Source organism: Bactrocera oleae, chromosome 4 (genome assembly GCF_042242935.1).
Source record: "Bactrocera oleae isolate idBacOlea1 chromosome 4, idBacOlea1, whole genome shotgun sequence".
NCBI lineage: Eukaryota > Metazoa > Arthropoda > Insecta > Diptera > Tephritidae > Bactrocera > Bactrocera oleae.
The window spans coordinates 644,336-884,650 of NC_091538.1; the positions used below are offsets into that span (position 1 = coordinate 644,336).

Genomic DNA, 240,315 nt, shown 5'->3' on the forward strand with positions numbered 1-240,315 from the left:
ACACTGCGAAGCATTCATGTAAAGTTTCTTCATCCAAGGGGGAGAAGGAGGAGATGTACTGCCGACACAATGTGACGCGATAGATGACTGACGCCTCTGCTTTTATTTACGTGAAAATAAAATAATAGTGATAACAACAACAACGACTAACGGCAAGGCGAAGGTGAGTCCGATAAGTTAATCAATGAACTCACCACACCACCGCTCCACTTGAAAGCGTCCAGCGCCGGACGATTAGGGTTCAAGCATCGAGCTTAATTTCTAAATTTACTCAATGAGTTAGTGTCAAGCGTTGGAGTGGCAGGCAAATGGTAAGCAATTACGTGTCTGCTTACTTCCACAACTCTTTCGTATTCCGCCTTGCTCAGCATTTCACAGTATTTTCCTATGTTATGCATTATATGAACTGCAGTGAAATAATATCTGGTGTTAGTTTTTTAGGGTTTCTTCGTACAACAATGCCGATTGCTCTTATGTTACATTCTATTCGTGAACCTTATGTACATACTTGTATGTACTTATGAATGTGTGAGTCGATTCAACTGAACTGTAGATTGGAGGAGACACATCCGAGCGCGACGGCGATTTTAAATACCTTTAAAGCATTCCGGTTGCTCTACGAGAGCTTCTTCCTTCTCTACTTTTCAAGGTGATGGCAGGAGTTATTTCTTTGTTAAATTGCGTTTAGCAGTTTTATTATTTAAAGTTAGGGATCGCGATGTGGTTCTAAACAAATTTTTCATTTGGATGAAAATATCTCAATAATCCATATTTCTTTTTAACTAACTAACTTTTCTGATTTTTGAGTAAATATCGAACGTTAGTTCTATTTTATGGCGTCGGAACGAAGACTATTGCCAGATGGATTTTTATTTCGAAAATTGCGATTTGTTAATGTATTCTTCATAGACCAAGTCTGAACTCAACAAATTAAATGCAGTTGATAACTTGAACATATGTTTTCTTACAATATGTAAATGCTCCATGTATGTATGCACATAAACCAAAAATAAATACAGGCTCTCTCTGAATGTATATTTTATCGATTCCCTCACGCAGGCTGACCCACTTTTGTTATGAAAGTTTTCTTAAGATTTCGGTTTTCTACTTATATGAAACGAGATCTATTGCTTTTGTATATATCTATATAGGTTGTATGTTTGTAAAGTACGAGGCAGTTATGCAATTATGTAAATATTATATACACATATGGAGGACGTGATTACTCAATGTGAATTCAGTAAGAAAATATCAAAAAGTGATCAAATGAAACAGCAAAAAGACCAACACTTACATTGAAGCAGTGATGGCGAGTAATTTTTAAGTTGGGACCTTCGAACTTCGTAGCCCACTAAAGCATATTTTTTATAAAAAGTTTTCTTAAATTATGTGAGCTGTGCATTATAAAAAATTAGTTATGTTTTAAAAATTGGCATACCCTGTATGCAGGCAGGTATATGTATTTGTTTATTACCATCATTTGTATTTTGAATGTTGCAATTTGTGAATTGTTGCTGTCGCAGTCGCAACACACCTTTTGTCCATTTTATTGTTTCGCATATTTTCATTTTTTTATGTGACGTTCAGTGACTCAGTAGCTCAGTGGCTCAGTTTACTGCTTATCCTTTAACTTCTTCAAAACCTTGTCGACAAGAGTATAAGGGTGTGTTCCTGTGCGTGTATGGCTGAATACACATTTATTTAAGGGCTCTTCACTTGTCGGCTAATGCAAAAATACAAGCTGTATTCGCTGATTTTATTCTTGAATCTACAAAAAAGGAATTGGGAAAATCAGGTCATATCCTTAGTGCATGAAGGACGCACCACAGTTTCCTGAAAAACTTTATGTTGTATTATCTCAAACATATGTAAACATTACACATAGCAACATATTCGTGTTCTCGCGCTTGAAGCGGTTAAGGGAGAGTTTTCTATTAAAATTGTCGGTAGCAGGCAAACGATTTTCCTTGAAATTCTAACCTAGATATTAACTCAGAGACACTAAGCAGCAACATCTACATAGCTATGTATCTATGTATGTGCACTTGTGGTACGTTGCTTAACTACATAAACTTGATGATGAACTTTAGGAAATTCAATCAGTTCCTTCCTGAAAATTTACAATTAATTAAAAGCTGTTTTTTTTTTTGAAATTGCGTTATAAAATACCATAATTTAAGCCTACCAGTTTTCTAAAAGGTGCTGGTATGGCTACGTATATTCCTACCAGAAAGTGCACCAGTTTTAGGCCGTCTTCGAAGGCTGATGTATTTTATAAGAAGGGGCGCTAATAGGTTTTGCAACCGAACTTAGGCATTCCTTACTTGTTATTACGTTATTTTAAGTTTACATAGTTGCCACGTTGGTGAAATTCATATATTCGTTTTCCATTTACTTCGCTGCTTCGAAACCATTTTGGGAGCTCAATGCATAAAGTTCACAGGTTAATGTCCGGCAAAAGTTGTACTAGCATTACACAAATTCAAATACTCGCACATTCAAACCAATGGCTTCATTATGTTGTTTTCTCCATGATTGCAACGCGGTTTTGTTTTGCCCTATCACTTTGTCGCATTGCCTTCGTCCAACCAAAGTCAGACTGGCTGCGCGTTACAGCAATAGTCACTTGCTTCCTTCCCATCATGCCGCCCACAACCACCACACTACTTCTATATCAATATTTCCATTACACCAGCTCTTCTCGCTCCACACCTACACTTCCGTGCTCGCCTCATCTTCATTCATTCACCCGTTCGTCCATTCATGGATTGCGAATTCTTTGCTTTGTCTTACCCTTCGCCACCCCTCTATTGATACCACAAACAGATTCATTCGACTCAATAGCGGAAATCGATGTACATATGCTCCTACTTCGTTGCCATCTACACACATTCATCGAAAATACATACATACGTTCAACGTATGTGGAGCAAAGGAAAACGTGTGGTTCACACGTGAGTGAATTTGTTGGCTTTAGCTTTTCTTCTAGTTTTCTTGCAAGAATATATCCTTGTCCCTTCTGTAGAATAAACACTTACATAAACGCAATTTTTAATATAAGTACTTTGTAGCGCCTTAAGCAGAGCTTAATTCTTGCTGCCTGTTAGTCATATGTGTAATGGATTCCATAAGAGTTTTGGTAAATGCCTCTAAAGAGGGATCTTGAAATAGTTTGAGCATTTCTCATGAATTTGTGAGAGGAGCATTTTAAACAATATTTTATATACATATATACATGTACCATAGGTTATTGATTACATATTTATTTAGGCGTACATACATACCAAGTTTTATGGAACTCTTCTCATAAATTTAATATCCTAATTGAATCGTTCTTTCTTTTGCAGATCTCATAAATATAATTGCACGACTCGAACGGGAAACGAATCCTTGCGTTATAATCAATAATATATTTAACGGTACAATCGCCACTTAAAAGGAAAGACTCTCATTTGAAACGCCAGTAGTTTCAAAATCGACGCCTCTTACTGCATTTAAATATTTGTATTTATATATATTTTTACGAGTTTGCACGCAAAACGCTTTGACAACATCAGTAGAATCTACAACAAACACATAGCTATTAACTCGTAACACTCGGAGGGAGTGGGAAACTCGTTAGTAATAGTGGAACACCATATTAGCAAAGTAAAACGTAGCAGTTCATCAGATTTTTATAAATATTTTACACAAAATGAAGTAAGTATTTCGCACTAATTGATATTTATATTTATTATGTCGGTGTTTACTACACTGCTTACTTTAATATTAACTAAGAAGAGTAAAAAAATACTAGAAACGAGTTCCCACACTTTTTGAATTCACTGTTTGCTATTTCATTTCCGCTTTAATAATGTTGAGAAGAAAAAATTACAGTAATTTCACTTTAAGATAAGTTATGTGTGTGTGCATACATATGGAAATTAGAAATATTACCGAAAGTTTAGCATATTGGTTGTGTTAATGTGATGGTAGATATCTTCCCATATAGTTTTCTATATATGTATTATATATGTACATATATTGAATTGCAACCGACACAATTGCCGTAATGAATACTTGTTAGTTGCAATTATTGATCGTAGCAGGCTGACAATGAATATAGCATCACAATTTGCGGCGGTCCGTCCGTCCGTGCGTTTGTTGGTGTTACTACTATTTCGTACTATTTTGCAATTTGTTGTTGTATTAGCGCGTGCTCGCATCAGCTTTCTGTCGTCAATTGCGCTTGTTTACAACAAATCAGCAATTTCGCGAGACATTAGAATAGAGGACTTACGGAAAAGACGAAATGGTGGAAAGAGAGAGAGAAATCACTTTCAAATGGTAGTGATCGTAATTGTGATTGTTGTTGCTTAAAACTATTCAAGGACGTTTCAATTAACTTGCTGTCTACACATACTACTTCACACAAGCAGAGGCTTACACAGTGTAAAGAAAGAGTTGTGAGTTTTATTTTTAGGTTATATTTTTTACCGCTATTTTGCTTTGAGCTTTTTCCTAGAAAGTATATCAACTTCTGGCTACAATTCAAATGTCGCTTATGCTGTGAAGACCTCACCCAGTTACATGCGTTCAGTCACCTATGTAACTACCGGGAAGCGGCACCAAAACTGCTTAATTCACTTAAAGCTCAACCTGGGGAAAAGCGTACACCCGATAGGTGAACAACACACGGCAAGCGGCAGGTGACAAGCAGTACAGTCACAGTCTTAAAATGTGGCACTGTGGCAGTATGGCAATACTTATGGCACCATCGCATGTGACTACATTTTGACTTGCTGTTTGTCGTGTCTATATTGTTGTTGTATGTTTTTTATTTTGCGGTATTGGTGATGTTTGCATTATCTCATTTTCCATAAATGGCGGATAATGGACACAGCTAGAGAAGTCGCAAGCGCGCCTATCGCGATTACCAACTTCAACATGGGTGTGACACATGTCCACTGGGCTTTTGCCACCTCCACCCAGTGCAGACTTTACTGCTGGTGCGTACACACATGAGTGCATACATATATAATGCACATATACAAATGTTGACAGTGGACTGCTGATGTGCTGTTGACGATGATGAGGCGTCAAACAATTAAATGCGCCATACATACTCCTTCGCAACGCCTGCGCCTGCCCTTACCGTGGGAGGCGCGTTATCATGCGGCGCAAGATGGGCCAGGCAGTCGTCAAAAGTCTACAACACAGCGCCTGTTACGCGCTGATGTGTCTATTTGCCGTAGGATCCGGCACTCGAAGGACGTGCATGCAGTCGGTTGAAACACGTGGTTGGAAGCGAGCGACAAGCGTTCCGAAAAGTATATGGAATATACGGGCAGACAGGAGCAACTGCTGTTTGAAGCAGCGTCAGCATCATGGGAAATATGTGTCAACACGAAGAGTGAGTGTGAATTGTTTGAAGCTGCTTTCGGGGATAATTTTAAAAAGTGTATTAAGTTTTCAACAATATTAGAATTCGTGAGACTTTAGCGACGATATACGGTTAAAGACAGTGATATATCATATACATATATTGGAATGCTGTGAATTCGTCTCGGATTTTTGCCCCTTCAAGTATGTTACGAAAACACAAATACGGTCGCCTAGCGGCTCTTGTGCTCCGCATATAGTGAAGACGTTGTGGCCACTGTTCTGTGCTTAACTGTGTGTGCTACTATATATATATATATACCCAATATGGCATGTGTTATCGTGTATTCGTTGGAGGTACTTGGAATTCAACTTCTGTCTTCCCCAGTGTAGTTTATGAGGAGCAGTATGTGGTTCTATGATGTGTTGTGGTTACATCGCAATTTAGGTTGTCTTCAATTCCAACCCTGCATCAGCAAAACGTGGCTATGATTTATCCACTGCTGTGCTAGTGCACACGCAATAGGTGAAGCAGTGCTCCACTCTTCGTCGCGCTCCACTTAGTCACTGAAAAACATCTTCATCAGTCGTGCGTAGGTTCGGGCCTAAGTTGTACTCTCGTCTTGTGCTCCTACTCTAATGAATTGCTATCTACAAGAGTCGTGGTAAGATTGCAGTTAGTTGGCTATGCACCTCTCAAACGCCGGTGCGTCGTCTTGTTGGAGTTAAACGCCTTAATTGATGTAAAGTAGCCACTTGAGTTTGTCGCTTTACAGCACGAACGCAAAATTAAAACGTATGCAAATGTATTTTTCGTGAACGACTTATAAAGGCTTCAGAGATATATTTCTCATCATTTAAATATATATGTTATTTGGCTTTCAATCTAACCGCAATTCAACAATTTTCATTTCTATTCAATTCTTTCTGGCGAGCGTTCTATTCCTTCGCATTGCTAGTTATAATCGCATCATTTCGTGTTTCTTATTATTTCTTGAAAGTTGAACGTTAACGTTAAAATAACGTTCTATAAAGTTTAACCCTCTGAATGCAAACTCGATTGCAGCGGATGCAACTTGAAAACATTTTGAGGTCAACGCAATTGAATTAAGAACTATTGATCAAGTGCGTAAATAATATGCTCACACAAACAATGCAAAGCCAATGCACTTACAACCTTGATTGCTTTTAAACGGTTTCCAATTTTAAATCGTGATTTGAAATTAGCGGATATGTTACATATTTACGGTTTTTTATTCATTAAAATTCAATGATAGAAAATTTTTCATTTAGCCCCTTTTTATTTCAAGCTTTAAAAATGAGCTTGAAACAACACATCCTGCCTTTCCAACACACATTCTTTCTCTCTTTATCTGCTTTCTTTATGCTAATGCAATTTGGACTTTGTGAAGTTTGTAAATGAGCTCCACGCTTCTGCCTCTTTTAGCAATTCCTTTAGAAGACTTGACGAAGCCAGAAATTTTGCTCTGCCTATTCCCTCTCGTTTACACTACAGTATTTGTGGGTGTGGTGTGTCATTTTATGTTTTGGTTCTTTGCACAGCCGCCCTCTCGACCCCAAAAGCAAATTCACTAACACAAACAAAGCGAATTGTTACTAAAGGCGCAGAATCTATGTTCCACACAGTGAATTATCGTGAAAACTTTGCATTATCATCAACTTCTTTTGCTTTTTGTTCTGTTTGTGTTGATATTCTCACCCATCGTCTGTCATGCGGACATTTAACTTTTGTTGTATTCTGCTCATTTGTTTTCATGTCTTCTCTTAGTTTGTTTACACGGAGTTTACTTAGTTGTCACGCCTTGTTTTCCGTATCCTGCCAGGACATCCAGCACATCATTGGCGCCAATGTAATTCGTCATCGGTGTGTTTTTGTGTGCGGCCAGCAGGCAAATGACCAGCTCTGCGGGGTAAGCTGTTGATTTGCTCTGTCATTCAATCGCCGTCGCGTCATAGAGCTTTTCATTGACCGACGTTGTGTTTTAGAAAAATTAAGATTTAATTAGACAATTCTTTCTGTGGTTCGTCTGTCGGTTTCCTCCGCTGCACACAGCTTTTTTATTTTATTTGCTTTATTCAGCTAGACTACTACAGATAAAAGTGGTTTATTCTTGTATAGTCATAATAAATTACATACAAAGATTTTGCTGTGGATTGACACTCGAGAACCAAGTGGTTCTACGTCGCTTCGAGATTTCTTCTACTACAGTAGTTAACTATTACAGTGAGAGTTCAAAGGGAATTATATCTATGTATGTAGACTTATATTTTATTTTGGATGGGGAATTGAAACGCGGTTAAATTTGAGCCATCGAATTGAAAAGAAAAACCAAATGTATTTTAACTCGAATATGTGCGCATATCGCAAAGTTTGCATAAAAATAATGCAAAAGCCACTGACTGTACATAAAATGATGATAAGCAAAGTGCCAACTTAATACATATATTATAAATTTGTAAGATTACCATATTTTCTACAGTTTGTGAAGGTTCCATGCCGCCGACATATTTGGTTTCATAAGGCGATAAATAAAACTGTAATAAAATGATTCGAATTTGCCTATAGAGCTCGATCCGCAGCGCATATACGAAAGTTGCGGTATAATGATAAGCCGCATTCCGAGGTTAGTCACCCAACAAACCGCAGCCGATTGGATTTTATACCCTGCGTAAGGCGTATATTATATATTATTAGGATTATTATTTCGAAGTCTCGCCGCTAAATTTCCATGGATCTAATAAATATTATTATTACAACGATGGATAATTGGGTAATAATTTTAAGGAAATTGTGGTTACGGAGACCCGACAGTGGAGCCATGGTCTTTTAAGATTCTATAATGCCAATATTATGGTGTTTATATTGAATTTCTCATCCAATGGCTGGTCTTTAAGCTTAAAAAATCGATCGATGTGCCACTCGATTTCAATCAGATTGATTTCTAGGTGATTGTTTTGTAGATAAAATTTTAAGTGAAAACGTAATTGAAATAACTTTACTTTGACCTAAAAATTGTAATACAAGTATCCAACGGTAAGAAATGGCTTCACATGGGAAATCGCTGAGCAACGCTACGACACACAGCAACGTAGAAGTGTTTAACGATGAACGAGCAAATTGACCACTCTGTAAGAACATCATCAGTATTGCCATCAAACAATGTAGGAAACGTGGTTTCAGCACATTCCTGTCTTCATGCACTTCTTAATTATTTTTTATCGATGTGTATTTCTTTAATCACATTTTTGAATCAGTACCTTTGAGCTATGCGTGATTGGCGGGAACAGCATGCGCGCACGGTTTTTAATTACCCCTAATTTTACTTCATTTATATTCGTTTATCCGTAGAAAGTTCTTTAGCACTTCCACTTGAACTGCATAGAATGTGCCACATATTACAACGCAGGCTCTGATAGCCTATCTCTTAGTTTTCATTCCATTATATGTATGTATAGTCTTACATGTGTACTCGCACATACGTATGTGTGTATACATGTGTCAAGAATACACTGTGCGTTCCATCGTTCGCAGTAGGCATGCCTAAAAGTGCGCTGGCGTCTCGAAAACGCTTCCATTTGAAATATGCTTTATTCTTTTCATATTTGTATGTTTACTCATATTTTTCGCTGAGCACTTCGCCTTCTTGATGACAATGATTTTTAAATGAATATTTTTATTGACTCTATCGGCCGGTGGCTGGCAATTTGCTCTTGGGCAAGCTCGCTCTAGCAGCAGTTAGCAGATAGACAATCTGACAATCTCTTACCTCTGAGTGGCTCAGTGATTATTGTTCGCTTCTACGCTTTTTTGCTTGTTCTCTTCGCCATCTGCGGCTCCGCTTGCTGAGTTGTACTGCTAAGTTTGTTCATTCAAGTTGATGTCGGTTCAATCAATCTGTCCGTTCACCCCTCCGTTAACACCTTTTTATTGCCTGTTGCGTTTTGTGTTTGCTTTGTTTTGTATGTGCACTTACTATTCTATGCGGAAGACAACATTAAATATGATTACCGACTGTCGGTCGGCATCTGAAAGATATGCCCATAATTGTACATATGTACGTATATATCGTGTATATATGTCGATACATGTCGCGCTGCCTCTCCGTGGATAATCACGCTCCCAAACCGCATACCGTAGCCGTAGCGTTGGTTCTCAAGAGTCAATTGATAGCGCTGCGAGAGGAGGCCGGTCGGTTGGCGTTCAAATAGATTTCCAGCTTAGCCAGCGCAGTCTCAATCTTAGCCCCGAGTTTCCATTAGTATATTCGGCATTCAGTGCGCGGGCTTTAGTTGTTAATCAAGTCTTGTTGTGATCGTGTTCGGCGAGCGCGCTCCGTTGTCTAGTGCAAGCTATTTGCTACAATTTAAACAGCTATTGGTTGGTCGCTGTGGTTTGTCTATTATTAAATCGATTGCGAAATTTCGGCAATCGAACTCGGCATACGAGTACAAAGTATATATTCAATACATTTTTGACCAGCGGTGACTGGCTTATGCGGGCTTCCAAAAAATAAGTAGCGCCGTTTGGTAGATTTTTAAACAGAAATTCACTCGTGTAGAATACTAAATATAAGTGATCTGTGTACTCAATGAATTTTGCTAATATGTAATGACGAAGTGCATACAACCAAATGAAATAAGAAAATTATACGTTTTAAGAGGTCTTAAGAACATATGGTTCAGAATAAAAAAATACTATATTCAAATAGTTGTGGTTAATATATCGATTTTTGTGGAAATGTTACGAAGTAGTTGAAGTTTATTTACGAAATTTCAAAGTACATCGAACGCGATTGCGTGATCTCTATAATCATGAAAAAGCTTTACGCCAAAGCATCATTTAAAAGTAAAAAACCGAGCAACAAAAATTCCAACGAAGACTGCGTCGATGGTGATATATATATCAATAAGCCGCAGCATGGCCCAATAATACTCGCATATCAAAGTGGTCCCGCACAACAACAGGTCCAACAAAATCCAGCTGATATTGATGTGAATACAGCAACAATGCGCAGAAAACACAGAAAGTCTACTTCCGAAGTAGCTCAGTCGGCAGCCAATGCCACAGCTGCCAGTAATGAAGATGAATCATTTTTCCCGCCACCACCCTCGCGCACGCCCTCCTCAGCATCCACACTGTCCGCGAACAATCCCGCTATCGCTCGTCTCTATCAGCCAGACGATTCCCATTACTACTACTCGATACAGGAGCTGCAACAGCTTAATATGCTCGATCATCGACACCCGCACTTCCACCGCCATCAGCAGCACCAATTGCTACACCAATCTAATTCAGCGACAGCCTCTGCAACTGCCGCGCCCGCGGCCGCAGCAACAACAACATTCTATGAGCATCACAAACTAGTATTGCAATTGCCTATGGCCGCAACAACACCAACAGCAACCTCACCCATTTATGAGGCACCGCAAATTGTCAACAATGCAAATGAGGGCGGCGGCGGTGCGCGTTCGCTAGACTACAACTACAATGCCCGTCATCCGCCACTGCGTTCATACTTAGCAGCTGGTGGCATTGCTGAACACGATTTGGATAAAGATAACGACATTATGATGAGCAGCGATGGCAGAATTGCTGGCTTTGGTTCATTGCCCATAGTGGATGCTGGGATCAATGCTAGACGGTTGGGTTCGTCATCGCCCTTGTCCACGTCGGAGCGCTCTACCACGCTGTCATTCAACAATTCACGCAAGTTGCAACACACGCACTCGATGCCGTCTATTTGTGTGAAGAGCGACAGGTCAGAGGGGGGTGAGGACATCGTTGATAACGATTATGACGGTTATGAGATGGGCGCACTGCAACAATTGCATGAATATAGACAACAACAACAGCAAATGCAGCAACAACAAGCTCAACATCAACAGCATTTTCATTCGCAGACAACGCGTCATAATTCGGTCAAAGCGAATTTAATTAGTAATTGGCCAACAACAGCCAACGCTGGATATATGTACGTAAGAGTGCCGATTGCCAATTGCTACAAATGATACTCCTATTCAGGGTACTTCAAATAAATTATACACGACCATATGGTTACTCTAAATTATGAGGGACGCTTTGTGCACATAGATTTACCATATAAGTTTTATTTACACAAGCCTGTCAAGAAAATTGCAAACTCTCGAGTTAGCTTCTATCGGAAAGCGTTTATGTGTCACTTGGGTGACATAAAATCGAATTGAAGTAAAAAGTCGTTCGCTTTTGGTTAAATTCGGTCTATATGTTTCTTACTCTTTCTAAAAACTCAGTATTACTATGCTGAGGATATTTGTTTTACTTTGGACCTTCAGTTAAAGTTTATTGACCATTTAGGCTCCTGCTATAGTTGAATGCCCGTTTGCTTTTCCTCACAATTTTATTGCTCTAATCGTTTTCTTATACTCGTACGTGTCCACCGAGAACTTGATTTCTTATTTTCATTTACTCATTTCCTTCTTATTGCATTCTACATTCGACCACCATAGCGAATCCCCGTGAGTCATGGCCTCAATATGTGCGCGATGTGATGTGCTTGTCTCATCCACATCGCGGCAGATGCAATCTTCATCACACTCGCAGCCATTGCCCTGAAAAACATAACACATGACCCATAACATATGAAAGCATAAAACTTTTATCTGCGCTCTTGCGGACACTTATTCGCACAATATTAAGTTTTATATAATTTTTTATTATTTTTTTAAATTTATTTTTTTATTTTTTTTATTTTATTTTATTTTTTAATTTTTAATTTTTATTTTTAGTTGTTTTTCAGCCGCTTTTCAGTTGCTTGACCGAGAAGTTCGCAGTCGCCATACGTGCATAGAAACGAGTGTTCACATCCACACAGATGTGTCTCGCATAACCTTGATTTGCTCGAATTGGTAGCGCAACGCCTTAAATATCGCTTAATTTTGCGCAATTAAGTTTCAATCAGCAAACGCCAATCAACGCATGATTTGTGTGCAAAAAACCAAAACTGCGATTTTATTTATATGCATCAACTATGAATAGTAATATATATAAATATAGCTTTGTGCATGTTGCATAGTGCTGCCAATGCAACGCCAATTAGAGCTGTAAATTACTTGCAACGCTCGAGTACCTCGCAAATTTCACTTGCAATTTTCCAATTTATGCGAACTTATGGACTTATGTTACATATAAACCTATAACTATAATAAAAATATGTAAATGCTTACAACTAATTTGTAATTTAGCCAACATGTAAACATGCAAATACAATTCTGGAGCGCAACGACTTGCTCGCTGCACACATACAAGTAAATATATATGTATGTATGTATGGCGTTCATATGTATATAGTTCTCACTTTTGACTCAAATGCTCGAAGTTGCCAATCTTGTGCTTTCTGCTTAACAACAACCCGTCCAAAGGGGGAAGAAGTTCACTTTCATTACACGTAACACCTACTGAGTTCTGTGTCTCGTACATACCCACGTATGCACATGTGCACATAAAAGGCCGCAGTACGTTTTTGCACGGCATTATCATCATCATTTGTTGTTGCCAATGTCAGAAGACACAATGACAAACGCATAATCTGGCGCTGCATAGAAGTCGCGCTTAGCACACAACACACACACTGGCTTGACATATAGTAACTCAGTCAATACTGGAACTAGTCTGCCATATGTTCATAAAGTTATTTGAACACAGCGACTGGTTTTCAAGCCTTTTCTTTTCTTTCCTCCTTGCTTTTTATATTCTTTGCGTTTTGGTCGTTTGGTAACTGTTTTTTGTCGTGTTTGTTTGTTGTTTTTTTTAGTGAACACATCAACTCGACCGCCTTCTGTGTTGACTCTTGTTTTTACCCATTGCAGTTTTTTCGTTTTCATTTTGGTAAGACCGGGTCGTTTAGCCGTGGTGTAGAAGTGCAGTCGGTTTGCCGGACTGCTGATTGTCGCTACATAAAATTGTTCGAAGTGAAACCGCGTAAGTAAAGTGTTGGCTTTTTTTAGCGGTGTACGGATTTCGATGGTGCTTTTAACTTTTGATATTTTTCACATTGTTCCTTTAAAGCTTCGCAGCACGGTTTTTGTGAAACAATGCTTTATCTGTCTGTATATTTTTTTCTTACACAGTCAACTCTCCTATTGTTTGTAGCGTACACACTTATTGACTGCGCCTGTGGCAAAATCACAGAACTTGTTTGTGGTTATATATGTCGGCATGGACTTGAGTAAACAAAATCACAAATGTGCGCATTTTTTCTAAGTCATTAAGTCAATATTTTTTCGTCGTTTTGGGCGGTGTTAATCCTCAAAAGTATTACATATGTGTTAACAAACGTTTTCTTTCAAAATAGCTGAAAAGCAAAAAATATATTGTACATTGTTCTTTTTTATGCGTTTCACTTTACTTTGTTATTATATAAGACATTCTCCTGTGCTATGAGTGAGAATAAATCTGTGGTCCATGTTTGCCATAACAATTAATTTGAAGATTTGAAGAAGTAAGCTTTTTAAATCTACAGGGTTAAACGATTTACACAGTACAAGCCGAGGAATCAACTTGCTCTATAAAACTAGTTAAAGCGCTTAAGCAACCCGAGGGCATATGTTTGTATACGAGCATATAGTGGACTTGCTTTCCCGACGTTCTTGCTAGCGCTTCTTTCCGCACACTAAGCGCATTTTTTTTTTTTTTGCTACTACGACGTTGTCAATCGTGCTGTTCGTAAGCTCCGCTTGAACCTTGTGGAGAGTTGTGTGAAAGCATGATAGGCAAACGTCACACACTATGTGTGTTAGAGTGGATTTGTCAAGCAGGGAGCGATGTGTTAGGTTTTGTGTTACACTTTCCTTACCATTGCTAACTTTATTTCAAATATCTGATCTATGTGTAAATGTAACACACACATAAGAATTGAAGAATGCAATTGCAAAAAGTTTCATACGTTTTAATTTCCTGTTAAACTCATTCAAGTTGCTGACATTTGATGCAATGTATTATATAATATGCGATTTTCCCACTTATCTCATGTTTGTTGCACTCTTCTCATGTTTGTTTTAGCAGTGAGCAAAGTATTATTGGCGCCCGCGCCTCTGTCATGGTTTACGATGACAACATGAAGCGCTGGTTGCCATCGGGCACCTCAGCCGGCCTCAGCAAAGTGCAGATCTACCATCATCAACAGAATAATACATTCCGCATTGTTGGACGCAAACTGCAGGATCACGAGGTCGTTATCAATTGTTCCATACTGAAGGGTCTCAAATATAATCAAGCCACACCAACATTTCATCAATGGCGCGATTCGAAGTTCGTTTACGGCTTGAACTTTTCCTCTCAAAATGATGCGGAGGCTTTTGCTCGGGCAATGGTTCACGCGTTGGATGTGAGTAATTTTAACTGATTTGAGCTCACGCTTGGTAAGCCTCAAATTTACTGACGTTTCTATGCTTTTCAGGTGCTCAGTGGTCGTTTGGCCAACAACCCGGTTATGGGAGGTGCAATGGGTATGGGTGGTTTACCCACAAACGGCAATGGTTATGAGGAGGATATGGGCTATCGTACGATGACAAGTGAAGATGCGGCGATTTTGCGACAGCAACAACAAATTACTGGACAAATCACACCTTCCGCACAAACTCCAACTTCACAGGCCAATCAAAACAATATACCACAAAGCCCACCAACTCCGCAGGGACATCATCGCACCAGCAGGTAAATAATCGCATTAATATGTAGAGTGTTCTCGTGCCGCTGGACTAGTGAAACTGCAGAACTTGCATGATTTGTGAAGTTCCAACAGAAATGTTGATATATAGAAAAATAATTAGCATTAAGTAGCAATTATCACATCATCAAGCAATCATGTCAGGTTTCTTTGTGTGGTTTTATGTTGCTATTTTAAGTTTGTTAATTAGTTAAGATTATCTGTTGACATCACGAGAAGTAGTGGTTAGGAAACTGAGATAGACGATTCTCTATTTTAGTTTACGAGCAGTCCAAGTCTTACAAAGCTTATGTACATATGTTCATCTAATTCGCATATTCTTATAAAACATTTTTTGTTTTTTAATGAGTTTCGTTAATATATTCTTTTTTTACTTATTTTGTTTGTTTGTCTTTTTTCTACACCCGCTCTATAAAATTCACTTATGAATTGTGTCATTGGCTCCGCACTAACCAATCTCCCTTTCTGAATCGTACGACATGCACTCTATTTACTTAAATTTTCAAAACAATTTCTTTTCTTCTTCAATTGAATTCGTTACTAACTAACCCGAAACCTGTCATCTATCACTTTTTAAATTCCTCCACTTAATTGTCACACCAAATCACATCGATTTCAAAATCTTCCTTATCGAATTTGCCTATCCGAAAAAATCCATTTCACCACTAAAGAAATTCCCTTAGCGCTCCAGCGGCTCCGCAACCACAGCAGATGACAATACCGCAGCAGCAGCCACAGCCGCCCTATGGTCAGGCAGGGCAGCCCAACGGTTTACAGCAACAGACGCATATTCCACCCGTTCCGGGACAGCCGCAGTACCACGCACCTCAGCAGATGCAACAGGCTCCACAGGCCGCGCACGTTTATTCCGCACAACAGCTGGTCAACGCCGGCTATCCGCCACAATCACAGGTATGTTTTTCGATTGTAAAAATTCAATTGCCTTTTGGTGTATGCGTATTTTAACAGATAGTCTCAATTCAAAACTATTTGTTTTTGTGATATTTTATTTGTGCTTTAATTTTCTCTTTAATTTCATCTCAAATTTGTGTGCTTTACATACTTTGAAATTCTGTTGTAATTTTGGTTTCAACTTCATCCTTTTACAAAACTTTGGAATCCATTAAAAATTGGCCTTCGATCGGAAAAATCGATAATTGCAAAACAAAAACAAAAAAAAATCTAAAAATGTACATAAATATTGAAAACATCCAAACAATAAACTCCTGCTGCCTGTCCGCCCGTCCGCCTATCTGTAATGCCTGTATTGCCTGACTTGCCATAATTCTTATCACACCAACTACCACCAACCATTGCAACCAACCACAACATCATTCGTCATCATCACAGTACCAGCCCAGCCACTTTATGTTATCTAATTCTAATCCGAATCTTAATCTGCATCAATATTCACAACAGCAACAGCCGCCGCCACAATGCATACCAGGGGCGCCTCAGCCACCAATGCCGCCACCACATCAGAATGGTATCGGTGGCGGCGGCGGTGGCGGCGGTCCAATTTATGTTTCTTCATCGCAATCGCAGCCAGCGCTGCCCACATCCGTTAGCTCGAGTAGTGGTGTATATGGTGGACCACCAATCCAAATGCAGCAGCAACAACAACAAGCTCCAAGTGGTGTACTGCAGAATGGTAGTGGCGGTGGTGGCTTAGGTGTTGCTGCTGCTGCTGGTGCTGCTGCAGCACCGCCACCGCCACCACCACCTCCATTCGGAGGCATAGGTGCTCCAGTTCCGCCTATGATGGGTGGTAGTAGTGTACCTCCAGCACCGATGCCGCCACCGGCAAATGTTAATCGTAGCGCACCACAAGCACCAGCTGCACCACCACCACCGCCGGCAGCAGCTGCGGCACCACCACCACCACCTCCGCCCCCCGCGGGAGGCGCTACATCATCGAAAAAGGACGACCCTCAAGCCGATCTTATGGGATCATTGGCGGCTCAGTTGCAACAAGCCAAGCTGAAGAAGAATAAGGTAATTAATATTGATTTGATTTCAACGAAATCGTAATATCCCGCTTACTTTTCAGCCATCGGCGGCACCCACAGAAAATAGCGGCAGCAGCACCTCAAGCGGCGGCAGCGGTAACTATGGCACAATCGGTCGGAGCTCAACCGGTATGGCTTCCATGATGGATGAAATGGCTAAAACATTGGCACGACGACGTGCACAGGCCGAAAAGAAAGAGGTAAATTGTCTATCGTTGTCGTTATCGTGTATACAGGATAAAATGTATGCGTATGTATTTTTCCATTGCGCTATTTTAGCCCGAAGTCGAACCGGAAGTAAAACAGCGTCCCTGGGAAAAGTCAAATACTTTGCCACACAAACTGGGTTCGTCATCATCGAATACGAATTGCAATGCCTCTTCCAACAATACATCGAACAGTGGTAGTGAGTCACCACGACCGATGCGCAAGCGATTTGGTAGCGCTAGCGAGGAGACGATACTTAAGGTCTGTAACATTTCTCAGCATAACATTCGGTAATATTGAAAAGGTTGTATCTGATGTGGCATTTGTTATTGTACAGCAGGTTAATGGCGATGGTCTATCATTGGCTTTATCAAGCACTGAGTTGGACACTTTAAAGGCTGATATACTGAAAGAGATTCGCTCTGAAATACAAAAGGTCAAACAAGAAATTATAGAAGGTTAGTCCTCTTACCTACAACGGCTATTCAAGCATCCACTGTAAATACATATATACAATAATAATTTTAATGTTTGCAGTAATAAAATCCGAATTCAATCGAAGATAAGATCGGCAACAGTCTGGTACGAGCAGCATTAGTAGCCGCCGAACGGTGATCAAAAATATATTTGTCGGTGATAAAATGAAGTAGTTGGATGGGTGGAATGTATTGGAATCCGTTGTGGAACAATTTGTTTTAAGTTAGCAACATACTGCAGATTGCAAAAAAACAAACATTCTTTTATATATATATATACATATATATATTATCTACAAACGTTTAAATGGAAAACGGAATACTTACTTCCATTATTATACATCAAAGCTAAGAAAAAAAAAAATAACAAACATTACTCAAGCTAAATATGTAGCTTTGGATATCAGCAAGATATGTAGCACCGCTGGTGCTAATCTAACGGTCATAACAACACAACAATATTAACAAGTAACGAATAAACAATGAACTGAATACATATTGAAAATTTTTAAATAAAAAATTTAATGTAGTAGTAAATAATACAAAAATAACAAAAATAACAGTGAAAATGATATCCCAAAATACACACACTTACTCAAATTGCCGGCGTTTTCATATTAATTTACATACCGAAGTATGTATGCATTGTACTAGGCATCGCGAAAAACACTTTGCGAAGCAAAAAGTACTTTATCAAAACGCAACGCAACGCAACGCGTTTATACAGCGCGTGGGCATACCACGTAGTTCATGTTAATGTCGCTTTGTGTAGGGAATGCAAGCAAACGTTTCATATTTCTAAAAAATCTTTCGAAGTTAAACCTTCGTACTATAAATTTATTAAGAATTCGTATTAAATAAAAAAATAAATACATACATATAAAATATTTAAGTGTAATATATCGTTGCTCGCTCCATGAATCTACAAATAATATATACAAAATTTGAAGAAAAAATATGTTCAAACTGATCATACGATGTTCGCTGTATTTATATTACATCTACTATAGACATAGTTTTACTATTAAAAAAAAACTTGGACAAATAGTATAATTACCCACATACATACATAGCTTTAGTTGAATATGTATATTATTTGTGCTTTATTTTGGCTAAACGGAATACTTCGTAAGTTGTCTTTAGGTGGTAAATCAAGCAAGTCTCTCGTACAAAATTTGCCAATATGTATGATTTTTGTGTATTTAACTTTATAAACCGCCGCATACAAATTCTCAAATTCTATAGTTCCTTATCATATTCGCAGCATTTGTAAGATAATTTTCCATTTTGTAGGCAAACGCGTTTTTAGTCCGGCTGCGAAGAACAAAAACTGAACACTTTGAATCTATATGCTTTTTATATAAACACAACCAAACATAACGAAATGAGCGAAACGATTGTAATACAATGACACCGCCAAATTGTGTATTCGATTTTTTTTTATACACACACATACACATATACATATGTTAAGTATTTGTTTTAATTTCTATTACTTAAATGCATTTTTATTTCTTTTGCACGTACACACCGTTCTGTGTGAATTATTTATAATGTATACTTATACATATACATACATACATACATAGTTATAGTGCGATTTAAGTGCATTCATGCGACCATTCATTAATATTATATGTACTACATAGCAATTATCTAAACAATTTGTAAAGCAAAAATATAAAAAGAATGAAAAACAACAAAAACTAAACATAAATTCGATTATATACCAGAAGAGAACTGCTTTCTAAATGTTACTATTACTATTATATAATATACATACTCTGATAATATTATATCAAACGTGAATAAAACCAATGAAACGAACGAATAAAAACATTCATGGATTATAAGAGATTAAAACTAAAAAAAAAAAATACTAAACATAATTGTTAATATATAAGTACATATACGCGATTAGATCGACGCCTCGATGGTGAGCTACGAAGGCGACTGCATAAGTACTTGGCCGAAATATTTGGAAAAGTAAATTCGTAGATTCGAAACTTCTTCAAATAAGTAGTGCGTAAGTACAGTAACACTAAAAATTATGGTAAATCGAATACTTGCAGATTATCAGCGAAAGTGAACGCTTATAGCTGCAGCTACATATGTCTTCTTTACAGTTATAAATATATGTGCTTCACTGGAAATTAGAGAAATCGGAGGAAACTTCAAAGTTGTGGTTTTAGTGGAAAACCCAGCATGTACAAGACAACAAGATATTATAGATAAACTGTTTTTACTTAAGTGGCTGAATTAGAGACTCAAAATAAAAAATTAAGTTCAATCTACATTTTTTTTCGAAGATAATGCTATAGACTATACGGTCGACATAGTAGCGTGTGACCTCCAGCCTCATTCCGAAGAATTCTGCTGCGAACCTGAAATATTTTTTACGTTGATCAAACTATTTGTTTCCATTTTTTGTGTTTTATTCAGTCGCTCCGCTATTTCTACCATTGAGCGTGTTTTTGTACACAATCAAAACCTTTCCCGGATCGTCAGATTAAAATTACGAAGATGCAGCGCGTTTCTGCGCGCTTTAGACATCAAGCATTCGACAACAAGTCTGCAAATAGTAAAATTGTTTTAGAGTTTCCACATATACAAATAAAACATATAGAATATAGTAAATGCATTACATACAAAAACATGGATTTGTGCAAAAAAGTGTGCATTGCATGGAAATACAGTTGTGAGTAAAAGAAACCAAACTAGTGAGTAAGTTTAAATAAATGTAATTTACATAAGCACAGCGAAGCAAAACATTCGAAATGAAATATGTGCAAAGAAGCATATTAAGAATGTAAGTGTTGAATACTAATACCAGTAAATACTTCCGTATGTGACTAAGTTGGCAGCCCCAAAGTCGGGTGGTGAAGCGAGCCGAGAATCGAAAGAGGATGGCAAAAATGGTCGTTTTTGTTCTGGATATTTGATTTGTGGTGAATATGGATTTGTATGTTAGTTTGATGAAAAATTCATCTCAGAAAGTGTGTACAAAGGCTTCTCAGATGCTTACCCACTTTGTTTGCTTCCAGTATTTTGTTTGTGAACCCATGGAGTACTAGATATATTGTTGTATGCTATTGCTATATGTACCATTCTATTCTGTGCGATAAAAACTACAACAACCACAAAAAAATTTATATATTAAAGTAATAACTTTGTCACATCCTTGTTTATAATAGATGTATGTAACACCACTAAACACGCTTAAAATCTAAGTAAAGTAATAAGTTTTTAATTTAAACAACTACAAAATAAGAGAATAATGAAAAAAGCAAACAAGAAGCGATGATTTTTTACAATTGACATTTAATTGATAATTTAGTAATAATAAAGTGTTGAATATACATACATACATACGAAATCTACTTAATTAAAAGAAGAAGGAATAAATGAAAAATAATAAAGAAAACATATTCAAGACGATATACAAAGACTATCAAGTTTCATATGAACATACACACATATGCGGCACCAAAAATTGTCAAGTAGATAAAATACAAACACGCCATTGAGCGATGCATTTCAACACACAAATAAGTAACTCAGCATTTCGGAAGTAAAACAATTTCAAAGTAATAATTGACATGTATGCATGCAAACCAATACATATGGTAATAGAGAAGCAAAATAGACAGAAATGAAATAAAGCCAAAAAAGTTTATGTAAAATAAAACAACAACCATTGTGTATATTTCAATAATTTGTATACGAATGGGTTGGGAAAGTTTCTGCACTGCGGGCGAAGGTGCTTTGCGGGCTCCCAAACAAGCACGCTGCCCAAAAATTCAAATAACATGATATAACAGCTGTAAATTGATTGTGGGCAATGAATTTCAGGTGAACAATCAAAATACATATGCATCGCTTTCTACGGTCTGCCTCGGACTATAAAAGACAAGTATACAAGTATTTTAGTTTAAATACTATTTTGGTTTCTTATGTTGAACTTATTTGAAATTTGTGTAGATGAGAGTTGAATACACTCTCAGACTTGACACTGAATGCCACAATCATTGATTATTTTGTGAAGTTTCAGGTTGCACTAGTTCTTAGAGAAAACGGTGCATTCAGGTGGTTCTGATAGTTCTAGTCCCTTAACTATTCAATTAGTTATTATTTTCACACTTTTAATTTGTATTTTCTTTCTACTACAGTCGTAGACTTTTTACCAGCAACTTTTATATGAAATTTCAAAGTGGAAACTACCGTTAATAATTGGAAAGCTTCTAGCGAATGAAGCATATACGCAGGCGTTCATAAAATTTACATTCTCTGCTTAAACGGCTAAAAGCTCTGCACTTATCGGAAAGCTCACCAATAATCTGTTTGATGGTTTATATACGCATTAGAAATTAGCAATGTATGAGTGAGAGTGTGAGAGCGAGCGCCACGAAACAAATACACCGAGAGAGTGGTAAAGAATTGTGCGCTGTGAAGGGCGCATGTGGAGAACTGGGGCAAATAATGACGTGTTTTAAGCGAATCTGTGTAGCCGTGTGAAGGCAGCTTTGCAAAGTTGCCATAAAAGCAGCAAAAATATTGAGTGAGTATCTGAGTGTGTGCGTGTGCTTGCTTATCTTATAGATTCTCGTTTGCTTGAGCAGACTTCAGTTTGAAACTGAAACTCTGCGAGTAAGGTATGTTTTGCGGTTAACAAACATAACATAAATATATAAAGTGCTGTGTGATCAAAAGAATGGAAAAGAAATAATTATAACAATAAAGCCAAAGTAGAGACTAACTAAAATGTGCGCGCCGTCGATGAGTTTCGACAAAAATATACTTGAATGTTAATGTGCGATGTTGTTTGTGTGCGCTACGAATAGCTACAGTTTTTTTTGTATTTAATGTGTTCTAGCTTATTTTTGCGCTCTCTGCCCAACTCTACTACATATTTTCTGTTTGCCAACCCCCATTTGGATAGCTTTCGAAAGTGGTTAAATCGTGGAATGAATTTCCACAATGAAATCTATTTCAAACATCCATCTCTTAAACACCAAAGCAAACTTGCTATTTATTCCATAAAAACAAAAAAAAAAAATAAAATAAAATCGAACAGCTGATATCAGCGTTGCAGCAGCCACCAGCCACTGTGCAGCTAGAGCGCTCTTTTGGCCATGATTTGTCAGGTTTTTATTGACATAACAGCAAAGTGAAGGCACCATATTGATAGGCTCGGTAGCCAACAAAAACCAAAAGAATGTGTGCAAATATTTGTATATATACGTACATGTACATATGAACATATGTACGTATGTACATTTGTATATGTGTAAATTTGAACAAAGAAAAGGGCAAGAAAAACAGAAAATAATAATTGTAAATCTGAAAATCTGAAAATCCGAAAAGTACGAATATAGGCATATACATACTTATACATGCATACTTATACACACATATGGGTATGAATATGCACAGATACACATAAGCACATACACACAGAATTCAAATAAAATACTGTAATCTACTAAATTGTATTTAAACAAAATTGCAAAAATTATATTATATTAAATGAAAGAAAAGTAAAGTGGCTGCCACCCAAAATTTCAAGCCATAACAAACAAATGTGCTATTTTTACCACTCAATAACCAATCGCGATTTAAAAGTAGCCGTGTTCCATTGATATGCGCAAGGCATTTCTGGGCGTCGTAATCCACATGATAAGCACATTGTTTACTAACAATAAAAAATAAACGTTGAAATATAGAAATTCATAATTTAAACGCATACACATACACAAACATATACATAGATATGTATGTGTATAGGTACAAGTGGTATTTTGAAGTGGTGTAGCTTTCCAAACACTTTGTTGCTAAATAAATTCAAGTTGTTTGACAGCTCTAATTAGTAATTAGAGTTAGAACTAGATCTGCTCCTTCTGGGATAGTCAAATATTGCAATTGGAAATACTAAAATTAAAAAATATTTCATATTCTTGCAGTAAATTTTACCGCGCGTAAAATTCTGATATCTTCATCGACTATACTCGCGTAAATTGAAGCAAACTTAAAGCAGCCGCTGCAGAGGAAGGCACACTGAATTCATATTTACGAGTTCATGGCTACGATAGCATTTCGTAATTGGTCACAAAAACGATAATCGAAGAAACACAAATAACTCAGCTCCAACAAAAAACGTCGAATATACGCAAAAATCGAACAACTATATATAGAAAAGCAATTTATTTCGCAAAAAACACAATGAACAAAAACCATAAAATAAGTAAATAAAGCTAACAAAAGTCAACATAACAAATAAACAGAAACAGAAAAGCGAACTCTCCAACGCACACTTTTTCTGCTGTTGCGCTTCGTTACGTGCCTACAAATGTAAAAGTGCATATATGAGTAAGACAGCATCTTGTAAGCAGTAAATACATACATATATACACATCGTGTTCAGCGCGTCCTTCCCAAACTCGCTGCAATTCAACCAGTGGCCTTGCTCCGTTGTACTCGCACAACGTGCATCCTTTCACATCGTTTAAGACACAAACTATCAATCGAGTGAGTTATCCGCTTTGGCATACTCTTTAATACAAGCCCAGCTACTACCTTAATGTTTGCTCCATTACTTATGTACATACATACATACACCTGCTACATCTGTATATGTTTATAAATAATTTTTCTGTTAATAATATTGTTTCTGCTCTCATATATTCCCCACATTCCCTTTATGGAGTGCGTTGTACAAAATTTTCGCTTAATTTTTAAAATAAAATTTAATAATTTTTTAAAATTTGTGCTGTCGTGAAATCGTATGTATTGCAATTGTTCTTATTGGTGATGAATACTTTTCATTAACGAGCGGACGAGTCTGCAAAGTCTAGTGATTTAAGTATGTATATTCAGAGTGGATCGTTCTTTGTGTGAAAGTCGCAATTTTTTGACATTTTATCACCTTAAATATATGTATGTATTTGTATACTCATTTATGACATGCGCCGGTTTCATTCGGTCGATGCACCTGTCAAAAGTGAGAAGCATTAGAAATAACAATAGCTGTAACGTTTAAGTAAAAAACCTACAGATATCTACGAGCGCCGCCTGAAATCGCTTATAACGGATTAATGCCTAGGCCTAATAAACATAATTTTTGATCTTAATATATTTTGCATATGTAAGTACCTAACGGTGTACAGGTGATATAGTTTACACGTACCGCCGAATTAACAAATCGAAATTGGCGCTTACTCAATTTTCTTTATTTGATAATATGTTACATGCATTCCTATGTATATATATGTATATGTTTTGACTAATGCACACGCACATATTTAGGATGTTTTAACATGTGTCTATTTTCGCTTCTATTGACTTAACAAGTTTTATCCAAACAACATTTTATTTAACCATTTTAGCATTGTTTTTGTGGTGTTCATGTGAATTCAACATAGTTCATAGAAGCCTGAAATATAGTAAGCGTTTGATATACTTACATGCATATGTACATATATTGACAGCAAGCATGTGGAAAAACAATATTCTATTAAAGTTAAAGTTTATCATATTTTTTCATGGTTTCACTTGCTTCCTGTCCATTTTAACTGCTTTTCTTTGTGTGTGCTTTAATTCGTGTACATTTTTATATACTTAACCACATTCGTACACACATGAATGAATGTATCTGAACAAACAATTGAATATGAATAAAATCCAAAAATCTAATTAAAATGTTTAACTCATTCATGAATAAACATTGGTGACACATCTACAACAACAAACAATTGCTGTGCATAAATAACTTTCAAAAACCGAAATATTTTGAATTTGCGCACGACCGAAAACTACATACATACATATTTGCAATAATACTTGAAACAACGCGACCCGTTGACGGATTTGGACGCCTCTCATACCCTCAACGCGCTATGCAACGCATTTTATGGCATGTAAGTAACGTATTTTTTCTAAAAGTTTTGCAGTTTATACTTTTATGATGTAACATAGCTACCTGGACATAATAGAAAGGATTTCATGGCTTAAAAATGTTTATTTAAATATTGGTTAGTTAAACTCTGCTCTTTATTATGCTTTGAATTCAATACAAATAGACTGTGTTAAGTAATCGTTTGTAAGGGACATCTTCGGCTAAAGTATCAAAACTGGGTCACGTTGCTCGCTAACAAATTGCTCCATGATGAAATGCCGTTAAGAAGGAGTCCCAAACCGACTATTACCACGCAACCCCTATAATTTACACCGTTGCCACCCAGTTTAAACACATATAAATATTTTAGAGCAGTTCAGCAGATGTACTATACACACATATAAGTATGTTGATAATTGTTGTTTAAGTTATACCTTTTTATAAATATGTATACATATATATAACTATGTACTTACAAACATATTTAGGAAATTGTGGCTACGAAAATTCTAAAAGCTTTGATATGAAGCAGGAAATGCACACACAACACATTTGTGGTTTTGAATTTGACTCGAGCCTAAAACATCACGTTGTTTTTATTTAAAATATTAGATTTGAAATTCGCTGGCAGTTAGCTGTCTATCTATTTTTAATTTATTGTGTCTCTGGAAAATATTTTAGCGGTAATCTTTCCACGTCCTTTTTGAAGCCTTAAAACTTACACAATTAGAATAAATAAATATATTCGTTATTCGCCCTTCTGCTCTGTGTTCGAATAAGTCAGATTGCTGCATTTGTTCCACATTTCTTTTTATCTTTTATGCTCTTCGTTGTTTATGCATTTCTTCTTCATACCGAACACTTTATTTCCTTTACTCCTTTTTCTTGCTGTGGTTGAACTATTGATTGTGGCATTTGGCGTATTCTACGATTCCACTATTCTACGCCACTAACCCAGTTTGCCACATCAACTTTCAGTTGTTGAAAATTTCGTATCGAAGGCAACTTAGCCCCGATTTATTTACGAAGTTCACATGAAAATGTGTATACTCACGTGCTACAGAAGCAAAAGGTTGTTACTATGTTGCATGAAGCATTGACAGCGTTCATGGAATATGTGCATGTTTTCAGACTCGTTGGCACCACTGTTTCCAACGACCTCCTCTGCACCCTGCGCAATCTCCGTTTGGTTTGAGCGTCTCCACTCCGCCGTTTTGTTTACAGCACACACCACTTTCGTCCTTCGGCATGTACAAACACAAATAAATTCGAATCGTATAGATACATATGTACGTAAATACGAATATTTCACGGTGGTATAAGAAGTTCAGTTTGGATTAAAGCTGAGAAATTGTCAGCGTTACTATTACAACCTCAAGAAATATACTCTATTTAAATACGACAAGTATTTACGAATAATTATTCATTTGTTTAGATACAGAAAATGCAATACGTTCTAAAAAAGTGGCTCAACGTTACGTTTCAAAATTGCAAAAGGATTTCTTTGCAAAGCTTCTCATTACCTATCTTAAAGACTAATGCTTAACTTATAATAATTAGTCCTTTGTCAAACGCGTTGAAAATCATCTGTCACAATACCTCGTCATCTGTCAATACAAATTTTTATCGACTAAACACATCGTTGCCTAAAAGCAACTAACCTCGAATTAGTATTCCTTACTTGTGCATTGAGTTCTCTTTGTTTTTGTTTTGCTCAGTTCTCACTGTGTGGAATGTAAGCTATGCAAGTAGTTGTTGGATACGGGCATCACCTCAATGATCTCACTCCAATTGCCTCGCGGGCGGGCAACGAATCACATGATCGCTTTATTACTTTATTTTATTTTTACTATATTATTTTATTTTTATTTTGTTTTTCCAAAGACAACATTCATTTGAATTGAGCTCAGAATTTCAATTGGCAGCCAGAAAAATAAAAGACGCGAAAATGCAAAAAAGGATCGAACTCAAAGCGATATCTTACAGACAAATATGGTGGATCACCAACATTCATATATACAAATAGGTATTTAGATAAACATTTTGGGTAACAAAATGCAAAAAGAATTTCGTTATGCACGCTTTCAATAAATTGAAAAAAATGGCTATGGAAAAACCGAAAAGCAAGCTCAAAAACAGTTAGTTTGAGTGGTGACGTATTATCGAGAGGCTTTCTTCAAATGGTTTCGAACAGTTTAGTGACTGCAGTCCCTTGTCGTAGTAAACGTAGAACCTGTAAGTTTCTTGCTTTGTTCATCTCTTGTGTCGAACTTTCTAAGTGCAAATATGCGTTAGTCGACAATTTTTCGTATTCAAATACCTGTCTTTTTTATATCTGATTTGCTCATAGAATATAAATGCCAATAAATCAATATTCACATACAACTTATGTGGCCTTGTCCATTTTCACCCCAACCGAGGCGTTAATAGAGTAATTAAATAACTTGTTCGCATCAAAAATTGTATCTACAACTTGTATGTTGATCGATCCTATGCAGTACAGTGTGTGCTACAAGTGTGTTAAAATGGAATGGCATTCTTTCCTTCACATAGCTTATTAAATATTTATAAGGAGCATGACTCTTATTTTTTGCTTGACACTCTGTTCTGACCGCGACAAGCGAATAACACGAACTTCCCGTGTCATTCCTGAGTATTTTAAAGGTTGCAAGTTCAACTGCGCAACGAGAATCAAGCATGTGTATGGCTATGTTTATGCATGCGGATACTTACATACATATGCGTACCCGGCAAGAAAATCAACTGGCCACATACGCAAATAGTCGGCGGCCTGTCTTAAAAAACATAGTTGTGTTGTGCCTCTAGGTGTGGAAATATTAATTGTCAAATTCCGGTCAGAAAGATACGAGTTAAAAAATAGACCACAAGATATTTTTGTTCGTCTTAAAAAATAACCATTAGAAAATCTTTCTAAGACTGAGCCGAGTCTGTCGGCTTTTTGCCTAGTTGGGGCTTAGATAAGATTTTATAGTTGTAAACTAGTATATTTCTCTTCTTTCTTATATGCGTACAAATTAGACGTGAAGATTTTGTTTTAAGTGCGGATGAGTTTGTTGCATATTATATCTTTTTACAACAAATATTTTGACATAAGGAAGTCATAAACAATTCGCTTTCGGAGCTTCAACCCAAGATATGACTTCGCTAACAATCAAAACTTTATTTAGATACGAGATCAAGCAGATACATATGTACATTCATAGGTACATACTCACATACAAATATAGATTTGCATGCAAGCGCTTTGAAAGCAGGAAAATTATGTTTCCATTTATATATGCCATTTGCGTGCAAGCGAAAATTGCGACAAACGCTCGAGTGTTCATTTATAATCATTGGTGAATGGCGCAGCAGAGCGTTTTGTATAAGTTTCTACATGCATCCATGCAAAGGTGGCATGAATGTGAATATGTCAGCGAGACCCAGTTTCCGCTTCCGTTGCACACATACATATATAACACATATATACGTATATAGGTGTTTGTTTGTGCTTATACTATAAAATGTGTGAGTGAAGAAGAAGAGACTGAAATTTATTGGATCTGCACATGTAATGCCTACACACTCCGCTTTGGTGATTGCAACAGCGTGGAGATTTCGCTGTCCATCTACATGCTTATATGTATGTATTTGTGCTGTGTGCTATGCACTAATGATATGTTACCTTGGAGAAATTCTGACGTCATACTCTAGGGAGTATTTGACAGCATTTTATCAGTGGATTAAGGCTTTCGAGACAAACTTTCTACTTGCTACCTAAAATTCCTTGTTTGTGTGGCTGATGATTATAATATTTAATAGTAGGAGCTATTTATATAATTTTAAACACGAACTAAATAATTGAAGAACAGGTTTCAGTAATAATAGGTAATCACGAGATAAACGCGGCAATTAGCTGAGTTGTTTAGACGCTGTACTGGTAAAAACAATAATAAGGGAGCAAAGTTATTTGCGGGACTCACAGAGTGTAAGCCTAGGTACTTGAAAGTTAGCAGCAATGAAATATTGATAGTTTCTTAAAAATATTTTAAATGTACAGTAATGCCTCGGTTATATGAAAAATGCCAAACTAAATATTTTCACTCAGATTTATGCAAACTAGAATAATCAACTTCTATACTCTTTCTATGTATGTACATATATTATAAACACACATACGAGTATTTAAGTATAGGCGTGTTGTTGACTGCATACATGTGAAAAGTCGAAATATTAAAGAAACAAAAATGTTTAATCTCAAAACAGTCAGTGAATCGTTTTGTCCTCGTCAAAGCAACTATATGCGAGTTTATATATATCTATATGTATTTACATATGTGTCTGTGAGTGAGTTTACTTATTGGCCTTTTTGCATTGTCCAGCGGTAAATATAGTCTTCACGCAAACAAAGTGGCACAAATGATTACAAATATCAACAACAAATTAAAACTCGAATACGAACATGTACCTATACATACGGACTTACATGTATGTTATGTGTATATAAATACTGTTTTATATACTCGTACTGGCATACTGAATTACTTGTTTTGTCGTGTACTTTAAACTTTACACCTGTAACAGACTTGAGCGATCACAAAATGCCTCAATGTAAATTTCCAATGGAATAATTAATGATTGCAAAAAGACGGCGGCATATAATGCTAAATAATTACTCAGGGGTTCAATAGACTCCGTAACCGTACGTGCGTGGCGTGGGCTTGTTCAGCAAAAGCTTTGACAATTACTAAAAATTTTGTAGACTATAGCGTAGAAGGAGAGAGCTTTTTCAATATTGTCATTGTACTGATGGACTACCAGAAAGGAGCTCCTATACCACCTTATACGCTTGGATTATTCGCAACCACTCCGTCAACATGATAGCCAAAGTTAACTCAAGACCAAACCGAGATTAGGCCTCACCACCAACTGAAATTTATTTTACTGATGTTACTATCCCAAAAGATCAAAATTCACGGTACCAAAAAATATGGCTTGGAGTCTCAAAACAAAAATATTGAGGGTGCTCTTTAAAAGTTCCTAATGTCAAGTTAAGCTTTTATTACTTGTAGATACAGATATGATTATACACGTACATTTATCACTCAACCAAACGGTTAAGCAAATTGGGTGAGCTGATATCGATTTTTTATCATTCTCTATAGACAAACGAATGCAATCAGCTATGTGAGAAGCTTATCGCTTGGTGCTATGCGTTTTTCAATGTTTGTATAGACTTGCGGCATGTTTACGTAGCTTATTGCTAATAGAATTGCGCAAAAAAATGAAGTCATACAACACTGGGTTGGTTTAGCTTTATCAGAGCACATTCTAGTTTTAATGAACTTCCTTTTTTCCTACCTCCATTCTGAACTTGTTAATGATTCATGAGTGATTGTTTCATTTGTCGTTTTTCATTTTTGTTTGTTGAAATGGGCTTACTATTCGCGATTTACAAGTGGGTTGTGTGCGGAGTTGAGTGGGTGTTTGGGCCATATATTGAACTGGAAAGTGTGGTTACTCATACGCCCCGTGAACGTTGGCTTCACCGAAATACTAATTAACTTCCTAACAAATGCACAAATAAACTAATAAAATTCACACTTGTGCGCGATGTTTTTACTATACATTCCGACTATTAATTTTAGATCAAATGGTGGCCAGTTAATGCCGAATTTTCATTACACGAAAATATTTAATAGATTTAATATTATTATATTTCCAAAGATGACTCAGGGCCCGATTCAGTAGATGATTTAATAATTATTAAAAATGAAAACATTGCCCACACACTTTCATTCGATCAAAAGTCAGCGCTGAAATCATTGATGCGCGTCGTGGCAAACAACTGGACACGACAGAGCCACGGTAGGGAGGGTAGGTGTGTGTGTGATGGGTTGAATTAATAATTTTGAGAGTTTCATAAATCAGCGATGCGGCCTTGTCGCATGATTAAGCACATCGTTCCGAGGGCTGATCTTGGGCGAAGATAATATTGTTGAAGCTGTGACTAAGATTTTGTTTTTGTTTGAACTGAACTGAACTTGTTGTGTTTGTGCTATTTAGTGTTGTGCTGTGTTTTTGTCTCACATTTTGCTAAGCTGTTATTATTGTATTAATGAATAAATGGTCTGGTATTGCTATTTATTTTTATGCACAAATGCGTTTTGTTTCGATAAAGATCTCTAATGTGCTCTATGCAATGAGCTCGATATGCAATGAGCCGGCTGCTTGCTTCTTTGCATGCGATGAAATCCCCATAGTTGGGGCAAAAACTTATTTTCGCCGAAATTTCACTTTGAATGCTTAGAGAATTTAGGCGCACCTCTAGTATGCGCAACAAAACATGCGTTACTGTAACAACAACGTATACTCACTTAATCTTCTTATTCAGCTTTTGCTCATTTTGCAGATAGACTTCTGACAGCACTGGTTGAATCTCATCTAAACGCCCCTTTTGCGAAAACTCTTGACTGCGCTAGTGTCTTGAGAGTTCTTCAGCATGTAAACGGAGCTTTTACACTTGGCCGGCGTGTTGTCACTTCTTAGTTGTTGCACCGTTATGTTATTCGCGCAACTGTAATTTTATGTTCGCCAGCAATTATTTTGATACACTTTGTGGCTGCCATTTATGCAAGCGCACACACATATGTGCATACATATACGCATATATATACACATACATATGTACATAGGTATAAAAAAACAAAAGAAAATATATGCGCTTTTCTTATGCTTTAGTTCGCCAAGTTTCCACTCACTCAATGCGTTTAGAGCCTAAACCACGTAAAGAATTGAGATTTGCATGCACTCGCCATGCTTTTCGCCATGCTTTTCGCCTCGTTGGTGTCTTCTTGTCACATGGACAAATGTCTGGAATTTCTGGCAGCCGCTAACTATTTTGATGGGCATTTTCTTGCAATCGGTTGATTGGCTGATGTGCTGGTTGATAAGTGATGAATAACTCGCAGTGATGCATTAATTGCGCTCCAGTATTCAAATTTGCAAGTTTTGTTGTATACTTATGGACACAGAGCTCATGGTTATGCTCGCAATTTAGCTAAAATTTAAAATGCATAAATATACATATTTACATATGTACATACGCATATATATTTTTATCTACACACATGTATGTACATATGTGCGCTTGGATGAATGTGTATGGTTGTAAGCGTTTACCATATACGAAATGAATGAAGCTGCTTTCTAAAGTGAAACTAGCCGATTAAAAATGCACCTCTGCCCTACCCCCTGCACAGCTACTGGGTCTAATAAGGGCTAGAGCCATAATTTCATTATTCAAATTAAGAATCCACTAACTTTTACCACCATACTAATTTCACTATGACTGCAAGCAGCTGCTATTAGATCAGCGCTTTATAACTACACTCACACGCACAATTATACTCGTACAGCTAATGTTTTTGTTGTTGTTATGCGTTTTTTCATTTCGTCGTGGCACAGTTTAGAAAAGAAATGTAATTTAAGTTGGCACAAAGAGTTTGTTGGCTTAGCTTGGCTTAAATAACGCTCGTTTGCTTGTGTGCATTCGCATATGTTCGTGTGTATGTTCGTATCGTATGTGCTTGTTTTTGTATACGTTTGGTTTCGTCTTGAATGTATTCGCTTTCTTCTGTGGTTTTCATGAATGACGCAACAAGTAGCTGCCTAACGTTAACGTGAACTCTCAGCTGACATCGCTGACTCTTGGCTGTTGGTTGTTGCCGCTTTGTTGTTGCTGGAACACACACACACACACAAATATGTTTTGTTGGTACGGTTTTTTGAGCCGAATATGTGATGAATGACTTTGTCGAGAATAAGCGAAGAAAATTGAAATTTCACAAGCGCAGATCGTAAACAAAACCAACAACTCGAATAGAAGAGTGAGAAAATGAAACAATGGCACTCCGTTGAAACAATCTATGCTTCGCTTGCTATTTTGTGTGTTCTCATATTCCAAAGCAACTCTTTGTGCATATACTTATGCATGTATATTTACCGGCCCTTATAACTGTTGTACTTGTTTGAAGCTTCGCTAGGCTGAGCCAACTAACTGCCGTCCCTAAATAAAAGCGGCAGCTGCAAATTAATGTCAAAAATTCCTCATGCCATAGATTTTGTATGGCGCATACCTAAATGAATGCCACGATGGCGTTAACGCTGAGCGGTAAAAGACGCGCTGCTCGACGCTTTTATTTATGGATTCTAGAAGAAGTTGTGCGTGCCGCATGTACTAGTTTCCAAAACCGTGTTAAAAGCAATGAAAGGGAACGATTTGAATTAAAACAGACATAATGCAAGAATATAGTTTAACCAATAAATTACACAAGTTTTCATCATAACTTTAATATACATTTGTTATTTTTTGCGGAAAATTAGGTGCGACAGTTTTTATAGCCCACGCTGTACAAGTAAGTATCCAAATGTAGGTGCTGGTATTTTCATCGTAATGACGTGATTTGGGTGTGTTTGTCCAAAAATTTTGGCGCGTTGCTCCCGATTCGGTTGAACTTCACTTTCGCGAAGCAATTAAAAGTCCACTCGTTATCCCAAAGTGCACTGGATTTCGTAAAACAGAATTACTTTTTTTATGCCTTGCTCTACATCCAATTGTATGAACGTACTCATGAGCAGCAAATAAATATAAAACATTGTTTTTAATTTAATTTAGCTCGTAAGCTTCAGGGTGTGTCACAAAAATAGAATTCCCACCAATCCAGTCCACTCTGAGTGTCACAAATGTGCAAACTTTGTTTTTGCTTTTTTGTTATTGCACACGCAGAATTGGCGCACATTGTGCGTCGCTTCACGACGCCGCTCCTCTTTAAGCTTTAACCCGATAAATATAATGTATATACTTCTATATACTCTATTATGTCAGCACTTTAATAATTAAATATAAAGTACTTAAAAATTGAGAAAGGGGAAGCAGAAAATTAAAACAAAAAATGTGCACATCCAAAATGATGAATGGTTTCAGTCGAGCGGACTTTCGCACCCATGAACCGTTAGGTGACAGTCTGACATACAATCCGCTGGCTTATAGTAGTCATCACCTTTAGATTAATATTCGTATATCTGATATGAATAGAAAGGAAGGTTTTCGTGTTTTAATGGTTCCTATAGAACAATCTTCTGTGTCTTTAACAATAAATCAGTTCGTTAAGTTGTTGTCTTTGCTTACAGTTGATTTTGGAATCATAAGCCGGATTTCGGAATCAACCAACATACACAGAGCCACGACATAACACACACAGCCATGTTTAAATATTTACATATTTTTAAGTTTACTCACACATTTGCCTGTGTGTACGTACTTATTATAATAACTCTTTAATTTTTACAGTAACTAGAACATTTGCCGGCGAGGGGCACGCGGCTGGACGTGAGTCGAGCATTTTCACAATGCTCAATGTTGGCCATTGTTTTGTTAAAATCTTCTCTTTACTTCATATTCGCCATTGTTTCTTATTTTTATATAAAGTTGATTTTCCATGCTTAAATTGTGTCTTGGTAGTGTTGTTCTATGAACTCTTGTTCCCATTTCTCGTCAGCATAACTCGCTTTTAACGCTTGCTTCGCATAGTAAAGGTCATTAGTCTTCAAAGAGTGTGAAATTCCTCTGATCTCAGCGAAACAATCAAACCTTTCGGTTTTGAATGAAACAATGGAAGCGTTTTTAACATCTATTTTGTGTTAGAAAAGGCGAGGGAAAATGTTGAGGTTAAAAATTAGTTGAACTTCTAATTTCTTGTTGATTTGATTTTCATTGTCTTTATTTAGTCCCTCATTGTTGTATTAGTAACACAAAATATTTGGTTTTCGAAATTAGTTTCCCGCTGAGTTTCGGATATTCGTGGGTGGCGTTAAATTAAAATTTGTAAATAAGTTAGCATACGTCATCGTGATGACATCAGAGCGCAACGGCGACAGCCACCGTTAAATTTATCTGCAAATGTATGAGCAAATCTATCTAAATCTGTATCTGTATCGGTCACGTGGAGCGGATAATGACGATTTGTTTTCATTATTGCATTAGTTGCCTGCGTTATGCCAGATTTTGGAGTGTCGCGTATCGAATGTACAGCTGGTATAAATGTAATATAATGTCATAATAAAATAGAAAAGAGGAAAGCAGGCGGTTGAACTTCTTTAATGATATAGAAATATACTCTCTGGTATTGAGATTAACTAAATATATTTTCGTTGCTTTCAACCGTTCCGCAGGGGTGGAGAGCCGAATCAAAGACAGCTGTCAACCCAACCTTAGATATCGTATGTTTATTGTATGACAATAATACCGAATTTAATTTTTCTAAAGGCAAAGGGATTCAGGGTCTTCAGAATCGGAAGGGTAAGAAAAAGATTTCAAGTCCTACTTTGATACTAGTTGTTGCGGCTAGTGTAAAAATATGGATATGTTATATTATTTCATATTATTGTTATTGCTATGGAAATGAAATGAGAAAACTCGCTGAAGACGTTTCAGTTTCGATTTATAATTCACTAAAAAAATATACAATGTCTATATATAATATATATTTGTTGTATATTCGAACGGAATTGCCCGAGTTTGTGTTTATGTGTTATGTATTTATTTATTTGTTTCTATTGTTGTTGCATGCTGTCTGCAACAAGTGCCAAATTCATTACGGCCATTGTTCATTCATTCAATATATCATGTAAATTGTTTGTTTTACATCAGCTAAGCATCTTGTGTTTAGAAAAAAATAATTCACTCACAAGAATAGACATTTAGCTGAAAGAGATTTCGCAGATTCTGTTTTGGCAGCGCGCTGAATTGGGTGCATGCACAAAGCGCATACATGCTTCGATATGTTTATATTTGCATATGTAAATATGTATATACATATGTATGTGGAGGTGTATGCGTATACTATTTGCAATAAAAACTGTGCAACATGCAGCTGACAGCGGTCAAATCATCTGCTTTTCATATTCAATACTAAAATCCAGCGAATTGGAAATTTACTATTGAAATATCAAGGCAACAAACTGACGAAAAACATGCTATATAGATTTTAAATATATATAATATTTGAAAACACCTTTCGAAAATAAGCAAACTGTATGTAGAAAAGACAGATTGACAAAAGGTTGAATTGTCGGTTGAGTTTTGAATTCAAATACGCACTTTAATACCATATGTACATTTGTATTGTATATATTTATATGTTTACATGTATACCAATACTAGAGCTGTTTATTTAGAAATTTGAGCAAAAATAGTTTACTGCCTCATCCGCCGAAGTCAAGAAAAGGTTATTTATTGCTCAGCGTACTTTAGTTTCTTGATTTCACATTAATCGAAAGGCATTTCAACTGCATCCAGAGATTTGATTCTTAAAATAGTAGATACCACTCATAAACATTCTGCTGAACAACAAGATCGGCATCATACAGACATACCTACATACACGCATACGAGTAGCTGCATTAAGGTGTGAAAGAAAGTTCGGTGTAGCATGAACAGATGGTGAGCGTCTGACGTTATTGATTAGGTATAGTGGCCGAGCAGATTCGTGAATTCAGCGACACCTTCCCAAACTTATTTTGAATTGGTCATAGTGTGGGGGAGATTTACGAATTCAGAAAGCTTTGCCGATTTTCCAACGCAAAGGCCAGAGCGGAGTTTATCTCTTTGCGCCGACGCAATGCCACGCCTCGATTCGCCAAAGCGGCCGCAAACTGTTATTCTACTGGGTAGTGACTTCTAGATCCATGCGCAATCTCTGCCGGCTGCTCTCCTTCTACTTTGTGCTCGCTAACTCTCGACTGCCACCGACTGTGGCGGATTTCAGCCGATCTCCTTCAAATTTGGCGTTCAGTTTGGTTTCGCTTTGCTTTCGAAAGGTTTTCAATTTGGTTTCGTTCAACACTCCTCATTCGGTTCGGTTTCGTTTTGTGAATTTTAGTTTTATTTGGTGTAATGAAAATTTGTTAAAAAAGCTAAATGTGATTTGAAAAACGATGGCAAATATGGATGCGATTTCTTTATCGAACAAAGTTGCGAATTTCCCACGAAGCATTTGTGCCATAATTACTTGTGTGTACTAAGTGTTTAGATATGTAGACATACATATGTATATCAATATTGCTCAAAGTGTGTGCTCCAGTTTTTCTGATTTCCAAAATAGCAAAATAACACAGATTTATAAAATATTTCAATTGTGAAAAATTCATCAGCTAGTGTGCTATAAATAGCCAGTTGAAATCTTTTTGGCTTCCATATTAATTTTCAGAATAACTTTACTCGCTGCGAATCCCGTACACTTCGGTCATTCGGCCGAACACTTTTCGTCCACAGTATTCGGTAAACGAGAGTTTGGCTTTTTTCGCAAGTGAAAGTGTGCTTGTGTGTGAGCGTGTGTTGGAGGATCCCAAATGAGTTTTGACAAACACCACCCATTGCTCAAGTGAAAACTTCAACTGCCACAAGGCCAAATATAAACACTTTTTGACTGATAAACAAATTAACAAACAAAAAGCGGAAGAACGATTGAAAAAATCATTTATGAAATGCACGAATTTTGAGAAATTGTTTAAAGTGTGATTTTGTTTCTTCGCTGTGATTTTCGACATTTTTAATTTATTCAAATTTGCTTATTCTTCTTTGACTGGAGCCAAGGAGCTCACTTAATTCGAAACGGTAAATACTATATTTTGATTGAAAATACAAATTTTATGTAAGTTTTTTTTGTTTTCGAATATACGTATATTTTTTATTTGCTTCTTGTTGACCCGCAATGACAAGCCTCCGAACATTTTTCTACTTTAAAAAAGTTTTACATAAAACCCGTTAGCCGTGCGGATTCGATTCAAAACTTGTAGGTCTCTCCATGAAATAATAAGCTAATTGTAAATAATATTTCTCATTTAAATCAATATGGACGTGGTTTTCTATATATTTTATTATATTATATTTTTATAATATTTCAACTCCATATCTGTACTACTGTACTGTACTGTAATATACAATATGCTTGGAGATAATTTTTGAATTTCAGTTAACAGTTAGCAATGCATTTTATATAGTTATATATTCCCTTTTGTATCTTGTTTTGGTTATTCAGGACCCGAAATAATTTCTTTCTTATCAATTTGCATTAGCTAAACAAGGGACCGCAATGTTGTTTTAGATATATCAAAGTTAGGGTGGGTTTGAAAGGGTTTGCTGGATTCGTCCTGTTGATAATTATGCTTGTAGTTAACGAATGTAACTTATTGCTTTGTTGCTCAATATTGACGTTACCAGTGCCCTAACTATCTTCTGTAGGAGCAATACGTAACCCAAACGCAATCAAAAAGTTTAGCGAATATAACTTTTCTCAATATTTTTACAGTTTGATTTTTAAAACTATGTTGCCTCTCTATTTACAGATATGATGCGTAAAACTTGATTTATGCATCTGCCATCGCATTGAATTATGGATTTAGCAGATCAAATCGATGATTATATTTGTTCATTTGAAGGAATTGGTGATTTAACAATGGACTCATTAGCAATGTTCATATTTATTTGGGCTGTATTGGCCCTCTTCTTAGTATGGCTGTGTAAATTTTTATACAATAAATATGTGGTAAATAACAACAAAACGCCGACAAGTCAGAGCAATAGTCGGCAGAGCAGTGTGGCGCCCGGCGCTGCCAGCACATCGAAAACTGAAGTGATCAAACGCCTATCCGAGCCGAGAGAAGTGATGGCAAGCAAAGCGGATTTTAAGGTGGGCATGACGAAATCTCCTAAAGGAGGACTGTAGGGTGCCATCTTAAAACTGTTAACAATATGAATATGTATATGTTTTTGTTGTAATTAGGACTTAGCTGCCAAACCAGGTGGTGCTGCACGCGGTCGCGCGCCCAGTGGAGGTGCTGGGGCTGCAGCTGGTGGTGCTGGCGCACGACGCCGCATGGTGCGACAGGGCTCAACTGGACCAGAAAGCCGCAAGAAACGTTATGTGCCGCCACCGTCCAATGTTGTTGGACCTGAAACAGTAAGTTGTGAAGCAGAAATGCGTTGGCAATATAAAGCGTTATCTACATTCCTCTTTAGACTTCCGTTACTTGGACCAGTCAAGTGTTCCGTTGGCTTTACAGCGATCTTGTGATTGTCAACGAATTGCTAACATCTTGGGTTATAGCCTTAAATGAAACTCTGAAAAAATCGATGGAAGAGGTGAGTTGCCAAGCGATTTATTCACAAAACTTTAATATTCAAAGAAACCGGAAAGTCTACATTTACAACCAATGCAATAAATAGGAATACATTTTGACATCGTTATGTACATATGTAAATGTTATGTAAATTGCGAAGAGCTTAATGTTATATACGTGATAAAGCCGCTATGAAAGTAAAGTTCAGCATGACCTCATGGACGGCCAGCTTATCGATGATGTGTTCAATAACGTGCCAAATGCGGCACTAAATATTATTTCATTATTGAATTACATTTAGGAAAGTTGACACGAGAACTTCTTGGGTTAATAATACTATGATTTCCTCAGCTCTTTACCTGTAAACTAATACTCCAAGCTATTTAATAATAACAGACAAATCATTATTGACTAAAGAACAGCAAAAAATTTTATTTCAAATGTATGTATGTATGTTATTTTAGATTTGGAGCTACATATGTATGTGTATCTATTTATCGTACACACGTACATGTATATGTATGTATGGTATATGTCTACCATATGATATGTTTTGATTGATTTTCGGAAAAATGTGCAATATTCCTCGACTAAAAATATCTCCAGCACATTAAGCCAAATTGCATGAAAAGTTCATTAATTGTTAACAATCGAAATGGAACGTCAGATAATTCCAGTTATGCTTTCATAGCTTTTCTAATGTTTTCAATGTGTATTTCAGCCAAACTATGAGATGAGATCACTTAGCTCATTTGTTTTGTTGTTGCACAAGTACGTGCCGTCGTCATATAACAGAAACTCAAACTGAATCATGCATTACGTCAGACATATTTTAATATAATTTTTATATACAATATAAACATTCATAGACACGCTCGCCAAATTTAGTCTCAGTAGAGTATTATTTAAGACAAAAATAATTCAAATAAGACCGGCTTGCAAGATACATTCGCCGAGAGCAAAAATCAAAGAGAAGTCTCGGCAATAAAATTGAAATACACATAAATATACAAAACGAGAAACACCAAAAACGCGGTAGACAATTTACATATCCATTTATATATACATATATATATATATATCTATATTGTTGATAGGTGTGTAAATATGTGTACACATATGTAAGACACGAAATGAGTTTTATGTTAACCTTGACCCCGGTTTCAGCACATAATAATGAAGAAGAAGAAATGTATACTAATGACAACAACACTGAAAAATTAAGGCGGGCGATAAATGCTATAAAAAACAAATCGAAGAGGCAAAGGCCAGAACGACATGAAACATATAATATATAATACATACAAACAGGCCTGTTTACATATGTACATATGTATGATTATTAAAAAAAAATCACGCGAAGTAACAATCATAAAGACGAGTTCACACAATATTATTATAAATGTTGATATATGTTTTACAGTTGTCATTGCTTACTGTATTTATTATTTATACATGTAATATTAAAATCAGGAGCATTTGAAAAGTTTTTAAAGACGACTTCCTTAAGCAAAACGTATTCGTGACTATGTGATTTTGTTTACTACTTTCAGCATGGCGTCGCAGTGGAGGTGGTGCGTGTGCTGCCTGACAGTCCACCACCCAGCTTGAACAATATATTTTGCAATTGTGATGAAACAAATCCATCGAATATGGTAGGTTCCACTGCATATCGACATTCGAAGAATATCACTATCACGTCTGTTTCTTTATTCCCTCTTAACTGTCCACAGCTGATCACCTTTGATTGTGACGCACAGCCGGTGCTGCAGGTGAAGACGTTCCGCCAGAAGGCCGGCAAGGTTGACACCTCACATTACAAAGTGACCATCTCCCGCTTCCGTGCACGTATGGCTACCGCCATGAACTACAACACACTCAAGGGCGAGATGAAGGTGGATGGCTATCCCGATGTGAGTGTTGATTCTAGCCTTTTAAATTTTAAGTAAATTTTTAAATAAAATAATTTGTGACAATACTTTTGTGTGTAGATCCGCATTGCCATGAATAGTGTGGGCGCCATAAAGCCAATGGATCAAGATGAACAGCAGCTGCAAGGTGTCATTAGTGACATAATCACCGCCACTCTGCGGGACACCGTCTATCCAGTCGACTTTTCGGTCTACGCAACCTGCCCTCGTGCCGAAGTCGACCCGCTTGACATGCCTGTAATATATCCCGTCAATTATGATGCGTTAGCGGTGAGCGTCAGTACACTGAGAAGAAAAATATTCATAAATATCAAATCTAAATTCGGGGTTTCCTTGTTTTACCTTGTTTTTGTTAATTTCACTCTTTAATTGTTTATGTTTTTATAAGACATTTTCCGAATCATTAAACGATTGGCAGTGACAACTCGTACAGATTTTGCATACAAAGCTGGTATGTAATTACAGAAGTACATCAGTCTACATACATACATACAAAATTACATATATTATATACATATATTCGAAAAGATCGCCCCAGAGTCTGTAATAATGCTGTATCACAAAATAAACACTGTTATTCTTCTCATTGTTCTACCCACTTCCGAGCATTGCATGTTTAAAAATAAAAAATTGTTTTAGCCTCAACATTGTTGTCGATGAAATTTGCCTTTTGTTTACTTAAACGTAACAAACATTATATAACAATTAACAGTTAAAAGTCAAAAACACTTTTTGAAATTAATTTTCGAAAGTTAAGTTCATTTTTGTTTTTACTTTCTCTCATTTCAGAGGGCTTATCAATATTATTATAATTATTGAAGAAAATTTCGCAACTAAATTGTCAAAGACAAAACATAAATTTGTAAAGAAACTCGCATATTGTACAGAAAAATATACACATACTTATGTAAAAATACTGGTTATCAAATAAAAGGCAAATTTCATTGCCTTTGTAAAATGAAAAACATGCTTTACATTGCCCACAATTTCCCTCTCATTTTACTCAGCAATTTTTCTCGTTTCATTTCTCTTTCATACTTCACCAAAAACAAACTTAACACCCTTTATAGCAAAACTTGGAGGGTTCTAATTTGTCAGGTCTGCAGCCTATGATATCTGGTCGTCGTTTGCTCGTAAAAATTGTGAAAGGTGAAGGGCTGGCGTCAGCCAAGGATCCCTACGTTGTGGTGGAAATGGACGAACCTGCACAAAAGAATCAAACCGGCGCTCGGCAGGGTGCCACGCCCTATTGGGATGAACATTTCCTATTGTAAGTGGCTACCTCTTCATTTGTGATGCTCGATTGATTTTCCTTTGTTTTCTTTAGTGAATTATCTCCACAATCAGCTGAGATTTTATTCGAAGTATATGATCGGCCTGCTAATGGCGTCGAATCGGCCAAATTCCTCGGTTTGGGTTTGGTGGGCATTGATGAGCTGGCCGTCGGCCCTGCATCCACACAAGTGCTGACACTGCAGCCGCGTCCGTATGAGACGAACCCGGTGAGTGGCACCATCACTGTGGACTTTGTGTTCATTGAAGGTGCAGAAATACCCGCTGGACCCAAACCGTACAAATTGAAAGAGGCTTTGAAGATCAGCACACCGATCATTAATGAGCACATGAAGAACGGCGCCGGTTTGGCTGATGCGGCTGTGCGTGCCTTGCAGGATGGCGCACTCTCCACAACCGGACAGCCCAGCAAGAGTACACTAATCATACATAGCGTACAAAGGGTGAGTTTCAGACTTTTACATGATTTTTCGAAATCTCATGTAAGCTTTTAGCTGTCTATGGGGAAAGGGTGTGAATTATACATATTTGAGGCGGAGATTCATATTAATGAAATCGTAATAGACGCATAAAAAAATTGGAGTCTCAACTCTCCGCCCTAGCAGATTATTTGATTTTTTATTTAATTTCGAATGATTTCGATGCTAAATTTTGATTTTTGTTTTTCATGTTGCTCACTTCCGCTCTCTCACCGTCACATTACGAAACGCTTTTGAAAAATAAAATTATTTCCTGATTCGTTCATATTGCACCATCACGCAACGTCAAAACAAATAGAACCAAAACAATTCAAATGCATTTAAGGTAAATTTGTATTTAAGTTTCTCAGCATCTGCATACTTATTCATGTTTTGTTAATTAAACCCGTTTCATTTATTTTTAACATTGTTTATACAAATTTTTTACATAAAAAACTAAAAAAAATTATTTTTGAGTTGCACTCATATTGTGCATAAGTTATTTATTTAGTTTTTGAAATAGTTGCGTACATAACCTTAAATAAGTAGATAAGAAACTTACGTATTTTTTCTTCGTTTTGGCTCGCTTTCTTCAATTGCTTGTAATTCTAATGATTCAATGCGCTTTCTAACTAAAATTAACCTGCGAAACCACTTCCAACCGAAATTTCGTCTGCAACGGAAATAGGTTGAAGTTAACAAGGACGGCAGAATCGAAGTTAAAGAATCACCACAAGAAGAACTTGACGGTGCTGTGACACAATTTTTAGAATCCCCATTAAACGACAATACGAGCGAATCGTTGCCCACTGCCAATACGACAGCGGATATCGAGCAAATACAACAGGAAATTTCGGTGGCGACGGACATAACCGCCAGCCCCACAGACTCATGTCCACCAAACGATGTCTCTTTAGATGAATCGGGTGTGGCATCAGGTAACAGCAGCGCTTTGGTTGCATCCAGCGCCGAGGTGAGTATGCAAAAATTGTTCTCTTATTCGAAAGCTCGCTGCGAATGTTGCAATTTTGCTAAAAATACTTCAATAATCTTGTTGGAATGATTACAAATAAAACTGAATGCATTAAAAATAAACAGCTGTGTGTATTTTAAGTATATCAGCTTTAGAACTCAATGATTATAACTTGAATCAAAATACGATTAAGTCGAACGTCTACGGCATACTTTAAAATACACAAAGCTTAAAGTTCATAGATATACCTGTTGTTTTTGTCGTTGTAAATTAACGCAATTTTTTTCGTTTCATTGCACAGTTTGGCCAACCGAATGCCGCTTCCTCACCACAGGCCCACAATGCCTACTCACCATACAATGGCAACTCGGCTACAAACGGTTCACAGAGTTATGGATACCAAAGCAATAGTTTGCCTCGCAATGGTGCTGCGACTAGTACACCATTAAACAGCGCTGATCTGGACGAAAGAGGACGGAGTAAGAAACGAAATTTCTTTGGAACATTAAAAAAACGTTTAAGTCGATCTAAAACACGAACCCATTCGGCTGATCGTGGCGCTTTGACGCCGTCCCACAATAATAACGGTACCACCCCAACAGGAACACTTAACGGTGATTCACGTTCATTATCTGTCGATCGTGCTGTATTGTCTAAAAGCAATTCACTTGGTAATTACCATTCACCCACCTCTCCAACCTCTTGGTTCTTGATCTAACACTTGTGTGAACCTAATTTTCACTCGCTCTCTTTCATAATGCTTCTTAACTGTTTGTGTGTGGAAAAATTGTTTCTAGTTTAAGCGCCGTTATTGGATTTACTATTCTTTACATTATTCTATTTTTACTATAAAAGCTTTCTTTACGTTTGGCCAAACTTTTTTTTATAAATCTTTGGTCGAAAACATTTGTTTACAACGTTGAAATGCTTTTTTATTTTTGTTTTATTTTATTATTTATTATTTTTAATTGCTTAACTCAATTTTTAGACAAGTTTTTGAAAGTGCGGATTTCAATTTTAAAAATGCACTGATTATTAAGCTATTTAAATTTTATTTCTGTGTATATTTTTTATTGCCATTTTTTATAGTTATTTGTGTAATCAAAACCACTTATAACTGCACTATGTAGTCTACCTTGTTTTGTCTATCTCTGTCTCTTTACCACTAACCTAACACTCTACTGTTTATGTATTTGTCTTTATTTTCCAAACACACTCCTTTTATCGAACCTCTTTACCATGAAAACTATGCTCCTTCAACGCCGAAAATGTGAATTGTATGTATGTATGCTCACTTAATTAATATTATATTTATGTATACCTGTGTAATACTAAAATATGCATATCATTATGATATACAAACGCAAACATATATACGAGTACATCTGCATATCAATTTTGTACTAAAACAACATTTTAACTGTCAAATCACACTCATTATTTCCTCCCTCTTCCTTTAATTTGGATTCGCGTCAAAATTTTCAATATTTAAATTTAACGCTTGATTTTATTAATTTTAAAATACTGTTATTGCATTGAATTGTGCATAATCAATCCATATATGTCATTAATTTAATTTTACTCTCTTTTAATTTCATATGTTTCCATCTTATGATTTTGGGCGATTTTATTTTAATACAAATAAAAAAAAAACGAAAAAAAAATATCAAAATGGGAAAAACTGTTCACTTTTGGATAATCGAACTCCTTCACCCACCGCTATATATTACTACCACTTCTTGTGTTACTTAATAATATTTTTGCTGAAAAAAATGGGAACACCTTGAAAATATATTTGGTGAAATGTGTTTTATCGTAAATGATGTGTAACAATTGAAACTAAACTTATAATTTCGTTTCGGTACTTCGAAACTGCACGCTTTTCTTATTTTTATTTTCGTAAAAAAACGAAACTATTCAAACAACACAAAACAACGAAAATACTCAGGCTTACGCGCTGGTTCATCACGACTTGATCACTCAAGGCAATCTTCAATTTCAGAATCGTCCGCAATCTCAGGTTTCTCGTCGGCCAGCAACAAAACGTACGTACATGAAGCATCCACGCTGGTGCTGGAGACGATCGAGAATGGTGTGAAGCGGTGAGTCAATTGTCGAGCCCATCTTCGCCTGTATATTTCTATTGAATGTTAAAAGTGCTAATGGGTACATTTTCTCATAGGCATTTCATTGTGCCGCTGGCAATCGCACAACGGCCCAGGTGGCGTCGCAAAGGCACAAAACTGCACATTTATAATGACCACACCTTTATCGCCAAACATTTGAGCGGGTAAGGGCGACAAAACTTTCGTTTGCCTTTTTGATAATTTTTCTATACATTTACTTGTTTCCTCCATAGTGGCGGCCTGCAATGCCAAGTCTGCATGAAGTCCATCCCGCGACGACCGGGCAAGCAGGGGTACGAATGTCGGGACTGCAATTTGATCTGCCACAAACAATGCCACATACGCGCACCACAGGCGTGTCCGAATCCTACAGTGCTTTCAATGGAATTGTGAGTAATAAATTATAATTGTTGAACTCATTGATAATCTGATTATCGGAGAGCAGAATTGATCGAGAGTTCTGAGCTTCAAAATCAGATTATGGTGATTGTGTGGGGGCATAGTTTTACTAATTTTAATTTTCTTAATTTTCTCTCTTCTCTCCACACCCTGTATGGAAAACTTTTTAATTTTGTTGTATTTCCAAATAAAATACGTCAAACACAAACACAGGACCTCATTTCCGGTACTCACAGAACAAGATATACTCTAGTCAACTTTATATTTGAATTTCTAGTGCTCATAAGTTTTATTGTCATAAAAACTTTGAATTTTTCATTAAAATATATATTGATTGAAATGTTTTTAATTTATGCGAAACACTCCGGAAATATTTTCTTTCAAAATTCATAATTTATAAATATCTTTCATTTGCTTAATTATGTGCATAAACAACAAAGACAATAATCAAAGTTAGATAAGTTAAATTTTGAGCTTTTTACGGCTTTTACGAAATTGTTTCTAAACTTTCAACCCGCACCGCTTTCGCATTGAAAATTAACTGTACGCAATTTTTGTACTTTTACGCTTCAACCGCTTTTTAAATGCCGTTACTTTAATAATGTTAATAAGAAGTCACTATTCATATCGGTTAGACGAAAAATAAATTATATGTTACTTTTATCCAAACATTTTGAAGTTCTTAACAAATATCTAAAATTATTTACATATGTATGTATGTACGTGACTTATAATTTTTCCTGTAACCTTTAGTTTGATTTTTATATATATCATATCTTTTATCTTATTTATTGTATATCATATCGTCATACTGATTCTGCTATGTCAACTAAATCACTGACATAAGGTCATTAATCACACTCATCTAAAACATACTTTCGAAATTTCAAGTAAATCGTTATAATATACATATTTATGGCATATATCATCTGCTGTCCATACGCTTATCATTTAACTGTTTATACAACCCAAACTAATGACAAACCGCACTTCCCACTTGCCCGCTATTAACACAGGACGATGACTTCTAATGAAATAGAGCTAATAACGCCAGCAATTCCACGTTTAAGTAACCATTATATACACAGAAACAAGTTTGAAAACAATTTTGTAATCATTCACTGTTGTCAGCTTTATACACGTGCTTTTCGTGCAAGACAAGTTGCAATATACACATACATACATGTATTCATGAGTTTTGAACTCAAAATCGTAAAAAAGTTGCTTCGAAGCTATAATCTTCAAAAATCAAGCTGTATTCAATACTCAGAAGTCCATAAAAGTCAATAAGGTACTAAATATTTCGGCACCTTGTTTCAGAGGTAAGCCAATTGCATGTGTTCGCTGGGTTCGAAAAGTTCGACACGTTTTTTTGAAAATATTTTACTCAAAATGTTGATTTGTTTGACAAATAACGCTAAAATTGTAAGCTTAAATACTTGGATGTTTTTGCTCTGAAGCTAATACCAATCTTTGGATGATGCCTTGAAGTTTTCTTGCTAGTTTTTCAAGCGCTAACCAACCGAAGATTTGATAATAATCCAGCTTTAAAGCATGGTTTGTGCCTTAACTGTACCTGCCCTTTCCGCTTGCTACTAAAACGCTTGATGAATTTGAAATTAATTTCTAAACTAAAATTCAATTTGAAATTGTGATGTAAATTTCAAACAAAAAATTTATTAGTCTACTGTATAAAAATTTTCTGTGAGTTCATGTCCATGTGTTATTTTATTTGTTGAGCCGGAAACGGATTTTAATGCGTTTTGTTCTTTCAAACCATTTAACACTTTCATGTGAACAGGGTTGCAAATAATGCATTAAAAAATAATTGAATTAACATATGATACAATTTTTTTCTTTTATTTTGTAATCCCAAACACGGGATTAAAAAATAAAAACAAAAAATGTTTAATCCCGCTTACCGGATTGAAAAAAAGAAAAGTTTTAATATCAGGCATATAATTAAGAATTAAAAACAAATTTTGCTTTAGAATTAACATTTCTTCGCGTTCGTGCAAAAAGTAATATTTTACATTTCTAATCCCAAACCTTTTGGATTAAAAAACTAAAATTAAATTTTTATCTCAACATCCAAAAATTTTTGAAGTAAAAATTTCGCAACCCTGCATGTGAACATGCAAATTTTTAGCTATAAAATATGTGAACATTTTTAGCTTCTGCTGCATTCAATTCTATTCTGTTTCCTGCTATTAAAGTTATAAAACATAAACATTTGTGTAGATAATGTACTAATTTGTATTTTTCTGACTATTAATACAGATCGAAACTTAATTCTGCCGCTGCGGATCGGAGTATAAGGAAGTTATGAAAGCGAATATAATGCACAAACATCCACAACCATCTATGATCCGTCACAATAGCCTTGGCGCAACAAATCGTATCAGTACCGCAGAAAGAAAGGAAATAATTCAGACTCAAACTTAATCACAAAGATTCCGAGGGACCGGCACAGCGGTTACAAAAACTTAACCTTTCATTTTGCTGTTATTTCATGTAAAACTTCTAGTTGTTTTTTTATAAGCAATTTCTAAATACTCGCACACGACATAGCAAACTATATAATTTATCATTGCAAAAGTATTCTCCGTGAATTAATTCTCACTTACTTTGTGGTAAAGAAAATTTTCCCTAATCTGTATATTTTTCATGTTAAGATTTTTTTTTAAGTTATATTCATTATTTTATTGCAATTGCAATATATTAACTAAGTATCTATCAAACGTTACAATTTTTTATATATAATAAAATGTCCCTCTATATTTTTTTAAATTTTGTATACCATAACAATAGGGAATTTGAAAAGTTATAAAAAAGTTAATAATTTTAATATATGTTTATTTTAAACGTGCAATATTTACTGTATTGTTTAAGTATATATTTCTTATTATAACTTCTTCTGTAATTTTAAAGTTTTTAATTTAGTAATTAGAAAAACTTAAATCACGAAAATTATACACATTACATATTAAACGATCACAGTACGAAAACACAAATAAATGTTCAAATAATAATAAAATAATTATTCAAGCGAATATGTATCAGGAAATAATAAAAACTGGTGGATTTTTAAGCGAAATTGCAAAAAACGTCTTTTGTGTATTTGGGGAACTAATAATATTATTTAAAAATCCATAGAAAAGTCAAATCTTCGATCACTTGAGTTTGTGCTATACAGAATGAAATATTAATATTTTATAGCACCCTGTACTAAGAATTTTAAAAACAAAACTTGACCGGTAGATGTAGTGCTTGTCGCTTCCAACATTTCTATATGTGAAATTTCAGAAAATATCTAGCAATACTTTGAATATTATTCAATTATTATCCAATTATATATATTTCATTTCATTAATTTACTATATTTTCTTCAAAAATTTATTATTTCCATTTTGAAATTGATTATGCTAATTGATGCAAACAGGCTTTTCCATGCAATCCTAAATAAATATGCAGTTAGAAACCCAATTTACTGTCAAATACGAGACACTGACAGCGCAGCACCAAAAACGTCAGCAGCGAAGGCTAGAAAGCAGCAGAGCGATATCCATCGTCTCATTTGTTAATAATTCGTTTCGCAGTTTTCGTGGTCGACAACTATGCTGCGTCGCGTATTGAGTGGAAAATGTTCAATTTCCAATTAATTTATAAACAACAAGTAAAAAATTAGAAATACAGAAAAATCGTTTTATTAGTGTAATAGTGGAAAAGTGTTGTACAAATGTAAAGAAAGTGTAAAATGTATTGGAGATTAAATACAAAAAATTAAAACGACTGTGTGGCAGCAGTAGCAGCAGCAGTGGTGCCTGCGACATCGCCCTGTTTTTTCAACCATCTTCTCCGCTATTGTCTGCCTCCTCAGACAGCTGCTGCTGCCTCAAAGTCTTGCAATTCCGTAGTTCTGCCAGTATTATAGTTTCCATGTTTTCCTGTGTAGGTTTCTGTGCGAAGTGAATTTCCAATAAGTCTCAAAATTTTCTGTTTAAAATTTGTATTTTGTTTTTTTACGCTTATCGCAAATAAAAAAAAATGTTAATATGCCCAAAGTGTGGGATTTTGGAAATCAAGTGTTGGGAATTAGTGTTACTTTCATTTGTCGAAACGTTTTCTAAAGCCTAAATGTGTAAAATTATTAAAGTTGCATACGTGTGTAGTGTATGGTTTCCGTCCTTCACTTTCTTTGTTTCTCTGCCTCAAACTCGCACTATTGCTACTGCGTTAACTCCTTATAAAGCAGAACTTCGTGTGGTTAGTGGTGCGCGAAACTAAACGTGGAAAACCAACTCTGCGAAGTTGTCAAAGCTGTGTTGTTATTTCAATATTTGACACGTATTACGTATTTAATAATATTTTATATTTTATACTTCCTCTGAGGATTTGCTGCGTCCTCATAATCTTCAATGTGTGGGTTCTCACTTGGGAGCAATTACGCAAGCTTTTCTAAGTGATAGAAACGTTGGATATGTGATAATATAATAGCACTATTTTAGTCTAATTTGCCAATTAAATTACCATCTTCACAAACTTATTTGCACAGTAGAACAAATCGTACCAAACCAATACTTAAAAGGCTGTTTAAGTGTTATCTTGTGATGTGCAAATACTTGACGCTGATCACCGACAAGTAGCGAGCAGGTGGTGCTGACACATGTAGCAGCCGCTGCACATAAGTTGTTTCGTTTCCTGATTAAACAATCGTATTCAAAAAGTGTTGAAGTGGCGCGCGGTTGCTATTTTGGTTTAATACAGAATATTGTGTTTGCTATAGTACAACTCCGACAGTGGCTATAAATTTTATTTTATTTTTGTTGATAATCGTTTTCCTCACAGTGCTGAACTATCACTTCAAGCTTTAACAATATTTGTAAAAAACTTAGTGGAATATCGTTATTTAAATAAGAAACATCATAAAGTACAATAAAAGAAATTAAAAATATTTAATAATACGTCTAGTTTAACTTTATGATTTTACAAAAAAAAATCTTACGAAATACCAAATTAATATAAATAAATTGTACTGAGTGGTCAGACTGCTCCTCAGCGTTGGAGCTTTTAAGACATCTACGTCATTATACTCAAAAGCAACAATATGGCACACGCCCACCATAATGCTGCTAATCTGCTCAGTTCAGATATATCACGACGTAATCCACAGGACGAATACGAGCTCATACAGAAGATCGGTTCTGGCACATACGGTGATGTTTATAAGGTAAATTGACGTGTAATTATCACTGATTATATGTATATTTGTTTATTGTACGTTAGTCATGACAGTTAAATTGAGCTTCAGTAAGATATACGACCAATAAACGATTATTGAACAACTGTTATACGATACATAAAAATGCAATCAATACGCTCTTCTACACATACATATTGAAATTTATAGTCCTCAGGTTAAAGTTCTCTTATCTTCCTTATCGCTACCAATAACATTTTAAATTTTAATTTCAATACTGTAAAGAAATGTGAACTAAGAGATAAATAGAAAGTCCAATAAAAATATGTTCTTTATTGAAAAGTCATGTGTTGGAGTATGAAATAGACTTTAAAGCAATTATAGCAGCCCTTACGAGGGTGTCCCAATTAGTTATTAGTCTGTATGGCTAGAATCTTTAGAACTGAAGAGGCACAGTGAAACTTCATAGCGATATCGCGTCAAAAAAAATTGCGGATTTAAACTCCAATTTGATTTTGTACTTCGATATCTCTTTTATCCAATCCAACTCCAATCCAATTCACTCAATCAACTTGTGCTTTAAGAGAAGTGTTTATTTTATCGTTATCTTTATTATATTTTTTCTTGCTTGTTGTCACTGCCTGAAATCCTTTAATTTCCTTAACAGTGTAACCGTAACACCAATACAACTAAAGTTGTTAGCATGCAATTACATATAATAAATACCCTTATTCCAGTCAGTCAAGCCTGACATTTGTCGGTCTGGTCGCACCAGCGGGCCTTCACCATTTACCAAATACACCCGCCTGAGCTTCTCCCTTTTGCGGGCCGCAGTCCGGCTGTTGCTGCGGCTGCCTCTGGTAGGGCGGTGTCCTCGTCAACTCTTTAACCCGTTTATATAAAATTTCCATGCGGTTATCTTTGTTTGAACGCATCACTGTTGCCCACGGCCTACGCTCTCCGCCGACCATGCTTTTTTACCACAGTCACAGCAGGAGTCTGCGTTTGGTCTCTCCGACTTCATGCGGTAATGACAGAATTGGTTACTGCACGAGCTGGAGGACGTTCCAGAGGAAGACTTGGCTTAATGGTGTTTGATCCGTGCGCCAGGAGTAAAAAAAAATAAATGAAATTACACCGCAAAGGCGTGAGCACCGATACTTGGTTTATAGTCCTCTTATCCACTCTTCCACCTCGCCAGCCTTTAAATACGCAAATTTTTTTTATTTTGATTTGAACTCTCTTTTGCCTTCTGTCCAAAAAGTAGGCGGCATTGCGATGCCCAGAGAGACCGTATAGCCTTTGCGCAACATATGCAGTCGCTGCCGAGAGGTCCATATGCGTAAGCTAGCCACTAAAGGGCTAAAAGAGTCTGGAAAAAATAATAGCAAATAACTATAAATTTAAAATTACGACTGTTAGTATATTTTAGTTTGTGAGCGGCAAAATATTGTTTTTTTTTTATTCTCCCTTCACTTTCAAATTGCAAGCGGCTAAGAAAGGCTGAACAATTACCGTCATCGCTTGTCATGCTTTCGGATATGTAATTACTTTTTAATTCCCTCAATTCTCTGGGTAACTTTTGTTTGGATTGCTTTGCTTTGGCCAGCTTCGTTTCTATATGCTTTCCGCTTTGCTTTCTGCTTGACTATTGTAAGCTGTTTATTCTCTCATTTCTAGTTGAATTGCTCATTAGGAGACATTCAGTATATCTGCATTAGTTTGCTTAATTTACGATACATAAGTAATCATTTTAAATTTGATATAAACACAAATGTTCTATAAGGAGAGGTTAAGGAAGTAGCTGCAGCTGGAAACAAGGCCTTCAGGGTCAGTCCTGGATAAAAAAAATTTAGAACTCGAAAGCGTGAAAGCAGTAAACAATGACATCATAATGAATTAAGGTGAAAATTTCACGAAATTGAGGAAGTAGTAGCAATAACCAATAGCGGACTTATGCACACGAGTATATATATATGTACATATGTAGAAATGTTTGCGTAAGCACACTCGAGTGTTTACTTAATATTCAGCAATAAAACAAGTGTACTAATAATTACTGGAAAAAGAAAGAAAACTGTAAACGAAGTGCGAATTGAAAACTTTGACAGAAGTGCGAAAAGAATTCTGCAGAAGAATTAACAAATTCGCAGGCATAATATGAAGAAGTTCGCAGGGAAACGTCAAAAGGAAAAAGGTGAAGAAACCGAATACATATAACATAACCGAAACAACTGAAAGAACTTCATGCGCGCCTCCGATTTGCAAACCATTTAATTTTCGTTTATTTATGTGTGTGCAGTAGACAGGAAAATAGAAATAGAGAAAAGAAGGCAAGATCTTATTAGAAATCTAAAGAAAATGAATGACAGTATTGTTACGAAGTTGAAAGAGCTAGTAAATATGTAGGCCTTAACGCAGCTAACTTTTAGATAATCGTCTTGGAGCAGTGTCCAGCTGAGTTGTGGATGCATTTTGACGCTCTACATGCGATGCGCTCTCTCCAAATACACACCTATATATTTCAAAAATGAAATTTTGCTCACATAACCAGAAAGATTCGACATAGCTGAATATAATCCTTATGATATGTTCACATTTTGTTACTTAATTTTATAAATTTCTTTTATCCTCAACATTTTTGGAGGTGCCTATGTAGATATGAAAGTACTTTATGCCCTCTTATTACACAGCATGTGCAGAATTGCAGTGTTCCAGTGACGACTACTAAGAGTTGTTAGCGCGCCCAAAGCGGCCAAATGAAAACCCGACTTTGATATTAGCGCGGCGTTAGTACAGGACAGTACTTATAGTATGTACATATACATATATAGCTGAAGGTAGTGGTGAGATTGTGGCGGCTATTGCTTTATGCCTTTTTATTCGCTCATTCATTCATTCCTTCATTCATTCCTTCATTCATGGCTTCCGTCCGTTCATTTCTCTGCGTGCACAGCGAACTTGTCTGACGACCTTGAGTGCTTTGCTGTTGTTTTTGCTGTTCATGTTGCACCATTGTATAATAGTGTTGGTATGGGACGTTGACGACGTCCATGCAGGAGCCGCAGCGGCGGTGCAGGATCCAATTGGCAGAGCAGCCAGCCGAACCTTCACATTGTCATGGTTCGCTCGTAATGGCCATTACTCGCCTGTTTGGCAAACTATTCCGAACAAAAAGTAAATGGATGCGAACATGAATGTTGCAGCACAAATGAAAGGAACTTTTCTTTAATTTAGTCAGTTTTAAATTTGATTTGAGAAAAAATGCGGAAAATCGAAAACGATTGTGAAAGAGTTAAGTTTGTGTGAATGGAAAAGTTTTTCCGATGAACGTCTGACAAAGACAAATTAATGCTATTACATATATTCGTGTACACAGCATTCGTAAGTGTGCATAAATAGCTGGAAGATCTACAAAATCTATAAACTGTGATAAACAAACAGTTTGCTAAACACTGTCAATATTAAAAAAATATTGTAAAGTATAACTAATTAATATTTTAATTGCCACGACACAGCCACAATACATATACTCGTACATATGTATGTATATCTTTAAAAAGAAAAAACGCAGGGAAAATTTGATTGCCTTAATTCTTCTAATATGTTTTCTAATCATATGCAGCGTTACAAATAATTTTCACACATTACATATGTACATACGTACATACACGCATTGGATGTGCGCACACAATTTTAGCATAATTTATACGGTTTCACCTGAAATTTGAATATTTAACTACGGCTTGACTGTTGCAGAGCTACTAGAAGTAGAAATTACCTGCATAAAATATGTACGTACCCACACGTATATATATGTATGTATATGTATATAAACGTCTACATACGTATGTAAGCACAAATGAATGTGTGTGTGAGTTCTCCACTTTTAAGCTAAAATTTTGTGACAACGTCATACATACATACATACATACCCATATGTACGTTTATAAACACATCTATGCATGTGTGTTTGTACTTGTATACATACTTAGGTAACACTTAATGGCGTTTTTCACTTTCGGTTATTTAATTTATGCACAGCCTACACAGAACTATTCCAAATTCCGTCAAGTATGTATGTATTCTCACACACATGAGGCGCTAACCTCATATATATGTGTGTGTCTGTGAGTAAATACAATTGCATCAACAACAGTGCTTTTTCTACATTGCGAAAAACTCGCAAGGCAAGGTTATTAGATGTGTGTGTATGTGTGAGGGGTGTAACTGTCGTCAGCGAGCGCATGTGCACGCGTGCTTGTCCCAGCTGACTCACGCATTCAACTCACAGGTGCGCTTGTGTTTATGTGTTGGTATGTATCAATTAAACTCGTTTCGGTGCTAGATCTTGGATATTAAACTTCATAAATTTTCAAGAAATTCTTTAAATTACATTTGTCAACTCTTAGAGCCTTACTTTTTGAGTGAAATTCATAAAATGTTAAAGTTTTTCTAAATCGCTTCATGAAATTGCTATATATGCAAAAATTAATTTCTGCATTAATGGCTAAATTGGAAATGAGCCTTTCGAAAATTTTGGCTGATACTGAAGCCTTTAAACAAATATCTATTGCACTATTTTACACCAAATCATCCAAACCATTTAAGAACGCCGATCGGCCAACGTAGTTCATGATGAAGTTCCCAAATGTCACTTATACAGAATAGAAATCAAATTTTTAACTTTTATGCAATATAAATACATTTTTTTTAATTAACAATTCCAAAGCACTGTTAATCTCCTTTGGATAAAATAGTGCTTCATACTTTAGTATTACTGACATTAAAAAAAAAAACTATTAAAAAGTTCACCTTAACCTCAGAAAAAACAAAAAAAAAACATAGACGCATATGTATGTATGTCTGTGGATTTACAAGTAACCATTGGAATTATGGCTTGCTAGACAAAATGTGATAACAGCAGCTTTCTGTTGCCGCCGCTGACGCTTCGGGAGTTATGGCAAGCGGAATTGCATCTTAAAAAATGAAAAGGAAGAAATTAAAAACAGCGATACGAAAAAGCAAAAGAGCACTTGACTTTTTGTTCGCTTCATTTGTTGGTTTTGTTGGTCGGCCGTTGGTTGCATATTTGTTTGTTGATTGGTTAGTTGGGATTTCTTGCTTTTGCTTTGTTTTCTTTTCTGTTTCTGTTTTGGTCGAGCTGTTGGCTTGTGGACGTATGTCTATATTCAATTTTGAAAACTCTCTTGTTTTCTCCTCATTTTCCTCGTTTGCCACAACAACTGTGGGCACTTTTCCTGCAACACTTAACTTTAACATGGCGTTTGTATTTTTTTCTTATTTTTATTTGCTATTATGAACTGCCATTAGGGTGCATCTGTTGAGGCGGCAATTATTTATAACTGTAAAGTTTGTTGAACTGTCTGCCAAGCATGCGCCCACTGCCTACTCAGACGGTTTCGGTTTTGCTGCTCCGAAAGTGTTTGGCGCTCTTTGTTTATACAAATATTTTACAAAGGTGCAGATATATGTACATACATAATATATACTATGCGTTGCCGCTTTGGCTTCGGAATTTGCACATATGAATCACCGTTGTTCGATTTCCACGCGTTGTGCACCACAAAAAGCAATTTTTGCAAATATTTTCTAATAAATTAGCTGCCTGCGCGCATTCCGCACACTTATTTCGTGTGATTTTCTTTTGAGTCTTCGTCGATTTCGAGCTGCTGGCAAATGCCTTTGGTTTATTCAATTTCCTTTCCCATTCCAGCGATACGCAATCCTCTCGCAACACTTCCTTTCCTTTTAATCATGACTTCAATGAAATAGTGCAAAACCCCAACAGCAGCAATAGCATTGTGTGGAAAAGCATTTGAAAATGCAATGCTTAAATAAAAAAACGCCTGCAACTTTGTTTTTCCAGTAACATTTACCCCTAAAGGTGAATAATATTGAAATTAGTGCAAAAAACACACACTAAAAACAACTTAAAATCAAACTTGGTGCTAAAGAAAAATTGCCAAACAACAGTAACAACAAAAAAGCGTTGGCTCACATTTTGTATTCCATTATCGTCATCACAATTGCTGCTGTCACGTCATTTTACGCCTTTTCGTCGCCTCTCGGTCGACAATATGCTCTCTAACGGCTTTTCGCAGCGGCGACCTACGCGGTCCTTCCGCAGCTAAAACGCGCAATAAAAAATAGCGAAAATTGTTGTGAAAATGTCAACTTATTCCATGTTGCGGCAACGTACAACAGCAGCCACCAACAATCCTTGCGAGCGCAGCTGTTACTGTGAGCACCACAGACGGGTGGATAAATTTCGCCGCGCATAACGTATTCTTCAATTATGCAATTTTCTATTTGCCGTTGTCGCCTTTTTCGGTGTCGCTTTCGGTTGCAGTTTCAATTTCAATTTCTTCTTCGTTGTGGTTCGCGGCTTGCCAACGCCTGCGTGTTGTTGGTGCAGCCGCTATGCTAGAATGACCGAATTCCATGCCGCGACTGTAACATTAGAACAAAATATGTTTTCCTAAAAGTTTTACATTGCCGAAATGCCGCGAACTTTTATGCAAAATGTAGATATTTGCTGCGAGTTAAACGGCGGAGCACAAATTTGCGGCAATTCCAATTGACACATTCATAAATTTCAAATTTCTCAAGTTTAAATGTAGATCTTTCAAAAGCAAGCAAAAAATTATTCTAAATTCTTTTTTGGTGCAGCTGTAGAATAATCAATTTTATTTCTAGCCCCAATCTTTTGACTTTTATTTGCCTGAAGATTTAAGTGCCTATAAGAAGTTATTGCTTAATTTTTTCCGTCTTAGCCATTTTGACACCTAATCAGTTCGAAGACATATTCAGACGATAATCGTCTGCCATTCTTTTAGTTTTAAGTGGCGTCCGTTCGAGAAGTATATCATTATAGGTAATCCATCTCATAGCAAAGCGAAGTTCGAAGAGTTTCTGAAACTGCCAAAGTCCATTGCGCATTTTGAGCCCTTCCAATTAGACTTCAAGCAAACAGTGTTGCATTCCAGTGAGATCAAGACGAACTGCTTCTGAATACCTCCGTGATTTTCTGGTCGTTGGGTGCAAAAATGGAGGACGGTGCTAAAACAGGCAAATAGGAAGTTCAGACTGTGCGCATTTTCCAGTTAGCCGCAGGCAGTTACTTGACATCCGCCCGAACAGGCTGCCCTTGCTGTGTTCGCTGCCAGAAACGGAAATTACATAAGTTTTTGTGTAGCGACTTCAGCGCTCGAGCTGAAAAGAAAGGCAAACTTTTGTTGCCGAAAATTTGTGTAAATTTTAAAGTATGTATGTGTGTGTGTCTGAATGTAGGTGGGATTGTGAATGTGCACATGTGTATGTATGTATGTATGTATGTGGTAGTTACGCAAAGTTATCTAATAATTTTATTCTAACATCTATGCAGAACCAAGTATTTGGGGAGGGGGTTGATTGTTTGGACGCTTAAGTAGGCACTGCTCTTCCGCACTTTGATGAGGCGCTCCATAAAGAATGAAATAATCCGCTTAGGCGCATTAGGTCTTCGAACAATCCCTCGTCCTTTTAGCTCCTACTTCATTCGATAGCGCAGTTGTGTTGGGCGTGCGCCAATGTTGCCAGTTTGTTAAAATAATATTAGTTGGCTGCCGAACACCCTGTGGAACAATTAAATATATTATTCCGAACTCGCAAATGGAACTTCCGTAATTAGAAAGCAAGTTTATAATTGAATTTTACATTTACTAGCGAAAAAAAATTTTTCTTACACATTTCGTTTGGCAGCACCGCTACTGTTAGTTGGTAAGTACGTTTGGTTTGGTTTGCCTATTTGTTCGCCGTCTGCAATAACCGTTGTTCATTATTAACGGTATGGCCAAACTGATGGCGCCGCTTAACTGCGAGCGACGCGCTTCGCTTCAGTGTCGAGTGGGGGCCGAGTGATTCGGTGGCGACAAAGTGCTGATGGCGTATCTGACACACCACCACACGAATGGAAATGGCTCAAAGCATATGTATATATGTATAATATGTATATACGAGTATATATGCATGTTGAATGACTGTGCGGCTGTGCGCTACGAGTTCGTCGTTCAAGTTTTCTTTTTGTTGTTTCGTTAAATTTACGAATTTGCATACGATTATTGATTCATTGAATTTGTGTTGTGCCATTTACCCACTTGTTGTTCTTATTGTTGTTTTCACTTTTCACGGCTCACACACGCACCTTCTATGGATTCTCGGATGGTTGCAATCGATGGCATCATACCAATTGTAAAACTTGCTGGCAGGTAATGTAATTCGCTCTCAAGTGCAGCCACCTTATGAGTTCAGTGATTTATTAGTGTCATATTATGTAAGTATATTATAGGTATAATATAAGAATGAGCCCAAATTAAAAATGTTTGCCTCCGAATTTGAAGCTCGGATTTTTATACCCCTTCAGGGTGGATTAAGTTTGCCACGCAGTCAGCGTGATGAGCTGAGTCGATTTCGTTTGTCATCTCACTCTCATGTTGCTCACTGAACAAGCAAAATCAAGTTATTGTCTAAACTTTTTCATTTGTAAAGGGTATTAAGGCTTCGCTGCAACCGAAGCGAAACGTTTTTTCTTAGCCCTTTTGAATTACTCGAGCACAAAAAGTCCTTAAAATGTTTACCGATTTTTAAAAAGCGCGTGATGCGTCGGGAATAATATGTTTGGTGTAATATTAATTTTTCTCCACAAAACTCGATTACTTCGTTTTTCATTGCTCAGCCTTCGAATATCGAATGCAATCGCTGCAACAACAATAACTACAAAGCACTCCGCTGCTTTTCCTCTATTAGTAAAGCTATCAGCGCAACTAAGTTGCTCAACTGTTGTATGCCCGTCTGCAAATAGTTTAATTGATGGCAACAATGTTTTTAATTGACGTAACTACGTTGCATGAAGCGCAATTTTTGATTTATTTCCGCAGCAAACTCTGCTCGGCACTTCATATGCCATTTTTATTTGCCCTGAAAGAATTTAAAACAATTTTGCCAGCGACGAGCATGAACCAGGATGGAGCACTATGCTTGCCTTTGCATAATGTGCTTGCATCAACTTACCCACATACATACATACGTACATGTGTGTGTGTGTATGTGCGGGCGATAGTAGTAATCAAAACTTTTGCTGCTCGTTAGCATGAACATGAAATATGTTACGTATGCGTGTGTGTGTGTTTGAAAAAAGCGGCGAAAAATAAAATTATACTCATATTATCTATATACGTGTGTGTGTGTGTAGCGGTAGAGTGTGGGCGGTCGCGCTGCTGACACGCGGTAACTGATGCCCTCTGTGGAAATCCAACATAATGGAATTAAAGTGTTCCCCTTCACCGTTGTTGTACGAAACTTTTCTCCTATCCACCGCAAAATTTCAATTGTTTTATGGCTGTGTGTTGGTGGCTGTTGTGTTGCGGCCAATTTGGAGATCCATAAAATGTTTTTGGTGTTTATCGGTTTGCTGTTGAAGCAAGAGTCCTTGAGGCAATTATTGCTTTTTGAATTAATTCGCTTTTAAATGTAAATGTCTACTGTTTTCTATAAATATGTAATTGTGTATGTGCGTGTGCGAGTCTGTGTGTGTATAGCTGCTTAATAATTGCTAATGAAGCAAATATTTTCGATTCGATTGCTTTTATTTTGCAGCTTCAACGCTATTAAATGAATTCAATGTGTTTTTATTGTTTTGTTGTTGTATGTACATACACACATACATACATAAGACAACGCCAGCTGCATGAATATTTGAATATGTCATGTAAATAAAACGTAAAATGAGCAGTATGTCCTGCGTTGCGTATACGCCGTGGAGTGCAAATCGAATGAGTTGTTTGTTTAGCTGTTTTTGATTATTAATTGCAAGTGAAAAGCGTTTAGCGCAGTTCTTCTTTAATTTAGTGCTTTCATATAATATACTTAATATTCCTCAATTTTCGCCATGATTATAAAACCGTCGTGTTTTATACCATTTTAATGTCGCCAGTCGCTGGTAATTTGTCTGCTTTAAAAAATAAGTTTTGAACATATATTTTGCAATTTCAATCTGGTCTTTTTCGTTATCTATATACGCATACATACATACATATATAGAGAGAAGTGTATGTGTATTGCCTCATTGCTGTTTTATCTGGCAGTAAATTACATTTTAAGCTGCTTTAACTGCAATTGCTCGCCACACACGCCACTGTGATCAGTAGATAGCAGGCAGTGAACGTGGAAGCGGCGGCTAACGGGGCTGAGTGGCCTGCGCTCATCAAATTTAAGCCATTTTAAATTGACAACAAAGTGTGCAAATGGTTGCGAAAATTCCACAACAACAGCAACATCATATACACCAAGCAACCCAATGAAAACAAAGTGTTTAACTACGCTCACTATTTTACCTTATGGTTGCTATAAAACCACCAACAACACCAGCAATACCAACACTAAAGCACGACATGTTGCCGCTGACTGGCAACCGATCTCCACATTTTACACGCGAAGCTGAAAGGGATTAACTAAGTACCGGCAGACGCTGCAATAGCGCCGACAACATAGCGTCAATGCTACATCTGTTGAAAGGGGCGAGAGGGGCGAGTAGTGGAGGCGCTACTTAGGTGTACGAGACATGTGGATCGTTGAAGAGGGGCGGGGAGGCAAATGGTTATGGGTACTTATGGAATGCTTTGAATGGCGTTTTCTACATTTTCCGCAAATTCAGGGATTTTCATGCGAAAATGCACAAATTCATGAGTCAAGGCAGCAGGCACAACAATAGCAACCATAGCAACAGCGGCGAACGGGTGTTAGCCAATTAAATATACAAAGTATTAAAAATGTAATTACCAAAGTTACGCTATACCATTGTAAGCCTAGCGTACCCACACAAAACAACAACAACAAGAACGGTGACTGTGAAAATGAACACAGCGACATGGCAACTAAAGCGGACATAAAACAAATGCTTGAATCTGCAAAACAAAAGCGAAAGCTGGCAAAAACAAAGGAAAAAACCGATAACAACAACAGAGCAATCAGAAAAAGTGAGGTGACAATAATGACAGTTGATAAGAGACAGGTGTAATGTGTCGCTTTGACACTCAACTCTCTATTATCTTTAATTTTTGTGATTGTATATTTGGCCCAAGTGCAAGAAACTTTTAAATATGAACGATGACACAACAGAGTGTGTGGCCCTTGGTTGGCCATTATGTCAGCTTTGTGGCTGCTGTTCGTTATGCGTTGTTCACTTTGCTTATTACTGTATTTTTTCCTCATTGCTGGTAATTTTGTGTGCCACAATACAGATTATAAACCAGCATGTTTGCATGTATGCGAATCAAGTACGCTTTTTTGATTTTTTTCAACGGCTGAAACGATTGTGTTGGCAATTCCATTCCTTGCCTACTTTGGCATAACATTCTGGTGATTTAATGCACTAATAATAATAAAGTTAATTAAAAAATTATTTGTTGAATATTTTTGATTAATTTCGTTATGCCAATCACGCTTTACGCTCATCCGTAATCGAGTACTGCCCACAGTGGGTTTGCCCGCTGCCAGTTCCACATTTGATGGCGCGGCGTTAAATTGTTCAACTCGTTCTTTAATAAACAACGAAAAAATGAAAGCAGAAAGCAAAAACGAAATTGAACACATTTTCAAAAGTACACACACATGCAAATACACAAGAAAGAAAATTAAAGGAAGTTCTCAATGCTAGTGAAAAAGTAATTTAGTAAATAAAACAATAGAGGCGATAATTGACGCAAAAGCGACGATTATATGAAGAAATAAATAAAAAGCAATAATCAATTGATGAGATATTTACAAAAGATCTTCACTGAGAATTTCACCTCACCAATCTAGTAATGATCACTTTACTTCCAATAATTCTATTTTATTTATTTATTTTTTTTTTTTTTGTTAAAAACTGTCACATTTTACTCACGTTACTCACACAAGTGTGCTATGCTCATGAGCATTAGTCAGATTTTTGACAGCGGTTAAATCTTCAATGACCATAGTCGTACTACCTCTGTGTGGCATAAGCTTAGACATCAAGTTGCATAAAGAATAGTATAAGTATATATATGTGCATTTACATAAGAAAGCTCCGCTTGACTGGCTTTCGGTAACCGAAGCAGTCATCCGAAGAGAACATCAGACGTGCAACGACATCAGAAACGCCAAGCGATTGGGGGTATGTTGTGTCGCCATACAGTTCGTATGTTTCTTGTGTCATTAGACGCCATCGCATATCTGTAAACGTTGAAGCACGTAATCAGTTTTTACTAATTGCGCACATGCATACATACATATATACATATGTATTTATATACCTCGATATGGAATTCCAGCTGTTATGGCTCGAGCGTCCAAAGGTTGGTTCAACTGCGCAGTCCAAAGTTTGCGACGTGTTTATGTTCTTCCACTTGGTTGGCTTTATTGTCATTGACATGCGCTTCGATAGACATACGAATTATGTGCATACATATGAACATAAGTATGTAAGTCTTTGTCTGTATTCTTCAGTCTCATGCAAAATGCTTAATTATCCACTCTGGCTTGTACCATAGTCATGTATGAGTGTATACGTGTATTCTTTGCTCTGCAACATTGCGCTTACTTGCCTCCATTTAACATAGCTAGCGGAGTTTGTCATGCCTTCTTTAAAACACTCTCTCACTTCTTTCAAGCCTACGCAGAATTAGGTTCACTGTATTCTACTCATGAAATATTGAAAATATTCTCGTTCATTTCAATTTATGTGCATAATTTATTATTCATGTCCGTTGACTACATCGGACCCATTCACTACTTCTCATTAAAGTATTTTCTTTTTGAAATTATGCCATTGCTCTTTACGAATTCGCGCCATTCTCAAGCCATTTTTTATGACATTACTCAATTTTCGTTCAATAGTCTGATTGGTTTTCAGCACAGCATTTTCAAACTTCCAACTAATTACTTATTTAACTTGAGGTGAAACAGTTTACTATTTTATCTGTGTTCGGCAATCAGCTCTACATGGTAAGTGTTATCGGGTACTGGGGTGTGTTTTCTAGGGTACATATGCACATTTGTCTGGCCCATGAGCTTATATGTATGAATATGTCTGCCATTGGATAAATCGTTCCTCCAATTTAATCGAGATAGCGGAATTTACTCAAATTGACAGTCATAAAAGTAGTATCTTCGTTTTATGAGAGTCGATGGGAATACGATGTAACTGAAAAGTGCTGTTACATCTCAAGTTAGATCCAGTCATTTAGGTGTCTCTCTGTTTAGACTGGCAATTGGAATGTAGTGTAGAATTTTTGTTGCGTATACTGACAAGCGATGAGTCTATCGAGAGCAATTATTGTAAGATTTGTACAATTACCTGGTCTCGATAAAGACCAAAACAATAAAAAGAGTTTTTTACGACGTTTGCCTGTGTGGCTCATATTTCGAAAGTGGTTAGAAGGTAGATTCTACTTTTTGCTCTCCAAATATCCAACTCTATTTTGCCTCTCCTACCGAGTTTGCACATTGAGAACATTTCAATTAACCTTAGCTAATCCCGTTGCTTTATATGCTATTATGGCGAGGCCATATATTACTCAGAACGCAACGGTAATTGTTATGTGTAAATGGGCGAGAACTTACTACACACGTACATGTGTGCCGACGACCTAAAAGCCAGCGCTTGTGGTCCCACAATTTGTTGACTGCAGAACATAACCAAACCAAACAAAAAAGAAAAAAAATAAACAAATTTTCAACCGTTAGTTATGGGTTTGCGCATGTACTTGTTGTCGAGTGGGTAATACCTTCTTTATTTATATCCACGTTCGCAGTTATGCCGTTAATAATATTTATTTTCGTTTCTGTTTTCACAGTTGTCGTTGTTATTGTTATTATTATGGCAATTCACTTTGTGACCAAACGTTGCCGGCCGTGCGTGAGCGCGTATTTGTATGACACATATGTGTATTCGTGTTACATACGACCCGTCAGGAAATGTAGTATCTAGTACTTTGAAAATGACTGGACTGTAATAAACTACTTCATGCTAACATTTTTTTCAATGTGAGCAACTGACAAATAGTCACTTGCATTGTTTTGCAGAAAAAGAAGAGATTTTAGAAAATTTGCTCATGTAAATGCATTCGGAGAAGAAGCCTCATGATTCAGTGTAATTCTCATCAATCAACAACAATTTGTATATATTAGATTAAGTATTCATCACGCTCAGCTCGAGTATGTAGACTGTACAGCATAGAGTAAGAGTTTTCCTACAGGGAGTGTGTACTACGCCACTGTGCATAAAGTGAAGTGCTTAGCCCGCGGATTAAACATTTGCACAACTTCAAATGCCCTATCTCACACATTGCGTCACACCTTGTACTATGCGTAGGCCTCTTTTGTAGCTCAGCATTTATTTCAGCTAAATTCTAGCCACTTATTAGATTTCAAGAGTTATACTCAGTTTTGGTGTGAGAAATCGCTGGTGAATCAGTAAAGTTCTGTGACCCTAAGCGTGTAATTGTCGTCCTTAGATATTCCCGATAGCCCGACTGTATGCCCGCTTATAAAAAATGGCTCATAAAGAGTGATAATGAACTCTAATGAGGGCACAGCCATAGCAAGTTATTAACAACAAATAAGGGAATGACTTCCATAGCAGGCAGTTCATTGCCGTTATTGGCATTCGGTTAATCGCCTACTGCAGGCTCGCTACTCAATACTCGATGAATTCAACTGGGGTTGAGCGAGATGCTTTTTGATACTTACCATAATCTAGTAAAGACTGTGTACAAAGCAGAAAAAAGGTGAGAGAGAAAGGAAAACGGTGAAAGAGAAGTAAAAAACACAATGGTCGATCGATTTCCAGTGCATTTTACACTTTGTTTTTTGCAATGAAACCCGAAAAGCATTGCAAAAGGCGCATTTAACTCATTAGGAGCTGTGGCATATGTCCGCTAGTGCTTGTGGCTTGTGGAAGCTACACGGTGCAATCACAACTAATTTTTATAAACTTGTACTAACGCATTTTACATGCCCTTAAATTGTGTACACATGTACATATGTAAGTACTTGCCCCTGAGGGTGAGTATGTGTATGCGCAAAACACAATTTTGAAAACATGCTCATGCCCTGGCATATGTGCTGTGAGTAAATTAACGGTGAACCACCCACATTAGCCATCACCGCCACCGACAGCTGTGTCAGCAGACTGACTGCCATACTATATTCTGGGTGTTTGGGTGTAAACGCGTACGGCAAAGTGGGTCAAGGTCAAGTAGTCATCTAGCTTGCTCTTGCTCGCTCATCAGCGCTGCTTCGTCAGTCAATTCGACGGCCTCAGTGCATGTATGTACATTCGACCGGTGGGTCGGCCGAAGAGCTAGCCGCCTATACAATCTTACATACCATATATGTATATGTATGTGACCCACGTATAGGTCTGATCTTTTAGTTTTCGTACGTGCTCTCACATGTGCTGACCTTATGTGTTTCGTAACGTTGGTTTTTATTAAAAATTCCGTGTTTTCATCGGCATCGGATTCTGTAGAAGAATTGTTATTTCTTTAAACTCATAGTAATTTGAGGACAATTTATATAATATACTTCATTCATATTAATTGTAACCATTAAAAATATTCAATTGAGCCGCTCCGTCAATTTACTCTCACTGTCATTCTATAATAAGAAAACCTCCAACTTTCAGTAATCTCCGAAAGAAATGCATGCTTTTATGAGAGCTTTTTTTTGGTAATAATTAAATAAGTTCAAGGCTTAGCTCTTTGCGGGTTATCTCCGATACATTTTATGATTAGAAGATTAGCTAAGAACCATATAATCGGACTAAACGGTCCTGCGTGAATGTGACATTTATGCCAAATTTATATTTATCGCAAATATTTGCGAGTTGGCTTGTCGCTTGTCACTGCCTGTTCGTGAATTAAGCTGCTTAACTGCTTAACCCTCTTGCCTATGTAGTCACTCTTTGAATGGTTTTTACTTATATTTTTATACCCTGAACAGGTTATATTAAGTTTGCCACGAAGTTTGTAACACCCAGAAGGAAACGTCGGAAACCCGATAAAATATATACATAAATGATCAGCATGAGGAGCTGAGTTGATTTAGCCATGTCCATCTGTCCGTATGTTTTTACATATACAAACTAGTCCCTCAGTTTTTAAGCTATCGAACTGAAATTTTGCACCTATCGCTTCGGTGCTACCGAAGTTAACGTTTTTTCTTCTGTTATTTAATTTTCGTCCGATCAAAAAAATTGCCAATTTTGTATATATTTTTTTACTTGCTCGCGCCGTTTGAGCGATTAAAATTTGATAGTCTTACCGTTTGTCTGCCCATCCCTACATTATGTGTGTGTGCGTATGTGCCTTTAATTCGGAAATTACCAGGAAATTCAGGAATATTTTTTTTTTGAGAAATCCTTTTATTATTTTTTCTACGCCTGCTTCTACAACATTTCACATTCCGTTATTTTGCCAATTGCAATTTGGCTGAAAATCCCCCACAGTCCACTTGCTAGCAAAAAGCTTTCACTTTAAGCGCCCTCTGTGAATCCCAATAAAATCAATTTTATTTTAAACTTTACATTTAATTTTGAGAATCGGCATCCTTTTACGGTTATACTAGAGTTTCGGCTTTCTCGCATCTCAGTGACTTCAGTTTCTCAAAAGAGCTTTCATTTTGCTCATTACTTTTACATATATTTTCCTTCAGCTCTGTTACTCCCCCTAATCCCAAGCAAATGGTCCAGTAAAATCATGCTTTCAGTCCACATCGATTATTATTTATGCAAATAAGTAACTGTCCTATATATACATACATATATATGTATGCATGTATGTGTACACTTATTGCTTTTGTGATTAATGGGCTCCATTGTCTGTCTTTGTTAGCAGCCCATTTATCCACTTTTAGTTGGTTAACTTTCCGTTTTTATAACGCCCAATTTCTTTCGTTCGTTTTTCCTTTCTCTTTCATTTTGCATTTGTTCTTCTTCTTCATGGTTGCACGTACACTTATCGGTTGCATGTTGCAATTAGCAATTGAAACTGTCTTCTCAATTCCCTGTGCCACAGTTTTCCCCTGCATGTTTCGTGTGCCTTTGTGTGCTCGTACGTGGGTGTATCTGTGTGTTAATGTATTTCCAGCTAGCTGAAGTCATTCAATGTAAACACTTGGTGTACAGAGGCGAGATACACTTGCCTTTGTAGCTTCTTGGCTGTGCGTGTCTTTGTGAGTCTGCTGTTCTCAATAAAAGCGCTTTGTGTTCTACTAATTATGATGTTTGACCCCTTTTTCTGCGGTGACCTCATGTAGCTGCCTTTGTCTCGTGCTTTGTTTCTCTCCCCCAGTGTAAGTCCGCATAATTTATAACCGTCAATGTGCCGTTGTACTAGCTTAAGTCAGTTTCAGAGACTTTTAGGGCAGAAATTGTAAGTGTTTGTCATCATCGATTACAACAGCTTGTACATTGCACTGATTTTTAAGATCGCTTGTGATATCATGTAGCTCAATAAGTTTTCCGCTTCACTCTGCCCGCTGCCATAGCGTTGTAAACAATTTTTGTGCGTCTCTTCTTCGTTATTTTTTACTAAGTGTCGAATCATTCATTTCGCCTTCTCGTCGTCTTTTCTTTGTTCTTTTGTTTTACTCATGGAAATTGTGGGGTCAGTCTCTGAAAAGTTTTCCGCACCCTCTCTGCCACCTGCTAATTGCAATGTGATTTATTTGCGTGCTCGTTTTAGACGGTGAACATTGATTTCTGATTGATCTGTTTAGGGCTCATTCATTTATTATCTGTCACTTCCTTTATATCTGCCGCATTCTGATTGCTCCCGTTTGACGGATCTCTGTTCTTTTATTACCAAATGTCGTGTAATAGATAACTGCGAAAAAGCTTCAAAATTTGCCAGTTGCTTTCAGTGAAATTAATTTCTTGAACCCACAATTTTTATAGTAAAATTTCTGTGGTCGCCAGTGGTTTGCTACTGCCACTCGTTCCTTAGCTTAGTGGCGTTTGCTGATGCCCTTTTTGTGTAATAATTCTGCAGCAGCAAACTCTGATATTCATCAAATAGTTGCGTGGTTAGAATTCCAAGCCACTAAATTGATTTATTCACTTTGTGAAGTTGAATTTCGTTCCTTGAACGCAGCTAAAAACTTAAGCCGAAGCCATTCAACCAAGTACTGTGTTCGCCGCTAACTCTCTCTCTCTCTTTTTCTCATCAGCAGCTTGTGACTGTGCTGCAAGAATTACGATCGATTTTAGAAAATTACGAAATTTAATCTTAAATTTTTCAAATGTTGTAGACTTGCGATATTTAGAAAAGTATGTATAAGCAAAGAGGCTACATAAACTGAAAAATGGTTCAATGTATCCAAATACCAAGACTACGCGGAAACAATGAAAAAACTTCACTGACCTGTTCCCAACACTGACTCAACTCTGTTTATTAGTGTGTGTGTGTGTATGGCCACCTGCAAACAGCACAGGATATTGCCGGTTATAATTAAAATACACAGAAGGCGAAATTACGGACTGACCGCCAACCAAGCGCCCGCCTCAAACTTGAGGGAGTTAAAATAGCGTTCTGCATTTCTTTTGCAAGAAATTGAAAAATTCGCTAAAATGCCAAACGAAAAGGAAGAATACGAAAAAGTAAAGAGAAAAGAAAATCACTGCACTCAAGCGCCGACGGTGACAACGTCAGGATGATGAACTCTCGACTTTCAGAAAAAAGCAAACAAAAAACTCTTTGAAACCGACCACTCTTTTGTTGTTGTTTTTGTTGTGCGTTGTTTATTTCGCCCGCAAGTGGCGACGCAAGTCCTGCATGTTGACTGTCTGTCTATCTGTCTCTTTGTCTCCGCCGCCATCGCCAGCACCTCCTGCGTTGCGGTGTCATTCCTTCTTTCTTCCTTTGTTGTCTGGCGGTACCTAGACCCCTTCTGAACAACCCGTATTTTATTGTTTTGCCTTTGGTGGGCGTTGTTCCTGTACACACACACGGAAAGTGTTATGATGTGGTGCAAATGTAATTAAGAGAGACACTTTGTATTGCTATATTCCAAGTCGCTCGACATGACAACTAAGCTTCACTTGCAGTAAAATTAAATAAATTGGCAGCATATTTGTTTGCTTTATTTAATCTTACACATATATACAACAGAGCGACTGCCTTGGTGAGCTGAATTCCCGATGTGTGTCTACACTGCATGCAGGTTGCTGAAAAAGACGATTTTGGGTTGCAATGTATTCGCAGTAGTGCTTTGCGGTTTTTCAACTTCGAACCACTATATCTTTTGGAGTGAATGGACTCGGAAAGCCCACGTTTTTACGCTAAATTCCTGTGCACTAATTTACATGCAGGAGACAGTGTGTTGGAAGGTTGAGGAACTTTATAATACCATTAAAGATTTACAAGCACAAAGTAAGTCAAAATCAATTGAAAACATATACAAAGCCCGTTGCTGTCGCAAAATACTATTAAGTGGTATACTTCTCTTATGTCTGTACGAGGTTTGGTAAGCGAAAGAGGGTTAACTTCTTTGCTTTTCTTTATTTTGATTTGCTTTCAAGTGAATTAAATTTGTGCGGCCACACATACGAAATGATTCTTTATTCAGTCGAGTAACAATAAATATTTGAAAGTCAATGGGCTGATCGGAAATCCTTTACTTTTGCTATTGTCTTTTAAATTTATTCCTAATCTACATTTTATTTATTTGAACAAATGCCGATGTGCGTTTAAAACACACTTTATCTATTGTCTTTGTTGATTTGGGAGCTCAGCAGAAAGGTTACTCATACGACATGGCGAACAGATTTATGCTATCTTTGACTGTCGCTTGATACACCATAAATACATATCTATGCATATTTAACACCGTCAGCAAACTCAAAAATCTGCCGACTTTATTTATTGCCTCACACACCGCACTCACACACACGCAAATCACATGGGGTCACTGAAATTTATAGTTTTAACATATAAAAGTTGTCGCTTAAAGATTTAAAAAAGGCTTATCCATTGTGCTTATCCCCAGGCAATACCAAAATATCGCTCGCAGTTTTCCCAAGCCTTCGTTTCTCTCCATTATGTTTTTGTTTTTGTTGCTCTTTTTACGTTTGTTTGGGCTTTACGATGTAATGTGTTTCCCATTTTTAACTCGATTTTGATCGACAATTTATTCTCGTTTTACGCCATCAGTGTGTGCTTTGGTGCTTTTTTAACAAATATACGTCTCGTAAAATATCAATAACAGGCAATGGCCTATGAGCTCAATATGGTCCGCCGGCACTTTCAACAACAGCTGGCAGCTACAGTGTGTGAACCTTTGTTGGAGTTAGCTGTTGTTTGGGAGACGCAGAGTGGGTATGAGTAAAAGTGGGTCTAGGCATTACTACGATACCCCCGCGTATATATAATACTTCCCAATTTAATCGACATTTTTTCTTCTTTCGTTCGATATCACTTCATCATCGCACGTCGGGAGACTCGCGCTTTATTGTCGTTGTCGGCGTGTATTCAACGCTGAGCGGTTTTCGTGTGAGTTTATTTAGCGGTTTACCGAAGGTTAGTCTCACACCTCTGAGCCTGGCGAAAAGTTGATTACCGTTAATATGTTTCCTACTTCTGTCTACTTACTGACTTTATTGGTTTGAGCGCGGGCAGTAGACAAAGCTTTACACGCAAATATTGTTTAAATATACGGTTTTTGATCCGTCCATTAAATTAGGCTATAGTTAAATCCATCTGCATGACATATGAAATAAAATGAATTATATGTTTCGATATACAATATTAAGTAAATTTTTTTAATCTTTCTTTTTCTGCTTTTCAGGTAATTAATCGATTATAATTCACATCTTTTGAAACTAACCAAACCAAATTATCGAAGGTAAGACACAATTACATACTACCGGTTTCTCTCAATGAAACAATGACGAATTTAACAAAAGCATAATTCAAAACAAAATTTAAAAACTTATTATAAACAAACCAAATTTAGTTTCTGTACTATGAACTAAATCATGCTTGGCTTAGAAGTAAATAAATTTTATTTGATGTTAACAGAAGATCACTCCCAACTGATACCTTATATGCCCATTTTACACTAATGTGCATTGCCAATGCGTCCCGAGTCCTTAATTTGCCAACTATTTATAATAATGGGAACACTACATTTACTTGTTGGCAGCCGCTTCACCCCTTTACGCCACAACATCAGTGCCTTGTCGTGCATCTGCCTTCACTTCATTTCTGCTGGATGCATTTGCCTGTTGTTTCCACTCATTTAACTTGGGTTCCGCTCTGCCCGCATTCGCATTATTAGCGAACAAGCAGCTACCATCGCTGGCGAATCTATGCTAAACCGCATGCACTGCATCACACCGCTTCACCTCGGCGCCTCCAACTGTGAATGTTGTCTAGGAGAATACAACACATTGCACCGTGCAATTACGGTTACGGCGATGCTGCGAAATTGTGCCAATTTCCGACACAAATAAAAGCGGTCCACTACACCGTGGCAGCGTCTCGCCGCCAATCCGTCAATATGGTGGATATCGAGTATGGAAATGGAGATAAAGTTGCGCGTCCACAAGCTCTGCCTTAATGTCTGCATAGCATTGGTCTCAGCTCAGCCTCTCAACAAGGATATTTGCGCTGACGGCGCTGCTGGAAAACAATGGCGAAACGCAACGTGCATTGCGGCTCATCACTTGAGAAAAACTCTTGAAAATCATAAATAGTAGAATATTAAAATCGCAGTTTGAATTACATTTCTAAATCTGTGAAGCATATTTTATTCGAGCGCAAGCGGTTGGCTGGGCATCTCTGAGCAACGTCTCACCGTTAGATTGCTGTTGGATCGCTGCTGCAGTGTTTCCGGTCCGCCGTGGTCCTTTCGCTGTTTTTATAGTTATATTTCGTATGGAAATCCTAATTTATTATGCGAACAGCTACACTTGTAAGAGTCGCTCTCAGGCAGCAATCCGCTTTGCAAATATTCCCACTCGGCAAAGCAGTGTTTCATAAATCGTTGCTTACAATTTCATGCTGGATGACATTTTTCCGTAGTCTTTCATAAACGTTTCGTTTCTTTTTTTTCAATTTCCTGTCGTTTGCTCTTCGCATTCCTCTACATGGGGCGCTGTTTCGGCGTTTTCGCATACATTTCTGGCTTCTCCTGCAAGCGCTTTGCGCGGTCGTGCCGCCGTGCTCTTCAATTAAATGCAGTGTATACAAATACAAGTGCTGCCACTATTTAGAATTTCTAGTGGTAGTATCCACAGTTCAGCCTCATTGAGCATTCCTCCTAAGAGGGCTTTTATGTGCATATTTTTTATGGTATTTTTACATAACTTAAATTATTTCTGCGAATCTCCCTACTTTCCGCGTCCTCTTTTGCTTCCATATTCTTTCTACTTTTATATGGTATCCTTTTTATTCCTACTCCTTGCATTCAATTATTTTTGTTTTTGGTGTGGTCCGCCGTAGGGACAATCAGCAACGAGTTACGCTGCGTTCAGCTCCTCGTTAGCTAAATTAATTTCTTGGCTTTTCTGTGATTTTTTCACAAGCCCGCAGAGTTTTTTTAGCAGTTTTTTTTTCGCAAAAATACAAAGCGACCGAGGAGCTGATAAGAAAATATGCATAAGATTTTATGATAATTAAATTGTTTAATTTATGGCAAGAAAAGTGGTGAGAAGCAACAGAAAAAGTAATTGCAAGCAAAGAACACGCGAAAAAGGTCACCTAAAGCTGTTTGTTCGATTCAGACTGGCTACTTGGGCAATCATATTTTTTTGCTGAGGCGTCGATTTTGTGGGCGGGTCTATCCTTCTACGTGCAAGTTAAGAGCTCAACTGTTTGCCAATTATTTCAGCTAATTCAATTACAAATCCATATTGAAGCATTTTTCCAATTTTTTGTTGGATTTGGAGCTTTTCAATAGCAAGGTATGAATATAATTATTGACAGCTATGTATATCTGCCATGAACACAAATCAAATGAACCTACGTGCTTACCTCGCACTCCATATTCGGTTATCACAAGTCTTTCAATATTCTATTCCCGAGTGTGTGCCCACCAAACTCGTATGTTCACTCTATTTACACTAATCTGTCTGTACTTACATATCTTTACGAGCCAATAGAGACGCGCGCTGACGCTCACACGCACACAAGCATGCTCGTTCTGAGTGTGTTAGTAATTTGCCTAGCTTTGCCACCATTGACAACATTTACATTTTGCACATCGCAGACATATGTACATATGCCTCTTGAGTTACTTTCACGGCTCCGTCGGCTATCCTATGATTCGGTTTGAGAGCATATTGTGTGCTCGAAAAGTTTTTGGCTGTGCTTTTCGTTGCTGCCACAGCCAAGCATATGAAATATTTCGAAAATGTTAACATGCACACATACACGCGCAAGCATATGCCGCGCCAACACACACACACTCGCAGGTTTGCATACTAACTTGCATTCACACATTTCTTGTAGACCGGCTGCTGCCAGATCCTTGGCTGGTCCGCTTGGAGAAGCGCCAATTGAATAAAGCTAGCGAAATCAATTGCCAGCGCAGGCAAGCACATGTGTGCTCGGTAAGAGGCGGCTGAGCATGTCTGTCAATCGTAACCTTCAAAGCCACAGCCTTGTCCTTTGTATTTCTCTGCCTTAGTTTCTCGCGGTTGTTGATGAGCCTCTACCAGAAAGTTTGCACTGCGACTAGGTTTTTACCACGGAACTTCGTTCCGTCTATTTTGCGCCCATATCTTGTCGAAGTTACTTTTGCTAAAATGAATTCTATGACACAGACCAATATTGAAATTGGTAATCGGCGGAGGAGGAATGCGCCGCATGCTCTATGAATGAATTGATGAGCAAACGCGGTGAGGCAAGTGCTTAACTCACTTATGCTGCTCATCAAATAGTAGCGGGCACAGATTCTCTTGTGCCAAGCTTCTTCCGTCGTAACGGTTTACTTATATCGGCTGCTGCTTCTGCTGCTCCTGATTGAAGCGCCTAGAATGCGTCAATGTTGTAATAAGAGGGAGTATGTTTCATTTAAATTTATGTGAAAACCTTCTTAGATATTTGCAGTCGCATATGTGTAATTTTCTCTTGCTCCTAAGTTTTTCCCTCGCTTTTCTCCAACTTCTTCAACATTGATCAGCTTTTGGCTTGAACTCGCTTTAGTTTTTCGTTTGCTTTTGAGTTTGTAGAATTCTCCTGACGGTCGAAAAATGCCTATGTATGGTAAAGGCCAAAGCAATAGCTTGTAATTCATAAAATATTGCAGACTGTGCCTTTATCTTACATCTTCCTCTTACCTCCAAAATGCCTGCTTCACACAACTTTCTGTTCTTTCCCTTTATTCGCGAAGTGGCAATTCTTCTCAGTGCTGCTGCAACGGCAAAGCTCCTGTGGTAGCAATCATAAAATGTGTGTTTGAGAGATTCGTTAGAAAGTCTTGCTGAAAAAGTTTATAGTAAATCTGAATTTTTGTGCCTTGTAATCTTTGAATAAACCATATTATGCAACTCCTATGAGGCAGCCATTTGCATGATTTAATGCTGTGTTTTTGTGTTTGCAATGCTTGTTTATCCTTTACGCATCACTCTCCCTGCCGCTCGCGTCGCCTGCTCACTCATAAATTATGAATGTTAGACCACATACCATATACTCGCATGTCGGATTAATCGCCCCAACGAGCAGCAGTTATACATGCGCTTGCATATACATACTCGTATTACACCAATATAATATTTTTGTGTACTCCACATGTTGCACCCTTTCTTGAGCGCCTACTTGTGGGGGTGGTGCTTTCTCAAAAGCCTATTTGGAAAACGATCGTGTATATAGTGTTTTAATAGTAGTGAGTCTCTACTCCTGCTAATCGTCATCGCCGGTGCTGTAATCATGGTCTCATAGGCCTTTCTACGTTCTCTATGTTCTCCTGATTGCTGCTCAGAATTATCGGAGAACTCACTTCTTCCAGTAATATGCTTTTCAAGGCTTTAGCAAACTTGATTGTAATGTGCTAAAATTGGGGTATAGAACCAACCTTTTCTATATAAATCGATGAAATGGATTATGGAGCGATTGCCAAGATTTTCCAAGGAAAATGTTAGATATTGAGCTGACCTCTACGGCATTATTGTTGTAGTGTTGCCAAGTTAAGTTGATCAAATCCATATTTTTTTACATTTTTCTTGTCTGTTAACTCCACATTTCATAATTTCATTTCGCCTGCGATCAATCAGCTAGCCAGCTAGCAAAATAAAGTACATCTTTCGGTAATCCGCTTGATGAAAGCTTATATAATTTGCTATCATGTCTTATCGGTGCTGTGTAAATTCCTAGAATTCTGCCAATATTAAATCATTCTATCAATATGTCGCATCGTTTTTCTCTGCGCTTTTGAGTGTCATTATTTTCTCTACTGCCGTTGTCTGTTTTACTATGTACATGTGTGTTCGAGTATGTGTGTGCAGACGCATGTGGGCATAGCTATCATAGAGTAGCTTTTATTTTTATTGCTTGTAGCCAACGAAATGCGCTTGCCTTAGTTTGCTTGTGTGTTAGTGCACATCAAATTAACTATTTTTATTTCGATTTTATTGAAGTTTCGCTGTTTTCAAGTGTCGTGGCATGTTATCAATCTCAAATTACTCCAACTTGCCTTTTGTGTCCAAGCATTTGCTTTTATTTGATTTCGCTTTGATTGGCTCCTCATTTGGTGAGTGCTTGCTCTTTATTTTGTATCAATTTGCTCGTATTTCAATTTTATGAGGGATCAGTGCTATTGCTCTCTCCCGCTTCCCTTTCTTATCAGTCGTTCCAGGTGTTTTTTTATCGTTCCAATTCGGTGTGTATTTTCGAACCCAATCAAAGTCCATGTTTATTGTTCGGCCGTTATGTTTGTGTGTTTGCTTATATATGTGCTCGTTTTAAACGGTTTTTAGTACTCAATAAATATTTGTTGTTGTTTATTTCATCTGTTTTTTATAACCTTCGGTTTCCAGTGCGGTTTCAAATAGAAAATGATCTTAATAAAAAAAAGCATAAAATCTCACAGTTATAAGGGAAGAATTCTATCAAAACATACTTAGTCTAAAAAAAATTAGTTACGTGCCGCTAACGCTAAAATATGTAATATGCGCTATGACCTCTTTGGTAATTCCGATGTGTAAAATGGAGTAATAGTATGTCGCTGAACGAGGTTTCTCCTAGGTGAAAACGATCCCGATATATTGGTCAATTCTTCTAAAAATGCAGGACATTGAAAAGTATCAGAAAATGAGAAAAGATTTGGTATGCCTCTTCTTAAGCTCACATTTACCTATGTAGTTTTTCTCTGCTTTTACTTCTGCTGACCATTCGCAATATATATGGTCTAAGGATTAGCAGAAATTCTAATAGCCAAGGCAGCGAAGAAGGTAAAGCAAAACTCAAAATTCAGAAAAAGTCTAAAAATAGCAAACGCTAAATCCTAATGGCCCGAATTGGGCGCCACTCTCACATGAAGGTCAGGGCGAAACTGTGTAAATGAAAAGCTATAGCGTAAAGCTGTCGCAGCGACAATAACTACAACCAAAGGCGCAAAGCTACTTAATCCCATTAAGCCAGACGGGAACGCGGCACGCATACAAACCTTTACACACACACTCTTAAATCTAAATTGTGATTGGAGGGCAAACGAATGGTTTAACGAAAGCCTAGACTAAAGCATGTATGTCCACCTATACACAAGTAATACGTTTACCAGATTCATAAAGAAAAGGATCATATTGTCCAAATTGACATATTTTTTGGAAAAACCACAACAGCAACAGCGAAGTATAGTAAATCTAATGCTTGGATCTGTGTTGCAAATCGAAGTAGAAGTGTGGTGGAGCAAATGTTTGCTTGGAGCACATCCTGTGAGGAAATCAAAACCTTGAACGTGCTTCAACTGTCTCGAAAATTAAGAGGCATATTGATCGAATGTGAAGGAGCGGCACACGTACGTCTGCGACACACTGACACACTATTTTCAGCTCAGCTTCCGCCGACCTGTGTCGGTAAGTAGACCGGATACCGTTGTCACTGGGCTTGGCTTCAAGTTTTTTTTTCGTTTTTTCGAAAAGAAATTAAGCGGATGAATGGACAAATGAATGAGTGGGTGAATACGAACTTCTCGATTGCCATAAATCGCTTTCAAGTGTAAGAATGTTCACAAATGAGAGGCGCAACAAAAGTGGCAGAGGGGATTGTTGTAATAAGTGGAGGAACGTGGTGGTCACCGAATGAAAGTGAAGCAAGCTAAACGGTAATTGTGGTTATGGAGCACACGTGCCGCATAAGAGTGTGGCTGAATGGTTGAAGAAGCTGGGCGCCGAGGGAACGGAGCGTATACATGAACACAGTTTGATGTGTTGTGGGCGAGCATGCACGTATGTACGTGTACCTACCGCAAGCGAGTAGAAAAGTAGAACAGCTCACCCGCTTATCACCACTGGTGCTCGGAGGTAACTTTGTGTTGTAATTTTTGTTGGTATCGGTTCCAGAAGCCTCCGACGCACATGATGACGACGGCGTTGCCGGCGGCTGTGACAAAAACCTCTTTGGGCACACACACACGGTTCGGTGCTTCGGCCTTATGCTCGAGCTATAAATCTAAAGGAATTAAGCAAATAAGTTAATCCTTCGGAGCAGCGATTCCAGCGACGTTTCTGTTGCCGTCTATTTGTGTGTGCCTGCCGCACACATATTTACATATTTCTCTTCTTTACCTCCATAAGTTTTCGTTTGTACTTACTAGAGAATTTATGGACGATTATACTAGTATTTCTTTCCTTAGTTTTTTTGCTGGTTTATATATTTATTAATTCTATATTAGGGAAAAGTATCCTTATAATGTAAAAGAAATAGCGTTTACCATGCCGACGTTGCAAAGCGAATGTGTAGGATTGCACCTCTTTAGACCTTTAGCTGAGTTTCTCTTTCTATTTGTCTTGTGCGCCTTGGTGTTATCTGAGAAATGGAACGACACACAAGTTTAAAGCTGGCTCCGCACGTCCTTTGCCTTCATATGCCGAAATGCGATCTCTAGACTAGCCTTTTTTGTATCTGTCGGAGGAGTGGTCCGATTTAAGATTTAAGATTGTAATGCGCGCTTCTTAATTAGCATTGCTAATTAATCGCACCTCAAAACCACTCATTTCCATCGGGCCACAAACGGCAGCTGTCATTCTTTAATCATTCAATAATCTTTTTTCTTAGTATTGATTATGCTCTTCTTGATTTCCAAGCCTTTATAATTTGCACTCAGCTGTACATGTTGAATAATAAACTCGCCAGAGGTCGAGAATTGGTGGCGAATCAGAGAATCGTTACGCAAAATCGGAAATTGATTACACAGTTTCACTTTCAATTTCCATTGGAAAACATTGCGAAACATCAAATGGCGCTTCGGTATTTTTATTATGCGAATTGCAAACACTTGTGGCCTGCTACCACCTCCCTAACCTCTGCTAACGGTGGAATATCTGAATTTCTATAGAGACCAGAAGGTGCCAAAGCAGAAAGCAACAAAACCAAATGCGAACTGCGAATTGCGACGAAGAGATGAGAATTTTTAAAAATACCATAAACACTAATACAATGGCGAATGCAAATGCAAATGCAAAAAGTGAAACGAGCGCACTCATCAGCTTGCAACATCAGCATAATAGGCATACCGGCTCTACGAAAATAACTGCACTGATATTAATAATTTACGCTGGCCGGGCTGTGCGCTAAAAGTGGCACGCACATCGGCATCATCATCGCTGACTGGGATAAATAGGGTGTGCGGTCCAATCGGCTGTCAGTTGCATTGTCAGCTGCCGCGCGCTGGATTAGTGCCACGACTTTGTGGCGGTTAATTTCTGTTTGGCTGCTGCTGATCCATCTCATGTGTGTTGCTTGTGTTTGACGTTCTCCACACACATATGCCCCCGCAACACAGCGCACGGCGGAAGCCGATATTCCCGGGAGACACAGTCGAACTGCGGTTGTGGCTGCCACAAATTCACCATGCAACACATAAGCGCTAAATAGCGCACGCATACGATTATATTTGAATTTTAGCTTTTGATTTAGCATTTTTTGTCGCATTGCCACAAATGGCACTCGCGGGTTCGAACGGCGCACCGTAAAAAATATATAAAAATAAGAACAAAAACTAAATTTGACATTTCTGCATTGTTGCTTGAATCATATTGGAAAGCTTTAAGCTGACCGCTCACAGTTTTTTATACTGAAATGAAGAAATTGCCATTAGAGTAAGCGCTACCCAACACCCTGTGCTATATACAAAGATTTTTTAGAAATTGTCTATTTTAAAAATTTTATTATGTAGTTTACGATTTTTCATAAATCTAAGTTGAATGAACCGCTAACCTAGTGTAATCCTTTAATTACTCGTACATATTATAGATATATGTATTTGTATGTATATATGTATTATTTGTATTTGCAATAAGTTAGCATAGACTGAAATGATTTTCATAGCTTGCTCAGCGTCAGCTTCTCAGACATCTGATGTTAACATAAATGTTTAATTTTTCGATTAATATTTTTGTACCTCGCTCTTCAAACGTACTTATCATCTCGGCGTGTCTGTAATACTCAGAAAACGCTGTGGCGACGCAGAGGAACTCGCTGGCGCAGATTCGGCATTTGTTTTCGATCACCGCGTGCTGGCGCTTGCGAAGGCGATCGTTTGTAAACAAAGGCATCGCATTGAGTTTGCCGTTGATTTGTATATTTTCAAAAACTTGATGATTTTCAGCAAACTATGGCGCATAATTGAAATTCACATTGTTGCGATTTCCTTTTTTGTTGCTATTATTTTTGTATTTGCAAAAGCATTCTTTTTCGCAAATTGCATCGTCAGCAAGGCGAACTCGCTGTTGTGTTTGCATGAAGAATTTCAGAATTTCATAAAAGTTTTCAAAAGCGCATGTTTTTGAAATTTGCATTTCTTTCGTTTTTCTTTTGCTCATTTCGTTTCGCACTACTTGCCATTTTGTTGTTTGTATACGCATTAAAATTCCTGCTTCGCTGTTCGGAGCATTCCCGCCGTGGGGGAAGCGCCTAAAAATAGCGCCCTATAAATTACATTCGTATGAGTGTGCCATACTATTCTTCGTCTATCATAAAGCGGCGTATTCTCGCCGCCTCTTGCCACCGCGGCTATGAACTGTAGTGCGGTTGCTCTTTTGCTTCATTTTCAATTTCAGTTGCAATTCTAATGCAAATTTAATTAATATTCTATTTGTTGTTGTTGCTGCTGCTATTTGTTTGTCTTTGTTTGTGGAGGGCTTTGTGCCTTACTTGTTTGTTTGTATGCTTAGTCCTCGCTGGCAATCGCCAGCTGCTTAATTAAAATCATACACTAAAGCGGTCATCCACTGTCACACACACACACATACAGATATATATGTAGATATGTGGAATCATAAAAGTAACTTGCACTAACACACACAAGCTCACATGTAAATAACGTTTATAGCTTGCAATTTGCATTCTGCTCGTCTGCCTACATATCACACATCCACACACACACACTGAAACAATTTTCCACTGTTTACTGTTTATTTGATTGGCTTTATTGCATTCCGTTCCTTGTTCTTTCGCTTTAGTTTTGTTTATAATGAAATAGTTGTGATGAGCGTGTTTGCATGTATGTATGTGTATGTGTGCGCGGCGCGATCGCCGTGGAATTTGAGTAGCCATTCATGATAAATAGATGCAGAGAAAAGATAAGGATGCATTTTGCTTCTGCATACCCTCTAAGAAACAATTCACGTACTAAGATATGTTAGAAGTTAGCACCTATTTTTGTGCTAACCGATTATGGCATACCCCTGATTATACTTTTTCCATAATACTTTTCTTTGGAGCTGATGCTTTCGTATGTCAGCTGCTCTTTTGTTTCTTCAATAACACATAAGTCTATATAGCTCAGTATATCTTATTGACGCAAAGTTTTTAGTTTTTCTACTAAAGCACTTCGAAATCCAGTTATTTCTACGGCGGCGTCAAAAGAGGCAGAAGCTGTCCTTCAAATACACCTTTACCATGCCTAATGTACATTTTTGTGTTATATTTATGTAGTTGTACAGTTTCAGCCCGTGGAATATTTGACAAATTAAGCGGAATAAAATGAGAAACCTTGCATCTTTGGCAAACGACGATAACCTTTTTAAGATCGCAATGTATGGCAAAGAAAGGAAATTAAGTCGCTTCCTGCGTTTCTTTCTTCCAAACTTTATTTCTTTTGTATGTCTGTTTATGTATTTTTACACCCTTCAAACCCACCTCTCGTTTCAATTTCACCCACTTAAATCGTCAAAAAAATGTGTATGTTCTGGCGCCTGCTTTCTGACTTATATTTGTTTGCTTAGCTCCTTTTCCCACCGTGTTTATTTCAATTTGTTAACATTAATTCTTTGTCAAAAAAAAAAAAAAAAAATTTCATTTGAGTTTTTTGTCATCGGGCTCGCAGTATTGTACGTTTTCCCGTTGTGCCCTGGGGTTATTTGCAAATTTCTTTGTGCTCTTGACTTTTAACTTAGTGTTAAGTTGTTAACAAATTTCGCAGACATAAAGCGGGAGTGTTTCGTCTACCTACACACCATACGCGCCCTGCTGGCCTCCATCTCAGTCCGTCACATTTGTCAGCTCTAACGTCTCCGCTGTGATGTGAAATGATGTAAATAAATGCTAATGTCTCCTCGCCCGGACGGGCTCCACGGCAGTCAAACTTAGAGCGTTTGCTCATTATTATCGTCATCTCCATTTCCATTACTTCTATTAAGGCGTGACAACGACGACAGTCGGTATACATGACAACCGTTTCCACAAGCGCGAAGCTGCCTTTTTTGGTTTCTGCTATTTAATTAAGGAATGATATGAAATTGGTGCGACCTGTTTTGACTATCGCTGCTATTACCGAGCACTCTGCTACATGGGGAACGGATGGTGGTGACATTCGCCAAATGGTTCAACCGGTTACCCATCCTCCCGCGCACTTTGCCCCTGTACTTTATTGCGGAATTTCGAGGCGACAATTTAATGTGACCTTGAAGCTCGCAGATTTTATCAATTCATTTGCGTTGCTACTTTTATTTCTTGCAAATATTCATCTTCCTAAATTTTACACCGTTTATATTTGACAATTTTCTGTTAAGTCACCTTTAGCTATTAAATTGGGATGATGCAATGCTTATTGCTTTAAAAATTACTTTCATTAAAAGAAGTAGTAATGATTTCTTTTCATATAGTGAAAGCAGAACCTTTGATAAGTTCAGGAGTGCGGCACACCAACACGTAAGCGCCGACATTTTGTCTAAGAATGGCTTCACTGCTCAACTGACCTACTGCCTAATTGACTTCATTATCCAGCAAGAAGTTTTGGACCGGGCAAACGCCCGCATACAATGAATGACCAGGCCAACTGACAGCAAACTCTTTACTAGCTTAAGGATCAAACTCCTTACACTGACGTAAACAAATCTCGTTTCAGCTACAAGGTGACGGAGATGAAAAATTCTGCTATGCAGACTTGACGTACGAGCGCCTGACTTGACTTCAGCCTGGCTGAAAAGGCTTGGCGAAGACAGCCGACAGCGTAGTGGAAGCGAGACCCTCACCGCATAGGGAAGTGCAAGAGCAAGGCGAAAAGGCTCATGACACAGGACGACAGAGGGTGGCAGAAATTAAATAGTTCTCACAATACCTGACAGCATGCCAAATGAGTTGGCAAAAGAAAGGCAACTTGCTAAATTCGAGGTGGCGGTGTACAGCAGCAAAAGTTGCAAATTTTCAGTTGACCAGTGCAGTTACCCTTTGCGTGCGATAGCACAGCACTGTGCGCTATTGTGTCTGCTATATTAAACAGTTCGTTTTGCTCTCCTTAACTAAGAATATATTTGTAGTTGGCAGTTACTTCCTTGCCAGCCCCACCTTGATTTGTTTGTTCTGTAGATTTGCATGCTTTGTGGCACTAACTGTATACAGAGCCACGCGCAATCATTTTCCGTTCTTCTTTTGCCAACTTTCCGTTGTTCAATGTGAAAAGTTCCGTCAAGTTGAGATGGTTTTTGTGTTGGTCACTTCCGCCCCAACGGTTCGTTGTCCAGGTATACATTGCCAACCAATTGGTCTCCTTCCCTTTACTTAGCATTTCCTATGCCTCATCAGTCTTTCTGCGTTTACCCTTTTAATTTACAGTCTTCCGTGGCTGCGCCCCGTCACCTTCGTTGTGCGCTTTGCAAAAGTTCATTCATTTTCCGCGGCAGTGTTTTATTATGCATTTCCTTAACTAATTTGTTTTTCTTGAGGGCTTTCTTTCTTTCATCCTCTCTTCTCCCTTTGTTTCTGCTCTTGGCTTGCCAGTGTTCTTTCTTCTTCTTTTACTATATTTTTATTTTTTTCAGCCTTGAGGCAGCTGGCGTACTTGTACATGTCGTTGTCATTCTTGTTGCTGTTGTTGATGTCATGGTTGGCAGGTGAAAATAATCTTCCCCCTGATTGTTTTCTTCGCTTGCATCTCTCTCTGGCGTTCGTTTACTTCCTAGGCTGTGTTGCTGTTCGGCTCTCGTCTCTCCCTCGCGTGCGATTTATTTGTTTACTCCGATCAAGTGAGGCACTTACGGTGGTTAGTTGGCAAAATAATTGCACAAAAGTAGTTATAATGAAGGTAACGGCACATGCTAAGCACACGCAGGTTATGCAAAAAGGGAATAAGCGCGCTGGGAAGACAGTTCAAATTGACGTCTACTGTATGTTGCCTAGTGAACTTAAGCTCAGCTCGATGCGAAGAATTTTCATAAATTCTCTTCTAAGATTACTTCTCTTATAGCGACTTTTCTGGATTGGTTTACAGCTCTTTTCTTCTTGCGTTTTGATGCTGGATTCTGCTATTAAGGAAATCAGTTTTGATTTTAAGACTTTAGGGATATCATTGGAGGCAGAGGTTCCCAATTGGCTCGAGCAGTGGCTTTAAACAATTCTATAGACACAGTTTTCTATAACCCAGTTTTTGTAATTTGGTAATTATAAGTTTCTCGTTAACATGTTTTGGATATAAATTATTTTTCTCTCTCTTTTTGTGAGTACAATTACATGAGCGCGCGCAGCACCTGCTTTCTCTAGAGTTCTTACACATTTTTAATGATCCTCTTTTAACAATAACTTGATTGTTCACCATCTAATGCCACTTTGCCGTTAACTCAATAAAGTTTGTCCACATCGGTGCTGCAGCATTGCCACCACTCGCATGAACAACTTCACCATAAAGTCAAACGCCCTCCCACGTCTTGTCAACCGCTCCACCCTCGTGCATACGAGCCCTCTTCCAGTTATATCTCAGTTTAATGCCAAATTCTCAATATAAAACAACCATTTTGCCGAACGACTTCTCGCAAACACATACTCACCAACTACCAACAGAATCGCATTGCGTTTGAAAATTTTTTGATTGCATGCCTTAGTGGAATTTTTATTGCATTTCAGCTACGTGAATATATTGCAATATTAAATGTAAGGCAGCGTTTCGGCGTTTGAGTGTTTTGTTAAGTAGCAGATTTAAAATTAAAGTTTATTTTAAAAATAATTCAGTTTTAAACGCCACAAATATATTTCGCCACCCATCGCTAATTTCCATTAAACAAGAACTCTTCTGCAACATAGTATAATACGTTACTTTGTCTACTCGCTTTTACCATTCTTCTCGCAATACGCTGCTTGTGGCGCCATTAAAGCTGCAGGTTATCGTAGCTCTTCGTAAAAGCCTCATAATACTTTTCGGTTATGGGGAATACTTGAGGTACGACAGCAGCTTGGTCGATGTTAAAAAGCAGCTGCAAAAAAACCAGCTGTTACAGTTCGCCCAAAACAAAAAGCTTTGTTGTCAAAGTTCTAAAAAAAGTGTAGCATAAAAGAAGAGCTTAGCAGAATGCACTCACTAACCGAAATTACCACGAAAAAAGAGTGAAGAGTAAATGCCTTATTAATCCACACATTAGAAACCGAAACTGTGCGCACATATATATTATATACGTGTGTGTTCATGTTTTTCAGTCGTTCGATGGTTACAGAAGCGTCACCAATTTCATTTGAATGAATCTGCGAGTGCTAATATGACACAAACAAAAGCGTGGTATGCATTGTATATAAGTGACACACTGTTACACACATACACAAACAGTTATGAAAAAATTCACTTATGCGCTGGCATTCAAATCCACGCGAGCTTCCACCTCAGCATGCAAATTCTGTTGCTTATACATATATGAGTCTGCGCTCCTGCAATCTCTGCGGTGTGTTAATGATACGAAATGGTAGGCCGAGCTTGGAGTGAGTGGTTCTTGGCTTACAAATCCGCGTGTGCTACGTATGCACAAATAACTTTCTTACCTGCCGCATCGAATTAGCTTCTTTGAATTACAAACGCTTCGCTAGCGAAAAGTCTACTAATGTATTTGTGTGAGTGCAACATTTCCGATGTGCACTTCCCTCTCATGTTATCACTACACATAACTGTCATGTGGATCAGCCAAAGGTTGCTAATTAGAAACTTTGATGGAGGGAAAACGTTCGAAGTATTTGCATTGAAATACAAACGCACAATCGCACCTATATACAAGTAGATACATACTTTGCAGTACGTGCGTCTAGGTATGCCGTTGCAATGTCTCTCATTATCAGGAAATATATTGCTCACGAATAAGAAGTGCAGCAAGCCATTAAATGAACGGGAAGCTCAAACGAGCAAATACATTGTGAAATTTCCAATTTTCTCATCGGCTCATGCAGTTTCTCCGCTGCGCAATTATTGCTGCACAATGCGCTTACGTAGAAAAGCTCAACATTGAATTTTTAATAACAAAAAGCGAAAGTAATATTTGTGGTTTTACTTTTTCGCCACGGCTTTTACATTTTCATAAATTTTTAACCCTGTAAAATATGCTGAATTCTTTTGTATTGAAAGCATTAGTTTCAGAGTGAAGAGAGCGCAGTGGCAATTTGGTAGTAAAAAATTTGTTGCACAGTGTTGTGCTTAACAAGTGTTACGAATTGTGTCACACAGAGCAGAGAGAGACGTGTCATTAAATCGATTGTTGTATGGCGGATTGAGTAAAGCGAAACACATGAAATTTAAAAAATGCTATGAGTGTCTATAAATGTGTGTGTGTGTGTGTGTGTGTGTATATGAAAATGTACTCATCAATGTATGAGCACTTTTATGGACTTTAATATGATTAATTGTCGCGAATGCTCGCGCGTCTGGGGTTGCCACAGTGGCTGCCAACAACGCCAGCGTCCAAGTAGCTGCCATAGCTCCACATAGCGTTCTTCAGCCGCTTTGCCAACAAAAATATATAAGATTTTGTGTGCTTTTTTAAATCTTCCATGTTTCTTTTTCGTTTATTTATTTTTTCCTTTAATAACTCGCAGACAAAGCATGCATTTCTGAGCGACTTGTATGCATTGTTTGCTCGCATGTACGAGTATAGAAACAAAGTTTGCAATCTCATTGAATATCGTACATAAAACCGTTAAACGCAATGATTTGCAAAAAAATATGAATCTATTCCCTATTTTATAATAATAAAGCAAAATGAAAAGGCCAAATGATAAGAGACCATGTACCGTTATTATAGCTGTTCAAAAGCTTTTTTGCAGCAACGTGTTTCAAATTAGACTAACCAAGCAAAGAATAACAAGTTTATGCCGACGTCTATATTTGTAGTAAGTAAATATTTCGGATTTTTCTGAATTACACAGTTTTGAAATCAGCTCCAAAGTGCTCTGCAAATAAATTCAAACTTTTCAATTGTTTAACCAGTAAAAAGCTTTGCAATATTACACGCACACACACTCGCAGATAGCACTTGAGTGGTACACTTGGATCCCTAGCATGAATCCCTCAACCATCGCTTTTAATAACTCATATTTGTAGAGCGACGGAGAAGCGTTCGTCGCACAAAGTCGTAAGACAGTGTAAATAATTTGCGATTTCTTTTATTTGGCATTCCAAACTTTTGTCATCTGCAACTTCTTCTCAGCCTTGCTTCTCCTTTCGTCTTTTGAGTCCATGTGTGTGTGTATGTAACCAGCTTACTACGCGACTAATAGAACGTCAGGCACGCACAGACAACAAAATACAGCCGAACTCAACTCGGAGGCGTTGAACGATATTTCAGAAACAGAAACTTTACGAAATTCACTTAAAATGTTAGCATGTTGCAGTTGAAGAGCGCTTTGAGCGCACACTCTCACATATTGGCAAACACTCACATAAGCTCACATATGTCCACGAATGCTGTTGTTGGTGTAATTTGAAAATCCTTCAACTCTACATACTTAAAACGTTGTAGCAAGCTCTTAAAATGCACTCACAATTGCACATGCACACAAACATACATATGACAACAACAGCGGGTGGACGACCCTACCGCGTCTTTTTTTAGTAATGGAAAGCCTTGTATTTTCTGTGTTTTTGGTTTTGTTTTTGCTTGCCACATTTATATTATTTTCTTTATGTGCATTTTTACTGGTCCATCGTTAATTTGATTAATTTATAATTGGAAAATTTAATATTGCCCGCTGACTCTTAGTTCAATTAATTACAGAAATGCGAGTGGTCAGGTGTATGTCCGTGTGTTAATTGCGCCTTTGTCGGCGGGGGAGGCAGAGAATTACCTGTGACGAATCATATGAATTGAAAAGTGTTGCTGCTCAGACTCTTTTCGGATTAGTACTGGAGCTAGTTAGGCGCTTATCTCTAAAATCATACTACTATGCTGTTGCTGTTGCATCGGCGGAAAACATTTCGGAGTTAATTTAGAGCAATTCTGCCAAGTTGACAGTACTTGGTTGGATAAACGTTGCCTATTAAAATCAGCTCGGAGTTCATTCAAATCATTTTAAGCTACTTATTCCTCAACAACAGCAAGAGCACTCAGTTTAAAACTCATCGTTTAAACCTCAACTTACACGCACCTTTTTTCTGGATCCTCAGCGAACCGTGAAGATTTTTTGGTAAACCCTTAAAAGGTCTCTGTTTGCCTCCCCTGCATACCTACAGTTGAACCAAGCTAATCACAAGACTGGTTAAGTTTTTTCTACTTTTGTCGTATCTTTTCCGCGCTGAGTTCTATGCAGTAACATCCACACATATTTATTTTATATGTTCTTTTTTTGTATGTGTAATTACAAACAATTGAACAAGGACTTGCTTACCTGTGATTGCGACAGACAGACGAACGCTTGCATTGCGATGTTCAACGCAATAATAGCATAATTCCCGTGTCCCTGGCAATACAAAATTAATGGATCGAATTAAATTAATTAAATGCAGTGTCATTTCGCGAATGCAGAAATTAAACGGTCGTTCGGCGGGTGAAAACGAAGTGCTATAGGGGCGTGAGAGCACAAGTAAACTTTTATACGAATTCACTACGGCCAACCCCCGTTGTAATGCAAACCGTGAGTTCTTGGAAAGACTTTCAAAGAAGTGACCTTCAAAAATACGTTCCCAATTTTGCACAAGCAAACAACAACGTCAGTCGCTTAATGTCGCTTCGCAAATTCTCTTCGTGTTTTGGTAGAAATTTTGATATTTCAATTGTTCAAGTTGTTCGTAAGGAAACCTTTGGACTTTCGCTAGTTTCTATCGGCTTCTGCGTGTAGTTGGCACCGAGCGGTTTAAATACATACATGCACAGGCACGGTCATTGGCTGTACTACAATTGCCTATAATCCCTTTTGATGGAGAAGCCGCTGCGCCTGGGGGAGTGAAAGTGTAGACATAGCAACTGCAGCACCGGTCTGGGTCAATGTCGATTCAAATTAATTTAGAATACAAATTGAATTTTCGTGTCAGTGACAAGCAAAACAATGTATAAAACGCACGACGACGACAAAGATGAGTGTAGTAAAAGAAAATATAAGAAATGTTAGCGAAATTGTTCCACACTGATATAGTAAAGGTCAGGTAAAAGAAATTAGTTTTGAGAGATCCTACAGCGATCGAATTTCGATGTTCATATGCTGGCTCGACATGCGAGAATGCAGTACCCGTTCCTACAAAAGTCGGATATGTAATTTTTTGGAGTCCGTTTTTTGCCGTTACAGAAAAAACAATAGCTAAACAGTGTAAAATAGTGTTCTCACTGAAAATTTACCTTAGACTGTGCACACAGCGGCGAATAAAACCGCTCAAACAAATTTTTTAATGTAAACGTATTACAACTAGTTGGTATTACACTTGTCTCTAATACATTTTGTTATAGTAATTTCCTTCGTTTAGGGTTGAGTATACAATTCTCAACTGATTCATGTAATCATCTATTGGCGCAGCATAATCCGTATGATCTCGAAATATAACACAAAAAATTCGCTACATCTATATATGGGTCCGCATTGCATCACAAAACGAGTTTCGAGTATTCATCAGTAAGAATTATGAACTTCTTCGACGACCGTCCAAGTGTACGGGAGTTATAAATATTCAATTGTCGATTTCGCCAGATTTTTCTACGTGCAAGCAGAAATAAAAAAATATTGTAAAAAGTAAGTCACACGTCTTGTGTGCAATGTACTGTAAATGCACACACATGCAAGCTGGTCCTCACTCACACACACACACGCAATCGTACGCATGGTATGGCTGTCGTTGTGACAGGTCATTTTTGCTGGTGGCAAATTTATTGTTAACCCAACGATAAATTGCAAAATATTTTCACATTGTGCAACGAGCGCTAGTTTTTTCGCACTTTTCATGTGTGAAGGAACGTTCGACACACACACATGTAGGCAAACATTTGCACTGAACACACAATGCTCTACGCCCGCTTTATGTAGCATACATACTCGTAGATGTGTGTGCGTGAGGCTAACTAAACGCTTGGGTTGGCCGGGAAAAGGGAGTGCAGGAAGTAGCCAAACAGGGCAATTGGACATAGTACTTTTATCATTCGCTTTCACTTCCTTTTTGCTCGTATTTTGAAAAATTGTACAATATTTACACTAACTAGTTTGACAATTTATCTCCGAGAACTGCACAAACAGCAAAACTGCAAACTGGTAACCAACAATACGAGGACAAAACAGCATCCTTTGATAGCAAGGGTACACATCAAGCTTGACACACACACACACCCAAACTTTTTTACATGAATATTAACAATAAAAAACGTCACGACTTGCTGCACGAAGCCAAATAACTAAAAGAAGACCATTAAAGAAAACACTTTATCATCATTATCTGCTCGAGGCAGGCGATAATAGAGAAAGAATTCCGAAGCAGTAAAGCTTCGAATGTTCAAAAAAAAAACATTCGTCCCGTTAGCTTGCCATTAAAGAAGTAGAGATAAGTTAAATAGCAAAGTTATAAAAATTTTACGGAATAAAAACTTCTGAGCGTTTATCATTACGCGCCCAATCGACACACGAAAACAATAAAGATGGAGGATCTACCCCTCAGTTAAAGTAACAAAATAGCAAAACTAAAATTTTAGTGATCGAACCAACGAAAAGTTACTTGGAAATATCTTTTTATACTTATACTTTTTATATTTATACCTTTTATACTTTTTACACCAGTAATCTGTATCTTCTGCGCTGATCCTCGCGACCAAAAGCCACTCTTTCAAAAAAACATTATTATGCACACTTAACGATTAAGTACTTGGAAATTGCAAATGGAGGAATATAAAAGTCGAGCAATTAAATATAATACGAGCTTATTATATATACATATGTTTCACTCCTTGTTTGTGCGGTGTACTGGGAAACAAACGAAAATATTGAGAGATAAGCAACAACAACAAAGTGGTGTGCTGAGTGGCGTGGAATTGTGTTGCAAGTATGTAATATACCGCCACTGACGAAGATGCTTATAATTTCTGCTGTGCACTAACAGGGTGACTGACTCAGCACCGCGATCTGGCGAACAGCCTCCCTCTCATAGGGTGACCTCCCCTTGTCATTATAGTGTGGTGGAAGATGGCAAAAGGAAGTGAAAATATACACATACACCCTCACTTTTATACAAAGCGGATATAATGCAGTTTCTCATATTTCGCCAACTGCGGCAAAGATGCCGAGAAAAGCTACGAAGGCACACACATTTGCTGCGGAAGGAGTCTTGCGCAGGAAAGAATTTGAAAGGATAACGAAATAATTGCAGTACAATGCATTTAATGATTTTTGGATTTACAATGGATAAACTAACCAAATGCATTAATTTTTCCATCGTTTCTACATTCGGACACTGTTAACTATAATGAAAACGATCCAATTTGGCAATAACATTATTGTACCGGCCAGGGCGCTACTGATGACCCAAAGGTCTGTTTTCACAGCGTGTTGTTTTCGGTCCCAGCAGCATTCGCTTTGCAAAGACATCTTACCGGTGTGCTTGAACGAGCTTTCGTTTCCCAGTAGCATAACCGGTGCGTCCCCAACACTCATTGACTGTGTCCTTCAAATACAATCCATAGCAGCCCATATATGTTTAAGTATCAGTACTGCGATTGGCAGCAATGTTGATCCCATTGATTCTGCCCTTACCCGCTGGCATCTGGGTCCGACAAACACCATCCGATTTGCATAACGCCCAAACCATCCGGCCTCCGGCTATCTGTGGGACGTTTACTTGCTCAGTAACCTGGCGCACATTTCTATACGTGTCCATGTGTGTGTGTGTGTATGAGCTACTAACTATATATATTGATAGTTATTCTCACAATCGTGTTGGGCTTAAATGTTGCATAAAGGGCGGCGTCCCCTGTATGGCATATAGTTGCATGCATTCGGCTGCTTACCGTTACGTGCAGCCTTCTGCACAGGATACGCTTATTTACTGCAAACGAATATGCTGAGGTGTTGTCAATGAAATCGGTTTCACGGGTGACCAGTTGGCCCACCGCCGTTTCCATGGCATAATAGATGTCTGTGGCAGAGTGTGTGAATATGTGTGCTCTAGTGCTAGCAGTCTGTTTTGGGTTATGTGGCTCATCAAAGGTTTCTGCCTACCTCTGCTAAATAATATTGGGCGATGTAATCGTATCTACAGCTATTGTGGAAACAAGCAAATATTCCGTGATTGTATAATACAATAGCCAAATCTCCGGACCCATTTACGAAACAATGAAGTTTGATTACAAAAGCTCCCAACGCCTTCGATCCCTTGCTCTTGACCCGAACGCATTTACATTGCTAGTAAACAGGATAACGATTATGCATACTGAATTTCCGTTATATAACGAACGGTATTTGCTGCTTTTTGCTAAATTTAATACTTGTCATCTACCCGATTGAGTAAAACTCTTACTGTAATTCGGTGTATTAAAGCAAATCCTGCAGGTGTTGCTGGAGCTCGCCAGTTTTGATTTTATCAGAAACAAAAGTCGATTCCAACAATATGATGAACCAATTTGCAGTTGTTTACGGTAATGTCAGGCACTAATTACGCGTGAACTCAGATAAATAAACAAATGGATATTTCTATTTCAGGGGCAGGAAGGAGGCAGTTAAATGCTCATTTCAATTTCATTGCCTCTTTCACGAAAAAAAAAATCAAAAGTACCAACGAAGAAAAATTGTTCAGAAGTGCAGGCTTGAGCATTTTATGGCAGCATTAAAAAAAAAACCTGATTCTTGAGAAATTCTGGCTTGAGTGCCTTCCACTCGATATCACCACCACGCGTCCGACCCGAATTATTCCGTTGCATTTGGATCTTTGCTGAAAATTGAGAACGCAAACAGGCGAACTGGCAAACAGACAAGCAGTCAAATCGATTTAAAGAAATTCATTTAAAAAACAAATAAAATAGCTTAATAGCATCTTACTCGATTTCCAAGTTCTCGGCTCACACAAACCGCACGCATTGCGAATGCAAAAGATTGATTTCGATAAAACCGCATTTTGAGCGAAATAAATGCATTCGATTGTGAATCTAACGAAAATACAGCAAAATGCAAATTGAAAAACCCACTGACCTGTAAACATGACAAATACGACTGCGATTCTTATCCAACAGCGGCGGCAACAACAAGCCTTTGCCAATTCGAAACCGCAAAATTGTTATTCCCCTTTTTTCGGGCGCTTCTACCCATCCACTCACCTCATCTCCGGCTGGTTGGGCGCACGGGCAGCGAGTGCTTCATATCTGATCTGCTGCACGCTTTGCTCATTTGGTGGGTAATGGAAAATGAGTATGAATGGAGTGTGCTGCACAAGCACCCGACAGCTGTTGAGAAGTATCCTTTCGGTGCATCTCATTGCACTTGTTTGCCTTTTACGCTGGTTGCTTTTGTTTTTGTGGAACATTTGAGTAGTGACTTAAGTTAAGATGTTGTGTAAGCTGCTTTCCAGCTATCAACGGCGACGTTGAATTCATCAAATTTCACTCTGTAGAACTCGGTGCTCTTTCGTAAAGCGATTGATTCAATTCTGCTTGGGCGGTCAAGTCGGGAACTCAAATTAGTGGTAGCTCTCAGCTGTTCTTTTTGTGTTCAGCAGTTACCGATAACTATTGTAGTTGATTAGTTTATAATACAACTATAAAGGAAAAACGAGAGCTATTATTTCATATAATGCTTAGACAGTTAGACGATAAGCACTTAATCATCGCCAAGTACCTATTTTCAGTCGCTTTAAATGAAGTTACTTGCTTAAACATTATTTATTTATAAATTTATTTAATAACTTTCGATTTTTCCACCCACACTCCCCTGCCTGCTATTTCAAAATGGATCAAATAGATTTCGTTTTCTTAACTTAAACATTACTTAAATTTATTTCCAACCCATTAGCTTTGTCATTTTGGTCACACTTTTCCCTTCGGGATTGCACGCAGCCACCAAGGTACGAGTATCAGTCGCGATTTTGATATGACCGAGTCAAATAGCCAACAGAATGGCATTTAATGGATTTACTTAAACTTCAACTATCTCCAAATAAAGTGCAATCAACGAAACTAACTGCTCACTGCTTTTAGCAATTCATTTTTCCATCGGTGGCGCTTCTAAATTCAATTCAACTTTCAAACCACCCCCCGCCAAAGCGTTCTCGTCGATTGCTTTTTAACCAAGTTTTGCATTTCTATTTGCAACAAAGAAAAGTGGAAGCAGCAGCGTCACAGGAGCGGCAGAGGGAGCATCAAGTGCAGCAGTGAAATTTATTGAAAATTCAAATATTTGCATGCTACATAAAATGGCATCAGCCAAGCACGCTGAGGGGGCGCAGGGAGGTGAGCGGTGTCGCAAGATGGCGACATGCGGTGTGTGGGATTGTGCGCTGGGCGAAGACACGTGGAAGAGAAGAGGAAAAAGTGTGTGCGAGAGTGTATGCGTGTGCGTGCGTGTTCTTGTGCACCTGCGCTTGTGTTAGTGGCATAATAATAAAATGTAAATAATTTTTTTAGTTCCTTCCTCTTAACCACTTTCGCCTAGCACTTATTATGCGCCAAGTGAAAGCGAAAAGAATTGAAAATTTATTGGCAAACCCATCAACTGCTCGATAATGCAGCAACTCCCTCCAACCTGCTCAGGCATAGGGCAACACGCTCTGAAACTCTTTTCCAATCAAGCGTGTAAATGGCAATCTTCTCACCTTTTGCACTCGCTTCACAATGTTATTCTTCAGTAGAAAGTGTTTGCCCAGCACCAATTGGCACTCTGTCGTGTTTGTGGAATCATTTGAATAATAATAAGCTCAATTTGCATTCATTATCGGCGGCATTTATCGCTGCGATGCTGTAATATTCACTTTCACAATTTTTTAACCAGTTCTTATTGTCTGCTTTTGTTCTCTCTTTGCTACAGGCGAAGCGCATACAGAGCAATGAATTGGCCGCAATCAAAGTCATCAAGCTCGAGCCCACCGATGACATACAAATCATCCAGCAGGAGATTATTATGATGCGCGATTGTCGGCACAAAAACATCATCACATACTATGGTTCGTACCTGCGGCGCGATAAGTTGTGGATCTGCATGGAGTACTGCGGTGGTGGTAGCCTGCAGGACATATACCAGGTGACGGGACCGCTAACTGAACAACAAATCGCCTACATGTGCCGTGAAACATTGAAAGGACTCGAGTACCTGCATACGATGGGCAAGATGCATCGTGACATCAAAGGCGCCAATATCCTGCTGACCGAACAGGGGGACGTCAAGTTGGCCGATTTCGGAGTGTCCGCGCAGATTACCGCCACGATCAATAAGCGGAAAAGCTTTATCGGTGAGTTTAAAACTGTTCGTAATATATGGTATAAAATATTAACAAACTCAATGAAACTATTTCGCAAAAAAGAAAAGGATTTGTGGATGTTGCCTACATTTAGGAGCCCAGATCGAAATCTTTTCGGTTATTAGCAAATTCGCTACAAACTTCTTTGCTCTAGTTTTCGTTGCTTTTTTTTCAATCGAACCCCAAAAGTTGTGAAATAGTGTCAAATCCTCTTTATGAAAACTTCCTTAAGAAAATTCTAGAATCTTCAACCAACCAATAATTGAGCAAAATTGGCATTCACACTAATGCATATGGTTCTGTGTGCGTTGTGCCACTAGAAGCGAATAACGTGCCACAGCAGAGCGAGAAAATGGCAGAACTTTTAATAATAAGCTCGTAAAAATATTAAGCGATGTTGATGGGAATAGGCAAACAACTTGCAGCTAAAGAAAATTCTTATTAAAAAAGCGTACTACAACACATTTAATTTCTGCAAGCTCTGACAACAAGGCAGGTCTATGTACGTGAGTCTAATGGCAGCTGAAAGGAGAAAGCAAACAAAAGCAGCGAAGAAGGCGAACTTATAGCGAAGGAACGGGCGAATTCTCGGTGGAAAAATTTACCATTATTTCTTTCTGTTTTTCACTGAATCGTACAAGACTTTCGAAAGTAGGGTAAAAATTCAAAATAAAAACAGAAAGAAAGAGTCGAAATGTCATGCGATGCCCACACCCTAATCACGCCCCCCACCCGAAGCCGGCAAATAAATGTCTCTGCGCTTACTACTTCCTCAATTGGTCAACGTCTATTGTGGTTTCCTATTTCGCCTTTCTTCTGGGGTTTCTCGGCTGCTGCACAGGATTTGCTCTACATTCTATCCATGCTTCGCCGCTGTCGCTGCCGCTGCCGCTGCTGGTATTGTTGTCATTACTATTTGCTTGTTTACGACTGGCTTTGTTGTCCTACACATGTACGGCAAGCATATGTGAGGATGTGTCTGTGTACGTATACTTGCTGTCCTGGTCCCGTAACCTTTCTTGAGCGAAGCGAAAATGTTTAAAAAGTAGCTCGTGTTGACGACTGAGCTGCCTCCTTCTTTAAATGGGCTTAACATGTTTTCAAGGCTTGTTTGCAGCTCAACTATGCTCCCTATTAGTTTCTTCTTCCTCCATTGTGTGTTTTTGATTGTTCTTTTTTTTTTTGTAATCTGCTTGCTTGTACCAAATTGAAAAGAATACGGCTCTTCGCTTCGATGGCATTTTTATGTAATTTGCTTATGGCTTGGTCCTTCCCTGCGGTTGTGTGTCGTTGATTTCATTTAAATTTCATTATAGCAGTTTCTAATTTTTTATGCTCTTTCTTTTAATAGTTTTCTCAATTACGAAAAAAAATATGTATAAATACCAAGTGTACCGGTATGAAATGAGAACTAATTATACCAATTTTGAATGGGAAAGTGAAAAAAAATTATTCAAAGTACTGACCATTGCTTTTTACACATTTTGACCACCTTTCTGGCAATTTGTGGATACCATGACAATAGAAATGTTTGTCTTTTGAGCCAAACCTATCAGACACTAAATTTTTGACTTTTGCGTAGGAATCGAAATGCTGCTCTGATCTGTTTTTGCAGTCGATGTTGATGGTTGTCCTGGATAAATCCATTTTTCATCGCCAGTGACAATTCAATGCAGAACGGATTTTCTTTCGTGTCTTTGAAGCAAAATTCCTATAGCTTTCAAACGGTCTGAAATAGTTTGTTGTGCAACATTTAACATGGCTGCCATTTGCTGTTGACTCAAAGTATCATCTTTATCCAATATTGCTTGCTTCGAAGCGGCTCTGCAGCACTTTTCTTCAAATGGAAACAAAAAATTAATGCTTTCCGCAAATCATCACGTTCCGGTACAAAATTTGATATTTTCAACACAATGAAAAAATATGAAGTTGCTGGTTCAATGACTTTAAAGTTATTGAATATGCTTGACAGATGCCATGCCAACCAAACAGAAACAAAAATTAAACAAATGTTCCCGAACAACTGAGTTGTATCCTAACGCTCACATAAAAACGGTACATCTGGTATAATTATAAATTCTGCAGGCTGTTTGAAGCCGCAGAGCAAGACTATCTCTCACTCCACTTCTCGTGATTGCTTAACTTTCCTAGCCTTAAAATTAATTAGTTTCTAACTGTATCCAGTTCTAGTACAAGTTTATTGAGTTTTATGCTGAAGTGTTAGCCCCTGTATGCTTTTGTTTGCTGCGAATCTTCTCCAGTTTTACGTTTCATCAACGTCATCACAACTTGCCGAAAATGGTGTTTGAAAATCTCCCCAAATATTAATAAAGATGTACATATGCATGTATGCGGTTGTCCTTTGATTTAATCGGCTCGTGTGTTAGAAAGTATCTTTACTTTAATTACACTGAGAGAAATTAGCGGACTATTGAAATAATACTTTGTTGTACGCATTAAGAACTCGAAAACTCTCGAATTGAGTTAATATATACAATAGAAGGGCTCGTATATCTCAGGAAACAAATGTCAGCCGGAAACGCATTATTCTTCCACGCCTGACAGATTCGTCTACTTATGTGACAGTTATTCCTATCAAACAAGTCATTTATCAAAAATGAATTGGCGACCGAATTGAATTTCCCAACCGCCACAACAGTGAAGAAATGACGTTGTCCTTAGTAAACAATTGTGAACCGTCCTTAAATCGTTTATGAAATCGAAAACACGCCATTACCGCTTCGATTGCATTTTCATCACTTTGTAATTTAATATGGTTGTGAAAATTCTCACCTTGCCGAGACGAGCAAGTATGTACTCGTATGCATGTGTGTGAGTATAAGCGGCCAGAGTTAGTTGATCGCTCGGCTGAGTGTATGGTGTGGACCGATGGAATGACATGCTGTTGATTAAATTAATTAATTTTAAAGCGCATATGTTTCATTTTATACCGCAGCGTCATATGGCAGCGCCATTCGAATATGTGAAAATATACACCTATGTGTGTGTGTATGCGTTTGTGCGGACATGTATTTTGTATTTGTAGCACTGTAATGAAGTGTCTTTATACCTTTATGCTTGGTTGTATGTGCGTCTGCGCCTTCGTCCGCTCTGAATCCCCTTCTGGCAGTGTCCATGGCGTTTGCATTGCTTTTGCTCTTCGCTATATCTTCTTCAGTGGTCTTGTGGAAGGACTGACGGGCCCAGCTTTAACCGTTCGATGCTACTACGCTATGTTTTGACGTAGTTTATCGCGCTATATTTTGTTATCTTCCACCCCACTGAGCCGATTTTTCCTTTCGCTCGCTGCCTTATAGCAATTTCATACGCTCCATTAAATTGTCAATCAACACAAGTGTCCACTGAAAACAGAAATAAACAAATAGAATAATACTAACAAATAAATATGGTCATTGCTGTCGCGAACGCTGCCGCAGCGCGCGTTATATGTGAGCGGTGCACCGCAGCGGCCACCATTGGTCAACCGAAAGGCTGCTGGATAAAGCATTTCATTTAATTATCACTGTTATTCTTTTACTGTCATCGAATTGTGGATTTCATTATTTTCGAATGGCGGTCCTGAAATAAATTCGAAATTGTTGACTTAAACCACCAACAAAGGTATCAATTACAGCGCTACGCTGCAGCAGCTGTCGATGGTGGTGAAAGCGCACGGAGGGAAAAATGATTGTGGCAGAAGGAGCATTGCGCAAATCTATTGAATATTGACCACGCTATTTACCCAAATTATCACAGCCATTTTCATTTGTTCGGCAACGGTGTTTGCTATTGTTGCTGCTGCTTTTGCCCCGCACTTACTTTCTCATCGCGGTTGGTTGCGTTGTTTAGTGGGAATAGCGACAACGAATTTTTGTACGTTTTGATTTGATGCCATTGCAAAAGCAATAGTGACAAGGGTTCAAACTTGGTGAGCGGCGCGCCTGAAAGTATGCACTTAATTTTGAAAAACGTATTAACTTAAACGTATTCCAATCGTGTGAGGGAAAGTGAAAAATAAGCTGTTAGAGAATGAATGAATAATGAAAAATGGAGAATTAATGGACAAAGTCGCGTATTGTTTGGGAAAATTGATATATCGTACCTTTTTGTGTCAGCAACTAATTTTAAGTGAGTTTTTTTTATTTAAAAGTTAACATATTTACTGTAATCATCGTGATTTATTCGATTACATGTCAATCGAAAGGTTAAACATCCTTGCATAAAAGGCGTATGTTACTCATACGCCACGTTGATCAAATTAATTTATACCCATTGTTCACAATACAGTTATAAGACCGGAATCAGCAGCGGTAGGAGTTTATCTAATGAAATACTGTACAGTTATATTTTATAATCAAATTCATTTTTGACGAAGAATTCCAGCGTAAATGATCACATTAAATTTCTCTTCTGAACTAATAAAATACATGAAACGGCTTGAGAAGCGTTATTTATGCGAAAACAAAATGTAAACACAGACAAATGTTTGTAATGACAAACAGTTGCACATTTCCATTGAATAAACAAACGCAGACTAGTGGAGGCGGCGAACCAGAAGCCAATAAAATCAAAACCCTGGAAAATTTGCAGACAAATAAGCGAATTGAACGTTGCGTGCCGAGACAGAAACAGCAAATGGAGTATTGAATGAAAAAGTTTGTGGAATTTTTGCGAAAATCAAACAATGAAAATCATTCTAGACATAATACTTGTAAAGGGGGAATATGCAAAGCGGGGCAATGGACCGTGCCAAATTCGACGAAAAGTTAGGCAACATTATTGCTGGAGCACCTATCAAGTGGCAAATTAAAGTGGAAATGGTGGTAACCAAGTACTGCGTTGCAAATAGTGGAAAGTGGAATATGTAGAGAGAAGGAAACGAAATTTCTGCATTTAGCATAAGCGATTTCACATGTTTTCCTGTGGGTATAAATTCGCAGTATACGAAACGAACTTATGAGCGAAACGAGCACCGAGCACATGTTGCCAAGTTTTGTCTGGTGTTTGGTTGCTTTTCTTGGCCAGCAATTGAGCAAATGTGCATGTGTACATGTGTGGGTGGAAACGAGCGTATCATTTATATTCTATCCATGTGTTTGCATGAGTGATGATGAGCTCTGCGAATGCGTGGTTGGCCAAAAACAAAAAAATTGATGTGAAAATTCTTGAAACACTTAAAAGTGTAAACAGTCTGCACGTGTTTGTCGATTTTCGTGAACGGCGCCTAACAGTATGCCTCGCTTGCATGCACACTACCCACACACACACGCCAACATAGCTAAGCAAACATTTGTAACTGTATGCGTGTGTATGTCTTACATTTGGGTCAATAAAAATTAGCATATTCGATGGCGCTATGTCGGTTGGTGCAGCGCAGTACGTGAGCCAGGTTGCATAAACCCCAAATAAATAAATCAGCGGCAACAAACTAATACAAATTGAGCGGTTAGCGTGGTTATCTTTGTTAATAAGCAATTTTTAGGCAATTAATTTCGCAATGCTGCCGCCATGCCCGGCGGGAAAAAACGTTTAATTTATTTATCTGTGGCCTCATTTGACATTTCTAATTAATTTTGTAATGAATATCAGGTATTTTTGCATGCATTAAATTTGTGGTTTGCACTTTTCGTTTTTTCCGAAGACTTTCCAATATTTCATTAAGCTGATTCGCTAGGTGGAACGCTTACTGCACAAGTTTTTGACCTATTTTTCCCCTCTGTATACAACTTGGAATTTCATTGGGCATAGTATTGAGCTTTCTTCTTCAATGAAACTTCTCAAAAGCTGTATTTCAAGTCGCTGAACTTTTAAACAATTTTATGTACTCCCCTCGCGTTTTCTTCTGGCCGTAGTATAATTCAATCGAGCACCGAAATTCCACATATGTCACATGCTTTGTCAGACAGCACAGATTTGTCATATTTGAAGCAACATTTGGGACAGCAAATGTCATAATTCGGAATGTCTAACAACGTGTGCATTTGAATTTCGCCGCCAAACTGTCAGCCAATTCAGATTTTAACATAGCCAAATAGACATGTTCCAAGCAACAATGTTTGCACAAAACTGCACACATATACATGCATACTTACATGCGAGTGTGTATGTGTGCGTTCACGTGTAACGCTGTACAACACCACCACGACAGATTCGCTAAATGCAACCACGAACACATCAATTCTGGTCGGTTGCCATCCGCCGGCGCTGATACACCGCACCCCGCCAAGCCACCGTTTTCGCCAGCGCGCAAAAAGCAAGTAGGAAGCCTCCATTTGACATATTGTGCCTGCCTATCGCCTGGCAGTTGACGTTCTGCCATGCTTTCATGCAAGTTTGCGTGTATGTGTGTATGTGCCTGAGTGAGGGCGTGTGCGTGAGTTATGAATAAGCATTGGAAATAAACATGCACGCGGAATTGTATCTGTCGGATATGACTAAATACTTTGCCTTTACAGTGGCGCAAAGTACCATGCGCTGAATCGCTTTCAACTGCGTCTTCTGTGCGGATAAATAGTGCATAACACACGCACAAACACGTACACGTATACAAGTGAGAGATCATGAAAGTCGCTGCCATCGTACAGCGTCTTACTTCTGTGTGCGCGCGTGTAAGTAGGCTATGGGTCTTAGTTTACATTGACAATTGAAAGACTAAATCAGGCGAAACATACACACACACTATTAAACTTAAGTAATCATGGCATGGCGCTCACATGCAGAGCCAAGTATTTGCATGCAAACAACACGCGTTGCCTAGGCCAAGCTGTGACGACGAATGCGCGAGCTGAATGTGTGGCATTAGCAGCAGCTAATTTCTACCTTTGCTGGTTTAGTGAATTTATGGCGTGGAAATGTGCCACAAACTCAACTCAGCTATGCACGAAGCAATAGAAGTTATCCTAACTGGCGCATAGAAATCCATTCACGTACCAAAACATTTCAGGAGGTGAAATGATGCGATTGTATGCCTGTTTCTATGAAAATACAGACAGCTGTGACGAACTGCGGTATTCATAATAAATGTTTAATTATAAACGAAAGTCAAAATCAAATTCAAGGAGCTAAAGCTCTCTCACCGTTTGGGGTTGTGATAGTCTAAATTTACGAAGTTATCGACTTGCAACAACACAACACAACTGAACATTCCTCCCTCTTTCAATATGTGAGCCCTCCCCTTTGCTGTTTCTGTTTGAATTTTCGCAATTGGACGCTTCTGATTCTACACCTGCTCTTACCTTATATGCAGGTATTTGTTTGTATCTAATATTTTGTGTCTATTTTGCTTTGCTATCGGGCGCTCACCGCTGCTCAGCCAACTTTACGCCACATTCTGAAGGCTTTCCACTTCGCTCTTTGCACCTTTTCAACAAATGTTTGTTTGGTGTTAATGATGTGGACCGTTAGTCATTTGTTGTTGTTGTGGATGATGATGCTTTTGTTGTGCCACCTTTCAACTTCTTTGCTGTACGTCTGCACATCAACGGCAATTGGCGTCTCGGTCTCTCCTCGCTGCAACCGGATGACTCTGATTTCCATGCTGCATCTTTGTTGCTGACTTGTTAATGACACTAAACGGTAGTACATACGCGCCAACATGTACACGCAACCACACAAACTTGCCAAGTATGTTTGCGACGCGCTAACAAAGCAGTTTGCTAGGAAATTCGTATAAACTCGGCAAGGACAACGGCAGCAACAAAGAGTTTACATTAGTGGAACAGTAACCTTTCAACTCTTCTTTAGTGTAGAGCAGCAGTAATACATGCAAAAGTGCATTACCTTCATGCAACGAAGAGACTCGACAAACCAACTCGTTCTTCGCTTGTGCCACGCTGCGTATACGTAACATCACCTGCAGCTGTCGTCAGTTTAATAACATTTACCTACCCCCATGCTTGCTGTGACTGCGGCAACTGTACGAATATGTGCGCGCGTGTGTGTGTAAGCTTTAAAGTGATTCTCATGGTGTTGCTTAAATATGAACAAGGCATGACATGCCTACCTAAATAAATACAATATGAGTTGAGACCCCTGTTACTTGCCACACTTCGCCCGCGACACATGTGTTGCTGCCACAACACTCACATAATGTGCTCATCAGCATTCCTATCAGCTATGGCGCTTTGGTTGTTTGTGCTGGCTCTGAGGTAACTACCTGTAAGTTGGAAGTGTCCGCTGCAGGATGACAACTCCGCAAAATACTCATACGTTATCAGCGAAGGCGCACTCGTCGCAGCGCAGCAGTCATAAGTGGACATTTTACAAACAAAATCTCTTATGTAATATCATATTTTTGTATATGACTAAAAAAATTAAGCAGTGCAGCCAGTCAGGGAGCATATTCAGTGAAGGGGGCTGATGTGCTTTAAATTCGTCTACTGGCTCACACTTCTCTCTGCAGTAAAAATTTAATATTTTCACTAGATTGTAGGATTTGTAGAATACCACAAATTATGTCTTATGTCCGTCTGAAAATTCCACAGTGTAGGTGTGTGTAAACACATCTTAATGTTTGAAATGCTTCTCAGTTATTACCTCTTGCTGCTTCAACGCTTAAGGCGAAGTGTGTATTTGCTTAACCTCTGCTGCCGCTGGCTGTTCCACTTTAATAACTAAGTATCTCAGCGTCAAACAGTCGTGTACCACGTTAAGCGAGTGCCGACAGCACGCATTAAACAACGCGGTTGTGTGTCCATCTGCCGTAATATTTTCCATTTAACATTTCTATTTAAATGAAAGAGGTATCTACTTGCTCGACTGTTTACTCGCTACAGTTGCGGCTAAGTGGCGCTTAGTTGTTGGCAAAGCGCATCTAAGCGGATTTTTCGGCAACTGGCTCCACAAATTTCTGACCTCAACGACGCAGAGCGGTGTGCGAGCATGTGCTGTAAGCTTAAAGCGCGTACGCGCTACTTCTCACTGCGGCGTTTTTTATGGCGTTGCTGGCGCTTTCATATCATATCTGCTATTGAGAGTTGGTTTAGCGTATTGCATTGCTGTTCAGCGTTCAGCATTCAGCTTAAAATGCTTTCATTTAGTATTCTTTACGCTTTTCTGTGTCAATCGTCCGCATTGCTTTTGTAGCTGCTGTAGTCCTGCTCTACCGCCCGTCGAACTGTCGCACTGAGCGAATGCCAGCAGTAAAGTGCCTTTATTGACATGTCATCTTAGTTCAAAGAACTCGTTCGTATCTGAGATTGCTTTATTTTCACCTCGTGTTCGCATTATATTCTATTATTTGCTGCTTCCTGCCACATCTTGCCATCCCCGCTTTCTTTTCATCCGGCTGCGTCATCATTCAGCAGAAGTCCGCATAACTATTGCGGTGGCTTAAAAGTTCAGTGATATTTCAAGTGCTAGTTTTGGCGGTGGATTTGCCAGAGTGCGATCACCCCCACCACTGTTCACCCTCTAAACGCGCACTCAATTGGCTGCATTCTTAAGCTGCTGCTGCTGCTGCTGAAAGCGAGCGCCGCACTGCATTATAAACCGACAGTATTTCATTCATTCATTCAGTCACCCGACCACTCGTGCATTCTCTTGGCTTTATGTGCCAAATAACCACAGATCCACAGACCCTGCGGCCGCGTTTGCCACACTGCGTATGAGTGATGTGCGCTTTATTGAGGCTCATTCAGCAAGCACGCGTGGAAGATGATAAATGTATGAAGGCAATTTAATTTTTTTTTTTTGTTTGTTTTGTTTTCTTAATGCCCTAGCATATTTAAGCCAAATTCTTAGTTTTGAAACATTTTCATGCATTGCGGAATATTAGAGCGAAGTGTCCAGAAATGTCTTATCATGAGCACACCGATTTAATCGACTACATTTCATAACATTGAAGGCAATAATCTTCTTTAAACTATTTTGAAATTTCTGTTCTGCCTCTATCTCCTAAATGCAGCATTGTAATCATATCTGTAGGAAGAGTTACATTAAATCGTATTTTATTGCATTCTCTTTGCCATTAGTTCGTCCTCAAATTTTGTATGAATGCGGAGAATTTCTCGGTTGTATTTAGCAACAATTTAATTGAATTAAATAGTACTCTTGCCTATTCTGCTTGTCCAAGTGCCATGCTCCCTTCAACTATGTCGCCAATTAAATGTATAAATTGTAGTAAATTTAAGCTCACACGACACGACACGCCTTCTTTATGTTGCAGAATGTGTGCAGATGACGCAATGGCCTGTGGCAGATATACGGTGTGACATTACACGTTATTTCATATTCGGTATTTGGAAACTGAAATCAGTTTTTTACTAGTTTACGTGTAAATCAGGTTCACAACTTCAGGTTCTATGTATACTTGTAGTTTAAACTCTCAATGTTCGAGTAAATGTTTAAATGCTACTTATGAAGCAGTTTTGTAGCAGTAGCAGTGTAAACTATCGCTAAACTCCTTTCCGTATTTTTGATTAAAAAATCAATCAAACATTTCAGAACTGCTTTTAGTGTGGCAATTCCGTATCTTAGTATTAGCTGTATGCCCCCTTATATTACCGAACTAACGTTTGGCGAATTTTTCAGTCACTTGTCGAACGAACGCGCATCACTCATACGCCATGTGCGCCCAGAGTGCCATAACTTCGACTACTGGGCCTAGTGTGCACGGCGTGCGGTTGTTGTGCCTGCTGTTGCCCTCGGCTATAATTTATGCAGCCGTACTAATTGCAAGTTTGTTCGAAGTTGTTGCTGCCACAAATTCATTAAATCAACTTGTAATTAAAATGCTGTAAATAAACCACAGCACATTGGTGCCGGACGAGAGTTAGGCGTGCTGAGTGATGCGTCATGAGTGACTGCAGCTGTGAAGTGCGAGAATGCAACTCAATTAAATGGCAGTTACTTTGAGCCGAAATTAAAAACAATTTAATTCAACTGAAAATTATGACACCCTATTTATTTAAACAATATCATATAGATACATCTCTCATCACTCTCTCTCTCTCTCTCTCTCTTTCGCACAGGTACACCTTATTGGATGGCGCCGGAGGTGGCCGCCGTGGAGCGTAAAGGGGGCTACAATCAATTATGTGATATATGGGCGGTTGGCATAACGGCAATTGGTAAGTTTACATAATTTCAATTGGCACGTTTGCCATTAATAATTCGAAGAACGCACGTATGTAATTTGAGAGCGTCATAAATTATTTCTCAGCCAAGTACATGTACCCTAATCGAATATTTTTTGTTATTATATTAGAGTTGTTTTTGTTGTTGTAAATAAAGTTACAGCCGGCAGTTGATACCTAAGTTATTGCACTTTTAATAGGTTCACTCGCCGCAGAATTTCAATAAACCCACAACGCATTTGTACGCACGGCTTAGGACCGTGTAGATGCGTGTGAGTACGTAAGCCTTATATGCACATATATTAGTAATATGTCTTGCCCATGCGTGCTCACACACACAAGCATCCTTTCGATAGTCCCGTAATGGCACAACATTAATTTCATTAGAAGCCCGACGCATCGAAGGCAAAGGGGATTCATACGCCTTCCAAGATGGCCCACAATTATTTCTACTTAATTTTTATGGCAATTGTGTCTGACGTTTGTCACAGCCAATACAATTTGTGCTTATATGTGTATTTTATGGTAATGGCCAACGAATGCCGAGAAATTTAAGTGGTTGTGCTTCTTTGGTTTTGTAAGATGAATTGTCTCGTGAAATCTGAGTGTTTATTTGCTAATCCCCTGCATGAACCAAGCATCATGTTTCAATAAAAATATTTGTGCGCCAACCCATCATACATATTTTCAGCTTTCTTTGTAATTTTCGTGATTGCTTTTCTATATTTGCAGAACTTGCCGAACTCCAGCCGCCAATGTTCGATTTGCATCCGATGCGTGCGTTGTTCCTAATGTCGAAAAGTGGTTTCAAGCCGCCCACATTGAGCAACAAGGAGAAGTGGAGCACTACATTTCACAATTTCGTGAAGACGGCGCTGACGAAGAATCCCAAAAAGCGTCCGACTGCCGAATGCCTGCTGAAGCATCCGTTCGTGCAGGGCGACATGTCGGTGCGTGTGGCCAAGGAGTTGCTGCAAAAATTCTTGAGTCCCAATCAGCAATTCTACTACTATTTGGACGGGGAAGAGGAGGTGAGTGTAAAATATGCAATTATTTAATAGTACAATACTTTGGTCTATACTTACTAAACGACGCCAAGCAATCGTAACTTCTTGAATTGTTTCAAGGGTTTTCAGTACATATATTTTGGGATGACCGACCGTGACCTCCTTTAAAACTCAATGATAGAATTGTATCTGATTTGTCTGAATGCTCTACACTCAAGTTTGGGTTTTCTGGCTTTAAAAAAGCGGCTTAGCAGTTCTTGTGCACGGCGTATGCGCAATTCGCGGGTCTATGTTACACAACCAGAACGCAACCGGATTTATCTTTGACTAAGAGCTGTTACCTCGACAGCAATCCTCTAAAGTATTTCGGGAGTGTTTTCTGCCGCTACAAAAACAACAATTAAAGCATTAAGGTAGAATGACAGTTGAATTCTTATTTGTAGGATTCATCGAGCGGATTTAGGTAGTTTTGAGGAGCAAACCTAATTCAGCATAGTCGAATAAATACGTCATTGTTGGCGATGTTAATGTTTAAGAATGTTGTGGGTACAAATTTTCACACATGCGTCCCTCGCCTACGCCTTTGGGCGGGTGTCTATAATTTATTGTGCTATCGAACTTGGCGGCTGCTATTACCAGTGGGTAGAGCTGATATTTTTGATAGTCAAATGCGAAGCACACACACCCAAACAACCACGCAAATTGGACTTGAGCTGCAATTTGTGGCGCTTGGCGTGAGTTGAACAAGATAAATGTCGCTTTGCGGTGAAAAGTTTTCTGTTATACCGTTGTGTGCCGTCGTCGAAGACAACTGCTTTCTGGGCACAGAATGTGAAAAACAAAATCATGTCTATATGTCTGTATGTATGCTTTTAAGGTTAACAGAAGCTGTAGTACGCAATTGTTGCCTTGTTTGAGGCCTTAACCGTTATTTCTCGTGCACTAATCGCACTTGTTGTGACACTTGCGTCGGCAATTCGCCTACTCGCGTCTGTTGGGCGCCAGACATTTGCTAACGGTTCCTTATATGACGGTGTTTTTTTTCTAGCAAATCCAAAAAGAATGAAATTTTTAGCATTTTCAATAGATTTGAGGTAGTTTTTGAAGTCTCTCACACTCTCTCAGATTGTTTTCGCCTTGCTTTTGTCATTTCTCCACTCAATTAGATTTATTGATTGTTAGGTAAACATTTAAGATTTATGTGCGTGCTCCGGCTGCGGCTGAGGCCACGGGTGAAGCGCGTACTTGTGCACGCACTGTCTGTATGAGTGTGCATGTGTGTGTGTAAATAGTGAAGATTAAAGGCAACACAACGAAATGGAACTTTATAAGCACCAGCTAGGCTCATAGCCATTTGTGGTTGCGTTGGTGGTAGTGGTGGCGCACTAATATTATTATTTTTAAGCTGCCGCTTCAGAAATTCAACTGCGTGCCATAGAATTTAGGTGAAATTCAGATCAACGCTTGATTGCATGCAACATTTTTATAAGCTGACCACTTCGTTTTGTTTTTGCTGCCCAATCGATGTTAGGCAAAATATTTACAGACGCACTGCCATACACACGCACTAAATATTACATTTTATTTAAAACTACCGTACGCAAAAATATATGATGCCGCTTCACTTACGTGTTTACTCCCTCTTCAGCTCGCTACAGCTAAGTTATTAAAGAGATTTTGAACTTTTTACCAATTTTTGGTTCAAATAAAACTTTAAAATATGAAATACTGTATATGTTTAACTACATGTAGTGCTCTACAAATTTAAACAATTTCCTTTCGGCGTCGATCTCTTCTCATGTATGAGCTTTCGCAAATACATAGAAATACAGAATATTTCATTAGTTTAGATATTCGGTCAGTTGCTGAGTTCCTTTGTCAATTTGAGTAAACGAATATTTTATTTTATTAGTAAAATTGTAAGAGCATTTATTGATTGATTGATTGCTGCAAATACTATCCAATTTACAAGCCTCCCTCCCGCTCTAGGGCACTTTGAGGCAGACCGATTGTAGCTGCTTCCACTGATGCTGATTTTAAGCATATTCTGTTCGTAAATTTTAAGTGAGAGCATTGAAGTGCTATTTCTATTGCATGGGCAGCGTCATAAGGAGCGCCAGTGCAAACAAGAAATACTCCAAATTCAAACAAAAAGTGGGAGAATTGCTAAAATTTATTTTGTTTTACTGTTTTTGTGAAACCTATTCAATAAATATTGCTTTTTTATATTCGATCTCCGCCCTTGCAACGAAACAATAATTGCCTGCATAAAATCGTTTGACCTGCTGTCGAATATTAATAAATTGAATTGCAACTTGTATTAAGTTTTTGTCTTTTTTTTAAATTTTCTTTTTATGGCGCTCCGCGATTTTACGTTATGCTTCAATGCCGACCTTCGGCTCCATGCACTGTGTGCTGGCCATAATTATCTGACAACGACAATAACAATAACAACGGCAACCACAATCACTTGAAATAAACAAACGAAATGCCAAAATAGACTGTCGCCAGCGTTCCACAACGAATAGCAAGCAAAATGACATCAAGGCCAAATGGTATTTCACCGCAAAATCACACTTTGAAAACAGGTAAGTGTTTCACAGTTAACCTCAATCGTATGCCATATTATATAAAGTGCTTACGAACGGAAGCTTACCGAAACATATATGTACTATATACAAATAATGCTTCGAAGTGGGAGTAAACCGCGCAGTTGTGCTCACTTCTTCAAAGCAAAGAGAGTTGATGACGCTTCAACATATTTGTGGTGCACTCCCCTTTCGAACGTGTGCTGCACCCTTCTGCTGAAGCGCCTTTTGCTTTATCGCTTCCACTTTATATGCTCCTTTACTGAGGCACTTTTCGGTTTTTTTTCAAGTGGAGAAGCATTAAAGTGATATTCGGCGGTTTTCGTTTAAGGGTTTCCAAGTAGCGTTAAACTTCTCACATACACATACATCTGAATTATATATGTACTACTCTCTAATTTTCTACTGTAGGCATGACAACGAATTCGCAGTGGAATGATCGCTCATCTAGTCCCGAAACTTTGCCCAGCGACATGTACGTATATGTTTCATTTGAGTATTGCGCTATGTATTGTAGTATATAATATATTTCTATGTACATATACAAATATTTACCGTATATTTCAATTTGCCAAAGCAAAAAAGAAAAAAAAATGCTTTTTTTCTTTGTTACACGTTTGCCGTGTTAAATGTGTCTGTGAAACGCCTGAAAATATACTTCAATTTCCTGTTTGTCTACATAATTGCTTTATACGTCGTATATTGAATATAACAACAAAAACAACCGCATAACAACACTAAAACGATTTTTTTCATTAAGCTTTCGCTGTCTTCTGGTTTTATTTCCGCCATATAATCCCTCGAGTTTGACACGAGAGCTAACAAGCACATCTGCACACTCCTGCCTAAATTTAGGCGCGCATAACTACACATATCTCAGGTGGGCAGAATATCCGCCCACTGGGGAACATAAACACATATTTATATGCACATACATACACGCACACATTGTTAACCACACCACATCTATAAATACACACTCATCGGTATACTTTTTCAATTTGAAATCACGCTCCATACACACATTACAAACACATTTTTCTAAATGTTGCTCATTTTTTACTTTCACATCGACGTGAATTTGGATCGAACATTACAGTTTTGTTCAAATCTCACTTTCATTTCTATTGCTTCTGATTTCTTGAAGTTTACTCTTCGCAATTGAGTTCGATTTAACCCTTATTAGCTGGTAATTATGTTCGTAAATTTAATTTTTTCCATCAACTTTTCGTTTTTGTTTTTCTTTTAGTACTTTAGCTGCAGGGCGGCGCCAAAAGCTCACCGGTACTTTGATTATGAACATGTCCTTAAGGTTGGCTCACACAAACACTGAACCAGTACACGCACACATACGCACAAGTACAGAGTTCGATGCATAGCACAGCAATTTCGCTTCAAACGTTTGCATTTTTGTTTGCAATGTTAAGTGTTACTTCTCGCGCTTTAAGCTGCTGCTTGCTGTGCGCCTGATTTTATGTTACTAATTTTTTCTACCATTTCGACTGCTTTTTCGCACCTAATTGCTTCCGGTTTGTTGCTGGCATGCCAGCGTATTGATCAAAAGCGCCTGTCAATGTGCCGCTAAATAAATGCTGGGCGACTTTTTAGCAAACTTAAGCACAAAAAAAAAAATCCAAAAATGAAAAATTCAAAAATGCACTTTTTGTGCCGTTCGCCCTTTTCTCAACCAAAGTTATGTTTCCGCTTAGCAAATTGGTTATTGCCGCTGGCAACTGCTGTGTGTATGTATGTATTTGTGCTGAAAACTCTCGAGCGTATAAGTGTGTGCAATATGTGCGAAATATCAGCGAGCGAATGCAGCAATTTGCGTTGTTTGCTTCACTTTTTAGTTTTTTATTTACGTTTTTCCCTTTTTTCACGCTTGAATTTTAACTTTTTCGTTTTCATTTAATTTTTTCCTGCATCCTGTTATCGCATGTTTAGCCCTAATGCACTATGATTATTATAAACTGTATGCGCTCGGTGCTGGCACTCCGCGCCGGCAAACAGTTGGCAACGCGTTCAATGAAAATTTGCCAAAGTTTTCCAGTTTTCCCTTCATGCAATTTACTAATTCACTTAGTTATTTTTCGCGTTTATCTATGATTTACTCACATTGCGGCTGAATTTGTGCTAAAGGATTAGAGGAGCGTGCGCGCAGTTGAATTATGAAAAAATTTGAAAGTAAAATTGCATGAAAATTGCACTAAAAAAAATAATATTTTGACGGTAATTTTTTATTGCCGCACTAATATTACGTAAACTGTGGTCAATATATTTTCGCTTAGTTATATATAGACAGCGAAAGCGATACAAAAACTGTGGGAAAATGAAAATATATTTAATTGAAAAATATGATAATATTAAATGAATGAAATTATGTGGACTTTTAGATTGCAATTTTGGCTCTTTTATATACGCAACGCTTACACTAATTCTAATATTTAAATTAATTTAGTTTTCAACAATATTTTTCTGATTTTTCATCACATAACTATGATTTATTTGAAACTGTACTGGTGTACAACAAGCGGCTCTTCGCTCACACACCTAAACACTCACGCCAAAGTCGCGCAGAGGCGACCGCAAGAAAATGAGTCCCAGACAATAACGTGCAAATTTTTAAAATATTTTTTATCTTATTTTTGCTAAAAAATTCAATTCACAATTGAAGAAATTTCTATTTTTATTTGCTTCAATCTAAGTTTTTCTCTACTTACCAATTTTTATTTATTCCAAATTGTTATTTTTTTCTCTAACTACTCGCTACTTCTATCTCTCAACGTCCATTGGCCCTCAAAATGTGTTCCAACACACCATGTCTAAAAATGTCTATCCGATAGGTGCCCTTACATCTGCGCTAGAACCATATAAAAAATGGAAGAACCAAAACACACAAAAATGAAGCAGCATTTAAGGCGTTCACACGAGCACCTACTGCTTTCACCTTCACTTTTGTAGTATTAGACGTTTGCAAATGCCTTCTACTCTTAACTCACACACTCAGACCGTCAGCAGCTGTCAATAATTTGGCTATAAAGACGGCGCACACAAACACACATACACACGTTGTGCCGTAAATCCAAAACGAAATAAAAATAAAATATATGCGCCTGTGTGCTTATTTGCATTTGTATTTGCAATATTGAAACTGTAATTTCCAATTTATGAGAGCGAACACAAATTTAATTTTTTTTTTGCCATTTTCGTAGTCTCGCCTCAGTTCTGCTATTGAGGCATAGCGCGTGGCCAATTCGCTTTTTAATTTATACGAGTTAATAAAAAGTCACGGGGCAAAAGTTGAATTCTGCGTCGCGTGACAGCGCATGCACTTTAACCTCAAAATTTTCAGTTTTTCAATTTAATTAATTTGTATTTGAAAATTCTTTGCACGTTTTCTCTCTTTATAACTGTATTATAACTTATAACCAACCACTACTCCTCCATTTGAATATCCTGCCTTCTCTCTTCCCTATAACACAATTTTTTTTTGTTTTTTAAAACCTTTCCGCTGTAAAGAAACAAGCGTCTTTCCTATCTCCTAATTTTTGTTGAATTTAGAAATTTATTTTTTAATATTTTATTTTATAAATTATTGTTTTTGCCACAGCATTTGAAAAAATATTTGAATTTTGATTGTATTTGATGTATTTTCTCATTCTTACGCTGTTTTTGTTATTTTTTTCTTCTTGCATTTTGTTTGTGTTATTTGTAGGAGCCTCTTACAGTATATTGATGAGGAGCTAAAGCTAAGGTAAATACTTACAATTATAACAACAAAAACATTTACAAATACAACTATCAGAACATTTACTGCAAATGGCGTGCAAAGAAATCCATTTTTTTTCAAAGCATTTTTTTTTTGTCAAATGCTCACGAATCGCGTCGAAATGTTAAAGTTAGTGTTCTACTTATACGAAGAACCGAGAAAACGTCACTCAGATATTCATAGTCATACGCAACAGTTCTTTCCATAATTCACGAGCGAAGCTTTTGCCATAAACGATATGAAACTAAACAGTTTTTTGCTTTTATCATTTATTTTATTTATATTTAGTTATTATAATTTTTATCAATGCTTTATTATACTGTTATAATTTATTACTTAATATTATCTTAGCTTAAACCCTGAGAGCAACCCTCGCAAGCTTGTGCATTTAAGTCGCCTGAAAGTAGGAATAGAAATTAATTAAATAATTATTCACCAGAACCACTAAATTAATGAATTATTAATCTTACATAATTAAAATTAATTTTTTTAATTTATTTACGGATTTTTCTACTAAGAGAAAGTATTCAAGTATCGCTTAAACTTAGCTTGAATTAAAAATATTTTTTGTCTCTCTCATTCTGGCATAAATTCTTCCATTTTTTTTTGTGGAAATGTAAAACCAATTCAGCAAAATATTTCAGGACTCCTTCTAATGCACAAATTTGCCTGTTTTTGGTTGTCGCCAAATTGAGCAAAATTATGATAGTAAATCACCTCACATATAATTTTGCATAACACAAAACACACAGACACATATACACATTTCCATAAGTAAGCATCATCAAATTGGCAATTCATAAATTTCAATATGACCGCTTACACTTACCCTTCACCCATCAATTTCTAGTTTATATGCAATTTATTTTCGCTTTCTGTGTATATTTTTATTAGCATTCCCTCCTTGCATGCTAGTTATAGACAAAATAGACAATTTTCTTGTACATACATACATATGTACCGTTGTATGAAAATAGCGTAGTCTGCTGCTGTCATAGCGCTAATCTCGCAGAAATCCCAAATGTGCATATTTGTGTATCGCTACTGTGTTGGTGTGTATGTTCTTAACACTTTGCGAGTTCTTTATGCCTCGATCTTATGGACGTTTGTGCTCCACATAATTTCCAATACATTAAATTTTTATATATTTCTGAGAAAAGAACACATGCCGACCCATATCTAGCATATCGCAATATTTGCCAAGACAGCAGGTACACTGTCTTGGATAGTGAAAATTTCAGCTACAATTATAGTAATATTTTCTTTGGCTGCAGGAAATTTCAAATACGAATTTGCTTATGGATTCTCTATAGCCCTGGTAGGGTTCTATTCGTGAGCTGATCATCAAATTCGAGATTGCATAAATCCCTTCAATGGCTTTTTATGGTCCACGGATGAGTAAAATTAACTTAAATTATAGTTTTTCATAATTTCTAATATGTATAAGCACCGCCAAGTGAGAGGTGCTTCTTTATGTGGCATATAAGTGGTGTTCGTTATCTGATTGGACACACTATTACAGTTATAGCACCACTCTTTTATACTCAATCAGCAATCTGTGCTGTCCCTTCTGCATTTATAATATGTGTAAATTTTTTTTTTTTTTTTTTTTTTTTTTTTTTTTTGTTTTTTTTTGGTACAATCAAAGCTGCTATGTTTTCTATTTGCTTACTTGTTTATATATGTATGTATGTATATATTGGTGGTCATCGTTATGTCTGTTTGTCTATGATGCCTTAATGTATGCTTAATATTCCAAAAAAATATTCTACATGTGCGCTTCTTTCTCTTTGTTGTAGTATACCATATATGTATGTACATATGTGTGTGATTTGAATGTCTAATTATTTTTCTAAATTTTGAGTTTGCATGTAAAGCGCTTCCCATTTTATCATAGCGTATCATTCATTTCTCTTGTATCTTTTAAAACGACTTTTGATTTTTTTGTTTCGCTTTGTTGTATTTTTTATTTCATTTTTTGTTTTATTATTTTTATTATTAATCCAACAGCAGCAATGTGTAAAATATAAAAATTCGTTTGCTGTGTGTGCGTCTGATCAGTAGAAGAAGAGCAAAGCAAACCAATGTGAGAAAAATTATATTTAGGTGACACACACACACACATACATGTTTACTTTATAAACTAGGCTTTTATAATTTTTATTAATTTTGCAAATACAAGAAAAAATTATAATTTTTTTTTCATTAAGCTATTGATAATATAAATAATGTGCTTGCTACATATTGAGTCCAATAGTTGCACAGTAATACCGGCATTAATGGGCGCAAATTCGACGGCAACCAAATTGTTGACCGAACAATTTCATTTTAGACATCAAATATTTTACATATACAAACTCCTTTTTGTTTGGTTTAGCTCAAGACAACTTAGTTCGAGTCTCTAAAAGTAATGCCCTGAGAAAAGTTGGCTTTAATTTAAAGCTTAAGAGTTACATAAAACAGTCAACAGTCCACAAAACACCAAAATCACCAAACTCCACACAGCAACCAACACTAATCGTCGTCGGATTAGTTCGAGAGCCTCCGCATGCCTTCTATGTGTGTGTTTCCTTACGTACTCGCATACTTACATACATACCATTCTCATATATGTATTTATATGTACATAACATATTTTCCGATTTATTTTTATTAATGTGCGCACATAATTTCCTTCATTTACTCGAAATAACGGTATGTTTTGTTGTCGAATATAATTTAACTGCATACTTACTCTCTAATAAAAATACTATAATACCATAAATTCCATTTAAATCACAAATTTTCACTAACAAAAATAACAAAAACAACAGCATCTCTAATCTCTCGTCCGCATAACTGTATTAATTAATTGTCATTTGTTCAATAAGTAGAATTGTATAACTTTTAGAGAAAAACTCATAATCGCTTACTGAACCGCAGTTATACAACAACAAATTACATAATTAACTGTAAAATGCATATAAACCAGAACAACAACACACATTACTCAGCAGAACGCATCAACTCGCTACATTGCATTTACACATACATACACATGTATCTACTATATAAAGCATCCAATAATTTCGCTCTATAGTCTCGTAGAAAGTGAATTCATATATATATATATATGCATACATGCATAAGATAGCCTAGTTTTAGGCGTACAAACGCTCCCACAGCAATCACTGCTCATTTGTCGCCTTTTATATCTTTTTCTTCCGCTCTCACCTTCATGCTCGTCACCTTTTTGTGTTCGGTGTCACCCAAATCGCTCATCTCACATTTGTTCCATACGCGCGCACGCTGATTGCTGATCACTGCTCACTGCTCACATCCTTACAGAGCCACCCTGCCGTTAACCGATACCAAAGATCTGCTTAGCACCGAATGCCACTGCGCGCACAATGGCGGTAACGGCAACGGCAACGGTAATGGCAACGGCAATGGCAATGAAAACGGTGGCGTCGGCGGCGCCAACGATGCCGCAGCGCCATCCGCGCCTGATGACGTCAGCAGCTGCTCTGCAACCTCCGCGGCGCCATCGACAGCTGCAACTGTGAATGGCGGCGACGGCGTCAGCTCGATCACTAGCGCGAGCAGTTTGGGGCATTCGATGTCTGCTTATTTGGGACTGAATTTCGGCTTCTCCAACATGCGCACAACGTCGGTTGATGCTGTGGTCAATAACGCCAACCATGATAACGATGCGCGGCACCACTACCAACAGCAGCAACAGCAGCCACATTATCACCATCATCATCATCATCATTACATGCACTACACCAACAACAGTAACAGTAATAGCAACAGCGGCGCCAGCGGCAGCAATATAAATTCACGCTCAACCAGTGCCACCGGCCTATCGGCATCTTCGTCCAGCAACTCCTATGGAACAGCAGTTGGAACGCCTGCAAAGCTGAATGGCCAATCGCAGTACACGTCATTGTCCTCTTCCTTGTACAATCCACTGGACAATTTGAGTTGCGAAAGCGGCGGCGGGGGCGACGGTGTCGGCGGTGGTGGTGGAGGCGGTGGCTTTGGCTTAGGCTTAGGCGGCAGTGTTAGTGGTACTAATGGTGGCGGTAGAAGTGGTGTTGGTGTGTTAGGAATTGATAGGAGTAACGGTGGTAGTGTTGGTAGTGCTGGTGGTTTTGGTGGTGTTGGTGGTGGTGTCGGCGGTGTTGGCGCTTCTCCATCGCCATCCTCATCTTCGTCCGCGTTTGCTCGTGATGTGCTTATGCATTCCTCTGCTTCCACGTCACATTTATTCACTAATTTGCTACGTAATAATGGCGCCAATTATTTTAATAGCAACACTTCGGTGACCGATTCGACAACAACTGGTGTATCCGGAGCAACGACGTCGGCAACGGCATCTGGTTCAGCCAACCCTGCCGGTGCAGCGGCTCCGTTGTCGGGTGAGTGTACGCCCACATCGGGACAAGCGATTGGCGGCAGCAACGACAGCAATTGTGATTATAGACATGAGAGTAATCAGGTACGTAGGCGCAAACTCGACGCGCTCGCCGAAAGGAAATTTCAGTTGACATTTTCACTTTCTCATTTTACTGCAGAATGGTCTGGAGGACTCACCACGCCGGCACAGCTCAATGGATCAGCTGATTGGCCTGCTCAATGACATGGGCAAGTCATCGAGAACACGCAGTCTCAGCGACGGCGGTACACAAGAGGACGAAGGTAACCCAAAAACAATTTTTTCTCCCCAATATCCGTTCATATATCACATAAATTGGTTTCAATTTTGGCTTGCAGTGGAGAAAGAAGCGCAGCCGGATCTACTCAACAATACGCCTCCCGTGCCTCCGAAACGCTCACATCGCCGCCGCCACACCCCGCCACGCCCCATATCTAACGGCCTACCGCCCACGCCCAAGGTACATATGGGCGCATGCTTTTCGAAAATCTTCAACGGTTGTCCACTACGCATACACTGCACAGCTTCGTGGATCCATCCCGAAACGCGCGACCAGCATCTACTCATCGGCGCCGACGAGGGCATATTCAATCTAAACATGAACGAGCTGCACGATGCGGTCATCGATCAGCTGTTCCCGCGTCGCACCACCTGGCTGTATGTGATTAAGGATGTACTCATGAGTCTATCAGGTGAGCAACATTTGAAAATTCCTCAACTTGCATTTGCTAATACTTGTTCTACCAAACGCCCAGGCAAATCTTGTCAATTGTATCGACACGATCTGATCGCATTACATTCCAAGCAGACGCACCGTTTCTCTCTGCACATGAACAAAATACCCGAAAGACTGGTCCCGCGCAAATTTGCGCTCACCACAAAGGTTCCCGACACCAAGGGCTGCACCCAATGCTGTGTAACACGCAATCCCTACAACGGTTACAAGTACTTGTGCGGTGCCACGCCCAGTGGCATATTCCTCATGCAATGGTACGATCCGCTAAACAAATTCATGCTGCTTAAGCAATGCGAGTGGCCGGCATCGAGCATATTGGGCGGGGGACATGGCTGTGTGCTGAACGGTCACACACCCGTCTTCGAGATGATCATCACGCCGGAGCTGGAATATCCAATCGTCTGCACGGGTGTGCGAAAGGCCCTCAACGGCTGTCTGAAGCTCGAGCTGATCAATATGAATAGTGAGTCTGAGCTTTTGTCACACGTGTGCCGCTTACTAATACTTTATTACATGGCTTTCTTCGTTAGGCGCCAGCTGGTTTCATTCGGACGATCTGGATTTCGATGCCACGGCTACAATGGTGCCGCGAAGAGATCTGTTAAAGGTGGTGAAGGTGCATCAGGTCGAAAAGGATGCGATACTGGTCTGCTATGGCAACATCATACAAATCGTCACGCTACAGGGTAATCCAAAGCAACACAAGAAATTGGTCTCGCAGCTCAATTTCGATTTCAATGTGGATAGCATAGGTAGGTAGTAATGTTGCTGCGGACTGCCTTAGTTCTGCATACAATGTGCAAGGTTGCCACTTGAATTACAGAAAACAATCGTTTGGTTATTTTTGAAATTATTTGTGCGTTCACTTCGCAAACTAATTTGACGTATACACTTCTTTTGGCAGTTTGTCTACCTGACAGCGTATTAGCATTCCACAAGCACGGCATGCAGGGCAAGTCGTTGCGCAACGGCGAAATAACGCAAGAAATTAAGGACATGAGTCGTACATATCGACTGCTCGGCTGTGATAAGTAATTGCCTTACTCCGTGGCCGTTAGATTAAAAAGTACTAATTTGATTTGTTTCTTTGTCTTCGCTTTGCAGAGTCGTCGCTTTGGAGAGTCAATTGCTGCGCACCGGTTCGCTGGGCAGCGAGGAGGGACATGATCTTTACATTCTAGCTGGCCATGAGGCCAGTTATTAATTAAATATATAATTACAAAAATTATAGTGGTAAAATGCAATTAACTATGTAAAGCAAGTGAAACAAAATATTCTGTTTACTACAAAAAGAAATGAAGAAAGCAAATGAAAAATTGAACAAACTGACTTAGATATACATACATAAGCGAGTATAAATTAAAATAAAATTAGCATGTGAAATTAAGTGAAATGAATGTCGATAAAATGAAAATAATCTTACTAAATTGTTGGTATAAAATCATATTAATTTTAAGCTTTTTTCTAGCGTCCGATTTGCTTGTTTGTTTTGTAAAATTGCACACAAAAACAAAGAAATGAGTGTGAAAGCGTGAAAAATATTTCGTGTTTTTCGGAAACTAGCGAATATTACGCTGCGCCAATGCCAAAGCGTTTTGAGATTAAATGCAGATTATCTGCGTTTTTTATACGATGTGTACAGATCATGCAGCGCCAAGTCAAAATAGAGCCATTAAAAAGAAAGTTGTATATAAGCGGGATTTCAATAATTGTATTATAAATGATTGTGCAACACTTGCGAATGAAATATTGAAAATATTATTTGTATATACAAGCTATTGTCGCTTATTTAATGTCGTTATTTTTGAATTGCAAAATGATTTTAAATTAGTAGCTGCAATATATGTAACGTTTCTTAGATTTTACTAGACCTAAACACGTTTGCATATATGTATCTACTTAAAGTGAAGATTTTATAGATTTGCACGGTATTTGCATACAACGTTTTAGAAACGAAATGGCAGAGCACTGTATAAACAGCAAAGTGATTGATTGATTGTTATGAAATACATTCTTCAAAGTTTGAAACATAAAACACTGCGAAAAATTAGGTTAATTAAGCAAAATAAATTATAAAGTATTTGACATTGCTTACAATTTTTAGTATAAAAATAAAGATAAATAAGAAACATAAAAAACAACTGAAAACTATATTTACGATCACAGGCACATAAACAATTTGAAATCAACACAAAAAGGACTACTGCATGCAATTGCAATAAAGAGTATTTTAGCAAGGGCTGTGCAAGCAGTCGTACGCAACATTTTAGACCCACAGTAAATTTAGCTTTCACCTTACGATCCAGTTGGTTTGAAATTTTGAAATATTTACATCAAATATGCGCACAGCCCCACCTCTAAGAGCACGCTAGTTAATAAAAAAATGGAAATAAATAAATAACTCACTTAAACCATAAGAGGTTATATATATAATCTGGCATGTTGTTTGATAAACTAGAGCATTGCATTTTAGATAACTTTAAGTAGAATGATAAATGTGAGTGTTAAGCGTAAGAAAGTATATTTTTAATATATATTTAGGTATACACACACAGCTCTGTGGACACACAACCCAAAAACGTTTGGAAAGCCAATAACTCTGCGGCAGATCAAAGTCAGTGACTCCACCCTTGTGTCATTTTAACAAAACAAAAAATGTAAACATTAATATGCAGCCAGGCGATCTCCTAAACTCTAAATTTGTGTGATAGTTTTGTTTATGATCATTTAATTAATAATAATGTTCAACTTCCGCCTTTTAGTCGCACGGCCGAAAATATATGTGCGATAACCGTTAACCTTGATTCAAACCGGAGGGCTTTACAAAAATGAAAATGCATTAATAAGCTATTTAGTGAAGTGAAACAATATAAAGAATTCATACATACATACACATGTAATTAAACTGTCTAAAAACGAAAGCAGTCAACAAAAACTCACAAATTAATAATAAATGCATATATATATTATAGATTTAATTGGGCCATTGCACTATACAAAGAAGATTTGTAAAAGCTATTCCAGGGTCTCCACAGAGATTCCAGAGTGTGTCACGCTCTAAAAGCAGTTCGGAAACTGCACACGAAGCAAATAAACGTCGATTTAAGTGATACAATTGTAAATTTTTTAATTACTGTAATTTGTTGAGTAAGAGAACCTTTAAGCTACAAACAAATAATTCCAGTTGTGGCAAGCGATAGATTTATTAAATATTAACTATTGTATTTAACTTATGTTTTATTTTAATTTAAAGTGAAGATATAATAAACTAGCTGCTAGCGCGCTATTAAAATGTTAGAATTTAACTTTAAGAAAATATATATATGCGTATGTATGTAGAAAGCGGCGGAAAATCAAATCAAAGTGCGATGTTAGACATAGAGAGAGAGTAGAGATTTAATTCGGAAATTTGTACGCGAAGAAAGCTTCTTTGGTAGATTAGTTACGTAACGTAACGTATGTATGTAAGTAAGCAGCGTAGCCTCTAAGGGTGTGTACGAGTATGTGTGTATAAGAGAAGTAACGACTTCTATTGAGTATTAGACATTAAATAAAGAAACAATTCAAATGCAAAACAAAAACACTATAGTTCGTTGAAAATAAATAAAGTACTAAATATATATGTATGAATAAAACATAAAAGCAAAAAACTTTCTTAGTCAAAATTTGAAGCATTACAATGCAAAACTAACGGGGCAATAAATTTATTGCGCAGCACGAGATTGAAATACAAATTAATAAATTGCAATTAAAAATATAAAACGAAGGCTTTCATTTCAAACATATAGTCTGCTATTTTTTATATAAAGTTTTTATTTTGTTTGCATCAAATTTTTATAACCCTTTGTCACTCTGTTCCTTTCTAGTTTCCCAATAGATTTTGTCGCGCATAGAGCATCCTGTTTCCGATTCCGTTTCGTGGTGACAATTGTCCAACACTGATTAGTGATAACCAATTTGGCTTACTACTTTATCGATTTATGTTCGCCAAGGATAGACGACAAAAAATTATTATGCTTCATGCTGGCAACAAAATAAATATAAAGTATTTCTGCAATTTTTTTTAGGCTTTCGTCAGTCAAGTGTAGACAACGTAATTTAAGAAACCGAAATAAAGTTATCGATGATTTTAGGTAATCGGTATGCGCAGCTGTCGTCATCGCTACGGTTGCTCTGACATTTTCTGTGGTGCAGCAATCAGCTGAGTTCAGTACACTTTGAACAACGCGTTAAAACGGTTTGGTTGATTTTAGTTGTCGCATGGAATTATTAGTGACGACGGTGAATATATATACATGCTAATAGGTGTGTGGTGTGTTTGGGTTCGTTGGTGTGTGAGCGCGAGTTTACGACAACGTCTACGCCGTAGTACTCACCGTCGTTCTCTCATCTCTACCAACTTTTTCCTGGTATATGTAGCGTACTCATTTACACTTGTGTGATGTAGGTGTGAAGTGTGTGCAGCCGTCTCTATTTTCAGTGTTGTGTTCATTGTGCAAAACAGCGAATTAAAGTGCAAAGTGTTTGTAGCAAAAATATTCGTAAAGAATAAGTGGAAACCGAAATTTATGATTTTATTGAAACAGAATAAAATTTTACGATATTTTCCTTAAAATTGTTGCTAATTCTATATTGATGCTGTTCTAAGGGGTGAGCGAGCTTGTGTTATGGCTTTGTCCGAGTGAATGGAATGCCGTGAATACTACAATTCATATACATATGTGCAGCTATATTCCAAAGTTTGTGGGCAGACCAGGATATCCAATCGTCTGGATTAGCTCCGAGAATTTTTGCTGAGCTGTGCCAATGCCAATGTTAGTATTTTTGGTAAAGTGACGTCATAGTTTATGGTCTGGTCAACGGGTGGAAATACTAAGCCTTGCAAAGTCCGATTTGTCATCAATTGGGTGGCTTTGACGTTGTGTTTTATTGTCTTTAATTTTGCTCTTCGCCATTATCTAGGTGTAGTGTATAAACGAAAAATGTGTGTGTGCAAAAATATTGAGGAAAATGTGTAATAATACTGAATGTACTTCTGCAGAAGAAAACAAATCAAGACGAAAGAGAAATGAATAGGTGACTTTTAAAGGTCGCTAAAACAAGAACTACTACGAAACCCATTCTGCAAAAGAAGAGAAAAACAACAACAGCGACAGACAACAAAGCACTCGTATACGAATGAAAACAAGAATGATAGGTAAAGGCATTGAGGGACCAGCGGATCAAATGGAGCGTAGTGAAATTAATGTATAGGGGGATATAGTCCTTCATGTAACGTGGAATAATATTGGCTATAAACTCTATGTGTGTGGTAGTGTTTCTTCAAACAACTCTTGCTTGATTTTTCACCGCGCAGGCGCATAGCTCATTGCTTGCTACACAGCAGTGGAATAATCAAATATGCCCTTGTTAAAAATGAGCAACTAATGTTAATTTTAGGCACCTAATATCTTTGAAAACAATCCTTATCGAGCAACTGTAAATGTCAATAGGATTATAGGAAGAAGTACCCTATATACTTTTCGGTATGTTAGAAATGTATTGGTGAGGTAGCTGCTACCCCGGGATATTTTGAGCTGGTGTAGAAAGTAGCCCAAAATACATACAGCTGCGAACATGAAAATAGCAGTACCGTCATGTTTTCATAGAAAGTGAAATATTTTCAAATTTATGTACAAGATCAAAATGTTTTTCATTCAAACATATTACTCATGATTCCATCATATAAGGTTGTGCCGATACGGTGCGTGCTTCCTCTTACGAAAGAAGCGTCTGTATCCATAATGTCAAACGAACTGATTTTTGTTTTTGTTATGGATTTTCCGTTTACAATTTGATGATTTTGTGTGATTAACAATCTATTCGTATTTAATTATTACTTAAAAAACGGGTTTTCATTGGTTTTTTAACATTGAACATTTATTTTTTTGAATCATAAAAGCAAAATACAAGGCAAAACGGCTGATTTTGACATTATGGATCCAATTACTTTTGACAAATTGTTGTTTTTGGGCTGATCATGATATTACTACATAGCACGACATAAATACATGTCCATTTTAATTAATTAGAAGTGAAAAATTTCTGATTTCTCAAACACTGCTATTTTAATGTTTCACTGAAACATATGTTTACAGCAGAAATTTACATTATTTTCAATGCTACCACATTTTACTAACATTTCGATGTTAACGTAGGCTGTACTGATTTACCAGAACATTTTAAAGTAAGAACGTTTATCTTTTAAGTTGCTAAATATTGTCTACGGATTTATATAAAACTAGCAAAGCTACTGCTATTTTCATGCTCGCAACTTTATGTACTATATAAATACAAGTAAGAAAAAAAAGTAGATAAAATTAAACGGTATATCGTCTTATACTCTTCAAAACACTTAAATTTATGTTAACACATCTGTTGTCCAATGGCAAAATATAGCTTGTCAATCGAAGTGTCATTCTCAGTATTCTCAGCGGCACAGCATTGTGTCCATAGTGCGAAACTTGAGTTTATAAGAGTATAGCAAAAGATACAGATAGTATGATGGTATATGACCAGCTGATGCCTACAGACATATATACACATTTTAAAATAAATTAAGAATTTTAAGCAACACGAAATAATACCTTTCAAAACCCTCGAAAATATATACCATTGTATACTATGTACTCGTCATTCAGGAGGGAACTTAAAACCCAAATCAACTGTGTCAAATTCTTCTGAACAGAACCTGTATTATATTTAAAATATAAATAATATCGTTGGATTTTATTTTTATTATTATTGTATTTGTATATAAACTTATCAAGTTATTTATTGTAAAAAAAAAACTGAATTTCAGATATTTGTTTCCTACTATTTTAGACTTATGTCATTTTTGGAATTTAGTTTGCTTAGCATTTTTTCGATGAATTAAATATTAAATTGCCTATGGACTACAAATATTATATTGTTTACCTTTTTTTTTATCACTTTCCACATAAGGGTATATACGGACTTACATAAGTACATATGTGTATATATATGTACATATATCTGTATGTACATTAACACTCAAGTCTATAAAATAACATTGAAAATAGACAAGTTCGGGTTATCAATGCGTTGAACCAGTCTCGTATTTTCATACATACTCGTACATACATTCATATTACATACACATATTATATATACATACATGTATGAATGCTGGTGCATATATGCAACGGCAATAACAAATACAAGCGCACGACAATACATATATATTTGACATATCAGACAAATCGGTTGTAGCAGAAATTGCGTTGTTTACCTAATTCCACGCAAAGTGTAAATTGCCTTTTAACATAGCTGGCACACAAACAACAACAGTAAAACTCATTAAAACGTTAGCATGCAATGGCAACAAGAAAATGCCTCTGTACCATATTTATAATTGACTTACAGTCGCAGATCGTCTATAAATAAGTCAGTAATGATTGATGCCAAAGGAATATTGGCAAACACACAAACAATTACACTACATACAATACATATTATATATATGTACATATGTAGTATATTAAACACCTATGGAGATATGTGTCTTCGGCTGTTAATACATATATGTGCCAATTCGTCAGCTAAACTGCTAGACCATGTAACGGAGCTCCCAAAGTGCTAATCCGAGCGTGCGAGCACATGACAGTGCGTCAATAAATGGACAAATACAACAAGTGGTGTGACTGGGAACAGCAGCTGTTAACTCAAAGTGCTACGCAATAATTCGACAACAATGCGTTGCAGAAATTCAACGGAAAAACTATAAAATCTTCATGACTTTCGCAAGAAGACCGGACAAAGTGAGATTGGTTTAAGCAAAACGGGTACCTCCATTCTAGCCAATAATAACTTATACCTACATACATATGTATATATATGTAATGTGTGTGCACACACTGTACTACTTATATACGAAGCTGTGCATGTATGTATATGTGTATTTAGAGATTTAGTCACAATTGCCAAAAGACAACATGATGTAAAGCCAAAGAAGATAAGAAAAGACAGAGGCGGAGGCAACTGCTGTGCCTCGAAGCGAATACTAGATACATAGATATAAGTACCCTTTTTTCGCTTGTTGTGTGATGTTCTTTATTTTCTTGTTTTGGACAAAGAACGCGTCACAGCGTGTGGTCAGTGGCAGTGTTTACCACACGCGACGGACGTATCGTACATTGTGCAGTTCTTTGTGAGAATTTAGTTGTTGTCGTTGTTGTTGTACAAATGGTAGTTAATTAACGCGCAACTTGAGCATATCTATACATACATACATAGCTTCTTCAGCTTTTCATTAACCATTTACCAAAATAAATAAATTAGTTTTTGGCACTTTGGCGGAAAAGAATCGGCAAAGTGTTTTTGAAAAACATAAAAATTTAAAGAACGCCGCATAGGCACAGCAGGTGTACAAATAGTAATAAATAAAACAGAGCAGTGAAAACCTAAAAACTAACAGACACCAGTCACCTGTAAAAAAAATAGTTTAATTACATATAATTGTGGTCACCCAAGAAGAAGAACAAGCAACAACAACTTAGCTCCAGCACTAAAAGCTTTAAGCCTCTCAACTCGCCTCAGCTCAGCGCCTTTGATTTGGTGCTGATTTCTTGTATATTTTGCCGCCTTCGAATCATCGACGGTTAGTGCCCTGCAGCACCTGCAGACCACCTCGGCGGCAGCTGCCAGCGTCATGGGCAGCGTTTGGAAGCGTTTGCAGCGCGTCAATAAACGGGCCGCCAAATTTCAATTTACCTCATCCTATCATGAACTGCGCCTAGAAACGACTGCCAAATGGTGAGTAAATTTTCCAATTCTTTTTAAATATTATATATAAAAACTACTCTTTATTAATAAGCATATTTTATATAAATGAAAAAAAAAAATTGCCGACAATTAAATTTTTATACATATCATAAATATATGTTATGTATGGTATATGTCCATTAGGGTCTTCGTTATTTTCCAAGTTGATTTTTTTTGCAAACGCCCTCTGAAATTTCAGTCTTTACCCTAATAAAGGAACAAAACGGTAAACAAGCGCATTATTTTCATTTAAACTGTGCCGAAATCATATTTCTTTGCCCAAATTGTTTCTTTGTTGTTCTAAAAAATATGCATTCAGGCGAAATTGTTGTACCCAAACCCATAATAAGTAAAGAAAAGTACTCGGTTTAAATATTAATTGAATTTGTGTCAGAAATCGATTATCAAAGGAAATCTGAAGTTACGAGCTACCGAATTGTTCGTGGAACGAGCCCATAAATGCTAAATGTGCCGAATTTTGCAAGCTAATTGCCTACAACACTTTGTAGTAGCCACACACTTCCATACATATGTATGCACATACATATAGTAGTACATATAAACCCCATATCTATGTAAATATAGACGCTTGTGTCCATACTCACCTACTTTGCATTGCGCTTAATGAAAGACTTAATGCATATTCGAACTGATTGCCACACAAGCCCACAATATTCTCGCCGCAAACCGCACACAAAATTTGAGCGGCTTATACGAGTACATTTGCTTACATATCTATGTACATCCAAACATATCCGCTATGCTTGCGGGCTATATGCACAAGCTAGTACATACATATTTACTTGGATTAGCATAATAATCGAGTAATTTTGACAGACTTTGCGAATATAAAAAGTGGACTGATGCCCGTTGCTTTCCGAAAGGTGAAAAGAGCGGAAGTCGATGCGTATGTAAATTTTTTGGACGTTTTCGAATGAAACAACAGCAAATAGAAGTGAACGAAAAGTGTCATAAAAAGTTTTGCCATGGCATAAACAAAAGGTAAATGCACTGACAAAAATCATAGCGGCAAACTTGCGACTAACCCGGTGATAATTTATACATTATTTATATTTACAAAAATTTATTTTAAAAATATAAATAGTATAAATGAATTAAATTTAATTATCATTCATTTATGAATTTTCACAATCTTGACAATTGTTAAACCAATTATCCTCGAAAACATTGCATATCATGTCTAAGCGCCTCCAATTATGCAACAACTGTGCCATATTTCGTGGTATTGTATTTCTGGATGGTACTGTTACACAGATGGTTTTCTTCTGTTAAAATGAAAACATCGTGTAGTTTATGTCTTCGAATTTTATAAAAAATTTGAGAGTTTCGATTTCTCTCCGTGTACGCGTTCCACATTAGCATACACGTACGAATCGCTCGCAATGGTCGTACAGACATTTGTATATTTATGTGTATGTGCTCGGACGGCCTAATTTAGAGCTCGTGCAAACACAAAGGTGTGTGCCGTGTATGTGTGTGCCACTGCTATAATTCGCAATAGGTTTATTTGTTTATCTGACTGCGAACGCACCGTTGCAAATGTTTTGTAAAAATTCATTCACCCATTCTTTCTTGATATGCTTTTTGGCTTTAACTCATTGTTAATTTTGCCATGCATTCACCTCTTGCCGCCTCTGCCCAGCCGCCCTATCAGTCGAACTGCCTTTGCTGCTAATGCCCGTTCTTTCGAACTCAATTACTTTGCCATTCGCGCCGCCTCAACCCGGGTCGCCCGCGTGCCTTTGTTTTAGCGCCGCAACTTCGCTTCAAAGCGGCAATTCGAGCTAAGCAATGTTAATGCACATATGTTCATACTTTGTGAGTGTGCCATGTATGTTTGTTTATAGCAGTTATCTGGGCGATGGAGCGGTTGTGCGGTTGTGCGGTTGCGATGAAGCAACAATGAACGCTCTGCTTTTTAATTTGCTTTTAGCTGTTTAGTGTACGATTTTGTTCTGATTTGTTTTGTCGTTGAATTACCACCTGTAGCGCACACCTACACACACACACGTTGCACACATACATTATTTTTATTTTTTATTATTATTTTTTTTTATAAATAAGCGCCCATGTGAAGTTTTGCTGCTGATCGGTTGCAATACTCGTGTTTTTACTCCGCCCGTAATAAATTTTCCGCACTATTTGTGCTATTATGATTTCTGTTATTGTTATATAATAACTGTTGCGAATGCGGCGAAAAAGAGGTCCGCAAGGTAGTCTTCTATGGCTAATTTATACTCGTGTGGAACTTTTATGGCGACTAGAATTACACATGACTTACAAAGATCCCGATCGGCCTATATATGACAAGCTATGTACAAATGTTATCGTTGTATGTACATATATTTAGAATATTAGATTTATTTTTTTCGTTTTTTCCTTTTTTATTGCTTACAAACATATGTACGCGTATATTTTGCAATAAGTGTGCTATAAATTTTCTAAATTTTGCAATGCATACACATTTTTTGTTCTTGAGCGTATTTTCAATGTCAAATAAAGCGAGCATAACCAACCACCTTCTTTTATGGATATGAAAAATAAATATAGCAAGTCTTTTGCGCATCGCAAATTATTCGGAAAAGCATTGGCTGAAAATGATTTTTATAAATAAAACGCTTTTTCTTGCTATTCATTTCGCCTGTTCAGCTGTTGTTTGTGTGTCTTGGCGTTTTTCGTGCATAACGTGATATTAATGCAAACTTAATTGCTTTTATATTTACTTAGAAAATAAATAGGTTATCCGACTTTGCGCAATGCCAACTGGCACGAAAAAAAAAATCTAAATAATAAACTGCAGAATTCATCACAAATAGAACTAATAAAAAAAGTATTGAAAAAGTAATTGCGCACACGTCACACCCCTTTTACAAAATAATATTCCTATTTTGCTGCATGCAAAAATAAATAATAATATTTTTACTTTGAATCAAAGTGATTATGTACTATTCTCACTTTCATGAAATATTCATTCCGTTAGGTTCCCAGAATTAGGTTGCCATATGAAATTCACTTGCTTTTATTTTGTTCATTATACTCGTACGCGGCCGCTCATCTGATGTCATGCGCTCCACATGGTGACCCCGTCCGCGCACACGCTCAACCAAAAAACAACAACTTCCGTGTTAAGATTAGGCAAGGGGTAGGTGTGAACACATGTCACTCGTTGTCCTCTGTCTGTCTGGCCGTCTGTTAGTTGCCACCTGTCGCTTTCACTATTCTTGTGTTGCCTCTGGCACTATTTATTCGCTTTTCAACACTGCATAATTTGGTTATTCTTCACCCGCGTGCTCTCTCTTAAACTACCTTGTATTTAGTTTATAAATTTGTATTATTTGTGTTAATATTTAGTTTATTAAAATTTTTACTGTTCTGAAGTCAACGCAATATTGTGTAGGCAATTTATAAGTAAACAAACTCTGATAATATCATATGATTAGGAGTTCTAGCCGCCCTCGGATTGTGTTTAAATACTGCTTTCATTGGTGTTTATGTAATAACTACTCTCCAAGCATATACACCGCGAAGCAAAATTCTGATATGGCTTCTATTAATTAGAGAACAAAAGCAAATTACAAATTCTGCAGAGTACTGCATATAAACCTGCTCAGCAGGCTAAAAAATTAATAGAGCTTCTCAAATATGACTCCATTTGCTTGAGTCCAAATCTACGTTCTCTAAACACGAACGAAGTCTCGCATATTTATATAAAGTGTCAGCCGTACTAAGTATTGCCGAACTTTGAATCGAATCAGTAAAATATGGAACTCCGCAGATTTTTCTACTATGTGATCGGGCTTCTCTTCATTAGATCATGGTGTAGGACTTCACAGCTCTACAAGTAAAAAAGCCATTGCAGTTATTTCTCATATCTTTACTAAGCCGTGGGCTATGCTGCCGGCATCTTTGTATCGAAATAATAACCTAGGAGAGGATGTCTTTCACCTTCGCTAGCGAACTCAAAACTCATTTGGTAATACAATAGCAGGCGCGTAATCGAATTTTCCACTCGTCTATTGCCTGCACACAATGACTCCAGCTTCCTTCACACTTGCTGTCGGCTTGCCAACGACGCGTCGAAAACTTATATGAGTGGCATCGAACGCCAAATACAGTTGTATTTCGCCTGGCGCTGCGTCCCGCTTCGGTGCTGCAATTAGTCGACAGTCAAATTGACAGACCGGCAGAAGAGCTGAGTCAATGAGGGAATGGTTGAACGGGTGGATTATCGGTCGGCATCTGCGCTGTACTTGGTTCGAGCACTTTATTTCGTATGTATGTATATACTTCCAGATGCTGCACATCACCGCTTCCTTCATGTTTGTTGCTCTGCACTGGCTCGTGATTGCCACCAGCTAATGCTTTCCCGCAGGCGCTATACATACAAATACTTGGAATGCGGTTAAAAGTTCACTCGCACTTAAGTTTAGATAAACTCCCGCCAGACACTAGCCTCCCACCCACCACCACACACTTTATACTTAACATATCTGCCTGAAGTCTTTGCGTTGAAAACCAAATGAGGAACGACTTATTGTTTCTTATTCACTATAGATTTCAAAACATTTAATTACCGGAAAATTCATTAGGCTGCTGTACTATGTGCGTATACGCACTGAGAAATAAGCCCTTCCATTGTTTCGCTTAAGAAAGCATATTTGATGAAGCGTCGATGGGTTCAAATGCCATTGATGGTTGCATAATTTCGTTGTCCACAGTGAAGAACTGATTTTAATGCAAAAATGTTCAATTGTGATTCTCTATATTTATGTTTTTTAACTTTATATTGTTTTATTTCTTATTTTTAAAGGCGGCTAATTAGTCCTTTCAATGCCACCGGTACAGTTACATACACATTTGTGGTGACACGAAAATCAATAACTGTCATATAATTCAGGCATTATACTGTAGTCTTGTCATTCACATTGTTGTTATGTTTGTGTGCGTTCACCACTTGTCAAATCAACAATTACAAATGCTCGCAATAACAATAAAAACACCATTGACTCAATGAATATTAACAAATAATATTCTTTTGGTTCTCATTTTTTAACATCTACCTACACGTATATGTACGAGTGCGTATGTCTGTGCATATGTACAATATAAAGCCTTTTATTAACCACACACATGCCCTGCCACTTCACATAACATTTGAAGCATTTATTTCATTCTGGTTGTAGGGCCGATGCCGGGTTCGCCAGCTGGCTAATAATACGTGTGTGTATATATCTATATGTGGTGTGTATGTATGTTGTGATGATATGCGGCGGTGGTGGGTGTGTCGCCGGTGTGTGTAGCGTGAGCTGTATGCGTAAAATATCAGTCGCTTGCTTTGTTGGCGCCGCGAAACAAACGTGCATCACGCGGGGGAGGCAAAAAGATAATCAATAAAATTTAGTATTGATAGAATAAAATTAATTTAACTATTACAGTTATATTATTATAAATTAATAAAAACTAAAATTAAAGTCCGAAAGGCTTACGTAACTACAGATTTTGGTTAAAATTCGATCAACAACTCAGCACCCTTGCTTTGCTGGTACATTTTTTAAGCTTTTAAGCCACTGGTAAAGAGTGTTGTGAAATAATTATGTGCTTTTTCTTTGCGGTATCAAAAAGTTATTCAATTATTGGAAATTCTACAGTATACTGAGCGGTTGTACTTAAGCGACGGGTCTGAGCAATAAAAACGAAATAGTAATAATTTAGCACTATGAAAGTGAATAGTGAATCGGCTTCCGAAATAAGCGGAAATTAAAATACAGCAAAGTAAAATATTAAGTTTCGAAACGTATTTTCTTCCATTTACCAGGAAATTATGGGTAGGGGTCATGATACTACCACTTATCACCATACTGTAACCCATCGTATTTCCTTTTATGTTGAAGCGAGACTGGCTTGTTTATTCAGTTGGAACCTTTGCTTGGTGATTGCGTCTTGCTTCATGCATCGTTGCCATGGCACAGTGATTAAAAGTGACTCACTTCCGTCCAAATCAGTAATTATTTCATAAACTCTATAATGCTTAACACACACATACAAGTATATGTATATATTTATGTACATTGATACAGATCTACATCGTTTGCATATATTAATATTATTATGTTTTCCTAAAAGCGCAGAATACAATAACAAAAATTTAAAATAAGTCATTATTATACTTTTGAAAATGTGTGGAACTTGTTTTAAGCTGTGACTGCCCGCGAACACCCAATAAAAGCCGATACCGAAACTACTGAACGTTCAAAGAGCAAGCCGTCTGCGGCTAATTTGGGCTGTAGCGCTAACTGCTATTAACAGTTTGTATTTAATTTTGCTTTGCTACTAAGCATTTGCTGGTATAACGCTGCTGTCATTAAATTGGCATTAACAAAATTACATTTTTGTTTGTTTGTTTGTTGTTGTCCCTTAGCCTTTAGTTTGCGTACTACGCCAATAACATCGTTCGTGAGGTAAAGGGAACGGGAACTAAGCACACGTACTCGAGCACGGCCGTCGCAAGCCCAGCTGGATCTACTGCTGAGAAAAAAGCACGAGTTTATACGTATTGAAGTCTCTGGTTCCGCTTACGACAACAACTACGAAGTTGGTTCTGCACACTGCCGGCGGGCGTCCGTGCCTCTTCGTGTTGTTGATGACAGCGGTGGGGGGAATGGGCGGTATTTCAAGGGTGCGAACGCTGACTCACATCGATGTCAGGGTTTTGTTTCGACCGAAGGGTTGCTGCTGGCCTATAGCTGTGTGTGTGTGTATGGCTATGAAGTCGTTGATTATGTGCGGCCATTTACATTTCGCTTCTTCAAACGCCAATAACATTACCACTAACGTCAGAATTGTGAAACGGCGAGTGGAGTAAGTGAGGAAGTACTTAAAAGCAGCTCCTTTGAACCGCAAGTCATAGCTTCATCGCTGGAATCAATTTAGGGCTGGAGGCGATAGTCGTAAAAAATTATTACTGATCCTTTGACGGCGGTTTAGTGTTTCAAAAGTAATTTAAAATAGCAATAAACTTTGATTTCTCGGGGTGAAATTGGCGAAAAGTAAATTTTGTTTATACAATTCCGACAAAAGCAGTTTTTAAACAAAATATATACTTGATAAATTATTTTTATATACGATATTGTCATCAGGCCTTTATAAATTTTGATTCCGGCTAGCAGAAAGAAAACATTTACTTATATTTTTTATTGAGTGTTTCCAATTTTGCCCACCGTGTATTAAGACGGTTTTATGCAGTTTTCTTTAATAGTCTGTTAATACTTTTTTTGTCTTGTCCCTCCAGAATTGTCCGTATTTGTTTGCTTATCTGCGCATTTATGAGTAAAGTGACCTGATCTTTATGCGTTTTATAGCTTAATACTTTTTCTGCTTGTCTATGACATATCCTAAAGTTTACTTTTCAATGTCCTTGAAAAGGGCTAGCAAATCAAAGTACAAGTATATACCCTCTAAAAGTAAATGGCAATGCAAAAATAAATAGAAATAGAAAAGTTGCACCAAAATAAGCTGTTATGACTACTTTTACTTTCGATTTCTATGCCGGTTTCTGCTTAGACTCAATCCATTTAAAATTAAAGATGATGTGCACTTTTTATCGTAAAACTTTCTGCTTAAAAATGTACTTATTTTCTTATGGCTTTCTTAAATGTCTTTACGACAATAGCAGCCAACACTCGCTGGTTTCGTTCTCCAACAATAAGTGATTGCTTTATCGCTTTGTGAATGTTTGTTTGTTTCCCCGTTTGTTGTTTCTGACAGTTCGGTCTTTAAAGCAAGTGCGGTGCCATGCCTCATAGTGGAGACTCTTAAAATCCCCAGCGAGCGGCTGGTGTGAAGTGATAGCCATATTGGAGCATGCAAGCACATATATACAAGTATCTACATATATATATATATTTGTGTATATGCGCGAGTTAGTCATAAAATAAGAATTAGTTTATCTACAAACAATTCTTTATTTTCAAATAATTTGGGTTATGGTTGGAGCATAAGCAGAACTTGCGCACATGAAGTTTTTTTCGTTTCGATTATCGAAATGAAGCGATCTTTCTTTGCAGAGAAACATTTTCTTGTTTAGAAACATTTTATTATGATCGTGACATATAAAAACGGTACATTATTATTTAGACCCGCAGGCCAATTTTCTTTAAAAGGAACTAAACTAATTTATGTTTATTTATTTGCTTTATAGGTTTTTGGTTTGGTTAATATATTTGTCTTTTTGTTTTATTTCATTTATGATTAACTCAAGCCCAGTGATCAATAAAGAGGCAGCTTTTCATATACAAGTACATAAATATTTTTGATTTTTATTTAATTTTTTATGTCATTCATGTTTTATGTTCGTGGTGACAATGTCATCAGCTGTCTTCGAAAGCACTGAGCAACCCGCGCTCCTACACTCCAACTCGCATACAAACCCATTTTCAAACACCTAATGTAATCAAAGTCTAATGTATTCACGATGTCATGCTATACCATGTACACTTACTGCATTTCCCGTTTGAATGACTTAATGATAATTTGAATTATGCGAGGAGGAGAGCCAGAGCGATGTGGGTCTTGGTTGGTCAGCAACTAAGTGACGTGTAAGGGAAATTGTTACGAAATATCACAGTTTTAATATGTATGCATAAAATTACTGTTGTGCAATATAATTGTAAAAGTGATCTCTTAGTCAATTGATGATCTAGATATGAATAAATCTCAACATGCCATGACTGCAAACGAAAATGCAGATATCTATTAAATGCAGCTTCCTATTCGGAATATGTGTGTATTGTCCCCTATGTATTTTCACAATTTCCATAATTCCAATTTTTTCCATCCTTTCATGACCTCGATTGCTGCTAACCATTTCACAGCTAAGATAGAGTTTAGTTTACTGATACAGCAATATCAAATTTCATCAGTTCAAAATTCAGTATCATTCTCATCCTAATAAAACATCCTGAATATGATGATGCTATTAAGCAAAAGATGCCTGACAGCATATCAAAACTAGATATAAGAACGGTGGTCTTTGACACGACAACACTAGTACATTAATATTGTATAGCTAAAAGAACTGATACTTTGTTGAGAATAAATATTGTATGATGGACAGATGGACATTCATATATATCGCTCCTTTGCATTATTGTACAGTATCCATTGTCTGTACGTGTATGTGATTGGACAAGGAGACGTTCATTCCAAAGTAACATGTATGTATAGCTCCTCTGAAGCAGGAAGTGAGCTTCTGAGAATGAGTAGCGTGCTCAAGTGCGTTGCCAACTGTGTTTATACGTATGTATGTACAATACATATATTTCTTCGATATCATCCCTACTTCAGCAAACAAGGGAGTAAACACCGGTTGTTGCGCCACACATGGAAGGAGCTGGATCGATGAACGTCACACACGTCAACACATCATCGACCACCATTCACTACTCGCTACTCATCAGCTCGTTATTAAATACATTATTTTAGATTTTTGTTTTTTGCGAAGCATACGCGCTTTGCGACATCCCCGGCCTAAGACAGCTTCATAGCTACAGCCTAGCTGTAGCAACTACAAAGTCAACAATATAAAATAATAAAGGCCATAAATCCGTAGCTAAAAGCCACTGTGCGTTGACACGAGAGCTAATATGACGTTGCCACGATGACGGCGCTTCACTGGCGCTGGGGGAGCTCGAAGCTGTTGTGATGTTTTGATGTTATGTTCGTTAACGCAAGCTCACTGGCTGCCTGCTGCTGAAGTTGTCGATGCCATGCGTTTGAGTGGCGATGATGCAATCAACGTTTGCGTTCGCTTATGCATACATCAGTGTGTGTATGTGTGTGTGTATTGTGCCAAAACAAGCATTGCTGGAATTTATGAAATTTTTCGCGCAAAAATGGAGAAACAAGTCTGCGATTGATTACAAAAGCAATATTTAGAATCAAATAAATATTCACAAGCGAGCATATGCAAATCTGTGTATGTATGTGAATACCTGGGACTATCTATGCATGAAAATTTGTTGATTAAATTGTAACAAGTCCACACAAGTGAAACGATTGTTGTACACAAAAGTATTAGAAGCGCGCCAATAAGAGTAGGCCGACTCTCTTGAACATATAGGGGTATACATATCAAAGTAAACATGCCTAGATAAGGTGGCGCATTTCAAGGCGCTGGGTAAACACTGATAAGCTGATAAAATTGAACGATTATTTAGTAAATAGTATATAATACTAAAAGAAATGCAAAATGTGCGTCGAATCGGAAGAAGACTTTATATCTGCCACATATTTTACTTATAACTTCATATATTTATTTATTTACGGCTTGGATAGGGAGTGGAAAACAATTTTTCTCAATTTTGGTTCATTTGAATTCCAAACATATTTAATTACGTTGCAGCGCGTTGAAAGGCCTCGTCGCCTGGAAATGCCAGCAACACGGGTCAACGAACCTGCTGATGTTTGCTGGTGATAACTCACCATTTTTTGACTAGTTTAATTGAAATCGGCTGTTTTGTTGTGTAAATAAAATTTTGAGATGTTTAAATAAATATGTGCTTTTGTGTGTGTGTGTGTGTGTGAACAAGCATTGAGCTACAATTTGACTAATTGACTGCTCACACTTTCCAAAATAAATTCATAATTTTATTGGACAAATAAAAATAAAAGCAATTTTATTAACAAATTCATTTGCACCTGTAACAAAAAATTTAAGTGCGAAGTGAAAACAATCAATGAATAATTTATAGAAATTATTGCCTAAGACTGCTAATATTTAACATTTCGAATTAAGATTGAGAAAGTGGAATTCACGATATTTTACTTCGACCTCAACCTCAGCAGCCTAATTGAAGCTCGCTCTGATACCTGCCTTCGCTGTCGATTACTAGCACCCTGCAATTTTTCTTTCGCTCCTAAGGCGAATTCAATTGAGTTTTTTTTTAAAGTTCAGAATTTCTTATCGTGAAGGAAATGTGCTTCGCTTAAAAAACTTCAATGCAGCTGCCTACCATATGTGACATGTCGGCCAACTTCGGCGCCGTCTGCGTGGCAGAATGCGATTATCGGCGTGTGGCGGCAACAGTAGCAACAGAAGCTACGAGGGGCGTTGCAACAGACGCCACTGGTGCAGTGATTGTGCGGGCGTAATCAACCATCTAGGGGAAAGTAAAAATAAAAAAGCTTCAAGCACAATGCGCAGTGCCGCTCTACTCGCTACAGCGGGTATATACTGACTTGTTGTTGTTGCTTCATATATCTGTATTATTTTCTTACCCCGTTGTTATTTGCGCTTAACTTTAGTATTTGCCGTATTACGGGTTTTAATACACACTGCTGCTACATTTATTTGCGCGAGATTGCCATTGCTTCGCGCCTGTTGGCAGTGATAAAGCGAAGCGGACAAGTAAACATTCTTAAATAAATCAAAAGAATGTGCAAGTTGCTTATACTTGTAGTAGTGGCTATATGGTAAGTTCAAAGTACTCACTGCTGATAATCCCGGTATGTGTTGGAGTAATCTGCAAGAATATTAAATCTTACAACGAGCATGTATATGTGCAAGTGCAGATTTCCCCGTCTCCAACGCACATTGATTTCATACACATTTGCACATACTTAAGCACATCAGGATCTATGTACAATCTAGGCACTAGATATATGGGCATATTTACTAACCCTTTGATTGGGAATAGCTTAAGTCTATATTGTAATGAATCACATCTTGTGCCACAGTTAATAAACGTAGCGTTTAAGTCGCCGAAGTTCTCTATATAAAAATAATAACATATAATCATGTGTGTATGTGTGTATGTGCATTGAGCAAATTAGAACAAAGAAATTGTTACTTTTCTTCTAAATTGGCGCATCGCAGTTAAGTTGATTGCTGCTAAATCCATTAGTTTATTCCGCCGACTGTCTGGTTACTCATCCCGACTAAAAATATTCATCTTTATTGTTTTCTTGAATTTTCCTTTGGCTCAACGCCAAATTTCAAGTGACTTAATGTCGTTCGCGGGTGCGCTGTCTGCGCTATTTCTACTCGCTTTGTTTTTTCGGTTTTGCTTCTGCTCGATTTTGTGCTTTGTTTCTTGCGGCATCAGAACGCGTTGGTCTGACTGTCTGTTGTCTGCAGTAGTTTCATGGTGACCCTGTCTACTTGACCGCTTTAGTCTGGCTGACACGCTGTCTAAAAACGCAAACCCATGCAAAGCTCGCAAATATTTACATATGCATGTGGGTATGGTAGGTTTGTGTGCGCATTCATCTCTACATCCTTGAATTTAATTTGTAATTGGAATTGTAAATATTTACTGGCACAGTATTTCTCGAGCACCGCAACACCTATTGGCAGAGACACCAATTTATTTATTCGCTAGAATTAATTTAAATAAATAGTTGCAACCGCACAAAATTGCGAGTGATTCATTGAATATTTTTTATTGCTGTGCTGGTGCATGTAAGAACCGCTTGTTCGTTATTCTCCTGAACTCAATAAAAATAATGGTAAAAAATATACATCAACTGCAAAGTTTGATTTCAGGAGGTCTTTCTCCTCGAGCCCCTTTATTGTGCATACAACATAAATATCGAAATAGGGCTGTCAACGACGCCACTTCAGCATCCTAAAATAATCCTCATCATCATTTGTACTCAATACACCTCTTTGCTTAAATATTTTCATCAACATTCCCAGCTCCCTCTTAAGTTGACATAACATGAAATTCGCACAAAAGACCAGGTAGTCAGCAAAGGTAACTGTGCCTCAACATACGAAAATGCATGTTCAACTAGAATTGCTTTGTTGTTGCACCGGCTGCGCGCAATTTTGATTCGGAAGCAGTGGCGCATGTCGGTACTCATGACCCCATCTGTCTGTATGTAGTTGTTAGGGCCTTTTTGTGCTCTAAATTTTTCATATTTTTCTGCAAGTATTTTACGTTTTCACAAATTGCAATTGACGTTGTGCAAATAGAAACAGCAAAAGACAAAAATCAACACAACTGACAACATTTAAAATGCACCTTTTGTCGTAAAAGCGAGCGCGCGCACTCGAGAAAGCCCAAACATGACATTTTTGTTTATATAAAAAAAAAAACTGGAAAATCAAAAAATAAGCGAAAAATGAAAAAGGGGCACGAACGAGTGGTATGGAAAAGTGCGTGCACTGTGAAGAAGCTGCCAGCTGACCTAGTTTAAGAGCCAATGCCGTTGCAGAAGCTGTGTGCGTCTCTCAGCCGCGCTGCAGCCAACACTTGCTGTTCTAGTATCCAGCGAGCGTCGAGGCAGAGCTGACTGCGACTACTTGTGCAGCTTGAGTGTGCAACATCCTTGATGCCAAAGCAGAGATTTTACTTTCGTTTGGCGCGCCTCTTGCAACGTGCCGCTGCCTTACTGCTGCTCTTTAGCTGCAGTCGCCAAGCGTTTATTCTTAGATGTCTTCTTTGCTGCTGGCTGTTTACATTTGTGGCAATGCAAATTACTCTGCTTCCCTTTGCTAGCCTCGCGGCACTTGTGCGCATCAACCAGTTTCGAAAAGTACAAATTAAACATAGTGATCTTATATTATGCTTCTACTTATGTGCATATATATTTATGTGTGTATGTGCATATGGGTGAGGAGACGTTGCGTATGTAAACAAACTTGTGCGTTTACCGTACTTATGAATTGTTGTTGCAGCTCTTAAGATTTCTCTACAATAATTAGTCAGAGCCTGAAATAATTTTAATTAATATTTTATGGATCCTATGATTTATTATATATTAAAATTTACTTAATGTATAAATAATACTTGAATATATCGACACTTTTTGGTTTATCGTATTTGTAATATAAACTATATATATGTATATATTTCTCCTTAATTTCAGGCGCCCTTCAAATCTTTCCGTTGTTTGGACTCGTCGTTCACGCCGCGTAGTTTCGATGCCGTTGGCCTGGGAGCCGGATATGGTGAATCCGCTGGTGGGCCACATATCCTGGCCAGTGCCAGATAACCATTCTATTTCGGTGACACTTTTTAAGGATCCACGCACCCACGAACTAGAAGATAAGGACTGGACATTTGTCATTGAAGATGTGAGTATGAAATAAATGAAAATGCCACGATTCATGGGTTCAATCAGAATATATATACAATACATTATATAACATTTATCAATTCTGGTTTAATTGGCTCAGCATTCGTTCCCTCGACGCACCGAATGGCTGTCGTAGCGTTTTATATTTTGGTATTTCCTACTCAAAACAAGCAAATTGAAATCAATTAAGCATGACTGATTGACATCAATAGCCGTAAATAAATATTTTGCGTATGTGCAAGAAAATCAAACTGCCGACGACGGCAACATTCATCTTTAACTCTGCCACATTCTTTGCAATCCATTTGAGTTATAAAATTAGTTACTAGCTAGTCAAGGTCGCTTTTTATAGCGTTTTAAAATTGTTATTTTTGTGCGGTAAAATTTGAGATACGCTGGCTTTTTGTTTGCTTGTTTAAATACTTCGAAAATTAAAACACGCTTTATTTTTAATTTGTAGCACACTTTCAAGCGTCAATAGAAAATATGGAATTTGGTGATGCGCCTAAAAATATGTTCAATTTCTTTCCATGGCGCACTGACCAACCCATTTAATCGAACTAAATACTCAATGCCATTTTCTGCTAACATTTTACTCTGAAATCATAAACTTAATCCATGTCAAGGCAAGTGTTGTATATCCGTACGTATTGTAAGTGTATGATGGCTCATTCACATAGGTCATTCGCAGATGCTTCTTTGTTGTCTGCACTCAATTTAATGGAAGCATAATTTGTGCACAACACTCCTTGCGACCTGAATGACTCGACATTGCGCGCATTTCTGTGTGTGTTAAGTTAGGTGGTTCAAAGATCCTTTATGGGAGTTTGTTTCAGTAGAAGAAGCCGGGCTCAGATTTGCACCTTTGTAACTCGTTAATCCCGAGGGGTTTAGTACTTTCTATTTCCCAAATGCGCCACAACAAAAAGCTCTAACTAATTGCAAATGAGTTTTTGTGGGAAAATATATGGAAATAAAGAGCTGAAAGCGCATTTGAATTTTAGTACTTATTATTTATTCCATTGTGGCTCCCTACAAAATCCTCATTTGCTATTTAAATCGAAGCAATGCTAATTTCTTTGCTGCGCTTGACTTGCTTTGACAGCGACTGTGGTATTTAATTGAAGTGAATGGAATTTAATGAATATTTTATTGTTAATTCTCGTGCAAAATTAAAAGCGGAATTGTTGTGGAGGAAAATTCACCCGCATACACCTTTGCATTTTGGGTGCTAAGGACGTTTTACATTTTCACTTTCAATGCCTCGAAATTCTGCTACCGAACACTCAGAAAGCTGTTGTTGCACTCTTGAAATGTTTCAGTGGCTCTTTTCATTTCTGCTGACTGGACTCAAGGACGACGTTTCGATAGCATGTCGATTGGCCTAGTCCCTGCGCCGTCACCTCTAATTGCATAGACGTTTTCGTCAACGTACATGGCAAAGGCGTTACCCAGTTGGGTTGGTCTCTGTTGGACTTGGCAATTTTACTTTTTATTTTTTTCGTGTTTTCTGTGTCCTTTCGTGCACCTTTTAAGCTTTCCATTCGCTCAATGAACCGCTAGTTGCTATTGTTGAATTATGATTGCTCAATTTTGTTGTTGCTACAACTGACATGCGGGTTGAGCTGAGATACTCGTCATTGCCGTTCGATATTCAAGTTCTGTTTTGTTTTACATTTTATTTTATTGCTGTATTTACCGTTTTTTGTTGCTCTAAGGATAGCAACATGTCGGCGCTTTCAACGACTTTCAACGCTCTGCTTGTGTTGCATTCCTAGCCTTTCAAGGTTGATTTTCATTTACAGTTACCGGCAGTGCTTTTTAGGTGGAAATGAATTGCACATTTGCACAAGTGCCTGTGAATGAACAAATACACATACACATATCCGTGCATTTGTACAAACTTTCATTCGTAAGCGTTTGACGCTTATAGCTAAGCCATTATAAATATACGATCGATAGTCGACAGTCATGTTGAAATGTTAGTGGCGACCACTTGCGTTTTTGTTATTGTTAAAACTATTAAATGAGGAAAGGTTGCCGACTTAAAATATGTACTACTTTTAAGCTAAATTAATTTGTTAAGAGTACACATCTATTACTCCCCACTTACACACATACACATTCAACCAATTGAGTCATTGTGGAGCCACAGACTCAATCTAGATCGCATAATATTATTTCCGAGCACTTTGTTATGCCAAAAATATTCAACATATTTCGAATTCTTCAAATATTCTTAGCGAATTCATAAACTTGCCGCCTGCAAAAGTCACGTACACCTTCATGTTTCCATATCAATAAAATTAATTCAAGAAAAGCAAATCGTGAAGAACTTTCATTGCGTTGCCAAAAGGCGCTCTAGCGTCGCGAACTGTGTCATTTCATACATTCCTTTTCGTTTCGACAGACGTCACACACTGTCATCGACTTCGCTGAGAATAACATTAGAGCGTATTGATATAAATATTAAGAAATATTTAAAATTCTTCCTTTTTTTAGACTCTGCCAACCATTATAGTAAAGAAGGTTAAACTTACAGGGATGGTCATAAGTAAAACATAAAGAATACCAGCAATGAAAATACGAAAATTGCAATGTTCTTTTTTGTAACGAAAGCAGCAGTCTAAAGACCAAAATAAAAACCACTCTTTTCCTTTTTATTGAATTTCCAAGCCTTTGAAAACAAAAATCATTCAATTCTGCACTTTTTTCAGATAACACATCTCGGCAAAAAGCGGGTCCTGGCCTCGGCTAGCATAAATATGCGCAAATACGCGAGTATCGAGTCGACACAGCAGAGCTTTACGCTCAGCCTAAAGCCGACCTCACGGAAGATTACCGCCGCCGAACTGGAATTGACAATCAGTTGTGTGTTCTTGCGTGAAGGCAAGGCGACGTAAGTGCACATACCATACACACACAATATTTATACACATACATATATAAGTTTTCATTATTTGACAATTACAGTGATGAGGATATGCAGAGCGTCGTCTCTCTGATGTCCGTCAATAATAATTGTGATGTTGCTCCACTGGACGACTTAGAGGATATACCCGATCTGGAGAGTTCGGGTGATATTTCGGATCATTTGTTTGATTTCACCCAACAGTTGGAGCAGATGACGACTAGTTTGAACGGTTGCATGGATCTGCCAACGCCATTGAGTGGTGCGTACCCGAAACTCAAAATATTAAATATCTTTTGTTTTGATCTTCATTTACTGTTTGTCCTGTGACTAAGAAACATAGTTTGTTACTATACACTATAATTGAGGTTATGTAGTTGTAGATCATTAGTGAAATTATAATAATTTGATGAACATTTTTTGAAGTACAGTAGTGCCGTTTATAATTCCAGTCATTGATAGCTACGCATATGTAAAAATATATTCGTATATATAACATACTCGTACATGAAACCCAAGTAGTACAGTATCATACCGACACAATTTATCAAATTTCGAAACATGTTAGAAAATATTCTCAGCATATTAGAAGGGGGGTGCTTAAAATCCCTCATTTCTTGTACTGAAGTGCTTTTGACCGAACACGTTGACATTAGCGAAAGTATTTTAGCTTTATTTGGCCCGATTTCGTTGCATTTTTATTTTTAAAAGAGACAAGTATTATATTTTTTGGTTCCAATAGTTCGAGCAAACTTCCTGAACGAAAATTAAATAAATTTAAATGTATTTCGATACTTCAAATGATCAGTGGTATTTTAGACAAGCGTAATATGGAGTTTCGAGAGCGATTCAGTTATTATTAATGGGAGATTTTAAATTTTCAAAATATGTGTGGATGTCGATAATTCCTTACAGGATAGTCTATTGTTTAAACATTATAATTAATTTGACTGTTTTCAAAATTAATTGAATGTACATTTTTTCTTACCCGTTTCTCTTTCTCTTTCTTAACTCGTTTCTTAAATTTATTGCAATTGTTTCGCGTTTTTCTCTCAAATCAACTTCCTCGCAAAAATCATTTGGCATTCATTCATTGCATCTGTACTTACATAACAACTAACAATTTATTAATTTATGTAAATGTGTGCAAACTAACTTTGTTTTATATAAATTTATGTTTTTTGTTGTAATTAATATACTCATTCGAAACACATTTATACCAACACACCCATACACCTGAACTACATACATAACCACGAATGTGTTAACCGTTTGTAAATGTCCGTATGTATGTGTATGCGTAGTTCCTTCCTTGTCCGAAGATCCAACTCCATTGGCTGAACATAATCGTTTGAATTTTGAATTCGAATCAGAGAAACAATTTGGATTCGACACTAGTGACGAGCTACTCAAGACGCCGAGCGCCGCTCAACCACAAGCGCAACCGCAGCCCGAACAGCATACAATAAAAAAGGAAAGTGCTGTCGCTGATCAGGAGTCCAAGAGTTCGGCACCTGCACTGACACCTGCCAAGTCTTTAGAAGCCAGCGTGCTGCCGATCAACCTAAAGAGCAAAATTATTACATCCACTCCAATCGCCACTTTCGCGAAGGGGACCGATTGCAAACCGTGCGAGCCGAGTGATACTGGCGCGCGTCGTGAACTCAACTTTCAAACTAACAAAAGTAACAACATTGACGTGTCATTTGCGCAGCAAAATGGCGACAACAAAAAAGTGGTGCCCAGCGTTGCTGCCGTTGCTGTCTGTGAGGACGCGAGACCGATGGATGCCAAACCTGAACAGAAATCAGCCAAAATTAGCAACAGCAAGTCTACAACACTCAGCTCATTACTATCTATGTCGGCTTCAACGCCGAATAAGACAGCTGATAATGAAAATATGAAGGAAAAGTCCGTTACTGCAGGCAGCGGTAGCGTGCCACCGCCAAAACCCGTGCGCAGTGAGTCCAAACGCGCCGAATTGCCACCGCTTAATTTAAAGAAGAGCTACGAGCATGACAACAACAGCAATAGCAGCATAAGCAATAATACGACTACCAGCATCAGCAATACGAACAACAATCATTTGAGCAGCATTAACAGTAATAACAGTTTACAACTGAATGGCTCTGCCAAACCGGTGGAGAAGATCGTGTTAAAAGAGAATACTCCGGGGCAGGACTTGCTGGAGTGGTGCAAGGATGTTACGAAGGACTATCCAAATGTAAAGGTGACTAATTTGACGACCAGCTGGCGCAACGGCATGGCATTCTGTGCGATCATTCACCACTTTGAACCCGACCTAATGTGAGTGTACAAGCGCTGACCATTGTACAATTTTATTTCTTCTCCCTGCTTTCCTTTTCAGCGACATGTCAAAACTCTCCGCACACGACGTTGTAGGCAATTGTCGCTCCGCCTTCGACGTCGCCGAATCGTTGGGCATTCCTCGCGTGATTGAACCGCGTGACATGAGTTTGCTGGCTGTGCCAGATAAATTGGCTGTGATGACGTATCTACATCAGCTGCGTGCGCATTTCACCGGCAAACAATTGCAAATTGAGCAAATTGGTAAAAGCTAAAAACATTCCAATTAATCGATCAGTATTTATAAGCAAAACAATCATGCTATTATTCTTCCACTCTTTATTTACTTTTTTTTAATTAATTGCTATTGTTTTCTGCACTATCACCTAAACTTGCTGACCAGGACCCACATCCGACGAGTCGAGTTATGTGATTGGCAATTACAAGTCGGACAACCTCTCGCAGAATCTACTCAATTTAAGCCACTTGAAAGCTCAACTATTGCACCAGAACTCACTAGATGACGACATATTCGGTGTAGAGACGAAAATTAGCTCGGGGCCCGCACAGCCATCGCCGACAGCGAAGAAAGATGTAAAGAACTTAATACTCTCTGGCTCGAAGAATATTTTGGGCAAGGTGCTTTCACCCAGCAAAGATAAGAACTCGATCAATGCATCGCAACATGGCCAAGTGGGTAACCAGACACCGCCTGCCGAAGGTAAGGAAAGCACCAATGCTGGCGATGCCAATGGCGACCTAAATTTGTGTGCTACGACTGTTGAGTCGAATCCGGTGCAATCCGATAAACAACAGATGGCGCCCCATTCACCCACAGCATTGGATCCTAATGCGGCGAATGTAAGTAATATGCTAATTTATTGATTATACAAGTATACAAGAACATTTACTTAGAGTTACGCTCATTTTGTTGGTTTTTATCGATTTGTTACATTTGCGTTTATTTTAGATTTAATTGACTCAATATTATTTGTACATAAGCTTATATTTCCTACGTTAGTTTATTTACTTAGTTTTAATTAATTTTGCTTTGTTTTTGCACGTTCATAATTTTGTTCGCTTACGTTTTCGCTATCATTTTTGGCTTATCGTTTTCGGTTTAACATTCATCAACCCGCCTGATCACCAACAAAAAAACCAAAAAAAAAATATGTATATAAAAATCTGCAAATGCATTAAATGTGCCACAGCGCATTTTGTCACGTCACAAGGAAATGAGCGAAAAGGCCAAGCTAATGATTGAAAAGCTGAAAGTTTCCAATGGCGTGGAGCGTGGCGAGAACGACGTAAGTAGTCCTAGAGCGCAACATAACAGTTTGCAGCGGCGCAGTTAGATGCCATCAGCTCGAGCCAGCTTATTTACTTCATATTCGTTCGCTCGTTTGATATTTAATTAAAAAAAAAACACTCATCTTTCGTTCTGTACTTTGACATACTACTAATATATCGACCTATTTCAGGAGGAACGTAAGCAACGTTTGCGTGAGCAGGCGCGTCGCCTCATTCTCGAGACCCGAACCAAATCAGTGAACGGTGGCAGCGGTGGCGGCAACTTGGACAGCCCGACCACGCCGACCAAACTGAAACGCATGAACTTCTCACCCGAGCGCACCATTTCACCCATCCCCAATGGCATCGAGGACTATGGTATGCCAAGCACGGGCAGCAATTCACCAACCAAGTTGCCGATGTCGCCGTCGAAGAAGATAACGCCGCCGCGCGATGTGGATACGCTTTCGACAACCACAAATAGTAATAGTAAACTGATGAGTCCTAGTCATAGATTAAGCGAACGCTTCAGCATTGGCACAAACAACAGCGGTAGTAATAGTCCTCTGCAGTCGTTCAATGCCGTCATGGAGCGCATTTCACCAAAGAACGACAAGAAGGTATGTGTGATCGGTAAGAGTTCAAATATTGAGTACTATTTTAAGAATACGTTGTTCATTCTGCAGGGCGACAAACGCTCCTACATCGAATCGGAACTGGAGGCACTCGAGCGCGAACAGGAGGCCATCGATCAGAAGGCCAGCTGTCTAGAGAAGAAACTACGCGCTGTCATGGGCGGTAATCCAAGTAATAATCGTTCACAACGTAACCCTTTTATTAGATTAATACGCAATAGTATTGGTGGTGGTGATAGTATACGTATTAAATTGCTTGACATGGATAGCGATGGCCAGTTTTCATTATCGCCTTCGGGCGAAGACACTTCGCCGTGCACATCATCGGGCTCCGTGACACCCTCATCCTTGTCCAGCGATGAGGAGACGTCAGTACGCGCAGCTGATGTGCGTTCGGCATTAGCGGTGAACGGTGCTGATGTTGAGAATGTAGTGCGTCGGCGACGCAAACGGCGCCATCAACACCGCCATCGCGCGCCTACGACGGAGCATGCCAATCAACATCAGCAACGAACGCCACACAGCCGTCCACGCTCACAATCATGTATTGTCGATGCGAATGAGAATCATAGAAATCATGCGCATCCGCAACAGTCGCACAATAGATTTATAAGTAACCGAAATTTCGCAAACGCTTTTGCGCCGTTCAATTTTATATTCTCCTCCTCCAATACGAACACAACTACAACCAGAGCTTCCTCAAATCATTCCTCCTGTGATAATCTGCCAAAGGTGCACTTACACTTGCCATGTGATGCTGAGGGCGACATTGACGATGAACCGCGGCGAATCCGTTGCCGAACCGAGGAGCCGCCTAGCGGCCGAAGACGATCACGAAGCCGCTCCCAGTGCCATTGTCGCACTGGTGGCGACTGCGGTGGTGGTAAACAATAATTTTGCATTACGCCTAACGTCTTAACGCCTGTAGTTACTCTTACAAACACAGTTACAATTATAATTACTGCTTAACCACTACTACAAGCGGCAAAATATATTGCAACAAAAAGGAAAGCAAGACCGCACATAAATGTGAAATTGCCATAGGCATGCGTGCTACGCTTACTCGCTTACAAAAAATACACTTTTAACGCGCTGGAGCGCTCTTTCATTTAAGTACATTAATGGGCTGCTATTTGCTGCAACGCTGCGGATGTTGTGCTGACATTTAACTGTTTGGAAGTTCACCGCGATCACTGTCCATATTTCACCATTTGACTCGCTTAGCTTCAATGCTTAACCACGCAAACGCGAGTTGTAACGCAAACGCTGCTAGGCAAAGCAAATTTGAATAAACGCTACTTGCTTACTTTTGCCGCTGTTGCGCTTCTGCAAGCTATAATTAACACACTGTTGGCGTCCATTTACTTTTGCATAAAACGCATTAATCGCTTGTGCGAGCGGTTGCAGCGCTGCCGATGCTCTAACATTTTAATCGTAACTCTCATGCTCGTATTTTAACTGTTTTTAACACAATTCATAACTTCGTAAAATTCGTACAATTATTAGACCTAGCAAAGCTTGTTGGTTTGTGGCATGCCGCGCAACTTGTGTGCAGACAAATTTAAATTTATCCAAAGACTTAAATTGGCCAAAATAATCAAAATAAAATGAACTGCTGCACACCAGTGCGCGCGCCAGCTAAATTATAACACATAGCTATATTTGATTCTTGATGCGCTACTCACCACATACTAAACTCACCTCTTGGATTCAGATTTTTACGATGTAAAAATTGCGAAAACCCGATTAACGCAATCTGAATCACATAAATCGTTTAAATCTGAGTCCTTTTTGTAAATTTTTTCAATAGCTCCGTTGCATTAGTCCAGTAATATATATATATTAGCATAAATTTGATTTCTTTTTGTAGTTGTTTAAATGTTGACTCAAAATCTTATGCTTATGATTCAGTTATGTATTTGCCGTGCTAATCTAGTGGCCATTTATTAAAGTTTCTTCTTAACTTCACGCGCAGAAACCGATGAGACGGAGGAGCAACTGTTGTCGCAGTGGTTTACGCTGGTTAACAAGAAAAACGCTCTGCTGCGCCGCCAAATGCAGCTCAATATACTGTAAGTGTTTGCGAATAAGGTTGGAAAGTAGTAATTCAGCGGTCGCAAGACCATAGTTTATGTAGTGTTAGGCGAAGTTTTCTAGAGAAGCTCCTGTATTTCTCCTTTTTTTTCGCAGTGAGCAAGAAAGTGATTTGGAGCGCAAATACACGCTTCTAAATCAGGAGCTGCGCGCCGCGCAGTCCGTGGAAGATTGGCGAAAAACGGAAGCACAGCGTGAAAAGGAGCGACTGCTGCTCGAGGAGCTGGTTGCTATTGTGGACAAACGTGATGAGCTGGTGCAACATTTGCATAGTCAGGAAATTGCGTAAGTTAACGATAATAATAACGTTGTGTATAAGCGAATTTCCAGCGTTGTGTTCTCTGACATTTCAACATTTCAGTATCGAGGACGACCATGAGATCGCGCGCGAGTTGGAGCAAGTGGACATCAGCGGGGACAAGGACAAATGCGTCATACAATAAAAGCACATCGGCATGCTACGTCCACTGCTGCTGCACCGAGTCGAGAGTATTGTATGGCAGAGCTGGTGCGAACAATGACGCAACGACACAGAAAAAGTGAAATTAAATGTAGTTAGTGTTTGATAATTTTGGAATACGATCAATATGCAACTGACGTATGCGTTTTCTACAACAGCGACCATTAAGTAAACATTCGCTTTACCTATAACCAATTGCAATATGTATTTACTTACATATGTCGTTTGTATGAAGTAAAAGAAGTAAACTATTTTAATTGCTAAATTAAAGTAGCGGTGTGAACGCTTTTGTGCAAAACATAATTGAATAGCTTAAATATGGGGCATAGACAAACTTAATTGCCAGCAATTGCAAATATTCAGCGCTAAATTATATTCATTTGTATGGATGAATGTGTGACCTCCGAAGCACAACTTCCTGCGCATACCTTCGCTTGCAGGAAACAAAATATTCAACGACGACAATTACGAAATACGGATTTGATCAGTGTAATATTCTGTCGAAAAGTAGAAGAAAATTAACTAAATATTTAACTCGAGTTGCATAAAGACAAAATACGAGGCCAGCCTAGAACACAGAAACGATTCTAGAACATGTGGCGTTGTAATCTAAACAATTCCCGCTTTTCAGCGCTGTTTTTTTTTATCGCTGGCGAATATTTCATTCAGAGAGTAATGTCCGTCAAAAACGAAACTTTTACTTTGAGCAAATAATTTCTATGTAGAATGTGTAAAATGTATAATGTTAAATGCAACTCAAACACAAATTTGAAAAACGTCCGTTAGTTTTGTAAGCAACAACTGAAACAAAAAAAATTAAACAAATGAAAAATATCGAATAGTGCATATAAACCGTAAACCGTTAACTATCCTTTTTACACAGCTTTCGTTTGACAAGCGCTTATTGTGCCATTTTTCTGTTCAACTCACTTATTTTAACAGTTTAACGATACTCATTTTCACACCGATATTTTCATTTGCAATGCCTTTATTTAAACACTACAACATTTCACACCTGATGTTTTGGATTGAAAGCCTCGTTTGGGTGGCGAACTTAATTGCTTCAACTTAAATTAGCTTTATCAATTGCTTTAGTTGAGATATGTGTGTATGTGTGTGTTTTCCGAACGCACCATTGTAAACTATTTTTAATATTTTTAAGTTGTAATTATGTTTTAAATAATGAAAAAATAATGAAATTAGTTTATAATTTGACTAGTGTGATCCTAACTGTAAACTGTACCTACCTATTTATAATTAAACATGAGAAATAAAATGTAGTTTATATGTATTTGTATATTTAGTTTTGTTGAAACACTTTTAGTTTATTTTTAATATAATTTTATTACTGCGTTGAGTTTTTTATCTTAAACAAATGGTGACTACTCAGTTTTACTACTCTCCCCCATCGCCGCCAGTTTGCTTTTACCGAGTTTCTTTGGTTTTCATAAGAAACTGCCGCGAAAGGCTGTCTTGGCGTTGAATCTTAACATGGGTACTTAGGAAATTAACATTTATATAATAATATTGAACTAGAAACGACCCTACGAGCAGAAATTGTATTACATGTAAGTCAGATATATATAATTAATATAAAAATACAAACATAAATATATGAATGATTTAAATGTAACATAATCAACTAAAGAATATATGTATATGAATAAATATGAATGAAATGAATATGGAAAACCGCATTTGTTGTTTATAAATATGAACTAAAGTTATGCGGTAATATGCAGTTCAGCAAAGTTAAGATGAACGGAGTAATTTATTTATTGTCGTTGTTGTTGTCGTAGCGGCAGAAAACATTCATGTAGTAATTTCAAGGAATGGTGCCGAGTTGATAGTCCTTGGCCGGTTAAAAAACCGGGTCCGTCCCGGTTATCGACTGTCGAGGGCAATTTATGAGTCCTTTGGTGTGGTGTTTAGGGCAGAGCATAATTTGTAGGATAAATACATTCTATTTTATCATTTAAACCAGGATATGTACAAAAACCGAAGTCTATTCGCAGGCGCTACTTAACAATTAAAAAGGAAAGTGTAATGATAACGAAACCTCTATTAAAACAAAAAGTGAATACTATAAATATTTATCATTTATTTATTATATATTCATTCGTTTTTAAAACTAAAGAAATGATATAAAAACTTAAAAATTATTATTCTCGTTATTTACATTATATAATAGCTACATTTAGTTAACTATTTTGTTACAATCGGAATTCGCACTTCACAATTTCTTAAGTGGTATGTATTGTATATTAATTGATATATACGTATTTATTTAGGAAAAACTTAAATTCTCTATTCTACAGATATGGGTGAAGATATGTATGTGTAAGCACACGATTTTCTATTATGTACTTAGATTATACAATATATATTGATATGTATACGGTTTAGCAATTTAAGCTTTTTAAGTGCACCTTTCAGAGAGATTTCCGCATCTCGTTGGTTAATGAAGTGAAATGTGGTCATTTTATGTATTTAAATTGTGAACTGATGCCTGCGTGTCATATGGAAAATACTACTTATTCTGTGTATTTCTTTCAACAGCAAATATAAATAACTTTATTCCTCGGTGCTGAGCTCTTGAGTGTCAAACTGTATGAATTCAATTATTAAGGCACTAATTTTCAAGATTTTGTATATTGTCACTTCTCTCTCTCGCTTTTGTAAAGAACTCTGTGCAGCTATTACTTGATATCTGTAGTCTTTGTGCGTTACAATTTTTCACCAACGGAAGTTTTTTTCGGAAGATTTTATCTTTGCTAGCATTTCTTAGCGTTTTGGAAGTTTTTTGGAAGTCTTTAGTATCATTAAAACGCAAACTAAAATCTATGTTCCTCAAAATTACTACTTCATGTCCATTTCAAAGTATTTTCTGCTTCAATTTAGTTTTAAATATCAAACTAAAGTGTCTTTAAGCTGCGCTCTCGGTCGTGGCCGTCGCCGCCGTAGTATGAACACCGGCATTAGTTGCCCCTCGCGCCGCTGTTGCTGCAGCTGCGGCTGCTGCCTCTGCTTGGCGACGCTCCTCCTCCATTTCCAGACGCTCAACCTTCTTGATTTTATTTAGTTTTCCTACGTGGATGCGCAAACATGCACACATGTATAATTAATAAAAATGATTTGTGTTACAAGTATTTTGCAGTACTCACTTGCACATTTCAGCATGATCGTGCCCCACCAGATGGACCAGCCCCAACCGACAAAACAGAAGAGGACACAAAACAGTTGCGCCACGGAAACGATTATGTTGATTATGAAAGAACCGAAACGCGCCTTCGCGCTGTCGTATTGCGAAAAGCGTGGGATTCCAACGCAAAGGCAAAAAATGCCCGAGAATAAGGTGCCTGTAAGAGAAACGAGAGAAGAGGAGTGTATTAAATAATCGTAAGTGCATACTCTCGTTTCGATTCACTTTACCTAGTCCTGGAAAGATGGTGTTACAAATTGCGCAAAACCAGGCTAAAGAGAGCGGCAATACTGGAATAGCGCCTTTCATTTTCGAGCTATACTCTACTAGGTCCACATGTAGCTTGCGTCGAGTGTCCTGTAAAAATTTTATATTTCAAAATAATTTCGTTAATATCAAAGGAGAACAAATTCACCTCACTCGGCGGTGGTGGAGCCTTCATGCTTGCCCGCCGACTCTCACTTGGCTTCGGCAACTTTTTGCGTCGACAACACAGCAGTTTGCTCCAAAAGCGTTTGCAACAACCCCTGAAAGAAGAATAATTGCTGTAAACAACACACAATTTGTTGGCTAAATCACTGACTGTGGTCGCTCTATTTCTGGCGAAATGGCACCTTCCAAAACAGATGCATCACTAGCTGCAATACCACTTTCCGGATCTTGCCAGGCCACCGAGCCAGTCCGTGAAACTGTCGAGGCGATAGTAGCGCCACGTCCAGCTTTCTTGCGTCGACAAGGTATACAAAAACAACACTTCTTCAATTCCGTCTCATCACCAGTTGTGGGATCGACCTTGTTGACACGTCGACAACAAAATAATTTACTCAAGCAGGATCCACACCCGCCCTGCTTGGGTGCAGCAGGTGTTGTTGCTGCCATCGCAGATTCCGTTTTGGTCGCCACTGTCATTTTTGCGCTCTCATTCGTGTGGCTGGCAGCCACCTTCGGCTGCTTGCGACAACGTTTGCAGCAGTTCAATTTTTGCCAACAGCTCGTTTTGGTTTTTTCGTGATCCGATGGATGTCGCGCTTCATCGATGACCTCGAGGTTGGTGGTGGAGACGCTGCTGGTCGCAGAAAGTACTGGCTCCTCGCTTTCATCGCCGACCAGACTCTTTTTGCGACGACAGCAACGCGAGCAGCGTAGGCGCCGACATGGAAGACAAAACTTCGTGCAGCAACGGCAACAACCAGTCGGTGTCCCTAAGTGGCCTTCTTGCTCTTTCAGAAACTCTCGGCTGCCGTTGCTGAAAATAGAGAATACCAATGAAAAAAAACAATAAGAGTAGAGTGCATTAGCTTGCAACAAAAATATATTCCAAGATGTGTCCAATCCGAAAACATGAAGATCCTTTGAATAAAGTAATATTAATTGGCAATTGGAACAATGAAATTTGCGAAGTCAGTATATAATAGATTGACTACAAGCAGAACAACAATGCAGATGTCTTTAATACGTATACATGGAAACATACACGCCAACCTGCACGGCGCGCGGCATTGGCGTAGACAACAACGGTAACATACAAGAAAACTTCGACGTGCCTATAAATGATTATCGCGACAGGTGCGGTTAATGAACGACTTCCGCTACTGCCAATCGACCCACAAGATATGCATTTCACGCGGCAGTGACCTAAGAGAGTGCGGCAAAAGAAAGGCGCAGCGATAGTGCTTCTTAGTGGCAACACGGCATTGCCGTTTCGAGGATGGTGAGTGCGGCATTTATTCATTGCAGACAGCAGTTGGTAGTCTCGTCAAAATGCATATGTAAATTAGGGTCATGAGGTCTCCAATCTCATATATGTATGCATCTGTAAATATGTATGATACATATGAGCGTTTGCCATACACACACACACACGCATACAGGTACTCAAGCCAATTCAGGCAATGTGAGGGCCATATTGGCGACTCATAAAATGTTTGTAATGTACATCCGCTTCCGCTGCAGTGCTGTAAGTGCTGACATTTCCTTCAATATAATTACAATGTCCATTTGAGTGACCTTATAGATGAAATACCAATACATATACAAATGAATAGGCTGGCATTTACTCAAACGTACATATGCACGTGTGTGTAAAATAAAGAAGTTGGCAATAAACCAACAAAAGTTTTGCTGCTACCCTTCGAATGGAGTAATCATACATATATGTACTTGTACTACATATGTAAGCAAAATATTTTTAAATATTCCAAAGCAATAGTCTGCATTCCTTAAAAATATAAGTTATATTCACTTCAGATATTCCTTGATATTGCTTATGCTTGTAGAGTAAACTTTCTGGCATTTTGTTGAGCCCATATGTTACGATACGTTATTTTCCTTACAAGTTTGCCTTATTTTGCATATGCTACATATGTATATACAATATAATACATTGTTCTTCATTGCTAACAATGAAAAACTCTCTAATTTCTGAATTTGCGACGAAAAAGTTTAGACTTCTTTCCCCTATTGATTCATCTACTACATTTTACAAATTCACCGTTAGATTTTTCTTTTAGGCAAAATGCAAGTAACTAATTCGTGCCGTTGTTCAAAAAACAAGCAAACACTGCGTATGAGTAATATTTTATGTTTTCATTTGAAAGCAACAATTTATTGTTAGTAGCCGATCATATTATACATATAAAAACTGTAGAGACATATTGCAACTAATCACGAAGCAAACGTGGCCGGTTTTAGGACATTTTATGCTCATACTGAAACCGAATAGTAGTCAGTCGTTAGTCAGTCAAGTACTAGAAGTTGAAGCAGATGGTAGCTATAATTAATTCTTATAATTTTATTTGAGTGAACCAAACTATTATTACAGACTATTATATTTTTTCAACATTATTCACATTTATAAAGCGCTTGCAATACTTTATAGCTTGCAATAATATTTATTTTCGCCTGCACATATCCAAAACAGCTCAACCATTACAATAAGTATAGCAGTTTTATCACACTACACACCAACAACACTTGAGATCCTTCACCCACACTCACAATTGCTTTATTCTTTATCAGAATCACGAACTTGTTGGGCAAAACTGAGCACTTTTCTTAAATTCGAGCGGATATGGATGCACAGCACGCACTTTTCGTTAGCGGGTGAAGGCCATTTGCGGTTAAAGGTCTTAAGGCAGCGTTTCAGTTACGTCAGTGGATTGCCGCAAAATGCGTTTCAAATACAAACTAACTAACTTAACGAATTAGAATTTCAAACTTCTTTATTTTTGCCTTCACACGCATTTTCTAACAACACAAAAAGCGAGCGTTGAAAATGTGTGCGACCACCGCCCGAGCCAACGTCCAAATACGCTTTGGCTGAACCCAAAAATCAGCTCACCAAAAGTAAGCCGAAAATTATGCTTAGGCAAGCGCTGCCAAGCGAAACAACGACATGCGAACGTGCGAAAAGTTACTGAAATGGTGGAATTTAAAAAGTATTGACAAGGTCAATAGCAGCACGTCGCAACGGGACCTGAACAGACAGGCACATACACGCATACTTTTCAGGCACTTACTGTGTTTTTGGTGCGACACTTAAATCGTATGGGAAATTATTTCCCACAAGCATTGACGGAAAAGCCAGTCATGGCCGGTTAACTGCCTTTTAATTGCGAAACTTGGTAATTGTATACAACGAACGGAGACATGATTTTAAGGGTATGTAACTAGATGATGTTACCTACATCTGACTATGGTGCAGTTCACAGCACAGAATGGGCTGTTTAAGTTTTATTAATAATAAGTTGAATAAATTCACATCGATTTTAAAAAAGGAAAACATTAAAATGTCTAGCTAGTTTGTTTGAGTTGTCGACTTTTTCGTATGTAAGTTTTGATAACTTTTCATATAAAAGTTTAAGTATGAAAGAAAATGATATAGTTTGTATATTTCACAGAAACATACCGATAATTAACGCTTTTATATACACAACCGCTGTTTAATATTGCGTTTATATTTTACTAGCAACGTTTCTCTAAAGTAATCTATATAGTTTTCCTGAACGAAAATATTAAAAAAAAAATTACTTTGCGAAGCCTAACATTTTTATTTTTTTTTATCGAATTTATTTCCCATTATTTTTAATTATTCGGTTACATAGTAACGTTAACTAAAACGCATTCACTCTAGCCAGTGCATTCTCATGCAATTTTCAGAAGGATTTCGGAAATACCTTCACAATCTATTAAATGTCATTAAATTGTGCGCTTATTAAATGAATACCTGAAGAAGTATTTCTCAACGTCGGCAAAGTCCTGCGGCAAGTCAATGTGGTAGATTGCCGAATTCTTGCGTTTTCCCTTTTTCTGAATCATCGTACGGCAATTGGGCTCTTGTAATTGGTGTAGGCTTTTTGGGTTTTCCAACCAAAATCACGATTTCACTTAGCACGAAACTGTGTCTGCAAACACTTTCGAACGCGATTACGTTAATTATTTGAGGTTAGCACTCACAGCTTACTGGTTTCTATTGTTCCGTGAATAATGGACGAGTTCGGTATACTGATTGAATTTTCGGACTAGGAATTTCTGAAAACTTTCACTCGAGCATTCTGCGCGCGCCTTCACAGCTAGGAATGCAGTGATGAATTGAATTCTAAAATGCAGTTGGCGCAATGTAATTTCATGCCACAAGCACAAGCGGTCTCGTGGTCCTTAGCTGTGAGCGTGTGTTTGTATGTGTGTGTGTTTGGTTGAACGGTAGTTGTGTGGTGTGACGTGTCGCGTTCGCCGCGATTGTCCAGCCTAAACTAATTTCATAGCTCGGGCGACTGAGCTTACGGAGCTCCACAAGAAACTTCCAAATCAATTCAACTTAATTCGCAATAGCTTCCCCACGGCTCCCCCTCCTCCCTGCTGCTTGTCGCTCACACATTTTGTGTTACAATACGACACCAATAGCATGTATTTACTCAGCTACATACATTTACATATCGTCAAGAGTACTACTTAATTATTGCTGTTGTTGTTTTTCTTATATTTGTAGCGCCAATGTTCGGCGCTGAATAAACACGAAGGACGAAATGGCATGCCGTGGAACGGATATCCTTAGCGAAGTACCGGCTTCAGCGTACTAGCAGTCCAAAGGGAGGGAGGCCAGGCGGTTGCTTTCGAATGGACTGCTGATTGAGGAACCCGTCGATTCTGTTCTTTTTTGGTAGCAACTTTGCGTTTCGGCCCTGGCCGTTGGTGCCGCTTTGCACTACGTGCGAGTTGGGCAAGAGACCAACCTGTCATGATTGCAATTACATATATGATATACATACATACTTATTAACTAGTTATGAGTGGCCACACTACAATCCACAGTAGAGAAGTTCGCAAACGTGACAAGGTATACACATATTTCTATAAATATGTTGCATGCAACGTTGGCTGCATTATTTGCACCAAGTGCTGGTTACCGTTATGTGTAAATACTTAGTATATATTAAAAAAGAGCAAAGTAGTTGCTATGAAAGCGAGAGGAATATGAGTTACAGTTTAAAAACGCTAGAAAATAATTACTTGTGCACAGGTACACACGTACACACACACACACATATGATTTCAAGCTGTTATATGTGTAAGCTCATTATATTGATAATTAAGTATCTGAAAATATACAGTAAACTACTGTAAGGTAGAAAGTAGTGCTAAAATAAACTCACTAATCAACGCTGGTTCTTATTATTTTGCTTGAAAAATTCGGCTGCTTTTCAATACAACAGATCTACCATTTCCATGTTCGTACTAGGCAATAGAATTAAAGAGCCCAATGGATGCAATTATCAATTAAGCGATGCTCACTGTCCCAACTAATCTTTTTTTTCTACCACAAAGTATAACGCGGTCATTTTGTCAGAACAAAGTTCAAGAATTCCAATTTTCATAATGCCCACTGGGCCACTTCATATGCAAATTCCATTACACGTTTTCATAATTCTCGACACAAGACTGACGCGCCTTTTGTGTGCTCGTCATAGTACAAGAAGAATACTCAAGCCTACATATAAATATTGTATCCTTCGGCATTTATATTCCCACTACACGACAACAACACTTGAAAGCGCTGTGGTAAGCAATAAAAGCCGCTTATCGCCAACTAAATGTTACAATAATAAACGTGAATATATTTCACATGTAAGTGTGCATAAATACTTGTATGACAGTGTCGGGGGAAATAATCGGCAGGAGTTGAATGAAAAAGGTTGGTGCATATGCTACAGAGACAAAATATTATATATGTAGGTGTGTTTGTGTAAGTGTTGTGGTTCGGCCAGTCGTACTGCAGCCCCGAGCGAATATCTAATAAATTATTTATGAAAATTTGAAGTGATTTGGAATTTCTGCAAATTACACCATCCGTGACCTTTCAACTGCCGTCTAACCGAAGGTGTCGTGGCAGACACTGATGGTCACGGATAACAGTTTTATTGCCGACGATATTGCAGGTGTCAAGGTGTCGGCGACGGGACTTGTGAAAGGAAACGCCATTCATTATGAGCATGATGGACATGGTAGTGTTGTGTGCCTCGTTGTTGCGTAGCAAGCGTATGTGTGAAGCCTTGGCAAATGTCTTACAACTGCTCGTTTGGATCCTATGCGTTTAGTGGGAGGTTGTCACCACCTTGAATAAGTGATTGTAATAAAGCGTCTTCCCATCTTGATATCGACTAAATCGTTTAAGCTTGTATTTATATAGCCTATAACAATAACAATTAAAAATCATCTATACTGATAATGAATATTTGCGTTAAAAGGGTATAAAAGTTAAGTTTAGTCTCCATAGACTCTTATTATCAAATTGTTCAGTAAAATCGGTGGTGTCTTGACATTATGTACACATATATTGGCTTGATTTGAACTTGAATTCATATATTTAATATTATACGACTCTGGTTTTTTGAGTTTTGTATGGTACATGTCTCGAAATGTAAGGGGCAAGCATTTTCAGCGTAAAAGTAAGTGCGTGCCACAAACTAATTTCTCTGCAAGCATCTTTTAAAGTGCACACACACACACACATACATACAATACATAATTAGTATTTATAAAATGTGTTATAGGCTAATTATGGAAATTGCCGATGCAGTTTTGAAATAAAAAAATGCATGCAATTTTGCAATTAATTTCGTTTGTCGTCTTGTTTGTATGGCTCAATGTACCATATATTGTTAGTAGGTTGCAGCAACGCGTTACATGTGTCGCGGTACTGCGGTCCATATTTAGCCGCATATGATGAATCGTGCAATACCATAAAACTATATGTACATATGTCAGTGTAAATATAAAGGGAGTCTTTTTGGTGTATGTTGAATTCGATTGATTCAAGTATGGTAGGGATTTTGATAGTGGACACCTGCATCTTTCGTTCATATGTGTGATATACAAGTTTGGGATATTCATATCACATATTGATTCTTAGCTTTTTCTAAAGTCACATGTATACATACATATACATGTATATGCCACATGTGGCATTCAAATGCAGGCCACATATGACAGTGAAGTTAATAAAACTGGCTTAGCGGCGAATACCAAAAAGCGACATGCCACCGCCGCCATTTGTATTGCACGCGATTTGAACACGAGCATACATTTGCATGAACATACATATGTATGCACGTGACACATCTTCATGAAAGTAGTAAATCACTTGCTAATTGGCTTCGTAATGCCTTGTTGACGGTTGCGAATTTTATAAATCAACCTTACATGGCCCAACCCATTTCTTTGGAGTGAAAAATTTTGATATTTTACTTACCCACTGCCCGCCGCTGAGCCGCCCTGTCCATCAGGCGAGCGCCGTTTTATATCGTCGTCAGTAACACCATCTCCTTTGGCACCATCGCGGCCAACTCCATTTCGTTCGTTTCCACTCGCATCAGCGGCATTCGCACGACCTTCATCATCCAACATTGCTCCATCAACTGTTTTGTCCGCTGCACCGTCCCCATTGTATGTGTAATTCTGGAAATTTGCATCGTCACAGTCAACTTCTGGCATAACTGATACTGATAAAGCACGTTCACTAACCCGTTCGACGGTGGCGTCTACGACGCCCGTATGTGGCATCGCCATTGCGCCCGTTGTGGCAGCTGCTGCGGCTGCTGCAGCCACAGTGGCATGCTCTGTGGCGTGCATGGACGAGTTCAATACTGAAACATCTGCCTCGATCGGCTGTGTTGGGGGTAGAGGAGATTTTTGTGTGGGGGTCGCAGCCTTAACACCGCTACTACCATTTTTGTGCGGCATTTTTTTTGTGCCCGCTGTTGGGGTTGATCCCTCAGCGGTCACCGTGCGTGCGATCGAGTCTCCGGCCAACCCACTCTCGTTACCACTAGCAGTCCCAGCTTTACCACCGATTTTGTTTTCCACAACGGTAGCCACACTCGATGTGGGTGATCCTGCGCTATCTGAAAACCGACCCATATCACTTTCGAGACTTTTCAGATCGGTGAGATTTTCATGAATGGTTTTATTAATTTCATCTGTCGCCACTGTAACAGTCTTTTGAATATTCTCCAGAGTCTTCTGGGATTTCTCTAATATGGCTGCAGGTAGACCAGCCATATCTTCAGGCGTCTTCAATTGTGTACGACTGTTGCTTTTTTGTAAATATCCTGGTTTTCCTAAGAAATAATTTAGAGAGTTAGTTAGTTTAAATTAATGGGAACGAATGATACATTTCTCACTAACCGGTTTTTTTCAACCCATCAGTTGTCTCCTCAGCAACCGCCGGGACCGTTGCCTTCTTGCTAAGGTTGCTGTCGGAGCGCTTCATGCTGAGCAGACTCATTCGGGAAGCCATGCGTACAAGTGATGCATTGGAAGGATGCTTTTTGATACCTGAGGTGGAACCGCTGCTTCCCGTGCTACCAGAACTAATGTTCGGTGCGCCTTTTGTAGAAGTAGCAGCGACAGCAGCTACCCCTACAGGTATTGCAGCTATTTTGGTTGTTTCGATTCCCACAGGGCTAACACTTTTCAGATTACTAGCATCTTCTTTGCTCGAAGAAGCCTTTTTTTCTTCTTGCTTTGTCATTTCGGCGTTATTGTCACCATTATTACCCTTCGTCGTTTCCGCTTTCTTCTCGTTTCCTTTTCCTTTAGTTGTTACTGTGTTGCTCTTGGTAGTAAACTTCATTGAATTTTTTGTTGTAGCATGGCGTTTTAGTCCACTTGCCGTCAAAGCCACAGCAGCTGCAGAAGAATTAACAGCCGCTTTCTTTGTGGTTATTGTTGTAGCCGTGCCTTCGCGTCGTATATTTTTTCCTGTACCAGTTTTTGGAGTTTCTTTCTTTCGTACATTAGAAGGTTCTCGTATAAGGTTCACCCTTCCGGGTTTTTGAAGATTACTTGGTTGCTTTTTAATAGATGCCTCCAGTTTGCCCACGGACGATGGTTTGCGCTTCACATTGGACTCCGGTTTATGTATCAAAGTAGGTACTTTTTTGGCACTTTTTGGGTTTTTTCGTTGATTTGACGGAGTTTGCGCTGGCGTTGTTCGACGTACCATTTTTGAACCCTTTGATTTCGAGGGTGAACGGCTGCCTAGCTCTTTCGGCACCACTGACGGTGTTTGCTTTGCTTTTGTTACACTACTATCCCTTAATGGTATACGAGATCGCGAACTATGCCTCGACTCAGATCGCTCCCTAATTTTCTTCCCTCTCCCACGGCTTCCTGATCTCTTTTTGTGAGGTGGACTGAGTGACTGTCGCCGTGTACGTACTTTTCTGTTTGAAACTGGACTGACAGATATGGATGTTCGCCGCCGAGTGGTTACTGGTGAAGGTTCAGTACTTCTTTTTCCAGAATTAGGGGAAACGTTACCAGTGATTGAAGCTGTTGAAAGTATGCTCATTCTTGAGTTAGATCGGGAGTTTGCTATTTCTTTTGCCATTTCCATTCGCGAATTCGGTCGTGTACTAGCGCGTGACGCTGCTCGTGATATTGGATGGGTAGATGCACGAGAAGTAGAACGTGATGCCGATCTGGAATTGCTACGCGAAACTGATTGAGAAGCATCGGTCCTTACTGTTGCACAAGAAGTAGTGCGACTAGATGTTCCTCTTGAATTTATATCAGATATTGGCAATTGAGACATAAACTCTTTCAATGGCGATGAAGAACGCGAAATTGGACGCGAGTTCGAAGAGCGCAAAGGTATCTTTGAAAGTGAATCCCGCCGAGATGTCATATCCGAAAATGCCTCTGACGGTGCTAATGAACCAGCAATATTTTGTTCAGGACTTTGAGGTGTGCTACTATCTTTGTTCGGTGTACCAATGATGGGTGAAAGCGTAGAAGGCTTAGCAACTTTTGTACGGGATGTTCGGCCACCAGACAAGCTTGCTGGTTGTATTAGAGATTGTCGACGTTTAGTTTTGGGGCTTGTAGATGGAAATGAGGATTTTCTACGCTGCTGATGTAGCGGCAAGGGCGAACGACGAAAACTAAAATCGGATGTTGTAACTGAACTTATATTGGAACTCCGCCGATCTGAAGCTGTTTGTGTCGAACTACGGCGTTCAGGCGATGTAGAGCTTGAGCGTCGACGACTCTGTAAAATGTGTGTAGGTGTTGCAAGAGGAGTTTTTAGCTGCCTACCAAGAGGTAGGTCCTCCATACTAGCCCAGTTTGAACGCAATGGTAAATGCGAAGTGTTTCCATTTAGTATGCGGAGCAGACCTTTTTGCTTCCGAGTGGGGTTGGGGTTGGGTTTAATGGGGCGAGGCAACGCACCTGGTGGAAATACTGCTGGCTCTATATGTAGATCTGTAACGGAGCGGTTGAAGCGTGGAATAGCAGTACGGTATGGATCGGTTATAAAAGGTAGAGTTTCACAACTTTTTATTTTTGATTCATTTGCTTGTTTGGCAAATGTTGGCAGTGTTGAAGGGCGACGCAATTTTGATTTGCGTCCCGCTGAAGGGGATGATGGTGTAATATCTTGCGATGATGACAGTGACTCACGATGTTGCAATATGCCCCGTTGAGTCATCATGTTTGGCGTATGCCGACCAGTCATATTAAATTGTACAGAAGGGCGAGGAGAGTCATCGGCGGGAGCTTGAAGTTTCTGTTGTGGCAACTGTGGCAACTTGAGTTGAGAGGCTGATAAGGATTTATGTTGCAAATACTGTCGTGGTTTAGCAACAGGTTTCATTGGCGATATGGCGGACATTTTTTGCGGTGACCGCTGCTTTTGACTGTGCGATGACGGACTATGGGTGCATGATGATTGTGGTGATTTTTCTGAAATAATTGTAAATGATGTCTTCTTGTGAAGGCGTGTCTGCTCAACCCTGCAAAAAGCAAAATTAAAATTATAAATGTTTTCCGTCTAGTTTTCTTTCTAATTATTATTATTTTTAATACCTAAATTCCCCACCAGTGGCTATTGAATTCCGCAATATCACGGGTGACATTTCGCGTTTTATGGAATTCTGACTTTCGCTTGGCATTGCAGTTAGTAGATCTGGCGGTGGTGGAGCAGCTGGAGGAGGTGATGTCACTTGAGTCGAACTAACTATAGGACTTTCGTCCTCGTATTGCAAATACTCTTGAGGAGAGAGCAATAATTCCGTTTCAATTTCACGGAGAAGAGTTGGAGACGGGTCGGGTGGTCTTGCTGGTGGTTGGAAACTAGTCAAAGGTACCGTTGAATTGTCTAAAGTATGTGTTCTATCCATCATTCGTTCCTCTCCACTACTAGAACCGTTCGAGTCATTTATCATTGCTGCAACCGGAGACTGGTGCATTGGCATGTCTTCCCTTTTAATCGACATAACGTTTTTAGAACTTGGACGCAGTCTTGGTATCTTACTGAATTCAGGGTAGTCTTGAGTTGCTGGCAGAAACCATTCGTTGTTTGTATAAGGTTCGTTCGGAAATTGATGAGGAAACGGTTGGCTTACTGAAGGAGGTGAATTTTCCATATGTGGCTTTTCAACGTTGCTATAAGAGAAAATGTATGTAAAAAGTTTTCAATAACATTCCAAAATTTTATATTATATATTGTTTACCTCAGTGCTCCAACATTCGATTTGAAATCTTCACTAAAATTAGATACGCGCCGTGTGGCTTCTGAGTAGTCGAGGACACCTTTTGCATCTCTGACTTCATAAGACTCTACAATTTCGGTTACATCTGTCGGTTGCCTGTCATCATATATTGTATGATGGCGATTTGTTGTGTCGGGTGCGAGTAATGTGTAATTGGGCGATTCCCGTGCTTCAGAGCTTGAATCACCACTGGAATTAGGTAATATTTGAATATCTGGTGGTTGAAGACGCGGCATGGGAGTGGGAAGCACATCGAAGTTTCTGGGAGCTGCATTGTCAGACATTCGCCTACTAAATGCGGAGCTGAAAGGCACATTAGAAAAAAGGCGTGTCTGTGCGGGCCTTTCAACTTCTAACGAAGCTAGACGGTCAGTAGTGTCTTCTTCAGAGCCAGAACTGATTTCCAATGACACTGGATGGAAAACACTCACAGGATTAAATTGTGAAGTATGAAAATCGGGCGGGGGTGGCGGTGGAACAGGATCGCCGAAAAGACTGTTATACTGATTATCCATCTCAACATCGACTGAGGCACTGCCGGACGCGTGCGTACTGCTAAGTCGTGAATGTGTGTGCAAATGATAAGCGCCGCTTGTGGTGGAGGTGGCCGCAGATGTAATGCGCCCGATGGGAAATTGTGATATTGAGGATGGTGACATTGTATGATAATTGTAGTCTAGTGGAATGATTGCTGGTGTGTGTGTTGTTGTGCTATGGGTGTTCGACGAGGAATTGGATGCGGATCTTGGTGGATACGTTGATTGGTGTGGGGGACTGTTGGATGAGGATGAAGATGATGGTTTATAATTCATATTAACATCGAACGTTTGGGGCTCTTGGTGTAGAGGACGACTGCTGTTTCAATGAAACTTTTGCCTGTGTGAATCCCGAGATGAGATGGCGCTGCTAATCTGCAAGTAAAGTTAGAAAAGTTATTTAGAAAGAAATATGTAAAGCTGAACCTATCACCTGTATACATAGCCTTCTTTCGCAATGCGTAGAGGTCGACCTCGTTGTTTTTTAGTCGCGTTAAGACAAAATACGTCCGCATTAATCTGCATTTGTGTAAGAAAGTTGAGATACGCCTTGGTATATGTGAAGTTCGGTGTTGGATGTCCGAGTTTGCAGTTGCAACGTCTGGCTTCAAACATGCATGATGTGTGCTCGCAGACTTCAAACCAAAACCAAAAAGTTTTATTGGAGATTTGGTTTTTACTTGGAGATTTGTATATGCATAGATTAGCCACTTATAGCCACTTTGAGTTGCATGGAGGATCTATTAACTTTGTATTGGATTGTGTAAGTGCCCTTCATTACTTCTGCGATACTGGATGATGCATTTATAGTGCATGGAAGAACGTCCCGGAAGTTAATTTGTGATTTGATGGCCGCCAAACGTTTTCATCTAAAAAAACTTTATAAGCGGAGGAAGATTAAAAATTCTGGAGGGGTAATAATAAATTGCAATTCTTCACACAGATCTCGGAAGACACTTTTCTCTACTTTCTTGTCGAAACGCGCACTTAAAAATCGGATGGCTGTCATGTGACACAAAAGGGCAGCTGAGAGCGCCACAACTGTTACTTAGCTTTAATACTTTAGTCCAGGAGGGGAAAATTGCAAAGCGCTAAGACCGAACCGGGCACTTTACTATACCGACGTGTCAATGGTAAGTGTTGCAGACGTTCGCCACTTGTTTGCTTCGACGCTTCACTTCGTTTGTGGCAACTATGCATCGCATGTTGCACGTGCCAGCAACGCTGCAGTTGCACGTGTGTGTGTGTGTGTGTGTGTGCTGAGGCGAATCTTTAAATTTCACGCTTCGTTTCAGGTTTACCATGTGCACAAATAAGCATTCATTATTTCACTTAGATATAATTTCTTTTTTTTTGTCTTGTGCATACTACCGTTGTTGGTGGCTGGCTGTCGGAATTCAGACATCGCTGTGTGAAAGAGAGCAGCAAATTAAAGCAGCCTTCACAACATGCCACGAGATGCCCTCGCGATTATAAATTATCAAACAACAAGTAAGTAATTAAAACACACATTCCGGTACTTAGTTTTGTATATATATAAACTTGAAAACAAATAAGTATTTAGTGCAAAATCGTCTTTGTTTTTATATATCTATAATTTATATTAAAATTGATTAGTGCTTTTCTCGCCAGCAATCGCAAAATAAATAAGCATCATTTTCAGCTGACTATTCAAGCGATTTAGCTCTTCGCTGCTCTAATTTCAGTATAAAACTATTATTGAAATGAATTTGGCATTGATTTTTGCTTATTAAGTGTTTAGCCTACTTTTAGGCGCCATACCCCCGCTGATCAGCGCATTTGGTGGTTACGCTTATAAAACATGCGCTTTGGTTTGACCGAAAAGCTGTCGCTAAATATAGATTTCGACTTCCTGTTTGCTTTGTGCATTGAAATGTGTGTGTGTTCTGACACTGGCACTGCTTCCTTCACCCCACACATGTATACATTGCTTTTTACTCTTTCTATTGTTTTCATGCGGCTTTTATGGCACACTTATACTTATTCGCACTTCTTTTTGCCGCAGTCGCGCTGGTGGCTACTCCAACAGCTCTTGCAAACACAGCACACACCATAGTCTTGTCGATGTAAGGATAAGAAATAAATAAAGGAATCTAGGTCAGAGCATTTATGCTTTTATGCTGAATGACTACAGTTGCTTGGCATGTCCTTTGACCCAAATGGCAGACTGAGTAAATTACCGTTGTGACACCTGGTAATATACCGAGGGGTTTACGCACCCAAATGAGCGGAAGAGGACGGGTTAGGTGCTCGAGTAAGTGTCTCACAATGAATTGCAAGTAACACAATGCCATTGAGAGCCGCAATTGGAGTTTCAAGGCGTGTGTTTGCTGTTGAACGAGTGACGTGGTGTGGTGGCAACTATTGTGTCTGCAGGGGTTTTTCGCCGGAAATTATGAGGCTCCCGGTGCACTTGAACGCCGCAACGATACTGCCTTGCTTTTACAACCTTTTCCACTTGTGTTACTATAAATCACCGAACATGTTTTCGCAGATTAAATGCAAATTTTCCGTAATCATTTCGATGCACTTCCTGTTAAATAAATTTCCAACTACACAAGTGCCAAAAACAAAATGTCAAATAAGTATCGTCTCAGCCACAATTAAGCTCTGTTAGAATAAGTTGGCATTGTGGCTACCAAACCTTTGTATGCCCGTGTGAGTGTCGGATGCATGGCGCAAAGTGAAAGTGAGCCAAATAAATCATGTTGCAAAAATAAACTGTTGCACAGTTGCAGGGTTGCAAATGCTGGTTATTTTTGTTGAAGCGCCGTTGCGACTTTAAGACACACACTCATACAAACACTCTCAGGCACAAACGAAAACTCGAACCAGGTGTTCCAGTGGTTGAGCCATAATAATTTTTGAGGCAAAATACTGTCACTGCTCCTCTTTAAAAATACGGTGATAATACATGTATTATGGATAAACGATGCAAAGTCGAAGCTTTTTAAAATCATGAACATTGAATAATTTGCAGTGAAACCAAGATTATTTAATGCGCCATGTTGAAGAGAATCTCATAGAATCTCTTTGAATAAAAGTATTATACTAGTAACCAATTTTCACAATTTTCTTGTTTACTAAAAAGGGAAAGACAGCTAAGAAGATACACAAAGAACTTATTACCAGAGAGGAAGATGGTTTACAGCTTTGTCTTATCTTTTTCACATATATCGTCAGAGTATCGTTGCAATTTAAGTAACGAGTGCTCTATTTTAACAAAAATTTCATCATTGCACATCCTTTTTCAAAAAGTATCATTTTAATGAATATTTAAACCAGCTCTCGCAATCACAAGTGCCTCTTATTCCGTTAATAATAATATTTGATAGTTGAAAACGGCAAAGTTCTACGATGTCTCGCAGATTCAAACTTTGAGTAAATCAAAGTGGAGAGTTTAATTTAATTTTGACTTTTCAATTTCAATTTAAAGTGTTTTTCACACGCGAGACACTAACAACATCATGCAAAAGTCAGAAGTACAATAGTAATGCGCCGTCACCGACTACCGACTGTCCAACAAGCGCGCCAACACCAATAAGTCTTTAAGAACGAAACTTTTGTCAGCGCAATAAGGCGGCCTACTAACTTCACTGAAATTACTTGGTTAGTTGGCGGCTTTGCTAACTCGTTAAATACCCCGTAAGCCACCTGAAGCGGGAGAAGTTCTTGTTCGGATTCTCCCATTAAAGTAATTTCTCACTCAAGCAAAACAGCGCAAAGTGTGCAGAAGTGATTCCTATCGAACACACACACACCCGTGCACGTTTAGTGGTTTTGCAACCTGGTGCACACCTACACATTCACGTAGCACCGTGATTACTAACGCCGCTCTCTCTTGCTACCTGGTAAGGTAATGTATGTGTAAGTATACTAATTTCATGCGCGTGTGTGTGTGCAGCACTGATTATTTTGCTTTCTGTTTTTATTTTTCTCTACGCGGCGAAATAACCTGTTGTTGTCGCTTCCAATTCGCGAAATTCGCCACTTTTCAGATTTCCCACGTGATGTACCCCTCCACTTTTGTGGGCTAGTCCACTATGCAACTTTCTTTTTGAAATTCAATTATTGTTGTATTGGTGGTTGTTGTGTATTGAACTATATTCCATTCACCCGCGATTTTCTGCCCTTTGATGATAAACAAATTGACATGTGACTTTGAGCTCGTTGAAGATGACCGCTTTGAAATCAATGCGTTTTTGAAATTTTCTTATAGTTCATAAGCGAATGTGAAATGCTCTTATTATTATAATCAATTTGTTTCATTGGCATTTGCACATCAGGCAAGATAATCAGCATGGAGTTGATCATTGAGTTGATTCCATTATGGCTCAGGGCCTGGACATGGGAAGTACCGGGTTTCTATGTTTTGATAACTCTTCTGCGGAATCTTGGAAACCACGCACTTAAAAGAAAATAATAAAAAAAAGGCTTTTAACTTATTTTTATTTAAATTGAGCCACCAGAACATGGGATAAGTTAGTTAATCTCAACCATCAATAAGTTAGTTGTTCTTTTTTTTTAGTTTTTAAACTTGAGATTAATAATTTTCGATTTCACAGAATATAAATTATTTACAGAAATTCACAAGCATTTATAATATGTAATGTACTCTACTCTACTCTAAAGGGGAGGCACATCATCAACAACAACGCTTTAACGAGTCTCGACTACAAAACTTGCGGCTAAAACATAAACAACTTTGCGCTGTTTTTCTCCGTCAAAGTTGATTGAATTTCCTTGGCTTTGGCCGAGGGGTCAAAGTAATAAAACTATTAGAACAACAACATTAGCAATACTAATAACAAAACACAAGTGTAACGACACTGCAATAGAATGCAAATGAATCGAACGAAAGAGGTAGCATAGCCAAGAGCACAGTCGAGTATAAGCACTGGCTGTAAGCTGGCTCTCCGTGCGATAAACAGCGAAATGAGAATCTCGTTAGACCCACTGCAGTGTGAGTGGTAGTTGGTTGAACGAAGTGCATTGCTTTTGAATATGTGTGGAAATCCTTGGCTAATGGCCACGCGCGGCACTGGGTTACTAGACAAGTCAGCGACTCAGTCGGTCAGTATACCGTGTACGAGCCGATGTGTGAGTGAACAAGAAGTGGTCGTTCCGTGTTGGCGAATCCAAACCTGCATGCGGCGCCTGCTGGCACTCAATACAGGGGCATACCTCGCTTGAATGTCGAGTGCGAGGACGAGCCACTGCGGTCAGCGCCCGAGGCGGCCCACCTGAAGAAAGCGTAGTATGTGGTTAAGTGCATAATATATGCAAAAGGTAGCTTAGTAAGCCGCTTCCATGTGGTTACGCAGTAGAGTCGTACCTGACTGTTGATGTTGGGCCTTTGCATGGGCCGTTCACCAACAAGATATTTATGTAAACGAAGGGTTTCCAAATGCATCCGCTTGCTCTGTGACCGAGTGGGTGGCACCGATTAATGTGGGGTGAGTCAGCTCGCTTATGTTCGTGATATTGCTTCTAAGAATGCATGTGTGTGTGTCGGTTTTGTCATGCACCGGATTTTTACTGGGATTTTCCTCTACGCGAGCAATTTTTTGACGATTCATTACACGTAAAACGTTGAAATTTTCATATTCTGAGTTAAATGACCGATTTAATGAGAAGTTGTAAGGCAAAAGTGCTTGGCTTTAAGGTTTTCAGCAGAATTTAAGAACTTGTCACACCGAGAATGAACCACCTTAATAATTTTTGCACAGGGCACATAATACTTGTATATGCATATATATATTTCTATATAGTATTCACAAATATGGTTTCACTGCTATACATTTATCTATTACATTTTCTTCTTGATCACTTAAATTTGGAAAACTATAGGTTCGTTTTGGGTTTGAAAGACTTTCGTATATGTTTGGTCGTTTTAGATTTGCACAACAACAATTCCTTGCGCAACGAAGAAATATTTTAATTGTAAGAATGTGCACATTCACTATATATATCTTACTATATATACATATTTATATAAATTTTTGCGACCGTACCGCAATTTCAAGCCGTTTTCCTTTTCTGCATCGATCCGCTGCACTTGCCGTCCGTTAAGAAACTGAAAAGCATTTTTCCTCTCGCTGGCCAACTTGAATTTCCTTGCCACTTTACTTTCAGTGCCTGTTAATTTTTATTTTCCTTCTTTATTTTGTGAAATTTACCTTTGTCCAAAGAACACAAAGTTGAGTGGTTTTCTTTTGGACACATTTCTGCGGTGCACGTGTGTATGTATGCGACGGAGCATGTGTGTGTGTTGGAGAGTGTATGCCACAGTGTGCGCAACTTTCTCCAAGAATTGTTTTTGCATTAGTTGTTGCGATTGGCAAGCTCGCATAGATGGATTGTGAATTGGCTTGGCTTGCGACGGACTCGGCCGGTCGCTACTGCGAACGAAGTACGAAAACGTGGGTCAGTAAACCTACTTCCGGTTGACATAAATTCGCCTTGGACATGAAAACGTCGCTGGTTGTTACAATGCACACTACACCACTATACCTGTACAAGTGACAACTAAAACAACAACAAAGGATAACTAAAAGTATTACCGTTACTACAATACAAATATCATTTCGAACTCAATGATCAACTCGACTGTTGCCGGCAACAAGAACACGTGTAGGCGAGAGACCAAGAAGTGAAGGATGGAATTCTTGGCATTCAAAGCTGCGACAGTGTCTGGCTTATAGGGTTGTGCCACAAATGGCCGACAATTTGACTCTCTGTTGTGCGTTGGCTGTAAAACCGATTACATTGCCATTCGTGCAAAAGTAATCGTCGCCAACTAAGCTGAGAATTTAACAAAAAAAATTTATTTAATGGAAATTTCGTAAGCAATCTTTGCGAGCAGGATCACTTTATAAAATTTAAATGGAGATCTGCTTAAAGTCTCTGGCAAGAAAGGTCTTCATTCATGGAAACTCAGAAATGTCATATCATCACATTAACACCCGTAAGCGCGTGTATGCTCAAATAGTCACATATACCTGTTAGTGCTTAACGGTAAATAGTACTTGTACATGCGCTCCCTGCGTCCCTCTTGGAAACACTTCCGTCACTCGCACCTTTGGCAACAAAATCTTCGCCCGCTGACACGCATTACATTTGTCACGTTTCCTGTGCTGGCCTTCGCTCCCACGCATCTGGCGTTTTGAGTGGCCGTCGAGGAAGTTAATCCAGTCAGCTAGAAAATTGGTGTATTACCTAGTTTATCGCCAACAAATACCACAACACATAATAGTTGAAAGTAAACCGTTAGTCAGAGAATGCAAGGAAATCCGAAATGAAAAATGGACATCAACAAACCTTTTTTGGTGAAGAAGTTAAGGAGTTGCGGGTGTATGAAGTCAACTATGTGCCAAGGCAAAGCTAGTGCTTCTAAAGCAATAAAAATATTAGTAAGAATTTCGTGACACATTGTGAATTGTGTATTTGCTTCCTCGCACACGCTACATAACTGCACTACATGAACAAAAATTAATGAATTGTAAGACACATTTTTAGTGGTGTTAATAATTACCGTTATTGTTATTAACTTGCCAGATTATACAACAAAACAGTCAGCACTGCATTGCTGCTTACATGTGAATACGACTGGAATGTGGCCTGTCGGAAAAGCCGGACGAAGTTTGAAAATTAACTCATGTAAAAGAAATAAGTATTACTTTTTTCAATAAAAAGTCAAACCTAATTATTGTTAGTATCTTTAAATTATGTGTTATGTGTTTGCAGCCACTATTTCCTTATCAAATCTGTCATTAACCAGATAGGATTCATAGGATTTTAAACGTGCCTAAATTCCTTTCGACAGCTATTTATGTTTCTAAAATAGAATATCTCAGAAGTGTCGAGAAACTTCTCCCAAGGCAAATTTTGATGTCTTCATATTACAACTCACAATTATTTTGAAAGTGTGTGCCAAAATCTTAGGGCTTATCTCAAAACAGTTATGAAATGTTCAGTCATATCCTTGCGCAGTGCCACCAACAGTCGTAGAGCAATTAACTTCATTTTATTAAATTTTTCCTACAAGGAACGTTAGTGTTTCGGCATTCGCACGCAAAAATTCAAGGTAAGCCGAATCATTTAACTACAACAATCAAAAGATTAACTAACGGCCAGCGTCACCGACATTTTTATTCATATGCTCAATTCGCTATATGTATTTTGATTTGTTCTTTATTTCTTTGTTTGTTTGTACTACTTTCACAATACGAATCTGGGAAAATCCTATGTGAGGAAATGCTTGTTCCTTCTGTGGCTTTGTTCAAGCCATGCCAATAAAAATGGAGCGCCAGCGGGCTGAAATGAAAGCAGGTCAAGGCTTTGAGTCGTACGCGAGACAGGCGCCTTACGCAGCTGGAGATAGGAGTAGTGAGTAAGTGCTTAGCCGAATCGTTGTATTTAGTGCGTGTATATCAGCATTCCTTTCTCCGTGCGTTTGTATGGGAAAAATCACAACTACGAGTTAAATAACAAAATACATGCTAAATCGTATTAGTATATCAATTCTCAAATAGGTTGCCAAAATTTATGGCGAATTTCAAGTCAGAACGTTTATCGAAATTGCCTCCATCTCCTCGCAGTGCTTATTAAAATTAGTCAATTGACCCGTTGATACGTTTTACGCTTGCTGTCGATAAAGTATTTACCCAAATTGCTGCAATTTTCCATTAATTTTCTACAAATTTATGTGCACTTGTACTTACTTCAAAAATGAGTTGAGAAAAGAAAAAGCTCAGCAACTGATTTGAATAAACCAGCTTAATAGTTTAACAGATTTCAGGGAGTGTTCAATAACGGTTGAATCAGGCAGCAGTTGATGCCATGAAGCCATGACACATAATTCAGTCGACTTCTAGCTTTGCATTACTCTTTAATAACCTTAAGTGCGTTACACCCTCGTATTTGCCAATGGAGCCAGCCAAAGCACTTTCATCAAACCACTGTCCTTTAATTTGCTGCAATTATCCGCTGCACCTTTGACAACACCCTCAATCTCAGCAGTAATGCGAACAATTTTTCATCAACACACACATTCTGAATTGTGCATCCGCTTTCCGGTCCCCATTTGGCTGCGAGTATTCTCGGAATATTTGTACAAAATGCAAAGTTTTCAAATATTTGCAATTTGTTGAGGCCACGCGAGCGCAGAAATAATTTCAAAGCTTGTTGCGGCACACCACATGCCACATTCTACACATGACCTGTGACCTGTGGCTTGCACCCAACGCCTCGCCTCGAGGCACGACATATGCAAATTCTTGGCGGCTGATTGCATTGTTTAAGTAACTCTAAGATACACCCAGATTATTGTCTGCTGACCTATATTTACTTTCGATTGAATAAATGCTTTACAATTTTCCGCCGCACATGTTGCATGCTAGCCAAGCCAAGCGGCCTTAATTGAACGCTTTCACGTTGCTATGATTGCCAATAGTGGTATTAATTCATAAAAAAGTTTTACGGTAGTTGTATTTCAATAAAAATGGAATGTTGTCACACCCGATACATGTGACAACATTTATTTGGCGCCATTTCTTCCTCGATTTTTTTTAAATAAGAAAATTCTCCTTTTTTTGTCTTGCAAGAGTTGGGAGTTAAATTATTCAAATATCTGGAATGGATGGGGTGCCCCTAAGTTCAAACTTGGAATAACTTTGACTGCACAATTGTAATTTTCTGCACTTTTAGTTTAAACCATAGTTTCCGATCTCTTAATATCCTAAAATGTGTTCCCCATATTGCGCCTCACTAAAATGTGTTCCCATTCCATCTTACGATGTTCACACATTGTCAGTTTACGTCTATAAATTTTAAATCGGAAACTGTAAACTTTGAAGCTCGGCGGTGCGCTCTGACATGAGGTCTTTGTAAGTTTATAGAAATGGAGCTTTTATTGATAGGCAACAACTTTTTGGAAAGGTGGTTGTTAAGGCTGAAAGCTATATGGCTTTAAAGCTACATAAAGCTTTATGAAGCTTTTTAATAGAACTATAGGGATTCGCTTCAAATTAAGCTAGTGGTTTTTAAATCAAGCATGCTAAATCAAATTATGAACTATTAATTAGATAACTGTTTAATAGTACTGCACCACAAAATCCTTAAATTTATCTGCGTCAATACAGTGTGACCGTCGAATGAGGATGAAAATATTTCCATATTTATACTTCGTTCCTACAGTTCCAAGAGTGTTTGTATTATTGTAAAACAAGTCGTAAATTCCTCGTAGGCGTTAAATCACAATGAGAAGTGTGGCAGCAGTACATTGCAGTATTGCTTAGTATACCTACAACGCCTTGGAGTTGGGCGTAATGACTACAACGTCGAGCTTGAATTGTTGCAGCATCAGTCACACTATCAACAGATTGACTAGTAGCGAGTGGAGTGCAACATGGGATGTTAGGTCACACTTTGTGTGTGTGAAAGTTATACTCGAACAGAAGCAAACCGAATGCGAGCGAGTAATAATTAGTGCGGAGGTAAAAACAGTGTAAAACCGGAGGCATTTTTTCTGACTAACGCTACGGCCTAGTCGCGTCGTTCAGTTAGCCTCAAATTAACTTGCACTGCCAGAGCTTGAGCTCTGCTGCGATGCGTATCGCAACGACAACTGAAAATGGGGGCGTAGCCTTCCTATCAACATTAATTAATATCTGAACGACAACGTCCTTAAAATGTTAATGCGTGTGTGTGTCTACCATTATATTGAAAAAGTATTAGTAATTTATTTTTGATTGTAATTGAGGAAAGAGGATCCGATAGGGCGTAAACTGAAGTCCGTAGCCTAATAAGCCCTGCGAGACATTTTTTTTTCAGTATAACAATAGCATAACAAGCAACATTGTATGTTAGTCTCGCAGAATAATTAATGAATTAGCGATTGCAATACGCTATACCATTTGGTGTAACCAGATTTCCGGTGTATCTCCAAAAGCTGGAAACCAAGAGTTCATTAATGATCATTCTATATATGTACTATTCAATAGTTGTATACTTTGAGCTAAGCAAGAGAAAATTCGCTTTTTCACAGTTCTCTAAACGAAATAGAAAATGTTTACTTGAGATTACATTACTTATTTACGCAGATTAACTGCAAGCGTAGCTTTAGAACCACATTGGCGGCTTCTCTCATTATGAATCTGATTTAAACTACGAGCGCCATTGCAGAGTCGATGTATATGAATAGGCTATCATCAGATATAACTCTTATTGTTTTCCTGACTTTGTTCTGAATGTTGAACAGCAATAACGTGTGTTGACAAAAATTAAAGACAAATAATAAAAAATGAAGACTTGCATGGAATAGTTATTGCAATAAGTCGTTGGTTACAAAACTTTGACAATTATTGGGGCATCGATTTTGGTACTACTAAATTTAAGGTGGATTTACATATGTAAGCAGACGATTAGGAGTTCGCGCATAATTACTTTCTACGTTTTAATCATAAACATTTTAACTGCAGTTTCGTTGCCTTTTTTCTTCTTCTATATTGTGACATACGTAACTGTGGACTACACAAACAACTTATTGAATCTTACCGATACTGTGGATATGGCAATACTTTTTAAGGCGGTATATTATCACGCTATACCCGAGAAATGGCTTGCATTGGAATACTAAAGGATATCTTCACTCTAGATAGGGTATACTTTCGTGCACTACCAGCGCTTGTGTGAGTCAAATGTATATAGCTTACGGTGACTATGTGGAGAAATAAATCGCAAGTTTTTCTCGTTTCTCTTTTCTAAACTACCATAAATACTTATTGAACCGGCTTTGTACATGAATAGTATTTGAATATGCTGCGCTCGAGCAATGAGGCCTCATTTTAACGGACAATGGGTATTTTACATGCCTTTAATTGATTTAATTGAGTGCCTTGGGGATGAATTGCGGCAGCTATCTGCTGCTTCGTGGAGTTGGTAACACAATTGCGGAATGAAAGTAGTCGCTAACCGCATTCAACCAGCAGCACTTCGCTTGATAAATTGAAATGGCAAAAATTATTTCACTTTGCTTGGAGTTCTTGAATTATACCGCTATTTTGGTCGGATTCACCAGACTACGCATTGATTATAACAACCAGAGGATATGCGAATCGTGGATCATTAGTTTCTATGTTGTTGTTGCCAATATTATCACAGTGGTTCTGCTGCCATGTGCTCATGCACTATCCATCAAATATATATCAGTGAATTTCAAAAATAATTTACTCGCCTTCACCGTTTTGCTCAATCTGCTGATTGTTTACACAGGTGTTGTGTTTTCGGTAGTGAGTCGTTACCGCCGTGAGCGCATATATAAGGAGATATCGCAAGATATTTTCAAACTGGACAAAACTTACTTTAATAAACTGACTACGAATGCACGCATCGAAAAACAGGCCGACATGGTAATATTATTCAAAATGGCCACTATGAGCCTTAATCTATTCGTTCCCATTTTTGGTACATTAAATCAAGCGGTACGCGTGGACGTTTATGTATGGATGCTGGCGTTGTACTCAAGTCTCATAGGGACCATTTTGAATGCAGTGTTGTTCTTGTTTTTCTACATGCTCTGGCAGGTGCGAAAGCGCGTGTGGCGCCTGAACTCCCGTTTGAAAGAATTGCTGCACAGTCTGCAAAAGTTGCATAAGAGCGCCGCTGGCCTATTGCCGCCAAACAGTTGCACTCTACAGCAGTTTAGCGCATTGGCAGCGGAGGAGCTGTGCGAAATAACCGGGGTGCATGCGCGACTCACCACGATATTGTTGCGTTTGAACTCGGTATACCGATGGCAAGTCATTGTGGTGTTACTAACATATTTGATAAGTAACATATCGTACGGTTACTATTGGGTGGTCTCGCTAAGTGACCCCATGAACAGGTCGCAGAGTGTTCCGTCCATCATTGGGTCGTTGGTGGCAAGTATGATTGTCTTTATTGACATCAATTTGCTGTACTGGGGCGCGGACGCTACAACGTTCGCCTGCCAATCGACCCGGCAAATACTCCGACGCTTCCAAGTGCTATCATTGATGAGTTCCGCTTTTGAGCGACAGGTAATGGAATTTTTATGCAGTTTTGCCAAAAACAAGCTCATAAAAGTAGACGGCAATATTGAGACTTTAAGTCATTAATTTAAATTTTTTGCATATTTCGAGGATTAGCTTTTCATTCTACATAATTTGAGTTAAACTATATTTGCAGTGCGAAAGTTTGGCCCTACAACTAAAACAGCAAAAAATGAATATCAACATCGCTGGCATGTTTTCACTGAATCGACAGACTTCACTGGCTCTGTGGGCCTTCAGCGCGCGCCACGTAGTCATATTGGTACAATTCGATTATGAAGCGCAAAAGCAGTCCAATGGCTCAAGCGGCGTACTGGAGCATATTAACCATATGCTACGGCTTGGTGATGACTATATGGATGTCTGAACCAAAGTATATTGATTCTACATTCATAACATTCATGTTGAATATGTAGACTTTAGGCATCTGGAATAATATTTAACCAAAAACTGACAAATGATTATATTTATACTCGTATATGTCACATGGTTTTTCTAAACAATAAATTTAAATAAATGTGTTGCTCTCTCTTCCACCTTATATTTATTTGTGCTGTGGTATTAAAGGAATGCCGTCATTCTAAATTAACAGCAGGTCCAAACTAGATGCGCTTAGGTCTCAGAAAAAGTTTCTGTGCCACCGATATTGTATAATTAACATCTCTGTTGATGGCATTTAAAATCGTATCATCTGGAACGCACGTCACCACCTCGGGGGCATACAAGCTGTGGATGTAGGCGATTGCTTTGATATCCAATCTGTGCACGATCGTATCGCTGCGTTTCACCTTTTGGGATGTCATGAGATATATGGAACTTCATGATGACCTATACCAATACATATACATATCCATATACATGTAACGTATAGCATAAACAAACTTGGTGGTGCTCCGTCCACCACCATACTGAACCGTGGAAAAATCGACATGGTTAACTACGAAGTGCTGCGCAAGTACCGACGTCTGCGAAAGACCAACCTGGCTCAGCATGTGTGGCTTTCATCGTACGTCATATGAAACGCCTCATTTATGCCAAGTATATCATAATGAGTATTGCTGAAGTTTGGAGAATATTAATAGATTAATTTTTAATTGGGACACTTAAGGTGGAAAAATGATTTCTACGCAATAGTAACAGAAGCTTTCATTTGTACTTGTGCGGTATACTGATCAAAACCAAGCAGAGATGGATGCACATCATGCAAAGAGTCACCCACAATAGCCTCACTTTGGTTTAGTTCCATATAATTCTCAACAAGGGGAAATATTTATTTTAAGTGAATATGGTGAACTTGTTGTTTATGTAACCCTGTCTCCCTCAGGAAAGTGTAAAATCTCATTTCACTAGCTAATGCAAATTCTTATAAGCGTCCAAAATGTCGACCTTAAAGCTTACGTAGTTCATAGTTAAAAATGGAATTATGAATATGAACTTTTTCAGCTCAAATAAATGAATTTTTTTAGTCTCAGTTACACTTATTTCCTGACTTCAATCAAGCGTCATGTTCCATGGGACTTGTTCTATTGTATAACCTTTGTAAATAAAATTCAAATAAAAATTGTATAATAATGCAAACTCATCCATGAAATCCTCTAAAAAATCACATAAAAAATTGTGCATTCTAAGGGTTGAGCAAAAGGAAAAGCAAACGCAGCCAACTACAACGATCGGCTGGTTGGTGGGTCGATTGTTTTACTCGAAAAACCCTTCCACATGTCATGCAAAATAATCCAAATGCATTTCCGAGCGATAGCTTTTTACAAAGTGCACAATTGCATTATTAAGTATTATAAGATTCCATTTGATAAATGACACGTTCAAACAATCGATGGCAGAGCCGGGCACACACTCACTTTATTGTTCAGTGAACAGCTAGTCGTTGTTTCAACTACCAAGCGCTTGGTTGCGTACGCTGTCATACCCACGGTTATGGCTGGTGCTAAGGTTTTCGTATTTCGTGTGTGGTATTATTACCTGTTGGCCACTGGCTTTTCCTCGCTGTACTTTGACGTTCGTCGTAAGCGTCTGCAATCGCCGCGTTGGCTGCGCTACTACAGTCTCTTCACAAACGCGACTTTACTGCTGCTTCTACCCTTTTATTATGTAAATGGAACGGTGGTCTTAGACACCTTCGAGGAGAAACCGCTGCGTGTGACAATTGGGCGGTTCAATGTTGGGATGCAGAGCTTCGTCATTATCTACACATTCATCATGCGTCACTACCACGATCAGCAATATTATGGAATTGTGCAGCAACTGCAGCATTTGGAACGGATTTATTTTGAAAATTGGCCAGAAGCGCCGAGAGCCAATTATAGCAGGCTTTTCCGTCTCAAACTTTTCGCGCTTTTCTCTCAAAATATTACGCTTGTGTTGGGTTTCGCAAACATACTGGAGAAGCGATCGTTGACTTGGAAAGATTATCTGTTAAATGCGTACTTTTTCATAATATGGAATACTTTGCACACAATTATACTCATCTACTTCCTCACATTGTTGCATATAGTTAGGCGCTATGACGTGTTAAATATTTATTTGCATCGGTGCTTGCGGTGGCTCAGCGCAGCGCCTTCTGCCTCGTCGGTGCGGATAACTCACGTCTGGTTGTGGGAATTGCGGAGGCTATAGCAGGTACACGGGATGCTGCAGGCGATTGTAGCGAAAACGATTAATTTATACCGCTTTCACATTACCGTGATGCTACTGATATTCTTCTTCAGCAATACGGCCACATTTTACATGGCCTTCATCAATTTGCCGAATTGGGCGACCAGGAAAGTATTTGTCGTATTGTCCTTCTCGCTGTTCGCCATTAAATCGTTTGACGTATTTTTAATAAATCACTGCTGCGAAATTTTGGTTGCGCGGCACAGCGAGGCGCTGTGGTTGCTCAAGCGCCACCAGCATCGACTGCACGTGTGTGCTGAGTACGAACAACTGGCAAGTGCAATCAAGATATTGGTTTTACATTTTTGTTTGGGAAGATTTTTATATTGTAATTTTATTTGCAGTGCACAAATTTCACTTTGAATGCGGCGCTGTCGAAATTCAGCATCAATATTTATGGCATGTTCGATATGAACCACCGAGCTACACTCGCAGTCCTACGCAACGCCGTTATGCACGCGCTCATATTAATACAATTCGATCACATAGTGGATCCAGAAAAGCGACTCGCAACTTAAAAATGTGCGAACTTTGTATTTATTGTCGTTTGCAATTTCTTATGTGATTGTATCAAGGTTTTCCACCTCAATTATGGGTGAATCTAGCTTGGTGGAATGTGTCTTTCATATAAGCAAACCCTACATTCAGCAGACGCAGCCGCGAAAATCTCTGTGCCCAGAGGTTGTTCTCAATTCAAATAATTAAACTTTACCTGTTCTCAATACCACATAGGTTTATAATAAACTTGCAATAAAAGTATAGAACTTTATATTTGTGGCTACCTTAAACCACAATGTGCCTTTGGAGGAATTTCTATTTATCTACTCATTTGACGCCCAGGTGCCTTAACGTTCTTTTTCCATAAATACTCACATATAAATGCGAAATTTTACAAGCACTTTATTAAATTGAAGTACATCCAATGCGTCTTGCACCTATAATTATCACAAATTGTTCGCCCCAACAACCGCATAATCGACCATCTGAGTTTTAAACTTGACAAACACTCGCACTACTTTTTATGTTACTTTGCAGTATTTTGTAAAAGCATAAGATGATTGAGAATAACGCCAAATGATTACTTTTTAAAGGAAAAGTGACTACATAAGACCATTAACAATCAAACAGCAATGCAGGTAATATTCACTCTCATTCCAAATTTGCCTCTTGTCTGAACTCTTTATTGGTTTTGTATTTTGCTCGACTACCGACTGTGCTTAAAATGGTAAGACCTATTTTAGCGATGAATATATTTAAGTAAAGGTCACGTGTGTGACTAGGTTTCAATATATACGTAAATACGACGTATACTAAAGTAAATCACCAAGCCTTTGCGAATGCCGATTATAAAGAAATTTCGTTAATATGCTACTCGGAAATCCCTTAACAGTGTTTTATAACGTTCATCTGTTGCTGCAATATCATATTTTTTGCTGGGTTATCCATGCAGAACTCCGGTCGGAAAGATTCAAATTTAATTACCACAAATTGAGAATATTGGCGATGAAGACCGTTAAGTAATACTCCAATTCGCCTCATATTATTCATTTGCTTTATGCTGTATTCCGCTTCCCCTACAATAAAGAAATAAACAACAAAATTGCATATAACATTGCTGACTGCACTTCATTCCGAGTCTATGCGGTGACTGGCCTTAATAAGTCCATAGAGTGAAGGTATAAACACCGCACTCCAGTAAAAATTACGATAGACTGCAACGTCAACTGCACTTCAACGAACGGTGAACAGGTTTTAGATTAATTATATTTATTTTATGATAAATCATGATGCTGATGATGTGATAATGCGCTCATTTGCAGGAATATTACATAATTTCGACTGCAGTACATTTGGTGGTATTTAACGGAGCACTTGGAATGCGGACCGCTAAGCGCACAAAGCTTCGTAAGTTAATTTTGAGTTATGTGAATATTGCCGCAGTATTCCTTGGCATCGCGAGTTTCAGGCTGAATTTTAAAAAGCAATGTTTAGATCAGCCACTTTATCTTCGCTTTTATGCTGTTTTTGTGAATATGGCGACACTTCTGCTCATGCCGGTAGTCTACATCCAGCAGGCGACCACAATGCAAACTGGTGCCGAGTACAGTCTGCCCAACTTCACAGATTCTGTAAGTATTATCATCACATTTACAGCGGCGGCTACTTCAATATTACTGCGTTGGAAGCATGAGGCTCAATATGTTCGCATAGCTGAAGCGATTTTCCAACTCGACAAGGACTACTACGACAAGTTGCGTATCGATAATGACAAAGACCGGCAGTCAGACTATTTTCTCTACTTCAAGACGCTGACTTTTTCGCTCCACGCAATCGCGACTTTCTATGGCGCCATTCAGTTCTCGCGCAACGACAGCTGGAGCGGTCTGCTCGTGGCTATATACTATGGTTACGTGTACAACTTGCTCTATGGCTCGCTCTTCATCTATTTCTGCTTCATGTGGCTTCTGCGGAGACGGTTCTCGTTGCTCAATGCCAAGCTGAAACATTTGCTACACGCACTGCAGCAGGCGCAAGGGGTCAATGAGGGCGTATTGGAAATACAACAGTCGTACGTATTTGGTGTCAAAGAATTGTCGGAGATCTCTAAAATACATACACGGCTGAGCAAGCTATCTGCGTGTCTCACCGCTGGCTTCAAGGTGCAAATTTTGGTGGGGCTTCTAAGCCAACTGATAAATGGCATCACTTTTAGTTATTATGCTTTTTTATTGAACAATAAATATCTAAATTTTCACTTCGATGTGTCCACTTCGATTTTGAGTAGCATATGTACTTGGGTGCTGTTTATAGATGGGACTTTGTTGTACTGGTTGGCGGAGGCAACAGCAAATGCACATCGCACTACATCGCAATTGCTGAGACGATTTGAAACATTACCCCTCTCATATGAAGACTTTGGACGGCAGGTGCGGCTTGGAGCCCCTATTAAGAAAGTACATTTTAGCTGAATATTTTCTCTTCTTACAGTGCGAGCTCTTCGCCATGCAATTGAAACTCAAAAACGAAAATATCAACATCGCTGGTATGTTTTCACTTAGACTACAGACTTCGCTCGCAATGTTGGAATATACTCTCAGGCATATTCTCCTTATGATGCAATTCGATTACCAGTTTCGTATGCTGAACACAAATGAAAGTACTGTGTTGGATAGATTTAGTAGACTGCTAAGTTTGAAGTACTTTGAGCATAAATAATTTATAATCACGAAAAATGTAATATTATTACGTCCTTAGATGTGGAGCCTTTCAATAATTACTTTTTATTATGTGAGCTAGGACTTTGATTCATGCTATAACTTTAGAAAAAGAGTTGCCATAAAAACCAACTATATTCCTTTACCTTCCATTTTCTTACAGATGTGTTTTTACCCATTGTTCTTATAACTTTTTATAACTTACTGAGGGAGATATCTCCCTTTCTTAAATAAAAAATTAATTTCTTCTAAATTTAGAAATCGATTTATATTTATTTATCCCGGAAACTTATAATTAATTAAGTGACAGAAAAAAATTTTAAAACTCTCTTATTTTTCATCATCGTTGACACGAAATAAATTATCTAATTTGTTCAAGACTGCATTGTCCGTCGATGGTTTTAACCGCAAACTAACATCGAATTGTACCAATACAATTATCTGAGTCAACGAATAGGCCCATAACGCCAGCGCTCTTTGACGATTCAATTGAAACATTCCAGCTAGTTTGTTGTCCATCTGCTGACGCTTCAGCTGCATTACGAAGAGCTCGCACTAAAAACATACACAGTCAATTTTATTTTCAAAATAACTGCTCGTACTCACCTGTTGCTCGAATTCGTCGCCTAGAAAAGGTAACAACTGAAACCTTCGCATTATTTCCGACATTTGATGCTGTGCATCTATAATCATATCCGAAATCCAGTAAATCAAATTCAGATCAACGAACAATATGGCCGCATATGAAAGGAACAATAAAGTGCCCACATCAAACTCCCAGTCCATCGAGCCACTCAACCCTAAAGTCAAATAGTACCCAAAGGAAATGCACTCAATCACATTCTTCAGCAACACAGCCAAAATCTGCACTTTGTAATCCCTGTTTAGGTGCGACAGCAGCCGATTTAGCAGCGCATGTATTTGTGATATTTTGAGCAAAATGACGGTAGCTTCTACAACTGAACACTGCTGCTGCGTGGAGCTGAAGCCGCCACAGCGCTCACTGCCAATTGGCATCTGCTGCAGCCGCCGCAACAATTCAAGCACGGTCAAGTTAAGCAAACAGAAGCGTTTCCGCAGCAGCCAGATCCAGTGGTAGTACATGAAGAGCGCCATCGCCAGTATGCTTTGCGAGTAAGCATAGTAGAAGGTTTGCAGAAACTCAGGAACATTCACCGTATCGTTGACTGTAAGCCAATCGTAAAAAGGGACTACGGTCTGCAGGCATAGTGCAAACATTTTAAAGTAGAGGAGATGATCTGAACGATGTGCCACCGACCTTTGGCCAGCACGCATATTCTGAAAGTGGCGTCTATCAAGTGCAATAACGGTTTCGGCCAATTTCAAATGTATGCCCTCTCTTTGGCCACGCAAGAGCACCGACAGTGCCGCAGCTCCGAAACTAATGAGCATATTTACCGATTCCGTGAGGAAAACCAAATCTCGGTCGAATTGTGAAGAAGTATACATAGCCTCATAAATGTAGAAAACCGGCAAGGCCAACAAGTAGGCAATATTTGCGCAAATCACATAGCGCGCAACAAGCCGAGATTGGAACACGCGTTGTGCTTTGAAATCGATGCGAAACCGTGTGAGGCCCAAGAATATCGCGAGTATGTTGAAATATCCAATGATGCGTAGAAGAAGCAGCGAGCACTGTATTTCATACATTACTACAATATTACCCGATGACTGGGCTTGTTCTGTGGCCACGCAAGTGTGATTGCCGTTTAACTGCTGTCGTGTCTGCACAAATAGTCTGGCAGTTGAAATTTTAAGTATTGCTTTCCATTCATATTTAACAGAGGTGTTGGAGGGGAATGCACGTTAACACACAACGGCGTGTCGGCGCAGCAATTCAAGTCCATTCGGGTGAACGTTGTGTTGTGAAACATACTTATAATTAAAGTGGATAACGAGTTTGTGTTTAAATATTATCATACTGTGCAATTAAATTGACGTTCATCGGTGATTATTAATATGTATTGCTATGGATATCGTGGCATTCCATAAGCAGCCAATCGGTCGGTCCTTTTGTTCGCATTGCATGAAGCATTCGCGAATGGCTTGCAAACGTCGGCAAATAATAACAACTTTTCGCATTCGAAATTTGACGCGTAATGCGATTTGCTCTACTGAATGTGAAACGAATTGCACTGCGATTTCATCGGCCGATTGCAAATATTGTGAAATAAGGCGCACAGGGAATGAGTGATCGCCGGCTCTGATAATCCTTGTTGAGGTTATAATTGTGTTGCGTACGAAGAGCCAATTAATCAACATTAATGCGTGACAAAAATAATAGCTATAGCAATCTAGAGAGCGCATGGCAATCAGACGATGTGATAGTTCGATTATTTCATATATGTGTGAGGGTGTTGATGTACGATTAAGCTTAATAATTCCATTCACAATTGAATACCTGCGCAGTTTCCGTTCACTTTTTATTCGCGTAATATTAAAGTTATGTTTACTGTGTTTTAATGCTGCTCTGGAAAATTAATTTTTGTTGCTGTGGAATTCAGCAACAGATTCTCGCTTATTGAATCGTATCAGTACCCCTACGTTATTCTAGGCACATTGTGGACCGGGTCTACTAAGTCAGGTAGTTAGACCCACCGACACCGTTGCTGTTACTATAAAGAGTTTGTTACCACGCTCCGCCCTAATGTCAATATTTTCGCTGGTGCAAGTGACTAATTAACACGAAAGAACGACAAAATGGAAGCAGTGTAGTAAAAACAGAAACAGAGGAAGCACTTGAAATTGCGCACTTCATGAAGTGTATAAATTCTGGCCGACAATAAAAATGCAATTCCGTTATGGTAATTCGCGTCGCAACAAGATTTTGTTGAAACAAATATTAAGCTATTTGTGAGAAAGCTGGTAAGATATGTATAGCGCTCGCAAGTGCGAGTGCAAAGCCAGACTTACGAAGCCTGTAAAAGTGGTAATGTCATCGATTTTCCAATTCTTTCGTTTGGTGCCGGCATGTTCATAGTGCATTAAATGATCGCCGTTTCGATATGCCGTTTCAACTTTCGCTCAAGCACTCAAAAAGTGAGCAAAAATAATTATTGTTTTGCAAATTTTGTGAATTTGGTGGAAATGTTGAAATTCTAATGGCCAAACTAACTAAATAGTTGTTGCTTGAATATATTAAGCTGTATATTCATGCATTTTTAAATAATATTGACAACTCAGGACTCAGTAACGCCACACGTCTTCAATGAGAACTCATAAATTTCATACTATTGCTCGTTATTTTATTATCATACAAATTTATTGTTCTGCACATTACCTTATCCCCAACTACAAACCTATTTTACGCGTTCCTCTTAGCTTATTGTTTGTGCGCCCACATTTGCCCGCCTTTTTTGTCATATTCACGGCGTGACAGAATTGAAATTCAATCGCCACTGGAGGCATCCGGTAGAGCAAAAGCAAACAGCAGGACAAACACGCAACGGGTCCAACGCTCCCCATCAAACACAGCTTGAGATTTGTCAAATGATTTTTAAAACGGAAGTGTTGACGGCACTTAAAGCGATAGCGGGAAATAAATTGCATAGGCACGAACGAATAAAAGTCATCTACAATTTAAATCGTTTATTTCGCACTACCTCACACATTTTTATGCCTCTCGCCATCAATGTCAGGAACACACAAACACGCATACGAAACATTCTATATTTTAGAGAAAATATTAATTTAAATATAAAAACTTTAAATTTGTTTTTCATATGAAATGACAAATTTGTATTCGCTTCGGGCTCCAGTTAAATTAAATCCAAATGATCAAATACTAAATATTATTTCAAACATATGAAAATCATATTTGGAATTTATAGCATAAAGTTCGAAACCGCACATAAACGACATGGAATTTGTGGACCTTACATTTGGTCATTGCGAACGTATAAAATACCGCAGCATGGTCTATGGGCTAACTAAATGAATACACATAATCTTATTTACGAGTAAGAGCATAGTTAACAGTGAACAGCATTTGAATACTCGACTCTTTTTGTTAATTAACCAACTTTTTGATAACTCTCTGCTCGTGAAATGCCGTAAAGGTAGCTTGGAAAGTTTTTCAATTTATCGCAATTATTTTATTTTTTATTTTTGACTTTATTTCACTTTCATTGCAATCAGTAGAGGCAGAAGCCACAGAAGTCTTCGCCATGTGTTAAAAACTTTTTAATTTGCCACAGAACAAATTGAGCTCATGTGTATATGCCTACACTGTTAAGTATGTCTTTGCTTATAAGGGGCAACTTTGACAAACAACTGAAGTCATCCAAACTTAGCTTTTAAACTCACAATTGAGCAACTATTTTAACTCGTGTTGTTGACTTCTAAAATTATTAAATGAAAGTCACAAAATTGGTACCCCCCCAGAGGAGAAGAAAAGAGAAGAGTCACTTTTAACAATTGGCAAATAATGGTATCGCGACGCTTGTCCTTGAATTTACCTTGTTTCAGTACATTGAAAGGTTGGGAAAGAGGCTTAAATATTTGAGAAAACATCACACAAAAGGTTACTTGGCTGTTTTAAAATTTTAAAATTCGCACGACAATTTGCACTTTGTGATTACTTGGTCAACTTCCATTATCTGAATTACTCTTGGTGTCGCCGCCAAACGCAAGAAACCAAATATAATGTGAATTACTTGAGACTTGCATACTCCTAGCGATACACAGTGGTGGAGGCGCAACTCAAACACCTCTACCAGAATTTTTATATGTGGTAGTAAATATAATATATGTAATCCGGTGTGAGCACAAAGTTTCTTCCAATATTCCACTAATATGGCAGCGTTTTTTTATAGTCCCCCAGCAGCTCATAAAACTCCTCATCCATCCAGATTTGTTTGTCCTCTGCGTCCAACAACGACCAAGCGTGCTAAGCATAGACTGCTCACACTACACATATGTGCTCACGCGCCACATATACGCGCACGCACTTAGATCGCATACAAAACTAGCGAAAAGTCAAGAAAAGACACTCGTTCAACTCGAAATAATTTTGTTAGTGAAACTTTCATATGGCATCTGCGTTACCCAGCTCTCGCTCCCTTGATGTTAACGAAGTCTCTCACACTACCAATGCTAGGTATATGTGGTTGTATGACTCCATAAAATCAGCCTTAACTTGGACTCTTGTTACGCTCCAGATCATAAACTCAACTGCCATAAATCAAGGCTCAGCACGTGCCAACTAACCTGTGTACCCATACTGATACTCACACCTACACGCATTTATACACACTATTGAAAGTTGTGAAAAGCTTTGATGTCCGAAGAGAAGTGTTTTGCCAAAAGAAAAGGGGATAAAGTTTGTTTTCATATTTCATCAAAAAATATTTATTACAATAAACATTGAACATTTAAAGATGAACTTATAAAATTTAGGATACATTTGCCACAGTTTATACTTGATCCGCTTCGCAAATTGCCACAATCACGTAAAGCCAAGGCAAACAAATAAAATTCGATTCCATTGGTGTGTATATTTTAGCATTGCTTGCACTTGCTGTTGTCTTTTGTGAATTTTATTGAAAAATATGTAGCGAAGTTTGTACAATAGCAATTCAGACGCAATTAAAATGTTACTCATACGCCTGGTCAAACAACAATCATTAACTGCCGCATACCAAACACTGCAAACACATTCTTTAATATTTTTCTGCAAGGAAAAAATATATCTTTTACAATTACACAAAATGTAGATGCAAAGCTCATGCAAAAAATTTGAGGTTCGGTTGAACGTCAATTCCTAACAAACAGAGGCCTATCGGTCGCCTATTTTGCTTTTCATACTTGTTTCACCTATGTTTTTTGCCAAACAGGAAATAACCGCTGCTTTCTCTTCGTTTAAAGAATTTATTGAAATATGCTCTAAAGGAAACTACCGAACTCTTGCGCTCAAATGCATTTACCGAGTGAATACGCATCAGTGATTTTTATTGCCAAAATTTCGCATAAATATTCGTATACAATGCCATGTTTCTACCCACTGAAATACACATACATTTGTAAGCACACACACAATTGTACATGCGTGAATTACGAAGGTAACGAAGCGAATTCAAGTTGAATGTGTTCCTTTGCTGTAAAACCTGGGTGAGTGAGTCTATGAGCCCATTATTGTATGTGTGGCTTAGCAGCACTCTAGCTAGTGTGATTTTAATGCTGCTCAAATAATTTACGAAATTCCAATGTAACATTTGAAACCAACTACCACATAAACAATTTCATAATTTTCACAAAATGCCACTCGGTTTATGTAATTTAATTCAGTGGCAGTATAAAAATATGATTAGAGAATTCTTTAAGTAGATCAGCTAATGGATTTCAGGTTACTTATATGCCTTGCAGATGCAAAAAGTGCAAACAAAAAATGCATGCCTACAGGGTTCTGTATAAATGTATAAGAAATTAAAAACTTAAAGCACAAAGGTGAAAAACACACGCATTTATTTCAACACAACTGTAAAGAGCATGTATCGTGTTTTCCAATAGGGTTATATGATTTCTTAGTGTCGTTTCGGCCATTTTTAACATGGCAATATCTGTAATTTTTTTCTTTGTATTCAGTAATGTTTACAATTTCTTCATGAAAAGATATACGCAAGAAAACCGTTTACAAATTATTCAATTTTATTATCGAAGTAATCGCTCTCCAATTGCAACTTTTCGTGCGCTTTTGCCATTTTATGGTCGTAATAATCGTTCACCTATGCTCGCTATTCGTCGAACTGATTTCAAGTGCCAATAAGACAAAGAACCGCTCGACGTATTGAAAATATTGCTGCCGTTCAGGCAAGTGTTGTTGAAAACCACAATTTATCGATTGCAAGACGTTATCAAGAATTGGCACTGTCTTAAACCACAACCTGGCAGATTTTGAAAAAGGATTTGGGCTTGCATCCGTATAAAATTATTCTCACTTAAGAACTGAAGCCTTTGGGCCACCATAATCGTCGTGAATTTGCTGTTTTTTTAAGAAAATCATCTTCTTCGACAAAGCTCACTTTCATCTGAGTGGGGCGGTAAATAAAAAAATTTCAAAAGTTGAAAGTGCTATTCAAGACATCCGACTTCATTTAGTAGAAAAAGTACTTCTCGAATTCAATCCTGCAAAAGCAGTCGTGGGTGCCACTTGAATGATGTTATGTTCAGAAGTTAATTGTATCGATTGTACTTCACATTAATTAAAAAAGATTTGAATTTCCTTAACAATTAGTGTGTGTTTGTTTTAAATAAAATCATTTCACTCTTATTGGAAAACCCTGCAAATATCTGGTATAATGTATATTACCAAAGTAGCTAAACAAGTAATGGAAATATTTTGCGACTGACTATTAAATACTGCTTGCGTTTTTTGTATCATCTGTTCCTCCGTTATCATCGAGCAAATCGAAACTACTATTTTTGGACTACAAATACTGATTTGTGTTCTTTACTTTTAATGCGTATCTAATTTTGGAATCTTATTTTAGACAAGCATGACTATTATGATGGTTTGTTGCCATCAAGTGACATGATGAAACTTCATAAAAACTTAGATACAAACAAATATTCCACACTTTGAACCATAATTCCAAATGGTTATTTAAATGAAGTAGCAAAAGTTTTTTGAACTTACAAAAAAAGTTTATATTTTTATGGTTAAAACAATCTTTTTCGCTAAATTTATTACTGCACGCGCACAGCGGCTTACCGACTATGCTGGGCCGCTATTTCGCCACTCAATCAAAAGCATGTGTGTGTGTGTGCGTTCGAGCAGACATGTCATATTGAACCAAAACTTAACTGTCGCAACCGAAGTTCTCTGCCTGCCTTTCTCTCACGCACCATCTCAGCCGCTTGTTCCTTTTACAGAGAAGAAAGGCTTTCGCACATTAAACACGTTTCTGTAGTAAAAGAAAAAATGACAAAAACAACTATTAAAGAGAAATCGAGAGGAAGCAAATGACAAATAAATTATGGGAAAAGTAATTTGACCGCCGGTCCATTCATCACTTTCTGATGAACAAAACTGTCATTTTACTTATTTTATACTGATGAAGCTTTGAGTGCGATGGCGCGCATAGAGGCAACTTAAATGTCGAGCCTCCTTAAAGAGGTAATCGTCTGCATGAAATTATGCTTTCTTGCTTTTCAGAATTGGCTGACAGACCCAAGTTTGCCCGAAAAGTTAATACACTAATACCAGCAGTTATCAGTGTGAAGTCATGAAGTCAAAATCCTAATAAAAATTATCGTTTATGTATTATACATGTAAGTGAACTCTTAAAGGAAAGTTGAATGTGGCGGTCTTCCATTAAAACAAGCACACATAACAACTTTAGACGGCGGTCGCACATATCATTTAATTTTTAAGGTTATGCGTATGCAGTTACACTTAATAAGTAGTCTTAACCATGTATACATGTGTGCTCAAGTGTATGCGTTTGTTCACAAAAATTCACGCTTTTGCTGTTTCTCTCATTGACTTGCAAACAAATTTCTCCAACTGCAATCAACTACGCTCAGACTTTAGGCATTAAATTTCTTTGCTTTAAGGCTTTGAGGGAAGTCAAAGTAAAATGTTGTTGGTTAGAAGCAAGTGACGAGACAAATCCAGATAATTAATGCGGTTGATGGCAAACGCAAGAGCAAATGAAAATTCAGCAACTGCAAAGCGCAAAGTACGAAGAAAAACATAAAATAGATTAGGAAAATCTAATAGTAGAACGGTTAGGTGTTATAGCGTGCGTACTACTATACCGAAGGAGCGGGTCCGAAAACAGCTTGCAATCGTCATGAAATAAGTTTGCTCTACGGCTCGCCTTTCGGCAAGCACAGCAAGCCGTGTATATTTCTGACTTATTAAGATGTGCATCTTATATTTAGAATTTATCGCACGTTCGGACGCGGCCCCTACATCTTGTTGGTTTACTTCAAGACGCACAACGAAAACAAGATCGGAAGTTCGGCCAAGCATCTGCCGAAAGCATTAACGCCAGTCACACATGCATACAAATACACATCCATAAGCACATATTTAATTTAAGATCTAGTCGAAACATTCCAAGACGGATGTTTTTCTTTTTGAAGCGTTGCTGTCTACAACAATACTGTTGGGTAATGTTTTTTTTTAAATAAAATTTAATAATAATATTTTTCTATAGTATCGCTTGTACATGTGTTTAGTTGTATTCGCCAAGGGAAAGACTCAAACAACCAACCAACATCCTTTGCTGGTGGTAGAAAAATAAAAACCCAAATTTAACTTCTTCACCATGAACTTGATACTATTTCGCCATCTGCATAGCCTGAGGTCAATGATAAAGATATACCAGTCTTGTTTTCATGAATGAAATGCCAAATCCACAGGTGGTTTTCTTATAAATTCCATACAAAATTTCGTTTGCTTTATGCAAAGAATGAATCGAGATTTGTCTTGGTTTTTGTCTTCAGTGGCGCTCTTTTTGACCAAATAACTGTACATGCGCATAACCTCAGTTCCACAATTCATTCGCTTGCTAGCCGCTTTTTTTGGTGCAGCAGACAATATTCATACAGAGCCTTAGAAGCTGTGCGGCAGTGAAGACATTGCGGCTTGTCAGAAAATACAAACTGCGACCAGAGCGTGTACTTTCGGCGAAAATACGATATTTATGAAATAACGGGACTATCTATCAAAATACTAAATTAAATTTACTTGCATCTCATTGGCTTCTTGCTTGTCGTCTCTTCACTTATCTACTTAGCGGTGGTTAAGTAACACTCTGTCAAAAAACAATTAATTAATTCAACTTTTTATAATAATTTATATTGATATTATTTTTTACCACTGCAACAATGTTTATACCATACATATGTAGAACGAAAAAAGTTTTAGATCTTCTCCATACCCGCCATGAAGAAAAATATGCCAGAAACACTCTAAAAATCCTTTATACAAGCACAATGAACTGAGATAGAATAAATTGTTGACTTTGAAAATGTTGTTATTGGGGGAAAGTTTAGTTGAACTTTTTCACTGCACTAAAAAAAAATTTCTAGTAAAGTCAATTCATTTTGAAAAACAAAAACTCATAGGAAGAAAACGCAGCTCAGCGGAGAAATGCGAGAAACAAATAATGGGCATGAAAACTAAACAGAGAGGTTCTTTGTAACTGCATATTGCTCCTTTAGCATTACGAAAGAAAAACTTTGCCAATTTGCTGCCAAATAGTTTGGAACAAAAATTTTATATTGGCGATTTTTTACAGTTTTGATTTCCTTGCCTCTTCAAGTTTTTAAATTTTTTATGTATTTGCTCTTATGACCATTTGGCATCGAAAGAAAATAGGAAGATGTTTGTAACGTTCTTTTGAAGTCTTAAAAGGATTATGCCCTTGCGCTAAACTAATGCAAGAGACTTAAGTCATAACTTAGCACTGTTATGGGCTGATACCCAAATCTGGACCGCACCTAGCAATTTCTGCGGCAGCTATGGATCACATAGCTGATTCAAAAGTTATTTGCTCCAATAGTTTTAAGAATATTTGTGTTTTTAAACTTTAAAGCAGTGATTTTTAAATTGCATTTATTTAACAGAGTTGCCACTGGCACTATTATAATATTATAATAAGTGTCATGAGAAAAATAAATAACAAACTCGGTTAGAGATTTTTGAATTTCGCATATTGCGGAAAACCAAACAAACGAAAACAAAAACAAAAACAAATTTTAAATTTCCACTGTACAGCCAGAATCTCTTTTGCCGAAAGGCCTAACAAATGGCTATCACTCACACACAAACACACACATAAGCGCACCCTTGGCCTCTCTAAGTTAATAATTTGAACAAGTGTGTAAGCAAATGCTTAGTTGAACTCAACAAATCGCCAAATATTTCACATCTGGCCTTTTGTGGTCGCCATAGTTGTGCGGAAAATTTGTGAAATTATGCTAAGGAGGAAATTCGTGAACAAATGAGAGCATTAAGGCTGAGTGTACATTTGTGCCAAAGAGAATTTACATCACACATTTTGCATATTTGCGGGTATCTGGTACTTTCATTCTACGCACCGGTTGTTTTGTACACGTGACATTACCACCAAGGCTCATGTATTACGAAATGATACGGTACATGCAGCACACACCATTTCTGTGTGTCCACATTTGGAATTAACATACTTTATATGGAGCTAACGCTTTTGCTTTGAACTTGAAAAACTGCAGCCTTTACGTAAATTCAATTAACGCATAATGCAGAAATGTTTACAATCAATCGCAATTATTGAAATCAACGCGAAAATTGGCTTCAAAAGTAGAAACGAACAGCTCGTTATTATAATAGATGAATTGGATTTTTGAAGCACATCAACTTGGCAACCGCCAGCCCAGCATGTCTAATTTATAGAACCGCCGACAGCGACCGAATATGAAATCTTAAAATACACAGTAGCTAGCGTCCAAGCGCATTTGTGTGCAAGTGTGCTTGTAGCACGCCGACGACTGCCGCAATCGCAAAAATTGTTTTGAAACCTCTCGATAATCAAAGGCCGCCGGCGAACGGGCACCAGAGTTGCTAAGCAACACACCGCTTCTCAACAACTCATCCCTAAGCCTCCACTCATTCCGGACATTGACAGTCGCACAAATTAGATAACGACCGAGAGGCTGTGCCGGTTATCGGCGCTTGACTCAGTTGCTGTTGTTAATTGATTGCTTGCTGTGACTGTGTGCAACTGGTAGTATGTGTGTGTGTACAGGTAGCTGCGATGAGGCTTCCTCGATATACTTGCTTTCTTCGGAATATCAATAAATTTTTGGCTTATGGCGCGAAGTGCCGCCGGTCATTGTGCCGCCGCGACGTAAACAGGTTAAGTGGTAGGGCTGTGAAAACGTATTGCATAATTACTGACATTCGGGTTTCACAGGCATTGTTTAGAAAGTAAATTACATCAATACATCAGAGAAACAATTCAATTAATTTATTTATTATAATTTTGCTCATTTTGACGCTGAGTATTGTGCAAACTGGAAGCTAATTATCTGGAGAGTGTTAATTCAATAGTTTTTGGCATCTAAAACGCTTTCGCGAAAATTTCTCTAGTTATGTAACTGTTTTGTACTGACTGCCGAAGTCATTAAAGTGCAAATTAGCTGCCTTTAATATTTCCTTAAATGAATAGCATTCCAACAGATTATTAAAATCATTACATAATTACAAAATTATAAAAAAAAATCAATTAAATGCACCGCTTTTTAAAGAAGTGAATCAAGCGTTTACTTTTCCAAACTTATAATGTGTTTATCTAAAATATTTTTTCGACAATTTTTGGCGAATTTGTAGTTACAAATTGCTTGAACTCGGCAACAAAATACTCGCCACCATTGGGAAATTAAATATTCCTTTTTTTGAGCGATTTCGCACGCCGAATGTTTGTCAGTTGTTGTTAGAAATAAAATATGAAAGCGGAAACATAAAACAGACGCAGTCATTGTTATACCTGCGAGCGCATTGATATGTATTCCATTAGCCAGAGCATGAAAGATTGTTTTTTTCTTAAGATTTTTAGTGAAAATTGCCAACATTTGCGTGATTTTAAGTCGAAATAAATGACGGCCATTTATTAATAGGCAAGCATGCTAAGGCTCTATAACCAAAACGAAATCATCTCATCACTCATCGAAGCGTATATCGCTCATACGCCATGCCGTCAGCCACACTCATGCAATACTTTGCTTTAACTGCTCTCTCTTTTCCCAGTAACCAATTTTAGTAGAATTCTTTATGCAGCATTGTTTTCTAGAAATTAAGAAGAATGCGTTTAAAACCTTTATCGAAGCTCAGTTGCGTTTCAGACAATAAGCCTCGTTAAGCGTAAAAGAAGCACAGAATCCAAATGCGTTGTCACTTTTTTTATCAATCGCTGTGAAAAATGAAAACGGTCGATTCAGAGGCAGTTCATATCCTCACCTTTTTTCCTTTCTGCTGACTGCTGCCTGCCACTCTTTATTTGTAGGAAGCACACATATCCTTTACTGTCACCGTTGTATTCTATAAAATATAATAAAACGGGTCTAAACTCATACACAGCTGATTTATTACTGAAAATTTGTCCGTTTGCTTATCAGCTTTCAAATTGAACAGCATATCGACAGAGCTATGTTGGACTTTCACTACTGAGAAGCAGCTTTATTATGAAGATGGAGATAATAATTTCAGCTTTGCAGCTTTCATTAGATAATAAGTCGATCGTAATTACACATACGGCACCGATAAGTTAATGGAGAATTTATTCAAACTAAATTTGGTTAAAGTCCAGGCAACTAATTTACTTCTTGGAAAGCTTAACACGAAAATGTTGCACACAAGTACTCAAATAAGCTTGAGGTCATTCTAAATATTTGGCGATAACAAATTCCTTCGAATTCGCTGTGCACCTGAGAAGCAAATACTATCCATATAAGCGCTCTCTCCTAAAAAAAGTTCTGCTTCCCTTACAGAACTAATGATTAATTGAAAAATATAAATAGTTATATGAAAACTTGTGTTACATTACCAAAAAATTAAACTTCATTTTTTTACACTTTTTTATTTATGTCAAACCGACCTGCAGGATATACATAAATCCAATTTATGTCTCAATGGCGCCAGATCTGTGTAAAGTTTTAAAAAGAGCCATCTACTAGGCTTGAACTCAAACAAACAGTTTCATTGATAGATTTTCCTCATATTAACTGGTCGTTCAATAAAGTATTTTTTTCTTACAATCAAGGGTTAAGTGCATGGCTGATTTTTCGATCTAATACTGTTATGTTCTTTTCCAACCCCAGTGCAAACTTCCGTTCTTAAAAGGCAGTAATGACAAGATTATCAATCAAAGATATCAAGGCAACGCAGTTCATCAAAAAAAGTAACTGGCCATTGTGTGAACTAATTGCATTAGGAATATACATTTTTATAAATTACATGCGTTAACGAGCACAATCGGCATACCGCGCGCGTCAGACATGTATCGCATTACCTATTGGCTACTTTATGGTCACTACAGTTACTCGCTCGCTCTGGGCATATTACGTTTCCGTTATGATTTCAACAATCACAAAGCGCACACCACGCCTTTCAACACATATTACAGCATTGTTATGAATGTGCTGACTCTAACAACGTTGCCTTGGATTTACTACACAGCTGTACACACATTTCTGCAAAACGAGCGTGTGGGCCGCCTAGTTCTTTATGTCTTCATCGCGACCAAAACACTGCGTTTGCTGGCTGTGGCGCTGGCCATCATCTACAATTGGCAGCGGCGTTACGAGGTCCTGACTGTTATACGGGATATCAACCATTTGCGTTCCGATTACTTCGCACGCTTTCGAGTACCGTCCGAGTGGCAGCGACGCTTCGAGATGAAGATCATAAAAAATATGCTCTCTGGTGTACTCGTCGATGCCTCAGGGCTCATCACAGTGTTTGGTGTATATGAAAATCAGATGAGCGCGTCCTTCATTATAAGCAACGTGTTGTTCTCTCTCATCTCCAATATTCTGTATCTGATTATGAATCAGTACTACTTCGCCATACGAACCGTTATACTATTCGGAAATATGTTAAACCACCAATTGGCCGATATTATTAAATCTGCGAAAACCGTGGCACGACTACGAGATTGTCCCGGCAGCCGCACGCAATTCAAAGCGCGCTGTCTCACATTATGCCGCGAGCTGGACGAATTGGCGATGGTGCGTACACAGCTACAGAGCTTGGCCTTACGCATAAATGACATATTGAAATGGCAAGGTCTTGGCGTGTTGATCAATATGTTCATTTTAAATATATCTTTAATATACACCATCTATTCGATGTTGTGGGTCGGCGGGTTCACAATATGTCAATATGGCTGGGTGTCTGTGTTGATGGGGGTCTCATATGTGGTCTACATTGTGGACATGAAGGATTTTTTGGGTGCGATACTCGAGCACGTCGGTGTATTTCACAAGACTTCTTTATATTTGGAACTGCATACAAACCTGCCGCAGTTGGACAAGGTGTTCGAACAAAGCGTGAGTAAAGTGACAAAAAATTAACTGAACGCTAATCTTCTTCTTTTAACTTTTTTATAGGTGGAGAGCTTTCAGCTGCAGCTGTCGCTTAACAAATATCAATTGAGTTTATTAGGTTTATTAAATTTCAACAGCGAATGTGTGTTCTCAATGTTTGCTTCGGTGATTGTAAACTCTATTTTAATGATACAATTTGACTATCAATATTTCCAGTAATCCAACGACTTGGTTTAGTACATCGGTAAGCTGTAACAAGCGAATTTAACCCCTTACAAAGTTATCTAAGACAGTCAAGGTGGAACCCCATAGTCACCAAAAGATGGTACTTTTAAAAAAAAGTTCAGCTAAGTGTGGTTAGTTAGCAAAGAAGACCTGGTTGCGAGAACTAAAGCTTACACTTGCAGCTAAAAGTTTACTATGACACTACAAGAACTTTTATCCCCGCTTACCGAATCTTAATAAATATATGCCCCTTCGAACTATGTGTGTGTATATACTAAATTCTAAACCAATTCGTGTTTATTCGAGCATCAAATGCAATTCACACTTTATTCGTCACTCTGGAAATTGATTTGCAGGAAGGAAATCGAATGCAAGCAGAGAAAAGCCAACGCATTTAAGCGCGCAATTCTCATTGCGTCGATAGGGGGTCACTGTGGTAGGAAGAGAGTAGCGATGACAATGCCAATAAGACTGAGATTTCAGTGCAGTGATGTAAAAATATATACAGCAGATTAAACTCGCTTTCTAAACTGGTGCGGCTGGGCAGATTTCAGCGAAATCTCTGACATTCAAATTATTTTATCGTTGAATAAACTTGTGTGTACTTAGCTATTTCTGCACATAATATGGTTTTAACAGCCTTGACACGTAAGACATATAACCGTGAGCAACAAAGTCTTTAATCTACCGATTAACCGTTAGTGTAAGAGACACTCACATATATTGCATTGAAGCAATTGGCCAAATAGAGGCCACATTCACTAGCAGCTTTACGGAAGCCTCTGTTAATAACTCATTAGTGCTCTGAGGACGCAGAAACGTAGCTTCTGTCACGCACTTTTAAAGTCTTTACATATCGGTAGAATATATAATATAATGCTAAGCTTCAAGATAAACCGATTTCTTTCACAATTGCTTCTGACCAAAAACTTTGAAATCAGGCGTTGCCTGTTGCAAAACAAAAACTAAAGCGGATTAAACGGTGTGGCTTCTAGGAATATGTTTGCTTCCGTCATTTTCACCTTGTAAACCATAAATAAGTATATGCGGAGGTGTCTTAGTGAGTGCGTTGCTACAAAAAGGCGAGCAAACATACGTACGCTGTATATATATTAAATACAAATACAATTTGAGCGAGCTAAGCTATCTGAAAGCACTTGTTCGACGTCACAAGACACCTGAAGTTACATTTTGCTTTGCTTCCGGTGGGGACGGGTGCAACAAATGCGGGATTAGAAGAAAGCGACAATAAAAAGTCGCAAAATTGGAGCTGTAACAATTTGAGCCCTTTTCCGACACGTCAAACAAGAATAAAAATCAATTATACTTGCAAACTCTTAACATCTCATCAGTGAATTCTTTAACTATTAATTAGCGGAAATGAAATAAATCACATTAGCAAGTGGATAAATATTCAACTAAAAGTGCAAATAATATTGGGCAATTTAAAATTGAAACGAGCGATTATTAATATATTTTTTTTTTTTTACATAGTTTTTAATTTTACTGTTATCCCAAACTTTGCTATTTACCTTGTTCAATTGCTGTCAATTTCAGCAACAAATTCCAGTGAAACAGTTAAATGAAAAAATAAATATGAAAACTTTGGTTTTTATTGCGTTTATTTGCTTATCTTCAAGCAGAAACAGCGTTGTATTGCAAAAGCATCTAAATGACCTGGTGGATATTGTAAATCAAATGCGCTTATATATGTGTATATATGTGAATGTGCGTAAGCAAATACAATCTGCTAAGTACATACTCGTTAGTTAGCTTGATAGCTCTTTAGCTCTCGAATTTACTACTTCCTTAAGACACAACGACGAGGCTTAAATAACTCGCATTAATTTGTGTTAGAACTGTGCAAGCGTATGAATGAGTATGCTACAATTCCCTACATGTAATATAATCCAACAGGAGTCACGTGAGGCGTTAATGCCGCAGACAGCACGTGCCTACCAACTTCTGCTTACTGCATTACATACATACTTATGACTTCGCAACGACAATTTTTTTATGTTCACAGAAGTCACAATATTTTGTGATGAATTCAAAAGCTCTAAAATTTCATTACCAAACAAAAATAGTTATTTTTGGTTTTCCTGTTTTAAATTTCTTTATTTGCGGATACATTTTATAAAATATGCATTTTACACTTTTGATATTGAATTTCACACAGACGTATGTATGTACATATTCCTTAAATAATATGTGTTCTACAAAGGCTGAAAGATCTAATTCGGACGAACACCGAACAGAGCTAGACCAGCGCTCCAATGCTCTTTGTATCAGAACCAATAAAATTTTAGTGGCATCTAAAAGCACGCTGTATTTGCGTATATACACACCTACATGTACATATATAGTGAAAATACATATATATATATATATATACATATATGAAATGCCGCGACTTAGTAACGCTCCAAGCTATCCAAAGAGTATCTGAAATGCATTTAAGCCTGAAATTAGCAAATAAATTGTAAACATATCTAAACTATTGTACTATGTGAGTGTGTGGCACATGCTGTGAATTCCAATCGACGCGCAAACGAAAGCTAGTATCCAATTTTACTATCAACAAAACACAATAGCTGCACTTTTGCTTTTTTACTTTTTTACTTTTTTGCGCTTGGATCGTTTGTTTACTGCTGGACAACATTATTTTCCACCAACAACTATGCATGTGAAAAGAGTGCGTGGGTTGCACGGTTTTGAATTAGAAAATTTTCGAAAATATTTACATATGCAACTGATTGCGCTGTGCGTGTGTGCGTGCGTGTGTGCGTCGACTATTTTAGTGTAAAAAGCAGCTCATATACGTAGCTGTGGAGTGAGGAGGAGAAAGCACATAAAAAAACGTAATCAAATCATATCTGCTCATCCGCAGAGTGAAGAATAATAAAGTAACAATGTAAAATATATTCGCTTGAGGGTCAACGAATTCAAACGGACTGTGCAAACACAGAAAATAACCAGCATTGCTTGGTCAAATGACAATAGATAATCACACGGCTATGTACTGTTAACAACAACATAACAACAAAACACAATGCATTGGCAGCTCGCGAAGGCCGAAAAAAGAGAAATAGCCAAAATGAAATAAACAGTTTCAACTGTCGAGATAAAAAGCGAATGATAAAATTTGTTTAAGCTGATGAAAATCGGTGTATGCTTCTTAAAGCGTAACAACCGCAGCTCTATGAAATTGTGACATCCCCTGTTCTTGAATTTATATGAACTTAGCCTTAGTAAGCCTTCATATCTTACTACGAATTATATGCTTGAAAGCACTGTTTTCTATTTAAATGTGGATATCTATAGAAAACTTAAAGCAACTGCTCTCCTAGTGGGTTATACGAGAAGCTAACACAAGGCCTAACAATGGGAGAGCGATTTTCACTACGTGCCGAGTACTAATGCCATTCGAGAATATATATAGTCCCTGATGTTGGGCGAAACAGGTGAGTGGCAGTTCGCAATCTAACCCTTACACTCTGGGGACACCTCTGCTTAAACAGCAAAAAGAGTTGCCAGTTTTAATCAAACGGGGCACAAACATATGCACAAACTGGATGCCTTAATTTCTTTACGTGGAATTGTCAGAAAATTCTTTTAGGCTCCAAAGTGGGTGTAGAACGAGAGCTCCATTTCATTAATCTTCCGCGTGTTTTGCAATAAATTATGGCAGAATTGCATGTAATCTGATCAGCAACAATGCGCACACTCTGTACTTTATTATACTCAACGTTTTTTTATTATTACTTACAAATAATTCAGCATATGAGAAAAAGGCTTGAGCGTTCGTATGTATTTGTGTCACTTGAGTTTATTTTTTATTTGCTGGAAACGTACATTTACTTATATACAAACATATGTGTGTGTGCACTCTTTACTCGCTTAAATTACTTACAAACAAAGAAGAATGTGGTATAATGTAGAGGGAATGTTGCCATATCGTCGTAACAAAAACATATTAAACAGTTTGCTTGAATGTATTACCCCAACTATAACACATATGTGTATGTATGTATACCATACATGGATATATGTGTGCAAGTGTGGTCTGTGTTTAGCGTATATTTATATATTCATGTGCATAGACTCTCAAGATCTCAAATTCCAGCTCGGGATGCATTTTAGCTGTGGTTTGCTATTTTTATGTAAATTTAAATAATTTTGTGCTTACCGCCTAACAATCGTACTCACAAGTACACATTTAGGCAAGCTATCAATTTATACATTCACAGACAGAGAATAAGTAATAACACTTATATACAAATAATCACGCGTATACTCGCGTATACTTATATGGTATATACACTACACACGCAATAACAACAAATTTGATTTAATGTAAAAGGTCTTAACTCTACTTCTAGCAATATGTTCACAGTTAGGCAAAGTGCGTAAGTTCCACTAAAGAAATACAAAAATATCATGTTTTTTAAGCGTGGATCAACACGGCAAGATATTTGTGTAATATTTTATGTATTTCCATATTCTTATATAATTACTAAACTATTTACTAAACTCTTTATTTTTCGTTTTCTTCATACAATTAAACAATATTTCCATTATACATATTGTATATATTATATATTATACATTAGATTAATATATGTTTATACACTTATGAGCAAAGCTGGGAATATAAATCCGCGAAAATGACATATATTAGGAACATGTATACTTCATAAAAAAGATAAGAATTAATCCTTTTTGAAATGACTATTAAAACGCCATATTCAACTGTTGCTCGTTAGTGTATTTGTAACAAACGAACTGTAGCAGCAGTGTTACTAACAACTATCGCTTTATAATATTAACAAAAATAGTAACAAATGTATAACATTACCGTTAGCATAATACTATTTGGAGGGAACCTCTTAGGAATAAATCATAGTGAAACGAAGCGTCACTGCTTAACTCACAGATGCATCAAGTGCTCGTCCAAAATATTGAAACGAGATGGTAACACTGTTTGTTTGCCTTTCACTGCTTCACGTCGCTAGAACGCTTCATTAGTATGCATTTAATTGCACTACACAATGTTATTCTTCCCCGTTACAATAACTCTAATAATGTACAACAATAACACTTCACTTAAACGCCATCGCACAGTCGCAAGCCGCTCATTAAACTATCTAAGACCCCATCAAGTGAAACACGTAGATGTGATTGCATTCAGACAGGTGTGTGCGTGCAGATGTGCGTACGTGTTTGTGTGTGCTGTTATGATCACGAGTATCGCGCAGTGCATTACATACTTAAAGAAATTCGTCCGCTTGCAGCATCATGACCACCGTATCTCACCTCTTGTCGTTGGCGGTGCCCACGCCGCTGCCGCCGCCAGCTCCGTTATTCTGCAGGGCTACGCTGTGGTGCAGCTGCATTGAGGCTTGCTTTTGGAAGCATGCGCCGGTGCCGGACCCGCCTTCAGCGCTGCCACCGCCATTGCCGCCGCCCCTATTGTTGTTGATGTGCAGCGATGTGCGGTTGTAGTTGGTGACGGTGGAGCGCCGCATCGACATGATGCTCGTGTCCATCATGCCCGTCGCTGTGGAATGTTGGCGGATGTGCGGCTGTCGTTTAATGCACAAGCAACACAAATAGCGTTTGAAGTGCTGCCGGAAGACGCCGGAGACGCAATACAACGCGACGGGATTGACGCATGAGTGCATAAAACTACGAATAATAGAATGGAATAGTGGCGATCAGAGTAGAAATTTAATTAGTGCAATGATGATAGCTTATGGCTGCTGTGGATGAAAATTACATTTATTTAGACTTCAGCTGCTGAAGGTAAATCTTAGATCTACATCCAGCTCCTAATTATTTTTCTCACGCACATTATCTTTTTCAATAAAAATGGACGAGCAGGGGACGAATACGAATACGATTTCCTTAGCTATTTTAATATGTGCAATAACAGAATTTAATATGTTAAAGAACAGAGATAAATTAAGACAAGTCATCCAAGTGCCGTATGGTCCTCTGAAATACGGTCTAACGAACATGTTAGACATTTTATGGAATAATCCTAAATAATTTTAAATCTGCTACTCATATCTATACTTTAGATTTCATCAACACCTCGTCTTCCACTTTCTCATTGTTGTTATATATTCTATCATATATCCACAAACCCCCAACAGCTATCCTCCCCGCTGCACACCGTTGTTTTTTTTTCATTGCTTACCTTGCACAGAATCCAATTATGCGAATGGCGTGCCAGAAGTCATCAAAGTCGTCTTCAGCCGTGGGATTTAAGTGGAACCACAACTCGAATAAGTGGTAAGGGAAGAAGCAGACGAAAAATACTACAAAGAATGAGAGATAGAATAAATGGTTCGCCATCAACATTTTTCTTCTTCGAATTTTCAAAAACACTGTATTTATTGTTTTCTCTTTTATTCACTGTTTCTAGTGGCGCTTACGTTGTTCATACAGCCTTTCAACTGTCAACGCCTGCAGACCCGGACTCTTACTAATTATGTTGACAAATCCAACTGACAACGCAATGCAAAAAGTTACGTTGTGTGGCAACACCACTGTGTGCGTGCACACTTAGCAAAAAAGGGGAGAACTACATTGCATTTACCCAGGAAAAGCTTGAGGCTCTTGGGAATCATTGCCACAACTTCTCTTGACATTTTTACCAAATACTCGCCGCTCTTTGAGGAGATAAAGCGACACTAAATGAACGTTTTTGTTAATAGATTAAAATAATTATTATATTAAAATTTAGATGCACGAAATAAGTGAAGTTCTTTGTTTAAATATATGAAAACGCAATTTTTTCTTTAAGAGAGGAATAATATTGAAGAGAAACCGAACCTCTTTAAATGTACTTGTAGTTGTATACCAAAGTCTGTATTTATGGTATCATATACATGCACCAATACTTGATAGTAAAACTTTTACATAATGCAAAGCCAACAGGAAATACATTGTCAACACAAAATGCCTCATTCACTCGCTGCCTCCCTTTCACACTTGCCCCCTGAGGCACTTTCGTGTGCAGGCGCAGATTTAATTAAGGATTTCTACAGATGTGTCAGCCCACGACTGTCCTCCAAACATTGCACTCAGCATATCAATCTTACACACCATATTTCTAAACTGTTTCCAAACACACACAGCCCCTCGCCCACTGGGCCCACCCATACCAACTTATCTTCATGCTATTATTGCATTTGTAGAGGGATTGCACATTATTTGATTTAGTTCCTGAGTCAACTTACTCACAACAAAGGCGACCACCATTCGCGCCACGTAACGACGCGCTCGCGCCTGCGACCGGCTTTGCATGCCCAACGCCTCGCCGGGCATTTCGCGTGCACTCGTGTGCAAACGTTTGGCCATGAGAATGTATAGGGCACCGATGATAAAAAGCGGCAGCACATAATAGATAGTCGCCTTGCTGATCACTGCGTATCTGTAAGAGAATAAGAAGAAAAGAAAAGTAAACTAATCGCCATTTACAGTATTAGTATGTTTGAATGAATAATTTGATTGCTGATGACCCGAAATTACTCAAGTGTACCCAGAACAAGCCTACACAAGCTGATATCTTGAAGATTCAACACAAATCCAATTGCATGTCCCAAGGAACCTCGATAGAATGATAAAACACAAAACAGCGGAAAGGGAAATCACACTCTTGCGCACACATGAAATTTGTCAAACACATACTACCGTATTTAAGTTTGTACTTATGTGCTCGACATCTAAGCGGTTTTTTGTTATTTTTTAAACGCCTCTTTTGTACCTATATAGTCATAAAAATGTCAATAAAACCAAATGCGCTTAACAAAGCTCAATGGTAGAGGTGAAACTTAAACTTAACTTGTAGCTTGTGATTGATATTGTTATTGTATATGCGTACTTTCAGTATACTACAAAGAGAGAGAAAGACCTGAACAGGTGAAAATACAGTGAAATTGCAAATAAGAAAAATTTTCGTTGGGCATCTACTCTCCAATGAAGTTATTTTAGAACTTATTTTTGATTAAACTCACTTTGAATAAGAATCATAATTGGTGCGGTTACGTCCGAACGGCGAGCAAACGAGAATTGTCAAATTCTCACTATTCTTGCTTGGTGGAATGTGTATCTCTTGAATATCGGAGACAATAAACGACGGCGCCGCCAGCAGAATGGCCACTATCCAGATCATCGAGGCGGTGAAAACGGTCAAAGGCTTTGTCTGCAAGCAGAAAGTGTGTAAATGTAAATAAGAATGAATGTAATGCCATATAAATGTAAAATAAGAATGCGAAACTCAACCCGAACTATTGTATTCATAAGCAGCAGTTGCCAGCAACGCGCAATGGCACTCACCTGCAATTTGCGCAACGGATTCACAATGGCAAAATAGCGTTCGCCAGACAGGGCGGTCAGTGTAAATACCGAAACGCCAATGGAAATATCTTTGAAGGACTCGCTGATGCGACACAAGTCGGCGCCGAATGTCCAACTCTCCTGTGTGTAGACGAAGCAGGCCAATGGCACACAAATGATAATGACCAGCAGATCGGCCAAGGCCAGCGACAGAATATAACTGCAACATATTGTTAAAGTCGGGGGGAGAAGTTGATAAAAGAAAATGTAAATACAAAATTTAAGTTATACAATATTCAATTCAAAGGGCACGACAATAAATTTCAGCAAAAGTAAAACCTTTCGATATAATGCTTTATAGGTATTTATTTATATAATAATTTTTTTTCTAGCTTGACAAATTGAAACTTCGCTTTTATGCAAATTCCCGGAAAACTTTTTTTATTTATGTCCTGTGTCCTTTTTGGGTATTTCCCTTTTTCTGGATTTTCAGTTTTTTATTTCGCAACGAATTGCGTGTTGCATGCCACAAGGCGTATGAGCGACACGGCAAGAAAATTTAAAAATACCTAAACACAAACATCACTCATACGCCCAGTCGAATCCTTTGAAATAAGCGAACGAAACGTAAATTGCAGACCCAAAAACATCTCTGATGACACTCTCATCTCCAATTATCGTGGTACTTCAGTGTCCTAAATTTCGAACGCGGATAAAGTCTCGAAGTGGATGAGAAGGAAACAAGCACTCTCATATGAACGAATGCGGCACATGCATTGAAGTTCTGAAAGCAGTATAGCGAAGCTTCTCAGCAGCTTATCAACGCATAAATAAAGCTACAGCACTAACAGATTGTCATTCACTAAAATTTCAGCCGCAAACCTCAAACCAAATGAAGTAAGGAAACAGGTATATTGCCAGTGAAGCGAGGCGCATCCCACATCAAAAAGTCACGAAACGAACAAGTAAATCCGCACACATGACTGGTCGCGGGAGCAGGCGTGTATGACGCGATTTCGATAAGCGGCAGGCGCACACATCAAACTGATGAAGCAGGCCAAAAATATCAACAACGAGTCAAGGAACAAAACGGACGCTCTCCACTGAAGTGTAACTGTCTGTTTGAGCTTACCGGTGCGAGTGTAAAACCTGCTGCGGGCGCCAAGTGAGGAAGTGTTTTGCGCATTTTCATTCTGGATCCTTGCCGTCATATACGTGCCACTGAAGCTTAAAAACCTTTTTATTTGACTGGTGTGGCTTGGCGCTCAGCACAGCGATATCACACAAAGGAATTGGAGTGGCAAATGTGTAGTTATGAATAAATGCTCGATTGTCAATGCATTAGACGACCATATTCGCATACATAAAATCAACATAACTACGCCTGTATTTGGCATTAAAGCATACCATTGCTCTCACAAATAACTACAGACATTGATCACCGCAATTTATCGAGCTCAACACACAATTTAAAGCAAATGAATAGTTAATATGAGGTCGAGAGTGAATTGGGTTATTTTTAGCAGGAATAGCAAATGTTTATCTCTGCAATTTTAACCTTCGAAGGAGTAAAGAGCACTACCCACATCAGGTGCTCACAGCAATTCGAGCTTCGCTTGTATCGAGCTGCCAACAACAGTTATGTAGTTAGGCAACAGTGAGGAATCACAGCTGGCAACTAGCTTCTCATAATGACACCCATAGTATGAACGCAGATGTGAAGATATGCACTCAAATAGCCAAAGGACATACTTGACATTCGATCTACGCTATTTCAAAGCATTAGTGTTAGACACACATACATATGTAAGCACCAGAATATATATTTGTGTGAAAGTACAAGCACGTATTTTGCTTTATGGGCAAACAATGTTGAATTGTGGGTATTTGTGTCATATCATTTACGTCTACGAGTGCCGGGAGAGTTGTTATGAAGATGCCCACTCCAAGCGTTCGATTGTTGAACCTTCGATATTGCTTTCGATTCAAATAGGAATTTTAGTGTTAATGCAGTGTCATTATCATATACATATGTATAGTTCATTCTGCGGAACGAGCTGTTGAGTAGAAAAGCTAAGTCGGCAAATAATAAATATAAGAATTTTTAACTTTAGTTTGTATGAAAGTCTAAGGCATAAGCATTTTCAAAGGTATAGAGCTATAGGTGCTGATAAAAAAATGTTTTATATTAGAAAAAATGTATGCAATTTTTACTTAACCCCGATTTCTTTCTTGAACCTGCCTGCTTCAAATCGTATTTGAATTGCAACAATTGTTTCTATTAGCTCCAATAGTCTGACATGCTGTTATGCTGTATGTCATACTGCAGCACTAAAGTTTTACCAACATTGATATCAAAGTGTATTTATAAAGGTTTTTTTATCTAATGCGGTAACCTGTAAATGCTTTGCTGGATCCCAGAGTGCCGTATGAGCCGCCATTAAAAGCCTATTCACTGATTATTACTAGATATTATTGATCAATTTTCATCAAAACAAAGACCCACACTGTCAATACTTTTCCACTTCGAAAGTGCTTACGGTACCGCCTGCTGAACAAAACTGTTGATTGAAAAAACATTTCGCACACATAAATAAAATATAAGTCACATAACACTTGGTCTCAATACCACCTCTCTTCTCATCTAAGGTAGCACACATTTATGAGCACATAATGGCTCGCTAAATTCGGCGTCCTGGCAAAAGCACTTGCATTCGCCGGCGTTTGGTCTTTAGCAACTTACGTGTTGGGAATGTTGCGCATGGAGCGATGCCGAAAAAATATTATCACCAAAGTGCCATTACCTAAAACGCCAACAATAAAGATGAGCGCAAACAACACTGTGATAATATAGGTTTCGGGTCGTTGTGCGGGTGGCACATAATCCGTAGCGGGATCGATGTCCGCATCATCACTCTCCACAAACGCACTTTTGTTGCGCAGGCCGTCATCGAGGCTGGTGCTGGCCGCAACTTTACCGATAGCAGAAGCCAAATCGATGTAAAATGAGCGTGATGTTGTGGTTGAGGCGTGCGAAGCCAGCGGCAGGCCGGTGCCGAGTAGCGCGGATGCTGGCTGTGACGCAAACATGCTGCAGTGTAGTGGCTGACAACGGTTGACGAACACGCGACTATCGCACGAACCGCCTTATCAGGTTACTTAGCGGTTATCGCCTTGACTGCTCAGCTGCTCGGCTTTGATGGATGATTTGCTGCTGAGTGATGAGCGCCGCAACTTATGTGTGTACTCCGTGGAATGCCAAATATGTTGAGTGGGTTTTTATTATTCGCTGGTCGGTCGAGTAATAGCGTACATTTTGGCGACGTCTTTTCGCCTTAACTTTTCGACTTTTATCTTTGTTGTTATGGGGAATGTATGCTTGTAATTTTTTTTATTGCGATTGATAGACAGCTCACATTGTGTAGAGTTTATTCACTGCAATAAAAAAAGAAGAGAAAGCTTTTACTGCTGTCGGCTACCATTCAAAGTAGTCTATTTTTATAAGTTTCATTAGTTATTTGTTTTTGTTTTTGTTTCGCTTTTGTGCTCATAATTGTTCAGTGAAGCTTACGTTAATGGCCTGGTTCAATGGATAAACGAAAATAAGTGGATTTCAGCAAAAGCATTGATCAGTGTAACCCCATAAATATGCTGGAGTATCTCGTAACACATAGAAATGCTTTATGCTTTTACTTACCAAAATAACCATAAAAATTCCTTTTATTCCATATAACTACACACATCTTCAACAGCGAAGTTTCATTACCATCTCTGTGTTGTGTCACGGCTAGATTTATCTTAGCGTTAAGGACAATTAGTCATGTCTGCGGGCACAAAGCTCAGCGACGTTGGGCGTGCAACTTTGAATACCTCAACGCACTCACAAGAAACGTCGTAAGCATTCCACGATTATTTACCTACACCAAACATTGTTGTTTTTATTGTAACAGACAACTTTAACTTTGCTATACTCCTTGCCATTTCCATCAAATCTGCGTTTATATGTGTATTTATGAGGCTTTAATATTTTCACAAAACTCAGATTAACAATAGAGAAATCTTCTTTCGCAAATCAATCTTAATAATTAAGGAGGGAACTTGGTAGAATATGTCAGAATGTTTCAATATTTCGGCTCATTTCTTGTTTCACTCACAATAGGTTATCCACACACAACTTGCAGGCTAATTATATATACTTGTATGCTGTCTGTATATTTATGTGCATATATGAGTATGTGCACACATACATACATATTATGTACATATGTGTATGTGATAAATATTTTGCAAATCAAAAAGGCAATACTAATTTCAATAAAATTCACAACGCAAGAGCATCCAACAGACAAAAGAAACATAAATTCAAAATAAAATGAAAAACAAAATGTACTTTATGAAAAGATTTGCCTCACTTTGCCCTTGTAGTCAGCAGTAAATTGGTTTTTCTCTTCAAGTTCTACTTTTTTTCTGTTCGCTTTATAGCATTTCTTTATTGCGAATATTTTCCAAGTCAATCGTTTGTGCTGTCGCAACGTTGTAGTCGTTCCGCCGTAAACACATACACGCCAATTAAATTAAGTTGACATTTATTCACGGTATATATTATATACGTGGAAGGTCGGCGCTTAACTTTAATTGCCAATTCAGCAACAATTGAGCTTAACATTCTGCGTGTGGTTCTTGCATTCTCTTTCGCTGAATTTTTTTTCAAACTCTGTTTTATTACTTGACTGCCATCACGCTAAATACTGTCGTGTTATGGTAATAACTGTTGTAATTACAGCGACAGTAAGTGACAGTAATGTTGTGTATCCATGAAATATCACTCATACGCCGTGTACGCCCTCGCAACGGCCACGCATGCCGCAGCATCATCGACTGTCATATATTGGTGTAATTAAAACAACACGTGAGCATGTGAAAGACAAGCACGAGCAACCCACACATACACTCTCACCCAACAACAACGAGTACAAAGGTATATGTGTGTGTGTAGCCACGCTACACATGCGTATAATCAACCACAACATAATATAAAATACCTATTGAGGTTATTAATATTTCGTGCGTAAGGCCAATCCACAGCCGCGTTGTTAATTTCGCAATTAAATTTCCAAAGTCTTTTCCAAAATCATGCATTTATTCAACTGTAAATTAAGCCGTAATTGAATTTAATTGAAAAGTAGTTTTATTGACCACAGTTTTGCAACACCAACAGCGCGAATTCAATTTCATAACTGTGATTAATTGGCCCTCACTTCCACTGTAAATTTCAGCGAAATAATTTTATCCCGAATTTTGGAAAATTAGCTCATTTCTGATTTCTATTTTTGCATGTAGGTAGTTTGATGTCGCTCTAAATGCATCAGTTAAGGAAATTTTCAATATAAAAAAAGATAATTTCAAGTATCAATGTAGAAGAGCAGCAGAGGCGGCAATTAATATACTAAATACCTACTTTCTCAAAATTTAAGCAAACATTTGACATAAGCTTCCCAGAACTACGCAAATCGGTCTTAAATATGGTAACAATACCGTTATTTGATCGGCAACTAAGCTTGCAAGACCTAAAGATGGAATATTTAATAGCATTGCATTAATTATTAAAAGACTTTTGCAGCAAGCCGATGAAAGCAGGACAAACATTATCTCACAAAGAATTCAGAAAACGAAACATATGATATACATTGGCAATATTCTATAGCTCGAGGGCATACACCAACTCAACAGATATTATCATATTTCCTAAAGATACACACCCCATAAGCGTACACACACTCGCACATCTATTTGCCGCAAAGTTTGCTTAGCTTTAATATTGCTGCACATATCACTGCTTAGCATATTTGTGTATATCACACATACACATCCACATCAGACATACTGTTGAATTGTTGCCAACAAAACTTTAAGCGCGCACAACTTTCTGGCAACACTTCTCATGCAAACCAAGCACACACACACCTCTCCCTCCACTTGTGACCATACTAACATATCAGTATCAAGAATGTGTGCAAATGAGTTTCGGCAAGTCTAAAAAGTTATGCCAAGGCCGTAAGACAGCCAGGCAGCAACAATAACAACAATCCACAGGAAATAAAAATCACTAAGTACTGAACTAATCGATTGATCTGCTTATTTTTAAGTTGTTGTATCAATTAGAAGTGATTGTTGTTGTAGTTGTGTTGAGTAAATTTCGCAATTCATAAAAGAGGAATGTGCGAAATGTATTGCATTAAAATTGGCTTTTAGCAAGTGAGGTTATGTCATTAGGGCAGACTTGTAGTGTCAAAACTTAGCCTAACTTATTTGTAAAGTTTTAATGCTAAAATTGTATAAGTTGAGGATAATAATTCGTATTAAATACATATATTTTTGTAGCGTAATTTTTCTACAACTAATTGCGTGTTTGTAGAAGTCGAGGTAAGAAGCGATTGTCGCAGTACAAAAACAAAAATACAAATGTTTTGTTTGATTAAAGCTGATAAATTACTTGTAAATGCTTCCGACTATATAAAGCATTGAAATATTTACATATGTATGGCTAAGTTTGCCATAAAACAGAGGTAAGTCGATGCTTACCTAACTTTGTAGTAAAGATTTCACATAAAATTTTTATTGTTTTTGTGGAGAGGTGGTTGATGTCGCCAAATGGAAACCAACACAATACCGCAATATGTGGCAAATAATATGGTTTCCCATATAAGCGACTTGCATGGTGAAACAAAAACCATTCACTGTCAAGTGGTCATTTTAACTTTATTTTTATTTTCACAGTGAATTGATGTGTGATTAGTGTGTGTCATAAGCCTTTTTGAAATGTCTATCAAATTCAAAAACGAAAATTGAACATTAGAACGTTTCAGATTCTGATTCAACACAAAAAGCGCACGGACGTAACGCATTGCCAGAGTCCGACGTAGCAACCAAAACGCAGCCACAGCCAACGCTGACCAACCGGACCATCTGGTCCTACAGCGCCCGCAGGTAGTTTCCGCACACTTGCACACACACACAGGCGCAGAAGATTGTATATAGATAAGATGTAAATGTGGCATAAAGGTGCATACATAACGGGGTTTCGCACTGCATTTAGAACTTTTAGTACTCTCACTATTACTCAGTGATTGCGGCATTAAATGTATCTGCAGATAAGCTCGATACAACTTTCAATTCCTAATACATTTGTATGTCTGTGGTCTGTAGCACCAAAGTGGTGTGCTAACCAAAAAATTTCACTAAAATATATTATATATGTAAGCCACAAAGGCGCCGCTGTCATAAATGAGGGAGTCAAGAATTTGCTTTTAATTTGTGAAATTAGATTGGCGGCGGAGTATGCGTGGTCAACGTGATTTACTCAAAAATTATTGTCAAAAACCTTTTGTAAGCTTAGCGGTGGCATGCAATAATGGTAAGTCCTGCTTGTACAAAGCTGGTCAAGACCATTGTGAGATGAATATTCTTCGAACTCCAAGTCGTTTATGTATGTGCCATGCATCAAAAACTAGTTGAGGGCGGAATAGAAAGATATATGCCTTTCTAATACCCGAGTATTGACCCTCAGCTGGCTTTCGATATAACGATATAATCTAATATATATAATTTAGCATACTTCCGAGAGTAGAACCAAAAGCCGCATTGATAATGAAATGCAGCTTTGATAGAGCATTTTCATTCCTCAAATTCATTATTACACTTTTACTATTTATTTAATTTTAAGAGTTATTCCTAACCTTCAAAAAACACAGAATATACAAATATGAAATTCATTGTTCAATAAACAATTTTCGATGCATTCTTTAATTAGTTCAATATAATCAAAATATTTTCAAATTAGTTTTTAGTTTTTAAATTTTAATTTTTTATTTCGAACATTTGGTCTAGTCAAAAGGTCTATGGCTCGAAAGCAATATAATTTGAGAGCTTTTTTTATAGAAAGGAATTTTTCATTCCTGCTTTATAAGTTCACTTTGATTCTGCTAAATATTTGTTTATTCATAAAAATTTATTTGCCGCATTTTTATTTATTTATTTTTTAGAAATCCAATGGACTGAGTTGAATGCTAACGAGTGCTAAACGAACAGGAAATTGTTGTAGCGTGGGAAATACTGTTTGCCTAAAATCGTTAATTGTGCGAGAGCACGTACGTGTGGCTGTGGAAATGTGTGCGTAAAAATAATAAATTAAATTAAATAAATTGTTTTTTTCGCTCTCTCTCTCTTTTTATTTTGAATACTTTGTCAGTGTTTGATGCGGCGTGGAAAACTTAAAATGCCAAAGTGTTTAGAATATAGTTTATCATTTGTAAATTTATGCCTGCTTAGATGTGCAAAAACATTTACATATAATATATTTGAAGTGTTGAAACTTTTATACAATAAATAGTTTGCTATTCGAAGTGCTTAAGAGCGTCGCCGCCAGCGAGGCAGGTGCTTGTGGTTGTGGCAACTGTTGCCAGGCGCAAAGCGGCCATTCGGTGAACACTCAAGTTAATCAAATAGCTAATCAAATTTATGCTTATAATAAGACAAAATATTTTCCCAAGAATCCATATTATGTGGTGAAAAGCTTTTAAAGAGAAATTTCGGAACATTTCACTCAACTTCAGACATTTAGCAGGTTGAAAAAAGCAGACAAAATAAATAGTCAAATAAATTGCTTATCCCAACAGCTAAGGAGGCCCAAAACCAAGGCCAAAGGAGGACATCATATCCTTCATTTTGACGACTTACCATATAGCGCCAAATAGCCGCAGACACCTAACGTCAACAAAACGAATAAATAAAATGTGTGTTCATATACCAGATCCTTAAATTTCCTTCGCTCATCATTCACGGCCTTTCAACGAATTCCATGCAAATTTCTGACAGCAGCCGCCGTTGTGTTGTTTCCGGTATTCCGGAAATTCCTACACTTTTATGCCTTCGCTTTCTATTACAGCGTTCCCACGACTCGTGGCTCTTGGTGCGCTTCACGATTACATTTTGTCTCACTTATGTGAGTAAATTCTACACGGATGGCCCGACCCGACCTCCTCTGCAAGTGCCGCGCATTCACTGTTGTTTATGAAATTCGGTGAGTGAGTGCGCGTCGGGGCGTGTGATGAATTTGCAGTGATAAAATTAATGCTTTAGCTGCTGGAGAAGCTTTCAAGCGCTCGCAGGAAAACCAAAAAACTGCATTAGCTTCCCGGTGTTGGGTGTTGCTCAAACAGTAGAAATTTCAGTGGCACTACATAAAACGTATTAAATTTGTATTATTCTTTTTTGCTTACATTTTTGCTTTATTATGCGTCATAAATCACTTCAGCAATATTTTATACAACATTTAAATTTGAACACTGGCTGAAAATTAGCATATATACCTCAGAAAATATAACTAGGAAGATTAAAAGAGTAATGCGACAGATTTCTCTTTAGTAGTGGCTACGAGCCATTAGTTGGTAACGATGTTTGGAAACAATTCTTACTCTAGGAATTTCTTTTTTCAAAAATTTCGTTTTAAAGCTAAAATATAATAATATTAGTTTGCTGATATTAGGTATTAAAATTTAAAGTGAAAAATTATAAATCGTCTTATTTTGGATCTGTGTGGCTATGTTAACCCTTCTTCGAAACCCAGCCAGCCTATAATTTTGGCTTAACCATCGCTGATTTGGCGCTACATTTGGAGAAACAAAGGGTGCCTTAAATAAATACACGCACTGCATTTACCATATCACCCGGAGCCATTCATCAAATTTCCGCCAATATGAGCGGCAAATACACACACGGTCGATTGGCGTATACTAATTTATTCGAATATTTATGTGTTACTAAAGTGGCGTCATTAATCAAATTTCACGTATGAGTGCTTAAGAACAAACATACGCTTGCACATACATATGTACAAACTGTATACCCCTATATGCGTGATGGCGAAATAAATTTTGGGAACTCAGCAGTTCATGCAAAACAAATCAGCATCCAACTGCTGCTCAAGCTTGGCAATAACAAAAGTCTATATGTATTTTCGTAAGTAAATGAGCCTGAATTTAATCATGTAGATACATATGTACACCTATAACATTTAAGCTTAGTTATGAGTGATAGCGAGAAACAAACAAAAATTAGCTCCGGAAGTCAATATTGAATCGAGCTGAACACACACACGAACCCCAAGCTGCCTAATTTGCATGTTTGCTTGTATGTGTCCGCCTACTTTCGGCTACCGGTTGTTGTGAATACAGATAAAAATCATGATTTCGTGTGCGCAATATAGAAAAGATCGTATTGCAATATACTTGTATGTGATGTGTGCATGTATGTAAATGTCAATGGCGCCAGCCGCTCGATTTGTGGCGACCGCAAGCAATGCTATAATTATCGTTTCAGGGGCTTCAGAGATATGTAAGATGGCGTACGTGGGTGAGTTAACAGCAGGCTCTCCTCAACCTTAGAAAGTTAACTGCGAAGTTTGGCTTTTTCACCGCGTCGCATTTTCCATATTTTTATGATGCCTCTTCATGGGGTATAGCAAGTAAAAAAAAAAAATTGTGAAATTTATTGGCTTCTTCAATTTAAATATTCATATAGTCAAGAGTTTATATTTTTACAAATTTTTTCTTGCATAAACTATCGCTGCTTAACCTGTTTAGCCAAATATACAAGTTGTGAGCCATTGGCGCAGCAGCATCTGCGAAATTGCTCAAATTTTATTGTATTTTATAGATTTCTGCAAAATCATCAAAAACACCAATAGGTATTGTCTATCATTCAGCTTCATAATTGAGTTGTAGGGTAGGGGGATGAAAAAGGGCAAAAACATTCAGACATTAATTTGACATTGCAACCGACTGGGATAGAGTAAACATGCGGAAAAGATCGATTCTCACACTTTAAATATAACATTACACTCTTACAACCGCCGTTATGTCATTTCCAGCAGAAGAGCAAACACTGATGTAAATTTTCCACTTTGAGCTTACAGGCAACATCAAAATCATCCACCCACCAAACCACTCAAAACTTTTACAACAAAGTAATCACTTTCAAACTTCCACCTCTTTTGATTTGCAGTGAAAATTTGAAATGTCTCTATCCTCTTTTTTTTCTCCAAAGATTAGTGAGGCATAGCCGCCGCTTTCGACTACATATGTGTACCTTTAATGATGCGAAATGAAACAAATGGATTTCCCTAATAATCCGCAAAGCGACAATATCCGTATGAAAGCATTTTCTCAGGCACTTAATAACATTTGCATAAGAAGTGACTAAATTTTATTGTTGCTTTTGTCTTTGCTACGCACGGAAAAATTCAATTTTCTGTCATTGAAAGTGACACTTAAACCCGCCGTTGCACAGCGGAGCACCAGGGTGTCAGCAATGATTTGATCATTTTTATTGTCGTTCGAATAAACAATGTTAGTTGGTATTAGAAATGGAGTGAAATTGAAATTTACGCCAAATATCAGCAATTCAACATAAGTCTTTGAAGCAGCAGACAAGGGATTGCTCGCAGTAAAAGGAAGTGGAGTTTACATTGCCAACGAATGGTTGCTAAGTAGCTTCTTATTAGCATTGCCGGATATGGCTTTGAAATGCAAATGATTGCAACTTTAAGCTGAGGTGAGCTTAGTTTCGGCGTAGTAAGGCGTGGTGGGACAAGTTGAGGGTATCAAAAGCGAAATATAAATTAAGCTGCGTAAATAAATCACTGTGAGTCATTTTCAGCGCCTTTACCTTCCGGTGAGTAGATTTGCTGAACATTTTTATTTGTATTGCTTTTTTTGGTGTATTTTTTGCATCTCAGTTGCTAAATTAAATATTAAATAATTCTTTATTCGTTTGCTTTCAAGTTTAGTGTTACATTACTGACTCACACACTGCACATTTGGACGCAGAGGTTCACTAAACGTGTGTACTTGCATTCACACAATTGAAAAGGCGAACGAAGTTACCGAGTGCACTTTTGCTCACTTTTCACTGAAATATTTTAAAATGATAACATTTAATTCTCAACACCTCTTTCAAGCACTTGTCTATTTAGTTTTTTTTGATTGAATTTTCCGAATTCATAAAAAGTATTTCCGCTGCGTATTGTCCAGCGACAATACTAGCTAATCCAATTATTTTGGATTTTTGTAAAATAAAAGTTTATACATATGTATAGTTGAAAGAAGAACATAAAGCAATAAAAATCAAGAAATAAGAAAAGCAAACAGCTCGATAAAAAGTGAAAATGTAAACAAATCAAATATTTCTGTGAATAGAAACAACAGCAATTAGAACAATTCAACTTAACTCTTTGACATGCCTTGATGAAGTATACATATATGTATGTATGTATATAATACATACAAATGTGTGTGTGTGAATGTTATTGAATTTTTTAACAGAATACTGTATTTAAACTTTGTCGCTTAAAATCTCTGAGTTGCAACCGTTATTCTTAATTTTCGACTTCTGCTGTTTTACCGTACATATCTACTATTTTCCTTTCAAAGTCCACAATCTCTGTTTGCACACAAAGCGGTAAAACTCAATGCTTTCCAATTAAAATATTTGCCAAGGTAAAATGTTAATTTTAAAAGTTCTCTTCTCTCCGTGCTTTTTAAGTCCAACAAAATCGCCTTACACATCTAACGACATCCTTCAATTCTCAATCATTAACAAGCTAATTAAAAAGTACAAAGTTTTACAAAGCTCAAATGCTTTGTATACAATGTATTTAGTACAAAATACAACAACAAATGCTGAAAGAGATTGTGAAGCACTTGAAAATTTCACCACAGCATTTTTAATTTCACAAATATTTAGCAAGAAATATGTGAATAGCCACGTACACTTGTAGATAGCTAGATGGCTAATAGGTAACTAAATATGTAGAAAATAGTATGCTTTTTTTGGCATCTTTGGTTTCTTAATTCTTAAGCCGCTAGTACTAAAGCTAGATTACTAAGTTGAGGATTGAAACAAACAAAATTGAGGTATTGAGATTGATCTTTTATGTATTTTTATGTACATACTTGTATGTAGTAAATGCATATACCTATGTAAAGGCTTAAAGACTAGGAGATATACAAGTAAGGGCTAGAGAATTTTCAGTATTTTTTTGCTTTTGCCTTTGAAATCTAGTCCGATTAAACAATTTTTATATCAATTTTCTCACAATTTACATAATTTTTTATTACTATTGGTATAAAGTTTTCGGTATTCATATATTTTCTACATTTTAATTTGCATTGTTTAACTGTCACTAACAGCTGTCTCCTTGTGAATCACTCTCGTTTACGTTCGCAGTAAATATAATAATACTCAATGAAAATGCAGTATTATGAAATTAAACTAAATGTGGAAGATTTAGTAACATCTAATAGTCTTACAAAGCTTATGTAACTCTCTTCAATATGCTAAAAGGAATTCTCATAACTCAATTGCTGCAACAAATAGAAAAGGTGATTTATAGTAATTTCTTTAATGTCTCTTGCTAAAAAATATGGAATGTATTCAAAACTCCGTGAGTAAGAAATCAGTTAACCCAGAAGACAGTGAGTGAATCAACGAAAATTATGCAAAATTAATAATATTTATTCCTTAACATTAAAACTGCGCACTAAGCCTTAAGCTTTTATCTCTATTAACCTATTTGTACCATTATTGACACTAATATTGTCTTTTTCGCCCATAATGATTGCGAATCTCTTATAATCTCGAGCCTGTAAATTTTACTCTTTTCTAAAACATTGGGTTTTAGCAGATTTATTTACTTCTAAATTGAATTGAAATTTTGTTTAATACAAATTGTAAATACATTTTATTTGTATGTGTGTATGGTTTTTTCTGTTTTCCATTTTAAATCATTTAAAACTTAAAAGCTTACCAAGGATGTATTTTCTGGTCACTAGAGACCAGCAGGAGAACAGCACAGAGTTTCTTAAGTTTTTGTAATTTTACACAGCTTAAAACAATTTGGAGAGTATGTTACATTTTTTACACTTACACATACATATATGTATGTAAATATTTCTCTTTTTCTAATATTTTTTTCTTTCACACCAGTATAAAATCTGATTTTGATAAAAATCTGTTTCGGCATAAACCCAATGATAAACTCACACAGTGAAATTAATATTTGTAATTTGCATTTATTTAATTATTTTTTTTTTTTGGAATATTTGCTAAAGGAACTGCAAATGTTTTCTTAAATCACTTTTACGTATTCCATTCAACCATTCATTCTCTCTACCATGCACTTTGGGTTTTTCGGTTTGAGGATTCGAAAACACGTCTGACTGCTGCGAAAGTGTGCGAAGGACTAAAATTTGATGGCACCAAGTCGACAGTGCAACATCTGCCAGCCGCCGCAACCTGTATTTGTCTGTTTTCTTTCGCATCCAGCAAGAGCAACGCTACCTAACTATTGCACGTTTGGGGGGTTGGAGCGGTGGTAGTAGGCAGCGCACGCAAGGAAACACAACAACACATCAGCAGCAAGCAACAATATCGCATATAAACAAACCATAAAGCATAGCGACTACTCAGCGGCAGTCGATAAACTTTGGATCGGAAACTACGCGGTATGTGGAACTCAAATTAAAGCGCCACGCACATGGTGGGCCGTAGCATTCAAAATCAAACTGCCTGTGCGTGTGTAATAGATACTTATGTTCGAATGTGGGTGTTTAGCTGCTGGACTGTCGCTTTTCATTCACACCTTGGGAGGTAAACAAACAAAATTTGACGCGGCGGAAAAGGCCTCCGTACGTGATAGCTTTTTTCTCTAGTTCATAGAAAAAACATAAAATTTAATCAGCTCATTCTCCTCAGCAATGACAAAGATACAAGTATAGGCAAAGAAAGAGATTGCAATGTATGGCAAGGCTTAACGGTTCAGTGCCCAGCACGCCGCACATTTTCGCCTTTTCGACAAGTATATCCATTCCATTTGTGTCCTAAGGCACCGTTACGAGTTTTCTAAGCTGTCTTCCCGTCGCTGACACACATGTATTCACGCACGTATGCGTGTGTGTGTTTGTATGCTACATGCAAATGAGGGTCCCGCGTGTGACGTGACTTCGATAGAAAATTCTGAGGACGGGCTAATTTTGTTCTCCAACTTTTTTAAATTAAATTATTGTTATTCTTTGTTAATGCTGCGAGCTTGATTATTTTTTGCGGCTCATGGGCATTCGTTTGCGTTTGCTGCTCACTGCTGAAGTATGTTCCCTCATTGGCGACATTTAAATTAAATATGACATGTCAGGCAACAGGACAACTTTCACTTATGCCAGTTTGGGAAATAAAGGACAGCCGAAGTCCATAATCCCGAAGTGACTGCCGCGAATGCGTGCGAATGGCTGTTGCTAGTACTGTTATTTTTTACACGATCTGATCAATTTTGACTCGGACTGGTGAAATGGCAACGGATCGGAACCAAAAATGGCACACAAAATTTAGAATGTTTCGCCCTGAAGATTGTTAAGCGAAACAGTTTTTTTTTTGTAGCACTGATATGTGACATGTGCGTGTACATAATTATAGTATTTAAACATATCTATGGTATAAGCTCACATATTTGTATTTTGCTCACTTAATGCAAATGGATTAACGTATGGTACGAACCAAGCGCAACCTTGGAGTAATACTTTATTTTCCGTCCCGGCTCGCATTAACGCCGCCCCTCCTTCACATCCATGTGATAATATGCCTTGCTGCTTAGCCAAAGCGCTCTTTGAGTGGTGACAGCTTTTGGTTGGTTTTGCTCGCCTAAATCTCTGCACAGTACCTGGCGCTCCAGCATTTATTTTTATACTCTCGCAACCTGTTGTGCAGAGTACAATAATTTAGCTCAGCTAGCGGTTGTTTCTTACACCGAAAGCTAATCGAGAGATGATCAAGACGGCGAAACCAATTTCCGAAAGTTCGCCTGCGGCCCGATCGTTCGATTAAATTTAAATGCAACACTTTATTATAAATATTTCCTGACGACTAAAAATTTTCATGTCTTTGACTCGAAAATCGCGTGAACGTATAATATTCGGCTGCAACCTAATTCCGCCCTCCTTTGCTTATTATGTTTGTCAACTTTTTTCTATCGCTTTATTTTGACGCAAAGGCGATATTTATGAATAATGGATTTCTTTAGACTCGTGTGTGTTGGCATGCCTTCCGCTTGTTTATATATTCATATTGATATAAGTACTTGTATATATATGCGTATGCAGGCGTCTTATATGAGAAGGAAAGCTAAAATAAATGGAGTCACATACTCGTATAAGTGTATGTAGTACAGAATTTTTTTGCTTTGTACTCTCCTGCTTTAGGGATTAGTAGCAAACATATGTTAGACGCTTAATGATTTACGACGGAGCAGCGTTTAAATGCCGATAAATAAACAAAGCGGAAACTGGTTTGGGATGTTTATGAAGGAAACAGGTGGAAGGCGCTTAGTCTTTCTGAGTTCTTCTATCGTTGGGGTTTTCTTTTGTATGTGTCGTTTTGCCAACACATTCGAAGAAAACTCTCTGTCAAAAGGTTGCAGAAAAACTTCAAATAGAGTGTGATGCCATGAAATTGTGCAGCTAATTTCCATAAGAAGCAAATGAGCAGATTTGTATTCAAACGAAAATTATGGATGCTTGTGCCCTCTGTTAACACGTGTGGAATTTAAACACTATTACCTATATAATATGCGCTTGACACATTTAAATCCTCTGTATTAAGCAATTTCACAATATTATTCATTCGATAATCCCAGGATGGCTTAACAGTGTTCTTTTCCGCTCTTTGTTGATTGACTATGTTCGCCGGCGATGTGACTTCTAAGGATTAAGCAGTTCGTTCATTCAAACAGGCCATTGCAAGAGACTCATACGATTTAAAGTTTGAATCCGAATCGCAGGTCGCCTGACTGCGTGGCCGAACGTTGATTTCATAATGCTTGTTGTGTGTTGGCTTTCGCCGCTTCGTTGTTTACCCTCAACGCTAATTTGCCCTTAACTTAACCTTGTTATCGGCCTAAAAGTGTTGCAGGGGTCTTTAGTATTCCGTTTTCTCATAGATCTACACGTTCATGCGATTCAATTGAACAGAGAAACTTTGTTAACGTGAACATTTGTATAGTTTTTGCATTTGGCCACTTCGGCGAATTTCATTGTGATAACCTCTTAGCCCCAAGTTCGGACTCACTCCGTGCTACTGCTTACTGTACCATAATATGTCTTTACCTCAAGTTGGGCAACTATCAAGAGAAAAGAGGCGGAGAAGGCGAGGTGTTCGCAAGTTATGACTTTCTGTTACGTCTTCACTAGTCCACTCAACAAACCAAATGAGGTAAATTGCAGTGACGGTTATCCAACGGACCAACTTTTAATTACGTCCTCCATGCCGCAACATCAAATAAATATGCATTGTAAATGCAACCGCAAAACTGTTAGAAGCGCAAATTTGTGAAAACTTTCAAAACTTGTTAATAACGGTAATAACTTAATTATGTCATTAAGTGATTTGCCACAATTTGAACGACTGAACACCCTCGAGCATGCAAATATGAACCAGTTATGAATTGTTCAATATAAAAGGCATACTTTCCATACAAATTATAAACAGATGAAGCGCGAGCATTAAATTAACAAGTTTCAATTTGAATATCACGGGAAACTCATTGGACGTCCGTTCACCAGATTTTACTAAATGAACTTCAGATTTCTTTCGCGTACTTTTCCACTCCGTGATTATTATTTTTATGTGCCGAAATTGTGCCTCGGTGCACTGGGCTTTTGGCCGCTAAACACGAGTGCGCCGCATGCGTCCAATGTGTGGGCTTGGGGGAATCTCATAATTTTGACTATTGGAGTCTTTACCGAGATCCATGCCGGCTGCTCGGTGCTGAAGACCGATCTGGAACTCGCTTTGGACACACTCTGCCCTGCCGGTACCTCGGCAGTAACATTACTGAAAATGGCTTTGATATATTATTACCGCAAGGATTTGGCATGGGTGCTAAAGCAGCTGCGAGACTTGGTGTATGAGCCCGACGGTGAGCTTTTAACGCTGTGCTAAGTATTGTGATTGTGTGATTATCAAGCTTGGTATTTTAATTCTTCTTTTTTCACGCACTCTTCTTTGCTCTCAAATTCAATAGTGTCAATAAATACCGTTAAGAAGCATACTGTACGTGCGCACGCCGTTATGGCAGCACGTCTCAACTTCATACCGTTTGTTATGGGCTTCATCACATGCACCTCGTACAATCTGAAGCCGTTGCTAATGACTCTGATACTCTACGTGCAAGGACAAGAGCCCATGTGGAAGCTACCATTCAATATGACGTGAGTGAGGGCATACACGTTTGTCACATGGCATACGAAGCCTCCAGGAGGCGTTTCGATATACATGTGTGGTCGCGGCAGCAACAAGCAGCTACTAAGTAGAGCATCTACGTTTTCTCATTGCAGCATGCCATCATTTCTACTACATGCGCCCTACTTTCCGCTAACCTACATATTCACAGCCTACACGGGCTACATTACGATCTTCATGTACGGCGGCTGCGATGCATTTTATTTCGAATTCTGTTCGAACACAGCGGCCCTGCTCGAGCTGTTGCAGAATGATTTGAAGTCTATCATCAACTTTGGTGAGTCATTTCAAAAAATCAATTTAGGGGAAACACATGCCTTATTGATGTTACAGAGATTTGAAGTAATTATAAATGAGCGATAGCGCTTGAAGAAAGAAAAAGTTATAATACCCATACAGCAGCAATGACAATATCTTAATTTTTCAGACAAACTCATCTTAACAACGGAGGAGTCCACCATGCTGGAGTGGCGTTTGGTGCAATTCATCAAGCGCCACAATGATATTATCGAGTTGACGCGCTTCTTCTGCAAACGTTACACTGTCATTACATTGGCGCACTTTGTCTCTGCGGGTATAGTGATTGGAGCAAGCATATTTGACCTTATGACGGTATGTGCGGGCATTTAAGTCTGTTCCAGCGCACATTAACAAACTCAGGCTAAGAGCTTAGACATTTTACTTACTTGACTACGTGCAAGGTCTAAGTCTTTTTAATTATTTTCCAGTTTACTGGCTTCGGCATTGTCATCTACATTGGCTATACCATCGCGGTTTTGGGTCAGCTTTTCATTTACTGCTATGGCGGCAGCATGGTGGCTGAGAGCGTAAATATATTAGCACAATTAATATTACCACCCAGCCAACTTGTTCATTTTGTCAACGTTTTTTTATATTTAATATATTTTTAAAATATTTTTCTAAATTAATAGCGTTAATTTCTGCCATCCCATTCTGTGTTAAGTAAACAGATTTTATTAAAGCATTCAACATCCCTTTGCAGAGCGTTCAATTGGCCACCGTGGCGTTCGGCTGTGATTGGCATGCTTGCAATCCCAGACTACGTCGCTATGTGCTGATGATAATTATACGCTCGCAGCGCGCAATCAACATGTCGGTGCCATTCTTTGCGCCCTCGCTAGTCACATTCACCTCGGTAAATTGTGCATCATGAAAGTTAAGAGCTCACACCAATTTTTCGACATTGCATTTTGTCTACTCCATAGATACTGCAGACATCCGGTTCAATTATAGCTTTGGCCTCCTCTTTCAAATGAATGATAAAATGAAAATTGTGAAAAATAATGAGCTTAGTCGCTTGTCAATAACTTACAGCGATAATGCTATCGCATTAAATTTAATTCTTGTCGCACTGCAGTAGCTGAACTGGGGCAAATATTACGTATACGCCGTGGTGCTTTTTACACTATTTTTTATTTATAATTACAAACAACCTGTGGTAATTAGCAGACACAGATTAAATATTATTTGTATTTGATTATTATTATTACACGGATTTTGGTTATGCAACCGTTAGTCAGTAGTGTATTAAAAGCAAAAACACTTTACACTTAAAACATTAAAAACAAATCAAATAACTATTCGTAGTAACCGCTGTAGTACATAATTAAAGTTCTTTACAGTAAATCTGAATTTATTATGATGTTATTATTGCAATTTTTTCATTTAGCTTATGCGAATAATTTACAATGAAAATCTTAATATGAAAACCATGCAGATCTCTTTAAGTGTCATTTTTCAACCACTTTTTACATACCAGTAACATATTTGAATGAGTTAATCACTGGAGTAATTATAGGCAATTACTTTTCATTCCAATTTTCATTAAAATGTTATTTAAATTTTTAGCAACCGCTTGCGCTCTAGATTACAAGGCAGCTCTTAACTTTCATTTACTTGCAACACCTGTTTAGCTGTTGCAGCAGATGCGCAGGCCTGCCGGGCGAATGGATGGGATAATTAATGGGCACCCTCTGCCCAAAAGCAAAGCAGGAAATGGACAAATTTAATGGTGATGGTGAGCTGCATATAGAATTGCTTCGAAACCAAATGATGCTCACAAGTATTTGATTCTAATACACATAACTTTAAAGAGAGAGAGAGAGTTGAACGCTAACGAACAAGTTGAAGCAAAAGGATTGAGGAAATAAATTTAAACATTTGACAGATGAGGATTTCAATTTACTTGTATGTTTGTATATGTATTACAATACAGTTTTCGCTGAACAGTTTGTTTATGCCTCCGCGAAGGGATTGCAGCGCACGGTGGCAAGGTGTACTTGTGACACTAAATATGTGTAAATTGTGGGCGGTTGTTGCCTCAAATCTATTTTCATGGAATGTCTCATAATTCCGAGCATATTTTTAGTAAACAGATCGTGGCACATTTGCGGTGGCTTGTCTGTAAGCATTAATATAATTACAGACTCAAATGTCAAGTTAAATAAATCAATCACAACCATTATGCGAGCGTTTACAACAACATTTTTTTTTAATTTTACATACAAAATCTTGCATGGCTGAGTTTTCGGGCTCGCTCGTGTTGAAATTCATGTCGATGGTGAAGTGCGTACAAGCATATGTTTGTGTATGTGTGTGTTTTGGTGTAAATAAGCGTAGGCGCGTGTGGGTAGATAACGTGCATGTGTGGCGCATGCGGGAGCAATTTGAATGAACAAATTCTCTGGAGGCGGTGCAAAGTTAATGCAAGAGTAATTGCCATAATGTAAAAGGAGGTGAATATGAAGGATTTAGAAATGAAGATTAAAGAAAATTTCTATCTTAAAATAAAAATTTGAAAGCAAAGCCGAGCTCACTATTTAAAGCTTTCATGTCACAGTATCACCACGTTGCTGCTTCTGTGAGGTCGCCTGCTACTTAATTGTTATTATTCATTATTTTTTTTATTTTTTTCTTTTTTTTTTGAGCTTTTGAACGTAAATTACATTTTAACTGATTATCATCTAGATGGAATATGTTATTATTTCACGAGACATATTTATAAGTTCATTGCAAAGACATATATTCACCGCATACACCTTGAAGTGAGTTCGGTATAATTAAAAACAAACGAATACCAAAACAGCGCATGGTTTGCTGCGGAAAAGGTCACCACTACTAAATCAGATGTAAGATTAAAGAGAAAGTTGCACAAGCTTCTTGATGCCCTTCAAAATCACTGGCGTTCGTTGTCTTTACCGTATGTCGCAACTTTTAAACATTTCATTCAGCATTTTTCATTTTTGAGTTAATATTTACACATTTTTTTTTGTGTGCATCATAGTTTCTATTTCACCGCCTTATGTTTTGGTGCATATGTGTACTGATGAATTTTTGCTTGTTTCTCCTATCATTAAAGTGTCATTAAAATGTAAATGGGGCAAAGTTCATATATTTTGTACACTTTCACCAAAAATAATCTGAAATTAAATTAAACACTAACAACGTTCATAACAACAAAATAGCAGACAAGGGTAACTCAACCCGTAACCGGTTTTGTGGACGCACTTGGTTCCTTGGGAAAAATATAGTAGAAACTGTTATCGGCAAAGAAGTAAAACAGCCAACGTTCTGCCAGATTTGCAAGAAATAACATCAACCATTCAAATATATTTCTTCCAAGGTTTGGAATAGACTTAATATATCCGTATCTTTTGTTGTTTACATATGTATCTTGCCTTCAGCCTTGTCCCATATATTAATATACCTTTTAATTTTTACGATTCATGTAAAAACATTTAACAGCATTTCCAAGACCAATAAGAAGTCGCTCAATCTACTTTTACTATTTGAAAATGTAAAATGCTTCATAAATGTTAAGTTTTTGGCGCAATATAATTCGAAAACGCAGTGTTAAACCTGCAAAAGTAAACGCAGTTTAACACAAAACCAATTTAAATTAATCAAAATACAAGGACCCGATTACTTGCTGGAGGCTGTACGTCGCTCACCTAGACAATCGCTCACTCAACATTATACCGCTGCCCAATTGCAGATAAACAGAATTATTTCCTGCATTTCATGCATGCAAAATACGCAATTATTCAACACCGCGTTCTCTCCCTCAACCATCCACCACTGTAAGCGAACCCAAATTTGCGCTTTGCTTATGTTGCGCAGAGTGGTGTTTGTTTTTGCTCTTGGTTATTGGTTGGTTGGATTCACCGCTTGATGCTGCAACAACAGCTCTGCACGCTCATTAATGCAGCATAATTAAGAATTTGTTGGAATTCATTCATTCGCTGCACACGCTTTAAACTCAGCTAAATTGTATGCGACGCATTTGACGTTTTTGTTGGTTTCTGGTTTTTATGACCTGTCAACGCTAAATTTGTTAGTCTTGTTTGCTTTGTTGTTGCAGCGAAATGTAGTTTACCACATTGGTGTCGTTAAAGAGGTAGAGAAGGGTGTGGCTGTGAGCTTCGGTCCTAATTATTATGGCAGGTCGAAAACGCTCGCCTGGCAGATATGTTAATTCACAGTAAGAGTTACTCATACGCCATGGCATGCCGGCACTATTTGTGAGCTAAATGCACAGGGATAACACAAATGACAAAGTAAAGCAATTATAACTAGGGAAACTTAAGTAAACATGCAACATATGTATGTTTGTATATATTTACGTTAAAATTTATTTTGAATAATTTACTATTTTGCTGGTAACTAACTAAAATTCTTCTCTTCTCTTTAATCAGTGAAATGTTGATGTGAAATGTGAAAATTGTAGTATTTGCAGTGCTAGCAATCCTGAAAGTTTATTCCAGGCCAGTTGAAACACAACATCGGATGCATTATTGGCGAGATAAGACCAGCCATGCTGTTAAAGTTGGCGCTAAAATTTATCAAGAGGATAGTCTTCATCTGAAGCCAATTGCCCGATATTCTGTTCAAACATAAAATATGTAAATTTAAAGTAAATTGGACGTTCCTACGATTCTTAGATAATAAACAAGAGACACGTTTTATAGGAAATGTGAAATGGGTGCATTTACATCTCTCATACGCTGCTGGCGGTGATTCCACTTATAGCCACTCCTTATGAGTACCTTGCTTTTATGGCCAACATTTGAAAATATTTACAAGCCGAAGGTCAGTATTGGCCTACATTTCGTTGTCCTCACACGTTTGTCACCTTTATACGTAAAATTACTACCGATTCTCCTTTGAATACCTTAACATTGACTTGAAAAGTCTAAGCAGCCTTACGTTTATCACAACTTTATTGCTTCAAATTGCACACAGTTTACCAGCTCGTATATTTAAATCAGCACTGCAGCGCCCCTCTGCACCCCTCTGCACAGCAGCAGACAAAAAGCCACAATAGCCGCTCCAGCACCTAATTTATCACTCGTAGCACTAACACGATTCACTGTACAATATTACTATATATGTACAATTTGTTGCGAAGCTTTCAAATGCTGACCTGCAACAGCATTTCGCTGGCAACCTGTGGGCTTTTCGCTCAAGCCGCCTGCTGTCTTAATTCCCAGCACCTCTAAACATTAGCAAAGTGTCTGTCTAGCTTATTTACTGTTCACACGCACACATTGTCTACAAAAATAACACAAATGCCACATAAAACCACAAAGTCGCTGAAGCGTAGGGCGACCAGCGAAGGGCAAGCGGCAGATAGGTGGCGAATAAAATTGCTTCGGCACAGAAGGCAGCTGAAGATAAGGAGTCGTGTGACACTCGCATACACACACACTCACACATTGGCGTTTATACATGACAAACTACTGCTAGTTGGTTGGCATAGTTTTGCCTGAGACATGAATATAAATGCAATTTATCACAAAACTTGTAAGGGTAGTAAAGTACCCAACAATGACCATGTAGTTTATACTCTATTATGTTGCTGTAGTGCGGATAAATCCAATTTCATGCTTTGTTTTATGACAGCTCAAGCTTAATTTCGTTTAATGCTGGACAATGTTACATGCCCGAGATTGTGCTGCGCAACGGGTGGGGGCGTACTAAAGGATGCCAGTTGCTCGGCAGACATTTATGACCACAATTAATATGCTTATGTAATACCTCTCAATTACTGAAAAATTGGATTTATTCGTACATGCCATGAGAAATTAACTTCGCAAACAGCTGGAAGCAATGTCATTTCATTTGCATTACATCTTCGCTGCTCACTTGAATTTACTTGGGCAAAAAACTCGATCAATGGCAGAACTTTACTTTTATGAACTTTTCTGAGTTCATTTCTCCTGCAATGTCTGCAGTCACTGCTAATTATTTTTAGCTGCTTTTGTTGTAGTGTGTCGCTGTTGCTCAAAATGACTTCTTGGCAAGATGTGGCAACGCCGGCAATACCACTTTTGCATACTTCTCACATACTTAATGGCCGCAAACAGCCAGCGGCCAATCGCCAACCGGAAAAACATCGCAAGAAAACAACAAAAGACATTATAATTGAAAAAGTTGCGCTGCGCTCGTACGCTTGGCGCACCAGCGCGGCGTTATCAACTCAAACGCAAAGTTGTTGTCGTGACAGGAACCTTATTTTATCAACGTCACGTCAAAACTCGCTACTTGTTGGCAAAGAGCATTCAAAAGTAGGAAGGTTCGATGGGCAATTTACAAGAGAAGCTCGATTTTATTGACAGCAATGCATAACACAGAAGTTGGTTCGAACCGTTCACACAAAAGTCATCATAAGCTACAATGTTTTTAGCCAATAATTAAAAATGCCAAGAGAAAATATTATGCGGAGGAAATTAAACACTTTCTGCCGCATTAATTTTCATTTCCTTCCTGTTGTTCACCACAAAAACATAAAATATTTGTTTACAAGAAAACACTAAATAACTGCTATGCATACCACATGCCGCAGGCACTGTTGCGAACAAATATTTGTTTTGACACAACTTTAACTCACTTTGTGTCGATATTAAAATGAACAATAAATAGAAATACAAGCGCCTTTCACACATCGGAATAAAATTCAAAATAGAACCGCAACATTAGCAACAAAGTCTACCATTGCCACACGCCCGAACAGCCTGCCACTTGTAATGCAAAACTTGTACGCGTCATTGCATAAATTTTAATTAAAGAACGGAAATAAAGAATGGAAAGCATCGACAGCCGCCAATGACAGGCGCTATATGCCTGTTTTTCTGTCAGTAGACGCTTCACTTCACCCCCCTTCTTGCATCTTACAGGCACACCGTCCAGTGTTAGGAGGGCTACCTCTCTTCTATGCAAATGTTGTGTGTCACAGCTGTCGCTGTTGTGTTGTCATGTTGTTGTTGACTCATAACTTGTGTTATCTCTTTTTACTGGCAACACTAGGCAACAGACTGTAACAGACTTTTACGTGTCGTTGGATATGTCAGATACTGTTAGAGTGTGACTTTAACGTCGGAAGCAGGATACAACAACAACATGTGTCTTGAATTAATCTTAGAAACTGCGAAATTGCGCAATTGCGCAATTAGAAAGCAGCTAGGCAGATTGGAAATTCTGTATGCCTGATTTTACTGTAACAAAATAATGGAAATATATGAGCCTCTGGATGGTGGTAGCTGGTGGTTCCGTTATTAAAATTATTATTTTTAAAGTTGAGCAACACTTATTAAAGAGTAGTATACAATTTGTGTCATATTGATTTCTTGAGTATCAATATTTACTATTCAAGTCGAACAAGTTGAAAAACTATTTTGGCAACAACATGAAAATTGTAAATATGAAGTAAAATAGAAGAAATAAAGAAGAACAAAGTATCTACTGAATGTTGAAACAACAAATGTCTTAGAACCAGTTTAAATTAAGGGAAGCTCTAAGTCAGCGACCAAAGCTCCATGCTGTATCTTAATTTTGCTTGGCACTATATACAGACAACAAATACAAAATGCAGAGTAGTGAAAATGTGCATTCTCATTGCATTATCTTTTAAAATCTTGTGCTCATTGCTAACCCGTGTTCGCTTTAACTTTTTGATTCACTTACATAACTATGTTGTACTTCATGTCAAACGGCTGGTGCCACAAGCCTCAACGAGAAGAGGGCCATAAGTGCCATGGAAAACACAACAAATTATTCGTTTTGAAATTAACAATTAGATTAGTGCCTAAATTGAATAACGTCAGACATTTTTCACACCACTACAACACAAACACAAAGACGCGTGGCTAGTCAATTGCCTGCCATCTCAGATTTACGACTCTCTTGCGATATGCTCGAATTTCAACCAAAATGCCAAGCGAAAATACGAAAAAGGGTCAAAGACAATGAAATAGAAATGACTTGAGGCGTGCGGTGTCCGCGCCTCTATGAGCTATTTAGCTGTATTAATCATCCGCATTCGATTTGGCTGCCATTTTCTGTGGTACGAATTGCCTATGGAGCTTCATTAATCGGTATTTATTACAAATATTTTGTTGTTGCTGTTGTTGGCAGTATGCTTCCACAGTTAAGCAGGCTAATTGTAAAGGAATACGAAAAATTAAAGGAAAAGAATTTATGTTTGCCGTCAACTTTGATCTTTTGTGATTTTTGCCATCAAAATGAGCGATATGCCAAGCCATACCTCCAAATATTAGAGGTCGTGAAAGTGTGAAATTAGATAACAATTTAGGTTCACGCTAATCATTAGAAATCCAGCGCAGAAAACATTTTCGCGTAACTTTACCCTTTGGCATTTAATCTTTTCGAGCTTTTCGCTTTGGCGTAGATAATTAAATGCTCAGCATCGGCTTATTTTTATTTGGTCCCCATGGTATTTTGGTATTTTCCTTAATTATGAAGTAGTAATTTGCCTTCCTCGTGCATTTGAGCGTACGCTTGAGAAATTGTTGAGCTTAATTGAATGCCGGAAATTAATTTAGTTTTTGCTTTCACTTTGCTGGCTACATTTCAATTTCTCAAAGATAATATTGTGGAAATAAGTAATTAAGTAATAAGCCGCTTAAATTCAACAGCCATTATTCGGAAAATAAGAGTGAACACAAATATTCGCTATTATATTTCTTAAGTTCATTTTTATTTCATCGTTTTTGCAGCAAGAAATTACAAGAGATTATGATCTTCAAAAGGGGCTTGAATTTATAAAACAAATCAATTTTAGTAATGAGCACCTAACAGTAATCCATTGAAGCGTTTTATAAAAAAATTTTAGGAGCGTGAAATATTAAGCCTCCATTGTCTCTTCTTACAATACCCCTTTCTCGATAATTTAACAGCTGGCTCAACAATCTTATTTGCGGTCCTAATTGTATACAAATATTGACTGGTTATTTATCTTGCAACCGTCAACAAGTGGCACATTGTGAATCGCGTCATAACAACTTGATAATGTGATAACGGGCAACAATTGTCAAGTGAAATGAACACAACTATAATGAAAACCACTACTGCACACATTTCATTGTTGTACAGGGTGGCTGACGAATCGTGCTACAAAAACAAACTGTTTTTGTAATTTTCTTTCTGTGTCTGTGATCGACTAACTTCTCTTTTATTTGGCAGGTTTTTATTTAAATATTTTAAAAATGAATGCTTGGGATACCAAAAAGGTAAAAGGGTTTGGATAGTGCAGCGGTACAATGCTTTGCATTTCGCCATTACCGAGCAAAAGGATTTTGGCGGCTCAGGTTGGTAAACATGTCGGTTAAACTCTCTACATTTGCCTAGAATTTTGCCACAAAATTATTGAAATGGCCGGTTGATGAGCCCCATTTTGATCTAAACTGAAATGTAAACAAGCAAAATTGCCGTATATCAAATCCAAAAATAATGATAATTTTTGTAGCACGATTCGTGAG

General features: G+C 38.0%; 11 protein-coding genes across 53 annotated transcripts; 8 read left to right on the plus strand and 3 right to left on the minus strand.

Moving 5' to 3' along the window:
• Positions 1–9,703: 9,703 nt before the first annotated feature.
• On the plus strand, positions 9,704–18,188 carry ena (ENAH actin regulator enabled). Of its 6 annotated transcripts, none has more exons than XM_036374344.2 (9): positions 9,704–11,354; positions 14,420–14,744; positions 14,817–15,073; positions 15,770–15,998; positions 16,437–17,081; positions 17,137–17,295; positions 17,375–17,563; positions 17,640–17,760; positions 17,840–18,188. In XM_036374344.2, the coding sequence occupies exons 1-9, from the start codon at positions 10,195–10,197 to the stop codon at positions 17,866–17,868; spliced, it is 3,114 nt and encodes a 1,037-aa protein (XP_036230237.2). In that variant the 5' UTR covers positions 9,704–10,194; the 3' UTR covers positions 17,869–18,188. The 6 variants fall into 6 exon arrangements, with proteins under 6 accessions (XP_036230237.2, XP_036230239.2, XP_014090300.3 ...); XM_036374346.2 differs by having other exon boundaries at positions 9,706–11,354; positions 15,758–15,998; positions 16,506–17,081; XM_014234825.3 differs by having other exon boundaries at positions 9,707–11,354; positions 15,758–15,998.
• A 4,161-nt stretch (positions 18,189–22,349) lies between these two features.
• LOC106617566 (uncharacterized) lies at positions 22,350–50,083 on the plus strand. 19 transcript variants are annotated; one of them, XM_036374352.2, is made up of 17 exons: positions 22,350–22,430; positions 23,739–24,303; positions 39,077–39,420; positions 39,514–39,690; positions 39,750–39,872; positions 41,404–41,505; positions 41,584–41,763; positions 41,842–42,051; positions 42,852–43,051; positions 43,109–43,517; positions 43,852–43,878; positions 44,221–44,505; positions 44,807–45,176; positions 46,454–46,607; positions 46,688–46,795; positions 46,865–47,020; positions 49,311–50,083. In XM_036374352.2, exons 3-17 carry the CDS (start codon positions 39,124–39,126, stop codon positions 49,357–49,359), a joined length of 2,847 nt encoding a protein of 948 aa, XP_036230245.2. In that variant the 5' UTR covers positions 22,350–22,430; positions 23,739–24,303; positions 39,077–39,123; the 3' UTR covers positions 49,360–50,083. The 19 variants fall into 19 exon arrangements, with proteins under 19 accessions (XP_036230245.2, XP_014090317.3, XP_036230251.2 ...); XM_014234842.3 differs by having other exon boundaries at positions 39,134–39,420; XM_036374358.2 differs by having other exon boundaries at positions 39,137–39,420.
• A 474-nt stretch (positions 50,084–50,557) lies between these two features.
• Positions 50,558–124,920, plus strand: hppy (MAP4K3-like protein hppy). Of its 10 annotated transcripts, none has more exons than XM_070108986.1 (16): positions 50,558–50,706; positions 51,879–52,260; positions 97,134–97,554; positions 108,534–108,632; positions 109,371–109,669; positions 112,146–112,233; positions 112,645–112,708; positions 113,483–113,545; positions 115,949–115,987; positions 119,330–120,485; positions 120,562–120,685; positions 120,761–121,114; positions 121,178–121,621; positions 121,689–121,910; positions 122,063–122,189; positions 122,263–124,920. In XM_070108986.1, exons 2-16 carry the CDS (start codon positions 52,138–52,140, stop codon positions 122,360–122,362), a joined length of 3,723 nt encoding a protein of 1,240 aa, XP_069965087.1. In that variant the 5' UTR covers positions 50,558–50,706; positions 51,879–52,137; the 3' UTR covers positions 122,363–124,920. The 10 variants fall into 10 exon arrangements, with proteins under 10 accessions (XP_069965087.1, XP_069965084.1, XP_069965085.1 ...); XM_070108983.1 differs by having other exon boundaries at positions 50,587–50,981; XM_070108984.1 differs by having other exon boundaries at positions 50,587–50,789.
• Positions 124,921–125,328: 408 nt separating this feature from the next.
• Positions 125,329–155,461, plus strand: Ehbp1 (Eps15 homology domain containing protein-binding protein 1). Of its 10 annotated transcripts, none has more exons than XM_036374390.2 (14): positions 125,329–125,439; positions 129,463–129,972; positions 143,872–144,079; positions 146,799–146,980; positions 147,055–147,254; positions 148,297–149,299; positions 149,361–149,563; positions 149,703–150,160; positions 150,511–150,606; positions 150,781–151,209; positions 151,276–152,107; positions 153,200–153,296; positions 153,415–153,603; positions 153,680–155,461. In XM_036374390.2, exons 2-14 carry the CDS (start codon positions 129,869–129,871, stop codon positions 153,759–153,761), a joined length of 4,083 nt encoding a protein of 1,360 aa, XP_036230283.2. In that variant the 5' UTR covers positions 125,329–125,439; positions 129,463–129,868; the 3' UTR covers positions 153,762–155,461. The 10 variants fall into 10 exon arrangements, with proteins under 10 accessions (XP_036230283.2, XP_069965083.1, XP_069965081.1 ...); XM_070108980.1 differs by having other exon boundaries at positions 125,331–125,439; positions 151,276–151,396; XM_070108981.1 differs by having other exon boundaries at positions 125,331–125,439; positions 148,366–149,299; positions 151,276–151,396.
• A 489-nt stretch (positions 155,462–155,950) lies between these two features.
• On the minus strand, positions 155,951–170,955 carry stum (mechanosensory transduction mediator stumble). Of its 2 annotated transcripts, XM_036374436.2 has the most exons (11): positions 170,003–170,955; positions 168,995–169,944; positions 168,348–168,926; positions 165,663–168,274; positions 165,000–165,595; positions 164,728–164,933; positions 157,564–158,226; positions 157,396–157,507; positions 157,211–157,337; positions 156,943–157,137; positions 155,951–156,865 (listed from the first exon to the last, which is right to left on the minus strand). In XM_036374436.2, the coding sequence occupies exons 2-11, from the start codon at positions 169,843–169,845 to the stop codon at positions 156,705–156,707; spliced, it is 6,102 nt and encodes a 2,033-aa protein (XP_036230329.2). In that variant the 5' UTR covers positions 169,846–169,944; positions 170,003–170,955; the 3' UTR covers positions 155,951–156,704. The 2 variants fall into 2 exon arrangements, with proteins under 2 accessions (XP_036230329.2, XP_036230328.2); XM_036374435.2 differs by having other exon boundaries at positions 164,728–165,595.
• Positions 170,956–181,601: 10,646 nt separating this feature from the next.
• LOC106618635 (putative gustatory receptor 36b) lies at positions 181,602–183,030 on the plus strand. The gene is made up of 2 exons (XM_014236438.2): positions 181,602–182,651; positions 182,800–183,030. Exons 1-2 carry the CDS (start codon positions 181,602–181,604, stop codon positions 183,028–183,030), a joined length of 1,281 nt encoding a protein of 426 aa, XP_014091913.2.
• A 4,180-nt stretch (positions 183,031–187,210) lies between these two features.
• On the plus strand, positions 187,211–188,302 carry LOC138856903 (uncharacterized). The gene has a single exon (XM_070107806.1). It carries the CDS (start codon positions 187,211–187,213, stop codon positions 188,300–188,302), a length of 1,092 nt encoding a protein of 363 aa, XP_069963907.1.
• Positions 188,303–188,859: 557 nt separating this feature from the next.
• LOC118683123 (Gustatory receptor 59d) lies at positions 188,860–190,267 on the minus strand. Its single transcript, XM_036374464.2, has 2 exons — positions 189,155–190,267; positions 188,860–189,103 (listed from the first exon to the last, which is right to left on the minus strand). Exons 1-2 carry the CDS (start codon positions 190,217–190,219, stop codon positions 188,879–188,881), a joined length of 1,290 nt encoding a protein of 429 aa, XP_036230357.1. The 5' UTR covers positions 190,220–190,267; the 3' UTR covers positions 188,860–188,878.
• Positions 190,268–191,196: 929 nt separating this feature from the next.
• LOC106618634 (Gustatory receptor 36b) lies at positions 191,197–207,611 on the plus strand. Its single transcript, XM_036374466.2, has 3 exons — positions 191,197–191,608; positions 202,376–203,605; positions 203,666–207,611. Exons 2-3 carry the CDS (start codon positions 202,553–202,555, stop codon positions 203,819–203,821), a joined length of 1,209 nt encoding a protein of 402 aa, XP_036230359.2. The 5' UTR covers positions 191,197–191,608; positions 202,376–202,552; the 3' UTR covers positions 203,822–207,611.
• A 1,528-nt stretch (positions 207,612–209,139) lies between these two features.
• CCHa2-R (CCHamide-2 receptor) lies at positions 209,140–226,531 on the minus strand. The gene is made up of 7 exons (XM_036374458.2): positions 226,038–226,531; positions 214,917–215,608; positions 212,174–212,393; positions 211,852–212,039; positions 211,075–211,268; positions 210,030–210,150; positions 209,140–209,515 (listed from the first exon to the last, which is right to left on the minus strand). Exons 2-7 carry the CDS (start codon positions 215,261–215,263, stop codon positions 209,140–209,142), a joined length of 1,446 nt encoding a protein of 481 aa, XP_036230351.1. The 5' UTR covers positions 215,264–215,608; positions 226,038–226,531.
• A 3,248-nt stretch (positions 226,532–229,779) lies between these two features.
• Or10a (Odorant receptor 10a) lies at positions 229,780–232,171 on the plus strand. Its single transcript, XM_036374467.2, has 7 exons — positions 229,780–230,195; positions 230,301–230,487; positions 230,614–230,795; positions 230,946–231,130; positions 231,247–231,345; positions 231,522–231,674; positions 231,745–232,171. The coding sequence occupies exons 1-7, from the start codon at positions 229,850–229,852 to the stop codon at positions 231,793–231,795; spliced, it is 1,203 nt and encodes a 400-aa protein (XP_036230360.2). The 5' UTR covers positions 229,780–229,849; the 3' UTR covers positions 231,796–232,171.
• Positions 232,172–240,315: the final 8,144 nt, after the last annotated feature.

Bases quoted from the DNA above. Each gene is read 5' to 3' on its own strand.
- ena (XM_014234825.3), top strand. From the start codon at position 10,195: ATGAAAAAGCTTTACGCCAAAGCATCATTTAAAAGTAAAAAACCGAGC. The intron at 11,355-14,419 runs GTACGTAAGAGT...TGTTTGTTTTAG, and splicing joins ACAGCCAACGCTGGATATAT to CAGTGAGCAAAGTATTATTG. The intron at 17,761-17,839 runs GTTAGTCCTCTT...TAATGTTTGCAG, and splicing joins CAAACAAGAAATTATAGAAG to TAATAAAATCCGAATTCAAT.
- Or10a (XM_036374467.2), top strand. From the start codon at position 229,850: ATGAACTTCAGATTTCTTTCGCGTACTTTTCCACTCCGTGATTATTAT. The intron at 230,196-230,300 runs GTGAGCTTTTAA...CAAATTCAATAG, and splicing joins CTTGGTGTATGAGCCCGACG to TGTCAATAAATACCGTTAAG. The intron at 230,796-230,945 runs GTGAGTCATTTC...TTAATTTTTCAG, and splicing joins GAAGTCTATCATCAACTTTG to ACAAACTCATCTTAACAACG.
- LOC106618634 (XM_036374466.2), top strand. From the start codon at position 202,553: ATGTATCGCATTACCTATTGGCTACTTTATGGTCACTACAGTTACTCG. The intron at 203,606-203,665 runs GTGAGTAAAGTG...ACTTTTTTATAG, and splicing joins ACAAGGTGTTCGAACAAAGC to GTGGAGAGCTTTCAGCTGCA.
- LOC106617566 (XM_036374352.2), top strand. From the start codon at position 39,124: ATGGATTTAGCAGATCAAATCGATGATTATATTTGTTCATTTGAAGGA. The intron at 44,506-44,806 runs GTGAGTATGCAA...TTCATTGCACAG, and splicing joins TGGTTGCATCCAGCGCCGAG to TTTGGCCAACCGAATGCCGC. The intron at 47,021-49,310 runs GTGAGTAATAAA...CTATTAATACAG, and splicing joins ACAGTGCTTTCAATGGAATT to ATCGAAACTTAATTCTGCCG.
- stum (XM_036374435.2), bottom strand. From the start codon at position 169,845: ATGAATTATAAACCATCATCTTCATCCTCATCCAACAGTCCCCCACAC. The intron at 165,596-165,662 runs GTTAGTGAGAAA...ATTATTTCTTAG, and splicing joins TGATGGGTTGAAAAAAACCG to GAAAACCAGGATATTTACAA. The intron at 158,227-164,727 runs GTAAGTAAAATA...CTCTATTTTCAG, and splicing joins GGCTCAGCGGCGGGCAGTGG to CAACGGCAGCCGAGAGTTTC.
- Ehbp1 (XM_036374390.2), top strand. From the start codon at position 129,869: ATGGGCAGCGTTTGGAAGCGTTTGCAGCGCGTCAATAAACGGGCCGCC. The intron at 144,080-146,798 runs GTGAGTATGAAA...CACTTTTTTCAG, and splicing joins GGACATTTGTCATTGAAGAT to ATAACACATCTCGGCAAAAA. The intron at 152,108-153,199 runs GTAAACAATAAT...CTTCACGCGCAG, and splicing joins TGGTGGCGACTGCGGTGGTG to AAACCGATGAGACGGAGGAG.
- LOC138856903 (XM_070107806.1), top strand. From the start codon at position 187,211: ATGCGGACCGCTAAGCGCACAAAGCTTCGTAAGTTAATTTTGAGTTAT.
- LOC106618635 (XM_014236438.2), top strand. From the start codon at position 181,602: ATGGCAAAAATTATTTCACTTTGCTTGGAGTTCTTGAATTATACCGCT. The intron at 182,652-182,799 runs GTAATGGAATTT...CTATATTTGCAG, and splicing joins GTTCCGCTTTTGAGCGACAG to TGCGAAAGTTTGGCCCTACA.
- CCHa2-R (XM_036374458.2), bottom strand. From the start codon at position 215,263: ATGTTTGCGTCACAGCCAGCATCCGCGCTACTCGGCACCGGCCTGCCG. The intron at 212,394-214,916 runs GTAAGTTGCTAA...AATATGTTGCAG, and splicing joins ATGCGCAACATTCCCAACAC to TTATATTCTGTCGCTGGCCT. The intron at 210,151-211,074 runs GTAAGTTGACTC...CATTCTTTGTAG, and splicing joins GGTGGTCGCCTTTGTTGTGA to TATTTTTCGTCTGCTTCTTC.
- hppy (XM_070108986.1), top strand. From the start codon at position 52,138: ATGGCACACGCCCACCATAATGCTGCTAATCTGCTCAGTTCAGATATA. The intron at 108,633-109,370 runs GTAAGTTTACAT...CTATATTTGCAG, and splicing joins GGTTGGCATAACGGCAATTG to AACTTGCCGAACTCCAGCCG. The intron at 122,190-122,262 runs GTAATTGCCTTA...TTCGCTTTGCAG, and splicing joins CGACTGCTCGGCTGTGATAA to AGTCGTCGCTTTGGAGAGTC.
- LOC118683123 (XM_036374464.2), bottom strand. From the start codon at position 190,219: ATGTATGAAATACAGTGCTCGCTGCTTCTTCTACGCATCATTGGATAT. The intron at 189,104-189,154 runs GTGAGTACGAGC...GTATGTTTTTAG, and splicing joins GCGACGAATTCGAGCAACAG to TGCGAGCTCTTCGTAATGCA.